At 46.5% G+C, this 245,066-nt stretch overlaps 2 protein-coding genes across 2 annotated transcripts; both read right to left on the bottom strand.

Annotated features, from left to right (window-relative positions):
- Nucleotides 1-30,793: 30,793 nt before the first annotated feature.
- Nucleotides 30,794-155,026, bottom strand: LOC309564461 (uncharacterized protein; the record flags this gene model as incomplete). Its single annotated transcript, XM_082269091.1, has 6 exons — nt 30,794-30,803; nt 34,678-34,979; nt 138,145-139,260; nt 140,604-140,664; nt 153,168-153,945; nt 155,023-155,026. The coding sequence occupies 6 exons, from the start codon at nt 155,024-155,026 to the stop codon at nt 30,794-30,796; spliced, it is 2,271 nt and encodes a 756-aa protein (XP_082125217.1).
- Nucleotides 155,027-194,075: 39,049 nt separating this feature from the next.
- Nucleotides 194,076-214,633, bottom strand: LOC309564460 (uncharacterized protein; the record flags this gene model as incomplete). The annotated part of the gene is made up of 3 exons (XM_082269090.1): nt 194,076-194,364; nt 213,082-213,309; nt 214,607-214,633. The coding sequence occupies 3 exons, from the start codon at nt 214,631-214,633 to the stop codon at nt 194,167-194,169; spliced, it is 453 nt and encodes a 150-aa protein (XP_082125216.1). The 3' UTR covers nt 194,076-194,166.
- Nucleotides 214,634-245,066: the final 30,433 nt, after the last annotated feature.

Below are 245,066 nucleotides of genomic sequence, written 5' to 3'. Positions count from 1 at the left end.
CCCATTGGTGGTAGGTGTCCCTCTGGTGCGTTCCAGTTGATGTTAGTTTAACTGGAAGGTAAAATGGGTGCACTGCGGGTAGTGTGTTGTCTCCAAGCTTGTGTTTTGCGGCTGGAGGCCTTATATGATTAGGGGGCCCACAGTGTATTATCGGAACATTTAATGGGGCCTATAAGACAAACAAAAAGCTTAATGACATTTTTTATGTTTCTGTTTTAAGGAATGTTTTTTCCTTTATGTTAATTTAAGTTTTGATTTGTTAATAAAGGGCCGCTATGGCTAATTTATTCCACTCACAGTCGTTGGGATAAGGTAAGGGGGTAAGGTGCTTGTGGGTGGGGTTTTGGGCCTTTCAGCCAGGTATGGGAGAAGGACATCTGTTCTACACTGGTCATGGACTGGGAGAAGGGACCACGCCATTTTTTTCTATTGCTGGGCAATTCCGGCATTCTTTTCTTTCCATTCATCTGTCAGTGGGGAAGCCCGATGAAAGCTGATGAGTTATGGTTGGCAAGGATGCGGGTAGGGATGATCGAACTTTTGAAAAGTTCGGTTCGGCCAGAACATCCGAACGTCCCGAAAGTTCGGCCCGGATTTCAGAACCCCATTGAAATCAATGGGACCCGAACTTCGGTAATCAAAAAACACAATTTCTAAGCCCTAAAACCCAATAAATGCCCCTAAAAAGTGCCTAGGGTTCTGGGTCATGCCCCATTAACTATTAATCACACAAAAAAAAGTTCTTACAAATTGTCATTTTTGATAAAAAAGCCAATTATTGAAGAAAAAAAAAAAAAAAAGGAGAGATTTTTTGATTTTGACTTTGGATTTAGTATCTGGGGGGTCTAAAAGGTGTACATGTGAAGTTTCAGCTCTGTAGCATGTCCAGAACCATAAAAAAAAGATTGTTTGTATTAGAACGCTTTCAGATCACCAATATGGCTTCTCGGTTTGCACAGCACCTTACCGCTTTAATAGCAGGCATTTTTTTGGGTTCTTTGGAGTCAGAAAAAACATCTGAACTTGTGTATAGTGGTACTGTGCACACGTTCAGATGTTTTGCCTGCCTCCAAAAACCCCCAAAAAATGCCAGCAACAACACACCTGGGCGTTTTTTTTTTTTGACGCTAGCGTTTTTTTGTGCATTTTTTGGGGTTCTTTTGAGGCAGGCAAAACATCTGAACTTGTGTATAGTGGTGTATATACACACATACTTATATGTTTATACACACCTAGACATATATAGGTGTGATAGTAGCAGAAATATATCAGTGTAAATGATTTAATTAGCGCAAGCATATATTTCTGCTACTATCACACCTATATATGTCTAGGGGTATATATACAGACATATATGTGTATATATACCCCCTATACACATGTTCATATGTCATGTCTGACATCAAACATGTCCTCAAAAAAGCACTGGCAGTGGCAACCCCTGCAGCATAAAAAATGCTTGCTGGTGAGAAGCCATATGCCTGTGCCGAAGCAACTCAGAGAAATTATCATTTCTCTATAGCGGTCACCCTGACATGGAAGGGTTTGGTCACCCTGCCATGGCAGTCACTGTCAGTTCACCCTACACTACATTACGGTCACCCTGGCACGTCACACTTTCCTTACAGAAACTAAATTTTTGAAGCTAACTAAAGTTTAAAGGAGCACTCTAACTAAACTAGATATCCCTTTCCTCACACTAATAAATGCTAAATTACACTTTTAAAGTAAAATTAACAGAACTGCTTCCACTCTCTTCCATGTCCAGTATAACAATACTAGGAATATAGCGGGGGCGATCTTATATACTGGGGGGCGTATTCACTAATGATTGGTCTAGAGACCCCCTAGTCACTACAATCACATTCCTAGCATTCTCCTGCCCCCTCAATTGGCTTTTACTAATGGTTCTGGTCCAATCACAGGCTTTTAAAGCCCATTTCCTGAAGCATTTTGGTCGGTTCTGGTTGCCGAATTCCGAACTTTTTGGGCAAAAAGTTCTAAATTCGGCCGAACCTCGAACACCCAATGTTCGGGCCGAACCGATGGTCGACCCGAACCGTTCGATCATCCCTAGATGCGGGCGGCCGGCTTCCCAGCTTGCTGCTTAACAACCAGCTATTTCTTCACACAGAATTTGCATCGGTTGATCGTTTTTTTTTTTGACTGATCCAAATTCGAATTGTTCTGAAAAGTTGGAATTCGTTAGAAAATGAATAAACAAAACAAATTTTAACATATTTCAATAAAATTCATTACAATTTAATATTGAGATTTGGATACATCCGAATCTAGGAATAAACAAAAATTTGTCCGAATTTGTATTCGCACCGAAACAAATTTCACGTGTCTAACACTTAATGGCCACCCGCTCCCAGCCAATGCAAATGGCCTCCGATGGCAGGGCCCACTGTCCAGGCATGGATCCTCTTCATATGTGTGCCAGAACACCACCCCGCTGATAGCTGGGGACTCAATGACCACTCAGGACATCCTGGAAGACTTCTGGAAGCTCCTGACATCCCGCACAGCTGCCCAGCACCAGCCCCGCCCACGAATACTTCCAATAGGTAGGAAAACTTCATACAAAAATGGTCCTATATGTGAGGACAAAAAAGGAACGCAGCCAGTGGCTTATCCTGAACATTTATGGGGGTGGGGTCTCATGGGGGGAGGAAAGAGGGCGGGGCTACCCAAACATATGCTGCCATGGACATCTGTCAGGAAGCACATTATGGCCACTAGATGGAACTGACCATTATAGGAAATCCCTTTTCACCATGACTGAGGGAATGCGGGTCACATTTGATCAACACATTTATAACAACCAGACCTGTAAGTGTTTGTGAAATCTTCCCGCACAAAATGTACTCAGCCAATGAAAGGTAAGGACTCCATTTTTATTTTTCTCCTGCTATCAATGGCCAACATGGGACAACACTTCATCCATGTCTTTGGTGATCTCTGATCTCCTTATGAAGTGTTTCTTACATGATGAAGATCAGCCATGGAGTATATCTGAGGTGTATATCAGGGTGTGCTTCTTCCCCACATGTCCACCAACATTCATATAGAAGACATTTCCCGCACTCAAGGCACTAATACACCTCCAGGGTTGCATGGGACCCCTGATGTACAGGAAGACCGGACTTCAGTGAGGAACATTTCCCTCACTCAGGACAGGAATACGGCTTCTCCCCTGTGTGAGATCTCTGATGTCTGTAAAGATGGGACTTCTGTGAAAAACATTTCCCGCACTCAGGACAGCAATGTGGCTTCTCACCAGTGTGAGATCTCTGATGTGTGGAAAGATTGAACTTCTGTGAAAAACATTTCCCGCACTCAGGACAGGAATACGGCTTCTCACCAGTGTGTGATCTCTGATGTGTGGAAAGAGCGGACTTCTGTGAAAAACATTTCCCACACTCAGGACAGGAATACGGCTTCTCACCAGTGTGCGATCTCTGATGTGTGGAAAAAGCGGACTTCCCTGAAAAACATTTCCCACACTCGGGACAGGAATACGGCTTCTCACCAGTGTGCGATCTCTGATGTGTGGAAAGATAGGACTTCTCTGAAAAACATTTCCCGCACTCAGGACAGAAATACGGCTTCTCACCAGTGTGCAAGCTCTGATGCTTGGAAAGAGTGGACTTCTCTGAAAAACATCTCCCGCACTCAGGACAGGAATAAGGCTTCTCTCCAGTGTGCGATCTCTGATGCGCAGAAAGAGTAGACTTCTGTGAAAAACATTTCCCGCACTCAGGACAGGAATACGGCTTCTCACCAGTGTGATATCTCCGATGTTTGGAAAGAGTGGACTTCTCTGAAAAACATTTCCCGCACTCAGGACAGGAATACGGCTTCTCACCAGTGTGCAATCTCTGATGCTTGGAAAGAGTGGACTTCTCTGAAAAACATTTCCCGCACACAGGACAGGAATACGGCTTCTCACCAGTGTGCAATCTCTGATGTGTGGAAAGATTAAACTTCTGTGAAAAACATTTCCCGCACTCAGGACAGGAATACGGCTTCTTATCTGTGTGCAATCTCTGATGTGTGGAAAGATTTGACTTCTCTGAAAAACATTTCCCACACTCAGGACAGGAATACGGCTTCTCACCAGTGTGCAATCTCTGATGTGCGGAAAGATTGGTCTTCTGTGAAAAACATTTCCCACACTCAGGACAGGAATACGGCTTCTCACCAGTGTGCAATCTCCGATGTGTGGAAAGAGCGGACTTCTGTGAAAAACATTTCCCGCACTCAGGACAGGAATACGGCTTCTCACCAGTGTGAGACCTTTTATGCACATTAAGCTTGTATTTAAAACGGAAACACTTCCCGCACTCAGTACAGGAGAACCTCTTATCTGTTGTAAGGACAGCATCATCCCTCACAGTTTTAGGTTCCTCAGGATAAGAGGAATACGATGGTCCATCTACACTGTGTGGTGCCGGATGGACATTTGTGGTAGCCGGGTTTTCTCCTGGACTATACTGTGTGATGTCCTCATCTTCTACTTTACAGTCTGGAGACAAAGTGAGACAATCCTCTGAGGTTTTCCTCATCTCCCGTCCATCTACTAAAATAGAAATACAAAGATTATTACTAGACATCAACAGATTGGTTCCCCTAAACCAGGACTCCACCCACATCAGGCAGCTTTGTCTCGGAGGATCCTACAATTCCCCCCTCAAGGTAACTAGTAAATGGGTCCTCTGATCTCCTACCAGTTCATTTCTTTATTCATGGACCTTAGTCAGAGAGTGAGGAAACAACAAGAAAAATGAATTTTTGTAAAATCTTACCGTAAAATTCCTTTCTCTCAGTCCTCCGACAGTCGCCACCCACTCATACCGTCTTCACCAATGGGGTATTCACTTCCTCTCCTTAGGAGTAGCTAGGCATAAGACTTGTTAAAACAAAAGCATTTACATAGACACACCTATGGGGGCTGTCCCACTAGTCCAATACCCCCCCCCCCCTGCAATAGCCATCCCAACTCAGTTTGGTAGCAAGCAGTTAAGTGTATAAGAACCCAAAAAGAGGGGCAGGGGCGGCGACTGTCGGAGGACTCAGAGAAAGGAATTTTACGGTAAGATTTTACAAAAATTTGGTTTTCTCTTACGTCCTCCGACAGTCGCCGCCCACTCATACAGTCTTCACCAATGGGGATGTCCCAAAGCAGTGTAGACATGAGGGGTGGGCAATGCAACCGCCAGAAAGGCAACGCAGTACCCACATCAGAGAAAGGAAACTTACATGAACAGCAAGGGAACCCCCTGGGCAACAAAAAAGCTCAACAGGAGCAACAACCCAGGAAAGCAAATAACCAAAGGGTTAAACAACCCCAACAGCCAGGGACCCACATAAAACCTGGGTCCCCTATTGTACTGCCACACAGAGAACTTTGCGGCCAAAGGAGGCATCAGCTGATGCCAGAACATCAAGTTTGTAGAAGTTGGAAAAGGTGTGCACTGACAACCAAGTCGCAGCCTTGCACACCTGGGCCACCGAGGCCTGATGCCGGAAAGCCCAGGACGCACTCACCGACCTGGTAGAGTGCACCTTGACAAGGAAGGGTGGTACCCCTTCCCTCAACGAATAGACCTGAACAATTGTCTGTCTGATCCATTTTGCAATGGTCGCCGCAGACGCAGCCATACCCTTCCGAGGTCCCTCAAGAAGGACAAAGAGAGAATCCGATTTCCGAAAGGATTCAGTAGACGACAGGTAAACCCTGATAAAATTGTAAAGAAGGTTGAAATCGGCGCTACCTTCAAAGTGCTAATGTGCCAAATAAATAAATAAATAGTGTATAAATAAAGTGCTGGAGTGTATTATTTGTTTAAAGTGCTCATATTCTGAGTGATAACGGGTTAGATATTGCAACACTTATCAATCATAAGTGCTAGTGCCAGAAAAAAACTTGAAAAAGAAACCAAACCCGGTGCTTTTATTCAAATTAATAATGTGTATTACAGTGATAAACCGTGGAAATTTACATAAATAACATATACACAAATAGTGCTTATTTTATTGGAAGAATGACTGTAAAATAATAACCTGTTATTATTACGTGCTGTGATCATAAAGTGATGTGAAACTTCACATGTATATGCAAGTGAAAGAAGTGACGTAGTGACGTAAGACTCCACCGTCACTTCCGGTATTTGGAGCTTGGGCCGTGGAACGCGGAAGCTTCCCGGCTTCTCTTCACTGATCGAGGACAGCCTAACCGTGAGTTACTACCTCGCCCTTTAAAGATTGGCACCATACATCGCACCAAGGGGTCCCCCTCTCTCTCTCTTTTTATATTCTGAGGTACTCGGGACGAGGAGAGACCGTGGTGAGGGAACCCCAGGATTCCATATTTTGGTCCCTATTGATATACAGGTGGTATACTGGCCGGGTGCGACACCTAGTGGCTATAGTGGTGTTTGCAATCCGTGCTCTCCTTTTTCTTCTGTTCAACACCTGTTTTTTTCATTTCTCTACTAGAGAGGACTCACTATTTTATTTATTCTTTCACTTGCATATACATGTGAAGTTTCACATCACTTTATGATCACAGCACGTAATAATAACAGGTTATTATTTTACAGTCATTCTTCCAATAAAATAAGCACTATTTGTGTATATGTTATTTATGTAAATTTCCACGGTTTATCACTGTAATACACATTATTAATTTGAATAAAAGCACCGGGTTTGGTTTCTTTTTCAAGTTTTTTTCTGGCACTAGCACTTATGATTGATAAGTGTTGCAATATCTAACCCGTTATCACTCAGAATATGAGCACTTTAAACAAATAATACACTCCAGCACTTTATTTATACACTATTTATTTATTTATTTGGCACATTAGCACTTTGAAGGTAGCGCCGATTTCAACCTTCTTTACAATTTTATCACTTTTAACCCTTTCAGGGTTGGTTGTTGGCAGCTTACACCTTAGGTCTTTTTTTTGTATTTATTATAAACTCCATAGCGCTGGTCACCTCCTGCATAAAAGACAGGTAAACCCTGATCACCCTGACAACATCCAAAGAATGCAAGGCAATTTCTTTAGGATGCTTAGGATTCGCACAGAGCAAAGGTAACACAATGTCCTCATTGAGGTGAAAATCCGAAACCACCTTCGGAAGAAAGGACGGGTTAGGTCGCAAGACCACCTTATCCTTATGAACCACCAGGTAAGGAGAGGGGCAAGATAACGCCGCCAACTCCGACACTCTGCGAGCAGAAGTGATCGCTACCAGAAAGGCAACCTTTTTAGACAGCAGAGGTAACGAAATCTCCCTGATGTTTTCAAACGGGGGAACGTTGTAACACGGACAGAACCAGGTTCAAGTCCCACGGAGGTAGAGGCTCCCTTCTAGGAGGGGCCAAGTGACGCACCCCTTGAATGAAGGTGCGAAGCAAAGAATTAGATGCCACAGGGCGCTGAAAAAGTACAGCCAGTGCAGATACCTGGCCCTTAATCGTGGCCAGCGCAAGGCGCTGGTCCACACCAGATTGTAGGAAAGCCAACACTCTCGCCAACGAATAAGAACGAGGAGAGAAGCCCCTGGACTCACACCAGGCAAAATAAGCTTTCCAGGTACGGTAATAAATCTTACCAGACGAGGCTTTTCTAGCCTTGAGTAAGGTAGGAATGACCTCTGAGGAGAGACCCCTGTCTCTCAGGACCTGACTTTCAACAGCCATGCCGTTAAAGCCAGGCACTGTAAAGCAGGATGGAAGATCGGTCCCTGAGACTGCAGATCTTCCCGCATTGGCAGCCGCCATGGAGGCTCAACGGCCAGGTGAACGATGTCCGTGTACCAGGACCGGCGTGGCCTGTCCGGTGCCACCAGAATCACCTGTGTTTGTTCCGAGGCCAACCTGCTAAGGAACCTGGACAACAACTGAATCGGAGGAAAGGCATAGATCAGACGATACTGATGCCAAGGCACCACCAGCGCATCTGAGGCGTCTGCCAGAGGATCGCACGTTCTTGCCACGAACCATTCCACCTTGTGGTTTAGCCGAGACGCAAACAGATCCACATTCGGGGATCCCCACTTCGCACACAGCATTTGAAATACCTCCAGGAGCAGGGACTATTCCCCCTGGTCCAGAGTCTGGCGGGCTCATATAATCGGCCTGCCAATTCTCCACACCCGGAATGTGAACTGCCGATATCGCCGGGACATGAGTCTCGGCCCAAGACAGAATACCGGTCACTTCCTGGGCCGCCCGGGCACTCCTGGTGCCCCCTTGGTGGTTGATGTATGCCACCGCAGTGGCATTGTTTGTCTGCACCCGTACAGGAGGGCCCTGAAGATGATCCGACCAATGGAGCAGGCACAGCCTCAATTCCAATATGTTTATCGGAAGGGAGGACTCCTCCGACCAATTGCCCTGGGCAGATAGGTTGCCCAGGACGCCACCCCAGCCCGACAGGCTGGCATCTGTTGTAATCACCGTCCACAGTAACGGCCAGAAGGACTTCCCTTCCGACACAGCCGGGGACTGAAGCCACCACAAGAGATCTATTCTGGTTTGGCGACTCAGAGACACTCTCAGGTCCAAGGACTGAGGAAGTCTGTCCCACCTGGCCAGGATCTCCGCTTGGAAAGACCGCGTGTGAAACTGTGCAAATGGTATCGCCTCGAAGGCTGACACCATCAACCCCAGGGACCACATACAGGTCCTGAGTGACGAGGATTTGTTGTCCCTGAGGGACCTGACCTCGGACTGCAGGGTCCTGAGCTTGTCCTCCAGCAAGAACACCTTTACTTGAGCAGAGTCCAGAACCATTCCCAAATACGGGAGACGAACCAAAGGAGACAAGGTCGACTTCTGAACGTTGATGGTCCAACCGAACTCCTGGAGCGTCTGGATCGTAGTGGACAGATCGCGCAGTAGGCTCTGACTGGCACTCGATCTTAACAGGAGATCGTTCAGGTATCCCAAGACCGCAATGCCCTGTGCCCGTAACAGGCCCAGAACAGGCGCCAATAGCTTGGTAAAGACCCTTGGAGCCGAAGCGAGACCAAAGGGTAACGCCACAAACTAATAATGATCCTCCGCGATGGCAAACCGGAGGTACCTCTGATGACCCTCGAAAATGGGGATGTGTAGATACGCATCCTTCAGGTCGATAGAGGCCAGGAATTCTCCCGGACTCAGAGAGGCCACCACCGGGCGGAGCGATTCCATGCGGAACTTTCGAACACGCACGAAGTGGTTCAGAGCTTTCAAGTCCAGAATTGGATGCACTTTGCCCTCCTTTCTGGGCACAGTGAACAGATTCGAGTAAAACCCCCGAAACCTGTCCCGATGATGCACTGGGACGATTACCTCCTTGGCAAGGAGATCCTTCACTGCTTGATGCAGGTCTTGTAACCGCCCTGGGGTCAAATGAAGATTTGAGGGAAAGAATCTGTCTGCCGGCTGTGAAAGAAATTCGATCTTGTACCCTGATCGAATGATTTCCTGAACCCACCTGTCCTGAACTCGGAGCAGCCAAGGTTGGAGGAAACCACGCAAACGTCCCCACACCCCTGAAATGGGTGAGGGCGCCCCTTCAGGCAGAGGCGGAAGGAGCCGCCGCACCAGCTTGGCCGGATCTTTGTTTGCCGGCCCAGGGCTTTTTCTGGCCACCCTGGCCCTTGAAGGGTTTTCCCTTGTTCTGCGCTTTGAAGGCGCGAAAGGACCCTTGATTAGGTTTAGAGGCGGGACCCCGCTTGCCACGGAAAAACTTGCCTTTAGGATTCTGGGGCAGCAGAGTGCTCTTGCCCCCAGTGACTCCCTTAACCAATTCATCCAGGGATTCTCCAAAAAGGCGAGACCCCGCATAGGGGATATCTGCCACCGCCTTTCTAGATTTCTGGTCAGCCGACCAGCTCTTCAACCATATCAGCCGACGGTTAAGCACCGCAAAACTGGACAGGCGCGCAGCCAAAGGGGCCTCATTTAAGGCCGCATCGCACAAATACATGACCCCTTGATAAATCTTGTCCACCATCTCCACGGTAGTGGGGGGAGCAGAATCAGCCACGAGTGTTCGTCTGAGCACCTTGGTCCAATCCGCAACAGCCTGAGCCGCCATGACAGAGGCGAAAATAGGTTTCAGCACGGACCCCTGCCACCATGTAAGAATGGCGCGCAAGAGATTCCAGCCTCCTACCCGTAGGATCCCTAAATACCGGAGAATCTTCGGTGGGAACCAGAGTAGCCTTGTTCAATCTGGCTACAGTGTGATCCACTTGAGGAGCCACACACCAGCGTGCAACCATAGTAGACGCAAAAGGGTAGAGAAGTTGAAACCTTTTAGGCACCGTGAAGGTGTGTTTCAAATTGCGCCATTGCTCATTCACAGTGTGATGAAACTCAGCGGGGCAGGGAAAAACCTGCGCCGTCTTACGGGTGCTGTGTGTACCAAAAGATGACAATGCCCAGAGGATTGGGCTCATCCTCTAAATGCAGTGTTTCTTTAATGGCAGAAATCAGCGCGTCCATAGCTGCGCATTCCTCTGGCGTCCCAGGGGGGGGAATCATCCACCCCTGTAACCTCCGTCTCCCCCTCAGACTCTTGCGGGTCCTGAGAAGAGCGAGACCCTTAAAGGGGTACGCTACCCACAGCAACCATGTCACATTCAGAATCAGAAGAAAAATAAATCCTAGGCCTTTTTCTAGCAGCTTAGTCATCAGCAGATCCATTTTGGACACCAAAGTCGCCACAACAGCAGCCAAATTAGTCAGAGTAGAGGATTCAGAAGAACTTGAATCCCCCACCAAGGCTGGAGGGAATTTGCTGTGCTGGGATTCCATTGCAAAAAAAGTTTATTTTTTTATTTTTTATTAAAGGTACTGGCCCTTTAAGCACACCGCTACAATGACTGTGGAACACAGACCCCTCACAGGAACAAACTGAAGCCAGGAAGATTCCACAATGGAGGAAAAGAAAGGACAGCAGTACAGAGCCCCACAAGTGTATTACCAGCTCCTTCGGTCGCTACTGAGTAAAGGAAGGAAGTGATGTCACCGCAGAGACTGAACTGAGGCTGCAGGCTAAGGAAACATGGATGCCAATATAAAGTAATGGGAGGCTTCGGCAAAATGGCCGCCGACATGTGCTCGGAACGATCGTTTGCCACACACAAGATGGTGCTGCAAGGCGCCAAAACACACTACGTACAATGCTGTATAAGCGCCCATAGTGAAGCCAGACATGCTGCCCACACCTAAAATGGGGGACCGGCGGTTTTTAACCCCGCAGCGGTCGCCGCACGTGTCTGTAACTCCAAGCACCCATAGTGACACAGGAGAGGGATCCCCCAAAACCCCACACAGCGCTGGCTGCGAGAGAAAAAAAAACCCCGCAGGGACCGGGATCAGGGAGCCCAAAACACACAGACACAGGGGACACCACAGACACACAGGACTGCCGACCCCAGACAGAGGCCCCACACAGAGTGTACTTACCTGTACCAGATGGCAGGGGAGTGCCGCCAGCCAAAAACGCAGGACACCAGAAGTGCATGGACGAACCGTGGATGTGTCCGGTGAGGTAGCCACCTCACAGGCTGCATCCCTGAGGACAGGGATGGGTCGTTTACGAGGCCAGGGCGAACACATAGCCTGCGAAACGCTCAATGGCGGGCTGGGATTCCATGTGACCCTCTGTCCTGGATAACCAGGACGACCAGTCTGATTCCCAGCTCCGCAAACTCCATCTTCATCGCAGATCCGACTAACTAAAAGATAAGCAGCTAGCAAAGCAAAGAGAAAATTACATTTTCAGAAAATAAAATCATGAAATAGAAGAAGAAGGCTGAGACTGTAGCCCCAGCACAGGGAAGCCTATCTACTCCTGAACTAGGAAGAAGACAAACTGAGTTGGGATGGCTATTGCGGGGGGGGGGGGGGGTATTGGACCAGTGGGACAGCCCCCATACGTGTGTCTATGTAAATGCTTTTGTTTTAACAAGTCTTATGCCTAGCTTCTCCTAAGGAGAGGAAGTCAATACCCCATTGGTGAAGACTGTATGAGTGGGCGGCGACTGTCGGAGGACTTAAGAGAAATGTCTTTTATAGGAGTGACAGTGATGAAGGGATTATAGGACGAGTGTCCCCTCCCCCTCTATCACTCATTGCCATCTTCCCAACACAAGAAGTCCCGCACTTCCTTATTTAGTCCATGATTTAGACATGAGTAACAGTGGGCTGAGCCCCACCAGAGGTCAGAGAGTGAGGATGGGGGGGAGAACAACCAAGATGAAGACTGGGCTGATCCTGAAGACCACCATCATTGGGTTACTGACTCCTCCCTCATTATCACTTTCTGTTTAAGGTTCCATAGTTGGAGGATGTTATCACATTATTATCACCATGTAAAAGTCTGTCCTCCAATCAGATCATCAGATATAAAATGTCCAGCTGGTAGGAAATGGGAGTAACAAAAGAGAATCCATATTATGTGTATATATAGCAGTGGGAAGAGGATAGAGAGCAGAAGTCAGGAGTATGTATTGTACAACATAGAGTATATAGTGCAGGGGTCAGGAGTATGTAATATACAACATAGAGTATATAGTGCAGGGGTCAGGAGTATGTAATGTACAACATAGAGTATATAGTGCAGGGGTCAGGTGTATGTAATGTACAGCATAGAGTATATAGTGCAGGGGTCAGGAGTATGTAATGTACAACATAGAGTATATAGTGCAGGGGTCAGGAGTATGTAATGTGCAACATAGAGTATATAGTGCAGGGGTCAGGAGTATGTAATGTACAACATAGAGTATATAGTGCAGGGGTCAGGTGTATGTAATGTACAGCATAGAGTATATAGTGCAGGGGTCAGGAGTATGTAATGTACAACATAGAGTATATAGTGCAGGGTTCAGGACTCATAATATTTGTATTCACTAATCAGTTGCAGAGGTCGCACACCGCTGCCTCCCATCTCCTGAGACTGCACTCAGTGACTTGGGTGTGAGACTATACAGACATATCCCTCCACCCGGCACAGCCAGCAAATAACAGAGCAAGTAACCCCGGGAGAATTGTTCTGTCAGAGATCTTGGTAGACCTGGGCATGGGGCAGAAGAACCAAGATACATATCCCAGGTGTCTAGGCTGAGCAACGTCTATGGTAAAAAAAACAACATTTTACTGCCAGCTGAACCCCAGAATCTCCATAAATCCAGTCTAGAGACATAAATTGTGTCTGCAGCACAGAGAAGGAAGATTATCCGAGAGAAATACAGGAATACAGGACGGGGAACACAGCTCAGGAAAGTGACCAGGGTATTACAGGCTGATATCACCCAGTCCCCGCCCTACTCTGGACCAATCAGTGAGCAGTATGGGTGGAGGAATGTATTTAGTGTTAATGACCCACCTGTGCTGATCTCTGTAGGAGTGTCCTCCTCTATAAATGTCCCCGTTATTCCATCCTCCTCCATAGACTGCTGATCATCCCTCACATACGTCTCTTCTTCTTCTGCTTTAACCTCAAATTCTATATCGATTGGATCTTCACTCTAAACCAAGAAAATGAGAGAGAATATCATCTGGAAGATATAAGCTTTATTATTGTGATATTATATATAAAAACACATCCTCTCCAGAAGTCCATGTTCTAGATGCTCCAATCCACCAACCTTGTAACATATAGAGATGGTGTGACCTTCCTGTGTGGAATCCCGGGAATACGGAGGACGGGGACATCTCTCTGGTGGGTTCCTGGTATTAGGTGGCTCCATCATATTCATGTGTCCTTCTCTAAACTCCTCCATCACTCCATACTCCTCATCATACTCTTCTTTAGCATCAATATTATCACCCTCCAAGTTTCCACTCTGAATATATAACATTTTCATTGTAACAAACATGCTTGTATATAAATTATAACTACCAATAATTGTTCCTCATCTACCTGATGATGGTGAGGGATGGTGTGACCTTCCTGTGTGGAATCCCGGGAATACAGAGGACGGGGACATCTCTCTGGTGGGTTTCTGTAGCTGGATGACTCCTCCATGGTGTCCTGATACAGATATTTGCATTCCTTTAGAATCTCTGACTCCTCCATCACCCCATCCTCATCATCCTCCTCTTTTATCTCTTCTTTAACATCAACTTTAGAATCTCTCAGGTTTCCACTCTGAATATATAATAAAAATGACATCAATGGTAACAATGCAGATAATGTACAGATCCTAATGATACTATCAGTGATTGTTCCTCATCTACCTGATGATGGTGGGGGATGGTGTGACCTTCTTGTGTGGAATCCCGGGAATACAGAGGACGGGGACATCTCTCTGGTGGGTTCCCATTACTGGATCCATCTGTAGGAAACACACACACTGACTGAATACATTGTTTCTATGTGTTTATCAGATGATGGGGGATCTAGGTGGATCCTCCGTACTGCTCTCTCCTTTACAATAAAGTCTCCTCTTACCCGGTGATGTGAGGGGCGGCTGATTCTCCATCATGATGTCCTTCCCAGCACCGCTCACCTCTCCTGTCAGTAACTCGATGATCTCTCTGGTGACTTCTAGAATCTTCTTTTTATTTCTCTATTCTATCAGGGAGGGAGGTGGAGGCAATGTGATGGTCATATGATCTCCAGACTTCACAGGAGGAAAACTCTAGATTCAAACACAAATAGTAAAATCAAATGACATTCCCAGAATCCTCCTCACCTCACTGGTCAGGTCTCTTTTTATTTAAACGCCACTTCATGCTGAGGTTTCTAATATTACATACAATGCAGGTCCAGCAGCCCTACTTTGAAAGTAAGGAGGCCTGGGGTTCAGCCCACATCCTAAGAGCATCAGAAATAAAGAGTTGGATAGCGGGATATTGGAGAGAGGAGCTGTGAGATCAGTGTGAGGTCATTGGATTCTCTGACTCTGATTGGAGAGACATTGGGAGGAGGAGCTGTGAGGTCAGTGTGGTGTCATAGGATATTCTGACTCTGATTGGAGGGACATTGGAAGGCGGAGCTGTGTGGTCAGTGTCATGTCATAGGATATTCTGACTCTGATTGGAGGGACATTGGGAGGAGGAGCTGTGGGGGGCGCTGTGTGAGGTTTCTGCACACAAAGAATCATATTCTCCCGGGTGCGTCCCACCTCTTCTAAAATTAAAGATGAACTTTTTCTGTGGGCTTTGTCAGGACTCATCATATTCCTGTGATCTCCGTGTACTCCAGAGACTTTACTGATCACATTTTAGGATGAATATCTGAGACTGGGATCATTATGGAAAAAAAAAAAAAACAATTCCGGATATTTACTACAAATTAAATTTTTTCCACTTTCTTATTTGAATCCTAAAGAATAAAGACATACATATTCCAATCCTCCCTAAATACACCCCCCCCCACTAATAAAAGTAGTATAATCCGTTTGTCAGGAGTGTGTTGTTGTCAGGGCTGGGCTTCTGCTATTAATAGCAGCTCTCTACTCAGTGCACAGAGGCTGCTCAGCTGTCGGGTAATTACCAGCCATTCATTGTTTCCACAGTGACTCACCTGGTTACCATTACCTGACTCATTAGTCCAGCCTACAGCCAGCCCCTTTTTGCTATTTAAACTGCCTTACTCATTTCCTCCGTGCCTTTCCTGGTCAACATCTCTAGCGTGTCTCTGCTGTGTTCCTGTTATGACTTGCCCTATCTGACGTCTCTTCTGATTTCTGATCCTGATTTTTGGCTTCTGACAACGCTGATTTCTGATCCCGGCTTGTCTGATTACCGGCTCTGTCTTCCAAACCCTGGCTTCTGTTTTTGACCGTTCCTGTTCTGTGTAATTTTTGCTATTACATTAAAGGTGCGATTTTTAACTACATTTTCTGTCTCTGCCTGGTTTATGGTTGCTGACAGTTAATTGTGCTCTTGCTCATCATTCCAGCATCCTGGTTTTGGCTGTGATGTATTGTTTCTTTATTTCAGTCTATCTGCAAAGTGAGTGATGTAGTCAGTCTCTGGGTGGAGACCAAATCTGATTGAAGCCAGCCAAGCCTGCAGTCCCATGCTTGTGATATTGCGTTTGTAACACGTGCTCCAAGCTCTCTGTTTGTCTGCCCTGCTGTTTGGATTCCCTTGTTGAAGGCCTTAATTCAGATCTCGACTACTCTCTGAACTCTGCCTGCCTTTTGACTACAGATTTGACCCTGACTATTCTGAACCTTGCCTGCCTTGTAACTGGACTGTCGTTGAACCACTCTGCCTGTCTGCCAACCGCAAGTACCTGGTTGCTGTGCTCAGTTCGTTCCTGCCCTGGTGGGGTGGCCAGGCATCATAGCATTGTGATCAAACTTAAAAGGTACTGCGCCAGGAACAAAGTGTAACATATAATGGAAATCAATCTGTGTATACAATTGAAAATGCCATCTCAATGTCCATATAACATAAGTGCATTCCGGTATCCAGAAACAAAGTGTAACATATATCGGAAATCAATCTGTGTATACAATAAAAAGTGCAATCTCAGTTTCCATAAATTATAGGTTCCGGTATCCAGAACTGTGATCACCCAATAACGTGATTAGTACAAAATACTGAGCTCCACTCCACCGCCACCAGAGATCTAAGCCTCTCACCTTAAACTTTGACCCAGAGACCAGAGCCAAACAAAGCTTTTACCTCTCAGGGGTCACAGGATGGTGTGGAGGTTTCACTAACGGATGCACTGGGACCAGGTAACCACAATGGTGCCGCTCTCGCACAAAGAGATCACCACATAAGCAGAAAAGCAGAAAGAAATCGAATGCTCTCCGTTCGGGTTAAGCATATACAGTCGTTTATTTAAATAAAAGGTACTCACAAGCGCACAAGTGGCTTCTTGGAGACATGCTCGTAATACAATAAGACCGCACAACAAAGAGGATGCAGCCAGCAGCAGGAAAGGCTCCGCTCCCCTATACGCACTACGTCTTTGCCGATAGGGCGCTGACTTTAACAGTAGAGCTCTAGAGAGCATTCGATTTCTTTCTGCTTTTCTGCTTATGTGGTGAGCTCTTTGTGCCCTGTGTGAGAGCGGCACCATCGCGGTCACCTGGTCCCAGTGCATCCGAGAAACCTCCACACCATCCAGTGACACCTGCCTGTGACTCCTGAGGGGTAAAAGCTTTGTTTGGCTCAGGTCTCTGGGTCAAAGTTTAAGGTGAGAGGCTTAGATCTCTGGTGGCGGTGGAGTGGAGCACAGTATTTTGTACTAATCACGTTATTGGGTGATCACAGTTCTGGATACCGGAATGCACCTATGATTTATGGACACTGAGATTGCACTTTTTATTGTATACACAGATTGATTTCCATTATATGTTACACTTTGTTTCTGGCGCAGCACCTTTTAAGTTTGATCAAATTGTATTGTGTAAGTGAATAACACTATTTTGTGTTAGCTGCCGGATCTTCTTATTTTATACACTGTTTTGGGTTTGTACACTGGTTGATTATATCCCTGCTCTGAGATTAATTTATTTATTTTTTGGTTATAACTGCGCTGATAGTTTTTCTGCACAACATTCATCATAGCATTGTGTTTAAGTCTTGGGGGCAACTGAGTATCGGTAGGCCTGCTTGCCTTATGGGAAAGGAGGCTGCTATAGGCGAAGAACACAGAAGCCACCTATAGTGTCTGACCACCTGCGTTAGGGGTAAGCATGACATTGTTAGTATAGATGTAGTAATTCTACAATAGATTGATGAGGTGAGAAGGTCATTGGTGGAAAAGGAGACATCACCAAAATGAAGGAAATGTATCAGCCCTGTAAGTGGGGGAATGCTATGACCCTGAAGGGGTACATCTACGTTTCCACACTATATATGGCTGGGGAGCGCACATCTTTCTATAAGTGGGCGCACTTCAGCTCTGCACTTCAGCGATTGCACAAAGCGAGAATACACAGCAAACTACTTTGAAAAACGCCAAACAGACTGCAGGTGACCTTGTTTCCCCATTCCGCTCTCCTTCCTCTCTGTAACATGCACTTTCTACCAATCCTTCTGATAGTTGTGTCCTCACTCCTTAATCTCTCTTTCTTCACCCCTCTTCTCCACCCCACAGCCTGTATATATCACCCTCACTTCTGTCCTCTCCCTATTACTGCACTCACCCAACTCCTGCTAATTCTAAACCCACGTGCTAATAAAACCTCCAGAACCCTGAGGCATGTACCTTCATATAAATTGCAATCCCATATTACCTCCCTGACCCTTCTGCTTCTCCCAACCTCTGGAGATTAAACCCCAAACCCTGGGCCTCCATCACTGAACTGTATCCAAAGCTCCCATCACCCCATGCCCTCTGGCAAGAGCAGCAATCCACACAATTTAGTTTATAACCCTCTTATTCCCAAAACCAGCCTCCACCTTCTCTTGCGCCCTTTGGAATGCCTGCTCTGTCTGTAACAAACTAGCTTCTGTCCATGACCTCTTTATCACCAACTACTTGCTGTTACTGAAACCTGGCTTCATGAATCCAACACTGCTGCTCCTGCTTCCCTCTCCCATGATGGACTTCACTGGACTCCCTTCCCGAGACCCTGTGGATGGAAGGGAGGTGGAGTGGGAATCCTTCTAGCCCCACATTGCATCTTTCAGGTACTTCACCCACCTGCCTCTCTGTCACTCTCCTCATTTAAGGCACATTGTATTTATCGATTTTCCCCAGCTTATTTTAGAAGTGCTGTGATCTATCTGCCTCCTGGACTCGTATCAACCTTTCTTGATGACTGGCTACCCTACTTTCTCTTTTCTGAAATTCCCAAAATAATTCTCGGTGACTTCAACATCACTGTTAAAACTAACACTCCTGCTACTTCTAAACTTTTCAGTCTAACCTCCTCTTTTGACCTGAAGTAATAGATTCATGCTTCCACTTTAATGGCAACACCCTTGACTATGTATTCTCCTACCTATGCACTCTATGCAAGCTCTCCAACAATCCCTTTTCTCTCTCTGATCACCACAATATTAGTTTCACAATCTCCCAGACTTTCACCTCCTCTCCCTCCAACCACCTAACAGTTACCCATAGAAACCTTCCCCACGTAACCCTTCTCTTCCCTGCTACTGACCACCTCTATGACAAAATCTCACCCATGTCCTGCCACAATCCAACCACTTCTGTCTACAATAGATCTCTGTCCTCCACCCTGGATGAGCTCGCCCCCCTCAATACACACAGATTTAGGTCCCGACCCCTACAACCGTGGCAAACAGAGGACACCAGAAGTCTCAAAAAACATCTCTTGAGCGCCTGTGGTGTAAGAATAAGTCTTCTAAAGACTTCAACCAATATAAATCTGCCCTCCAAAAATACAAATCCTGTTTCCTCACTGCCAAGCAGACCTATTTTATAACTCTCATTAATAATTTATCTTCCCATGCCCATCAACCCTTCTCTACCCTTAACGCTACTTTGTCCTCAACTGCCTTCATCCACTAACTGATCCACTGCCCAGGAGATCGCCAATCACTACAAAAATAAGATTGATACAATTCGTGATGAGATCTCCGCTGTACAGATATCAGTCCATATTCACAGGCACAATAAACTCTTTCCTTTTTCAACCTTTTTAAAGCCTGCTACTATACACAAGGTTGCTTAACTTTTTTCAACACCCACCTAACCACCTGCTCCCCGTACCCTTGCAAATATTGAGGTCACCCTCTGACTCTATCCTACACTCTTTATCCAACAATCTTCAATCACTGCCTTTCTTCTGGCCTCACTCCCATACTTAAAAAAGACCTTCATTGGACCCCACCAATCTGAACAACCTACACCCTATCTCCTTGCTCCTCTTTTCCTCCAAACTTTCTGAATGTCTAGTCTACAACCAACTGAGCGACAATAATCTTCTTGATCCCTTTTAATCAGGATTTCATCCTCAACACTCCACAGAAACTGCTCTCCTTAAACTTCCAAATCATCTGCTAATGGCCAAATCCAATGGACACTATTCTGTACTCCTACTTCTGGGCCCCTCTGCTGCCTTTGCCACAGTAGACCACCCCCTCCTTCTTAAAAAACTCCAATCCTTTGGTCTCCATGACTGTACTCTTAGCTAGTTCTCATCCTACCTATCCCACCACACCTTCAGAGTCACAACTTTACTTCCTCCTCTCCTCTTCCTTTCTCCGTCGGGGTCCCACAAGGGTCTGTTCTTGGACCACTCCTGTTCTCCATCTAAACCTCTTGCCTGGGTGAGCTCATAGCCTCCATGCCTTCCAATACCATTTCTACACTGATGACACCCAAATATTTGTCTCTACCCCTCAGCTCACTCCATCAGTCTCCTCACATATAACTGGCTTCCATTCAGTGTCCTCCACCCTCTGCCAAACCCTCCACTGGCTTCCATTCAGTTTCCTCCAACCCTCTCTGCCAATCCCTCCACCGGCTTCCATTCAGTGTCCTCTACCCCTCTCTGCCAATCCCTCCACCGGCTTCCATTCAGTGTCCTCCACCCCTCTCTGCCAATCCCTCCACTGGCCTCCATTCAGTGTCCTCCACCCCTCTCTGCCAATCCCTCCACTGGTTTCCATTCAGTGTCCTCCACCCCTCCCTGCCAATCCCTCCACTGGCTTCCATTCAGTGTCCTCCACCCCTCTCTGCCAATCCCTCCACTGGTTTCCATTCAGTGTCCTCCACCCCTCTCTGCCAATCCCTCCACCGGCTTCCATTCAGTGTCCTCCACCCCTCTCTGCCAATCCCCCCACTGGCTTCCATTCAGTGTCCTCCACCCCTCTCTGCCAATCCCTCCACTGGCTTCCAATCAGTGTCCTCCACCCCTCCCCACCAATCCCTCCACTGGCCTCCATTCAGTGTCCCCCAAAGCCATCCACAACTCAGCTCTCAGTTACATCACTAACCTAGTCTCACAATACCAAACAAAACATTCTCTTTGTTCCTCCAAAGACCTCCTGCTCTCTAGCTCCCTTGTTACCTCCTCCCATGCTTGACACCAAAGATTCTCCTGAGCCTCTCCCATATTCTGGAACTCCCTATCCCAATTTGTCTGTCTGTCTCCTACTCTGTCCACTTTTAGATCATCCCTGAAAATCCTTCTCTTCAGAGAAGCCTTTCCTGCCCCACCTAACTGGAGTTTTATTTTCTCCATCAGCTCATCCCCCACAGTAATTGCCTTTTGTATCCTTTGACCCTCCCTCTTAGATTGTAAGCTCTAATGAGCATTGTAACTGTACTGTCTGCCGTCACGTTGTGCAAACTGTTGGCACAATACAGGGGCGTAACTACAGAGGTTGCAATTGCAACTGGGCCCCATGCTCCACCTGGACAGGAGGGGCGGTGGGGGCAGCATGTAGAGAAATCACTGTCCTCCTTTTTCCTCCTGTGGCTGCAGGAGGAAAATGGAGGAGATTGGTTCCTCTGTATGCTGCCCCCACAACTCCTCCTATCCAGTTCATTTGTGTTCTGCTGTCTCTGGGCCCCTGTGTGCTGCCCTGCCCCCCCCCACCTCCACTGTGATCCCTCCCCTCTCCTGCCGGCTGCAGCAGGGGATGTGTCACAAATAGAGAACCAGGAAGGGGTCGGTAAATATGTAATTTACCAGCTCCTTCCTTTTCTGAATGGACAGAGTCATAGTCAGTGACATTGTAAAAAAATAAAATAAAATTATAAAAATAATACATTTAAAGTATCAAAAAATAAAAACTACTGACACCAGTGGGTGAACTTCCAGGATCGCAAAGGTAACACTTGCAACCAGGTCCTGGCATTCCACCACCATGGGAAGGGCCCCAAGATGGCAGGAAAGAGGCCCACTGCAGAACTTGTGAAAGGGTCCTGCTGCAAGACTGTAATGAAGGGCCCCGCAACGAGAGTAAAGGGCCCCAGGATCAGTGTGAAGAGCTCCAGGCTTGAAGGGAAGGGCCCCGGCCAGGGGGGCCCTTCATGGTTTCTAGCACCGGGTCCCTGCGCCTCTGGCACAATATAAATTCTGTATAATAATAATATATGTGTGTATCATCAACTGCTGGAGATAAAAGAGGTAACAGTGACTATGGAGGAAGAGGACGGACATGACGGGGGGGGGGGGGTTACTGGGTGAAAAAAAGATCTTATTACCTCCTCTGCTGCCACTCCCAGCAATGTCTCCTCGCTACTTCATCCTGACTCACCTCTCACCCGGAACTTCCTATTTATACCTGACATCACTTCCTGTCTGTAGCTGACATCACTCCCTGTCTTTCATAGAGACTTCCTGTCTGGATAGAAATGAGATCATCACCTTGTGGAGCTCAGAGGAACTGCAGCCCCGAGAAACGTCTCGTAGTGTGAACACGGCCTTGTGCTGTGTGTGTATGTACTGTATATCCTTATAGATGGGTCATCTCCACTCCCACCAAGGGGGATAGAAATATATTACTGCCTATTACAATAAGGTGACCAGATTTTTAAAATGAAATCCGGGGACATTTATTTTTTTATTGGCAAATGGTAAACTATTTTATAATCATATTTTCTTCTAATGATATATGTGGTGTATGTGGGATGTGTTTATGGAATGATTGTAAGATAAATACGTTTTCCTCCATGAGACAGAAAAAAAAAAAGATACTTCTTAGAATTTTTTGGGATATGACTACCAAATGTTAAGAAGATAAGAGGAAAAACTTGGAGGGGGGGATGGGGCAGCAAAATTCAAATCCAACCCGGGCAGGAGTGATGGTGTCACCCTCTCTGCAAAAGGTAAGAAATATTGCAGAGCTGCAATAGTGGTGAGACCCCCCGATATATATATATATATATATATATATATATATATATATAAAATCATAATAATAAAATATGCACATCAATTGTACATTGTATTATGATTATATATCGGGGGGTCTCACCACTATTTGCACATTGCAGCTCTGCGATATTTCTTCCGTTTTGCAGAGAGGGTGACACCATCACTCCTATATTCTAATACACGGAATGATTGGCATCTCTGTTATTATTATTGTATGTGGGGGGTTTCACCATTGTTTGCACATTGAAGCTCTGCAATTTCTCAGAATATTTGTGCAGAGGGGGTGACACCGTCACTGCTATGTTGCAATACATTGGTGGATTTGCACTGGATATTCATGTATAGGTGTCACCATTGCACTTATAAGTCCATTTGTAGAATATTATAGATGAAGTGTAGGGCAGTGCTGCATTTTTGGCTTTTTATTGTTGCACATTAGATGAGGGAACCAGATAACAAGATTCTCTTATTGCTTTTCAGATTTTTTTACTAGCTTTGTAGATGTTTTACTGGATTTTTTATTGCCTCTGTGTACTGGTAACCAGTGGCCCTGCCTATTGGTGGTCAGTGCAACCCCATGTACGCTCGTGGGGTGTGTGCCCCCTGTATGCTGGAGGTGAATGTGTCCCCTGTATGCTGGTGGTCAGTGTGCCCCCTGTATGCTGGCGGTCAGTGTGCCCCTGTATGCTGGAGGTCAGTGTGCCCCTGTATGCTGGAGGTCAGTGTGCCCCTGTATGCTGGAGGTCAGTGCGCCCCCTGTATGCTGGCGGTCAGTGTGCCCCTGTATGCTGGAGGTCAGTGTGCCCCTGTATGCTGGAGGTCAGTGTTCCCCCTGTATGCTGGAGGTCAGTGTGCTCCCTGTATGCTGGAGGTCAGTGTTCCCCCTGTATGCTGGAGGTCAGTGTTCCCCCTGTATGCTGGAGGTCAGTGTCCCCCCTGTATGCTGGAGGTCAATGTGTCCCCTGTATGCTGGTGGTCAGTGTGCCCCCTGTATGCTGGCGGTCAGTGTGCCCCTGTATGCTGGAAGTCATTGTGACCCCTGTATGCTGGAGGTCAGTGTTCCCCCTGTATGCTGGAGGTCAGTGTGCCCCCTGTATGCTGGAGGTCAATGTTCCCCCTGTATGCTGGAGGTCAGTGTTCCCCCTGTATGCTGGAGGTCAGTGTGCCCCCTGTATGCTGGAGGTCAGTGTGCCCCCCTGTATGCTAGCGGTCAGTGTGCCCCCTGTATGCTGGTGGTCAGTGTGCCAATGGGTTGTTTGAACTGAACAACCCAGTGCTGCAAGGTGATAACCACTAAGACATTCCGCTGCTTTTCCCTTCTGTTCAATTTGCAGCACTCTTCTAGCATGAGCTTCTAGATTAAACATCATAAGGAAAAAGGCAATGCACTCCTTTGGAAGTGCTAAAAATACTTGCATTGCAGTTACCTCTGCAGGAAGGGCGGTACAAAAACCTGCTTATAGATCATCCTCATCTTCCTATTAGGAATTGTTTGAAGAGGGTTACATTGGTCAGTTGAGTGATCCTACAAGGGAAAAGCTTGACATGGTCAGAGTTGAGACTCCTTGCACAGGGAGAGATGTAACAGACTCCTTTACAGTGTCTTGACTACCTGTGGCAACCTGTTGGTAGGGGCCATCTTCCTCCCTGGATGTCTGAACAAAGCAGGACATTTATACAGGGATTTTCCTGTCAAGCACCAAAGGCCCAGTCTATGGTGTGCCTAATACATGCAGATCTGGAGAGGCTTAATATAAAGTGTCCATCAGTCAGCTTCCCATACACCAGCTTTATGAGGCCTGCAGAAGGGCTGACAATCCAGGAACAGTATCAGTAAGGAAGACGCTGCCCCCCTCCAGCTATAACCTGCATAGAGCAGCCACAGCATAGAGGGATTAGGCTGCAGCGGCACAAGGACCTGTCCCAGTAAGAAATAAATCCATGATAAACAGACACGGTGCAAAGGAGAACTCCATATTATAAAGAAATAAAATATTATAACCTATATAATTGTTACTCTAGCTATGTTGTATTTCTTTTTTTTTTTTTTTAATTCGTAATTCAAACTACGGCTGCTAAAGTCTCCTAAGCTGTCAAAAAAGACAGTGTAACAGTTGTTTGATTGCTGGGTGAGAAAAACCCGTAAGGGGTTAATTACTGCTAAAGGAATACTGACACTGCAGCTTCTCACATCAGAGCACCGTCCCAGCAGGTGAATAATCAAACAGACCCTGCCATACAGATGTAGAGCCCTCCTAGGTAGGTGCTAGAATGAGTGGATAGAGTTTTTCGTTTCTCTGTCTAACAGGGACACAGCTCATGCTGTCTTGATGTTTCACACTGATCCAATAGCCATGGAGTATATTGGACAGTGGGCGGAGTCCTGGCAGATGAGAGCATGGATGTCTGTAGCAATGTTGTTGAAGTATTTTCTAATTTGTGTATGTTGTCTAGTATAAGGTGTTATTAAACCGACTATTTCTGTTTTTGGTTGTTTCAGGCCTCGGAACATAACTTCCTCTCTTTTGTGCTTATAAGCCCTATTGTAAACTTTTTCGCAGTGTAGTAGCCTCTTATAAGCAATCTCTTTGGAGGGGAGTCCGCCTCCCGTTTAAAATCTTCGTTGTTCGAACAGATTGGATGCAATCTAAGATACTAGGAGTAGGGTATACTATGTACCGGGGATTTGGATGAAAGCTATTGGCATGTAAAACGTGTTCCTGGCTGTTGGTTTTCTATAAAGTGTAGTTTCTATCCCGCCTTCTTCTTGTATAAGAATTTGTAAGTCTAAGATCACACTACTACACATATACGGTATCTCACAAAAGTAAGTACACCCCTCACATTTTTGTAAATATTTTATTCTATCTTTTCATATGATAACACTGAAGAAATGACACTTTGCTACAATGTAAAGTAGTGAGTGTACAGCTTGTATAACAGTGTAAATCTGCTGTCCCCTCAAAATAACTCAACACACAGCCATTAATGTCTAAACCGATGGCAACAAAAGTGAGTACACCCCAAGTGAAAATGTCCAAAGATGAAGAAAAACGGCGTTATCGGTTGATCCCTCGCACTTTCGCTAATTGGTTGCAAGCATTTGCGATTCTAGCTAGCATCATTGGAGAGCGGAACCCCCGAACATTGTTCGGCTCTTTTCTGCTTCTTGGATGCCATAGGCGAAGCTTACAGGGTTTATGGTAGTTCGGCGTGGCTGCGGTAGGACGAGCAGTTCTGGCAGCGCAAAGCTATACGATCGTCCTTGAGGTGGGACCACAAGGACATTAGCCTCTGGATGCAGCTTATGTCATTGGCGATGGCCCCAAATCAGTTTTTTCCAGGGTGGGCCGACGTTCCAAGGTGTGGTGGGAGGTGCTGTGGGTAGCGGATCTGGATAGCAGCGACCCAGACGTTCGTTTGGTGGTTCTATATTTTATGGCTAGACAATTCGAGCAGGACGTGTCAGCATCCGCCATAGCTCGCAAGTTGTCCAGCCTGGCCTTCTTGTTTAAGTTGCAGGGGAACTGTGATTTTACGAAGGATTTAGTTGTTCGGCAAGCTCTGAAGGGGTATGGCCGGTCTCACGTCCTGTGTCATTTCCCCTCCTGTTGGATATTGTCGCCACATTGGGGACCCTGTGTTTTTCAAGTTATGAAGTCCACATGTTTAGGGCAGCATTCTGCCTCGTGTTTTTTGGGACTTTTAGGATTGAGGAGCTGGTTAGCCCTTCCAAGGTAGTTTCAGGGGGCTTGCTGGCGCATGATGTCTCCTGCACTGGGGATGAGGTCAGCCTGTTGCTCCGCAGGTCCAAAACGGATCAGACGGGTAGGGGCGCGCGGGTCAGGTTGTTTGCCATGCCTACATCGCCTTTGTGCCCAGTGGGCGTGGTGCAGGATTTTCTGTCAATACGGGTGTGGGTGGCTCATTTTTAATCCATGCTGACGGGTCTTCTTTGTCCAGATTTCAGTTTATCGCGGTGTTTCGAAAGTGTTTGAATGTACTGCGTTTCGATGCCAAATGCTGTGCCTCACACTCCTTCCGTATCAGGGCGGCCACGGAAGCCGCCCGATGGGGGTTGGATGAGGAAGCGGTTAAGCGGATTGGAAGGTGGGATTCAAAGAGGTTTTTGTTGTATGTTCGTCCTCATCTGTTGTAAGTTTAGTGGGGTATGTCAGTGTTTGTGTCTGGTTCCACAATTTACCTTTTAGACGGGCTCCAGCACTTAGAGACCGGCTTGTTCAGAGCGAGTACAAAGGACATTCCAACCTTAACCCCTGTAACTACAAAGGGACGTACATGTGTGGGTCCTGCAACTATTGCAGATATATGTACACATATAAAAATCCCACATTACCCAATGGCACCAAATTTCAAGCTAGACACTTTGCAAATTGCCGCACGCATGGGGTTGTGTATCTATTACTGTGTGATTGCGGCTGTTTTTATGTCGGGAAAACCAAACGAGTTTTGGAGACGCATTTACCGACATATCAGAAGTATGCAAACCTGTGATCCCAAGTTGCCACTGGGACGCCATGTCACCCTGGTACATTCTGGGAAATTCCCCAAACCCAAATTTCTTGTTCTAGATCGTATCCATCCCAGCTCCAGGGGCGGAGACTGGAACAAGCGTCTCCTGCAGCTGGAGCTGAGATGGATCTATTCCCTTAAGGCTACTGAACCCCCAGGCTTGAATGAGGCAGTCTCTTTCAAGCCGTTTTTGGAAGGTTTTAATTCAGGAGGTATGGAGAGATAGAATATTACTAGTTTTGTCCGGCCCCCTTTTCGGGGTTTTCTTTATAATCTAGTCTTGTCATCATTCTCTGTTCTTTTTTGTAGTTTCATTTGTTTTTTCCCTCCACATATAATAGCTGTCTGATTGTAAAAAAACAGGTATGATTGTTCCTTACCGATGCTGATAACAATGAGGAACCTTTAATAAAAACAAATGATTTCATATCCATTCTTATAATGAATCCCTATTACGCTGTTATATACATCTCAATGTTTAAAAGATTATTGTCAGTCATGTAATACTATGCACAATTTTTATTGATAAATTAAATTGTGTTTTCCTATAGGTAGTTGATGGGTTTGTGTGTCCCCTTCCACTTGGTCAACCCGGTGTTCTAAAATTTAGTCGGACCCTCGTCACTTCCGGTGATACTACGTCACCACCAGCTGGAGCGACAGCTGTTGCGAGCCCCGGTGCGCATGCGCCCAAGACATTTTCCAGGTCAGATGAAATTTTAAGACTTTGCTAACAGCTGACTGAGAGGAGGCGGGGCTGAGGTGGGACGACAACACCGCCGCAGGAAAATTTTACAACACCGCCGCATCAAGAGCTGACTTAGAGGGGACTGTCCGTCCCGAGGAGGCGGGAAGGAAGTGAATATATATAATTTTAGAACACCGCCTGAGGTCCCTAGACTTTCGCACTCAGAGCCACTTCCGCCTGTTCTCCCGATACTTCCGCCCTTACTGACACATACCTCCGCCTGAGGTCCATAGACTTCCGCCCTCACATAGAAGTGAATTCCGCATTCTCTATGGAAAGTAATAGAGAACTAATAGAGAACCCCTCTAAGTCAGCTCTGCTTGCTCGATGATGCGGCGGTGTTATACAATTTTCCCGCGGCGGTGTTGTCGTCCTACCTCAGCCCCTCCTCCTCCTCCTCTCAGTCAGCTGTTAGCAAAGAATAACATTTTATTGGACCTGGAAAATATCTTGGGCGCATGCGCACCGGGGCTCGCAACAGCTGTCGCACCAGCTGGTGGTGACGTAGCATCACCGGAAGTGACGAGGGTCTGGAATTTTCACGGGTCCGATGACATTTTAAAACACCGGCACGGGAAGAGGCACCCCTAGGCAGCGTAGGTCTTTTACTGCTGACACTTTGCAAGTGTCCACCGCGCTTCCTCCCATAGCTCCGCCTACGCATGACGCAGCGGTAGCATCACTTCTGTGCCGGTGGGGCGCGAGTAGCCGACCACGCCCCCAAAGCATCACACGGCAACGTGCGTCAGGTAAGAGACTTTGAGATCTCATCTGGCAGCCTTCAATTAATTTGCTCTGGAATATCTTGCACTCTGGGGGCTTCTATTCTAGAGGATTCCCCACTTTGCATACATTTTTGTATTTTTACATTGAAATGTTTTTTATTTATTTTTTCTTTGGTTTTCAAAAGCAATTGGACACTAATATGATCAGTATCTGATATATTATTATTGTAATATTTACCGTATCTGGTTTTTCAGTTTCATTCAGGTACAGACCCATTTCTTCCATATTAAATACTTAGACTGCAACAAACTTATTTATTGTCAATTCTTCATGAATTGACATAGATTTTTATAATTTTTTGAGGCAAAAAAACATATTGTAAGTTTGTTTCTTATACTTGTCTTACTGCAGCTTTGCATGATTTGGTCTGGTTTGAATTGCTAAGCCCTATTGGACTCCCGCTGTTTCCCGAGTGATTCGTGGGCGCACTACCCCTTAACTCCTTGTGTTTGGCTACAATCATCCATAAGGGTCTCACCTCATGACCACGCAGCACCGGCTGGGCTCAACCTTTCCCTGTTTTTATTTAACAAGCACTTTGTCATTTACTGTGCAAACCAACCACGTAAGTGAAATATGTTTTTTTCTCAGATGTTTTTCTATGATCAGTCAAGTCACTGTGCATAAGTTTTGTGCCAGATTGTATGAATAGTTACATGTTATATACCATATACTGTTATATACATATTTCAATACTTACAGAAAAGTTTCCAGAGTAACCCCTGATGAAGAGGTGATTGACCTCGAAACGCGTCGGGTATCCAATTTGGAATGGATGGGTGAGTTTCCACAATCTTGCACATGTCATATATGCTTGTTTATGCTTTTAATGCGACACATTTGTCTGCCTTTTTTTGTATATTCTACTTGTCAATAAATTATAACTTTTTAAACACGACCTTTTTGGCATCTTCATTGTGCCTAAAAAGTCCCACCCAAGGGGAACCACAATTTTTTGTTTTCCATAAAGGGATGTGGCACATTTTTCTAGAGGACCACAACGGGAGCACACACAGATAGTGTTTGTGTCTGTGTTTTTTCTATGTGAGGCTATTGAGGTTGGCGTTATTTCGCTTTGTTTTTTGTTCTTTTCTTTCAGGTACTCAACCATGCCACATCTGGATATTGGGACACTCCTATGTGTTTTGGGGTGCCAGGCGAGCAGACATTCGTACCAATGGGAGACAACTAGGGCTCCCTAGACAAGAGGCCTGCGTCCGCTGGCTGGGGGTGCCGTGGATGATGTGGAGCAGGGTAGTGCCAGAAATTTATAGGTTTGCGAGATTAGATAGGCAGCCGGTGGTGCTAGTGCTTCATGTGGGAGGCAACGATTTGGCAGTCAGGTCCATGCAGGAACTCACACGGGACATCAAGCTTGATTTCCTTCGTCCCCGGGTTTCATTCCCGCAGTTGATCATTGTATGGTCTAACATCGTTGCCCGCACTGCATGGCGTTATGCCAGGTCGGTGGAGCGTATCAACAGGGCCCGCATCAAAGTGAATAAGGCGGTTGGAAAATTTGTTTGTCGCAATGGGGGAGTGGTGGTGTGGCATCTGGAGTTGGAGGTTGAGACCTTGAGGTACCTGCAGGGGGATGGTGTGCATCTTAATGCAGTTGGGACAGATTTTTGGGCTCTGAGGCTGCAGAACGGTATACAGCGGGCTTTAAGGGTGTGGAGGGGCACTCAAGGGTAAGGTTTCACCTTTTGGTGTGTTATGGCTGTTTTTGTTGGTCTTTGCTGGCAGGTGCATGAACATTGAAGACAAGATAATGGTTCTGGACCCATTGGTGGTAGGTGTCCCTCTGGTGCGTTCCAGTTGATGTTAGTTTAACTGGAAGGTAAAATGGGTGCACTGCGGGTAGTGTGTTGTCTCCAAGCTTGTGTTTTGCGGCTGGAGGCCTTATATGATTAGGGGGCCCACAGTGTATTATCGGAACATTTAATGGGGCCTATAAGACAAACAAAAAGCTTAATGACATTTTTTATGTTTCTGTTTTAAGGAATGTTTTTTCCTTTATGTTAATTTAAGTTTTGATTTGTTAATAAAGGGCCGCTATGGCTAATTTATTCCACTCACAGTCGTTGGGATAAGGTAAGGGGGTAAGGTGCTTGTGGGTGGGGTTTTGGGCCTTTCAGCCAGGTATGGGAGAAGGACATCTGTTCTACACTGATCATGGACTGGGAGAAGGGACCACGCCATTTTTTTCTATTGCTGGGCAATGCCGGCATTCTTTTCTTTCCATTCATCTGTCAGTGGGGAAGCCCGATGAAAGCTGATGAGTTATGGTTGGCAAGGATGCGGGTAGGGATGATCGAACTTTTGAAAAGTTCGGTTCGGCCAGAACATCCGAACTTCCCGAAAGTTCGGCCCGGATTTCAGAACACCATTGAAATCAATGGGACCCGAACTTCGGTAATCAAAAAACACAATTTTTAAGCCCTAAAACCCAATAAATGCCCCTAAAAAGTGCCTAGGGTTCTGGGTCATGCCCCATTAACTATTAATCACACAAAAAAAAGCCAATTATTGGAAAAAAAAAAAAAAGGAGAGATTTTTTGATTTTGACTTTGGATTTAGTATCTGGGGGGTCTAAAAGGTGTACATGTGAAGTTTCAGCTCTGTAGCATGTCCAGAACCAGAAAAAAAAGATTGTTTGTATTAGAACACTTTCAGATCACCAATATGGCTTCTCGGTTTGCACAGCACCTTACCGCTTTAATAGCAGGCATTTTTTTGGGTTCTTTGGAGTCAGAAAAAACATCTGAACTTGTGTATAGTGGTACTGTGCACAAGTTCAGATGTTTTGCCTGCCTCCAAAAACCCCCAAAAAATGCCTGCAACAACACACCTGGGCGTTTTTTTTTTTTGACGCTAGCGTTTTTTTGTGCATTTTTTGGGGTTCTTTTGAGGCAGGCAAAACATCTGAACTTGTGTATAGTGGTGTATATACACACATACTTATATGTTTATACACACCTAGACATATATAGGTGTGATAGTAGCAGAAATATATCAGTGTAAATGATTTAATTAGCGCAAGCATATATTTCTGCTACTATCACACCTATATATGTCTAGGGGTATATATACAGACATATATGTGTATATATACCCCCTATACACATGTTCAGATGTCATGTCTGACATCAAACATGTCCTCAAAAAAGCACTGGCAGTGGCAACCCCTGCAGCATAAAAAATGCTTGCTGGTGAGAAGCCATATGCCTGTGCCGAAGCAACTCAGAGAAATTATCATTTCTCTATAGCGGTCACCCTGACATGGAAGGGTTTGGTCACCCTGCCATGGCAGTCACTGTCAGTTCACCCTACACTACATTACGGTCACCCTGGCACGTCACACTTTCCCTACAGAAACTAAATTTTTTAAGCTAACTAAAGTGTAAAGGAGCACTCTAACTACACTAGATATCCCTTTCCTCACACTAATAAATGCTAAATTACACTTTTAAAGTAAAATTAACAGAACTGCTTGCACTCTCTTCCATGTCCAGTATAACAATGCTAGGAATTTGGCGGGGGCTATCTTATATACTGGGGGGCGTATTCACTAATGATTGGTCTAGAGACCCCCTAGTCACTACAATCACATTCCTAGCATTCTCCTGCCCCCTCAATTGGCTTTTACTAATGGTTCTGGTCCAATCACGGGCTTTTAAAGCCCATTTCCTGAAGCATTGCATTTTGGTCGGTTCTGGTTGCCGAATTCTGAACTTTTTGGGCAAAAAGTTCTAAATTCGGCCGAACCTCGAACACCCAATGTTCGGGTCGAACAAATGGTGGACCCGAACCGTTCGATCATCCCTAGATGCGGGCGGCCGGCTTTCCAGCTTGCTGCTTAACAACCAGCTATTTCTTCACACAGAATTTGCATCGGTTGATCGTTTTTTTTTTGACTGATCCAAATTCGAATTGTTCTGAAAAGTTGGAATTCGTTAGAAAATGAATAAACAAAACTAATTTTAACATATTTCAATAAAATTCATTACAATTTAATATTGAGATTTGGATACATCCGAATCTAGGAATAAACAAAAATTTGTCCGAATTTGTATTCGCACCGAAACAAATTTCACGTGTCTAACACTTAATGGCCACCCGCTCCCAGCCAATGCAAATGGCCTCCGATGGCAGGGCCAACTGTCCAGGCATGGATCCTCTTCATATGTGTGCCAGAACGCCACCCCGCTGATAGCTGGGGACTCAATGACCACTCAGGACATCCTGAAAGACTTCTGGAAGCTCCTGACATCCCGCACAGCTGCCCAGCACCAGCCCCGCCCACGAATACTTCCAATAGGTAGGAAAACTTCATACAAAAATGGTCCTATATGTGAGGACAAAAAAGGAACGCAGCCAGTGGCTTATCCTGAACATTTATGGGGGTGGGGTCTCATGGGGGGAGGAAAGAGGGCGGGGCTACCCAAACATATGCTGCCATGGACATCTGTCAGGAAGCACATTATGGCCACTAGATGGAACTGACCATTATAGGAAATCCCTTTTCACCATGACTGGGGGAATGCGGGTCACATTTCCTCAACACATTTATAACAACCAGACCTGTAAGTGTTTGTGAAATCTTCCCGCACAAAATGTACTCAGCCAATGAAAGGTAAGGACTCCATTTTTATTTTTCTCCTGCTATCAATGGCCAACATGGGACAACACTTCATCCATGTCTTTGGTGATCTCTGATCTCCTTATGAAGTGTTTCTTACATGATGAAGATCAGCCATGGAGTATATCTGAGGTGTATATCAGGGTGTGCTTCTTCCCCACATGTCCACCAACATTCATATACAAGACATTTCCCGCACTCAAGGCACTAATACACCTCCGGGGTTGTGTGAGACCCCTGATGTACAGGAAGACAGGACTTCAGTGAGGAACAATTCCCTCACTCAGGACAGGAAAGTTCATTCTCCTCCGTGTGAGATTTCTGATGTGTGGAAAGATGGGACTTCTGTGCAAAACATTTCCCGCACTCAGGACAGGAATACGGCTTCTCCCCCGTGTGAGATCTCTGATGTCTGTAAAGAGTGGACTTCTGTGAAAAACATTTTCCGCACTCAGGACAGGAATACGGCTTCTCACCAGTGTGCAATCTCTGATGTGTGGAAAGATTGAACTTCTGTGAAAAACATTTCCCGCACTCAGGACAGGAATACGGCTTCTCACCAGTGTGCGATCTCTGATGTGTGGAAAGAGCGGACTTCTGTGAAAAACATTTCTCGCACTCAGGACAGGAATACAGCTTCTCACCAGTGTGCGATCTCTGATGTGTGGAAAAAGCGGACTTCCCTGAAAAACATTTCCCACACTCAGGACAGGAATACGGCTTCTCACCAGAGTGCGATCTCTGATGTGTGGAAAGATAGGACTTCTCTGAAAAACATTTCCCGCACTCAGGACAGGAATACGGCTTCTCACCAGTGTGCAAGCTCTGATGCTTGGAAAGAGTGGACTTCTCTGAAAAACATCTCCCGCACTCAGGACAGGAATAAGGCTTCTCTCCAGTGTGCGATCTCTGATGCGCAGAAAGAGTAGACTTCTGTGAAAAACATTTCCCGCACTCAGGACAGGAATACGGCTTCTCACCAGTGTGATATCTCCGATGTTTGGAAAGAGTGGACTTCTCTGAAAAACATTTCCCGCACTCAGGACAGGAATACGGCTTCTCACCAGTGTGCAATCTCTGATGCTTGGAAAGAGTGGACTTCTCTGAAAAACATTTCCCGCACACAGGACAGGAATACGGCTTCTCACCAATGTGCAATCTCTGATGTGTGGAAAGATTTGACTTCTGTGAAAAACATTTCCCGCACTCAGGACAGGAATACGGCTTCTTATCTGTGTGCAATCTCTGATGTGTGGAAAGATTTGACTTCTCTGAAAAACATTTCCCGCACTCAGGACAGGAATACGGCTTCTCACCAGTGTGCAATCTCTGATGTGCGGAAAGATTGGTCTTCTGTGAAAAACATTTCCCACACTCAGGACAGGAATATGGCTTCTCACCAGTGTGCAATCTCCGATGTGTGGAAAGAGCGGACTTCTGTGAAAAACATTTCCCGCACTCAGGACAGGAATACGGCTTCTCACCAGTGTGAGACCTTTTATGCACATTAAGTTTGTATTTAAAACGGAAACACTTCCCGCACTCAGTACAGGAGAACCTCTTATCTGTTGTAAGGACAGCATCATCCCTCACAGTTTTAGGTTCCCCAGGATAAGAGGAATACGATGGTTCGGCACTGTCCCTCACAGTCTGAGGTTCCTCAGGATAAGAGCAATACGATGGTCCATCTACACTGTGTGGTGCCGGATGGACATTTGTGGTAGCCGGGTTTTCTCCTGGACTATACTGTGTGATGTCCTCATCTTCTACTTTACAGTCTGGAGACAAAGTGAGACAATCCTCTGAGGTTTTCCTCATCTCCCGTCCATCTACTAAAATAGAAATACAAAGATTATTACTAGACATCAGCAGATTGGTTCCCCTAAACCAGGACTTCGCCCACTTCAGGCAGCTTTGTCTCGGAGGATCCTACAATTCCCCCCTCAAGGTAACTAGTAAATGGGTTCTCTGATCTCCTACCAGTTCATTTCATTATTCATGGACCTTAGTCAGAGAGTGAGGAAACAACGAGAAAACTGAATTTTTGTAAAATCTTACCGTAAAATTCCTTTCTCTCAGTCCTCCGACAGTCGCCACCCACTCATACCGTCTTCACCAATGGGGTATTCACTTCCTCTCCTTAGGAGTAGCTAGGCATAAGACTTGTTAAAACAAAAGCATTTACATAGACACACCTATGGGGGCTGTCCCACTAGTCCAATACCCCCCCCCGGCAATAGCCATCCCAACTCAGTTTGGTAGCAAGCAGTTAAGTGTATAAGAACCCCAAAAGAGGGGCAGGGGCGGCGACTGTCGGAGGACTCAGAGAAAGGAATTTTACGGTAAGTTTTTACAAAAATTTAGTTTTCTCTTACGTCCTCCGACAGTCGCCGCCCACTCATACAGTCTTCACCAATGGGGATGTCCCAAAGCAGTGTAGACATGAGGGGTGGGCAATGCAACCGCCAGAAAGGCAACGCAGTACCCACATCAGAGAAAGGAAACTTACATGAACAGCAAGGGAACCCCCTGGGCAACAAAAAAGCTCAACAGGAGCAACAACCCAGGAAAGCAAATAACCAAAGGGTTAAACAACCCCAACAGCCAGGGACCCACATAAAACCTGGGTCCCCTATTGTACTGCCACACAGAGAACTTTGCGGCCAAAGGAGGCATCAGCTGATGCCAGAACATCAAGTTTGTAGAAGTTAGAAAAGGTGTGCACTGACGACCAAGTCGCAGCCTTGCACACCTGGGCCACCGAGGCCTGATGCCGGAAAGCCCAGGACGCACTCACCGACCTGGTAGAGTGCACCTTGACAGGGAAGGGTGGTACCCGTTCCCTCAACGAATAGACCTGAACAATTGTCTGTCTGATCCATTTTGCAATGGTCGCCGCAGACGCAGCCATACCCTTCCGAGGTCCCTCAGGAAGGACAAAGAGAGAATCCGATTTCCGAAAGGATTCAGTCGACGACAGGTAAACCCTGATCACCCTGACAACATCCAAAGAATGCAAGGCAATTTCTTTAGGATGCTTAGGATTCGCACAGAGCAAAGGTAACACAATGTCCTCATTGAGGTGAAAATCCGAAACCACCTTCGGAAGAAAGGACGGGTTAGGTCGCAAGACCACCTTTTCCTTATGAACCACAAGGTAAGGAGAGGGGCAAGATAACGCCGCCAACTCCGACACTCTGCGAGCAGAAGTGATCGCTACCAGAAAGGCAACCTTTTTAGACAGCAGAGGTAACGAAATCTCCCTGATGTTTTCAAACGGGGAACGTTGTAACACAGACAGAACCAGGCTCAAGTCCCACGGAGGTAGAGGCTCCCTTCTAGGAGGGGCCAAGTGACGCACCCCTTGAATGAAGGTGCGAAGCAAAGAATTAGACGCCACAGGGCGCTGAAAAAGTACAGCCAGTGCAGATACCTGGCCCTTAATCGTGGCCAGCGCAAGGCGCTGGTCCACACCAGATTGTAGGAAAGCCAACACTCTCGCCACCGAATAAGAACGAGGAGAGAAGCCCCTGGACTTACACCAGGCAAAATAAGCTTTCCAGGTACGGTAATAAATCTTACCAGACGAGGCTTTTCTAGCCTTGAGTAAGGTAGGAATGACCTCTGAGGAGAGACCCCTGTCTCTCAGGACCTGACTTTCAACAGCCATGCCGTTAAAGCCAGGCACTGTAAAGCAGGATGGAAGATCGGTCCCTGAGACAGCAGATCTTCCCGCATTGGCAGCCGCCATGGAGGCTCAACGGCCAGGTGAACGATGTCCGTGTACCAGGACCGGCGTGGCCTGTCCGGCGCCACCAGAATCACCTGTGTTTGTTCCGAGGCCAACCTGCTAAGGAACCTGGACAACAACTGAATCGGAGGAAAGGCATAGATCAGACGATACTGATGCCAAGGCACCACCAGCGCATCTGAGGCGTCTGCCAGAGGATCGCACGTTCTTGCCACGAACCATTCCACCTTGTGGTTTAGCCGAGACGCAAACAGATCCACATTCGGGGATCCCCACTTCGCACACAGCATTTGAAATACCTCCAGGAGCAGGGACCATTCCCCCTGGTCCAGAGTCTGGCGGCTCATATAATCGGCCTGCCAATTCTCCACACCCGGAATGTGAACTGCCGATATCGCCGGGACATGAGTCTCGGCCCAAGACACAATACCGGTCACTTCCTGGGCCGCCCGGGCACTCCTGGTGCCCCCTTGGTGGTTGATGTACGCCACCGCAGTGGCATTGTCTGTCTGACCAATGGAGCAGGCACAGCCTGATCGCTCTCAATTCCAATGTTTATCAGAAGGGAGGACTCCTCATCCGACCAATTGCCCTGGGCAGATAGGTTGCCCAGGACGCCACCCCAGCCCGACAGGCTGGCATCTGTTGTAATCACCGTCCACAGTAACGGCCGGAAGGACTTCCCTTCCGACACAGCTGGGGACTGAAGCCACCACAAGAGATCTATTCTGGTTTGGCGACTCAGAGACACTCTCAGGTCCAAGGACTGAGGAAGTCTGTCCCACCTGGCCAGGATCTCCGCTTGGAGAGACCGCGTGTGAAACTGTGCAAATGGTTATCGCCTCGAAGGCCGATACCATCAACCTCAGGGACCGCATACAGTTCCTGAGTGACGAGGATTCGTTGTCCCTGAAGGACCTGACCTCGGACTGCAGGGTCCGGAGCTTGTCCTCCGGCAAGAACACCTTTACTTGAGCAGAGTCCAGAACCATTCCCAAATACGGGAGACGAACCGAAGGAGACAAGGTCGACTTCTGAATGTTGATGGTCCAACCGAACTCCTGGAGCGTCTGGATCGTAGTGGACAGATCGCGCAGTAGGCTCTGACTGGCACTCGATCTTAACAAGAGATCGTTCAGGTATCCCAAGACCGCAATGCCCTGTGCCCATAACAGGCCCAGAACAGGCGCCAATAGCTTGGTAAAGACCCTTGGAGCCGAAGCGAGACCAAAGGGTAACGCCACAAACTAATAATGATCCTCCGCGATGGCAAACCGGAGGTACCTCTGATGACCCTCGAAAATGGGGATGTGTAGATACGCATCCTTCAGGTCGATAGAGGCCAGGAATTCTCCCGGACTCAGAGAGGCCACCCCCGGGCGGAGCGATTCCATGCGGAACTTTCGAACACGCACAAAGTGGTTCAGAGCTTTCAAGTCCAGAATTGGATGCACTTTGCCCTCCTTTCTGGGCACAGTGAACAGATTCGAGTAAAACCCCCGAAACCTGTCCCGATGAGGCACCGGGACGATTACCTCCTTGGCAAGGAGATCCTTCACTGCTTGATGCAGGTCTTGTAACCGCCCTGGGGTCAAATGAAGATTTGAGGGAAAGAATCTGTCTGCCGGCTGTGAAAGAAATTCGATCTTGTACCCTGATCGAATGATTTCCTGAACCCACCTGTCCTGAACTCGGAGCAGCCAAGGTTGGAGGAAACCACGCAAACGTCCCCACACCCCTGAAATGGGTGAGGGCGCCCCTTCAGGCAGAGGCGGAAGGAGCCGCCGCACCAGCTTGGCCGGATCTTTGTTTGCCGGCCCAGGGCTTTTTCTGGCCACCCTGGCCCTTGAAGGGTTTTCCCTTGTTCTGCGCTTTGAAGGCGCGAAAGGACCCCTGATTAGGTTTAGAGGCGGGACCCCGCTTGCCACGGAAAAACTTGCCTTTAGGATTCTGGGGCAGCAGAGTGCTCTTGCCCCCAGTGACTCCCTTAACCAATTCATCCAGGGATTCTCCAAAAAGGCGAGACCCCGCATAGGGAATGTCAGCCACCGCCTTTCTAGATTTCTGGTCAGCCGACCAGCTCTTCAACCATATCAGCCGACGGTTAAGCACCGCGACACTGGACAGGCGCGCAGCCAAAGGGGCCTCATTTAAGGCCGCATCGCACAAATACATGACCCCTTGATAAATCTTGTCCACCATCTCCACGGTAGTGGGGGGAGCAGAATCAGCCACGAGTGTTCGTCTGAGCACCTTGGTCCAATCCGCAACAGCCTGAGCCGCCATGACAGAGGCGAAAATAGGTTTCAGCACGGACCCCTGCCACCATGTAAGAATGGCGCGCAAGAGATTCCAGCCTCCTACCCGTAGGATCCCTAAATACCGGAGAATCTTCGGTGGGAACCAGAGTAGCCTTGTTCAATCTGGCTACAGTGTGATCCACTTGAGGAGCCACACACCAGCGTGCAACCATAGTAGACGCAAAAGGGTAGAGAAGTTGAAACCTTTTAGGCACCGTGAAGGTGTGTTTCAAATTGCGCCATTGCTCATTCACAGTGTGATGAAACTCAGCGGGGCAGGGAAAAACCTGCGCCGTCTTACGGGTGCTGTGTGTACCAAAAGATGACAATGCCCAGAGGATTGGGCTCATCCTCTAAATGCAGTGTTTCTTTAATGGCAGAAATCAGCGCGTCCATAGCTGTGCGTTCCTCTGGCGTCCCAGGGGGGGAATCATCCACCCCTGTAACCTCCGTCTCCCCCTCAGACTCTTGCGGGTCCTGAGAAGAGCGAGACCCTTAAAGGGGTACGCTACCCACAGCAACCATGTCACATTCAGAATCAGAAGAAAAAGAAATCCTAGGCCTTTTTCTAGCAGCACGCTCAGTCATCAGCACATCCATTTTGGACACCAAAGTCGCCACAACAGCAGCCAAATTAGTCAGAGTAGAGGATTCAGAAGAACTTGAATCCCCCACCAAGGCTGGAGGGAATTTGCTGTCCTGGGATTCCATTGCAAAAAAAGGTTTTTTTTTTATTTTTTATTAAAGGTACTGGCCCTTTAAGCACACCGCTACAATGACTGTGGAACACAGACCCCCCCGCAGGAACAAACTGAAGCCAGGAAGATTCCACAATGGAGGAAAAGAAAGGACAGCAGTACAGAGCCCCACAAGTGTATTACCAGCTCCTTCGGTCGCTCCTGAGTAAAGGAAGGAAGTGATGTCACCGCAGAGACTGAACTGAGGCTGCAGGCTAAGGAAACATGGATGCCAAAATAAAAGTAATGGGAGGCTTCGGCAAAATGGCCGCCGACATGTGCTCGGAACGATCGTTTGCCACACACAAGATGGTGCTGCAAGGCGCCAAAACACACTTGCTGTATAAGCGCCCATAGTGAAGCCAGACATGCTGCCCGCAACAAAAATGGCGGACTGGCGGTTTTTAATCCCGCAGCGGTCGCCGCACGTGTCTGTAACTCCAAGCACCCATAGTGACACAGGAGAGGGATCCCCCAAAACCCCACACAGCGCTGGCTGCAAGAGAAAAAAAACCCCGCAGGGACCGGGATCAGGGAGCCCAAAACACACAGACACAGGGGACACCACAGACACACAGGACTGCCGACCCCAGACAGAGGCCCCACACAGAGTGTACTTACCTGTACCCGATGGCGTGGGGTGCCTCATATCAAAACGCAAAAACGGCCACCCTCAGATGGCAGGGGAGTGCCGCCAGCCAAAAACGCAGGACACCAGAAGTGCATGGACGAACCGTGGATGTGTCCGGTGAGGTAGCCACCTCACAGGCTGCATCCCTGAGGACAGGGATGGGTCGTTTACGAGGCCAGGGCGAACACATAGCCTGCGAAACGCTCAATGGCGGGCTGGGATTCCATGTGACCCTCTGTCCTGGATAACCAGGATGACCAGTCTGATTCCCAGCTCCACAAACTCCATCTTCATCGCAGATCCGGCTAACTAAAAGCTGACAAAATAAGCAGCTAGCAAAGCAAAGAAAAAATTACATTTTCAGAAAATAAAATCATGAAATAGAAGAAGAAGGCTGAGACTGTAGCCCCAGCACAGGGAAGCCTATCTACTCCTGAACTAGGCAGAAGACAAACTGAGTTGGGATGGCTATTGCAGGGGGGGGGGTATTGGACCAGTGGGACAGCCCCCATGGGTGTGTCTATGTAAATGCTTTTGTTTTAACAAGTCTTATGCCTAGCTACTCCTAAGGAGAGGAAGTCAATACCCCATTGGTGAAGACTGTATGAGTGGGCGGCGACTGTCGGAGGACTTAAGAGAACTGTCTTTTATAGGAGTGACAGTGATGAAGGGATTATAGGACGAGTGTCCCCTCCCCCTCTATCACTCATTGCCATCTTCCCAACACAAGAAGTCCCGCACTTCCTTATTTAGTCCATGATTTAGTCATGAATAACAGCGGGGCTGAGCCCCACCAGAGGTCAGAGAGTGAGGATGGGGGAGAACAACCAAGATGAAGACTGGACTGATCCTGAAGACCACCATCATTGGGTTACTGACTCCTCCCTCATTATCACTTTCTGTTTAAGGCTCCAAAGTTGGAGGATGTTATCACATTATTATCACCATGTAAAAGTCTGTCCTCCAATCAAATCATCAGATATAAAATGTCCAGCTGGTAGGAAATGGGTGTAACAAAAGAGAATCCATATTATGTGTATATATAGCAGTGGGAAGAGGATAGAGAGCAGAAGTCAGGAGTATGTAATGTACAACATAGAGTATATAGTGCAGGGGTCAGGAGTATGTAATGTACAACATAGAGTATATATAGTGCAGGGGTTCAGGACTCATAATATTTGTATTCACTAATCAGTTGCAGAGGTCGCACACCGCTGCCTCCCATCTCCTGAGACTGCACTCAGTGACTTGGGTGTGAGACTATACAGACATATCCCTCCACCCGGCACAGCCAGCAAATAACAGAGCAAGTAACCCCGGGAGAATTGTTCTGTCAGAGATCTTGGTAGACCCGGGCATGGGGCAGAAGAACCAAGGTACATACCCCAGGTGTCTAGGCCGAGCAACGTCTATGGTAAAAAACCAACATTTTGCTGCCAGCTGAACCCCAGAATCTCCATAAATCCAGTCTAGAGACATAAATTGTGTCTGCAGCACAGAGAAGGAAGATTATCCGGGAGGAATACAGGACGGGGAACACAGCTCAGGAAAGTGACCAGGGTATTACAGGCCAATATCACCCAGTCCCCGCCCTACTCTGGACCAATCAGTGAGCAGTATGGGTGGAGGAATGTATTTAGTGTTAATGACCCACCTGTGCTGATCTCTGTAGGAGTGTCCTCCTCTATAAATGTCCCCGTTATTCCATCCTCCTCCATAGACTGCTGATCATCCCTCACATACTTCTCTTCTTCTTCTTCTGCTTTAACCTCTAATTCTATATCGATTGGATCTCCACTCTAAACCAAGAAAATGAGAGAGAATATCATCTGGAAGATATAAGCTTTAATATTGTGATATTATATATAAAAACACATCCTCTCCAGAAGTCCATGTTCTAGATGCTCCAATCCACCAACCTTGTAACATTGAGGGATGGTGTGACCTTCCTGTGTGGAATCCCGGGAATACAGAGGACGGGGACATCTCTCTGGTGGGTTTCTGTAGCTGGATGACTCCTCCATGGTGTCTTGATACAGATTTTTGCATTCCTTTAGAATCTCTGACTCCTCCATCACCCCATCCTCATCATCCTCCTCTTTTATCTCTTCTTTAACCTCAACTTTAGAATCTCTCAGGTTTCCACTCTGAATATATAATAAAAATGACATCAATGGTAACAATGCAGATAATGTACAGATCCTAATGATACTATCAGTGATTGTTCCTCATCTACCTGATGATGGTGAGGGATGGTGTGACCTTCCTGTGTGGAATCCCGGGAATACAGAGGACGGGGACATCTCTCTGGTGGGTTCCCATTAATGGATCCATCTGTAGGAAACACACACACTGACTGAATACATTGTTTCTATGTGTTTATCAGATGATGGGGGATCTAGGTGGATCCTCCGTACTGCTCTCTCCTTTACAATAAAGTCTCCTCTTACCCGGTGATGTGAGGGGCGGCTGATTCTCCATCATGATGTCCTTCCCGGCACCGCTCACCTCTCCTGTCAGCAGCTCGATGATCTCTCTGGTGACTTCTAGAATCTTCTTTTTATTTCTCTATTCTATCAGGGAGGGAGGTGGAGGCAATGTGATGGTCATATGATCTCCAGACTTCACAGGAGGAAAACTCTAGATTCAAACACAAATAGTAAAATCAAATGACATTTCCAGAATCCTCCACACCTCACTGGTCAGGTCTCTTTTTATTTAAACCCCACTTCATGCTGAGGTTTCTGATATTACATACAATGCAGGTCCAGCAGCCCTACTTTGAAAGTAAGGGGGCCTGGGGTTCAGCCCACATCCTAAGAGCATCAGAAATAAAGAGTTGGATAGCGGGATATTGGAGAGAGGAGCTGTGAGATCAGTGTGAGGTCATTGGATTCTCTGACTCTGATTGGAGGGACATTGGGAGGAGGAGCTGTGAGGTCAGTGTGGTGTCATAGGATATTCTGACTCTGATTGGAGGGACATTGGAAGGCGGAGCTGTGTGGTCAGTGTCATGTCATAAGATATTCTGACTCTGATTGGAGGGACATTGGGAGGAGGAGCTGTGGGGGGCGCTGTGTGAGGTTTCTGCACACAAAGAATCATATTCTCCCGGGTGCGTCCCACCTCTTCTAAAATTAAAGATGAACTTTTTCTGTGGGCTTTGTCAGGACTCATCATATTCCTGTGATCTCTGTGTACTCCGGAGACTTTACTGATCATATTTTAGGATGAATATCTGAGACTGGGATCATTATGGAAAAAAAAAAAAAACAATTCCGGATATTTACTACAAATTAAATTTTTTCCACTTTCTTATTTGAATCCTAAAGAATAAAGACATACATATTCCAATCCTCCCTAAATACACCCCCCCCCACTAATAAAAGTAGTATAATCCGTTTGTCAGGAGTGTGTTGTTGTCAGGACTGGGCTTCTGCTATTAATAGCAGCTCTCTACTCAGTGCACAGAGGCTGCTCAGCTGTCGGGTAATTACCAGCCATTCATTGTTTCCACAGTGACTCACCTGGTTACCATTACCTGACTCATTAGTCCAGCCTACAGCCAGCCCCTTTTTGCTATTTAAACTGCCTTACTCATTTCCTCCGTGCCTTTCCTGGTCAACATCTCTAGCGTGTCTCTGCTGTGTTCCTGTTATGACTTGCCCTATCTGACGTCTCTTCTGATTTCTGATCCTGATTTTTGGCTTCTGACAACGCTGATTTCTGATCCCGGCTTGTCTGATTACCCGCTCTGTCTTCCAAACCCTGGCTTCTGTTTTTGACTACGTTCCTGTTCTGTGTAATTTTTGCTATTACATTAAAGGTGCGATTTTTAACTACATTTTCTGTCTCTGCCTGGTTTATGGTTGCTGACAGTTAATTGTGCTCTTGCTCATCATTCCAGCATCCTGGTTTTGGCTGTGATGTATTGTTTCTTTATTTCAGTCTATCTGCAAAGTGAGTGATGTGGTCAGTCTCTGGGTGGAGTCCAAATCTGATTGAAGCCAGCCAAGCCTGCAGTCCCATGCTTGTGATATTGCGTTTGTAACACGTGCTCCAAGCTCTCTGTTTGTCTGCCCTGCTGTTTGGATTCCCTTGTTGAAGGCCTTAATTCAGATCTCGACTACTCTCTGAACTCTGCCTGCCTTTTGACTACAGATTTGACCCTGACTATTCTGAACCTTGCCTGCCTTGTAACTGGACTGTCGTTGAACCACTCTGCCTGTCTGCCAACCGCAAGTACCTGGTTGCTGTGCTCAGTTCGTTCCTGCCCTGGTGGGGTGGCCAGGCATCATAGCATTATGATCAAACTTAAAAGGTGCTGCGCCAGGAACAAAGTGTAACATATAATGGAAATCAATCTGTGTATACAATTGAAAATGCCATCTCAATGTCCATATAACATAAGTGCATTCCGGTATCCAGAAACAAAGTGTAACATATATCGGAAATCAATCTGTGTATACAATAAAAAGTGCAATCTCAGTTTCCATAAATTATAGGTTCCGGTATCCAGAACTGTGATCACCCAATAACGTGATTAGTACAAAATACTGAGCTCCACTCCACCGCCACCAGAGATCTAAGCCTCTCACCTTAAACTTTGACCCAGAGACCAGAGCCAAACAAAGCTTTTACCTCTCAGGGGTCACAGGATGGTGTGGAGGTTTCACTAACGGATGCACTGGGACCAGGTAACCACAATGGTGCCGCTCTCGCACAAAGAGATCACCACATAAGCAGAAAAGCAGAAAGAAATCTAATGCTCTCCGTTCGGGTTAAGCATATACAGCCGTTTATTTAAATAAAGGTACTCACAAGCGCACAAGTGGCTTCTTGGAGACATGCTCATAATACAATAAGACCGCACAACAAAGAGGATGCAGCCAGCAGCAGGAAAGGCTCCGCTCCCCTATATGCCTTACGTCTTTGCCGATAGGGCGCTGACTTTAACAGTAGAGCTCTAGAGAGCATTAGATTTCTTTCTGCTTTTCTGCTTATGTGGTGAGCTCTTTGTGCCCTGTGTGAGAGCGGCACCATCGCGGTTACCTGGTCCCAGTGCATCCGTTAGTGAAACCTCCACACCATCCAGTGACACCTGCCTGTGACTCCTGAGGGGTAAAAGCTTTGTTTGGCTCAGGTCTCTGGGTCAAAGTTTAAGGTGAGAGGCTTAGATCTCTGGTAGCGGTGGAGTGGAGCACAGTATTTTGTACTAATCACGTTATTGGATGATCACAGTTCTGGATACCGGAATGCACCTATGATTTATGGACACTGAGATTGCACTTTTTATTGTATACACAGATTGATTTCCATTATATGTTACACTTTGTTTCTGGTGCAGCACCTTTTAAGTTTGATCAAATTGTATTGTGTAAGTGAATAACACTATTTTGTGTTAGCTGCCGGATCTTCTTATTTTATACACTGTTTTGGGTTTGTACACTGGTTGATTATATCCCTGCTCTGAGATGAATTTATTTATTTTTTGGTTATAACTGCGCTGATAGTTTTTCTGCACAACATTCATCATAGCATTGTGTTTAAGTCTTGGGGGCAACTGAGTATCGGTAGGCCTGCTTCCCTTATGGGAAAGGAGGCTGCTATAGGCGAAGAACACAGAAGCCACCTATAGTGTCTGACCACCTGCGTTAGGGGAAGCGTAACATTGTTAGTATAGATGTAGTAATTCTACAATAGATTGATGAGGTGAGAAGGTCATTGGTGGAAAAGGAGCCATCACCAATATGAAGGAAATGTATCAGCCCTGTAAGTGGGGGAATGCTATGACCCTGAAGGGGTACATCTACGTTTCCACACTATATATGGCTGGGGAGCGCACATCTTTCAATAAGTGGGCGCACTTCAGCTCTGCACTTCAGCGATTGCACAAAGCGAGAATACACAGCAAACTACTTTGAAAAACGCCAAACAGACTGCAGGTGACCTTGTTTCCCCATTCCGCTCTCCTTCCTCTCTGTAACATGCACTTTCTACCAATCCTTCTGATAGTTGTGTCCTCACTCCTTAATCTCCCTTTCTTCACCCCTCTTCTCCACCCCACAGCCTGTATATATCACCCTCACTTCTGTCCTCTCCCTATTACTGCACTCACCCAACTCCTGCTAATTCTAAACCCACGTGCTAATAAAACCTCCAGAACCCTGAGGCATGTACCTTCATATAAATTGCAATCCCATATTACCTCCCTCACCCTTCTGCTTCTCCCAACCTCTGGAGATTAAACCCCAAACCCTGGGCCTCCATCGCTGAACTGTATCCAAAGCTCCCATCACCCCATGCCCTCTGGCAAGAGCAGCAATCCACACAATTTAGTTTATAACCCTCTTATTCCCAAAACCAGCCTCCACCTTCTCTTGCGCCCTTTGGAATGCCTGCTCTGTCTGTAACAAACTAGCTTCTGTCCATGACCTCTTTATCACTACTTGCTGTTACTGAAACCTGGCTTCATGAATCCAACACTGCTGCTCCTGCTTCCCTCTCCCATGATGGACTTCACTGGACTCCCTTCCCGAGACCCTGTGGATGGAAGGGAGGTGGAGTGGGAATCCTTCTAGCCCCACATTGCATCTTTCAGGTACTTCACCCACCTGCCTCTCTGTCACTCTCCTCATTTATGGCACATTGTATTTATCGATTTTCCCCAGTTTCTTTTAGAAGTGCTGTGATCTATCTGCCTCCTGGACTCGTATCAACCTTTCTTGATGACAGGCTACCCTACTTTCTCTTTTCTGAAATTCCCAAAATAATTCTCGGTGACTTCAACATCACTGTTAAAACTAACACTCCTGCTACTTCTAAACTTTTCAGTCTAACCTCCTCTTTTGACCTGAAGTAATAGATTCATGCTTCCACTTTGATGGCAACACCCTTGACTATGTATTCTCCTACCTATGCACTCTGTGCAAGCTCTTCAACAATCCCTTTTCTCTCTCTGATCACCACAATATTAGTTTCACAATCTCTGAGACTTTCACCTCCTCCTTCCCTCCAACCACCTAACAGTTACCCATAGAAACCTTCCCCACGTAACCCTTCTCTTCCCTGATGACCTCTATGACAAAATCTCACCCATGTCCTGCCACAATCTAACCACTTCTGTCTACAATAAATCTCTGTCCTCCACCCTGGATGAGCTTGCCCCCCTCAATACACACAGATTTAGGTCCCGACCCCTACAACCGTGGCAAACAGAGGACACCAGAAGTCTCAAAAAACATCTCTTGAGCGCCTGTGGTGTAAGAATAAGTCTTCTAAAGACTTCAACCAATATAAATCTGCCCTCCAAAAATACAAATCCTGTTTCCTCACTGCCAAGCAGACCTATTTTATCACTCTCATTAATAATTTATCTTCACATGCCCATCAACCCTTCTCTACCCTTAACGCTACTTCGTCCTCAACTGCCTTCATCCACTAACTGATCCACTGTCCAGGAGATCGCCAATCACTACAAAAATAAGATTGATACAATTCGTGATGAGATCTCCGCTGTACAGATATCACTCCATATTCACCGGCACAATCAACTCTTTCCTTTTTCAACCTTTTTCAACCCTGCTACTATACACGAGGTTGCTAAACTTTTTTCAACACCCACCTAACCACCTGCTCCCTGGACCCTTGCAAATATTGAGGTCACCCTCTGACTCTATCCTACACTCTTTATCCAACAATCTTCAATCACTCCCTCTCTTCTGGCCTCACTCCCATACTTATAAAGACCTTCATTGGACCCCACCAATCTTAACAACCTACACCCTATCTCCTTGCTCCCCTTTTCCTCCAAACTTCCTGAATGTCTAGTCTGCAACCAACTGAGCGACAATAATCTTCTTGATCCCTTTTAATCAGGATTTCATCCTCAACACTCCACAGAAACCGCTCTCCTTAAACTTCCAAATCATCTGCTAATGGCCAAATCCAATGGACATTATTCTGTACTCCTACTTCTGGACCCCTCTGCTGCCTTTGCCACAGTAGACCACCCCCTCCTTCTTAAAAAACTCCAATCCTTTGGTCTCAGTGACTGTACTCTTAGCTAGTTCTCATCCTACCTATCCCACCACACCTTCAGAGTCACAACTTTACTTCCTCCTCTCCTCTTCCTTTCTCCGTCGGGGTCCCACAAGGGTCTGTTCTTGGATCACTCCTGTTCTCCATCTAAACCTCTTGCCTGGGTGAGCTCATAGCCTCCATGCCTTCCAATACCATTTCTACACTGATGACACCCAAATATTTGTCTCTACCCCTCAGCTCACTCCATCAGTCTCCTCACATATAACTGGCTTCCATTCAGTTTCCTCCACCCCTCTCTGCCAAACCCTCCACTGGTTTCCATTCAGTGTCCTCTACCCCTCTCTGCCAATCCCTCCACCGGCTTCCATTCAGTGTCCTCCACCCCTCTCTGCCAATCCCTCCACTGGCTTCCATTCAGTGTCCTCCACCCCTCCCTGCCAATCCCTCCACTGGTTTCCATTCAGTGTCCTCTACCCCTCTCTGCCAATCCCTCCACCGGCTTCCATTCAGTGTCCTTCACCCCTCTCTGCCAATCCCTCCACTGGCTTCCATTCAGTGTCCTCCACCCCTCTCTGCCAATCCCTCCACTGGTTTCCATTCAGTGTCCTCTACCCCTCTCTGCCAATCCCTCCACCGGCTTCCATTCAGTGTCCTCCACCCCTCTCTGCCAATCCCTCCACTGGCTTCCATTCAGTGTCCTCCACCCCTCTCTGCCAATCCCTCCACTGGCTTCCATTCAGTGTCCTCCACCCCTCTCTGCCAATCCCTCCACTGGCTTCCAATCAGTGTCCTCCACCCCTCCCCACCAATCCCTCCACTGGCCTCCATTCAGTGTCCCCCAAAGCCATCCACAACTCAGCTCTCAGTTACATCACTAACCTAGTCTCACAATACCAAACAAAACATTCTCTTTGTTCCTCCAAAGACCTGCTGCTCTCTAGCTCCCTCGTTACCTCCTCCCATGCTTGACACAAAAGATTCTCCTGAACCTCTCCCATATTCTGGAACTCCCTATCCCAATTTGTCTGTCTATCTCCTACTCTGTCCACTTTTAGATCATCCCTGAAAATCCTTCTCTTCAGAGAAGTCTTTCCTGCCCCACCTAACTGGAGTTTTATTTTCTCCATCAGCTCATCCCCCACAGTAATTGCCTTTTATATCCTTTGACCCTCCCTCTTAGATTGTAAGCTCTAATGAGCATTGTAACTGTATTGTCTGCCCTCACGTTGTGCGGACTGTTGGCACAATACAGAGGCGTACCTACAGGGGTTGCAATTGCAACTGGGCCCCATGCTCCACCTGGACAGCAGGGGCAGCATGTAGAGAAATCACTGTCCTCCTTTTTCCTCCTGTAGCTGCAGGAGGAAAATGGAGGAGATTGGTTCCCCTGTATGCTGCCCCCGCAACTCCTCCTATCCAGTTCATTTGTGTTCTGCTGTCTCTGGGCCCCTGTGTGCTGCCCTGCCCCCCCACCTCCACTGTGCTCCCTCCCCTCTCCTGCCGGCTGCAGCAGGGGATGTGTCACAATAGAGAACCAGGAAGGGGTCGGTAAATATGTAATTTACCAGCTCCTTCCTTTTCTGAATGGACAGAGTCATAGTCAGTGACATTGTAAAAAAATAAAATAAAATTATAAAAAGTAATACATTTAAAGTATCAAAAAATAAAAACTACTGACACCAGTGGGTGAACTTCCAGGATCGCAAAGGTCACACTTGCAACCTGGCCCTGGCATTCCACCACCGTGGGAAGGGCCCCAAGATGGCAGGAAAGGGGCCCACTGCAGAACTTGTAAAAGGGTCCTGCTGCAAGACTGTAATGAAGGGCCCCGCAACGAGAGTAAAGGGCCCCAGGATCAGTGTGAAGAGCTCCAGGCTTGAAGGGAAGGGCCCCGGCCAGGGGGGCCCTTCATGGTTTCTAGCACCGGGGCCCTGCGCCTCTGGCACAATATAAATTCTGTATAATAATAATATATGTGTGTATCATCATCTGCTGGAGATAAAAGAGGTAACAGTGACTATGGAGGAAGAGGACGGACATGGCGGGGGGGGGGGGGGGTTACTGGGTGAAAAAAAGATCTTATTACCTCCTCTGCTGCCACTCCCAGCAATGTCTCCTCGCTACTTCGTCCTGACTCACCTCTCACCCGGAACTTCCTATTTATACCTGACATCATTTCCTGTCTGTAGCTGACATCACACCTTGTCTTCCATAGAGACTTCCTGTCTGGATAGAAATGAGATCACCACCTTGTGGAGCTCAGAGGAACTGCAGCCCCGAGAAACGTCTCGTAGTGTGAACACGTCCTTGTGCTGTGTGTGTCTGTACTGTATATCCTTATAGATGGGTCATCTCCACTCCCACCAAGGGGGAGAAAAATATATTACTGCCTATTAATATAAGGTGACCAGATTTTTGAAATGAAATCCAGGGACATTTATTTTTTTATTGGCAAATGGTAAACTATTTTATAATCATATTTTGTTCTAATGATATATGCGGTGTATGTGGGATGTGTTTATGGAATGATTGTAAGATAAATACGTTTTCCTCCATGAGACAGAAAAAAAAAAAGATACTTCTTAGAATTTTTTGGGATATGACTACCAAATGTTAAGAAGATAAGAGGAAAAACTTGGAGGGGGGGATGGGGCAGCAAAATTCAAATCCAACCCGGGCAGGAGTGATGGTGCCACCCTCTCTGCAAAAGGGAAGAAATATCGCAGAGCTGCAATGTGCAAATAGTGGTGAGACCCCCGATATATAATCATAATAATAAAATATGCACATCAATTGTACATTGTATTATGATTATATATCGGGGGTCTCACCACTATTTGCACATTGCAGCTCTGCGATATTTCTTCCCTTTTGCAGAGAGGGTGACACCATCACTCCTATATTCTAATACACGGGATGATTGGCATCTCTGTTATTATTATTGTATGTGGGGGGTTTCACCATTATTTGCACATTGAAGCTCTGCAATTTCTCAGAATATTTGTGCAGAGGGGGTGACACCATCACTGCTATGTTGCAATACATTGGTGGATTTGCACTGGATATTCATGTATAGGTGTCACCATTGCACTTATAAGTCCATTTGTAGAATATTATAGATGAAGTGTAGGGCAGTGCTGCATTTTTGGCTTTTTATTGTTGCACGTTAGATGAGGGAACCAGCTAACAAGATTCTCTTATTGCTTTTCAGATTTTTTTACTAGCTTTGTAGATGTTTTTCTGGATTTTTTATTGCCTCTGTGTACTGGTAACCATTGGCCCTGCCTATTGGTGGTCAGTGCAACCCCATGTACGCTGGTGGGGTGTGTGCTCCCTGTATGCTGGCAGTCAGTGTGCCCCCTGTATGCTGGAGGTCAGTGTGCCCCTGTATGCTGGAGGTCAATGTGCCCCCTGTATGCTGGAAGTCAGAGTGCTCCCTGTATGCTGGAGGTCAGTGTGCCCCCTGTATGCTGGAGGTCAGAGTGCTCCCTGTATGCTGGCGGTCAGTGTGCCCCCTGTATGATGGCGGTCAGTGTGCCCCCTGTATGCTGGAAGTCAGAGTGCTCCCTGTATGCTGGCGGTCAGTGTGCCCCCTGTATGATGGCGGTCAGTGTGCCCCTGTATGCTGGAGGTCAGTGTGCTCCCTGTATGCTGGAGGTCAGTGTGCCCCTGTATGCTGGAGGTCAGAGTGCTCCCTGTATGCTGGCGGTCAGTGTGCCCCCTGTATGATGGCGGTCAGTGTGCCCCTGTATGCTGGAGGTCAGTGTGCCCCCTGTATGCTGGAAGTCAGAGTGCTCCCTGTATGCTGGAGGTCAGTGTGCCCCTGTATGCTGGAGGTCAGTGTGACCCCTGTATGCTGGAGGTCAGTGTGCCCCCTGTATGCTGGAGGTCAGTGTGCCCCCCGTATGCTGGAGGTCAGTGTGCCCCCTGTATGCTGGCGGTCAGTGTGCCCCTGTATGCTGGAGGTCAGTGTGCTCCCTGTATGATGGCGGTCAGTGTGCTCCCTGTATGCTGGCAGTCAGTGTGCCAATTGGTTGTTTGAACTGAACAACCCAGTGCTGCAAGGTGATGACCACTAAGACATTCTGCTGCTTTTCCCTTCTGTTCAATTTGCACCACTCTTCTAGCATGAGCTTCTAGATTAAACATCATAGGGAAAAAGGCAATGCACTCCTTTGGAAGTGCTAAAAATACTTGCATTGCCGTTACCTCTGCAGGAAGGGCGGTACAAAAACCTGCTTATAGACCGTCCTCATCTTCCTATTAGGAATTGTTTGAAGAGGGTTAAATTGGTCAGTTGACTGATCCTACAAGGGAAAAGCTTGACATGGTCAGAGTTGAGACTCCTTGCACAGGGAGAGTTGTAACAAACTCCTTTACAGTGTCTTGACTACCTGTGGCAACCTGTTGGTAGGGGTCATCTTCCTCCCTGGATGCCTGAACAAAGCAGGAAATTTATACCGGGTTTTGCCTGTCAAGCACCAAAGGCCCAGTCTACGGTGTGCATAATACATGCAGATCTGGAGAGGTTTAATAGAAAGTGTCCATCAGTCAGCTTCCCATACACCAGCTTTATGAGGCCGGCAGAAGGGCTGACAATCCAGGAACAGTATCAGTAAGGAAGACGCTGCCCCCCTCCAGCTATAACCTGCATAGAGCAGCCACAGCATAGAGGGATTAGGCTGCAGCGGCACAAAGACCTGTCACAGTAAGAAATAAATCCATGATAAACAGACACGGTGCAAAGGAGAACTCCATATTATAAAGAAATAAAATATTATAACATACAGTAAATAATTGTTACTCTAGCTATGTAGTATTTCTTTTTTTTTTTTTTTTTTTTTATTTAATTTGTAATTCAAACTACGGCTGCTAAAGTCTCCTAAGCTGTCAAAAAAGACAGTGTAACAGTTGTTTGATTGCTGGGTGAGAAAAACCCGTAAGGGGTTAATTACCGCTAAAGGAATACTGACACTGCAGCTTCTCACATCAGAGCACCGTCCCAGCAGGTGAATAATCAAACAGACCCTGCCATACAGATGTAGAGCCCTCCTAGGTAGGTGCTAGAATGAGTGGATCTAGTTTTTCATTTCTCTGTCTAACAGGGACACAGCTCATGCTGTCTTGATGATTCACACTGATCCAATAGCCATGGAGTATATTGGACAGTGGGCGGAGTCCTGGCAGATGAGAGCATGGATGTCTGTAGCAATGTTGTTGAAGTATTTTCTAATTTGTGTATGTTGTCTAGTATAAGGTGTTATTAAACCGACTATTTCTGTTTTTGGTTGTTTCAGGCCTCGGAACATAACTTCCTCTCTTTTGTGCTTATAAGCCCTATTGTAAACTTTTTCGCAGTGTAGTAGCCTCTTATAAGCAATCTCTTTGGAAGGGAGTCCACCTCCCGTTTAAAATCTTCGTTGTTCGAACAGATTGGATGCAATCTAAGATACTGGGAGTAGGGTATACTATGTACCGGGGGGTATGGATGAAAGCTATTGGCATGTAAAACCGTGTTCCTGGCTGTTGGTTTTCTATAAAGTGTAGTTTCTATCCCGCCTTCTTCTTGTATAAGAATTTGTAAGTCTAAGATCACACTACTACACATATACGGTATCTCACAAAAGTAAGTACACCCCTCACATTTTTGTAAATATTTTATTCTATCTTTTCATGTGACAACACTGAAGAAATGAGACTTTGCTACAATGTAAAGTAGTGAGTGTACAGCTTGTATAACAGTGTAAATCTGCTGTCCCCTCAAAATAACTCAACACACAGCCATTAATGTCTAAACCGATGGCAACAAAAGTGAGTACACCCCAAGTGAAAATGTCCAAAGATGAAGAAAAACGGCGTTATCGGTTGATCCCTCGCACTTTCGCTAATTGGTTGCAAGCATTTGCGATTCTAGCTAGCATCATTGGAGAGCGGAACCCCCGAACATTGTTCGGCTCTTTTCTGCTTCTTGGATGCCATAGGCGAAGCTTACAGGGTTTATGGTAGTTCGGCGTGGCTGCGGTAGGAGTTCTGGAAGCGCAAAGCTATACGATCGTCCTTGAGGTGGGACCACAAGGACATTAGCCTCTGGATGCAGCTTATGTCATTGGCGATGGCCCCAAATCAGTTTTTTCCAGGGTGGGCCGGCGTTCCAAGGTGTGGTGGGAGGTGCTGTGGGTAGCGGATCTGGATAGCAGCGACCCAGACGTTCATTTGGTTGTTCTATATTTTATGGCTAGACAATTCGAGCAGGACGTGTCAGCATCCGCCATAGCTCGCAAGTTGTCCAGCCTGGCCTTCTTGTTTAAGTTGCAGGGGAACTGTGATTTTACGAAGGATTTAGTTGTTCGGCAAGCTCTGAAGGGGTATGGCCGGTCTCACGTCCTGTGTCATTTCCCCTCCTGTTGGATATTGTCGCCACATTGGGGACCCTGTGTTTTTCAAGTTATGAAGTCCACATGTTTAGGGCAGCATTCTGCCTCGTGTTTTTTGGGACTTTTAGGATTGAGGAGCTGGTTAGCCCTTCCAAGGTAGTTTCAGGGGGCTTGCTGGCGCATGATGTCTCCTGCACTGGGGATGAGGTCAGCCTGTTGCTCCGCAGGTCCAAAACGGATCAGACGGGTAGGGGCGCGCGGGTCAGGTTGTTTGCCATGCCTACATCGCCTTTGTGCCCAGTGGGCGTGGTGCAGGATTTTCTGTCAATACGGGTGTGGGTGGCTCTTTTTTAATCCATGCTGACGGGTCTTCTTTGTCCAGATTTCAGTTTATCGCGGTGTTTCTAAAGTGTTTGAATGTACTGGGTTTCGATGCCAAATGCTGTGCCTCACACTCCTTCCGTATCAGGGCGGCCATGGAAGCCGCCCGATGGGGGTTGGATGAGGAAGCGGTTAAGCGGATTGGAAGGTGGGATTCAAAGAGGTTTTTGTTGTATGTTCGTCCTCATCTGTTGTAAGTTTAGTGGGGTATGTCAGTGTTTGTGTCTGGTTCCACAATTTACCTTTTAGACGGGCTCCAGCACTTAGAGACCGGGTTGTTCAGAGCGAGTACAAAGGACATTCCAACCTTAACCCCTGTAACTACAAAGGGACGTACATGTGTGGGTCCTGCAACTATTGCAGATATATGTACACATATAAAAATCCCACATTACCCAATGGCACCAAATTTCAAGCTAGACACTTTGCAAATTGCCGCACGCATGGGGTTGTGTATCTATTACTGTGTGATTGCGGCTGTATTTATGTCGGGAAAACCAAACGAGTTTTGGAGACGCATTTACCGACATATCAGAAGTATGCAAACCTGTGATCCCAAGTTGCCACTGGGACGCCATGTCACCCTGGTACATTCTGGGAAATTCCCCAAACCCAAATTTCTTGTTCTAGATCGTATCCATCCCAGCTCCAGGGGCGGAGACTGGAACAAGCGTCTCCTGCAGCTGGAGCTGAGATGGATCTATTCCCTTAAGGCTACTGAACCCCCAGGCTTGAATGAGGCAGTCTCTTTCAAGCCGTTTTTGGAAGGTTTTAATTCAGGAGGTATGGAGAGATAGAATATTACTAGTTTTGTCCGGCCCCCTTTTCGGGGTTTTCTTTATAATCTAGTCTTGTCATCATTCTCTGTTCTTTTTTGTAGTTTCATTTGTTTTTTCCCTCCACATATAATAGCTGTCTGATTGTAAAAAAACAGGTATGATTGTTCCTTACCGATGCTGATAACAATGAGGACCCTTTAATAAAAACAAATGATTTCATATCCATTCTTATAATGAATCCCTATTACGCTGTTATATACATCTCAATGTTTAAAAGATTATTGTCAGTCATGTAATACTATGCACAATTTTTTTTGATAAATTAAATTGTGTTTTCCTATAGGTAGTTGATGGGTTTGTGTGTCCCCTTCCACTTGGTCAACCCGGTGTTCTAAAATTTAGTCGGACCCTCGTCACTTCCGGTGATACTACGTCACCACCAGCTGGAGCGACAGCTGTTGCGAGCCCCGGTGCGCATGCGCCCAAGACATTTTCCAGGTCAGATGAAATTTTAAGACTTTGCTAACAGCTTACTGAGAGGAGGCGGGGCTGAGGTGGGACGACAACACCGCCGCATCAAGAGCTGACTTAGAGGGGACTGTCCGTCCCGAGGAGGCGGGAAGGAAGTGAATATATATAATTTTAGAACACCGCCTGAGGTCCCTAGACTTTCGCACTCAGAGCCACTTCCGCCTGTTCTCCCGATACTTCCACCCTTACTGACACATACCTCCGCCTGAGGTCCATAGACTTCCGCCCTCACATAGAAGTGAATTCCGCATTCTCTATGGAAAGTAATAGAGAACTAATAGAGAACCCCTCTAAGTCAGCTCTGCTTGCTCGATGATGCGGCGGTGTTATACAATTTTCCCACGGCGGTGTTGTCGTCCTACCTCAGCCCCTCCTCCTCCTCCTCTCAGTCAGCTGTTAGCAAAGAATAAAATTTCATTGGACCTGGAAAATATCTTGGGCGCATGCGCACAGGGGCTCGCAACAGCTGTCGCACCAGCTGGTGGTGACGTAGCATCACCGGAAGTGACGAGGGTCTGGAATTTTCACGGGTCCGATAACATTTTAAAACACCGGCACGGGAAGAGGCACCCCTAGGCAGCGTAGGTCTTTTACTGCTGACACTTTGCAAGTGTCCACCGCGCTTCCTCCCATAGCTCCGCCTACGCATGACGCAGCGGTAGCATCACTTCTGTGCCGGTGGGGCGCGAGTAGCCGACCACGCCCCCAAAGCATCACACGGCAACGTGCGTCAGGTAAGAGACTTTGAGATCTCATCTGGCAGCCTTCAATTAATTTGCTCTGGAATATCTTGCACTCTGCGGGCTTCTATTCTAGAGGATTCCCCACTTTGCATACATTTTTGTATTTTTACATTGAAATGTTTTTTATTTATTTTTTCTTTGGTTTTCAAAAGCAATTGGACACTAATATGATCAGTATCTGATATATTATTATTGTAATATTTACCGTATCTGGTTTTTCAGTTTCATTCAGGTACAGACCCATTTCTTACATATTAAATACTTAGACTGCAACAAACTTATTTATTGTCAATTCTTCATGAATTGACATAGATTTTTATAATTTTTTGAGGCAAAAAAACATATTGTAAGTTTGTTTCTTATACTTGTCTTACTGCAGCTTTGCATGATTTGGTCTGGTTTGAATTGCTAAGCCCTATTGGACTCCCGCTGTTCCGAGTGATTCGTGGGCGCACTACCCCTTAACTCCTTGTGTTTGGCTACAATCATCCATAAGGGTCTCACCTCATGACCACGCAGCACCGGCTGGGCTCAACCTTTCCCTGTTTTTATTTAACAAGCACTTTGTCATTTACTGTGCAAACCAACCACGTAAGTGAAATATGTTTTTTTCTCAGATGTTTTTCTATGATCAGTCAAGTCACTGTGCGTAAGTTTTGTGCCAGATTGTATGAATAGTTACATGTTATATACCATATACTGTTATATACATATTTCAATACTTACAGAAAAGTTTCCAGAGTAACCCCTGATGAAGAGGTGATTGACCTCGAAACGCGTCGGGTATCCAATTTGGAATGGATGGGTGAGTTTCCACAATCTTGCACATGTCATATATGCTTGTTTATGCTTTTAATGCGACACATTTGTCTGCCTTTTTTTGTATATTCTACTTGTCAATAAATTATAACTTTTTAAACACGACCTTTTTGGCATCTTCATTGTGCCTAAAAAGTCCCACCCAAGGGGAACCACAATTTTTTGTTTTCCATAAAGGGATGTGGCACATTTTCTAGAGGACCACAACGGGAGCACACACAGATAGTGTTTGTGTCTGTGTTTTTTCTATGTGAGGCTATTGGGGTTGGCGTTATTTCGCTTTGTTTTTTGTTCTTTTCTTTCAGGTACTCAACCATGCCACATCTGGATATTGGGACACTCCTATGTGTTTTGGGGTGCCAGGCGAGCAGACATTCGTACCAATGGGAGACAACTAGGGCTCCCTAGACAAGAGGCCTGCGTCCGCTGGCTGGGGGTGCCGTGGATGATGTGGAGCAGGGTAGTGCCAGAAATTTATAGGTTTGCGAGATTAGATAGGCAGCCGGTGGTGCTAGTGCTTCATGTGGGAGGCAACGATTTGGCAGTCAGGTCCATGCAGGAACTCACACGGGACATCAAGCTTGATTTCCTTCGTCTCCGGGTTTCATTCCCGCAGTTGATCATTGTATGGTCTAACATCGTTGCCCGCACTGCATGGCGTTATGCCAGGTCGGTGGAGTGTATCAACAGGGCCCGCATCAAAGTGAATAAGGCGGTTGGAAAATTTGTTTGTCGCAATGGGGGAGTGGTGGTGTGGCATCTGGAGTTGGAGGTTGAGACCTTGAGGTACCTGCAGGGGGATGGTGTGCATCTTAATGCAGTTGGGACAGATTTTTGGGCTCTGAGGCTGCAGAACGGTATACAGCGGGCTTTAAGGGTGTGGAGGGGCACTCAAGGGTAAGGTTTCACCTTTTGGTGTGCTATGGCTGTTTTTGTTGGTCTTTGCTGGCAGGTGCATGAACATTGAAGACAAGATAATGGTTCTGGACCCATTGGTGGTAGGTGTCCCTCTGGTGCGTTCCAGTTGATGTTAGTTTAACTGGAAGGTAAAATGGGTGCACTGCGGGTAGTGTGTTGTCTCCAAGCTTGTGTTTTGCGGCTGGAGGCCTTATATGATTAGGAGGCCCACAGTGTATTATCGGAACATTTAATGGGGCCTATAAGACAAACAAAAAGCTTAATGACATTTTTTATGTTTCTGTTTTAAGGAATGTTTTTTCCTTTATGTTAATTTAAGTTTTGATTTGTTAATAAAGGGCCGCTATGGCTAATTTATTCCACTCACAGTCGTTGGGATAAGGTAAGGGGGTAAGGTGCTTGTGGGTGGGGTTTTGGGCCTTTCAGCCAGGTATGGGAGAAGGACATCTGTTCTACACTGATCATGGACTGGGAGAAGGGACCACGCCATTTTTTTCTATTGCTGGGCAATGCCGGCATTCTTTTCTTTCCATTCATCTGTCAGTGGGGAAGCCCGATGAAAGCTGATGAGTTATGGTTGGCAAGGATGCGGGTAGGGATGATCGAACTTTTGAAAAGTTCGGTTCGGCCAGAACATCCGAACTTCCCAAAAGTTCGGCCCGGATTTCAGAACCCCATTGAAATCAATGGGACCCGAACTTCGGTAATCAAAAAACACCATTTTTAAGCCCTAAAACCCAATAAATGCCCCTAAAAAGTGCCTAGGGTTCTGGGTCATGCCCCATTAACTATTAATCACACAAAAAAAAGTTCTTAAAAATTGTAATTTTTGATAAAAAAGCCAATTATTGAAAATATAAAAAAAAAAAAAGAGATTTTTTGATTTTGACTTTGGATTTAGTATCTGGGGGGTCTAAAAGGTATGCATGTGAAGTTTCAGCTCTGTAGCATGTCCAGAACCATAAAAAAAAGATTGTTTGTATTAGAACATTTTCAGATCACCAATATGGCTTCTCGGTTTGCACAGCACCTTACCGCTTTAATAGCAGGCATTTTTTTGGGTTCTTTGGAGTCAGAAAAAACATCTGAACTTGTGTATAGTGGTACTGTGCACACGTTCAGATGTTTTGCCTGCCTCCAAAAACCCCCAAAAAATGCCTGCAACAACACACCTGGGCGTTTTTTTTTTTTGACGCTAGCGTTTTTTTGTGCATTTTTTGGGGTTCTTTTGAGGCAGGCAAAACATCTGAACTTGTGTATAGTGGTATATATACACACATACTTATATGTTTATACACACCTAGACATATATAGGTGTGATAGTAGCAGAAATATATCAGTGTAAATGATTTAATTAGCGCAAGCATATATTTCTGCTACTATCACACCTATATATGTCTAGGGGTATATATACAGACATATATGTGTATATATACCCCCTATACACATGTTCAGATGTCATGTCTGACATCAAACATGTCCTCAAAAAAGCACTGGCAGTGGCAACCCCTGCAGCATAAAAAATGCTTGCTGGTGAGAAGCCATATGCCTGTGCCGAAGCAACTCAGAGAAATTATCATTTCTCTATAGCGGTCACCCTGACATGGAAGGGTTTGGTCACCCTGCCATGGCAGTCACTGTCAGTTCACCCTACACTACATTACGGTCACCCTGGCACGTCACACTTTCCTTACAGAAACTAAATTTTTGAAGCTAACTAAAGTGTAAAGGAGCACTCTAACTACACTAGATATCCCTTTCCTCACACTAATAAATGCTAAATTACACTTTTAAAGTAAAATTAACAGAACTGCTTCCACTCTCTTCCATGTCCTGTATAACAATGCTAGGAATTTGGCGGGGGCTATCTTATATACTGGGGGGCGTATTCACTAATGATTGGTCTAGAGACCCCCTAGTCACTACAATCACATTCCTAGCATTCTCCTGCCCCCTCAATTGGCTTTTACTAATGGTTCTGGTCCAATCACGGGCTTTTAAAGCCCATTTCCTGAAGCATTGCATTTTGGTCGGTTCTGGTTGCCGAATTCTGAACTTTTTGGGCAAAAAGTTCTAAATTCGGCCGAACCTCGAACACCCAATGTTCGGGCCGAACCAATGGTGGACCCGAACCGTTCGATCATCCCTAGATGCGGGCGGCCGGCTTCCCAGCTTGCTGCTTAACAACCAGCTATTTCTTCACACAGAATTTGCATCGGTTGATCGTTTTTTTTTGACTGATCCAAATTCGAATTGTTCTGAAAAGTTGGAATTCGTTAGAAAATGAATAAACAAAACAAATTTTAACATATTTCAATAAAATTCATTACAATTTAATATTGAGATTTGGATACATCTTAATCTAGGAATAAACAAAAATTTGTCCGAATTTGTATTCGCACCGAAACAAATTTCACGTGTCTAACACTTAATGGCCACCCGCTCCCAGCCAATGCAAATGGCCTCCGATGGCAGGGCCCACTGTCCAGGCATGGATCCTCTTCATATGTGTGCCAGAACACCACCCCGCTGATAGCTGGGGACTCAATGACCACTCAGGACATCCTGGAAGACTTCTGGAAGCTCCTGACATCCCGCACAGCTGCCCAGCACCAGCCCCGCCCACGAATACTTCCAATAGGTAGGAAAACTTCATACAAAAATGGTCCTATATGTGAGGACAAAAAAGGAACGCAGCCAGTGGCTTATCCTGAACATTTATGGGGGTGGGGTCTCATGGGGGGAGGGAAAGAGGGCGGGGCTACCCAAACATATGCTGCCATGGACATCTGTCAGGAAGCACATTATGGCCACTAGATGGAACTGACCATTATAGGAAATCCCTTTTCACCATGACTGAGGGAATGCGGGTCACATTTCCTCAACACATTTATAACAACCAGACCTGTAAGTGTTTGTGAAATCTTCCCGCACAAAATGTACTCAGCCAATGAAAGGTAAGGACTCCATTTTTATTTTTCTCCTGCTATCAATGGCCAACACGGGACAACACTTCATCCATGTCTTTGGTGATCTCTGATCTCCTTATGAAGTGTTTCTTACATGATGAAGATCAGCCATGGAGTATATCTGAGGTGTATATCAGGGTGTGCTTCTCCCCCACATGTCCACCAACATTCATATAGAAGACATTTCCCGCACTCAAGGCACTAATACACCTCCAGGGTTGTGTGGGATCCCTGATGTACAGGAAGACAGGACTTCAGTGAGGAACATTTCCCTCACTCAGGACAGGAATACGGCTTCTCCCCTGTGTGAGATCTCTGATGTCTGTAAAGATGGGACTTGCGTGCAAAACATTTCCCGCACTCAGGACAGGAATACGGCTTCTCCCCCGTGTGAGATCTCTGATGTCTGTAAAGAGTGGACTTCTGTGAAAAACATTTTCCGCACTCAGGACAGCAATGTGGCTTCTCACCAGTGTGCAATCTCTGATGTGTGGAAAGATTGAACTTCTGTGAAAAACATTTCCCGCACTCAGGACAGGAATACGGCTTCTCACCAGTGTGCGATCTCTGATGTGTGGAAAGAGCGGACTTCTGTGAAAAACATTTCCCGCACTCAGGACAGGAATACGGCTTCTCACCAGTGTGCGATCTCTGATGTGTGGAAAAAGCGGACTTCCCTGAAAAACATTTCCCACACTCAGGACAGGAATACGGCTTCTCACCAGTGTGCGATCTCTGATGTGTGGAAAGATAGGACTTCTCTGAAAAACATTTCCCGCACTCAGGACAGGAATACGGCTTCTCACCAGTGTGCAAGCTCTGATGCTTGGAAAGAGTGGACTTCTCTGAAAAACATCTCCCGCACTCAGGACAGGAATAAGGCTTCTCTCCAGTGTGCGATCTCTGATGCGCAGAAAGAGTAGACTTCTGTGAAAAACATTTCCCGCACTCAGGACAGGAATACGGCTTCTCACCAGTGTGATATCTCCGATGTTTGTAAAGAGTGGACTTCTCTGAAAAACATTTCCCGCACTCAGGACAGGAATACGGCTTCTCACCAGTGTGCAATCTCTGATGCTTGGAAAGAGTGGACTTCTCTGAAAAACATTTCCCGCACACAGGACAGGAATACGGCTTCTCACCAGTGTGCAATCTCTGATGTGTGGAAAGATTAAACTTCTGTGAAAAACATTTCCCGCACTCAGGACAGGAATACGGCTTCTTATCTGTGTGCAATCTCTGATGTGTGGAAAGATTTGACTTCTCTGAAAAACATTTCCCGCACTCAGGACAGGAAAACGGCTTCTCACCAGTGTGCAATCTCTGATGTGCGGAAAGATTGGTCTTCTGTGAAAAACATTTCCCACACTCAGGACAGGAATATGGCTTCTCACCAGTGTGCAATCTCCGATGTGTGGAAAGAGCGGACTTCTGTGAAAAACATTTCCCACACTCAGGACAGGAATACGGCTTCTCACCAGTGTGAGACCTTTTATGCACATTAAGTTTGTATTTAAAACGGAAACACTTCCCGCACTCAGTACAGGAGAACCTCTTATCTGTTGTAAGGACAGCATCATCCCTCACAGTTTTAGGTTCCCCAGGATAAGAGGAATACGATGGTTCGGCACTGTCCCTCACAGTCTGAGGTTCCTCAGGATAAGAGCAATACGATGGTCCATCTACACTGTGTGGTGCCGGATGGACATTTGTGGTAGCCTGGTTTTCTCCTGGACTATACTGTGTGATGTCCTCATCTTCTACTTTACAGTCTGGAGACAAAGTGAGACAATCCTCTGAGGTTTTCCTCATCTCCCGTCCATCTACTAAAATAGAAATACAAAGATTATTACTAGACATCAGCAGATTGGTTCCCCTAAACCAGGACTCCGCCCACATCAGGCAGCGTTGTCTCTGAGGAACTTACAATTCCCCCCTCAAGGTAACTAGTAAATGGGTTCTCTGATCTCCTACCAGTTCATTTCATTATTCATGGACCTTAGTCAGAGAGTGAGGAAACAACGAGAAAACTGAATTTTTGTAAAATCTTACCGTAAAATTCCTTTCTCTCAGTCCTCCGACAGTCGCCACCCACTCATACCGTCTTCACCAATGGGGTATTCACTTCCTCTCCTTAGGAGTAGCTAGGCATAAGACTTGTTAAAACAAAAGCATTTACATAGACACACCTATGGGGGCTGTCCCACTAGTCCAATACCCCCATACCCCCCCCCCCCCGCAATAGCCATCCCAACTCAGTTTGGTAGCAAGCAGTTAAGTGTATAAGAACCCCAAAAGAGGGGCAGGGGCGGCGACTGTCGGAGGACTCAGAGAAATGAATTTTACGGTAAGATTTTACAAAAATTTAGTTTTCTCTTACGTCCTCCGACAGTCGCCGCCCACTCATACAGTCTTCACCAATGGGGATGTCCCAAAGCAGTGTAGACATGAGGGGTGGGCAATGCAACCGCCAGAAAGGCAACGCAGTACCCACATCAGAGAAAGGAAACTTACATGAACAGCAAGGGAACCCCCTGGGCAACAAAAAAGCTCAACAGGAGCAACAACCCAGGAAAGCAAATAACCAAAGGGTTAAACAACCCCAACAGCCAGGGACCCACATAAAACCTGGGTCCCCTATTGTACTGCCACACAGAGAACTTTGCGGCCAAAGGAGGCATCAGCTGATGCCAGAACATCAAGTTTGTAGAAGTTAGAAAAGGTGTGCACTGACGACCAAGTCGCAGCCTTGCACACCTGGGCCACCGAGGCCTGATGCCGGAAAGCCCAGGACGCACTCACCGACCTGGTAGAGTGCACCTTGACAGGGAAGGGTGGTACCCGTTCCCTCAACGAATAGACCTGAACAATTGTCTGTCTGATCCATTTTGCAATGGTCGCCGCAGACGCAGCCATACCCTTCCGAGGTCCCTCAGGAAGGACAAAGAGAGAATCCGATTTCCGAAAGGATTCAATAGACGACAGGTAAACCCTGATCACCCTGACAACATCCAAAGAATGCAAGGCAATTTCTTTAGGATGCTTAGGATTCACACAGAGCAAAGGTAACACAATGTCCTCATTGAGGTGAAAATCCGAAACCACCTTCGGAAGAAAGGACGGGTTAGGTCGCAAGACCACCTTCTCCTTATGAACCACAAGGTAAGGAGAGGGGCAAGATAACGCCGCCAACTCCGACACTCTGCGAGCAGAAGTGATCGCTACCAGAAAGGCAACCTTTTTAGACAGCGGAGGTAACGAAATCTCCCTGATGTTTTCAAACGGGGAACGTTGTAACACAGACAGAACCAGGCTCAAGTCCCACGGAGGTAGAGGCTCCCTTCTAGGAGGGGCCAAGTGTCGCACCCCTTGAATGAAGGTGCGAAGCAAAGAATTAGACGCCACAGGGCGCTGAAAAAGTACAGCCAGTGCAGATACCTGGCCCTTAATCGTGGCCAGCGCAAGGCGCTGGTCCACACCAGATTGTAGGAAAGCCAACACTCTCGCCACCGAATATGAACGAGGAGAGAAGCCCCTGGACTCACACCAGGCAAAATAAGCTTTCCAGGTACGGTAATAAATCTTACCAGACGAGGCTTTTCTAGCCTTGAGTAAGGTAGGAATGACCTCTGAGGAGAGACCCCTGTCTCTCAGGACCTGACTTTCAACAGCCATGCCGTTAAAGCCAGGCACTGTAAAGCAAGATGGAAGATCGGTCCCTGAGACAGCAGATCTTCCCGCATTGGCAGCCGCCATGGAGGCTCAACGGCCAGGTGAACGATGTCCGTGTACCAGGACCGGCGTGGCCTGTCCGGCGCCACCAGAATCACCTGTGTTTGTTCCAAGGCCAACCTGCTAAGGAACCTGGACAACAACTGAATCGGAGGAAAGGCATAGATCAGACGATACTGATGCCAAGGCACCACCAGCGCATCTGAGGCGTCTGCCAGAGGATCGCACGTTCTTGCCACGAACCATTCCACCTTGTGGTTTAGCCGAGACGCAAACAGATCCACATTCGGGGATCCCCACTTCGCACACAGCATTTGAAATACCTCCAGGAGCAGGGACCATTCCCCCTGGTCCAGAGTCTGGCGGCTCATATAATCGGCCTGCCAATTCTCCACACCCGGAATGTGAACTGCCGATATCGCCGGGACATGAGTCTTGGCCCAAGACAGAATACCGGTCACTTCCTGGGCCGCCCGGGCACTCCTGGTGCCCCCTTGGTGGTTGATGTACGCCACCGCAGTGGCATTGTCTGTCTGACCAATGGAGCAGGCACAGCCTGATCGCTCTCAATTCCAATATGTTTATCGGAAGGGAGGACTCCTCCTCCGACCAATTGCCCTGGGCAGATAGGTTGCCCAGGACGCCACCCCAGCCCGACAGGCTGGCATCTGTTGTAATCACCGTTCACAGTAACGGCCAGAAGGACATCCCTTCCGACACAGCTGGGGACTGAAGCCACCACAAGAGATCTATTCTGGTTTGGCGACTCAGAGACACTCTCAGGTCCAAGGACTGAGGAAGTCTGTCCCACCTGGCCAGGATCTCCGCTTGGAGAGACCGCGTGTGAAACTGTGCAAATGGTTATCGCCTCGAAGGCCGATACCATCAACCTCAGGGACCGCATACAGTTCCTGAGTGACGAGGATTCGTTGTCCCTGAAGGACCTGACCTCGGACTGCAGGGTCCGGAGCTTGTCCTCCGGCAAGAACACCTTTACTTGAGCAGAGTCCAGAACCATTCCCAAATACGGGAGACGAACCGAAGGAGACAAGGTCGACTTCTGAATGTTGATGGTCCAACCGAACTCCTGGAGCGTCTGGATCGTAGTGGACAGATCGCGCAGTAGGCTCTGACTGGCACTCGATCTTAACAAGAGATCGTTCAGGTATCCCAAGACCGCAATGCCCTGTGCCCGTAACAGGCCCAGAACAGGCGCCAATAGCTTGGTAAAGACCCTTGGAGCCGAAGCGAGACCAAAGGGTAACGCCACAAACTAATAATGATCCTCCGCGATGGCAAACCGGAGGTACCTCTGATGACCCTCGAAAATGGGGATGTGTAGATATGCATCCTTCAGGTCGATAGAGGCCAGGAATTCTCCCGGACTCAGAGAGGCCACCACCGGGCGGAGCGATTCCATGCGGAACTTTCGAACACGCACAAAGTGGTTCAGAGCTTTCAAGTCCAGAATTGGATGCACTTTGCCCTCCTTTCTGGGCACAGTGAACAGATTCGAGTAAAACCCCCGAAACCTGTCCCGATGAGGCACCGGGACGATTACCTCCTTGGCAAGGAGATCCTTCACCGCTTGATGCAGGTCTTGTAACCGCCCTGGGGTCAAATGAAGATTTGAGGGAAAGAATCTGTCTGCCGGCTGTGAAAGAAATTCGATTTTGTACCCTGATCCAATGATTTCCTGAACCCACCTGTCCTGAACTCGGAGCAGCCAAGGTTGGAGGAAACCACGCAAACGTCCCCACACCCCTGAAATGGGTGAGGGCGCCCCTTCAGGCAGAGGCGGAAGGAGCCGCCGCACCAGCTTAGCTGGATCTTTGTTTGCTGGCCCAGGGCTTTTTCTGGCCACCCTGGACCTTGAAGGGTTTTCCCTTGTTCTGCGCTTTGAAGGCGCGAAAGGACCCCTGATTAGGTTTAGAGGCGGGACCCCGCTTGCCACGGAAAAACTTGCCTTTAGGATTCTGGGGCAGCAGAGTGCTCTTGCCCCCAGTGACTCCCTTAACCAATTCATCCAGGGATTCTCCAAAAAGGCGAGACCCCGCATAGGGAATGTCAGCCACCGCCTTTCTAGATTTCTGGTCAGCCGACCAGCTCTTCAACCATATCAGCCGACAGTTAAGCACCGCGACACTGGACAGGCGCGCAGCCAAAGGGGCCGCATCGCACAAATACATGACCCCTTGATAAATCTTGTCCACCATCTCCACGGTAGTGGGGGGAGCAGAATCAGCCACGAGTGTTCGTCTGAGCACCTTGGTCCAATCCGCAACAGCCTGAGCCGCCATGACAGAGGCGAAAATAGGTTTCAGCACGGACCTGCCACCATGTTAAGAATGGCGCGCAAGAGATTCCAGCCTCCTACCCGTAGGATCCCTAAATACCGGAGAATCTTCGGTGGGAACCAGAGTAGCCTTGTTCAATCTGGCTACAGTGTGATCCACTTGAGGAGCCACACACCAGCGTGCAACCATAGTAGACGCAAAAGGGTAGAGAAGTTGAAACCTTTTAGGCACCGTGAAGGTGTGTTTCAAATTGCGCCATTGCTCATTCACAGTGTGATGAAACTCAGCCGGGCAGGGAAAAACCTGCGCCGTCTTACGGGTGCTGTGTGTACCAAAAGATGACACAATGCCCGGAGGATTGGGCTCATCCTCTAAATGTAGTGTTTCTTTAATGGCAGAAATCAGCGCGTCCATAGCTGCGCGTTCCTCTGGCGTCCCAGGGGGGGAATCATCCACAGCTGTAACCTCCGTCTCCCCCTCAGACTCTTGCGGGTCCTGAGAAGAGCGAGACCCTGAAAGGGGTACGCTACCCACAGCAACCATGTCACATTCAGAATCAGAAGAAAAAGAAATCCTAGGCCTTTTTCTAGCAGCACGCTCAGTCATCAGCACATCCATTTTGGACACCAAAGTCGCCACAACAGCAGCCAAATTAGTCAGAGTAGAGGATTCAGAAGAACTTGAATCCCCCACCAAGGCTGGAGGGAATTTGCTGTCCTGGGATTCCATTGCAAAAAAAGTTTTTTTTTTTAAGGTACTGGCCCTTTAAGTGCGCCGCGGACCCCGCAGCACACCGCTACAATGACTGTGGAACACAGACCCCCCCGCAGGGACAAACTGAAGCCAGGAAGATTGCACAATGGAGGAAAAGAAAGGACAGCAGTACAGAGACCCACAAGTGTATTACCAGCTCCTTCGGTCGCTCCTGAGTAAAGGAAGGAAGTGATGTCACCGCAGAGACTGAACTGAGGCTGCAGGCTAAGGAAACATGGATGCCAATGTAAAGTAATGGGAGGCTTCGGCAAAATGGCCACCGACATGTGCTCGGAACGATCGTTTGCCACACACAAGATGGTGCTGCAAGGCGCCAAAACACACTACGTACAATGCTGTATAAGCGCCCATAGTGAAGCCAGACATGCTGCCCACACCTAAAATGGGGGACCGGCGGTTTTTAACCCCGCAGCGGTCGCCGCACGTGTCTGTAACTCCAAGCACCCATAGTGACACAGGAGAGGGATCCCCCAAAACCCCACACAGCGCTGGCTGCGAGAGAAAAAAAAACCCCGCAGGGACCGGGATCAGGGAGCCCAAAACACACAGACACAGGGGACACCACAGACACACAGGACTGCCGACCCCAGACAGAGGCCCCACACAGAGTGTACTTACCTGTACCAGATGGCAGGGGAGTGCCGCCAGCCAAAAACGCAGGACACCAGAAGTGCATGGACGAACCGTGGATGTGTCCGGTGAGGTAGCCACCTCACAGGCTGCATCCCTGAGGACAGGGATGGGTCGTTTATGAGGCCAGGGCGAACACATAGCCTGCGAAACGCTCAATGGCGGGCTGGGATTCCATGTGACCCTCTGTCCTGGATAACCAGGACGACCAGTCTGATTCCCAGCTCCACAAACTCCATCTTCATCGCAGATCCGGCTAACTAAAAGCTGACAAAATAAGCAGCTAGCAAAGCAAAGGAAAAATTACATTTTCAGAAAATAAAATCATGAAATAGAAAAAGAAGGCTGAGACTGTAGCCCCAGCACAGGGAAGCCTGTCTACTCCTGAACTAGGCAGAAGACAAACTGAGTTGGGATGGCTATTGCAGGGGGGGGGAGGGTATTGGACCAGTGGGACAGCCCCCATGGGTGTGTCTATGTAAATGCTTTTGTTTTAACAAGTCTTATGCCTAGCTACTCCTAAGGAGAGGAAGTCAATACCCCATTGGTGAAGACTGTATGAGTGGGCGGCGACTGTCGGAGGACTTAAGAGAACTGTCTTTTATAGGAGTGACAGTGATGAAGGGATTATAGGACGAGTGTCCCCTCCCCCTCTATCACTCATTGCCATCTTCCCAACACAAGAAGTCCCGCACTTCCTTATTTAGTCCATGATTTAGTCATGAATAACAGCGGGGCTGAGCCCCACCAGAGGTCAGAGAGTGAGGATGGGGGGGAGAACAACCAAGATGAAGACTGGACTGATCCTGAAGACCACCATCATTGGGTTACTGACTCCTCCCTCATTATCACTTTCTGTTTAAGGCTCCAAAGTTGGAGGATGTTATCACATCATTATCACCATGTAAAAGTCTGTCCTCCAATCAGATCATCAGATATAAAATGTCCAGCTGGTAGGAAATGAGTGTAACAAAAGAGAATCCATATTATGTGTATATATAGCAGTGGGAAGAGGATAGAGAGCACAAGTCAGGAGTATGTAATGTACAACATAGAGTATATAGTGCAGGGATCAGGAGTATGTAATGTACAACATAGAGTATATAGTGCAGGGGTCAGGAGTATGTAATGTACAGCATAGAGTATATAGTGCAGGGGTTCAGGACTCATAATATTTGTATTCACTAATCAGTTGCAGAGGTCGCACACCGCTGCCTCCCATCTCCTGAGACTGCACTCAGTGACTTGGGTGTGAGACTATACAGACATATCCCTCCACCCGACACAGCCAGCAAATAACAGAGCAAGTAACCCCGGGAGAATTGTTCTGTCAGAGATCTTGGTAGACCCGGGCATGGGGCAGAAGACCCAAGGTGCATACCCCAGGGGTCTCGGTCAAACAACGTCTATGGTAAAAAACCAACATTTTGCTGCCAGCTGAACCCCAGAATCTCCATAAATCCAGTCTAGAGACATAAATTGTGTCTGCAGCACAGAGAAGGAAGATTATCCGGGAGAAATACAGGAATACAGGACGGGGAACACGGCTCAGGAAAGTGACCAGGGTATTACAGGCCAATATCACCCAGTCCCCGCCCTACTCTGGACCAATCAGTGAGCAGTATGGGTGGAGGAATGTATTTAGTGTTAATGACCCACCTGTGCTGATCTCTGTAGGAGTTTCCTCCTCTATAAATGTCCCCGTTATTCCATCCTCCTCCATAGACTGCTGATCATCCCTCACATACGTCTCTTCTTCTTCTGCTTTAACCTCAAATTCTATATCGATTGGATCTCCACTCTAAACCAAGAAAATGAGAGAGAATATCATCTGGAAGATATAAGCTTTAATATTGTGATATTATATATAAAAAAAACACATCCTCTCCAGAAGTCCATGTTCTAGATGCTCCAATCCACCAACCTTGTAACATTGAGGGATGGTGTGACCTTCCTGTGTGGAATCCCGGGAATACAGAGGACGGGGACATCTCTCTGGTGGGTTCCTGGTATTAGGTGGCTCCATCATATTCATGTGTCCTTCTCTAAACTCCTCCATCACTCCATACTCCTCATCATACTCTTCTTTAGCATCAATATTATCACCCTCCAAGTTTCCACTCTGAATATATAACATTTTCATTGTAACAAACATGCTTGTATATAAATTATAACTACCAATAATTGTTCCTCATCTACCTGATGATGGTGAGGGATGGTGAGACGTTCCTGTGAGGAATCCCGGGAATACAGAGGACGGGGACATCTCTCTGGTGGGTTTCTGTAGCTGGATGACTCTACCATGGTGTCCTGGTACAGATCTTTGTGTTCTTTTAGAAACTCTGACTCCTCCATCACCCCATCCTCATCTTTTATCTCTTCTTTAACCTCAACTTTAGAATCTCTCAGGTTTCCACTCTGAATATATAATAAAAATGACATCAATGGTAACAATGCAGATAATGTACAGATCCTAATGATACTATCAGTGATTGTTCCTCATCTACCTGATGATGGTGGGGGATGGTGTGACCTTCCTGTGTGGAATCCCGGGAATACAGAGGACGGGGACATCTCTCTGGTGGGTTCCCATTACTGGATCCATCTGTAGGAAACACACACACTGACTGAATACATTGTTTCTATGTGTTTATCAGATGATGGGGGGTCTAGGTGGAGCCTCCGTACTGCTCTCTCCTTTACAATAAAGTCTCCTCTTACCCGGTGATGTGAGGGGCGGCTGATTCTCCATCATGATGTCCTTCCCGGCACCGCTCACCTCTCCTGTCAGCAGCTCAATGATCTCTCTGGTGACTTCTAGAATCTTCTTTTTATTTCTCTATTCTATCAGGGAGGGAGGTGGAGGCAATGTGATGGTCATATGATCTCCAGACTTCACAGGAGGAAAACTCTAGATTCAAACACAAATAGTAAAATCAAATGACATTCCCAGAATCCTCCTCACCTCACTGATCAGGTCTCTTTTTATTTAAACCCCACTTCATGCGGAGGTTTCTGATATTACATACAATGCAGGTCCAGCAGCCCTACTTTGAAAGTAAGGGGGCCTGGGGTTCAGCCCACATCCTAAGAGCATCAGAAATAAAGAGTTGGATAGCGGGATATTGGAGAGAGGAGCTGTGAGATCAGTGTGAGGTCATAGGATTCTCTGGCTCTGATTGGAGAGACATTGGAAGGCGGAGCTGTGTGGTCAGTGTCATGTCATAGGATATTCTGACTCTGATTGGAGGGACATTGGGAGGAGGAGCTGTGGGGGGCGCTGTGTGAGGTTTCTGCACACAAAGAATCATATTCTCCCGGGTGCGTCCCACCTCTTCTAAAATTAAAGATGAACTTTTTCTGTGGGCTTTGTCAGGACACATCATATTCCTGTGATCTCCGTGTACTCCAGAGACTTTACTGATCACATTTTAGGATGAATATCTGAGACTGGGATCATTATGGAAAAAAAAAAAAACAATTCCGGGTATTTACTACAAATTACATTTTTTCCTCTTTATTATTTGAATCCTAAAAAATAAAGACATACATATTCCAATCCTCCCTAAATACACCCCCCCCCACTAATAAAAGTAGTATAATCCGTTTGTCAGGAGTGTGTTGTTGTCAGGGCTGGGCTTCTGCTATTAAAAGCAGCTCTCTACTCAGTGCACAGAGGCTGCTCAGCTGTCGGGTAATTACCAGCCATTCATTGTTTCCACAGTGATTCACCTGGTTACCATTACCTGCCTCATTAGTCCAGCCTACAGACAGCCCCTTTTTGCTATTTAAACTGCCTTGCTCATTTCCTCCGTGCCTTTCCTGGTCAACATCTCTAGCGTGTCTCTGCTGTGTTCCTGTTATGACTTGCCCTGGCTGACGTCTCTTCTGATTTCTGATCCTGATTTTTGGCTTCTGACAACGTGGATTTCTGATCCCGGCTTGTCTGATTACCCGCTCTGTCTTCCAAACCCTGGCTTCTGTTTTTGACCGTTCCTGTTCTGTGTTATTTTTGCTATTACATTAAAGGTGCGATTTTTAACTACATTTTCTGTCTCTGCCTGGTTTATGGTTGCTGACAGTTGTGCTCTTGCTCATCATTCCAGCATCCTGGTTTTGGCTGTGATGTATTGTTTCTTTATTTCAGTCTATCTGCAAAGTGAGTGATGTGGTCAGTCTCTGGGTGGAGATCAAATCTGATTGAAGCCAGCCAAGCCTGCAGTCCCATGCTTGTGATATTGCGTTTGTAACACGTGCTCCAAGCTCTCTGTTTGTCTGCCCTGCTGTTTGGATTCCCTTGTTGAAGGCCTTAATTCAGATCTCGACTACTCTCTGAACTCTGCCTGCCTTTTGACTACAGATTTGACCCTGACTATTCTGAACCTTGCCTGCCTTGTAACTGGACTGTCGTTGAACCACTCTGCCTGTCTGCCAACCGCAAGTACCTGGTTGCTGTGCTCAGTTCGTTCCTGCCCTGGTGGGGTGGCCAGGCATCATAGCATTATGATCAAACTTAAAAGGTGCTGCGCCAGGAACAAAGTGTAACATATAATGGAAATCAATCTGTGTATACAATTGAAAATGCGATCTCAATGTCCATATAACATAAGGGCATTCCGGTATCCAGAAACAAAGTGTAACATATATCGGAAATCAATCTGTGTATACAATAAAAAGTGCAATCTCAGTTTCCATAAATTATAGGTTTCGGTTTTCAGAACTGTGATCACCCAATAACGTGATTAGTACAAAATACTGAGCTCCACTCCACCGCCACCAGAGATCTAAGCCTCTCACCTTAAACTTTGACCCAGAGACCAGAGCCAAACAAAGCTTTTACCTCTCAGGGGTCACAGGATGGTGTGGAGGTTTCACTAACGGATGCACTGGGACCAGGTAACCGCGATGGTGCCGCTCTCACACAGGGCACAAAGAGATCACCACATAAGCAGAAAAGCAGAAAGAAATTTAATGCTCTCCGTTCGGGTTAAGCATATACAGCCGTTTATTTAAATAAAGGTACTCACAAGCGCACAAGTGGCTTCTTGGAGACATGCTCGTAATACAATAAGACCGCACAACAAAGAGGATGCAGCCAGCAGCAGGAAAGGCTCCGCTCCCCTATACGCGTTACGTCTTTGCCGATAGGGCGCTGACTTTAACAGTAGAGCTCTAGAGAGCATTAGATTTCTTTCTGCTTTTCTGCTTATGTGGTGATCTCTTTGTGCCCTGTGTGAGAGCGGCACCATCGCGGTTACCTGGTCCCAGTGCATCCATTAGTGAAACCTCCACACCATCCAGTGACACCTGCCTGTGACTCCTGAGGGGTAAAAGCTTTGTTTTGCTCAGGTCTCTGGGTCAAAGTTTAAGATGAGAGGCTTAGATCTCTGGTGGCGGTGGAGTGGAGCACAGTATTTTGTACTAATCACGTTATTGGATGATCACAGTTCTGGATACCGGAATGCACCTATGATTTATGGACACTGAGATTGCACTTTTTATTGTATACACAGATTGATTTCCATTATATGTTACACTTTGTTTCTGGCGCAGCACCTTTTAAGTTTGATCAAATTGTATTGTGTAAGTCAGTGGTTCTCAATTCCGGTCCTCGGGACCCACCAACAGGCCAGGTTTGCAAGATAACTAAATTACATCACAGGTGATCTCATTTGCTGCTCAGTGATTGCAGTATTCTAGTCTGCATCCCCCAAGGTAATACTTAAAATCTGACCTGTTAGTGGGTCCCGAGGACCGGAATTGAGAACCACTGGTGTAAGTGAATAACACTATTTTGTGTTAGCTGCCGGATCTTCTTATTTTATACACTGTTTTGGGTTTGTACACTGGTTGATTATATCCCTGCTCTGAGATGAATTTATTTATTTTTTGGTTATAACTGCGCTGATAGTTTTTCTGCACAACATTCATCATAGCATTGTGTTTAAGTCCTGGGGGCAACTGAGTATCGGTAGGCCTGCTTGCCTTATGGGAAAGGAGGCTGCTATAGGCGAAGAACACAGAAGCCAGCTATAGTGTCTGACCACCTGCGTTAGGGGTAAGCGTGACATTGTTAGTATAGATGTAGGAATTCTACAATAGATTGATGAGGTGAGAAGGTCATTGGTGGAAAAGGAGACATCACCAATATGAAGGAAATGTATCAGCCCTGTAAGTGGGGGAATGCTATGACCCTGAAGGGGTACATCTACGTTACCACACTATATATGGCTGGGGAGCACACGTCTTTCTATAAGTGGGTTCTTTCTATAAGTGGGCGCACTTCAGCTCTGCACTTCAGCGATTGCACAAAGCGAGAATACACAGCAAACTACTTTGAAAAACGCCAAACAGACTGCAGGTGACCTTGTTTCCCCATTCCGCTCTCCTTCCTCTCTGTAACATGCACTTTCTACCAATCCTTCTGATAGTTGTGTCCTCACTCCTTAATCTCCCTTTCTTCACCCCTCTTCTCCCCCCCCACAGCCTGTATATATCACCTTCACATCTGTCCTCTCCCTATTCCTGCACTCACCCAACTCCTGCTAATTCTAAACCCACATGCTAATAAAACCTCCAGAACCCTGAGGCACGTCCCTTCATATAAATTGCAATCCTATATTACCTCCCTCACCCTTCTGCTTCTCCCAACCTCTGGAGATTAAACCCCAAATCCTGGGCCTCCATCGCTGAACTGTATCCAAAACTCCCATCACCCCATGCCCTCTGGCAAGAGCAGCAATCCACACAATTTAGTTTATAACCCTCTTATTCCCAAAACCAGCCTCCCCTTCTCTTGTGCCCTTTGGAATGCCTGCTCTGTCTGTAACAAACTAGCTTCTGTCCATGACCTCTTTATCACTAACTACTTGCTGTTACTGAAACCTGGCTTCATGAATCCAACACTGCTGCTCCTGCTTCACTCTCCCATGATGGACTTCTCTGGACTCCCTTCCCGAGACCCTGTGGATGGAAGGGAGGTGGAGTGGGAATCCTTATAGCCCCACATTGCATCTTTCAGGTACTTCACCCACCTGCCTCTCTGTCACTATCCTCATTTAAGGCACATTGTATTTATCGATTTTCCCCAGCTTATTTTAGAAGTGCTGTGATCTATCTGCCTCCTGGACTCGTATCAACCTTTCTTGATGGCTGGCTACCCTACTTTCTCTTTTCTGAAATTCCCAAAATCATTCTCGGTGACTTCAACATCACTGTTAAAACTAACACTCCTGCTACTTCTAAACTTTTCAGTCTAACCTCCTCTTTTGACCTGAAGCAATATATTCATGCTTCCACTTTGATGGCAACACCCTTGACTATGTATTCTCCTACCTATGCACTCTGTGCCAGCTCTCCAACAATCCCTTTTCTCTCTCTGATCACCACAATATTAGTTTCACAATCTCCCAGACTTTCTCCCCCTCTCCCTCCAACCACCTAACAGTTACCCATAGAAACCTTCCCCACGTAACCCTTCTCTTCCCTGCTACTGACCACCTCTATGACAAAATCTCACCCATGTCCTGCCACAATCTAACCACTTCTGTCTACAATAAATCTCTGTCCTCCACCCTGGATGAGCTCGCCCCCCTCAATACACACAGATTTAGGTCCCGACCCCTACAACCGTGGCAAACAGAGGACACCAGAAGTCTCAAAAAACATCTCTTGAGCGCCTGTGGTGTAAGAATAAGTCTTCTAAAGACTTCAACCAATATAAATCTGCCCTCCAAAAATACAAATCCTGTCTCCTCACTGCCAAGCAGATCTATTTTATCACTCTCATTAACAACTTATCTTTCCATGCCCATCAACCCTTCTCTACCCTTAACGCTACTTTGTCCTCAACTGCCTTCATCCACTAACTGATCCACTGCCCAGGAGATCGCCAATCACTACAAAAATAAGATTGATACAATTCGTGATGAGATCTCCGCTGTACAGATATCAGTCCATATTCACCGGCACAATCAACTCTTTCCTTTTTCAACCTTTTTAAAGCCTGCTACTATACACAAGGTTGCTTAACTTTTTTCAACACCCACCTAACCACCTGCTCCCCGTACCCTTGCAAATATTGAGGTCACCCTCTGACTCTATCCTACACTCTTTATCCAACAATCTTCAATCACTGCCTCTCTTCTGGCCTCACTCCCATACTTAAAAAAGACCTTCATTGGACCCCACCAATCTGAACAACCTACACCCTATCTCCTTGCTCCTCTTTTCCTCCAAACTTTCTGAATGTCTAGTCTACAACCAACTGAGCGACAATAATCTTCTTGATCCCTTTTAATCAGGATTTCATCCTCAACACTCCACAGAAACTGCTCTCCTTAAACTTCCAAATCATCTGCTAATGGCCAAATCCAATGGACATTATTCTGTACTCCTACTTCTGGGCCCCTCTGCTGCCTTTGCCACAGTAGACCACCCCCTCCTTCTTAAAAAACTCCAATCCTTTGGTCTCCATGACTGTACTCTTAGCTAGTTCTCATCCTACCTATCCCACCACACCTTCAGAGTCACAACTTTACTTCCTCCTCTCCTCTTCCTTTCTCCGTCGGGGTCCCACAAGGGTCTGTTCTTGGACCACTCCTGTTCTCCATCTAAACCTCTTGCCTGGGTTAGCTCATAGCCTCCATGCCTTCCAATACCATTTCTACACTGATGACACCCAAATATTTGTCTCTACCCCTCAGCTCACTCCATCAGTCTCCTCACATATAACTGGCTTCCATTCAGTGTCCTCCACCCTCTGCCAAACCCTCCACTGGCTTCCATTCAGTTTCCTCCAACCCTCTCTGCCAATCCCTCCACTGGTTTCCATTCAGTGTCCTCTACCCCTCTCTGCCAATCCCTCCACCGGCTTCCATTCAGTGTCCTCCACCCCTCTCTGCCAATCCCTCCACTGGCCTCCATTCAGTGTCCTCCACCCCTCTCTGCCAATCCCTCCACTGGTTTCCATTCAGTGTCCTCCACCCCTCCCTGCCAATCCCTCCACTGGCCTCCATTCAGTGTCCCCCAAAGCCATCCACAACTCAGCTCTCAGTTACATCACTAACCTAGTCTCACAATACCAAACAAAACATTCTCTTTGTTCCTCCAAAGACCTCCTGCTCTCTAGCTCCCTCGTTACCTCCTCCCATGCTTGACACCAAAGATTCTCCTGAGCCTCTCACATATTCTGGAACTCCCTATCCCAATTTGTCTGTCTGTCTCCTACTCTGTCCACTTTTAGATCATCCCTGAAAATCCTTCTCTTCAGAGAAGCCTTTCCTGCCCCACCTAACTGGAGTTTTATTTTCTCCATCAGCTCATCCCCCACAGTAATTGCCTTTTGTATCCTTTGACCCTCCCTCTTAGATTGTAAGCTCTAATGAGCATTGTAACTGTACTGTCTGCCGTCACGTTGTGCAAACTGTTGGCACAATACAGGGGCGTAACTACAGGGGTTGCAATTGCAACTGGGCCCCATGCTCCACCTGGACAGGAGGGGCGGTGGGGGCAGCATGTAGAGAAATCACTGTCCTCCTTTTTCCTCCTGTGGCTGCAGGAGGAAAATGGAGGAGATTGGTTCCTCTGTATGCTGCCCCCACAACTCCTCCTATCCAGTTCATTTGTGTTCTGCTGTCTCTGGGCCCCTGTGTGCTGCCCTGCCCCCCCACCTCCACTGTGCTCCCTCCCCTCTCCTGCCGGCTGCAGCAGGGGATGTGTCACAAATAGAGAACCAGGAAGGGGTCGGTAAATATGTAATTTGCCAGCTCCTTCCTTTTCTGAATGGACAGAGTCATAGTCAGTGACATTGTAAAAAAATAAAATAAAATTATTAAAATAATACATTTAAAGTATCAAAAAATAAAAACTACTGACACCAGTGGGTGAACTTCCAGGATCGCAAAGGTCACACTTGCAACCTGGCCCTGGCATTCCACCACCGTGGGAAGGGCCCCAAGATGGCAGGAAAGAGGCCCACTGCAGAACTTGTGAAAGGGTCCTGCTGCAAGACTGTAATAAAGGGACCCGCAACGAGAGTAAAGGGCCCCAGGATCAGTGGGCAGAGCACCAGGCTTGAAGGAAAGGGCCCCGGCCAGGGGGGCCCTTCATGGTTTCTAGCACCGGGGCCCTGCGCCTCTGGCACAATATAAATTCTGTGTAATAATAATAATATATGTGTGTATCATCATCTGCTGGAGATAAAAGAGGTAACAGTGACTATGGAGGAAGAGGACGGACATGACGGGGGGGGGGGGGGTTACTGGGTGAAAAAAAGATCTTATTACCTCCTCTGCTGCCACTCCCGGCAAAATCTCCTCGCTACTTCGTCCTGACTCACCTTTCACCCGGAACTTCCTATTTATACCTGACATCACTTCCTGTCTTTCATAGAGACTTCCTATCTGGAGCTCAGAAGAACTGCAGCCCCGAGAAACGTCTCGTAGTGAGAACACGGCCTTGTGCTGTGTGTGTATGTACTGTATATCCTTATAGATGGGTCATCTCCACTCCCACCAAGGGGGAGAGAAATATATTACTGCCTATTACAATAAGGTGACCAGATTTTTAAAATGAAATCTGGGGACATTTATTTTTTTATTGGCAAATGGTAAACTATTTTATAATCATATTTTCTTCTAATGATATATGCGGTGTATGTGGGATGTGTTTATGGAATGATTGTAAGATAAATACTTATTTCTCACATTTCCTCCATGAGACAGAAAAAAAAAAAAGATACTTCTTAGAATTTTTTGGGATATGACTACCAAATGTTAAGAAGATAAGAGGAAAAACTTTTAGGGGGGGATGGGGCAGCAAAATTCAAATCCAACTTGGGCAGGAGTGATGGTGTCACCCTCTCTGCAAAAGGTAAGAAATATTGCAGAGCTGCAATAGTGGTGAGACCCCCCAATATATATAGATATATATATATCTATATATATATATATATATGTATAATTATAATAATAAAATATGCACATCAATTGTACATTGTATTATGATTATATATCGGGGGGTCTCACCACTATTTGCACATTGCAGCTCTGCAATATTTCTTCCCTTTTGCAGAGAGGGTGACACCATCACTCCTATATTCTAATACACAGGATGATTAGCATCTCTGTTATTATTATTGTATGTGGGGGGTTTCTTCCATTATTTGCACATTGAAGCTCTACAATTTCTCAGAATATTTGTGCAGAGGGGGTGACACCATCACTGCTATGTTGCAATACATTGGTGGATTTGCACTGGATATTCATGTATAGGTGTCACCATTGCACTTATAAGTCCATTTGTAGAATATTATAGATGAAATGTAGGGCAGTGCTGCATTTTTGGCTTTTTATTGTTGCACGTTAGATAAGGGAACCAGCTAACAAGATTCTCTTATTGCTTTTCAGATTGTTTTTAGTTGCATTGTAGATGTTTTACTGGATTTCTTATTGCCTCTGTGTACTGGTAACCAGTGGCCCTGCCTATTGGTGGTCAGTGCACCCCCTGTACGCTGGCGGGGTGTGTTCCCCCATGTATGCTGGCGGTCAGTGTGCCCCCCTGTATGCTGGAGGTCAGTGTACCCCCTGTATGCTGGAGGTCAGTGTACCCCCGTATGCTGGTGGTCAGTGTGCCCCATGTATGCTGGTGGTCAGTGTGTCCCTGTATGCTGGCAGTCAGTGTGCCCCCTGTATGCTGGCGGTCAGTGTACTCCCTCTATGCTGGTGGTCAGTGGGCCCCCTCTATGCTGGTGGTCAGTGTGCCCCTTGTATGCTGGCGGTCAGTGTGCCCCTGTATGCTGGAGGTCAGTGTGCCCCTTTATGCTGACAGTCAGTGTGCCCCCTGTATGCTGGAGGTCAGTGTACCCCCTGTATGCTGGCAGTCAGTATGCCCCTGTATGCTAGAGGTCAGTGTGCCCCTTTATGCTGGCAGTCAGTGTGCCCCCTGTATGCTGGCGGTCAGTGTTCCCCCTGTATGCTGGAGGTCAGTGTGCCCCCTGTATGCTGGCTGTCAGTGTACCCCCTGTATGCTGGCAGTCAGTGTTCCTCCATGTATGGTGGCAGTCAGTGTAACCCCTGTATGCTGGCGGTCAGTGTGCCCCCCTGTATGCTGGCGGTCAGTGTACCCCCTGTATGATAGCGGTCAGTTTGCCCTGTATGCTGGCGGTCAGTGTACCCCCGTATGCTGGTGGTCAGTGTACCCCTTGTATGCTGGCGGTCAGTGTGCCCCTTGTATGCTGGCGGTCCGTGTGTCCCTGTATGCTGGCAGTCAGTATGCCCCCTGTATGCTGGCAGTCAGTGTACCCCCTGTATGCTGGCGGTCAGTGTACCCCCTGTATGCTGGCGGTCAGTGTACCCCCTGTATGCTGGCGGTCAGTGTACCCCCTCTATGCTGGTGGTCAGTGTACCTCCTGTATGCTGGCGGTCAGTATGCCCCTGTATGCTAGAGGTCAGTGTGCCCCTTTATGTTGGCGGTCAGTGTGCCCCCTGTATGCTGGCGGTCAGTGTACCCCCTGTATGCTGGAGGTCAGTGTACCCCCTATATGCTGGCGGTCAGTGTGCCCCTGTATGCTGGCGGTCAGTGTGCTCCCTGTATGCTGGTGGTCAGTGTGCCCCTGTATGCTGGAGGTCAGTGTGACCCTGTATGCTGGCGGTCAGTGTGTCCCTTTATGCTGGAGGTCAGTGTTCCCCCTGTATGCTGGAGGTCAGTGTGCCCCTGTATGCTGGCGGTCAGTGTGCCCCCTGTATGCTGGCGGTCAGTGTGCCCCCTGTATGCTGGCGGTCAGTATACCCCCTGTATGCTGGTGGTCAGTGTGCCACTGGGTTATTTGAACTGAACAACCAAGTGCTGCAAGGTGATGACCACTAAGACATTCTGCTGCTCTGTCCTTCTGTTCAATTTGCACCACTCTTCTAGCATGAGCTTCTAGCTTAACATCATAAGGAAAAAGGCAATGCACTCCTTTGGAAGTGCTAAAAATACTTGCATTGAAGTTACCTCTGCAGGAAGGGAGGTACAAAAACCTGCTTATAGATCATCCTCATCTTCCTATTAGGAATTGTTTGAAGAGGGTTACATTGGTCAGTTGACTGATCCTACAAGGGAAAAGCTTGACATGGTCAGAGTTGAGACTCCTTGCACAGGGAGAGATGTAACAGACTTCTTTACAGTGTCTTGACTACCTGTGGCAACCTGTTGGTAGGGGTCATCTTCCTCCCTGGATGCCTGAACAAAGCAGGAAATGTATACTGGGTTTTGCCTGTCAAGCACCAAAGGCCCAGTCTATGGTGTGTATAATACATGCAGATCTGGAGAGGCTTAATAGAAAGTGTCCATCAGTCAGCTTCCCATACACCAGCTTTATGAGACCTGCAGAAGAGCTGACAATCCAGGAACAGTATCAGTAAGGAAGACGCTGCCCCCTCCAGCTATAACCTGCATAGAGCAGCCACAGCATAGAGGGATTAGGCTGCAGCGGCACAATGACCTGTCACAGTAAGAAATAAATCCATGATAAACAGACACGGTGCAAAGGAGAACTCCATATTGTTAGGAATAAAATATTATAACATACAGTAAATAATTGCTACTCAAGCTATGTAGTATTTCTTTTTTTCTAAATTCGTAATTCAAACTACGGCTGCTAAAGTATTCTAAGCTGTCATAAAAGACAGTGTAACAGTTGTTTGATTGCTGGGTGAGAAAAACCCGTAAGGGGTTAATTACTGCTAAAGGAATACTGACACTGCAGCTTCTCACATCAGAGCACCGTCCCAGCAGGTGAATAATCAAACAGACCCTGCCATACAGATGTAGAGCCCTCCTAGGTAGGTGCTAGAATGAGTGGATATAGTTTTTGGTTTCTCTGCCTAAAGCCTCGTACACACGCACCAATTGTCGGCCGTAAATATTTGGCCAACGTCCGATCGGCCGATTGTCGGCTTGTTAGTATGATGCTTCCGACAACCGACTGCGACTTTTCGGCCGAATAAAATCTGGTGTGCATGCTATAAAATTTTTGTTGGCCGTCACCACAACAGCCGATTGTTCCTGTTGAAATACAGATTTCGGCAGACAAAAATCTGATGAGCAAGACTGGGCATGCTCAGAGAAGAAAAAACACACGGAAAGTAAACCATCACATGACATCACTTCTGAAGTTGGTTTTTGTTGGCCAACAAAAGTCCAGTGCAAGTCTAGAGCACATTTCAACCAACACAACAACACTGGACAAAAGATGGTCGATCGATCGGCCAACAATCGGTGTGTGTGTACGAGGCTTAACAGGGACACAGCTCATGCTGTCTTGATGTCTCACACTGATCCAATAGCCATGGAGTATATTGGACAGTGGATGGAGTCCTGGCAGATGAGAGCATGGATGTCTGTAGCAATGTTGTTGAAGTATTTTCTAATTTGTGTATGTTGTCTAGTATAAGGTGTTATTAAACCGACTATTTCTGTTTTTGGTTGTTTCAGGCCTCGGAACATAACTTCCTCTCTTTTGTGCTTATAAGCCCTATTGTAAACTTTTCGCAGTGTAGTCCGCGAATAGCCTCTAATAAGCAATCTCTTTCTAAGGGAGCCCACCTCCCGTTTAAAATCTTCGTTGTTCGAACAGATTGGATGCAATCTAAGATACTGGGAGTAGGGTATACTATGTACCGGGGGGTTTGGATGAAAGCTATTGGCATGTAAAACCGTGTTGCCGGCTGTCAGTTTTCTATAAAGTGTAGTTTCTATCCCGCCTTCTTCTTGTATAAGAATTTTTAAGTCTAAGATCACACTACTACACATATACGGTATCTCACAAAAGTAAGTACACCCCTCGCATTTTTGTAAATATTTTATTCTATCTTTTCATGTGACAACACTGAAGAAATGAGACTTTGCTACAATGTAAAGTAGTGAGTGTACAGCTTGTATAACAGTGTAAATTTACTGTCCCCTCAAAATAACTCAACACACAGCCATTAATGTCTAAACCGCTGGCAACAAAAGTGAGTACGCCCCTAAGTAAAAATGTCCATATTGGGCCCAAAGTGTCAATATTTTGTGTGGCCATCATTATTTTCCCCTCTTGGGCATGGAGTTTACCAGAGCTTCAGAGGTTGGCACTGGAGTCCTCTTCCATTCCTCCATGATGACATCACAGAGCTGGTGGATGTTAGAGCCCTTGCGCTCCTCCACCTTCCATTTGAGGATGTCCCACAGATGCTCAATAGGGTTTTGGGCTGGAGACATGCTTGGCCAGTCCATCACATTTACCCTCAACTTTAGCAGGGCAGTGGTCGTCTTGGAGGTGTGTTTGGCGTCGTTATGTTGGAATACTGCCCTGCAGCCCAGTCTCCAAAGGGATGGGATCATGCTCTGCTTCAGTATGTCACAGTACATGTTGGCATTCATGGTTCCCTCAATGAACTGTAGCTCCTCAGTGCCGGGAGCACCCATGAAGCCCAAGACCACCACCATGCTTGACTGTAGGTAATACACACTTGTCTTTGTAGTTCTCACCTGGTTGCTGCCACACATTCTTGACACCATCTGAACCAAATAAGTTTATCTTGGTCTCATCAGACCACAGGAGATGGTTCCAGTAATCCATGTCCTTAGTCTGCTTGTTTTCAGCAAACTGTTTGCGCACTTTCTTGTGCATCATCTTTAGAAGAGGCTTCCTTCTGGGATGACAGCCATGCAGACAAATTTGATGCAGTGTGTGGCGTATGGTCTGAGCACTGACAGGCTGACCCCTCCCCCACCCCTTCAACCTCTGCAGCAATGCTGGCAGCACTCATACGTCTATTTCCCAAAGACAACCTCTGGATATGACGCTGAGCACGTGCACTCAACTCATTTGGCGAGGCCTGTTCTGAGTGGAACCTGTCCTGTTAAACCGCTGCATGGTCTTGGCCACCGTGCTGCAGCTCAGTTTCAGGGTCTTGGCAATCTTCTTATAGCCTAGGCCATCTTTATGTAGAGCAACAATTCTTTTTTTCACATCCTCAGAGAGTTCTTTGCCATGAGGTGCCATGTTGAACTTCCAGTGACCAGTATGAGAGAGTGAGAGCGATAAACACCAAATGTAACACATCTTCTCCCCATTCACACCTGAGATCTTGTAACACTAACGAGTCACATGACACCGAGGAGGGAAAATGACTAATTGGACCCAATTTGGACATTTTCACTTTTTCACTTAGGGGTGTACTCACTTTTGTTGGCAGCGGTTTAAACATTAATGGCTGTGTGTTGAGTTATTTTGAGGGGACAGTAAATTTACACTGTTATACAAGCTGTACACTCACTACATTGTTGCAAAGTGTCATTTCTTCAGTGTTGTCACATGAAAAGATAGAATAAAATATTTACAAAAATGTGAGGGGTGTACTTACTTTTGTGAGATACTGTATATTTTATCTTCTACCTAGGATCATCAGGACAGATACCTGTATACACAACACATTTTGGTCTAATTTTTCCCCCTGTGTACCTACACGAACCTTATGATATATACTAACTTATCCTTCTATACGTATGATGTACATGAGTGAAATTAGTAGGAGACATTGATCTCCTGTGTACGAGCTGAGCTCAGTTTGGGGGCAGTTTCCTCATTTTATTGAGATCTGGTTTTAGATAAATCAATAAATGTTATTTTAGGATAAATCCATGTAGTTGTTATCTGTCTCATGCTGTGCTCTTAAAGTCCACACATATGACAGTGGGTCCTTGTGAACATCTGTAGGTTCCCATTTCTTTGGACAGATAGGATGTTGGGACTCTCATGTTAGCTCTGGTTTTTCTTCTCCTATCCAAGTTCTCCAAATAAAACATAAAAACACATCCCCTAGACCGGTGATTGTAGACAACGAGCGGAAGAGTGTGTGCACCTGGCTGTATGAAAATAGGAGGCCCAGGCATACCAATATCCAAGCGGCTCCTGCGGGGGTACCGCTACGCAGAAAGCAAACCTTGCTTCAACAAACAAAAGTAAAAGGAAGGGAAAGTGCCTCTTGAGTGTGATAAAAGATTTTTATTACAACAAAGATGTAGTGACTTAAATAAGGTAAGAGGAATCGCGAGTCAATGGTCACGCTCCGAGAGCGGCTGGTGATGTATGCAGTATCCAGGCAGTCACTTGGTTCTGGAGGACTGAAGAGGCCCGCTCTTGTCTTCTGGATCACAGTGGACAGCGGTGAGGAGGCTGGTGCGGCGGCCGACGGCGGCGTCTGACGTCACGGAGGTGTGGATGGGAAGTGTGGGCAGTCTGGGCTCACAACGCGTTTCGGAGCATGCGCGGTTGTCCGATCCTGGGCATGCGCACTCCTTTTTTTTTCAAAATTCTTTATTTGAAGGAAATATAAAGGCATACCATAAACCAACAATATGCGCACTCCTTTGTCAAGTGCGCTTTCCCCTCCTTTTACTTTTCTACATAGAGTTGGCTTCACTCCTTCGGTCAGCTGCCCTGAGTGTCCATCCATCCATCCACTCCTGAATCCACCCCAGACCTGCTCATCCCTCACTGGATTCCAGGTTAATTTAACTTCCTCCTCCCTCAGGGACCTGCACATGGACTCTCCATCCCCCCCCTTGTGCTTACCTACTATGGTTTACTGTGTGATGCCGATCTGTATCCCGGACACATACCCCGGATACATTTCCTGGCACTAACCTTTTATTGCAGCTGTCACTCCCCTAGCACTACCTCTGAGCGCCATACTGCCTACCATTTTGCTTCAACAAACAGTTCTCTCCACAGCAGCGGCGGCTGGTGCTCAGTAATTCGGGGGGGGGGGGGGACAATGCACACCCTCCTCGGTCAGTCAGTTTGGTTAATCAGGTCAGTCAGTCGGTTCAGTCCAGTCAGTCAGCTCAGTCAGTCGGTTCTGTCAGTCAGTCCAGTTCAGTCAGTCATTGACACATTCCCCCCCCCCCCCCCGTCTGCCTCCTTACCTCCTCCTTCCTCCTGTCTGAGTCGGGGAGTGCTGGATGGCTGAGCCGCTCTCCTCCTCCAGCCGTGTGTCTTCTGCCTCTTCCTGGCTACTGGGCAGTAAGATCGCTTCTCCTTTTGGCCAATTGGGAAAGAGGTCTCAACACCCTCTTCCTGATTGGCTGGGAGGAGAGTCAGTGTGACAATAGCAAATATTCATTCGCTATTGTCACACAACTGGGTGGGCTCAGGGGGCAGTGCTCTGTGCCCGGAGCCCACCTTTTTTTGAAGCCTATTAGAGACTCTGGCTCTAATCACTTGCTTAAAAAAAAAAAATCCCCTATTGGAATCCATGCATCCGGCGCCCTGCATGTAGATTGGGGGCCGGGCGCATGGACTGGGGGGGGGGGGACAGGGGTGCGGTGCCCTTACACCCCCAATAGATGGACGGCCCCTGCTCCTCAGGACAGAAAAGAAGACAAAGGTAGGCGACTGCACCAAACTTTGATAAGATGCAGCAATGCACATCGATCACCCAGAGAGCAGAGTCCTCTCCATAGGTTTTCCTTTTGGTTACTCCCTAGCAGCCTGCATGGCGTCTGCTCCCTTCTGCTGTACTCAAACCAAACATACTCACGTGTCCCGCACCTCTTCCACAGGTCAATCGATGCATCCGCAGGGCAACCCGGATCCCAGAGGCAGGAACACAACTGCTATATCTGGGTTGGGCGCACTTAGGAGACATGTGCAGAATGGAAGCATTTGTTTCGATTCGGATAGATTCGTTGTTACTAATTTCGTTTCATTATGGAATTCCTTTAGTTCGGTTTCGGAATTTGTTTATTTTTGTTTAGAAATTCCGATCGGTCGAAAAAAACGATCAACTGATTCGAATTCTGTGTGAAGAAATAGCTGGTTGTTAAGGGTGGGACTGGGAAGCCGGCTGCCCGCATCCTTAACAACCGATGACTCATCAGCTGTCTGCGGGCTTCCCCACTGACAGATGAATAGAAAGAAAATAATACCGGCATTGCCCGGCCCTAGAAAAATGTTTTTAAAAGATGATGTGGGGTCCCCTCCCCCAATCTATACCAGGCCCACGCAAATATGTAAAAATAAAAATGGTGCGGGGTCCCCCAAAATCCATACCAGACCTTTACCTGAGCATGCAGTTCAAAAGGTCAGGAAAGGGGGGATAAGCAAGCGCCCCCCCAACCCGTACCAGGTGGGTGCTTTGGGGCACCTCTCTCACCCCAGCCCATAGCACCTTCTCCCCATGCTGATGGGGACAAGGGCCTCTTCCCCTCAACCGAGGCCTGTGGTTGTGGGGGTCTGTAGGCAGGGGGCTCCTCGTAATCTGAAAGCCCCTTTTACCAAGGTCCCTCCCACTTTCCTGACCTGCATGCCGGGATAAAGGGTCTGGTATGGATTTCAGGGGAGAACCCACACTGGGATTTTTTTTTTCAATTTTGGCCCGAAGGCCCTGGTATGGACTGAGGGGGGGGAACCACGCTGTTTTTTTCAATTGCCAGGCAATGCCGGCATTCTTTTCTTTCCATTCATCTGTCAATGGGGAAGCCCGCTGACAGCGGATGAGTCATGGTTGGTAAGGCTTCCCGGCTTGCTGATTAACAACCAGCTATTTCTTCACACAGAATTTGCATCGGTCAATCGTTTTATTTTGACTGATCCGAATTCGAATCGTTCTGAAAAGTTGGAATTCGTTAGAAAATGAATAAACAAAACAAATTTTAACAGATTTTAACAAAATTCATTACAATTTCATTTGGAGATTTGGATACATCGGAATCTAGAAACAACCAAAAATTTGTCGGAATTTCTATTCGCACCGAAACGAATTTCACGCGTCTAACACCTAACGGCCACCTGCAAACAGCTGGGCTCCCAGCCAATGCAAATGACCAGGGCCCACTCTCGAGGCATGGATCCTCTACATATGTGTGCCATAACACCACCCTGCTGATAGCTGGGGACTCAATGACCACTCGGGACATCCTGGAAGACTTCTGGATACCAAAGGAAGCTCCTGACATCCCGCACAGCTGCCCAGCACCAGACCTGACCACCAATACTTCCAGTAGGTAGGAAAACTTCATAAAAAAATGGTCTTATAAGTGAGGAAGAGAAAAAAGGAATGCAGCCATTGGCTTATCCTGAACATTTATGGGGGTGGGGTCTTATGGGGGAGGAATGAGGGCAGGGCTACCCAAACATATGCTGCCATGGACATCTGTCAGGAAAGCACATTATGGCCACTAGATGGAACTGACCATTATAGGAAACCCCAAATCACCATGACTGGGGGAATGCGGGTCACATTTCATCAACACATTTATAACGACCAGACCTGTAAGTGTTTGTGAAATCTTCCCGCACAAAATGTACTCAGCCAATGAAAGGTAAGGACTCCATTTTTATTTTTCTCCTGCTATCAATGGCCAACACGGGACAACACTTCAACCATGTCTTTGGTGATCTCTGATCTCCTTATGAAGTGTTTCTTACATGATAAAGTTCAGCCATGGAGTATATCTGAGGTGTATATCAGGGGGTGCTTCTTCCCCACATGTCCACCAACATTCATATAGAAGACATTTCCCGCACTCAAGGCACTAATACACCTCCAGGGTTGTGTGGGACCCCTGATGTACAGGAAGACAGGACTTCAGTGAGGAACATTTCCCTCACTCAGGACAGGAATACGGCTTCTCCCCCGTGTGCGATCTCTGATGTTTGGAAAGATCAGACTTCTGTGAAAAACATTTCCCGCACTCAGGACAGGAATACGGCTTCTCCCCCGTGTGCGATCTCTGATGTTTGGAAAGATCAGACTTCTGTGAAAAACATTTCCCGCACTCAGGACAGGAATACGGCTTCTCACCAGTGTGCGATCTCTGATGTGTGGAAAGATTGGACTTATCTGAAAAACATTTCCCGCACTCAGGACAGCAATACGGCTTCTCACCCGTGTGCAATCTCTGATGTTTGGAAAGATCAGACTTCTGTGAAAAACATTTCCCGCACTCAGGACAGGAATACGGCTTCTCACCCTTGTGGAATCTCTGATGTGTGGAAAGATTGGACTTATCTGAAAAACATTTCCCGCACTCAGGACAGGAATACGGCTTCTCACCCGTGTGCAATCTCTGATGTATGGAAAGCTTGGACTTCACTGAAAAACATTTCCCGCACTCAGGACAGGAATACTGCTTCTCCCCCGTGTGCAATCTCTGATGTGTGTAAAGAATGGACTTCCATGCAAAACATTTCCCGCACTCAGGACAGGAATACGGCTTCTCACCAGTGTGCAATGTCTGATGTCTGGAAAGATGGAACTGCGATGAAAAGCATTTCCCGCACTCAGGACAGGAAAACGGCTTCTCACCAGTGTGCAATCTCTGATGTCTGGAAAGATGGGACTGCGATGAAAAGCATTTCCCGCACTCAGGACAGGAATACGGCTTCTCACCAGTGTGCAATCTCTGATGTGTGGAAAGAGCGGACGTCTGTGAAAAACATTTCCCGCACTCAGGACAGGAATACGGCTTCTCACCAGTGTGCAATCTCTGATGTGTGGAAAGAGTGGATGTCTGTGAAAAGCATTTCCCGCACTCAGGACAGGAATACGGCTTCTCACCAGTGTGCAATCTCTGATGCGTGGAAAGATGGGACTTCTGTGAAAAACATTTCCCGCACTCAGGACAGGAATACGGCTTCTCACCAGTGTGAGATCTTTTATGCACATTAAGTTTGCATTTGCAACGGAAACACTTCCCGCACTCAGTACAGGAGAACCTCTTATCTTTTGTAAGGACGACACTGTCCCTCACAGTCTGAGGTTCCTCAGGATAAGAGGAATACGATAGTCCATCTACACTGTGTGGTGCCGGATGGACATTTGAGGTAGCCGGGTTTTCTCCTGGACTATACTGTGTGATGTCCTCATCTTCTACTTTACACTCTGGAGACAAAGTGAGACAATCCTCTGAGGTTTTCCTCATCTCCCGTCCATCTACTAAAATAGAAATACAAAGATTATTACTAGACATCAGCAGATTGGTTCCCCTAAACCAGGACTCCGCCCACATCAGGCAGCGTTGTCTCTGAGGAACTTACAATTCCCCCCTCAAGGTAACTAGTAAATGGGTCCTCTGATCTCCTACCAGTTCATTTCTTTATTCATGGACCTTAGTCAGAGAGTGAGGAAACAATGAGAACTGTCTTTTATAGGAGTGACAGTGATGAGGGGATTATAGGACGAGTGTCCCCTCCCCCTCTATCACTCATTGCCATCTTCCCAATGTCTTGCACTTCCTTATTTAGTCCATGATTTAGTCATGAATAACAGCGGGGCTGAGCCCCACCAGAGGTCAGAGAGTGAGGATGGGGGGAGAACAACCAAGAGGAAGACTGGACTGATCCTGAAGACCGCCATCATTGGGTTACTGACTCCTCCCTCATTATCACTTTCTGTTTAAGGTTCCAAAGTTGGAGGATGTTATCACATTATTATCACCATGTAAAAGTCTGTCCTCCAATCAGATCATCAGATATAAAATGTCCAGCTGGTAGGAAATGGGTGTAACAAAAGAGAATCCATATTATGTGTATATATAGCAGTGGGTAGAGGAGAGAGAGCAGAAGTCAGGAGTATGTAATGTACAACATAGAGTATATAGTGCAGGGGTCAGGAGTATGTAATGTACAACATAGAGTATATAGTGCAGGGGTCAGGACTCATAATATTGGTGTTCAGTAATCAGTTTCAAAGGTCCCACACCATTGCCTCTCATCTCCTGAGACTGCACTCAGTGACTTGGGTGTGAGACTATACAGACATATCCCTCCACCCGGCACAGCCAGCAAATATCCATAGCTCCCAACTGTCCCTGATTTCGAGTGACTGTCCCTGATTTGGAACAAAGTCCCTCTGTCCCTCATTGCTCCTAATTTGTCCCTCATTTTGGTCTGATCTATATAGTTGTATTTAAAATGCACTTTTTAACCTTTAAAAAGTGTTTCCCAGTGGTAAACATTTAATTTGATTTCTAAATTGCTGCATTTGCAAATTTAAAAAGCCGGTATAAAGGAATAGCAATGGCAAAATTAAGTACTTAATAATTAATCATTATTTTTGTATATTTCTCCTTTAAGGGGGACTAACTGGGGGTGTGTCCTATGCCTATATAATTTTGCTAATAGGTTTCCCTCATTCCTATCTTATAAAGTTGGGAGGTATGAAATAACAGAGCAAGTAACCCCGGGAGAATTGTTCTGTCAGAGATCTTGCTAGACCCAGACATGGGGCAGAAGACCCAAGGTACATACCCCAGGTGTCTAGGTCAAGCAACGACTATGGTAATTATCAACATTTTACTGCCAGCTGAACCCCAGAATCTCCATAAATCCAGTCTAGAGACATAAATTGTGTCTGCAGCACAGAGAAGGAAGATTATCCGAGAGAAATACAGGAATACAGGACGGGGAACACAGCTCAGGAAAGTGACCAGGGGATTACAGGCTGATATCACCCAGTCCCCGCCCTACTCTGGACCAATCAGTGAACAGTATGGGTGGAGGAATGTATTTAGTGTTAATGACCCACCTGTGCTGATCTCTGTAGGAGTGTCCTCCTCTATAAATGTCCCCGTTATTCCATCCTCCTCCATAGACTGCTGATCATCCCTCACATACGTCTCTTCTTCTTCTGCTTTAATCTCAAATTCTATATCGATTGGATCTCCACTCTAAACCAAGAAAATGAGAGAGAATATCATCTGAAAGATATAAGCTTTAATATTGTGATATTATATAAAAAGAAAAAAATAAAAACACATCCTCTCCAGAAGTCCATGTTCTAGATGCTCCAATCCACCAACCTTGTAACATTGAGGGATGGTGTGACCTTCCTGTGAGGAATCCCGGGAATACAGAGGACGGGGACATCTCTCTGGTGGGTTTCTGTAGTGGGATGACTCCTCCATGGTGTCCTGGTACAGATCTTTGTGTTCCTTTAGAAACTCTGACTCCTCCATCACCCCATCCTCATCATCCTCCTCTTTTATCTCTTCTTTAACCTCAACTTTAGAATCTCTCAGGTTTCCACTCTAAATATATAAAAAAAATGACATCAATGGTAACAATGCAGATAATGTACAGATCCTAATGATACTATCAGTGATTGTTCCTCATCTACCTGATGATGGTGAGGGATGGTGTGACCTTCCTGTGAGGAATCCCGGGAATACAGAGGACGGGGACATCTCTCTGGTGGGTTCCCATTACTGGATCCATCTGTAGGAAACACACACACTGACTGAATACATTGTTTCTATGTGTTTATCAGATGATGGGGGATCTAGGTGGACCCTCCGTACTGCTCTCTCCTTTACAATAAAGTCTCCTCTTACCCGGTGATGTGAGGGGCGGCTGATTCTCCATCATGACGTCCTTCCCAGCACCGCTCATCTCTCCTGTCAGTAACTCGATGATCTCCCTGGTGACTTCTCAAATCTTCTTTTTATTTCTCTATTCTATCAGGGAGGGAGGTGGAGGCAATGTGATGGTCATATGATCTCCAGACTTCACAGGAGGAAAACTCTGAAGACAAATAGTAAAATAAAATGACATTCCCAGAATCCTCCTCACCTCACTGGTCAGGTCTCTTTTTATTTAAACCTCACTTCATGCTGAGGTTTCTGATATTACAAACAATGCAGGTCCAACAGCCCTACTTTGAAAGTAAGGAGGCCTGGGGTTCAGCCCACATCCTAAGAGTATCAGAAATAAAGAGTAGGATAGTGGGATTTTGGAGGGAGGAGCTGTGAGGTCAGTGTGATGTCATAGGATTCTCTGACTCTGATTGGAGGGACATTAGGAGGAGGAGCTGTGTGGTCAGTGTGGTGTCATAGGATATTCTGACTCTGATTGGAGGGACATTGGGAGACGGAGCTGTGTGGTCAGTGTCATGTCATAGGATATTCTGACTCGGATTGGAGGGACATTGGGAGGAGGAGCTGTGGGGGCACTGTGTGAGGTTTCTGCACACAAAGAATCATATTCTCCTGGGGGCGTCCCACCTCTTTTAAAATAAAAGATTAACTTTTTCTGTGGGCTTTGTCAAGACTCATCATATTCCTGTGATCTCCGTGTACTCCAGAGACTTTACTGATTACATTTTAGGATGAATATCTGAGAATGGGATCATTATGGAAAAAAAAAACAATTCCGGATATTTACTAAAAATGAAATTTTTTCCGCTTTCTTATTTGAATCCTAAAAAATAAAGACATACATATTCCAATCCTCCTTAAATACACCCCCCCCCCCACTAGTACAAGTAGTATAATCAGTTTGTCAGGAGTGTGTTGTTGTCAGGGCTGGGCTTCTGCTATTAATAACAGCTCTCTACTGCACAGAGGCTGCTCAGCTGTCGGGTAATTACCAGCCATTCATTGTTACCACAGTGACTCACCTGGTTACCATTATCTGCCTCATTAGTCCAGCCTACAGCCAGCCCCTTTTTAATATTTAAACTGCCTTGCTTATTTCCTCCATGCCTTTGCCTGGTCAACATCTCTAGCGTGTCTCTGCTGTGTTCCTGTTATGCCTTGCCCTGGCTGACGTCTCTTCTGATTTCTGATCCTGATTTTTGGCTTCTGACAACGCTGATTTCTGATCCCGGCTTGTCTGATTACCCGTCTTCCAAACCCTGGCTTCTGTTTATGACTACGTTCCTGTTGTGTGTTTTTTTGCTATTACATTAAAGGTGTGATTTTTAACTACATTTTCTGACTCTGCCTGGTTTATGGATCCCGACAGTTGTGCTCTTGCTCCTCATTCCAACATCCTGGTTTTGGCTGTAATGTTTTCTTTCTTTCTTTCGGTCTATCTGCAAAGTGAGTGATGTGGTCAGTCTCTGGGTGGAGACCAAATCTGATTGAAGCCAGCCAAGCCTGCAGTCCCATGCTTGTGATATTGCGTTTGTAACACGTGCTCCAAGCTCTCTGTTTGTCTGCCCTGCAGTTTGGATTCCCTTGTTGAAGGCCTTAATTTAGATCTCGACTACTCTCTGAACTCTGCCTGCCTTTTGACTACGGATTTGACACTAACTATTCTGAACCTTGCCTGCCTTTTAACTGGACTGTCGTTGAACCACTCTGCCTGTCTGCCAACCGCAAGTACCTGGTTGCTGTGCTCAGTTCGTTCCTGCCCTGGTGGGGTGGCCAGGCATCATAGCATTGATTTCCTACAAGTGAAAGGAGTTGCTATGGGAGGACGGTTTGCTCCCAGTGAGGCAAATTTATTTATGTCGCACTGGGAGGAAGAGGTGATCTTCACAAACCGTCCTCCCCAGCTGAGTTGTTACCGTCGTTTCATCGACGACCTCCTCTTAGTTTGGAGAGGAGATATGACCAGTCTGCAGCAATTCATGAACCATCTTAGTTCCAATAATAGGAACATTGAACTAACTTGGAATGTAAACACCGAAAGCATTATATTCTTGGATTTGGAGATTTTTAAAAATGATGGGTGTCTAAAAACTCGTACCTACTTCAAACCCACTGATCGTAACTCCTATATACCGACAGGAAGTTGCCACCATAATCTTTGGCTATGTAATATCCCCAGAGGGCAGTTATTGAGGATGAAACGAAACTGTTCTCAGGAAGAAGACTTTCGCTCACAGTCTAAAATACTGGCCTCTAGGTTTTTAGAAAAAGGTTATGCTCCAGAACACATAGAGAAGGAACTGTCTAGAGTGAGTGAGATCGAACGAGAAACAACTCTTATGCCCTCTAAAAAAATGGCTACCAGTAATGAATTTTGCTTTGTGCTGGACTATAATGTCCAGTACAAGAAGTTTGAAAATATTGTAGCCAAGTATTGGCCCATCCTACAACAAGACAGGGTATTGGGCCCGACCCTTCCATCAAAACCTAAATTTGTCTACCGAAGGGCGCCAACCCTGAGAGATCGGTTGGCACCAGGGGTTCTGGATCCCCCCATTAAATCTGATAATAGGCTCTTTCCATCTATGAAAGGTTTTTACGCCTGTGGAAGGTGTGCTGCATGCAAAACCTCAAAAGGTAACACCAAAAGAAGGAAGGAATTTTTAGCTACAGCCACACAGGAAGTGCATGTTTTGAGGGATTTCATTACATGTGAGACCAAAGGTGTAGTTTATATGCTCGAATGTAAATGCGGATATCAATACGTGGGCAGAACCACGAGGGCATTGCATGTTTGAGTAGGAGAGCATATGAAAAGAATTAGACAGGGAAAGGATAAGCACAATGTCCCCAAACACTTTAAAAGATACCATCACTGTGACCCCACTGGATTAAAGTTTTGGGGGATTGAGAAAACTACCAGACATTGGAGGGGAGGTAACTTTACTAGGCAACTAAGTCGAAGAGAATCATTCTGGATTTACCAGACTAAAGTTTTAGTACCAGGGGGGTTAAATGTAGAATTTGATCTGAATTGTTTTATTTCCAATAGATGATAATTGCTGATTTTTAGATGTTTTTTCTGTTATGTTTTTTATATATACATGTGTTTGTAAGATCCATACGGAGCATCGCGGTTACACGTCTTTTTTAGCTTTTATGAGAAGATTTTAGAATTGTATTTACTATCTTACTTGACATTTGTCATTTTTTCAAAAAGATTTTTAAAGAAAAAAAGTTTTTTAAAAAAGATTTTTTTTGGAAACTTTTAGGTAATTATTATATTATGCACTATGCATTGTCACTTTATGTCCTGTTAAAGGTTCTGTGCACCTAGCATTCACGAAGTGCAATAGTATATTTATTAGCTCTTAATTACATCGACAGAGGCAGAGAGGAACTGATCCGTGCCTTTTCCCCAGTTTCCGGTCTGTAAATAAGAGTTTTTGTTAGCTCCGGAGTCACCAGGAAGTAGGGCTGGCTTTTTTTCCCTATTCTAAAATGGAAACCTGAGAGTTTCCTGTTCCGCCCTGGGATGATTGGTCCGGTTGCTTAGCAGCATCAATAAATAGCGTGCGGGTGCCGCCCTCCACGTACCCCGCTGAAGAAGTCACGCCCACTGACGCAACGCGTACGGGGGAGGAGCTGTGACGTCACCCGCGATGCTCCGAAGGGATCGCACACCGAGCGGTCAGCTGGCTGTGCTGTTTTACACATATGCTGTTCGTTTTGCACTGGGATAGTGCCATGTTTGTTGGAGGTTGGAGGCAAAGCTGAGCAGATTGGGAGCCCATCAGGTGTTTGAAAACACACTGCGCTATGACCCTAGAGGTCTGGGAATTGAGGTGAGAGGCTAGCACATACTCTGGTGATGGAGTCACTTATGAAGAGGTGCATTAGTTTCATCCTTCACAGCACGGGTTTCCCTTGATCTTATGGCTTGGATTTGTGACATTTAAAGGACTGTTCTTTACCTTTATTCTATGCTTGCACAGTATTTGTGATTTAATTGTTCAGTCAGGACTTTTTCACAATTATACAGTCTGAGTTTATATTTTACATTATATATATTTTCTATTGTAGCGCTGCACCCCTTTTGTATTTTATCATAGCATTGTGATCAAACTTAAAAGGTGCTGCGCCAGAAACAAAGTGTAACATATAATGGAAATCAATCTGTGTATACAATAAAAAGTGCAATCTCAGTGTCCATAAATCATAGGTGCATTCCGGTATCCAGAACTGTGATCACCCAATAACGTGATTAGTACAAAATACTGTGCTCCACTCCACCGCCACCAGAGATCTAAGCCTCTCACCTTAAACTTTGACCCAGAGACCCGAGCCAAACAAAGCTTTTACCCCTCAGGGGTCACAGGCAGGTGTTCCCGGATTGGTGTGGAGGTTTCACTAACGGATGCACTGGGACCAGGTAACCGCGATGGTGCCGCTCTCACACAGGGCACAAAGAGATCATCACATAAGCAGAAAAGCAGAAAGAAATCGAATGCTCTCCGTGCGGGTAAAGCACATACAGCCGTTTATTTAAATAAAGGTACTCACAAACCGCTTCTTGGAGACATGTTCATAATACAATAAGACCGCACAACAGAGAGGATGCAGCGAGCAGCAGGAAAGGCTCCGCCCCCTATACGCGTTACGTCTTTGCCGATAGCTTGCTGACTTCAACAGTAGAGCTCTAGAGAGCATTAGATTTCTTTCTGCTTATGTGGTGATCTCTTTGTGCCCTGTGTGAGAGCGGCACCATCGCGGTTACCTGGTCCCAGTGTCAAAATCAACTTCTCAACTATCCACTCGTCCTCGCATTTCAGGGTGCTAGGTGTAATTCTGGACTCTGAACTATCCTTCCGGCCCCACATCCAAATCTTGCCTCCTCAACATCTCCAAAATACCCCCCTTCCTAACCAATAACACCATAAAGCTCCAAGTTCCCTCCCTGGTCATCTCTTGCCTCAACTATTGAAAGTTCCTCCTCATTAGATTACTTTTTCATGGGTTACCACCCCCCCCCCCTTCAGTCCATCATGAATGCTGCAGCCAGGGTTATCCACCTTACCAACCACTCAGCATCTGCTACCCCTCTCCGCCAATCCCTCCACTGGCTTCCTTCCAGTGTCCTCCACCCCTCTCTGCCAAACCCTCCACTGGCTTCCATTCAGTGTCCTCCACCCCTCTCTGCCAATCCCTCCACTGGCTTCCTTCCAGTGTCCTCCACCCCTCTCTGCCAATCCCTCCACTGGCTTCCATTCAGTGTCCTCCACCCCTCTCTGCCAAACCCTCCACTGGCTTCCATTCGGTGTCCTCCACCCCTCTCTGCCAATCCCTCCACTGGCTTCTATTCAGTGTCCTCCACCCCTCTCTACCAATCCCTCCACTGACTTCCATTCAGTGTCCTCCACCCCTCTCTACCAATCCCTCCACTGGCTTCCATTCAGTGTCCTCCACCCCTCCCTGTCAACCCCTCCACTGGTTTCCATTCAGTGTCCTCCACCCCTCTCTGCCAATCCCTCCACTGGGTTCCATTCAGTGTCCTACACCCCTCCCTGCCAATCCCTCCACTGGCCTCCATTCAATGTCCTCCAAAGCCAGCCTCTCCTGCCAGCTGCTGCAGGGGATGTGTCACAATAGAGAACCAGGAAGGGGTCCTTTTCTGAATGGACAGAGTCATAGTCAGTGACATTGTAAAAAAATAAAATAATAAAAAATAATACATTTAAAGTATCAAAAAATAAAAACTACTGACACCAGTGGGTGAACTTCCAGGATCACAAAGGTCGCACTTGCGACCAAGCCCTGGCATTCCACCACGGTGGGACGGGCCCCAAGATGGCAGGAAAGGGGCCCACTGCAGAACTTATGAAAGGGTCCTGCTGCAAGACTGTAATAAAGGGCCCCGCATCGAGAGTAAAGGGCCCCAGGATCAGTGTGAAGAGCACCAGGCTTGAAGGGAAGGGCCCCGGCCAGGGGGTCCTTCTTTGTTTCTTGCGCCGGGGCCCTGCACCTCTGGCACAATATAAATTCTGTATAATAATAATATATGTGTGTATCATCATCTGCTGGAGATAAAAGAGGTAACAGTGACTATGGAGGAAGAGGACGGACATGACGGGGGGTTACTGGGTGAAAATAAGATCTTTTTACCTCCTCTGCTGCCACTCCCAGCGATGTCTCCTCGCTACTTTGTCCCGACTCACCTTTCACCCGGAACTTCCTATTTATACCTGACATTATTTCCTGTATTCCATAGAGACTTCATGTCTGGGTAGAAGTGAGATCACCACCTTGTGGAGCTCAGAAGAACTGCAGCCCCGAGAAACGTCTCGTAGTGAGAACACGGCCTTGTGCAGTGTGTGTATGTACTGTATATCCTTATAGATGGGTCATCTCCACTCCCACCAAGGGGGAGAGAAATATATTACTGCCTATTACAATAAGGTGACCAGATTTTTGAAATAAAATCTGGTGACATTTATTTTTTTATTGGCAAATTGTAAACTATTTTAAAAGCATATTTTCTTCTAATGATATATGCGGTGTATGTGGGATGTGTTTATGGAATGATTGTAAGATAAATACGTTATTTCTCACATTTCCTCCATGAGATAGAAAAAAAAAAAAAAAGATACTTAGAATTTTTGGGGATATGACTACCAAATGTTAAGAAGATAAGAGGAAAAACTTGGAGGAGGGGTGGGGGGGGGGGGGTCAGCAAAATTCAAATCCAACCCTGGCAGGAGTGATGGTGTCACCCTCTCTGCAAAAGGTAAGAAATATTGCAGAGCTGCAATAGTGGTGAGACCCCCCCGATATATATATATATATATAATCATAATAATAAAATATGCACATCAATTGTACATTGTATTATGATTATATATCGGGGGTCTCACCACTATTTGCACATTGCAGCTCTGCGATATTTCTTCTGTTTTGCAGAGAGGGTGACACCATCACTCCTATATTCTAATACACGGGATGATTAGCATCTCTGTTATTATTATTGTATGTGGGGGGTTTCACCATTATTTGCACATTGAAGCTCTACAATCTCTCTGAATATTTGTGCAGAGGGGGTGACACCATCACTGCTATGTTGCAATACATTAGTGGATTTGCACTGGATATTCATGTATAGGTGTCACCATTGCACGTATAAGCCCATTTGTAGAATATTATAGATGAAATGTAGGGCAGTGCTGCATTTTTGGCTTTTTATTGATGCACGTTAGATGAGGGAACCAGCTAACAAGATTCTCTTATTGCTTTTCAGATTTTTTTTAGTTGCTTTGTAGATGTTTTACTGGATTTCTTATGTCCTCTGTGTACTGGTAGCCAGCGGCCCTGCCTATTGGTGGTCAGTGTGCCCCCTGTATGCTGGAGGTCAGTGTGCCCCCCTGTATGCTGTAGGTCAGTGTGCCCCCTGTATGCTGGAGGTCAGTGTGCCCCCTGTATGCTGGCGGTCAGTGTGCCCCCTGTATGCTGGAGGTCAGTGTACCCCCTGTATGCTGGCAGTCAGTGTACCCCCTGTATGCTGGAGGTCAGTGTGCCCCTGTATGCTGGCGGTCAGTGTGCCCCCTGTATGCTGGAGGTCAGTGTGTCCCCTGTATGCTGGCGGTCAGTGTGCCCCTGTATGCTGGCGGTCAGTGTGCTCACTGTATGCTGGCGGTCAGTGTACCCCCTGTATGCTGGCGGTCAGTGTGCCCCCTGTATGCTGGCGGTCAGTGTTCCCCCTGTATGCTGGCGGTCAGTGTGCCCCCTGTATGCTGGAGGTCAGTGTGCCCCCTGTATGCTGGCGGTCAGTGTGCCCCCTGTATGCTGGAGGTCAGTGTGCCACGGGGTTGTTTGAACTGAACAACCCAGTGCTGCAAGGTGATGACCACTAAGACATTCTACTGCTCTGTCCTTCAATTCAATTTGCACCACTCTTCTAGCATGAGCTTCCAACTTAAACATCATAGGGAAAAAAGGCAACGCACTCATTTGGAAGTGCTAAAAATATCTGCATTGCAGGTACCTCTGCAGGAAGGGAGGTACAAAAACCTGCTTATAGACCATCCTCATCTTCCTATTAGGAATTGTTTGAAGAGGGTTAAATTGGTCAGTTGACCGGTCCTACAAGGGAAAAACTTGCCATGGTCAGAGTTGAGACTCCTTGCACAGGGAGAGATGTAACAGACTTCTTTACAGTGTCTTGGCTACCTGTGGCAACCTGTTGGTAGGGGTCATCTTCCTCCCTGGATGCCTGAACAAAGCAGGAAATTTATACCGGGTTTTGCCTGTCAAGCACCAAAGGCCCAGTCTATGGTGTGCCTAATACATGCAGATCTGGAGAGGCTTAATAGAAAGTGTCCATTAGTCAGCTTCCCATACACCAGCTTTATGAGGCCTGCAGAAGAGCTGACAATCCAGGAACAGTATCAGTAAGGAAGACGCTGCCCCCCTCCAGCTATAACCTGCATAGAGCAGCCACAGCATAGTGGGATTAGGCTGCAGCGGCACAAGGACCTGTCACAGTAAGAATTAAATCCATGATAAACAGACACGGTGCAAAGGAGAACTCCATATTGTTAAGAAATAAAATATTATACCATATATAATTGCTACTCAAGCTATGTAGTAATTTTTTTATTTTATTTTAAATTCACAATTCAAACTACGGCTGCTAAAGTATTCTAAGCTGTCAAAAAAGACAGTATAACAGTTGTTTGATTGCTGGTTGAGAAAAACCCATAAAGGGGTTAATTACTGCTAAAGGAATACTGACACTGCAGCTTCTCACATCAGAGCACCGTCCCAGCAGGTGAATAATCAAACAGACCCTGCCATACAGATGTAGTGCCCTCCTAGGTAGGTGCTAGAATGAGTGGATATAGTTTTTGGTTTCTCTGCCGCGGCACGAGGTGGCCTGGCAGCCGCAGATGTATGAAGCCCACGCAGAGACTCTCCCCGGACAGGAGCATCATCAGGGGAGAAGTCCGCTCTGTGTCCTGACTGATGCCCAGAGGGGCGGGGGGAGGTTGTGGGGAAGAGGCCCTTGTCCCCATGGAGACAAGGAGCTTTGGGGTGGGGAGGCAGAGCTTCCGTTAAGCACCACCCCCCCATGTTGAGCACATGTGGCCTGGTATTGTTAAGGAGGGGGGGGCCTCACTCCTCCCTCCCACTTTCCTGACCTACCAGGCTGCATGCCGGGATAAAGGGTCTGGTATCGATTTTAGGGGAGAACCCACGCTGGTTTTTTTTTTTTAATTTTGGTCCCCGAAGGGCCTGGTAAGCAAGCCCCGGAGCAAGAAAGCAAAGAATAGCGCAGGGCCGTCATGACCATGGGAATAGGGGAGTGAAGGGGTTAAAATTAGTCAGGGTGAGCTGTGGTATTAATGTGGGGGGAGCTGCAGTTTTGATTAACAGTTAAAGCAGGGGGAGGATTTTTGTGTGTCAGGACAGGAAGAGGTAGGTCCTTCCGCGCGCCAAAAAGTTCACTTTCCTGTTAGGAGCAGCTTCAGGTAGGCTGCCTCCCGTTTGCCAGGGCATTTCATCCCCATGTGGCTGGTCACTGCTCCCAATTACCTTTCAGGATGGCTGAGCTGGATGGGCTGCTGTCTCAGCTCCGCTCCGCTGCCACTCTGCAAGGGGCTGAGTGGTTACAGTCCCAGGTGGTGGTGGTGCTGGGCGAGACCAGCGCTGCTTCGGCAGCAGGGGGGCGGGATGTCACACGGCTCGGAGGTCCAGGCCCCCCACCCCTGCGCTGTGCACTCAGTCAGGAGCCCCGCTCGGGACCCTCCAGGCCCGCCGGCAAAGCGTGGAGCTGCTGGGAGGAATCCTCAGCAGCGGCGGAGCTCAGGGGGCGGGGCGAGGAGGTGGGCTTTGGCCTCCCCCCGCCCCTCTGGACGTCAGTCAGGACACAGAGCGGACTCTTCCCCTGATGATGCTCCTGTCCAGGGGAGTCTCTGCGTGGGTTTCATACATCTGCGGCTGCCAGGCCACCTCGTGCCACGGCTGGCAGCCCCCCCCGCCTCCACTATCCACTGGGCGCAGGATGGCGTGGAGGAGCGACACAGGGAGCATCACAGTGCGTGCCCAGGGCTCAGGGCGTGCTGCCAGGACCACCAGGAAGCAGGGATGGTGTGCGAGGACCCCCCCGGACGGCCACACAGCGCACGGGCTACCAGGAGTTGGCACCCTGCAGTTCCCCCCGCAGCTTCATCTCCACCGCCGATGGATCGGTCTGAGGGTGAGCTGTCTGGTTCGGAGGATGGGGCGACTTCCAGTGTCCCAGCAGCATGGGAATCCGGAAGAGCAGCTGGCGGGACCACTCCTGGGCAGCCTGGTGAGTGTGATGCTTCTTCTGTATCTGTATGTATTGTTTTGCGTGACTTGTTGGGTATAGGGGGGGACGGGGACGTGAACCGTTGTCGTGGGGTCCCGACGCAGGATCAGCTATTCAGGCGGCGGGCTGGGGTACTGCCTCCTTGGGGTCCGACAAGGCGTTGGGTGCTTCGCTCTCGGGTTTGCGGGAGCTGGTGGGGCGTTTTGACACAAAAGGGGTTGTTAGTGGTTCGCCAGCGGCGGCCTGGGTCCCGTCTACTTTTGGGGGGGGCAACAGTCAGGCACGGTCTGGGGCCAGGGAAAAGATTGTCAAGGGTGAGTATGTGGAAATCTTCTCTGCCGTTGGAGAAATTTAATCTGGACAGGATCAAGCCGGAAGAGCACAGGAAAGAAGATGAAGAAAAACGGCGTTATCGTTTGATCCCTCGCACTTTCGCTAATTGGTTGCAAGCATTTGCGATTCTAGCTAGCATCATTGGAAAGCGGAACCCCGAACATTGTTCGGCTCTTTTCTGCTTCTTGGATGCCATAGGCGAGGCTTGCAGGGTTTATGGTAGTTCGGCGTGGCTGCAGTATGACGAGCAGTTCTGGCAGCGCAAAGCCATACGACTGTCCTTGAGGTGGGACCACAAGGACATTACCCTCTGGATGCAGCTTATGTCATCCGCGAGGGCCCCAAATCATTATTTTCCAGGGAGGGCCGGCAGTTCCTTTACCCCTGGGCAGTCGGGCCACAAGGCGGCGGGGTTGCTGTTGGCAGTACAATGTGGGTGCCTGTAAATTCGGGGGCTACTGCCGCTACAAGCATGAGTGCTTGGGTTGTGGAGGGTCCCATCCCTTGTCCCGCTGCTTCAAGCAAGAAAAAGGCCGTTCCGGAGAGTCTGCTCACAAGAGGGATGACACCGGTGAGGGTGGAAAAGATGCGGCCTTTTCTAAATAGATACCCCGATCGAGCAGCTGCTCAGCTGCTGGGGGTTGGGTTTTCTGAGGGATTTCGTATCCCTTAAGCCCTGGCTAACATTCCGCCTCCTGCACGGAACTTGCATTCAGCGCTGCAGCATCCCAAGGTGGTTTCGGATAAAGTAAAGGAGGTAGCGCTGGGTCGTATGAGCGGCGCCTTTCCCTCCCCTCCATTGACAAATTTGGTAATTTCCCCGTTGGGTGTTGTGCCCAAAAAGGAGGTTGGCAAATTTCGCCTCATTCACCTTCTCTCCTTCCCTAAAGGGCGATCCGTGAATGACGCAATCGATTCAGAGGCGTGCACAGTGTCGTACACGTCGTTTAATGCGGCAGTGTTCTGGGTGAGGCGTTTTGGGCGGGGGGCGCTCATGACAAAATCTGACATTGAAGCCGCATTTCGGCTTCTTCCTGTACACCTGGACAGTTTTCACCTGTTGGGTTGCTGGTGGCAGGGGGATTATTATGTTGATCGCTGTCTCCCCATGGGCTGTTCCATATCGTGTGCGTTGTTCGAGACATTCAGATCTTTTGTGGAGTGGGTGGTACGGGATGTCTCTGGGGTGAATTCCATCATTCATTACTTGGATGATTACTTGTGCGTGGGCCCACCTGCTTCCAAGGTGTGTGCCACACTTCTTGCCACTTTGCAGCATGTCGCGGTGCAGTTCGGAATTCCTTTGGCGCCAGGCAAAACGAAGGGCCCGACAACGAGGCGTAGCTTTCTAGGCATTGTGGTGGATTCCGATGCCATGGAATGTCGCTTCCTGGAAGACAAGCTTGCGGCTCTGAAAGCAGAGATTCAAGGAATATTGGGACTACGAAAAATTCAGCTTCGCAGCCTACAGTCATTGTTGGGCAATTGGAACTTGTCGTATTTTGCCCATGGGTCGGGTTTTTTGCAGGAGGCTGTCGACGGCCACGGCGGGGGCGACTTTCCCCACGCATTTTATCCGCCTCAACAAGGACCATAGGGAGGACCTGCGACTGTGGCACAGTTTCTTGGTTGACTATAATGGCAGGTCCTTATGGATGTCAGGGCCAGTCAGCAATATTGATCTGGAGCTGTACACGGACGCTTCCGGTTCCACGGGTTACGGGGCCTTTCAGCAGGGTCGTTGGAGCGTGGCTCCTTGGTCTGCGTCGTGGTCAGCTGTGGGGCTCCTACGGAACATGGTGCTTCTGGAACTATTTCCAGTGGTGCTCGCTCTGGGAATTTGGGGCGACTCCTTCAGGGATTTGAAAGTCCGTTTGCGCTGCGATAATCTGGCAGTGGTCCAGGTTATTAACCGCTCCTCGGTTCAGCTGCTTCGGCAGTTGGTATTGCGTTGCCTTCAATGAAATGTTTTTCTCTATGCTGTACACATTCCAGGGGTTGAGAACACCCTAGCTGACACCTTGTCTCGCTTTCAGTGGGACAGGTTTCGGGAGTTGGCACCGGCAGCGGAAGAACGCGGAATCCCATGCCCTGATTGGTTGTGAGAAATTGCCATGGGGTCGTCGCTGGTTGGAACAAACATTCGGTCAGTGAAGCGACGTGGTCAGCCTATTCCAAGATGTGGTGAGAGGTGCTGCGGGTAGCGGATCTGGATAGCAGCAATCCCGACGTTCGTTTGGTGGTTCTATATTTTATGGCTAGACAATTCGAGCAAGGCGTGTCAGCATCCGCCATAGCTCGCAAGTTGTTGGGCCTTGCCTTCTTGTTTAAGTTGCAGGGGAACTGTGATTTTACGAAGGATTTCGATGTTCGGCAAGCTCTGAAGGGCTATGGCCGGTCTCACGTCCTGTGTCATTTCCCCTCCTGTTGGATATTGTCGCCACATTGGGGACCCTGTGTTTTTCAAGTTATGAAGTCCGCATGTTTAGGGCAGCATTCTGCCTCGTGTTTTTTGGGGCTTTTAGGATTGGGGAGCTGGTTAGCCCTTCCAAAGTAGTTTCGGGGGGCTTGCTGGCGCATGATGTCTCCTGCACTGGGGATGAGGTCAGCCTGTTGCTCCGCAGGTCCAATTCAGACGGGTAGGGGCGCGCGGGTCAGGCTGTTTGCCATGCCTACGTCGCCTTTGTGCCCAGTGGGCGTGGTGCAGGATTTTCTGTCAATACGACCGGGTGTGGGTGGCTCATTTTTAATCCTTACCGACAGGTCTTCCTTGTCCAGATTTCAGTTTATCGCGGTGTTTCAAAAGTGTTTGAATGTATTGGGTTTGGATGACAAATGCTATGCCTCACACTCCTTCCGCATCGGGGAGGCCACGGAAGCCGCTCGATGGGGGCTGGACGAGGAAGCGGTTAAGCGGATTGGAAGGTGGGATTCAAAGAGGTTTTTGTTGTATGTCCATCCTCATCTGTTGTAAGTTTAGTGGGGTATGTCAGTGTTTGTCTCTATGTGAGGCTATTGGGGTTGGCCTTATTTCGCTTTGTTTTTTGTTCTTTTCTTTCAGGTACTCAACCATGCCTCGTCTGGATATTGGGACACTCTTATGTGTTTTGGGGTGCCAGGCGAGCAGACATTTGTACCAATGGGAGACAACTAGGGCTCCCTAGACAAGAGGCCTGCGTCCCCTGGCTGGGGGTGTCGGGGATGATGTGTGGAGCAGGGTAGTGCCAGAAGTTTATAGGTTTGTGAGATTAGATAGGCAGCCGGAGGTGCTAGTGCTTCACGTGGGAGGCAACGATTTGGCAGTCAGGTCCATGCAGGAACTCATACGGGACATCAAGCTTGATTTCCTTCGTCTCCGGGTTTTATTCCCTGAGTTGATCATTGTATGGTCTAACATTGTTGCCCGTACTGCATGGCGTTATGCCAGGTCGGTGGAGCGTGTCGACAGGGCCCGCATCAAAGTGAATAAGGCGGTTGGTGTTATATTCTCCGTGTTGTGAGAGACAAAGGACTCTGATCTGGAACAACGGATGTTTATTCAGTACTCACTGTACACTCCAACATGCAGTACAGGACAGCTCTGTATATCAATGCATCTCTTACATGTGTCTAAGATGGCCACTCTGCCCCTTGACCCTTGTCATCACTCCTGGGTGGAGGCAGCCTTAAAGTAACAGTACATGTGAAACCCTTCAGGTATAACACCTTCCATCCATCCCTAAAAAAAAACAACAAAAAAAAAAAAACAACAAACAAAAACACAACAAAACGAGAACAGGCATAAAACAGTAACTAATAATTGTCCCATACAGTCCTCCAACTCAGGAGATTTACATGGCTTCTTCCGCATCCGGATGTGAGAACAACTTCCAGGGAAGCTACGGGGAGAACATGGCAGTGGATCACTTTCGGCGGGCCCGTCGAAAGTCTCGTAACCGGTCTTGCAGCTGACACCGGTCAGGAGGGCGACAGCGTCGTTGAGGATGGGCACCCAGCGACTTGGGGCCGGAGGAAGCAGGGCTGACCGGAATGGACACCGGCAGGGCCAAGAGGGGATCCCTTAGCTCAGAGGGTGAACAGACCTCCGGACCAGGGCTGGAGGGCTCTGTTGGAGCTGAGTTCAAAAGTTCAGAGTCCCCCCAAGCATCAGTCTCAATGCCTCCTGATCCGGTAGGAGCAGATCCTTGAGACACTGGAGGTGCAGCCGATGTCAGGGATTCTGGCAGCTGAGAACGAGGATGCAATTGGTCCGCATGCCGCCTGCAAATGGAACCATCTTCCAGGCAGACCCTATACATTTTGGGTCCCAAAGTCTCTACGACGATAGCAGGAAGCCAACGAGTGTTGGAAGCGCCATAAGATCGGGCCCATACCTTTTGCTGGGCTGTAAACTGGGGAATCTCGTCGTGTTCGACCCTCTTGTCTTGGGACTGCCGTACATGTTCCTGGACCGTTTGAGGGCGGAGCATGTCCAAAACAGTCCATGGCTGCCGACCCAAAAGAAGTTCAGCTGGAGTTTTCCCAGTGGTTGCATGTGGTGTGTTTCTGTAAGCAGAAAGGAAGGAGTCCAGCTGCTGGGGTGACAGGGACTGTTGTTTACCTGTAGCCACAGTAGCTTTGAAATAGCGTTTGAAGGTCTGTACAAACCTTTCTGCTTGACCATTTGTAGCCGGGTGGTAAGGTGCGGTCAACTTGTGTTTGATGTTGTGGGCAGTCAGGAAACTCTGAAACTCCTGGCTTGTGAATTGTGCACCGTTGTCTGTGACAATTTCTCTGGGGTATCCAAACGTAGCAGCGAGATGTAACAGTATGGAAATCGTCGACTGGGTAACAGGAATGACCTCAGGCCACTTTGAATGGGCATCAATTATGATCAAAAAGGTGTGTCCTCTGATCGGGCCTGTAGGCGAAACCAGGGAACCGTGGGCCAAGTCCAGGGCTGGACGCACCCTCGAGGAGGGTCTCTTGCAGTTTGTGCACATCCAGCACACACATTCACAATTGTTGTGATATCTGAGTCTAGGTTCGGCCACCACACATAGCCTCGGGCCTTTTGTTTCATACGTGTGCCCCCGGGATGACCAGTATGTAGCAAGTCCAGAATGTGTCTCCGGAGGGTCTGTGGAATGATCACTCGGTCTCCCCATAAAACACAGTTGCCAGCCACAGTTAAAGCGGTTGTAAACCCTATTAAAAAAAAAAAAAAAAACCTGCAAGACAAAGGCATAATGAGCTAGTATGCATCGCATACTAGCCCATTAAGTTTAACTTACCTTAAAACGAAGCCCCGACACGGACCCCCGGACATCGATGCGGGCGCTGCCATGATCCCTCCTCGTCTCTTCCGGGTTCGGCGGCTCCGGCGCGCTGATTGGCCGAAAGAGACGGCTCCAGCGCGCTGATTGGCCGGAGCCGCGATGACGTCACTCCCGCGCATGCGCGCGGGAGTGATTTTTCCGGCAAGCTCCCGGCAAGTTAATTGAAGGTCCCCCCGGACCTTCAGAGCGCATGCGCCGCTCGCGCGAGCGGCTGCATGCACTGTAAATATCTCCTAAACCGTGGCGGTTTAGGAGATATTATTTGTACCTACAGGTAAGCCTTATTATAGGCTTACCTGTAGGTAAAAGTGTCAAAAAGCGGGATACAACCGCTTTAATTCCAGATGCCTACGGAAGTAAGGTTCATAATCCTGTGTGACAGTTGCAGGCCAACCGTACCGTACCCAGGAGAGTATTGTCTTAAGGAAGGTATCCTTGGCTGTATGGGCTGCTACCTCCCCAGAAGACAGAAAGGACAGGCTGGTGTAACGTCAACTCTTGACTGGTGGAGAAGAGTCTGTTAATGTCCTTGTCAGGCGGGACATGGCGTCCGCATTAGCATTGGCATCATGGCTGCGATACTGGATTATGTAGCTATATGCTCCCAAGAATAGGGCATAGCGTTGAAGATGGGCCGCAGTCGTCTAGGAGATGCCTTTGTCAGGGCTAAAGATCTGAAGTAGTGGTTTATGATCAGTCAGTATGGTGAATTCCCTACCATACAGGTAAAGATGAAACTTCTTAATTGCCCATATGAGCGCTAGAGCCTCTTTGTCAATGTGAGAGTAATTGCTTTCTGCTTTTGTCAAGGACCTGGAGGCGAATGCCACTGGTTTCTCTGACCCATCTGGTAAAACGTGAGATAGTACAGCCCCTAGACCATAGGGTGAGGCATCACAAGCCAAGGTGAGAGGCCTTTGGAGGTCATAGTGCACGAGCATGCGTGACGCCAACAGCTTTCGCTTAGAAACTTCAAAAGCACGTTGGCATGCAGCCGACCAGTTCCATCTGGAGTGTTTCTCCAAAAGCTTGTTCAACCGAAACAAAGTGTGTGCTAGATCTGGCAGGAATTTGTGGTAATAGTTCAGCAAGCCCAGGTATGATCGCAGCTGTTGGACGTTGGTTGGGGCTGGAGCTTTTACTAAAGCATCAACTTTGGCTTCCGTGGTGTGTATATCCTCTGCATCCACAAGGTGGTGAAAACATTCCAATTTAGGTAACATGAATTGGCATTTCGCCAAGTTCACTTTTAGACCCTGCTCTTGGAGTTTCGCCAACACAAGCTCCATGTTACGCCTGTGTTCCTGGTCCGTTAGGCCTATGATGAGCATGTCATCTAACAGGCACTGTGTAAAAGGAAAAGGTAAAATCTCATCTATTTTTCGTTGCCAAATGGCAGGGGCGGAGGCTACACCAAACACCATCTGATTGTATATATACAGTCCCTTGTGAGTGTTGATGGTTAGAAACTTGCGGGACGAAGGGTGGACCTCAAACTGTAAATAAGCTTGCCTGAGATCAAGCTTGGTGAACTTTTGACCTCCTGCAAGAGAGGCAAAAATGTCATCTACTCTGGGTAGGGGATGCTGATCTATCTCCAGTTGAGAATTTAGTGCCATGCGGAAATCGCCACAAATGCTTAAGTCCCCATTCACTTTCTTTACTGGTACAACTGGTGATGCCCACTCGCTGTGCTCTACCTTTGAGATGACACCCTGTTCCTCCAGCCGGCTTAGTTCAGCTTCCACACCTGCTCGGAGTGCGAAAGGTACCGTCCAAGCTTTGAAGAACCTAGGCCGGGCGTTGGGTTTCAGCCTGAGTCTCACACAGTCATGCTTTATTTTCCCCAAATGGTTATCAAAGACTTGTGGGAATCGCTGTTTCAGGGATTCCACCCATCCATCTTTATCCCGATGGGATGGTCACGGTGTGGCAGGGGTTAATGGCGATGTCTGGCATGCCAAAGTGAGCAATCCAGTCTCTCCCAAAGAGAGGGGGTCCCCCATGTTCTAGGATATATAATGGCATTCTCTTCGTCTGACCCTTGTAGGATACCTGTACTTTCACGTACCCCAGTGGGTGGAGTATCTGCTTTGAGTATGTCTGCAGTTTGATTGGTGTTGGACGGACAGTTGTTCGGATCAGAAGTTTTCTCCATTGTTTCTGGGTGATAACTGAAACTGCTGCTCCTGTGTCTACATCCATCTTGAGTTTCTTGCCTTCCACGGTTACCTCTACAGTCATTGCTGAGGGTGCTGAATGCATATGATGTATGTCCAATCTGTGGAGCACTTCCTCATCCTCTGATTCCGATGACGATGTATATCTTCCCACCATATATGCCTTTGTCCTGGTGTTCAGAGGTTGTTTATTTGCACTTTCTTACTACGGCAGACTCGTTTCAGATGGCCTGCCTTACCACAATTATGACAGAACTGATCCTTAAACCGGCAGACTTTGTGATCATGGTCTGTATTCCCACAACGGTAGTAAGCTGACTCCTGGCTTGGTGAGGGTCTATATTTCCAGTTTGCTGCAGTTGGCTTGACTGCTGTTCTGAAAACTTCCTCTTTACCTCTTCCCTTCTGCTCTGGGGGTTCAATGCCTCTGTATCTTTCACAGCCATTTCCATCACTGAAGCCATCTCAATTACCTTTGTAAGGGTAAGGTCTGTCTCTGTTAACAGTCTCTTTTGGCTAGACTCACTATTTAGTCCCATGACAAACTTATCCCTCAGTGCAGTCGGTAAGTATTCCCCAAAAGAACAGGTTGAGGCTAGTCTGCGAAAGGGCGAGCACATAAGCCTTAATATCTTCACCCGGCTGCTGCTGTCACTGACAGAACCGGAATCTTTCTGCAATCTCTAGTGGTTTAGGCTGGAAGTGATTCCCTAACAGTGTCAGGAGCTGTGCCAAAGTCTTAGTTGCTGGTTTTTCAGGGAAAAGGAGATCCCTAAGAGTGTCATATGTCCTAGCACCAACCACTGTCAGAAATACTGCTACTTGCCTGTCGCCTGGGATGGCATTTGCACAAAAATACTGTTCCAGTCTCTTAACCCAGGAACTCCAACATGTCTGTTCTCCATCAAATTCACTTAATGTCCCGATCAATGACATTTTCCTGCTGGGCTCTATGGGTGTTTGTATCCAGGTGACAATCCAGAGTTTTTTTTTTTCTTTCTTTCTTTTCTCACACGGATAGTAACCTTGTAAATCCCATCCTCGTTGCCACTGTTATAGTCTCCGTGTTGTGAGAGACACAGGACTCAGATCTGGAACAACGGATGTTTATTCAGTACTCACTGTACACTCCAACATGCATTACAGGACAGCTCTGTATATCAATGCATCTCTTACATGTGTCTAAGATGGCCACTCTGCCCCTAGAACCTTGTCATCACTCCTGGGTGGAGCCAGCCTTAAAGTAACAGTACATGTGAAACCCTTCAGGTATAACAGTTGGGAAATGTGTTTGTCGCAATGGGGGAGTGGTGGTGTGGCATCTGGAGCTGGAGGTTGAGACCTTGAGGTGCCTGCGGGGGGATGCCCGGGTCAGATACAACACGCCGCTGTCACACAGGAATCCCCATTATCCCATCCAAGTCTCATTGAGTTGTGAGTATCGCACACTCCATCTAGTTTCCATCTTCTGACGGAAATTTTTGAAAATCTTAATAATATTGCATATCTTGACTACAATGTTCTTTTTTAGATACACATTGAATATACTGATCTCTGAAGAAGGGAGATTGCTCCCGAAACGCGTCAGCTCACAATGTCATATTCAACTGTCATGTTATCTTATTATGTTTATATGTATCAATGAGTGGTTACACCAAGATTTTTGCCAACATGTTATTTACAAATGCCTGTGTTGTTTATTTCCTACATATAGCCTTTTGAGCTACAGCATGCGCCATTGAGCACATGTTATCAATTGTTTTTTACAACCTGTGCATATTATGCAATAAAATCACAATATTGCTTTTATCGACTGTGTAATTCAATTCTTTCCAGCCACCAACACGTACCTCACACAAAGTCCCGTGGGCCAATTTCTCTTGTTTGTGTATATTTTGGGATGGAGGAGTGTTTTGGTGGGAATCGGATCATTGCCCCTTTTGAATCTATATTCGGGTGGAAGACACCCACTGTGCCCATTAATGATCCGATTTCCTGTTGGCTGGATACTCTATCTTGGTGCCCCTCTCTTTCTCATCAACTATACTCTCATTCATTGTCTTTTTGTATGCCTTATGCCATTATGTATTGAGATCAATATACACTTTGTTTTTACATCCAATTTGACACAATTATGAGAATTCTGTGTGTCAAGTGGTGGGAGTTCTGGCCCCGGGAGCTTTGATGTGCGAAGAGGGAGTCTCTCTCTCCCTTGCTGTCCCCGCCCCTCCCCTCCCACGGGACGAGCGGGTCCACCTGCACATCGGCGTCATGCTGCACCTCCTAGCGCTGTACGTCAGTGTGTTCACTGACGTCACCGCGCTGATCATGTGCTGTTACATCTGCGGGTTGGAGAGGTCCGCTCCCCAGCGTTCCTCTCCTCCACGAGATCACAGACGCCGCTGCGCTGATTGATCTCTCTATGCCCGCTGCATGACGCTAGGACCCCATCTGTGCCGTCGGCTTCGGATCCAATTGGTAGGTCAGTCACTGAGCTATCTTTTCATCATTTCCCTCCTACAGACCCCCTTTTCTTTTCTCACCCCCTTTCGGCTCAACTGCTTCACATCCCCACCTTATTCCTCTTCCACTTCACCCGGCTCTACACACTGTTATCACTTCTTCACTTCTTCCCTCTCACTCACGGCAATTTCCACTCTTCACCACATTTCCCACTGGGGATCTCCTTCTTCCTCCCACACTAACTCTTTTTATTTCATGCACACCATGTCTGATATTTTTAATTGTAAGCAATGGCTACCCCCTTACTAGTACATATTTTTACATGACAGGTTGGATAGGTGCTTCTGTTTCCTTTTCTGTTTTTCCACACTCACCACTCACCTACCAAGGACCCGTATTTCTGGCTGCCATTTTGGGATCCTTCAGCTCCCGGGTCAGATACAACACGCCGCTGTCACACAGGAATCCCCATTATCCCATCCAAGTCTCATTGAGTTGTGAGTATCGCACACTCCATCTAGTTTCCATCTTCTGACGGAAATTTTTGAAAATCATAATAATATTGCATATCTTGACTACAATGTTCTTTTTTAGATACATATTGAATATACTGATCTCTGAAGAAGGGAGATTGCTCCCGAAACGCGTCAGCTCACAATGTCATATTCAACTGTCATGTTATCTTATTATGTTTATATGTATCAATGAGTGGTTACACCAAGATTTTTGCCAACATGTTATTTACAAATGCCTGTGTTGTTTATTTCCTACATATAGCCTTTTGAGCTACAGCATGCGCCATTGAGCACATATTATCAATTGTTTTTTACAACCTGTGCATATTATGCAATAAAATCACAATATTGTGTAAGGGATTAGCTCGGTGGTAGGCGTGGATGACCCCTTTGGGGGTGCGTTTTCACAGAGAGATAGCCGAGCAGAGGTTGAAAACAAGACTGATTTATTCATGCAATTTACTTCACACAATTGCAAGCGTCAAAACAGCCAAAATAAAATAAAAGACAAAATAAATCCTTGCCTCTGTGGGCGGCTACCTTCTCACGCTGGAACCTACCTAAGAAGTCTTTCCAACCTACTGTTGGGCCGACACTGCTGATCCTACAGCAGACACTCAAATGTCCATTTGTTTGCTTTTCACACAGCACAAACATTGTCCATTGAACATGTCCCTTTGTTTTCTTTCACACAGCACATGTTCATTTATAACAGGATCCTTTACTCTTCAGATTCTTCACATTGAACATAGTTCATTTAACAGGTCCCTTTACTCTTCACACTCTTCACATGGAACACTTTGTCTTCTCACCTTTGAGACGTCTTCACTCGTGGTTTACCCTCCTTAGCTTCACATCGCTGTAGGGGGTCTTCTCCCATGCTCACCAGCTTGTCGGGAGGCACACATCCGACTGTCCCCCTCTCCCAGCCCACACGGCGACAGGCGGCAGCAGTCCTTCTCCCATGCCCACACGGCGTCGGGAGGTACACGTATGTCTGTCCTCCTCTCCCAGCCTACACGGCGACAGGAGGCAGCACTCAATAGATTTTCTCTGGACAAATTATAGAGTCCTTGATCTCCTCATTCTGAACAGCTGAATGGTTTTCAACTTCCTGCTGGCTCTCTCTGCAGCCAACACCCTATAGTATCAGTGAACTTTCAAAGCAGGTGGGAATGTGTCTCCTCTCAGTGACTACATTCCCAGATTTACCTGACTTCCTGTCACATACCCCCCCCTCTTGTTTCAACCCTAGGGTTGGGACACATATTTCCAGGCACGCATGTGTCAGGCACTGCTGACTCACTGATAAGCCTCCTATTATCCTCAAGCTTCCGGATGAAACTGTTTTGTCATCTTCATTGACAGATTTCTCATAAATGCCACACAGTTTGTCTCTCATCTCATATACACATTCTTCAACTGCATTTTTGGCATCATTTTGCTCCTTCTCGTTTCTGTCATCTTCATTGACAGCTTTCTCATAAATGTCAGACAGCTTGTCCCTCATAACCGTCTGTCCAATCCACCATGGAGGACCGTGATCCATAGGCAACTCAATTGGGCTAGTCTTAATGTCTTCAACATTCTTAAGACGCCTCTCTCTGCAATCCATAAATGTTTTCCACAAAACTTTGAGAACCTTTGCTTCACTAAGCTTTGTTCCAAGTAGGGACTCTTGACATCCCTCTGTGACTTGAGTTGCCTCTCCATACATCTGTACACAATCATTGACTTTTTGTTGTAAAAGGGAATGATCTTCCTTCTTGAGCTTTGCTTGCTCTAAGATGCTGTGCAGAGGATTTTCCAATTGAGACAACAGGCTGTCACACATTTCTTCAAAGTGACCCCTGTTCCTTTTCCCAGAGATATCAATATCATTCAAACATTTCATATTCATAGGCAGATCTGAAGCATTTGCACTCATCAACTTCTTAAACTTTTCGCCCTCCTGAGCGAGTCGCAGTAAAGGCCTACTATTTGATTTGATATTCAGTTTATATTTCTTGCCAAACTCTTCACAGAAGTAGCCAACCAGAACATCATCAACTTTCCTTCCACCAACATAGGGGTTAAAGGCAACAACACAGTTGAACCCAGCGATCTGGGTGGTATCCATTATAGACCTCCTCTCTGCATCAGTGAAGAAGCATGGAACTGCAACACATTCTTTTACAGGTTTCTTCAATGCACTTTCTGCTGAACTATTTGACCGCTCAAGGTCACCTAGTTCCTTTTCTCTATCTGAATTCCACATGGAATGTATCTCAAGATCATGATCAAACTTCTGCCACCCGTCTTTCACCAGTTCCATTTTGGAAACACTCCCTGAAAGGCACTTATTCATTTGCTTCACGTTTTCACCAACAGCCTTAGTTTTCTCCACTAGGTGGCGTTTGCTTTTTTCTCCCAGATTTATATCACTTGCTTTAGTTTTCTCCGCTTTAGTTTTCTCCACTAGGTTTTCAGCCTGAACTGAGAAATCATCACATTTCTTACACAACTCTTTTGTTTGCTGAAGCTCTAATGATACATTTTCCAATGCTTGAAGTTTTTGAAGGAACGGTTTATTCCAAAGGGGTGATTCAAGCCACGTGTCATCACATTTCTGAGGCTCACTCAGGACAGACCCCAAAACACTGATCCTTTTAAAAACTGCATCAGGCACACTATCCCCTCTTTGGCACAGATCCTCTGTTGCCTGGAATTCCTCTTCCAGTTCCTGCAACGGAATCTTCATCTCTTCTACTTGCTGTTCTAAGGCTCGCTTAGACTTTTCTAGCTCCTGAACGCTTTTCACAACATCATCCTTGGAGCTGACCAATTCTTCCATTTCTGTACGCAGCTGTTTAACACTTTCTAGTTCAGCCTTACACTCTAGAGCTTCCTCCAAAGAGCGAGCCAAGAACAGGGCTTTGCTCTCGTTATCACGCACCTCCGTTTCTGCACGGGCGCGTTCTTCTGCATATTTTGCAGACACAGTCTTCTCTTCACCAAGCATCTGATCAAACTTCTTTTTCACATCTTCAACACACTGTAATGAACCAACGCTTTCTTCCATGCGTTTTTTCATATCCGCTATCTGAGCTTGCAATGTTGCGACTTGCTCTGATAGGTTTTTCTTTGCTTCCGCCTCCTCTTTTAATTGTTCCAGGAAGCCATTTTTCTCATCTTCCATTTGTTTGAGCTTTGTGCTAAAACTCAGCCTTTGACACCTCTCTTCCTGTAAGAGTTCCTGCGTGTCTTGCAGCTGCGATTCCAAGATAGAAAAATCTTCCGCAATTTCTCTAGATTTGCTGTCTGCTTGAGAAAGCTGATTTGTGACACTGTCCAACTCAACCTGCAATCGGGTTGCCTTCTCTGACAGCTTAGCACACACTCGGTCACCTTCTGACACCTTGACTTGCGATTCCAGAAGCTGTGCCTCTACTTTTTTTCTCTTGTGTTCAGAATCTCCTTTTCCCTGCATAAGAGCCTTCACCTCCTTGGCTAGCATCTGGGAATAAGAATGTAATTCTGCCACACAGGCTTCTTTCTCCTTTAACTGCTGCTGGACACGTTGGGCTTCCCCTTTCCAACTTTCACAGTCCGCACGCCATTCATTTACCACATTGCTCAAAGTAGTGAGCTCATACACAGTACTCAGTAATTTAGCCTCTCTTTCACTTTTCTCGTTGTCGCTGAGAGACAATGTCGTTTTCAGAGCGACATTCTGTTCCTGCGACTCCTGCAGGTCTATTTTTGTAACTTCCAAACACTGAAGACTTTTTTCCAGCTGATTACGCAACTCCAACATTTCACACATGCTTTGCTTCTGCAAAGTCTGAATTTCACTTTCCTTTTCCATGAGGATGGTATCTTTCTCCTTTATAGTGTCTTGACATTTTTGCAACTCGACCAAAAGAAGAGCAGTGGATTCTTCCCACTGTAACACATGAGACTTGAGTAGTTCATTCATTTCCTGCAAGTTTCTATGCTCCATTTTAAGCAATTCCAAGGCTTGTTCCTTTTCTTCCATTTTCCGTTGCAAGGCATCCAACTCAGCCCTGCACACATACTCGGTTTCTTCCAAACCGATGGCCTCCATTGGCTGCTGGCGTCTCTGTTTCCAGCCTGCCATGCTCTCTTGATGAGCCTTTTGTTGAGCTGCAAAGCTCCGTTGTTTCAGCATCTCCCCCATTTTGGGTTTACTTTTCATCTGAGCACACTGCGTCTCCATAGCAGTTTCATCAGTGTTGCTAGGGACAACACCCTTCCTCTTTAGTAGACTCTCTTTAGGCATGGATGGGGCTGGTTCAGACGGTAACATCCCCTCCATCCATAGAATCCGGTCTCTCATTTCATCTATCTTTGCATTCTTCAGGCGTTTTGAACGCCCCATCTTCAATAACTCCACAAACAAATTTTTCACAGTCCAGCAAAAATTTTTCAGACCACTGTCTCTTTAACAAATGTAGTTTTTCTCTCTCTTGCAAGATCTCTTTTCCTGCACACACAGTTTGTGCAGTCACTTGCACCAGACACAACAAAGTTCATCAAATAATTTTGAGACCGCTGTCTCTTTAAAACACTTTTTTTTTTTTTTTTTTTCTGTCAGGATCTTCTCTCCTGCACACATAGATTGTGCAATCTCATGCACCAGATACAGTTCATCAAACATTTGCACTTCCTTGCAGGGATCTCTGCTTATGCCCACTGCATACCTCCACCATATGTAAGGGATTAGCTCGGTGGTAGGCGTGGATGACCCCTTTGGGGGTGCGTTTTCACAGAGAGATAGCCGAGCAGAGGTTGAAAACAAGACTGATTTATTCATGCAATTTACTTCACACAATTGCAAGCGTCAAAACAGCCAAAATAAAATAAAAGACAAAATAAATCCTTGCCTCTGTGGGCGGCTACCTTCTCACGCTGGAACCTACCTAAGAAGTCTTTCCAACCTACTGTTGGGCCGACACTGCTGATCCTACAGCAGACACTCAAATGTCCATTTGTTTGCTTTTCACACAGCACAAACATTGTCCATTGAACATGTCCCTTTGTTTTCTTTCACACAGCACATGTTCATTTATAACAGGATCCTTTACTCTTCAGATTCTTCACATTGAACATAGTTCATTTAACAGGTCCCTTTACTCTTCACACTCTTCACATGGAACACTTTGTCTTCTCACCTTTGAGACGTCTTCACTCGTGGTTTACCCTCCTTAGCTTCACATCGCTGTAGGGGGTCTTCTCCCATGCTCACCAGCTTGTCGGGAGGCACACATCCGACTGTCCCCCTCTCCCAGCCCACACGGCGACAGGCGGCAGCAGTCCTTCTCCCATGCCCACACGGCGTCGGGAGGTACACGTATGTCTGTCCTCCTCTCCCAGCCTACACGGCGACAGGAGGCAGCACTCAATAGATTTTCTCTGGACAAATTATAGAGTCCTTGATCTCCTCATTCTGAACAGCTGAATGGTTTTCAACTTCCTGCTGGCTCTCTCTGCAGCCAACACCCTATAGTATCAGTGAACTTTCAAAGCAGGTGGGAATGTGTCTCCTCTCAGTGACTACATTCCCAGATTTACCTGACTTCCTGTCACAATTGCTTTTATCGACTGTGTAATTCAATTCTTTCCAGCCACCAACACGTACCTCACACAAAGTCCCGTGGGCCAATTTCTCTTGTTTCTGCGGGGGGATGGTGTGCACCTTAAAGCAGTTGGGAAGGATTTGTGGGCTCTGGGGCTGCAGGACGGTATACAGTGGGCTTTAAGGGTGTGGAGGGAAACTCAAGGGTAATGTTTCACCCTTGGTGTGCTGTGGCTGTTTTTGTTAGTCTTTGCTGGCAGGTGCATGAACATTGAAGACAAGATAAAGGTTCTGGACCCATTGGTTGTAGGTGTCCCTCTGGTGCGTTCCAGTTGATGTTCGTTTAACTGGAATGTAAAATGGGTGCACTGCGGGTAGTGTGTTGTCTCCAAGCTGGTGTTTTGCGGCTGTAGGGCCTATTATGATTAGGGGGCCCGCAGTGTATTATCGGAACATTCAATGGGGCCTCTAAAACCAACAAAAAGCTTAATGACCTTTTTTATGTTTCTGTTTTAAGGAATGTTTTTTCCTTTATGTTAATTTAAGTTTTGATTTGTTAATAAAGGGCCGCTATGGCTAATTTATTCCACTCACAGTGTCGTCTCAGTCGTTGGGATAAGGTAAGGGGGTAAGGTGCTTGTGGGTGGGGTTTTGGGCCTTACAGCCAGGTATGGGAGAAGGACATCTGTTCTACACTGGTCATTGACTGGGAGGGGGGACCACGCCATTTTTATCTATTGCCAGGCAATGCCGGCATTCTTTTCTTTCCATTCATCCGTCAGTGGGGAAGCCTGCTGACAGCTGATGAGTCATGGTTGGGAAGGATGCTGGCGGGCGGCCGGCTTCCTGGCTTGCTGTTTAACAACCAGCTATTTCTACACACAGAATTTGCATCGGTTGATCGGTTTTTTTGACTGATCTGAATTCGAATCGTTCTGAAAAGTTGGAATTCGTTACAAATTTTAACAGATTTCAATGAAATTCATTACAATTTAATATGGAGATTTGGATACATCCGAATCTAGGAATAAACAAAAATTTGTCCGAATTTGTATTCACACCAAAATGAATTTCACATGTCTAACACCTTAATGGCCACCCGCTAACAGCTGGGCTCCCAGCCAATGCAAATGACCTCCGATGGCAGTGCCCACTCTCCAGGCATGAATCCTCTTCATATGTGTGCCAGAACACCACACCGCTGATAGCTGGGGACTCAATGACCACTCAATACATCCTGGAAGACTTCTGGAAGCTCCTGACATCCCGCACAGCTGCCCAGCACCAGACCCGCCAACGAATACTTCCAATAGGTAGGAAAACTTCATACAAAAATGGTCCTATAAGTGAGGAGGACAAAAAAGGAACGCAGCCATTGGCTTATCCTGAACATTTATAGGGGTGGGGTCTCATGGGGGGAGGAATGAGGGCGGGGCTACCCAAACATATGCTGCCATGGACATCTGTCAGGAAGCACATTATGGCCACTAGATGGAACTGACCATTATAGGAAATCCCAATTCACCATGAATGGGGGAATGTGGGTCACATTTCATCAACACATTTATAACAATCAGTTCTGTAAGTGTTTGTGAAATCTTCCCGCACAAAATGCACTCAGCCAATGAAAGGTAAGGACTCCATTTTTATTTTTCTCCTGCTATCAATGGCCAACACGGGACAACGCTTCATCCATGTCTTTGGTGATCTCTGATCTCCTTATGAAGTGTTTCTTACATGATGAAGATCAGCCATGGAGTATATCTGAGGTGTATATCAGAGTGTGCTTCTTCCCCACATGTCCACCAACATTCATATAGAAGACATTTCCCCCACTCAAGGCACTATTACACCTCCAGGGTTGTGTGGGACCCCTGATGTACAGGAAGACAGGACTTCAGTGAGGAACATTTCCCTCACTCAGGACAGGAATACGGCTTCTCCCCTGTGTGAGACCTCTGATGTCTGTAAAGATTGGACTTGCGTGCAAAACATTTCCCGCACTCAGGACAGGAATACGGCTTCTCCCCCGTGTGAGATCTCTGATGTCTGTAAAGATGGGACTTCTGTGAAAAACATTTCCCGCACTCAGGACAGGAATGTGGCTTCTCACCAGTGTGCAATCTCTGATGTGTGGAAAGATTGAACTTCTGTGAAAAACATTTCCCGCACTCAGGACAGGAATACGGCTTCTCACCAGTGTGCAATCTCCGATGTGTGGAAAGAGCGGACTTCTGTGAAAAACTTTTCCTGCACTCAGGACAGGAATACGGCTTCTCACCAGTGTGCGATCTCTGATGTGTGGAAAGAGTGGACTTCTTTGAAAAACTTTTCCTGCACTCAGGACAGGAATACGGCTTCTCACCAGTGTGCAATCTCTGATGTTTGGAAAGAGTGGACTTCTTTGAAAAACATTTCCCGCACTCAGGACAGGAATACGGCTTCTCACCAGTGTGCAATCTCTGATGCTTGGAAAGAGTGGATTTCTCTGAAAAACATTTCCCGCACTCGGGACAGGAATACGGCTTCTCACCAGTGTGCAATCTCTGATGTGTGGAAAGATTGAACTTCTCTGAAAAACATTTCCCGCACTCAGGACAGGAATACGGCTTCTCACCAGTGTGCAATCTCTGATGGCTGGAAAGATTTGACTTCTCTGAAAAACATTTCCCGCACTCAGGACAGGAATACGGCTTCTCACCAGTGTGCAATCTCTGATGTGTGGAAAGAGTGGACTTCTGTGAAAAACATTTCCCGCACTCAGGACAGGAATACGGCTTCTCACCAGTGTGCAATCTCTGATGTGTGGAAAGATTGAACTTCTGTGAAAAACATTTCCCACACTCAGGACAAGAATACGGCTTCTCACTGGTGTGAGACCTTTTATGCAGATTAAGCTTGTATTTAAAACGGAAACACTTCCGGCACTCAGTACAGGAAAACCTCTTATCTGTTGTAAGGACGGCATCATCCCTCACAGTCTGAGGTTCCTCAGGATAAGAGGAATACGATGGTCCAGCACCGTCCCTCACAGTCTGAGGTTCCTCAGGATAAGAGGAATACGATGGTCCATCTACACTGTGTGGTGCCGGATGGACATTTGAGGTAGCCGGGTTTTCTCCTGGACTATACTGTGTGATGTCCTCATCTTCTACTTTACAGTCTGGAGACAAAGTGAGACAATCCTCTGAGGTTTTCCTTATCTCCCATCCATGTACTAAAATAGAAATACAAAGATTATTACTAGACATCAGCAGATTGGTTCCCCTAAACCAGGACTCCGCCCACATCAGCCAGCTTTGTCTCTGAGGATCTTACAATTCCCCCCTCAAGGTAACTAGTAAATGGATCCTCTGATCTCCTACCAGTTCATTTCATTATTCATGGACCTTAGTCAGAGTGTGAGGAAACAACGAGAACTGTCTTTTATAGGAGTGACAGTGATGAGGGGATTATAGGACGAGTGTCCCCTCCCCCTCTATCACTCATTGCCATCTTCCTAACACAAGAAGTACTGCACTTCCTTTAGTCCATGATTTAGTCATGAATAACAGCGGGGCTGAGCCCCACCAGAGGTCAGAGAGTGAGGATGGGGGGAGAACAACCAAGATGAAGACTGGACTGATCCTGAAGACCACCATCATTGGGTTACTGACTCCTCCCACATTATCACTTTCTGTTTAAGGTTCCAAAGTTGGAGGATGTTATCACATTATTATCACCATGTAAAAGTCTGTCCTCCAATCAGATCATCAGATATAAAATGTCCAGCTGGTAGGGAATGGGTGTAACAAAAGAGAATCCATATTATGTGTATATATAGCAGTGGGTAGAGGGGAGAGAGCAGAAGTCAGGAGTATGTAATGTACAACATACAGTATATAGTGCAGGGGTCAGGAGTATGTAATGTACAACATAGAGTATATAGTGTAGGGGTCAAGAGTCAAAATATTTGTGTTCAGTAATCAGTTGCAGAGGTCGCACACCGCTGCCTCCCATCTCCTGAGACTGCACTCGGTGAATTGGGTGTGAGACTATACAGACATATCCCTCCACCCGGCACAGCCAGCAAATAATAGAACAAGTAACCCCGGGAGAATTGTTCTGTCAGAGATCTTGCTAGACCTGGGCATGGGGCAGAAGACCCAAGGCACATACCCCAGGTGTCTATGCTGAACAACGTCTATGGTGAACATCAACATTTTACTGCCAGCTGAACCCCAGAATCTCCATAAATCCAGTCTAGAGACATAAATTGTATCTGCAGCACAGAGAAGGAAGATTATCCGAGAGAAATACAGGAATACAGGACGGGGAACACAGCTCAGGAAAGTGACCAGGGGTTTACAGGCTGATATCACCCAGTCCCAGCCCTACTCTGAACCAATCAGTGAGCAGTATGGGTGGAGGAATGTATTTAGTGATAATGACCCACCTGTGCTGATCTCTGTAGGAGTGTCCTCCTCTATAAATGTCCCCGTTATTCCATCCTCCTCCATAGACTGCTGATCATCCCTCACATACGTCTCTTCTTCTTCTGCTTTAACCTCAAACTCTATATCGATTGGATCTCCACTCTAAACCAAGAAAATGAGAGAGAGAATATCATCTGGAAGATATAAGCTTTATTATTGTGATATTATATATAAAAACACATCCTCTCCAGAAGTCCATGTTCTAGATGCTCCAATCCACCAACCTTGTAACATTGAGGGATGGTGTGACCTTCCTGTGTGGAATCCCGGGAATACAGAGGACGGGGACATCTCTCTGGTGGGTTCCTGGTATTAGGTGGCTCCATCCTATCCTTGTGTCCTCCTGAAAACTTCTCCATCACTCCATACTCCTCATCCTCCTCTTTATACTCTTTTTTAGGAACAATATTATCATCCCCGAGGATTTCACTCTGCAATATATTATAAAACATTAATTGTAAAAAACACACTTGTGTATAAATCATAACTACCAATAATTGTTCCTCATCTACCTGATGATGGTGAGGGATGGTGTGATCTTCCTGTGTGGAATCCCGGGAATACAGAGGACGGGGACATCTCTCTGGTGGGTTCCTGTGGCTGGATGACTCAACCATGGTGTCCTGGTACAGATCTTTGTGTCCTTTCTGAAACTCTGACTCCTCCATCACCCCATCCTCATCATCCTCCTCTTTTATCTCTTCTTTAATATTGACCTGTGTGGAATCCCGGGAATACAGAGGACGGGGACATCTCTCTGGTGGGTTCCCATTACTGGATCCATCTGTAGGAAACACACACACTGACTGAATACATTGTTTCTATGTGTTTATCAGATGATGGGGGATCTAGGTGGAGCCTCCGTACTGCTCTCTCCTTTACAATAAAGTCTCCTCTTACCCGGTGATGTGAGGAGCGGCTGATTCTCCATCATGACGTCCTTCCCGGCACCGCTCACCTCTCCTGTCAGTAACTCGATGATCTCTCTGGTGACTTCTAGAATCTTCTCTTTATTTCTCTATTCTATCAGGGAGGGAGGTGGAGGCAATGTGATGGTCATATGATCTCCAGACTTCACAGCAGGAAAACTCTAGATTTGAACACAAATAGTAAAATCAAATGACATTCCCAGAATCCTCCTCACCTCTCTGGTCAGGTCTCTTTTTATTTAAACCCCACTTCATGTTGAGGTTTCTGATATTACATACAATGCAGGTCCAGCAGCCCTACTTTGAAAGTAAGGAGGCCTGGGGTTCAGCCCACATCCTAAGAGCATCAGAAATAAAGAGTCAGATAGCGGGATATTGGAGGGAGGAGCTGTGAGGTCAGTGTGAGGTCATAGGATTCTCTGACTCTGATTGGAGGGACATTGGGAGGAGGAGCTGTGTGGTCAGTGTGATGTCATAGGATTCTCTGACTCTGATTGGAGGGACATGGGGAGGAGGAGCTGTGTGGTCAGTGTGATGTCATAGGATTCTCTGACTCTGATTCGAGGGACATTGGGAGGAGGAGCTGTGTGCTCAGTGTCATGTCATAGCAGTGGGGAAATTACCAGGGTTGCAGCAGTCGCACTTGCGAAATGGGTCCTGGAGTTCCACCATTGTAGGGGGGCCCGCTGCTGCACGGGAGATAGTACACTGGTCATTAACGTGCACTCTCATAGGCACACAGTCCCCGCCCATTCTCTCCACCCGCAGTCATCAGTACTCACAGGCACACCATCCCCGCCAATCCTCTCTGCCCGCCCATTGAGTTCAGTAGGGTAGGGAGATACAATGTGGGGAGAATGAAAGAGAAAATCAGCTGACCCGGGCTGGGCCAGTAGAGTGAAGGGGGAGGAGCTCTCCACTGTGCGAGGAGACCCCTTGATGGGATAGGAGTTACTGGAGACACAGGAAGAAAGCCAAAGATATACTGAGACCTAGCAAGGAGGAGGGACCGAGTGATCTGCAAGGGAGTGACACTGATCTCATCCCTCAATATCAGCACTGCCACTGATTCCCAACCCCCACTCCCTCCTCCATACATACACCAGCACCACTGCTGCCACTGATTCACCCCCACACACACCAGCACCTTTGCTCCAACTGAATCCACCCCCCAACCACTGCTAACACTCATCCCATCCCCCCCAAACACCACCCTTGCCACTAATCCCATGCCCCCCTCACCACTGCCACTCATCCCATCCCCCCACCACCACTGCTCCCATCCCCCCCCCCCGCTGCCACTGATTCCATCCCATTACCCCCGAACCACCACCCCGTATCTCATTCTATCCCATCCCCCAACCACCCCTGCCACTTATCCCCTTCCATTCCCCCCTCCACCACAGCTGCCAATCATCCCATTCCCCCACCACCACCGCTGCCACTGATCCCATCCCCACCCAACCACCACTACTGCCACTGATCCCATCCCCCACCACCACCGCTGCCACTCATCCCAGGGGCGTAACTAAAGGGGTAACAATGGTTGTGGCCCATGTAATTCCCCTGTACACTTGGATGAGAAGGGGGGGCATATAGAGGAACAAATCCCCTTTTTCTCCTGCAGCTGCTAAAAGCCAAGTTCTCCTCCTCTCCCTCCCATAGGCATTCAGCGGCTGCAGGAGGAAAATGGAGGGGATTTGTTCCTCTATGGGTCACCCCCGCTGCCCCTCCTATCCAGGTCCTGCTGCCCTCCAGCCCCGGGATAAGTGGGAAGGGCCCTGGCCAGGGCTCAGGGGAACCCTTCATGGTTTCTTGCACTGGGGGCCTGAAGGTTCTAGTTATGCCTCTGTGTCATAGGATTCTCTGACCCTGATAGGAGAAACATTGGGAGGAGGAGCTGCGTGGTCAGTGTGGTGTCATAGGATTCTCTGACCCTGATTGCAGAGACATTGGGAGGAGAAGCTGTGTGGTCAGTGTGGTGTCAAAGGATACTCTGACTCGGATTGGAGGGACATTGGGAGGAGGAGCTGTGTGGTCAGTGTGGTGTCATAGGATACTCTGGGACATTGGGAGGAGGAGCTGTGTGGTCAGTGTGGTGTCATAGGATATTCTGACTCTGATTGGAGGGACATTGGGAAGAGGAGCTGTGGGGGCACTGTGTGAGGTTTCTGCACACAAAGAATCATATTCTCCCGGGTGCATCCCACCTCTTCTAAAATAAAAGATGAACTTTTTCTGTGGGCTTTGTCAGGACTCATCTTATTCCTGTGATCTCCGTGTACTCCAGAGACTTTACTGATCGCATTTTAGGATGAATATCTGAGACTGGGATCATTATGGGAAAAAAAAACAATTCCAGATATTTACTACAAATGAAATTTTTTCCTCTTTCCTTTTTGAATCCTAAAAAATAAAGACATACATATTCCAATACTCCTTAATTACACCCCCCACCCCCACTAATAAAAGTAGTATAATCCGTTTGTCAGGAGTGGGTTGTTGTCAGGGCTGGGCTTCTGCTATTAATAGCAGCTCTCCACTCAGTGCACAGAGGCTGCTCAGCTGTCGGGTAATTACCAGCCATTCATTGTTTCCACAGTAACTCACATGGTTACCATTACCTGCCTCATTAGTCCAGCCTACAGCCCGCCCCATTTTGCTATTTAAACTGCCTTGCTCATTTCCTCCGTGCCTTTGCCTGGTCAACATCTCTAGCGTGTCTCTGCTGTGTTCCTGATATGACTTGGCCTGGCTGACGTCTCTTCTGATTTCTGATTTTTGGCTTCTGACAACGCTGATTTCTGATCCCGGCTTGTCTGATTGTCTGTCTTCCAAACCCTGGCTTCTGTTTTTGACTAAGTTCCTGTTCTGTGTTATTTTTGCTATTACATTAAAGGTGTGATTTTTAACTACATTTTCTGACTCTGCCTGGTTTATGGTTCCTGACAGTTGTGCTCTTGCTCCTCATTTCAGCATCCTGGTTTTTGCTGTGATGTATTCTTTCTTTCGGTCTATCTGCAAAGTGAGTGATGTGGTCAGTCTCTGGGTGGAGACCAAATCTGATTGAAGCCAGTCAAGCCTGCAGTCCCATGCTTGTGATATTGTGTTTGTAACACGTGCTTCAAGCTCTCTGTTTGTCTGCCCTGCTGTTTGGATTCCCTTGTTGAAGGCCTTAATTCAGATCTCGACTACTCTCTGAACTTCTGCCTTCCTTTTGACTACGGATTTGACACTGACTATTCTGAACCTTGCCTGCTTTGTAACTGGACTGTCGTTGAACCACTCTGCCTGTCTGCCAATCGCAAGTACCTAGATGCTGTGCTCAGTTCGTTCCTGCCCAGGTGGGGTGGCCAGGCATCATAGCATTATGATCAAACTTAAATGGAGCTGCGCCAGAAGCAAAGTGTAACATATAATGGAAATCAATCTGTGTATATAATAAAAAGTGCAATCTCAGTGTCCATAAATCATAGGTGCATTCCGGTATCCAGAACTGTGATCACCCAATAACGTGATTAGTACAAAATACCGTGCTCCACTCCACTGCCACCAGAGATCTAAGCCTCTCACCTTAAACTTTGACCCAGAACCTGAGCCAAACAAAGCTTTTACCTCTCAGGGGTCACAGGATGGTGTGGAGGTTTCACTAACGGATGCACTGGGACCAGGTAACCGCAATGGTGCCGCTCTCACACAGGGCACAAAGAGATCACCACATAAGCAGAAAAGCAGAAAGAAATCTAATGCTCTCCGTTCGGGTTAAGCATATACAGACGTTTATTTAAATAAAGGTACTCACAAACAGCTTCTTGGAGACATGCTCGTAATACAATAAGACCGCACAACAGAGAGGATGCAGCGAGCAGCAGGAAAGGCTCCGCCCCCTATACGCGTTACGTCTTTGCCGATAGGGCGCTGACTTCAACAGTAGAGCTCTAGAGAGCATTAGATTTCTTTCTGCTTTTCTGATTATGTGGTGATCTCTGTGTGCTCTTTGTGCCCTGTGTGAGAGCGGCACCATCGCGGTTACCTGGTCCCAGTGTCAAAATCAACTTCTCAACTATCCACTCGTCCTCGCATTTTAGGGTGCTAGGTGTAATTCTGGACTCTGAACTATCCTTCTGGGCCCCACATCCAAATCTTGCCTCCTCAACATCTCCAAAACACCCCCCTTCCTAACCAAAGACACCATAAAGCTCCTAGTTCCCTCCCTGGTGATCTCTTGCCTCAACTATTGAAACTTCCTCCTCATTAGATGACTTTTACATTGGTTACCCTCCCCCCCCCCCCTTCAGTCCATCATGAATGCTGCAGCCAGGGTTATCCACCTTACCAAACACTCAGCATCTGCTACCCCTCTCTGCCAATCCCTCCACTGGTTTCCATTCAGTGTCCTCCACCCTTCTCTGCCAAACCCTCCACTGGCTTCCTTCCAGTGTCCCCCACCCCTCTCTGCCAATCCCTCCACTGGCTTCCATTCAGTGTCCTCCACCCCTCTCTGCCAATCCCTCCACTGGCTTCCATTCAGTGTCCTCCACCCCTCTCTGCCAATCCCTCCACTGGTTTATATTCAGTGTCCTCCACCCCTCTCTGCCAAACCCTCCACTGGCATCCATTCAGTTTCCTCCACCCCTCTCTGTCAATAACTCCACTGGCTTCCATTCAGTGTCCTCCACCCCTCCCTGCCAATCCCTTCACTGGCTTCCATTCAGTGTCCTCCACCCCTCTCTGCCAATACCTCCACTGGCTTCCATCCAGTGTCCTCCACCCCTCCCTGCCAATCCCTCCACTGGCTTCCATTCAGTGTCCTCCACCCCTCCCTGCCAATCCCTCCACTGGTTTCCATTCAGTGTCCTCCGCCCCTCTCTGCCAATCCCTCCACTGGTTTCCATTCAGTGTCCTCCACCCCTCTCTGCCAATCTCTCCACTGGCTTCCATTCAGTGTGCTCCACCCCTCTCTGCCAATCCCTTCACTGGCTTCCATTCAGTGTCCTCCACCCCTCCCTGCCAATCCCTCCACTGGCCTCCATTCAGTGTCCTCCACCACTCCCTGCCAATCTCTCCACTGGCTTCTATTCAGTGTGCTCCACCCCTCCCTGCCAATCCCTCCACTGGCCTCCATTCAGTGTCCCCCAAAGCCATCCACAACTCAGCTCTCAGTTACATCACTAACCTAGTCTCACAATACCAACCAAAACATTCTCTTTGTTCCTCCCAAGACCTCCTGCTCTCTAGCTCCATCGTTACCTCCTCCCATGCTTGACTCCATGGATTCTCCTGAACCTCTTCCATCTTCTGGAACTCCCTATCCCAATTTGTCTGTCTATCTCCTACTCTGTCCACTTTTAGATCATCCCTGAAAATCCTTCTCTTCAGAGAAGTCTTTCCTGCCCCACATAACTGGAGTTTTATTTTCTCCATCAGCTCATCCCCCACAGTAATTGCCTTTTGTATCCTTTGACCCTCCCTCTTAGATTGTAAGCTCTAATGAGCATTGTAACTGTACTTTCTGCCGTCACGTTGTGCAAACTGTTGGCACAATACAGGGGTGTAACTACAGGGGTTGCAATTGCAACTGGGCCCCATGCTCCACCTGGACAGGAGGGGTGGTGGGGGCAGCATGTAGAGAAATCACTGTCCTCATTTTTCCTCCTCTAGCTGCAGGAGGAAAATGGAGGAGATTGGTTCCTCTGTATGCTGCCCCCGCAACTCCTCCTATCCAGTTCATTTGTGTTCTGCTGTATCTGGGACCCTGTGTGCTCCCCTGCCCCCACCCCCCTGTGCTCCCTCCCATATGGAAGAAAAATGTATTTCCAATATATTTAGGGAAAAAAATTTAGAAATATATTGAATATGGCCAAAATTGTAGCATTTCAAATATATTTCCAATATATTTGAGAAAAATAAAAAATATATTTTTTTAAATATATTTTTAATATATTTTTCTTCCATGTGGGCTCCCCTCTCCTGCCGGCTGCAGCAGGGGATGTGTCACAATAGAGAACCAGGAAGGGGTCGGTAAATATGTAATTTACCAGCTCCTTCCTTTTCTGAATGGACAGAGTCATAGTCAGTGACATTGTAAAAAAATAAAATAAAATTATAAAAAGTAATACATTTAAAGTATCAAAAAATAAAAACTACTGACACCAGTGGGTGAACTTCCAGGATCACAAAGGTCACACTTGTGACCAAGCCGTGGCATTCCACCACCGTGGGGAGGGCCCCAAGATGGCAGGAAAGGGGCCCACTGCAGAACTTGTGAAAGGGTCCTGCTGCAAGACTGTAATAAAGGGCCCCGGAATGAGAGAAAAGGGCCCCAGGATCAGTGTGAATAGCCCCAGGCTTGAAGGGAAGGGCCCCGGCCAGGGGGTCCTTCTTTGTTTCTTGCACCCGGGCCCTGCGCCTCTGGCACAATATAAATTCTGTATAATAATAATATATGTGTGTATCATCAACTGCTGGAGATAAAAGAGGTAACAGTGACTATGGAGGAAGAGGACGGACATGACGGGGGGGGGGGGGGGATTACTGGGTTAAAATAAGATCTTATTACCTCCTCTGCTGCCACTCCCAGTGATGTCTCCACGCTACTTCGTCCCAACTCACCTTTCACCCGGAACTTCCTATTTATACCTGACATCACTTCCTGTCTGTAGCTGACATCACTTCTTTTCTTCCATAGAGACTTCCTGTCTGGGTAAAAGTGAGATCACCACCTTGTGGAGCTCAGAGGAACTGCAGCCCCGAGAAACGTCTCGTAGAGTGAACACGGCCTTGTGATGTGTGTGTATGTACTGTATATCCTTATAGATGGATAATCTCCACTCCCACCAAGGGGGAGAGAAATATATTACTGCCTATTAATATAAGGTGACCAGATTTTTAAAATGAAATCCGGGGACATTTATTTTATTTATTGGCAAATGGTAAACTATTTTATAATCATATTTTCTTCTGATGATATATGCGGTGTATGTGGGATGTGCTTATGGAATGATTGTAAGATAAATACGTTATTTCTCACATTTCCGCCATGAGATAGAAAAAAAAAAAGATACTTCTTAGATTTTTTGGGATATGACTATGAAATGTTAATAAGATAAGAGGAAAAACTTGGAGGGGGGGGGGGGTGTGGCAGCAAAATTCAAATCCATGATGGTGTCACCCTCTCTGCAAAGGTAAAAAATATTGCAGAGCTGCAATAGTGGTAAGAGCCCTCGATATATATATATATAATCATAATAATAAAATATGCACATCAATTGTACATTGTATTATGATTATATATCGGGGGTCTCACCACTATTTGCATATTGCAGCTCTGCGATATTTCTTCTGTTTTGCAGAGAGGGTGACACCATCACTCCTATATTCTAATACACGGGATGATTAGCATCTCTGTTATTATTATTGTATGTGGGGGGTTTTACCATTATTTGCACATTGAAGCTCTACAATTTCTCTGAATATTTGTGCAGAGGGGGTGACACCATCACTGCTATGTTGCAATACATTGGTGGATTTGCACTGGATATTCATGTATAGGTATCACCATTGCACTTATAAGTCCATTTGTAGAATATTATAGATGAAGTGTAGGGCAGTGCTGCATTTTTGGCTTTTTATTGTTGCACGTTAGATGAGGGAACCAGCTAACAAGATTCTCTTATTGCTTTTCAGATTTTGTTAGTAGCATTGTAGATGTTTTACTGGATTTCTTATGTCCTCTGTGTACTGGTAACCAGTGACCCTGCATATTGGAGGTCAGTGTACCCCCTGTATGCTGGTGGTCAGTGTACCCCTGTATGCTGGAGGTCAGTGTTCCCCCTGTATGCTGGAGGTCAGTGTGCCCCTGTATGCTGGTGGTCAGTGTACCTCTGTATGCTGGAGGTCAGTTTGCCCCCTGTATGCTGGAGGTCAGTGTGCCCCCTGTATGCTGGTGGTCAGTGTACCTCTATATGCTGGAGGTCAGTGTGCCCCCTGTATGCTGGAGGTCAGTGTGCCCCCTGTATGCTGGAGGTCAGTGTGCCCCCTGTATGCTGGTGGTCAGTGTACCTCTATATGCTGGAGGTCAGTGTTCCCCCTGTATGCTGGAGGTCAGTGTGCCACCTGGATGCTGGCGGTCAGTGTGCCCCCTGTATGCTGGAGGTCAGTGTTCCCCCTGTATGCTGGTGGGATAAGGCTGCAGCGGCACAAGGGACCTGTCGCAGTATGAAATAAATCCATGACAAACAGACACGGTGCAAGGGAGAACTCCGCATTGTTAAGGAAAAAAACATTATACCATATATAATTGCTACTCAAGCTATGTAGTAATTGTTTTTTTTTTAAAAATCGCAATTCAAACTACGGCTGCTAAAGTCTCCTAAGCTGTCAAAAAAGACAGTGTAACAGTTTTTTGATTGCTGGGTGAGAAAAACCCGTAAGAGGTTAATTACTGCTAAAGGAATACTGACACTGCAGCTTCTCACATCAGAGCACCATCCCAGCAGGTGAATAATCAAACAGACCCTGCCATACAGATGTAGAGCCCTCCTAGGTAGGTGCTAGAATGAGTGGATAGAGTTTTTGGTTTCTCTGCCTAACAGGGACACAGCTCATGCTGTCTTGATGTTTCACACTGATCCAATAGCCATGGAGTATATTGGACAGTGGGCGGAGTCCTGGCAGATGAGAGCATGGATGTCTGTACCAATGATGTTGAAGTATTTTTCTAATTTGTGTATGTTGTCTAGTATAAGGTGTTATTAAACCGACTATTTCTGTTTTTGGTTGTTTCAGGCCTCGGAACATAACTTCCTCTCTTTTGTGCTTATAAGTCCTATTATAAGCTTTTCGCAGTGTAGTCCGCAAATAGCCTCTAATAAGCAATCTTTTTCGAAGGGAGTCCACCTACCGTTTAAAATCTTTGTCGTTTGAACAGATTCAATGCAATCTAAGATACTGGGAGTAGGGTATACTATGTATCGGGGGTTTGGATGAAAGCTATTGCTATGTAAAACCGTGTTGCCAGCTGTCGGTTTTCTATAAAGTGTAGTTTCTATCCCGCCTTCTTCTTGTATAAGAATTTATATGTCTAAGATTACACTACTACACATATATATTTTATCTTGTACCTAGGATCATCAGGACAGATACCTATATGTACACAACACATTTTGATCCGATTTTTCCCCCCTGTGTCCGCCCCAGGTTGGGTTAATTTGTTGGGGGTTGGAAGGAAGGCCGTGTGCTAGTAAGCCATGTTTGTATTTATTATGATGTACATAAATACAGATTATGTTTATGAAACACTAATATCGAGTCTGTTCATTTTAAGAGATGACTGTCTGTACATCTTCATAGTCCTGAAGAAGCCTTGTGTGAAACGCGTTGACCAGTGAACAGATGAAGATAGAGGAATATGATCCGAAGCAAACACAGTGACGTGCCTCCATCCCTAATGGTTAATGCAAACAGAAAACAGAGGACGTGGGACTTTATATGAGGCAGGTCACCAAGTAAGATATACAAAAGTAGAATCTGAATGTAGTCATTTATTATACATACAGTAATTGATACAAATGTTGACATCAGTAACAAATATGATGCAGACATGTATACAAAAAAAGCTGACACAAAAAAATCCATATAGTAAGGAGATTGTTATAATAGTAATAAGATATATTCAGTAAAAAAGTACATGGCCATCACTAAATGTTCCATCTAAGTGAAGAGAGGAAATATCTATACCTACACGAACCTTATGATATATACCAACTTATCCTTATATATGTATGATGTACATGAGGGAAATTAGTAGGAGACATTGATCTCCTGTGTACGAGCTGAGCTCAGTTTGGGGCCAGTTTCCTCATTTTATTGAGATCTGGTTTTAGATAAATCAATAAATGTTATTTTAGGATAAATCCATGTAGTTGTTATCTGTCTCATGCTGTGCCCTTAAAGTCCACACATATGACAGTGGTTCCTTGTGAACATCTGTAGGTTACCATTTCTCTGAACAGATAGGATTTTGGGACTCTCATGAAAAAAATGACGTGTGTTTTTTTTAATTTTTGCCACTTTTTTGGTGAATAGGTACAGTTACTATGGTCCCAATACTCATTCACATGGGGTGGGAGGGTAGGATCTGGGGGCCCCCTTGATAAAAGGGGCTTTCAGATTACGACATGCCCCCTGCCTGCAGACCTCCACAAGCACAGGCCACGGTGGGCCCTTCTCCCCATCAACATGGAGATAAGGTGCTTTGGGGTGGGGGGCAGAGCTTCCCAAAAGCACCCCCCCAACCATGTTGAGTACATGTTGCCTGGTAGGTCAAGGAGGGGGGGCTCTCACTCGTCCCTCCCACTTTCCTGACCTGCCGGGATAAAGGGTCTGGTATGGATTTTAGGGGAGAACCCATGCTGGGTTTTTTTTTTTTACATTTTGGCCCCCGAAGGGCCTAGTGTGGACTGCGGGGGAGGGGAGACATTTTTTTCTATTGCCAGGCAATGCCGGCATTGTTTTCTTTCCATTCATCTGTCAGTGGGGAAGCCCGCTGACAGCTGATGAGTCATTGTTGGTAAGGATGCCGGCGGCCGGCTTCCCGGCTTGCTGCTTAACAATCAGCTATTTCTTCACACATAATTTGCATCGGTCGATCGTTTTTTGACTGATCCGAATTCGAATTGTTCTAAAAAATTTGGAATTTGTTAGAAATTGAATAAAAAAACAAATTTTAACAGATTTCAACAAAATTTATTACAATTTCATTTGGAGATTTGGATACATCTGAATCTAGGAATAATCAAAAAATTTGTGGGAAATTTGTATTCGCACCGAAACGAATTTCACGTGTCTAACACTTAATGGCCACCCGCTAACAGCTGGGCTCCCAGCCAATGCAAATGGCCGCCGATGGCAGGGCACACTCTCCAGGCATGGATCCTCTACATATGTGTGCCATAACACCACCCCGCTGATAGCTGGGGACTCAATGATCACTCGGGACATCCTGGAAGACTTCTGGATACCAAAGGAAGCTCCTGACATCCCGCACAGCTGCCCAGCACCAGACCCACCCACCAATACTTCCAATAGGTAGGAAAACTTCATACAAAAATGGTCCTATAAATGAGGAGGACAAAAAAAAGAACGCTTATCCTGAACATTTATAGGGGTGGGGTCGTATGGGGCAGGAACAAGGGCGGGGCTACCCAAACATATGCAGCCATGGACATCTGTCAGGAAAGCACATTATGGCCACTAGATGGAACTGACCATTATAGGAAATCCCAATTCACCATGACTGGGGGAATGCGGGTCACATTTTATCAAACCATTTATAACAACCAGATCTGTAAGTGTTTGTGAAATCTTCCCGCACAAAAAGCACTCAGCCAATGAAAGGTAAGGACTCCATTTTTATTTTTCTCCTGCTATCAATGGCCAATACGGGACAATACTTCATCCATGTCTTTGGTGGCCTCTGATCTCCTTATGAAGGGTTTCTTACATGATGAAGATCAGCCATGGAGTATATCTGAGGTGTATATCAGGGTGTGCTTCTTCCCCACATGTCCACCAACATTCATATAGAAGACATTTCCCGCACTCAAGGCACTAATACACCTCCAGGGGTGTGTGGGATCCCTGATGTACAGGAAGACAGGACTTCAATGAGGAACATTTCCCTCACTCAGGACAGGAAAGTGGCTTCTCCCCCGTGTGAGTTCTCTTATGTGTGGAAAGACTGGACTTCTGTGAAAAACATTTCCCGCACTCTGGACAGGAATACGGCTTCTCACCCGTGTGCGATCTCTGATGTCTGGAAAGATGGGACTTCTGTGAAAAACATTTCCCGCACTCAGGACAGGAATACGGCTTCTGACCCGTGTGCGATCTCTGATGTGTGGAAAGATCGGACTTCTGTGCAAAACATTTCCCACACTCAGGGCAGGAATACGGCTTCTCACCAGTGTGAGATCTCTGATGTCTGTAAAGAGTGTACTTCTGTAAAAAACATTTCCCGCACTCAGGACAGGAAAATGGCTTCTCACCAGTGTGCAATCCCTGATGCTTGGAAAGAGTGGACTTCTCTGAAAAACATTTCCCACACTCAGGACAGGAATACGGCTTCTCACCAGTGTGCAATCTCTGATGTATGGAAAGCTTGGACTTCACTGAATAACATTTCCCGCACTTAGGACAGGAATATGGCTTCTCACCAGTGTGAAATCTCTGATGCTTGGAAAAAGTGGACTTCTGTGAAAAACATTTCCCGCACTCAGGACAGGAATACGGCTTCTCACCAGTGTGCAATCTCTGATGTATGGATAGATTGGACTTCACTGAAAAACATTTCCCACACTCAGGACAGGAATACGGCTTCTCACCAGTGTGCAATCTCTGATGTATGGATAGATTGGACTTCACTGAAAAACATTTCCCACACTCAGGACAGGAATAAGACTTCTCGCCAGTGTGCGATCTCTGATGCACGGAAAGAGTGGACTTCTCTGAAAAACATTTCCCACACTCAGGACAGGAATACGGCTTCTCACCAGTGTGCCATCTCTGATGTGTGGAAAGAGTGGACTTCTCTGAAAAACATTTCCCACACTCAGGACAGGAATACGGCTTCTCACCAGTGTGCCATCTCTGATGTGTGGAAAGAGCGGACTTGTGTGAAAAACATTTCCCGCACTCAGGACAGGAATACGGCTTCTGACCCGTGTGCGATCTCTGATGTGTGGAAAGATCGGACTTCTGTGCAAAACATTTCCCACACTCAGGACAGGAATACGGCTTCTCACCAGTGTGAGATCTCTGATGTCTGTAAAGAGTGTACTTCTGTAAAAAACATTTCCCGCACTCAGGACAGGAAAATGGCTTCTCACCAGTGTGCACGCTCTGATGTGTGGAAAGATTGAACTTGTGTGAAAAACATTTCCCGCACTCAGGACAGGAATACGGCTTCTCACCAGTGTGCACTCTCTGATGTGTGGAAAGCTTGGACTTCTCTGAAAAACATTTCCCACACTCAGGACAGGAATACTGCTTCTTACTGGTGTGAGACCTTTTATGCACATTAAGCTTGTATTTAAGACGGAAACACTTCCCGCACTCAGTACAGGAGAACCTCTTATCTGTTGTAAGGACGGCATCATCCCTCACAGTCTGAGGTTCCTTAGGATAAGAGGAATACGATGGTCCGTCACTGTCCTTCACAGTCTGAGGTTCCTCAGGATAAGAGGAATACGATGGTCCATCTACACTGTGTGGTGCCGGATGGACATTTGAGGTTGTCGGGTTTTCTCCTGGACTATACTGTGTGATGTCCTCATCTTCTACTTTACAGTCTGGAGACAAAGTGAGACAATCCTCTGAGGTTTTCCTCATCTCCCGTCCATCTACTAAAATAGAAATACAAAGATCATTACTAGACATCAGCAGATTGGTTCCCCTAAACCAGGACTCCGCCCACATCAGGCAGCTTTCTCTCTGAGGATCTTACAATTCCCCCCTCAAGTCCCGCCCTTCCTTATTTAGTCCATGATTTAGTCATGGATAACAGCGGGGCTGAGCCCCACCAGAGGTCAGAGAGTGAGGATGGGGGGAGAACAACCAAGATGAAGACTGGACTGATCCTGAAGACCATCATTGGGTTACTGACTCCTCCCCCATTATCACTTTCTGTTTAAGGTTCCAAAGTTGGAGGATTTTATCACATTATTATCAACATGTAAAAGTCTGTCCTCCAATCAGATCATCAGATATAAAATGTCCAGCTGGTAGAAAATGGGAGTAACAAAAGAGAATTCATATTATGTGTATATATATAGTAGTGCTGCAACAATGCGTCGACGTAATCGATTACAAAAATACGTCGACCTGCGTGAAAGGCGTCGATGCGTCACACGCCCCCTGCTCGTGTCGGCTGTTCTCCTCTTCCCCCTCCTCGGAGTGCCAAAGACATGAAAAGAGCGGGAAAGGCTGAAAAGACTGAGGCATGAAAAGACTGGGAGATAAGGTAATCACTCAGCTATGTCGGGGTCAGTGTTTACTGCAACCCCTGCTGTGAGAAGATCCACAAAGTACGCCATGCTGCTGCTGATGGCAGAGAGCCGTTTCCAGCAGAAATAACTCGCAGCTTAGAGAAAGATTCATACAATACTGTGCAGGCTGATGGACCCGTCTGTAGGTTCAACTGAGAAAGGTTTTTCTTCGTTTCTGTTAGAACATTTCGTAAATAAGGAATTCATTTTTCTCCTTCACTGATGGGCACTGGTAGGCTTTACCCCGCTCTCATCTAATAAATATATGCACACTATAGAGCTTTACCCCGCTCTCCTCTCATATAATAAAGTACACTATAGATCAGTGCCAGCAGCTTTGCGTCTATGCTATTTCACTCGTATCATTTTATCTTTTGCCACTTCATTTTTTTTGTACTGTAAAAACTTCAACCACATTGAAGTATTTTTTGGAAAAAATTTAACAAAAGTTGAAATATTATATTAGAAGTTGTACGGATCATTTTTTGTAAAGTTATTCAAAGGATTAATTAGCCATTCAAAAAAAGAACACTCAATTAAGCAAAAAAAATAAAATAAAAATAATCGTTAGATTAGTCGACAGACAAAATAATCGTTAGTTGCAGCCCTAATATATAGCAGTGTGCAGAGGGGAGAGAGCAGAAGTCAGGAGTATGTAATGTACAACATAGAGTATATAGTGCAGGGGTCAGGAGTATGTAATGTACAACATAGAGTATATAGTGCAGGGGTCAGGAGTATGTAATGTACAACAGAGTATATAGTGCAGGGGTCAGGAGTATGTAATGTACAACATAGAGTATATAGTGCAGGGGTCAGGAGTATGTAATGTACAACATAAAGTATATGGTTGCAGAGGTCAGGAGTATGCAACGTACAACATAGAGTATATAGTGCTGGGGTCAGGAGTATGGAATGTACATAGAGTATATAGTGCAGGGGTCAGAAGTGTGTAATGTACATAGAGTATATAGTGCAGGAGTATGTAATGTACAACATAGAGTATATAGTGCAGAGGTTAGGAGTATGTAATGAACAACATAAAGTATATAGTGTAGGAGTATGTAATGTACAAAATAGAGTATATAGTGCAGGGGTCAGGAGTGTGTAATGTACAACATAGAGTATATAGCGCAGGAGTCAGGAGTGTGTAATGTACAACATAGAGTATATAGTGCAGAGGTCAGGAGTATGCAATGAACAACATAAAGTATATAGTGTAGGAGTATGTAATGTACAACATACAGTATATAGTGCAAAGGTCAGGAGTATGTAATGTACAACATAGAGTATATAGTGCAGAGGTCAGGAGTATGTAATGTACAACATAGAGTATATAGTGCAGAGGTCAGGAGTATGCAATCTACAACATAGAGTATATAGTGCAGGGGTCAGGAGTATGTAATGTACAACAGAGTATATAGTGCAGGGGTCAGGAGTATGTAATGTACAACATAGAGTATATAGTGCAGGGGTCAGGAGTATGTAATGTACAACATAAAGTATACGGTTGCAGAGGTCAGGAGTATGCAACGTACAACATAGAGTATATAGTGCTGGGGTCAGGAGTATGGAATGTACATAGAGTATATAGTGCAGGGGTCAGAAGTGTGTAATGTACATAGAGTATATAGTGCAGGAGTATGTAATGTACAACATAGAGTATATAGTGCAGAGGTCAGGAGTATGTAATGAACAACATAAAGTATATAGTGTAGGAGTGTGTAATGTACAACATAGAGTATATAGTGCCGGGGTCAGGAGTATGGAATGTACAACATAGAGTATATAGTGCAGAGGTCAGGAGTATGTAATGTACAACAGAGTATATAGCGCAGGAGTATGTAATGTACAACATAAGAGTATATAGTGCAGGGGTCAGGAGTCATAATATTTGTGTTCAGTAATCAGTTGCAGAGGTCGCACACCGCTGCCTCCCATCTCCTGAGACTGCACTCAGTGACTTGGGTGTGAGACTATACAGACATATCCCTCCACCCGGCACAGCCAGCAAATAACAGAGCAAGTAACCCCGGGAGAATTCTTCTGTCAGAGATCTTGCTAGACCTGGGCATGGGGCAGAAGAACCAAGGTACATACCCCAGGTGTCTAGGTCAAGCAATATCTATGGTATTTATCAATATTTTACTGCCAGCTAAACCCCAGAATCTCCATAAATCCAGTCTAGAGACATAAATTGTGTCTGCAGCACAGAGAAGGAAGATTATCCGAGAGAAATACAGGAATACAGGACGGGGAACACAGCTCAGGAAAGTGACCAGGAGATTACAGGCTGATATCACCCAGTCCCCGCCCTACTCTGGACCAATCAGTAAGCAGTATGGGTGGAGGAATGTATTTAGTGTTAATGACCCACCTGTGCTGATCTCTGTAGGAGTGTCCTCCTCTATAAATGTCCCCGTTATTCCATCCTCCACCATAGACTGCTGATCATCCCTCACATACGTCTCTTCTTCTTCTTCTGCTTTAACCTCAAACTCTATATCGATTGGATCTCCACTCTAAACCAAGAAAATAAGAGAGAGAATATCATCTGTAAAATATAAGCTTTATTATTGTGATAAAATATATATATATATATATATATATATATATATATATATATATATATATATATATATACATATATATACATCCTCTCCAGAAGTCCATGTTCTAGATGCTCCAATCCACCAACCTTGTAACATTGAGGGATGGTGTGACCTTCCTGTGTGGAATCCCGGGAATACAGAGGACGGGGACATCTCTCTGGTGGGTTTCTGTAGCTGGATGACTCCTCCATGGTGTCCTGATACAGATCTTTGCATTTCTTTAGAAACTCTGACTCCTCCATCATCCCATCCTCATCATCCTCTTTTATCTCTTCTTTAACCTCAACTTTAGAATCTCTCAGGTTTTCACTCTGAATATATAATAAAAATGACATCAATGGTAACAATGCAGATAATGTACAGATCCTAATGATACTATCAGTGATTGTTCCTCATCTACCTGATGATAGTGAGGGATGGTGTGACCTTCCTGTGTGGAATCCCGGGAATACAGAGGACGGGGACATCTCTCTGGTGGGTTCCCATTACTGGATCCATCTGTAGGAAACACACACACTGACTGAATACATTGTTTCTATGTGTTTATCAGATGATGGGGGATCTAGGTGGATCCTCCGTACTGCTCTCTCCTTTACAATAAAGTCTCCTCTTACCCGGTGATGTGAGGGGCGGCTGATTCTCCATCATGACGTCCTTCCCAGCACCGCTCACCTCTCCTGTCAGTAACTCGATGATCTCTCTGGTGACTTCTCAAATCTTCTTTTTATTTCTCTATTCTATCAGGGAGGGAGGTGGAGGCAATGTGATGGTCATATGATCTCCAGACTTCACCGGAGGAAAACTCTAGATTTGAACACAAATAGTAAAATCAAACGACAGTCCCAGAATCCTCCTCACCTCACTGGTCAGGTCTCTTTTTATTTAAACCCCACTTCATGCTGAGGTTTCTGATATTACATACAATGCAGGTCCAACAGCCCTACTTTAAAAGTAAGGAGGCCTGGGGTTCGGCCCACATCCTGAGAGCATCAGAAATAAAGAGTCGGATAGCGGGATATTGGAGGGAGGAGCTGTGAGGTCAGTGTGATGTCATAGGATTCTCTGACCAGGATAGGAGGAACAAAGGGAGGAGGAGCTGTGAGGTCAGTGTGGTGTCATAGGATTCTCTGATTCTGATTGGAGAGACATTGGGAGGAAGAGCTGTGAGGTCAGTGTGGTGTCATAGGATTCTCTGACCCTGATTGTAAGGGACTTTGGGAGGAGGAGCTCTCATCCTACCTATCCCACCACACCTTCAGAGTCACAACTTTACTTCCTCCTCTCCTCTTCCTTTCTCCATCAGGGTCCCACAAGGTTCTGTTCTTGGACCACTCCTGTTCTCCATCTAAACCTCTTGCCTGGGTGAGCTCATAGCCTCCATGCCTTCCAATACCATTTCTACACTGATGACACCCAAATATTTGTCTCTACCCCTCAGCTCACTCCATCAGTCTCCTCACATATAACGAATTTACTAACAGACATATAAACATGGATGTCACATCACTTTCTCAAACTCAATCTATCAAAAACCGAGCTCAAAATATTTCCTTCCCCACGTGCCGATTCCCCTGACTTCTGTGTCAAAATCAACTTCTCAACTATCCACTCGTCCTCGCATTTCAGGGTGCTAGGTGTAATTCTGGACTCTGAACTATCCTTTCGGCCCTACATCCAAATCTTGCCTCCTCAACATCTCCAAAATACCCCCCTTCCTAACCAATGACACCATAAAGCTCCTAGTTCCCTCCCTGGTCATCTCTTGCCTCAACTATTTAAACTTCCTCCTCATTAGATTACCTTTACATGGGTTACCACCCCCCCCCCCCCTTTTAGTCTATCAAGAATGCTGCAGCCAGGGTTATCCACCTTACCAACCACTCAGCATCTGCTACCCCTCTCTGCAAATCCCTCCACTGGCTTCCATTCAGTGTCCTCCACCCCTTCCTACCAATCCATCCACTGACCTCCATTCAGTGTCCTCCACCCCTCCCTGCCAATCCCTCCACTGGCCTCCATTCAGTGTCCCCCAAAGCCATCCACAACTCAGCTCTCAGTTACATCACTAACCTAGTCTCACAATACCAAACAAAACATTCTCTTTGTTCCTCCCAAGACCTCCTGCTCTCTAGCTCCCTCGTTACCTCCTCCCATGCTTGACTCCAGGGATTCGTCTGAGCCTCTCCCATCTTCTGGAACTCCCTATCCCAATTTGTCTGTCTGTCTCCTACTCTGTCCACTTTTAGATCATCCCTGAAAATCCTTCTCTTCAGAGAAGTCTTTCCTGTCCCACCTAACTGGAGTTTTATTTTCTCCATCAGCTCATCCCCCACAGTAATTGCCTTTTGTATCCTTTGACCCTCCCTCTTAGATTGTAAGCTCTAATGAACATTGTAACTGTACTTTCTGCCGTCACGTTGTGCAAACTGTTGGCACAATACAGGGGCGTAACTACAGGGGTTGCAATTGCAACTGGGCCCCATGCTCCACCTGGACAGGAGGGGTGGTGGGGGCAGCATGTAGAGAAATCACTGTCCTCATTTTTCCTCCTCTAGCTGCAGGAGGAAAATGGAGGAGATTGGTTCCTGCGCATGCTGCCCCCGCAACTCCTCCTATCCAGTTCATTTGTGTTCTGCTGTATCTGGGACCCTGTGTGCTCCCCTGCCCCCACCCCCCTGTGCTCCCTCCCCTCTCCTGCCGGCTGCAGCAGGGGATGTGTCACAATAAAAACCAGGAAGGGGTCGGTAAATATGTAATTTACCAGCTCCTTCCTTTTCTGAATGGACAGAGTCATAGTCAGTGACATTGTAAAAAAAAAAAAAAAAAAAATGATAAAAAATAATACATTTAAAGTATCAAACAATAAAAACTACTGACACCAGTGGGTGAACTTCCAGGATCACAAAGGTTGCACTTGCGACCAAGCCCTGGCATTCCACCACCGTGGGAAGGGTCCCAAGATGGCAGGAAAGGGGCCCACTGCAGAACTTGTGAGAGGGTCCTGCTGCAAGACTGTAATAAAGGGCCCCGCAACGAGAGTAAAGGGCCCCAGGATCAGTGTGAAGAGCACCAGGCTTGAAGGGAAGGGCCCCAGCCAGGGGTCTGGGGGTCCTTCTTTGTTTCTTGCACCCGGGCCCTGCGCCTCTGGCACAATATAAATTCTGTATAATAATAATAATATATGTGTGTATCATCATCTGCTGGAGATAAAAGAGGTAACAGTGACTATGGAGGAAGAGGACAGACATGACGGGGGGGGGGGGGGGGTTACTGGGTGAAAATAAGATCTTATTACCTCCTCTGCTGCCACTCCCAGCAATGTCTCCACGCTACTTCGTCCCAACTCACCTTTCACCCGGAACTTCCTATTTATACCTGACATCACTTCCTGTCTGTAGCTGACATCACTCCCTGTCTTTCATAGAGACTTCCTATCTGGATAGAAATGAGATCATCACCTTGTGGAGCTCAGAGGAACTGCAGCCCCGAGAAACGTCTCGTAGTGTGAACACGGCCTTGTGCTGTGTGTGTATGTACTGTATATCCTTATAGATGGGTCATCTCCACTCCCACCAAGGGAGAGAGAAATATATTACTGCCTATTAATATAAGGTGACCAGATTTTTAAAATGAAATCTGGGGACATAAATTTTTTTATTGGCAAATGGTAAACTATTTCATAATCATATTTTCTTCTAATGATATATGCGGTGTATGTGGGATGTGTTTATGGAATGATTGTAAGATAAATACGTTATTTCTCACATTTCCTCCATGAGACAGAAAAAAAAAAAAAGATACTTCCTAGAATTTTTTGGGATATGACTACCAAATGTTAAGAAGATAAGAGGAAAAACTTGAAGGGGGGGGGATGGGGCAGCAAAATTCAAATCCAACCCGGGTAGGAGTGATGGTGTCACCCTCTCTGCAAAAGGTAAGAAATATTGCAGAGCTGCAATAGTGGTGAGACCCCCCGATATATATATATAATCATAATTATAAAATATGCACATCAGTTGTACATTGTATTATGATTATATATCGGGGGTCTCACCACTATTTGCACATTGCAGCTCTGCGATATTTCTTCCCATTTGCAGAGAGGGTGACACCATCACTCCTATATTCTAATACACGGGATGATTAGCATCTCTGTTATTATTATTGTATGTGGGGGGTTTCACCATTATTTGCACATTGAAGCTCTACAATTTCTCAGAATATTTGTGCAGAGGGGGCGACACCATCACTGCTATGCTGCAATACATTAGTGGATTTGCACTGGATATTCATGTATAGGTGTCACCATTGCACTTATAAGTCCATTTGTAGAATATTATAGATGAAGTGTAGGGCAGTGCTGCATTTTTGGCTTTTTATTGTTGCACGTTAGATGAGGGAACCAGCTAACAAGATTCTCTTATTGCTTTTCAGATTTTTTTTTTAGTTGCATTGTAGATGTTTTACTGGATTTCTTATGTCCTCTGTGTACTGGTAACCAGTGGCCCTGCATACTGGTGGTCAGTGTGCCCCCTGTATGCTGGAGGTCAGTGTGCCCCCTGTATGCTGGTGGTCAGTGTGCCCCCTGTATGCTGGCGGTCAGTGTGCCCCCTGTATGCTGGCGGTCAGTGTGCCCCTGTATGCTGGAGGTCAGTGTTCCCCCTGTATGCTGCAGGTCAGTGTGCCCCCTGTATGCTGGAGGTCAGTGTGCCCACTGTATGCTGGAGGTCAGTGTGCCCACTGTATGCTGGAGGTCAGTGTGCCCCCTCTATGCTGGAGGTCAGTGTGCCCCCTGTATGCTGGCGGTCAGTGTGCCCCCTGTATGCTGGAGGTCAGTGTGCCCACTGTATGCTGGAGGTCAGTGTGCCCCCTCTATGCTGGAGGTCAGTGTGCCCCCTGTATGCTGGTGGTCAGTGTGCCCCCTGTATGCTGGAGGTCAAGGTGCCCCCTGTATGCTGGAGGTCAGTGTGCCCCCTGTATGCTGGAGGTCAGTGTACCCCCTGTATTCTGGAGGTCAGTGTGCCCCCTGTATGCTGGAGGTCAGTGTGCCCCCTGTATTCTGGAGGTCAGTGTGCCCCCTGTATTCTGGAGGTCAGTGTGCCCCTGTATGCTGGAGGTCAGTGTGCCCCCTCTATGCTGGAGGTCAGTGTGCCCCCTGTATGCTGGTGGTCAGTGTGCCCCCTGTATGCTGGAGGTCAGTGTGCCCCCTGTATGCTGGAGGTCAGTGTACCCCCTGTATGCTGGAGGTCAGTGTACCCCCTGTATTCTGGAGGTCAGTGTGCCCCCTGTATGCTGGAGGTCAGTGTACCCCCCTCTGTATGCTGGAGGTCAGTGTACCCCCTGTATGCTTGAGGTCAGTGTACCCCCTTTATGCTGGAGGTCAGTGTTCCCCCCTGTATGCTTGAGGTCAGTGTTGCCCCCTGTATGCTTGAGGTCAGTGTTGCCCCTGTATGCTGGAGGTCAGTGTGCCCCCTGTATGCTGCTGGGATTAGGCTGCAGCGGCACAAGGACCTGTCACAGTAATGCCCCGTACACACGTGCAGATTATCTGCAGACTTTTGTCTGCAGATTTACCTTTTCTATGTAGTGCAAGGGCCTGCCGGATTGCATACAAATTGAAAGTGTTTAGGTTTGACCTCATATTATATGGTTTTGGTAAGTCTGCAGACAAAAGTCTGCAGATAATCTGCACGTGTGTATGGGGCATAAGAAATAAAATGATAAACAGACACGGTGCAAGGGAGAACTCTGCATTGTTAAGGAAAAAAACATTATAACATATATAATTGATACTCAACCTATGTAGTATTTTTTTTTTTTTTTTTTAATCGCAATTCAAACTACGGCTGCTAAAGTCTCCTAAGCTGTCAAAAAAGACAGTGTAACAGTTGTTTGATTGCTGGGTGAGAAAAACCCATAAGGGGTTAATTACTGCTAAAGGAATGCTGACACTGCAGCTTCTCACATCAGAGCACCGTCCCAGCAGGTGAATAATCAAACAGACCCTGCCATACAGATGTAGAGCCCTCCTAGGTAGGTGCTAGAATGAGTGGATATCGTTTTTGGTTTCTCTGCCTATCAGGGACACTGCTCATGCTGTCTTGATGTTTCACACTGATCCAATAGCCATGGAGTATATTGGACAGTGGGCGGAGTCCTGGCAGATGAGAGCATGGATGTCTGTACCAATGTTGTTGAAGTATTTTTCTAATTTGTGTATGTTGTCTAGTATAAGGTGTTATTAAACCGACTATTTCTGTTTTTGGTTGTTTCAGGCCTCGGAACATAACTTCCTCTCTTTTGTGCTTATAAGTCCTATTATAAGCTTTTTGCAGTGTAGTCCGCGAATAGCCAGGGGTGTACCAATGGGTTGATGAGACCGGCGCCCGCCAGGGACGCAGGCCGAGGGGGGGGGGGGCGCAAAAGTCATTGGCAGTGTTAGTGATTTTTGCGCCCTCCGCTCCCCGGCGCCCCCAGGCAGCGTGCGTCTTCATCCGGGTCTGAAACATTGAGAGCGGCTGAGCGGGCAGACTGGGAAACTGAGACTGCCTCTCACAGCATCCCCAGCACACCTCCGGTCTTACACACACTGCTGCAGCCTCAGCATTACTCCGGCTCTACTGATTTTTTTCCCCTCTAATAAATGAGCAGCTCCTGCACATGATACATCCATCCTCGCTTCCATCTCTGGTCTCTCACTCCGGGTCAGCAAGGCAAGTGGTTCCCTCATTCCTCTTTCCCTGCATCGATTCCCCCTCAGTGCCCTACATCAAGCCCTCTGCGAGTTCAGGCCCCTCTCTTTCTGTCACCCCCTCTCTCTCTGTCACCCCCCTCTCTCTGTTACTCCCCTCTCTCTCTGTCACTCCCCCTTTCTCTGTCAACCCCCCCTCTCTCTCTGTCACCCCCTCTCTCTCTCTCTGTCACCCCCCCTCTTTCTCTGTCATCCCCTTTCTCTCACCCCCCTTTCTTCTGTCACCCCCCCTTTTTCTCTGTCACCCCCCTTTCTCTGGCACCCCTCTCTCTCTATTACTCCCCTCTCTGTCGCCCCCCCCCCTTTTTTCTGTCATCCCCCCTCTCTCTCTCTGTTACCCCCCTCTTTCTCTGTCACCCCTCTTTCTCTGTCACCCCCTCTTTCTCTGTCATCCACCTCTCTCTCTGTCACCCCCTCTCTCTCTGTCACGCCTCTTTCTCTGTCACCCCATCTTTCTCTGTCACCCGCCTCTCTCTGTCACCCCCCCCTTTCTCTGCCACCCCCCTCTCTCTCTGCCGCCCCCCTCTTTCTCTGTCACCCCCCTCTCTCTCTCTGCAACCTCCCTCTTTCTGCAACCTCCCTCTCTCTGTCAACCCCCTATCTCTCTGTCACCCCCTCTCTCTCTGCAACCCCCCCTCCTCTTTCTGTCACCCCCCCATCTCTCTCTGTCACCCCTCCATCTCTTTCACCCCTTTTTCATTTTAAGAGAAAACTGTATGTTCATCTTCATAGTCCTGAAGAAGCCTTGTGTGAAACGTGTTGACCAGTGAACAGACGAAGATAGAGGAATATGATCCGAAGCAAACACAGTGACGTGCCGCCATCCCTAATGGTTAATGCAAACAGAAAACAGAGGTCGTGGGACTTTATATGAGGCAGGTCACCAACTAAGATATACAAAAAGAGAATCTGAACGTAGTCATTTATTATACATACAGTAATTGATACAAATGTTGAGATCAGTAACAAATATGATGCAGACATGTATACAAAAAAAGCTGACACAAAGAAATCCATAAAGTAAGGAGATTGTTATAATAGTAATAAGATATATTCAGTAATAAAGTACATGGCCTTCACTAAATGTTACATCTAAGTGAAGAGAGGAAATATCTATACCTACACGAACCTTATGATATATACCAACTTATCCTTATATATGTATGATGTACATGAGGGAAATTAGTAGGAGACATTGATCTCCTGTGTACGAGCTGAGCTCAGTTTGGGGCCAGTTTTGTCATTATATTGAGATCTGGTTTTAGATAAATCAATAAATGTTATTTTAGGATAAATCCATGTAGTAGTTATCTGTCTCATGCTGTGCCCTTAAAGCCCACACATATGACAGTGGTTCCTTGTGAACATCTGTAGGTTCCCATTTCTCTGAACAGATAGGATGTTGGGACTCTCATGAAAAAAATTACATGGAGTCCCCCCCCCCACTAGTCTATACCAGGCCCACACCAAAATGTAAAAAAAAATAAAATGACGTGGGGTCCCCCCAAAAACCATACCAGATCTTAACCTGAGCATGCAGTTCAGCAAGTCAGGAAAAGGGGGACAAGCGAGCAGCCCCCCCCTTCTAACCCATACAAGGCCACATGTCCTCACTATGGGGTGGGGGTGGGTATTTTGTGGCAGCTCTGCCCCCCCCACCCCAAAGCACCTTATCTCCATGTTGATGGGGACAAGGGCCTCATCCCCACAACCGTGGCCTGTGGTTGTGGGGGTCAGCAGGCAGTGGGCTTGTTGTAACATGAAAGCTCCTTTTACCAAGGGGGCCCCCAGATCCCGCCTCCCCATGTGAATTAGTATCGGGATCATAGTACTTGTACCTATTCACCAAAAAAAGTGTCAAAAAGTAATAAAAACACACACACAATTTTTGAAAAATTCTTTATTAAAAAATAAAATCCAGCCTCCCCCAATGTAGATCCAATCTCAATCACAATGCCTGCCGCAACCGAAAAATTAAATAAAAAAAGACGCTCTCGCCGTCATGGAGGCCCTCTGCCTACTGCAGGCTCCCCGTTTAACATCTTTTATATAGGTAAGGGGCGGGATCACCTGTCTAAATCACCTATTGGCACCACCCCTTCTGACGTCAGGGATCCAGCATGCACCGTTCCATGAGGTCAGAACCACCAAGTGAGGTAGACAGGTGACCCCGCCCCTTACCTATGTAAGAAATGTCAAATGGAGGAGGAGCCTGCAGTAGTTATTTTTTAATAAACTATTTTTCAGAAATTGTTTGTGTGTTTTTATTACTTTTTGGTGAATAGGTACAGGTCATATGTTCACGATGCTCATTCACATGGGGGGGGGGGGATCTGGGGGCCCCCTTGGTAAAAGGGACTTTCATATTATGACAAGCCCCCTGCCTGCAGACCCCCACAAGTACAGGCCACGGTTGTGGGGAAGAGGCTCTTCTCCCCATCAACATGGAGACAAGGAGCTTTGGGATGGGGGGGCAGAGCTTCCCCAAAGCACCCACTCCCCCATGTTGAGGACATGTGGCCTTGTATTGTTAAAGAGGGGGGCCTCACTCGTCCCTCCCACTTTCCTCATCTGCCGGGCTGCATGCTGGGATAAAGGGTCTGGTATGGATTTTAGGGGAGAACTCATGCTGTTTTTTTTTTTTTAAATTTTGGCCCAGAGGCCTGGTATGGACTGGGGGGGGGGGGGGGGGGACCACGCTGTTTTTTTCTATTGCTGGGCAATGCCGGCATTCTTTTTTTTTTTTTCGAATCATCTGTCAGTGGGGAAGCCCGCTTATCCTGAACATTTATGGGGGTGGGGTCTTATGGGGGAGAAACGAGGGCGGGGCTACCCAAACTTATGCTGCCATGGACATCTGTCAGGAAAGCACATTATGGCCACTAGATGGAACTGACCATTATAGGAAATCCCAATTCACCATGACTGGGGGAATGCGGGTCACATTTCATCAACACATTTATAACAACCAGATCTGTAAGTGTTTGTGAAATCTTCCGGCACAAAATGTACTCAGCCAATGAAAGGTAAGGACTCCATTTTTATTTTTCTCCTGCTATCAATGGCCAACACGGGACAACACTTCATCCATGTCTTTGGTGATCTCTGATCTCCTTATGAAGTGTTTCTTACATGATGAAGATCAGCCATGGAGTATATCTGAGGTGTATATCAGGGTGTGCTTCTTCCCCACATGTCCACCAACATTCATATAGAAGACATTTCCCGCACTCAAGGCACTAATACACCTCCAGGGTTGTGTGGGACCCCTGATGTACAGGAAGACAGGACTTCAGTGAGGGACATTTCCCTCACTGAGGACAGGAATACGGCTTCCCACCAGTGTGCGATCTCTGATGTTTGGAAAGACTGGACTTTTGTGAAAAACATTTCCCACACTCAGGACAGGAATACGGCTTCTCACCAGTGTGCGATCTCAGATGTTTGGAAAGATCAGACTTCTGTGAAAAACATTTCCCGCACTCAGGACAGGAATACGGCTTCTCATCCTTGTGGAATCTCAGATGTGTGGAAAGATTGGACTTATCTGAAAAACATTTCCCGCATTCAGGACAGGAATACGGCTTCTCACCAGTGTGCAATCTCTGATGTGTGGAAAGAGTGGACTTCTCTGAAAAACATTTCCCGCACTCAGGACAGGAATATGACTTCTCACCAGTGTGCAATCTCTGATGTGTGGAAAGAGTGGACTTCTCTGAAAAACATTTCCCGCACTCAGGACAGGAATACGGCTTCTCCCCTGTGTGAGATCTCTGATGTTTGTAAAGATGGGACTTCTGTATAAAACATTTCCCGCACTCAGGACAGGAATATAGCTTCTCACCAGTGTGCGATCTCTGATGTGTGGAAAGATGGAACTGCAATGAAAAGCATTTCCCGCACTCAGGACAGGAATACGGCTTCTCACCAGTGTGCAATCTCTGATGTCTGGAAAAATTGGACTTGTGTGCAAAACATTTCCCGCACTCAGGACAGGAATATGGCTTCTCACCAGTGTGAGATCTTTTATGCAAATTAAGTTGGTATTTTAAACGGAAACACTTCCTGCACTCAGTACAGGAGAATCTCTTATCTGTTGTAAGGACGGCACTGTCCCTCACAGTCTGAGGTTCCACAGGATAAGAGGAATATGATGGTCCGGCACTGTCCCTCACAGTCTGAGGTTCCTCAGGATAAGAGGAATACGATGGTCCGGCACTGTCCCTCACAGTCTGAGGTTCCTCAGGATAAGAGGAATACGATGGTCCATCTACACTGTGTGGTGCCGGATGGACATTTGAGGTAGCCGGGTTTTCTCCTGGACTATACTGTGTGATGTCCTCATCTTCTACTTTACAGTCTGGAGACAAAGTGAGACAATCCTCTGAGGTTTTCCTCATCTCCCGTCCATCTACTAAAATAGAAATACAAAGATTATTACTAGACATCAGCAGATTGGTTCCCCTAAACCAGGACTCCGCCCACATCAGACAGCTTTGTCTCTGAGGATCTTACAATTCCCCCCTCAAGGTAACTAGTAAATGGGTCCTCTGATCTCCTACCAGTTCATTTCTTTATTCATGGACCTTAGTCAGAGAGTGAGGAAACAACAAGAACTTTTATAGGAGTGACAGTGATGAGGGGATTATAGGACGAGTGTCCCCTCCCCCTCTATTATTCATTGCCATCTTCCCAAAGTCTTGCACTTCCTTATTTAGTCCATGATTTAGTCATGAATAACAGCGGAGCTGAGCCCCACCAGAGGTCAGAGAGCGAGGATGGGGGGAGAACAACCAAGATGAAGACTGGACTGATCCTGAAGACCGCCATCATTGGGTTGCTGACTTTGGAACCTTAAACTTGCTGTTTAAGGTTCCAAAGTTGGAGGATGTTATCACATTATTATCACCATGTAAAAGTCTGTCCTCCAATCAGATCATCAGATATAAAATGTGCAGCTGGTAAGGTTCCAAAGTTGGAGGATAAATGAAGGGTTAGAAAAGGTTGGTGCCGGAGCTACCTGTTAAAAATGTATAGTCCCCAAGGTCCTATAGGTATATACTCATCATAAGATCCTATAGGTATATACTCATCATAAGATCCTATCGGTATAAACTCATCATAAGATCCTATCGGTATAAACTCATCATAAGATCCTATCGGTATATACTCATCATAAGATCCTATCGGTATATACTCATCATAAGATCCTATCGGTATATACTCATCATAAGATCCTATAGGTATAAACTAATCATAAAAAGATCAAAGACATAAAGTGTTGGAAACCTTAAATAAAAGAAGGTGCAAAATGTAATAGAATTTATTTATAGATTGCTGGTAGTGCCGTATCCAGTGCGGGAATGTGGATAAATCAATATAATAAGTAAACCTGATAAAACAACCTCAAAAACATGTATAAATCAAATCAAATAAATAACTGAATGAATAAAGGGAGAAGACCTCTTTCAATATAGTGCCTGTGAAAAATAGAGAGGTCAGTGAGATGAATGAGGTCAGTGAGATGAAGGAGGCCAGTGAGATGAAGGAGGTCAGTGAGATGAATGAGGTCAGTGAGATGAATGAGGTCAGTGAGATGAATGAGGTCAGTGAGATGAATGAGGTCAGTGAGATGAAGGAGGCCAGTGAGATGAATGAGCTCAGTGAGATGAATGAGCTCAGTGAGATGAAGGAGGTCAGTGAGATGAAGGAGGTCAGTGAGATGAAGGAGGTCAGTGAGATGAAGGAGGTCAGTGAGATGAATGAGCTCAGTGAGATGAAGGAGGTCAGTGAGATGAATGAGCTCAGTGAGATGAAGGAGGTCAGTGAGATGAAGGAGGTCAGTGAGATGAATGAGGTCAGTGAGATGAATGAGGTCAGTGAGATGAATGAGGTCAGTGAGATGAATGAGGCCAGTGAGATGAATGAGCTCAGTGAGATGAATGAGGTCAGTGAGATGAATGAGGTCAGTGAGATGAAGGAGGTCAGTGAGATGAAGGAGGTCAGTGAGATGAATGAGGTCAGTGAGATGAAGGAGGTCAGTGAGATGAAGGAGGTCAGTGAGATGAATGAAGTTAGTGAATGAAGTGCCTATACCTCATAAGTGTTTCCAGCACTTATTTTCCCAGCACTGAGCACTTTATAAGGGCGGAGATATTTCGGCCCAAACTTAGATCCTATTGTTTGCACTTTATCATCGCCTGTGGATTATTTATCTTTATTTATATCTTTTATCTTTTTATGATGAGTATATACCGATAGGATCTTATGATGAGTATATATCTATTGGATCTTATGATGAGTATATACCTATAGGATCTTATGATGAGTATATACCGATAGGATCTTATGATGAGTATATATCTATTGGATCTTATGATGAGTATATACCTATAGGATCTTATGATGAGTATATACCTATAGGATCTTATGATGAGTATATACCTATAGGACCTTATGATGAGTTTATACCTATAGGATCTTATGATGAGTATATACCTATAGATCTTATGATGAGTATATACCTATAGGATCTTATGATGAGTATATACCTATAGGATCTTATGATGAGTATATACCTATAGGATCTTATGATGAATATATACCTATAGATCTTATGATGAGTATATACCTATAGGATCTTATGATGAGTATATACCTATAGGATCTTATGATGAGTATATACCTATAGGATCTTATGATGAATATATACCTATAGATCTTATGATGAGTTTATGCCTATAGGATCTTGGCCAATATACATTTTTTAACAGGTAGTACCGACACCAACCTTTTCCAAGCCTTCATTTATACTTCACCCCTCTTACCCAGGGGGTTGTTGGTGGCAGCTTTAAGCCTCGTACACACGATAAGAAATTTGGCCGGGAAATTTTGTCCGACGACCGATCTGCCGATTTTCGGCTTGTTAGTATGGTGCTTTCAACAGCCGACTTCGACTTTTCGGCCGAGAAAATCCTGGTGTGCAGGAATTCAAATTTTTGTCCTCCGTCAAAACACGTCCGATTTTCGTCTCATTAGTACAGATTTCGATGGGGAAAAATCTTATGAGCAAGACTAGGCATGCTAAGAGATGAAAGAACACATACAAAGCAATCCAACACATGACATCACTTCTGAAGTAGAATTCTGTCATACGCGAAAATTCGTGTGCAGTCTAGAGCACATTCCAACCAACAGGCACCACCCTGGACAAAAGACAGACGACCGTTCGGCGGAAATTCGTAGCGTGTGTACGAGGCTTTACACCTGTATATATATATTTCTCACATATTCCATAGCGCTGGTCAACCCCCCTCCCCCCCCTTTTTTTTTTCTTATCACATTATTATCACCATGTAAAAGTCTGTCCTCCAATCAGATCATCAGATATAAAATAAATAATAAATGGGTACAATCATGTAGTGTAAAGAATGGTGTATAAATATTCACAGAAACATTCACCCAATGGCAGCTCACATTCAGAAAGTTTCTTTCACTAAAAACACAAAAACGATTGTTGTATCTGTTTCGCACTCTACCCATAATGCTTAATATGACTGATCTTAAAGATTTTCAGGGGTCGGTCATCGGGTTTATATGGGGGGACAAAAGGCCCAGAGTCAATAGGCGGACTCTTTTTACCCCTAAACTCAGAGGGGGACTAGGGGTCCCGGAACTGAGCAAATATTACCATGCAGCTCAATTGGCCCAACTGGTACGCTTCCACTCCCGGGACCCTCTCCCGATTTGGATGCACATGGAAGCGGCCCACTTGGGGGTTCCGGTCCACCACGCGTTGTGGTTAAGAGCTAGGGACAGACCGGGGGTGCTCTGTCCTGCCCTCTCCCTCTCCCTGGGGGTTTGGGATAGGCTGTCGGGCAGGCACTCCTTTAAGTCCCTCCATGCTCCGCTAGCACCCCTACTGGGCAACCCTTTATTTCCGCCGGGTCTAACCCCGGCAATGTTTGACTGGTGGATGAACAAGGGGCTTCTCAGGTTGGCAGATTTATGCGACCACCGGGGACTATTTACCAGGTCCAAACTGCAGGAGAAGTATTCCCTCCCTGAGGGGGAGTACTTTCGCTACGCCCAGATCTCCCATTTTGCAGCCTCCCTTAGGCGTAAGAGCGATATCACTACCTCCACACCAATGGAGTATCTTTGCCGCACACTAGATAAACAAAAAAGCTACATATCTACAATTTATAATATACTCCACGGTGATGACAGTAAACTACCATACATGTTACGTTGGGAGGAGGATCTGGGAGAGTCTCTGGACAGGGCGGAATGGAATACTTTAGCACAGTTTAACTCTAGATCCATACTTAATACTTCCCTGATAGAAGCAAACTTTAAGGTGTTTTTGCGTTGGTACATGGTTCCGGTCAGGTTGGCAGCGGCGGTGAGCACTGCATCCCCCAATTGCTTTCGGGGATGTGGCCAGGCGGGCACGGTGCTCCACACGTGGTGGACTTGCCCGAAAGTCCGCCGCTTTTGGATCCGAGTCTACAATTTTGTTTACTCCTTGACTCAAATCAACTTGACGAAGGACCCCCAAAATGCCCTTTTGGGTAAACCAGTGGGGGGGGCAACTAAACCCGCTAAGCGCCTCATTGCCTTTGTGTTCACAGCCGCTAAAATAGCCATAGCCCGCTCGTGGCGAACCCCCGTGGTGCCATTTGAGCTCTTGAAAGCCAAACTGACCTGGATCATGTTGAACGAACGGATGGTGGCAATTTTGAAAGATAGGATGCGAATGTTTGATAAAACTTGGGACCCCTGGATAAGGTACCTGGCGGGCCCCTCATAGGGGTGGTCGGGCGCCTTGGTAGCCTTGGACGAGTTGTTGTTGGGGGAATTTCCCCCGGTGGGGTGGACGGGGCCTGGGTGTCTATCCACGACCCTCTACTTTTTCAATAGCCGCTGATGTTTCTTCCCTTTCTCTCACTCTTCCATTCCTGCTTCCCTCCCCCGCTGTTTCCTCCTTTTCCCCCAGTCTGGTGCCTCCTTTTTTTTTTTTTTTTTTTCCTTTTCTCTTTTTTCTTATTTCCTGGCATTTTCTGACAGTACACGGACGACAGGCTGTGCCCCCCACTAGTGGAGGGCTTGGTATTGGGGTCGGGGTTGGGGGTCGTCCCCTCCAGAAGGGCGCAGTAAGTTCCCGTAGGGGCGCCATTGGGGGGTCGGACCCGGACCGTCGGTCCTGTAGTGTGTAATGGCGGGGGCACTGTCTGTCCATGTGTCGCTATGCTTCCACACTGATGGTTGGATGCCTAACTTCAGTTTACATTTTAGGTTACAATCTTATTGACTACTCATTTTTGATTTTGTGTTTTTTTTTTTTTTTGCATTGGCACCATTGTATTTCCTGCTTTCTGAGATACTTACTGTATACATGAGAAGTAATTGAGCCATGTTGGCTCCTTGTGCACTGTTAAAACTTTCTTTCCAAAACTTCAATAAAAACATTGAAACATAAAAACACAAAAACAAATAAAATGCAAAATCAAAAATAAATTTCTTCCCCCAAATCTGTAAACAATAAGTGGGAAATAATTTCCCTCCTCTCCTCCTTCCTCTTCCTCCACGGTATATATGGGGGGGGGGGAGGGGGATAGAAAATATGGGCGGAACCTGCGCAGGGACATCCCAGGGAAGGGGTATCGGAGTGAAGGATCACATTGTGAAGCTTGTTTAGTCCGCACTGCTCAAGTCCCGGCTTTGTAATTCTATAATCTCGGGTTTTAATGTTGAATAAAGCAGATAGACGGAGAGCACTAGAGGGGGGTTATTATCTACCCTCCCCACCCATATATACCATGGAGGAAGAGGAAGGAGGAGAGGAGTGAGCGATATACCTAGAGGGGGAAGGGTTCTGTGGGACTCGCTGGTAACACAGGAGGAAGGAGGAGAGGAGTGAGCGATAGAGGGGGAAGGGATCTGTGGGACTCGCTGGTAACACAGGAGGAAGGAGGAGAGGAGTGAGCGATAGAGGGGGGAAGGGATCTGTGGGACTCGCTGGTAACACAGGAGGAAGGAGGAGAGGAGTGAGGGGGAAGGGATCTGTGGGACTCGCTGGTAACACAGGAGGAAAGAGGAGAGGAGTGAGCGATAGAGGGGGGAAGGGATCTGTGGGACTCGCTGGTAACACAGGATTTAGATGGGAAGGTGAGTGGAAGTGACCACCAGCACCTTTCTCATCTGCAATTTCTGCACTCGCCCTTTATCATTTCTATTGGCCCTGACTGATGACACGTGTCACATGACACACATTTCTATCCTCTTATTGGACGATCACATTACTATTTATTCATTTCCTGACACTGTTTAATAGATTTCATATGTTTGAATTGTAAGTCTGATTGTTACACGGCGCGGTGATATCGCACAGATTGGATTATTATTTCCCACTTATTGTCTACAGATTGGGGGAAGAAATTTATTTTCATTTTACATTTTTTTCATCAGATATAAAATGTCCAGCTGGTAGGAAATGGGCGTAACAAAGAGAATCCATATTATGTGTATATACAGTATCTGACAAAAGTAAGTACACCCCTCACATTTCTATAAATATTTTATTCTATCTTTTCATGTGACAACACTGAAGAAATGAGACTTTGCTACAATGTAAAGTAGTGAGTGTACAGCTTGTATAACAGTGTAAATTTACTGTCCCCTCAAAATAACTCAACACACAGCCATTAATGTATAAACCGCTGGCAACAAAAGTGAGTACACCCCTAAGTGACAATGTCCAAATTGGGCCCAATTAGCCATTTTCCCTCCCTGGTGTCATGTGACTCGTTAGTGTTACAAGATCTCAGGTGTGAATGGGGAGCAGGTGTGTTACATTTGGTGTTATCGCTCTTCTTCTCTCATACTGGTCACTGGAAGTTCAACATGGCACCTCATGGCAAGGAACTTTCTGAGGATATGAAAAAAAGAATTGTTTCTCTATATAAATATGGCCTAGGCTATAAGAAGATTGACAAGACCCTGAAACTGAGCTGCAGCAGTGTGGCCAAGACCACACAGTGGTTTAACAGGATAGGTTCTACTTAGAACAGGCCTCAGCATGATCGACCAAAGAAGTTGAGTGCAGTGCTCAGCGTCATATCCAGAGGTTGTCTTTGGGAAATAGACGTATGAGTGCTGCCAGCATTGCTGCAGAGGTTGAAGGGGTGGGGGAGGGGTCAGCCTTTCAGTGCTCAGACCATAGGCCGCACACTGCATCAAATTGTTCTGCATGGCTGTCATGCCAGAAGGAAGCCTCTTCTAAAGATGATGGACAAGAAAGCCTGCAAACAGTTTGCTGAAGACAAGCAGACTAAGGACATGGATTACTGGAACCATCTCCTGTGGTCTGATGAGAGCAAGATAAACTTATTTGGTTCAGATGGTGTCAGGCGTGTGTGGCGGCAACCAGGTGAGGAGTACAAAGACAAGTGTGTCTTCCTACAGTCATGCATGGTGGTGGGAGTGTCATGGTCTGGGGCTGCATGAGTGCTGCCGGCACTGGGGAGCTACAGTTCATTGAGGGAACCATGAATGCCAACATGTACTGTGACAACATGATAACAACATTAAACACACCTCTAAGACATCCACTGCCTTGCTAAAGAAGCTGAGGGTAAAGGTGATGGACTGGCCAAGCATGTCTCCAGACCTAAACCCTATTGAGCATCTGTGGGGCATCCTCAAATGGAAGATGGGAGGAGCGCAAGGTCTCTAACATCCACCAGCTCTGTGATGTCATCATGGAGGAGTGGAAGAGGACTCCAGTGGCAACCTGTGAAGCTCTGGTGAACTCCATGCCCAAGAGGGGAAAATAATGGTGGCCACACAAAATATTGACACTTTGGGCCCAATTTAGACATTTTCACTTAGGGGTGTACTCACTTTTGTTGCCAGCGGTTTAGACATTAATGGCTGTGTGTTGAGTTATTTTGAGGGGACAGCAAATTTACACTGTTATACAAGCTGTACACTCACTACTTTACATTGTAGCAAAGCGCCATTTCTTCAGTGTTGTCACATGAGAAGATAGAATAAAATATTTACACAAATGATAGGGGTGTACTTACTTTTGTGAGATACTGTAGCAGTGGGTAAAGGAGATAGAGCAGAAGTCTGTAATGTACAACATAGAGTATATAGTGCAGGGGTCAGGACTCATAATATTGGCATTCAGTAATCAGTGGTGGCTTACATGTAGGTATTTAGTGTTAATGACCCACCTGTGCTGATCTCTGTAGGAGTGTCCTCCTCTATAAATGTCCCCGTTATTCCATCCTCCTCCATAGACTGCTGATCATCCCTCACATACGTCTCTTCTTCTTCTGCTTTAACCTCAAATTCTATATCGATTGGATCTCCACTCTAAAACAAGAAAATGAGAGCGAATATCATCTGGAAGATATAAGCTTTATTATTGTGATATATATATATATATAAAAAACACATCCTCTCCAGAAGCCCATGTTCTAAATGCTCCAATCCACCAACCTTGTAACATTGAGGGATGGTGTGACCTTCCTGTGTGGAATCCCGGGAATACAGAGGACGGGGACATCTCTCTGGTGGGTTCCTGTAGTTGGATGACTCCTCCATGGTGTCCTGGTACAGATTTGTGTGAACTTCTACCATCCCCCCATCCTCATCATCCTCCTCTTTTATCTCTTCTTTAACCTCAACTTTAGAATCTCTCAGGTTTCCAGTCTGAATATATAATAAAAATGACATCAATGGTAACAATGCAGATAATGTACAGATCCTAATGATACTATCAGTGATTGTTCCTAATCTACCTGATGATGGTGAGGGATGGTGTGACCTTCCTGTGTGGAATCCCGGGAATACAGAGGACGGGGACATCTCTCTGGTGGGTTCCCATTACTGGATCCATCTGTAGGAAACACACACACTGACTGAATACATTGTTTCTATGTGTTTATCAGATGATGGGGGATCTAGGTGGATCCTCCGTACTGCTCTCTCCTTTACAATAAAGTCTCCTCTTACCCGGTGATGTGAGGGGCGGCTGATTCTCCATCATGACGTCCTTGTAGAGATCCTTGTGTCCTTCTAAATACTCCCACTCCTCCATGGAGAAATAGACAGTGACATCCTGACACCTTATAGGAACCTGACACACACAATGATACAGTCACCATCCAGACACATCCCTTGTCTGTTACTGGATAATGTCCCAGAATTCCCAGCACCGCTCACCTCTCCTGTCAGCAGATGGACCATCATGGTGGTCAGTTCCAGGATATTCTGCTCTCTGTTCCTCTCAAGTATCGGAGAACGAGGGGGAGGCACCATGGTGGGGCTCTGGGTCCTGCTCCATCCTCCTGTGATTGGCTCCCTATTAGACTTCTTCACAACAACATAATCCTACAGATCAGGAGAAAGATAAACCGATATCAATCATCTGCCATCATCTACAGGTCTAGACTAGATAAGAGTGATGTCATGTGACCTCCCAGAATCCTCCTCACCTCTCCGATCAGCAGGTAGATGATCTCCAGGGTGTGGCTTAATAACCTCTCAGTCATGTGACTCTGATCCTCCTCCATCCTCATTGGTGTGGTCATGTGATCTATGCGGGTTTCTCTGTAGACGGATAATGAAGAATTATCTGGATTGCATTGGTTCGACAATATTAGGATGGGGATATAAGGGGTTATAGGTGGGTTGCTCCCGGTGGGAATTGGAACATGTAGATTGGGTTAATATGGGGGATCTTTTTATAAAGAGTGGTCACAGGTTCTCTGAGACCATCAAGACCAATGCAGAGCCCATAGCCCTTGGTTGGACAGGAGGAGAGACAGTCCACTGCCAGAGTGTAGGGGAGTAGAGGAGAGTGCCGGTATTGAGGGATCAGAGGATAAGTAAAAGTGCTTTTACTGGTTCCCTACGCAAAAAATGACCATGTAACCCTTGAAGTGGGGCTGTTCCCATTATACGAGGGTTAAATGCTCATTTGGATTTTGGTAATTTTTTGTTTCCCCAGAGATGGGCATTAAACAAAATGAAATTTTCACACACGATAAAATCTGCATGTTATGCTTGCAATAACAAAGCACCCCCCCCCCCCCCCACACACACACAATTATGTCAACTCTTAAAACTGTGTGTCCCCATGAAATAATGTCTAAATTCACTACCCAACATGGTGCAAAGACAACGCTATACAAGCTCCCACAGGTCATTCGTTTAGAGAAACCCGGTAAGAACGGCCCCAGGATCGCTTACTCTAGTGTGTGGCCAATACCCCCCTTTGTGACAGCGTAATATAAATGACAGGTCCTCTTTAACCACTTAAGCCCCGGAGGATTTTCCTGCTAAAAGACCAGGGGGTATTTTGCGATTTGGCACTGCGCGACTTTAACGGACAATTGCGCGGTCGTGCGACGCTGTACCTTAACGAATTTGACGTCCTTTTTTTCCCACAAACAGAGCTTTCTTTTGGTGGTATTTGATAACCTGTGCGATTTTTTGATCACGCACTATAAACAAAAAAAGAGCGACAATTTTGCAAAAATAGCAATATTTTTCACATTTTTTTATATGAAATTCCCCCCAAAAAAAATGTAAAAATCAAAATTTTTTAACATTTTTGGCCAATTTGTTTTATCCTACCTATGTTTGGTAAAAAAAATCGCAAAAAGCGTATTTTGATTGGTTTGCGCAAAAGTTATCGCGTTTACTAACAAAGGGAAAGATTTTTGTCATTTTTATTGTTTTTTTTTTTAACGCGTAATGGCGGCGATCTGCGATTTTTTTTGCGGTACTGCGACATTGCGGCGGACAGATCGGACCCTTGACTGACATTTTTGACACTTTTGGGGTTACCAGTGACATTTCTACAGTAATCAGTGCTATACATATGCACTGTTACTGTAAAAATACACTGGCAGTGAAGGGGTTAACTTTATTTGGGAGGGAGGGGCTGTGTGTGTCCCTAGGGGCCTGATTCTAACTGTGATTGGCTGTGGCTCTAGCTGTAAGGACACTGATCAACGGATCTACATAGTAGATCCGTGTAATCAGTGTCTTTACAGCGAATGTCAGGCACAAGCTGCCTGACATTCTCCCTCTTCCCCCGACGATCGCCGAGTGGCCGGCGGACATCGGGTCCGCTGGTCACACGCGCGGGGGGGGGTGCGTGACCGCGCGGGAGCGCGCCTCCACGGGCGCGCGCTCGCTCCCCAGACCCTCCCAGGCTAGTGACGTTAATTAACGTCACTCTGCCTGGTAGGGGCTGACCGCCGCAGTAAATCTACTTGCGGCGGTCGGCAAGCAGTTAAGGAGACATTAGGGGTCTATTAGACCTCCAACGTCCCCTATGGACCCCAGTGAAGCTGATGAAATACAGATCGGGATAAACCAGCTTCTTCACTGACTACAGTGACCAGGGAATGATGGCACTGAACCTGGAAATGATGAAATGCTCGTCTCTTCTGGATTCATTCACCAGAGAGGAGATCTGAGAACTGATCACCCTCCACTCCATCCACCATGCCGATCCCGGGCCTACAGGAGGGGCAGACACATGGTTAATGTAGTGAGGCATGGGGATATTTGTCTCTTCAGAGGAAGGGTGTGAAAGGGCAAATTTCAGGAGAAGCCGAACCCCAATCTCATCCCTCGTTACGAGAGACTGCTAAGGTGAGAAGATAATTGGTGGGAAAGGTGACAAATCTCCAGAATGAAGAGAATTTTCTGACCCCGTAAGCGGAGGAATGTTCTGACCCTGAAGGGGTTAATCTAGGTTTCCACACTATATATGTGTGTATCATCATCTGCTGGAGATAAAAGAGGTCACAGTGACTATGGAGGAAGAGGATGGACACGACGATGGGGGGGTTACTGGGTATAAATAGAAAATAAGATCTTATTACCTACTCTGCTGCCACGTCCAGCAATGTCTACTCTCTACTTCCTCCCAACTCACCTTTCACCCGAAAACATCTCTTTTATACTTGACATCACTTCCTGTCTATAACTGACATCACTTCCTGTCTTCCATAGAGACTTCCTGTCTGGGTAGAAGTGAGATCATCACCTTGTGGAGCTCAGAGGAACTGCAGCCCCAAGAAACGTATCGTAGTGTGAACACGGCCTTGTGCTGTGTGTGTATGTACTGTATATCCTTATAGATGGGTCATCTCCACTCCCATCAAGGAGGGGAGAGAAATATATTACTGCCTATTACTATCACACACTCATCCCACCCCCCTTTCCTGGCCAGGCAGGCTGCATGCTAGGATTAACATTTTGGTATTTATTTCCTGGTTGACCTCAGGCAGTTGTTTTTGGTTTCTTTGCTTTAAGGTCCCCTTTTAAACACCTACTAGATTCAGAGTCTGGAATGTCATTTTGGGGGACTCAAAATGTGGGGGTGTGAAAGAAAAAAGTCTTTACTACTTTCCGACCTCCATATAGCAGTTTTATTGCTACAGGGTGGCTGTGCTGTTCAGAACCCCGTGAATAAACGTGATCTTGCACTTCCAGGTAGTGTGCGCAAGTGTGTTCTGCCAGCGGCTCACTACCACTGTGATTCTACACAGCAGGTCCCGCAGACGCGATGTCCGCCGGCACCCAATGAACATTCGGTACACAGGCAGAATGGCAATCCGTCTATGTAAACAAGGCAGATTGCCGTTCTCTCAGTAGGGAAAGCATGGATCCTGGGTTCCTGCAAAGCAGAGGCACTGATCCATGCCTTCCCCTAGTAAAAGCACCTCCCCCAATACACAAACACTGGCTAGGCACACATTTATCCCTTTGATCGCCCCTGATGTTAACCCCTTCCCAGCCAGTTTCATTAGTACAGTGAGAGTGCATATTTTTAGCACTGATCACTGTATTGGTGTCACTGGTTCCCACAAAGTGTCAGTTAGTGTCTGATTTGTCCGTCGCAATAAATTCCCGCTGTAAGTCACTGATCGCCACTATTACTAGTAAAAAAAAAAAATACCATAAATATATCCCATAGTTTATAGATGAGATAACTTTTGCGCAAACCAATTATTATACGCTTATTGAGATTTATTTTAAACAAAAACATGTAGCAGAATACATATTGGCATAAATTAATGAAGAAATTCGATTTTTTTACATTTTTATTGGATGTTTTATAGCAGAAAATAAAAATATATATATTTTTTGTTTATAGCGCAAAAATTTAAAACCGCAGAGGAGACCAAATACCCCCTAAAGAAATCTCTATTTGTGGGGAAAAAGGACATAAATTGTATTTAGGTACAGCATCGCATGACTGCGCAATTGTTAGTTAATAAGTTCAGCCCCGGAAGATTTACCCCCCTTTATGGCCAATGCGATACGGCACTGTGTTATTTTAACTGAAAATTGCGCGGTCGTGCGACGCTGTACCCAAATAAAATCAATGTCCTTTTTTTCCCACAAATAGAGATTTCTTTTGGGGGTTATTTGATCACCTCTGCAGTTTTTATTTTTTGCGCTATGAAAAAAAAAAATGACCGACAATTTTGAAAAAAAAAAAAAAACAATATTTTTTTACTTTCCGGAGGGCGGCGCCTGTAAAAACAATCAAGCGGCTGAACAGCCTATATTATTGGTTTTACAGTGCAGTCAGAGGCTTAAAGGTGACTGAATGTTCAAGCATGGCCTGAAGTGCTTGAAGTGCTTGTCCTGATGTTCCAAATGTCTTAGACCAAAGCTGTCCCCTCCTATCAGAAGGGGAGCAACCAGGTCCCCATAAGATATGTGTGGGTGGCACAATCTGAAAAAGACCAGTAAGCAACCTCTCCCCCAGAAGTGGAGCTCTTTGCTGACTATTTGGTTGAGGACTTTCTTTCTCTCTTCAATTCTTTCTGGAGTTGGAACTGCAGGAGCAAACCTCTTTAGCAGAGGCTGCTCTTTAATTAGGCAAATTAGGAGGTCGCCTAAGGCCTCGCGGCTGCCTAATTTGCAGAGTTAAAGATCCACCTCTGGGACTGGCAGCAGGGATCTCCCTGCCATTAGCACAGTCCTGAGTCCCGGCCGGTCTGTAAGCAGTACAATCTGCTACGATTCGGGGCTGTGATCAGGAGCAGCTCACCGGGGATAGGAGCTCACCGGGGATAGGAGCTCACCGACACCTCCAGATCACAGCCAGATGCTAGAGCCACTGCCAGAGACGGGGGAGGAGAGAGCTGCTTCTGCTCCTCCTCCACCCGCCCTCTCCTCCTGTGCTTGCCCCGCCCCCACACTCCCTGACAGTTTTCTCCTCAGAGAAGATGATATGTGGGCGGGAAGATTGAACACCAGCAACCAGAAGAAGAAAGATGGCGCCTGATCCATCCATCCATCCATCCACTTCCTTCTCCTTCCAGTGACTACTCTGATGTAAGGGTAACTTTTCCTTCCTTCCTCTATTCCTTTCTTTCATTCTTTTCTCTTTCTTTCTTTTTTCTTTCTCTCTTTCTCTGTCCATTCCTTTCCCTTTTTCTTTCTTTTTTTCTCCCTGTCTTTTTTTTTTTCTTTCTCCCCTCTTTTCTTTCTTTCTCCTTCCCCTCTTTCTTCTTCTGTCTTTCTTTCTCTGTCCATTCCTTTCCCTTTTTCTCTTTCTTTCTTTTCTCCCTCCCCTCTTTCTTTTTTCTGCCCTCTTTCTTTTTCTTCCTCTCCTCTTTTCTTTTCTTTCTCCTTCCCCTCTTTCTTTCTTCTTGATTTTTTTATTTGTCTTGTTCTTTCTCTCTTTCTCTGTCCATTCCTTTCCCTTTTTCTCTTTCTTTCTATTCTCCCTCCCCTCTTTCTTTTTCTTTCTCCCTCCCCTCTTTCTTCCCCCCCTTTCTTTCTTTCATTCTTTCTCCCCTCTTTCTTTCTTCTTTATTTCTCTCTTTCTCTGTCCATTCCTTCCCTTTTGTTTTTTCTCTCTTTCTTTCTTTCTTTCTCTCTCTTTCTTTTTCTCTCTCTCTTTCTTTTTTTCCCCCTCCCTTCTTTCTCCCTCCCCTCTTTCTTTTTTTCCTTCTCCCTCCCCTCTTTCTTTCTCTCTCCATTCCTTCCTTTTTTTCCTCTCTGTCCATTCCTTTCTCTTTTCATTTATTTTCTCTCTCCATTCCTTTTCTTTCTGGCTCCCCCCCCCTCTTTCCCTCATGCGAGCGCAAATCCTTCTCCCTTTTTTTATTACTATACATACCAGGGTCCCCCAGTTTCACTTCAGTTCTCCTCTACCCATCCCTCATCATCTACCCCCCCCTCTTTTACCCCCTCCTCCTTCTCCCCTACCCCATGGTTCCTAGTCCCATCCCTCTCCTATTCATCCCATGTGATTGCCACAGTACACATCCCGCCCACACAAGCAGCAGCAGCAGTAATAAGATGATCGGCCTCTGGGTTCTTCCTTAACCCCATGCAAAGGGGGTGAGTGGGGCCTCGTGTCTAAATTTTGCCCCACAAAGCCTAGAGCCGCCTCTGCTCTTTGGAATTAGACACTGACTCTAGAACTGCAGTTTTCTTTCATTCAGCAGACATTTACTCTAAAGCAGGAGGCCGGACTAAACGCAGCTCATTGCTATCAAATGAAGCTAGCCCTTAAAGGATATAGTTTAAACTCTTGCAATGCAGACAAGATTGTCCAACTTGTAGAATTATTCTTTAGGATAGAATCAATATTCTTCATCCCAACTTCCATTTCATTGGAAGAGAGGCAAGAGCTAAGGCAGGTTCACAGGCTACAACTACATTATTATTGAGTATACCCCTGAAGGACACAGCATCCCCCAATGGAAACTCCATGTATATGGCTAAGCTCATGAAGGCCACGTCCACCAAATAGGTGACTCATTATACCGGAAAACCTCTTCCTCTTCACAAGTGCCTAATCTGACATCCTGCAGTACAGGTAGAAGTGTTCTGGTTGGGGTTTGAACTGAACAACCCAGTGCTGCAAGGTGATGACCACTAAGACATTCTGCTGCTCTGTCCTTCTGTTCAATTTGCACCACTCTTCTAGCATGAGCTTCTAGATTAAACATCATAGGAAAAAAGGCAATGCTCTCCTTTGGAAGTGCTAAAAATACTTGCATTGCCGTTACCTCTGCAGGAAGGGAGGTACAAAAACCTGCTTATAGACCGTCCTCATCTTCCTATTAGGAATTGTTTGAAGAGGGTTAAACTGGTCAGTTGACTGATCCTGCAAGGGAAAAGCTTGACATTGTCAGAGTTGAGACTCCTTGCACAGGGAGAGATGTAACAGACTCCTTTAGAGTGTATTGACTACCTGCGGCAACCTGTTGGTAGGGGTCATCTTCCTCCCTGGATGCCTGAACAAAGCAGGAAATTTATTGCCTGTCAAGCACCAAAGGCCCAGTCTACGGTGTGCATAATACATGCAGATCTGGAGAGGCTTAATAGAAAGTGTCCATTAGTCAGCTTCCCATACACCAGCTTTATGAGGCCTGCAGAAGGGCTGACAATCCAGGAACAGTATCAGTAAGGAAGACGCTGCCCCCCTCCAGCTATAACCTGCATAGAGCAGCCACAGCATAGAGGGATTAGGCTGCAGCGGCACAAAGACCTGTCACAGTAAGAAATAAATCCATGATAAACAGACATGATGCAAGGGAGAACTCCATATTGTTAGGAAAAAAATATTATACCATATATAATTGCTACTCAAGCTATGTAATAATTAAAAAAAAAAATCGCAATTCAAACTACAGCTGCTAAAGTCTCCTAAGCTGTCAAAAAAGACAGTGTAACAGTTGTTTGATTGCTGGGTGAGAAAAACCTGTAAGGGGTTAATTACTGCTAAAGGAATACTGACACTGCAGCTTCTCACATCAGAGCACCGTCCCAGCAGGTGAATAACCAAACAGACCCTGTCATACAGATGTAGAGCCCTCCTAGGTAGGTGCTAGAATGAGTGGATATAGTTTTTGGTTTCTCTGCCTAACAGAGACACAGCTCATTCTGTCTTGATGATTCACACTGATCCAATAGCCATGGAGTATATTGGACAGTGGGTGGAGTCCTGGCAGATGAGAGCATGGATGTCTGTAATGTTGTTGAAGTATTTTTCTAATTTGTGTATGTTGTCTAGTATAAGGTGTTATTAAACCGACTATTTCTGTTTTTGGTTGTTTCAGGCCTCGGAACATAACTTCCTCTCTTTTGTGCTTATAAGCCCTATTATAAGCTTTTCGCAGTGTAGTCCATGAATAGCCTCTAATAAGCAATCTCTTTCGAAGGGAATCTGCCTAATGTTTAAAATCTTCGTCGTTCGAACAGATTCGATGCAATCTAAGATACTGGGAGTAAGGTATACTATGTACCAGGGGGTTTGGATGAAAGCTATTGGCACGTAAAACCGTGTTGCCGGTTTTCTATAAAGTTTAGTTTCTATCCCACCTTCTTCTTGTATAAGAATTTGTATGTCTAAGATCACACTACTACACATATACAGTATCTCACAAAAGTAAGTACACCCCTCACATTTTTGTAAATATTTTTTCTATCTTTTCATGTGACAACACTGAAGAAATGACACTTTGCTGAACCAAATAAGTTTATCTTGGTCTCCTCAGACCACAGGAGATGGTTCCAGTAATTCATGTCCTTAGTCTGCTTGTCTTCAGCAAACTGTTTGTGGGCTTTCTTGTGCATCATCTTTAGAAGAGGTTTCCTTCTGGGATGACAGCCATGCAGACCAATTTGAAGCAGTGTGCGGCGTATGGTCTGAGCACTGACAGGCTGACCCCTCCCCCACCCCTTCAACCTCTGCAGCAATACTGGCAGCACTCATATGTCTATTTCCCAAAGACAACCTCTGGATAGGACGCTGAGCATGTGCACTCAACTTCTTTGGTCGACCATGACGACGCCTGTTGTGAGTGGAACCTGTCCAGTTAAAATGCTGTATGGTCTTGGCCACCATGCTGCAGCTCAGTTTCAATGTCTTGGCAATCTTCTTATAGCCTAGGCCATCTTTATGTAGAGCAACAATTCTTTTTTTTCCAGATCCTCAGAGAGTTCTTTGCCATGAGGTGCCAGGTTGAACTTCCAGTGACCAGTATGAGAGAGTGAGAGCGATAACACCAAATTTAACACACCTGCTCCCTATTCACACCTGAGACCTTGTAACACTAACGAGTCACATGACACCGGAGAGGGAAAATGGCTAATCGGGCCCAATTTGGACATTGCCACTTAGGGGTGTACTCACTTTTGTTGCCAGCGGTTTAGACATTAATGGCTGTGTGTTGAGTTATTTTGAGGGGACAGTAAATTTACACTGTTATACAAACTGTACACTCACTACTTTACATTGTAGCAAAGTCTCATTTCTTCAGTGTTGTCACATGAAAAGAAAGAATAAAATATTTATAGAAATGTTGAGGGGTGTACTTACTTTTGTCAGATACTGTATATACACATAATATGGATTCTCTTTGTTACTTTTGTGAGATACTGTATATTTTATCTTGTACCTAGGATCATCAGGACAGATTATATATATATATATATTATATATACACAACATATTTTGGTCCGATTTCTCTCCCCTGTGTCCACCCCAGGTCAAGTTATTTTGTTGGAGGTTGGAAGGAAGGCCGTGTGCTAGTAAGCCACGTTTGTATTTATTATGATGTACATAAATACAGATTATGTTCTATGTTTATGAAACACTAATATCGAGTCTGTTTATAAGAGAAAACTGTCTGTACATCTTCATAGTCCTGAAGAAGCCTTGTGTGAAACGCGTTGACCAGTGAACAGACGAAGATAGAGAAATATGATCCGAAGCAAACACAGTGACGTGCCGCCATCCCTAATGGTTAATGCAAACAGAAAACAGAGGACGTGGAACTTTATATGAGGCAGGTCACCAACTAAGATATACAAAAATAAAATCTGAACGTAGTCATTTATTATACATACAGTAATAATAATTAGTATATTAATAGTATAGTTTTAATATATCAATAGTAATTGATATAAATGTTGACATCAGTAACAAATTTGATGCAGACATGTATACAAAAAAAGCTGACACAAAAAAATCCATATAGTAAGGAGATTGTTATAATAGTAATAAGATATATTCAGTATAAAAGTTCATGGCCCTTTTTTTCTATTGCCGAGCAATGCCGCATTCTTTTCTTTCCATTCGTCTGTCAGTGGGGAAGCCCGCTGACAGCTGATGAGTCATGGTTGGTAAGGATGCGGGCGGCCGGCTTCCCGGCTTGCTTCTTAACAACCAGCTATTTCTTCACACAGAATTTGCATACCTTTAAAATTGTATCCAGCAACATAAAAGATTACCAGCGCCTTTTTACCCACGATTCATACAGAATTTGCATCGGTCGATCGTTTTTTTTTTGACTGATCCGAATTCGAATCGTTCTGAAAAGTTGGAATTCGTTAGAAAATGAATAAACAAAACAAATTTTAACAGATTTCAACAAAATTTATTACAATTTAATTTGGGGATTTGGATACATCCGAATCTAGGAATTACCAGAAATTTGTCGGAATTTGTATTCGCACTGAAACGAATTTCACGTGTCTAACACTTAATGGCCACCCGCTAACAGCTGGGCTCCCAGCCAATGCAAATGGCAGGGTCCACTCTCTAGGCATGGATCCTCTACATATGTGTGCCATAACACCACCCCGCTGATAGCTGGGGACTCAATGACCACTCGGACATCCTGGAAGACTTCTGGATACCAAAGGAAGCTCCTGACATCCCGCACAGCTGCCCAGCACCAGACCCGCTCACCAATACTTCCAATAGGTAGGAAAACTTCATACAAAAATGGTCCTATAAGTGAGGAGGACAAAAAAGGAATGCAGCCATTGGCTTATCCTGAACATTTATGGGGGTGGGGTGTTATGGGGAAGCAACAAGGACGGGGCTACCCAAACGTATGCTGCCATGGACATCTGTCAGGAAAGCACATTATGGCCACTAGAGGGAACTGACCATTATAGGAAATCCCAATTCACCATGACTGGGGGAATGCGGGTCAAATTTCATCAACACATTTATAACAACCAGATCTGTAAGTGTTTGTGAAATCTTCCCGCACAAAATGTACTCAGCCAATGAAAGGTAATGACTCCATTTTTATTTCTCTCCTGCTATCAATGGCCAACACTTCACCCATGTCTTTGGTGATCTCTGATCTCCTTATGAAGTGTTTCTTACATGATGAAGATCAGCCATGGAGTATATCTGAGGTGTACATCAGGGTGTGCTTCTTCCCCACATGTCTACCAACATTCATATAGAAGACATTTCCCCCACTCAAGGCACTAATGCACCTCCAGGGTTGTGTGGGATCCCTGATGTACAGGAAGACAGGACTTCAGTGAGGAACAACTCCCTCACTCAGGACAGGAATACGGCTTCTCCCCCATGTGAGATCTCTGATGTCTTGAAAGAGAGGACTTCTGTGAAAAACATTTCCCGCACTCAGGACAAGAATACGGCTTCTCACCAGTGTGAGATCTCTGATGCTTGGAAAGAGAGGACTTCTCTGAAAAACATTTCCCGCACTCAGGACAGGAATACGGCTTCTCACCCATGTGCAATCTCTGATGTGTGGAAAGATGGGACTTCTGTGCAAAACATTTCCCACACTCAGGACAGGTATACGGTTTTTCACCAGTGTGAGATCTCTGATGTGTGGAAAGATGGAACTTCTCTGAAAAACTTTTCCCACACTCAGGACAGGAATATGGCATCTCACCGGTGTGCGATCTCTGATGTGTGGAAAGAGAGGACTTCCGAGCAAAACATTTCCCACACTCAGGACAGGAATACAGCTTCTCACCAGTGTGCGATCTCTGATGCTTGGAAAGATTGGACTTATGTGAAAAACATTTCCCGCACTCAGGACAGGAATACGGCTTCTCACCAGTGTGCGATCTCTGATGCTTGGAAAGATTGGACTTATGTGAAAAACATTTCCCGCACTCAGGACAGGAATACGACTTCTCATCAATGTGCAATCTCTGATGCTTGGAAAGATTGGACTTCCATGAAAAACATTTCCCGCACTCAGGACAGGAATACGGCTTCTCACCAGTGTGCGATCTCTGATGCTTGGAAAGAGTGGACTTCTCTGAAAAACATTTCCCACATTCAGGACAGGAATACGGCTTTTCACCAGTATGCGATCTCTGATGCTTGGAAAGAGTGGACTTCTCTGAAAAACATTTCCCACATTCAGGACAGGAATACGGCTTTTCACCAGTGTGCGATCTCTGATGTGTGGAAAGAGAGGACTTCCGAGCAAAACATTTCCCACACTCAGGACAGGAGAACCTCTTATCTTTTGTAAGGACAGCAACGTCCCTCACAGTTTGAGGTTCTTCAGGATAAGAGGAATACGATGGTCCGGCACCGTCCCTCACAGTCTGAGGTTCCTCAGGATAAGAGGAATACGATGGTCCATCTACACTGTGTGGTGCCGGATGGACATTTGAGGTAGCCGGGTTTTCTCCTGGACTATACTGTGCGATGTCCTCATCTTCTACTTTACAGTCTGGAGACAAAGTGAGACAATCCTCTGAGGTTTTCCTCATCTCCCGTCCATCTACTAAATTAGAAATACAAAGATTATTACTAGACATCAGCAGATTGGTTCCCCTAAACCAGGACTCCGCCCACATCAGACAGATTTGTCTCTGAGGATCTTACAATTCCCCCCTCAAGGTAACTAGTAAATGGGTCCTCTGATCTCCTACCAGTTCATTTCTTTATTCATGGACCTCAGTCAGAGAGTGAGGAAACAACGAGAACTGTCTTTTATAGGAGTGACAGTGATGAGGGGATTATAGGACGAGTGTCCCCTCCCCCTCTATCATTTATTGCCATCTTCCCAACACAAGAAGTCCCGCACTTCCTTATTTAGTCCATGATTTAGTCATGAATAACAGCGGGGCTGAGCCCCACCAGAGGTCAGAGCGTGAGGATGGGGGGAGAACAACCAAGATGAAGACTGGACTGATCCTGAAGACCACCATCATTGGGTTACTGACTCCTCCCTCATTATCACTTTCTGTTTAAGATTCCAAAGTTGGAGGATGTTATCACATTATTATCACCATGTAAAAGTCTGTCCTCCAATCAAATCATCAGATATAAAATGTCCAGCTGGTAGGAAATGGGAGTAACAAAATAGAATCCATATTATGTGTATATATAGCAGTGGGTAGAGGTGAGAGAGCAGAAGTCAGGAGTATGTAATGTACAACATAGAGTATATAGTGCAGGGGTCAGGAGTATGTAATGTACAACATAGAGTATATAGTGCAGGGGTCAGGAGTATGTAATGTACAAAAGAGTATATAGTGCCGGGGTCCGGAGTATGAAATGTACAACAGAGTATATAGTACAGGGGTCAGCAGTATCTAATGTACAATATAAAGTATATACTGCAGGGATCAGGAGTATGTAATGTACAAAAGAGTATATAGTGCAGGGGTCAGGAGTATGTAATGTACAACATAGAGTATATAGTGCAGGTTTCAGGACTCATAATATTTGTGTTCAGTAATCAGTTGCAGAGGTCCCACACCGCTGCCTCCCATCTCCTGAGACTGCACTCAGTGACTTGGGTGTGAGACTATACAGACATATCCCTCCACCCGGCACAGCCCGCAAATTACAGAGCAAGTAACCCCGGGAGAATTGTTCTGTCAGAGATCTTGGTAGACCCGGGCATGGGGCAGAAGACCCAAGGTACATACCCCAGGTGTCTAGGCTGAGCAACGTCTATGGTAATTATCAACATTTTACTGCCAGCTGAACCCCAGAATCTCCATAAATCCAGTCTAGAGACATAAATTGTGTCTGCAGCACAGAGAAGGAAGATTATCCGAGAGAAATACAGGAATACAGGACGGGGAACACAGCTCAGGAAAGTGACCACGGTATTACAGGCTGATATCACCCAGTCCCCGCCCTACTCTGGACCAATCAGTGAGCAGTATGGGTGGAGGAATGTATTTAGTGTTAATGACTCACCTGTGCTGATCTCTGTAGGAGTGTCCTCCTCTATAAATGTCCCCGTTATTCCATCCTCCTCCATAGACTGCTGATCATCCCTCACATACGTCTCTTCTTCTTCTGCTTTAACCTCAAATTCTATATCGATTGGATCTCCACTCTAAACCAAGAAAATTAGAGCAAATATCATCTGAAAGTTATAAGCTTTATTATTGTGATAATATATATATATATATATAAATAAAAAACACATCCCCTCCAGAAGCCCATGTTCTGGATGCTCCAATCCACCAACCTTGTAACATTGAGGGATGGTGTGACCTTCTTGTGTGGAATCCCGGGAATACAGAGGACGGGGACATCTCTCTGGTGGGTTTCTGTAGCTGGATGACTCCTCCATGGTGTCCTGATACAGATCTTTGCGTTCCTTTAGAAACTCTGACTCCTCCATCATCCCATCCTCATCATCCTCCTCTTTTATCTCTTCTTTAACCTCAACTTTAGAATCTCTCAGGTTTCCACTCTGAATATATAATAAAAATGACATCAATGGTAACAATGCAGATAATGTACAGATCCTAATGATACTATCAGTGATTGTTCCTCATCTACCTGATGATGGTGGGGGATGGTGTGACCTTCCTGTGTGGAATCCCGGGAATACAGAGGACGGGGACATCTCTCTGGTGGGTTCCCATTACTGGATCCATCTGTAGGAAACACACACACTGACTGAATACATTGTTTCTATGTGTTTATCAGATGATGGGGGATCTAGGTGGATCCTCCGTACTGCTCTCTCCTTTACAATAAAGTCTCCTCTTACCCGGTGATGTGAGGGGCGGATGATTCTCCATCATGATGTCCTTCCTGGCATCGCTCACCTCTCCTGTCAGTAACTCGATGATCTCTCTGGTGACTTCTCAAATCTTCTTTTTATTTCTCTATTCTATCAGGGAGGGAGGTGGAGGCAATGTGATGGTCATATGATCTCCAGACTTCACAGGAGGAAAACTCTAGATTTGAACACAAATAGTAAAATCAAATGACAGTCCCAGAATCCTCCACACCTCTCTGGTCAGGTCTCTTTTTATTTAAACCCCACTATATGCTGAGGTTTCTGATATTTCATACAATGCAGGTCCAACAGCCCTACTTTGAAAGTAAGGAGGCCTGGGGTTCAGCCCACATCCTAAGAGCATCAGAAATAAAGAGTCGGATAGCGGGATATTGGAGGGAGGAGCTGTGAGGTCAGTGTGATGTCATAGGATTCTCTGACTCTGATTGGAGGGACATTGGGAGGAGGAGCTGTGTGGTCAGTGTCATGTCATAGCAGTGGGGGAATTTCCAGGGTTGCAGCAGTCGCACTTGCGAAGGGGTCCTGCAGTTCCGCCACGGTAAGGGGGCCCGCCGCTGCTCAGTAGTCAGTACACTGGTCATCAACGTGCACTCTCACAGGCACACAGTCCCTGTCCATCCTCTCTGCCCGTCCATTGAGTTCAGTAGGGTAGGGAGATACAATGTCGGGAGACTGAAAGAAAATCAGCTGACCCGGGCTGGGCCAGTAGAGTGAAGGGGGAGGAACTCTCCACCATGTGAGGAGACCCCATGATGGGATAGGAGTTACTGGAGACACAGGAAGAAAGCCAAAGATATACTGAGACATAGCAAGGAGGAGGGACCGAGTGATCTGCAAGGGAGTGACACTGATCCCATCCCTCAATATCAGTACTGCCACTGAATCCCACCCCCCACACACCAGCACTGCCGCTGCCACTGATCCCCCTCCCCCCCACACCAGCACATTTGCTGCCACTGAATCCATCCCCCCCTCCAGTGCTATCACTCATCCCATTCTATCCCCCCCAACCTCCACCCTTACCACTGATCTCATGCCCCCTCACCACTGCTACTCATCCCATCCTCTCATCTTCCCCTCACCGCTGCCACTGATCCCATCCCATTCTCCCCCAACCACCACCACTTATCTCATTCCATCCCATCCCCCCACCACCACCCCTGCCACTCATTCCATCCCTCCCCCCCACCGCTACCACTCCTCCCATCCCCTCCACCTTTGCTGCCTTTAATCCCATCCCACCACCACTGCCACTTATCCCATTCCACCCCCCCTCCACCACAGCTGCCAATTATCCCATCCCCCCACCACCACCGCTGCCACTCATCCCAGGGGCATCACTAAAGGGGGTCGCAATTGAAATGGCCCATGTGTTTCCCCTGTACACCTGGATAAATGGGGGGCGGCATATAGAGGAACAAATCTCCTCCATTTTTCTCCTGCAGCTGCTAAAAGCCAAGTTCTCCTCCTCTCCCTCCCATAGGCATTCAGCGGCTGCAGGAGGAAAATGGAGGGGATTTGTTCCTCTATGTGTTACCCCTGCTGCCCCTCCTATGCAGGTCCTGCTGCCCTCCAGCCCCAGGATAAGTGGGAAGGGCCCGGGCCGGGGCTCAGGGGGGCCCTTCATGGTTTCATGCACTGGGGCCCTGAAGGTTCTAGTTATGCCTCTAAGTCATAGGATTCTTTGACCCTGATAGGAGGGAAATTGGGGGAGGAGCTGTGAGGTCAGTGTCATGTCATAAGATATTCTGACTCTGATTGGAGGGATATTGGGAGGAGGAGCTATGAGGTCAGTGTGGTGTCATAGGATTCTCTGACTCTGATTGTAGGGACATTGGGAGGAGAAGCTGTGGGGGGCACTGTGTGAGGTTTCTGCACACAAAGAATCATATTCTCCCGGGTGCATCCCACCTCTTCTAAAATTAAAGATGAACTTTGTGTGTGGGTTTTTTCAGGACCCATTATATTCCTGTGATCTCAGTGTTCTCCAGAGACTTTACTGATCACATTTTAGGATGAATATCTGAGACTGGGATCATTATGAAATAAAAAAATATTTACGATATTTATTACAAATGACATTTTTTTCTTTTACTTCTTTTTTGAATCCTAAAAATTAAAGACATACATATTCCAATCCTCCCTAAATACACCCCCCCACTAATAAAAGTAGTATAATCAGTTTGTGAGGAGTGTGTTGTTGTCAGGGCTGGGCTTCTGCTATTAATAGCAGCTCTCTACTCAGTGCACAGAGGCTGCTCAGCTGTCGGGTAATTACCAGCCATTCATTGTTTCCACAGTGGCTCACCTGGTTACCATTACCTGCCTCATTAGTCCAGCCTACAGACAGCCCCTTTTTGCTATTTAAACTGCCTTACTAATTTCCTCCGTGCCTTTGCCTGGTCAACATCTCTAGCGTGTCTCTGCTGTGTTCCTGTTATGACTTGCCCTGGCTGACGTCTCTTCTGATCACCAATCCTGATTTTTGGCTTCTGACAATGCTGATTTCTGATCCCGGCTTGTCTGATTACCTGCTCTGGCTTCCAAACCCTGGCTTCTGTTTTTGACTACGTTCCTGTTCTGTGTTATTTTTGCTATTACATTAAAGGTGTGATTTTAACTGCATTTTCTGTCTCTGCCTGGTTTATGGTTCCTGACAGTTGTGCTCTTGCTCCTAATTCCAGCATCCTTTTTTGGGTGTGATGCATTCTTTGTTTGTCTATCTGCAAAGCGACTGATGTGGTCAGTCTCTGGGTGGAGACCAAACCTGATTGAAGCCAGTCAAGCCTGCAGTCTCATGCTTGTTAAGCCTCGTACACACGCACCGATTGTTGGCCGTGAATTTTCGGCCAACGTCCGATCGGCCGATTGTCGGCTTGTTAGTATGATGCTTCTGACAACCGACTGCGACTTTTCGGCCGAACAAAATCTGGTGTGCATGCTATAAAATTTTTGTTGGCCGTCAACAGAACGGCCGATTGTTCATCAGTCAGTACAGATTTCGGCAGACAAAATTCAGATGAGCAAGACTGGGCATGCTCAGAGAAGAAAAAACACACGTAAAGTAAATCAGCACATGATATCACTTCTGAAGTTGGTTTTTGTTGGCCGATAAAATTTTTTGTGCAGTCTAGAGCACATTTCAACCAACACAACAACACTGGACAAAAGACGGCCGATCGGTCGGCCAACAATCGGTGCGTGCGTACGAGGTTTTATATTGCAATTGTAACACGTGCTCCAAGCTCTCTGTTTGTCTGCCCTGCTCTGCTGTTTGGATTCCCTTGTGGAAGGCCTTAATTCGGATATCGACTACTTTTTGAACTCTGCCTGCCTTTTGACTACGGATTTGACCCTGACTATTCTGAACTTTGCCTGCCTTGTAACTGGACTGTCGTTGAACCATTCCACGTGTCTGCAAAGCGCAAGTACCTGGTTGCTGTGCTCAGTTTGTTCCTGCCCTGGTGTGGTGGCCAGGCACCATAGCATTGTGTTTAAGTCCTGGGGGCAACTGAGTACTGGTAGGCATGCTTGCTTTATGGGAAAGGAGGCTGTTATAGGCGAAGAACACAGAAGCCAGCTATAGTGTCTGACCACCTGCGTTAGAGGTAAGCATGACATTGTTAGTATAGGTGTAGTAATTCTACAATAGACTGATAAGGTGAGAAGGTTATTGTTGGAAAAGGTGACATATCCAAAATGCAGGAAATGTATCAGCCCTGTAAGTGGGGCAATGCTATGACCCTGAAGGGGTACATCTACGTTACCACACTATATATGGCTGGGGAGCGCACGTCTTTCTATAAGTGGGTTCTTTATTTAAGTGGGCGCACTTCGGCTTTGCACTTCAGCGATTGCACAAAGCGAGAATACACAGCAAACTACTTTGAAAAACACCAAACAGACTGCAGGTGACCTTGTTTCCCCATGCCGCTCTACTTCCTCTCTGCAACATGTGCTTTCAACCAATCCTTCTGACAGTTGTGTCCTCACTCCTTAATCTCACTTTCCCTCACCCTATTAAAGCACTCACCCAACTCCTGCTAATTCTAAACCCACATGCTAATAAAACCTCCAGAACCCTGAGGCATGTCCCTTCATATAAATTGCAATCCCTTATTACCTCCCTCACCCTTCTGCCTCTCCCAACCTCTAGAGAATAAACCCCAAACCCTAGGCCTCCATCACTTAACTGTACCCGAAACTCCCATCACCCCATGCCCTCTGGCAAGAGCAGCAACCCACACAATTTAGTTTCTAACCCTCTTCTTCCCAATACCAGCCTCCTCTTCTATTGCACCCTTTGGAATGCCTGCTCTGTCTGTAATAAATTAGATTCTGTCCATGACCTCTTTATCACTAACTACTTGCTGTTACTGAAACCTGGCTTTATGAATCCAACACTGCTGCTCCTGCTTCCCTCTCCCATGATGGACTTCACTGGACTCACTTCCCCAGACCCTGTGGATGGAAGGGAGGTGGAGTGGGAATCCTTCTAGCTCCACATAGCATCTTTCAGGTATTTCACCCACCTGCCTCTCTGTCACTCTCCTCATTTAAGGCACATTGTATTTATCGATTTTCCCCAGTTTCTTTTAGAAGTGCTGGGATCTATCTGCCTCCTGGACCCGTATCAACCTTTCTTGATGACTGGCTACCCTACTGTGACTGTACTCTTTGCTAGTTCTCATCCTACCTATCCCACCACACCTTCAGAGTCACAACTTTACTTGCTCCTCTCCTCTTCCTTTCTCCGTCGAGGTCCCACAAGGTTCTGTTCTTGGACCACCCCTGTTCTTCATCTAAACCTCTTTCCTGGGTGAGCTTATTGCCTCCATGCCTTCCAATACCATTTCTACACTGATGACACCCAAATCTTTGTCTCTACCCCTTAGCTCACTCCATATAACTAATTTACTAACAGACCTATAAACATGGATGTCACATCACTTCCTCAAACTCAATCTATCCAAAACCGAGCTCATAATATTTCCTTCCCCACGTGCCCCTTTCTCTGACTTCTGTGTCAAAATAAACTTCGCAACTATCCACTCGTCCCCGCATTTCAGGGTGCTAGGTGTAATCCTGGACTCTGAACTATCCTTTCATCCAAACCTTGCCTCCTCAACATCTCCAAAATACCCCCCTTCCTAACCAATGACACCATAAAGCTCCTAGTTCCCTCCCTGGTCATCTCTTGCCTCAACTATTGCAACTTCGTCCTCATTAGATTTCCTTTACATGGGTTACCACCCCCCCTTCAGTCCATCATGAATGCTGCTGCCAGGGTTATCCACCTTACCAACCACTCAGCATCTGCTACTCTGCCAATCCCTCCACTAGTTTCTATTTAGTGTCCTCCACCCCTCTCTACCAATCCCTCCACTGGGTTCCATTCAGTGTCCTCCGCCCCTCCTTGCCAATCCCTCTAAGGGGTCGGTAAATATGTAATTTACCAGCTCCTTCCTTTTCTGAATGGACAGAGTCATAGTCAGAGACATTGTAAAAAAAATAAAATGAAATGATAAAAAATAATACATTTAAAGTACCAAAAAAAAAAAACTACTGACAGCAGTGGGGGAACTTCCAGGATCGCAAAGGTCACACTTGCGACCGGGCCCTGGCATTCCACCAACGTGGGGAGGCCCCAAGATGGCAGGAAAGGGCCCACTGCAGAACCCGTGAAAGGGTCCCGCTGCGGGACTGTAATAAAGGGCCCCAGGATCAATGGGAAGAGCCCCAGGCTTGAAGGGAAGGGCCCCAGCCAGGGGTCCGCGGGGCCCTTCATGGTTTCTAGCACCAGGGCCCTGCGCCTCTGGCACAATATAAATTCTGTATAATAATAATATATGCGTGTATCATCATCTGCTGGAGATAAAAGAAGTAACAGTGACTATGGAGGAAAAGGAGGGACATGACGGGGGGGGGGGGGGTTACTGGGTGTAAATAGAAAATAAGATCTTATTACCTCCTCTGCTGCCACTTCCAGCAATGTCTCCTCTCTCCTTTGTGCCACATGGAACTTCTCGTTTGTACCTGACATCACTTCCTATGACATCACTGCCTGTCTTCCATAGATACTTCCTGCCTGGATAGAAGTGAGATCATCACCTTGTGGAGCTCAGAGGAACTGCAGCCCAGAGAAACTTATCGTAGTGTGAACACGGCTTTGTGCTGTGTGTGTATGTACTGTATATCCTTATAGATGGGTCATCTCCACTCCCACCAAGGGGGAGAGAAACATACTACTGCCTATTACCATCACACGCTCATCCCCCTCCCTTTCCTGGCCAGGCAGGCTGCATGCTCGGATTAACAGTTTGGTATTTATTTCCTGGCTGACCTCACACTGTTTTTTTTGTTTCTTTGCTTTAAAGTGGAGTTCCACCCTATTTTTATACTTACCTCCATCTTCTCGCTCCGGGTCACCTGAAAAAGAAATGGATAATCGCATATTTTTTTTTTTTACTTACCTCGTAGCGAAGAAAATATACTTACCTTACTTCCTTCTTCCTCCTTCCTCGGCCGCGGCCCGTCATCACTTCCTGGCTCTGCAATGATTCCTGGGAGCTGGACGTCATAGCTCCCAGGAATCATTGCGCCTGCACCGGCCCCGACGTCAGTTCCGGGTCGCACGCGTCATCCCCTTCTAAACAGCTTCTGGGCATGCCCAGAAGCTGTGGAGGGATGACGCGCGCGACCCGGAAGTGACGTCGGGGCCGGCGCAGAGCATCGTGGGACCAAAGAAGGCGGAAGAAGACGCCGAAGAGGACGCGCTGGCTTCAAGCTGCCCACATCTGAGATGGCAGCGCTGGACAAGACGTTTGCAAGGTAAGTATTTGTCCTAACAGGTAAGTGCAACCCGTGACAGATCAGAGGCTAGCCATTGTGGAATGCACTAGCCCTGACTGTCCCGGGGGTATTAAAAAAAAAAAAAAAAATCCAGGGTGGAACTCCGCTTTAAGGACACTTTTAAACACCTACTAGATTCAGAGTCTGGAATGTCATTTTGGGGGACTCAAAATGTGGGGGTGTGAAAGAAAAAGTCTTTACAACTTTCCGACCTCCCTATAGCATTTTTATTGCTACAGGGTGGCTGTGCTGCTCAGAACCCCGTATATAAATGTGATCCTGCACTTCCAGGAAGCATGCGCCAGTGCGCGCTGCCGGCGGGTCACTATCATTGTGATTCTACACAGCAGGTCCCGCAGACGCGATGTCCGCCGGCACCCGCTGATCGTTCGGTACACAGGCAGAATGGCAATCCATCTATGTAAACAAGGCAGATGGCCGTTCTGTCAGTAGGGAAGGCATGGATCCTGTGTTCCTGCAAAGCAGAGGTACTGATCCATGCCTTCCCCTAGTAAAAGCACCTCCCCCCAATACACAAACACTGGCTAGGCACACATTTATCCCTTTGATTGCCCCTTCCCAACCAGTGTCATTAGTACAGTGACAGTGCATAATTTTAGCACTGATCACTGTATTGGTGTCACTGGTTCCCACAAAGTGTCAGTTAGTGTCTGATTTGTCTGCCGCAATAAAGTCCCGCTGTAAGTCACCGATCGCCTCTATTACTAGTAAAAAAATAAAAATTCCATAAATATATCCCATAGTTTATAGATGAGATAACTTTTGCGCAAACCAATTAACATACGCTTATTGAGATTTATTTCAAACAAAAACATGTAGCAGAATACATATTGGGATAAATTGATGAAGAAATTTGATTTTTTTTACAATTTTTATTGGATGTTTTATAGCAGAAAGACACAAACCATTTGGAGTGCCAGAATCCCAATCTTCTTCTCATTGGTATAATGTCAAGGATTTTGCAGACAGAGGAAATGAGTTTTTCAACGTTAGCAAGCATGTTGTGTGAAGGTTCTTCTTCATTATAATGACAATGTGGGGGAGAGAAATCCTCTGCACCTTCCTCCAGTACGGCATCCATATCCTCTCCATTCCCTCCTGTCTCTGCATTCTCTAGAACCGGCATATCGGGATCTGACTCCGGTTGGGAAGCTGGATCGGGAGAAGAGGCCGAGAGTTTTAGAGCTCTGGACAAAGATGGCCGTATTAAGATGTAATCTGTCCAAGGAATGGCGACAGAAAATTCTGCTTTGGTCAGGTAGCCCACATATTGTGTGTCTGAGAAAGAGCTAGAACCAGAAACGGACATTGGTGGTAAAGCTTGGACTTTATATACAGTCCAGCATTTTGGACAGATAAGACAGGGTCACCCTGTACCTCTGACCATTACTCTATTATTCTTTAGGATAGAATCAATATTTCTCATTCCATCTTCCATTGCATTGGAAGAGAGGCAAGGGCTAAAGCCGGTTCACAGGCTGCAACTGCAGACAGATATAGCCCCGAAGAACAAGACCAACACATGAAGTTGCCACCAGAAGATGCTGCACCCCTCCAAGGACCCACCCAATTATCATGATTGAGTATACCCTTGAAGGACACAGCATCCTCCAATGACAACTCATATGGCTAAGCTCACAAAGGCCACATCAAGCAAATAGGGGACTCAATATCAGGGCTTGTTTTCCCAGAGAATAGGTGCAGGAACTCCCCCTTTCTCTGTCCCTACCCACCTCTGAGCATCATTACTTGGTTCCATCCCCCTACCCACCTCCGAGCACCATTCCTGGGTTACAACCCCTACCCACCTCCGAGCACCATTCCTGGGTTACAACCCCTACCCACCTCCGAGCACCATTCCTGGGTTACAACCCCTACCCACCTCTGAGCACCAGTCCTTAGTTCCGCCCTCCACCCACCATTTCTTGGTTCTGACCTCTACCCACCTCCCAGTGCTGCCCTTTTAGACAATACAGAACCAGGTATCATTTTGTGGTGCTGAGTAATTTTTTATGGAATTTGGTAACGATAGCAAGAAAAACAATAAAATAAATTCCCTGCAGCCGGTAACAATAGATCCCCTAACAACAATGGACCACCCATAACAGAATTCCCCCCTGGCAAATAATAAACTACTGGCTGCAACAACAGGTCTTCCCACAGCCAGCATCAATAGACCCCTCCCAGCAACAACTGACCCCCAGAAGTTTAAGACCCACCCCCCAGCAATAGTAGGTCCTCCACCAGCAATAATAGACCTCCTTAGCAACAAAAGACCCCCCTGCCAAAATAGATCCCCTCCATCTAAAATAGACCTCCAAGCAGCGAGCATCAATAGACCCTGCAGCACACTCCAGCACCCCTTCCCATTACATATAGTCAGTGCTACAGGTACCCTATTTGTGGTCCTACGCTTTGCCACTGAAAAAAAAACCCTGCTTATTATGCTGGAAAACCTCTTCCTCTTCATAATTGCCTAATCTGACATCCTGCAATGCAGGAAGAAGTGTCCCAGTTGGGACAAAGTGTTGACCACTAAGACATTCTGCTGCTCTGTCCTTCTGTTCACTTTGCACCCCTCTTCTAGAATGAGCTTCTAGCTTAACCACCATAAAGGTGACAGAAAATTCTGCTTTCGTCAGGTAGGCCACATGTTGTGTGCCTGAGATAGAGCTAGAACCGGATACAGACATTGGTGGTAAAACTGGGTCCTACTCCGGTACAAGAGACACATTGTCACTCCAAGGCTGAGCATTGAGCGGACCTTTGGCAGAGCCAATCTCCTGTGATTTATAATTGGCTCCCTTTCTCCTGGTCTCCACCATAGCTACAAGTGAGGGTATCCCCCTGTGGGGTACTCATGGAATAGGGTGCAGGAGATAGGGTGCAGTGTGTCTGAAAGGAGTACGCGGTAACCCAGGTGTTGACTGTCCTGCAACGAGTGGTGAAAGGGCACCGGAGTACCTTATCAGGACTCTAGGTGGAAGCGGCATTAAAGGGTGTAACCAGTGGTGTGACCACCTGAGACTGAGCTCTGAATTTTAGCGCAAAGTTTGAAAAGCTTATGCCGTAAAGTGAATACATTCCAGACTTAGTAATGTTTTATAGAGTAATGGTCAACGTTACAGGGTGACCCTGTCTTATCTGTCCTGAATGCTGGACTGTATATAAGGCCCATGCTTTACTTGTCATGGTGGGCATACCCCCGAAGAGGTCCTCAGGGACTGGGTTCCATAGTTATGAGGTTCCATAGTAATGAACTACAACCCTGGACCTGTATAGCACCCTGTGGCTAACTCAACACATTGCACCAAGTGCCATAGGGAGCTCCTCATGCTGGATCCAATGCCTGAAACGACATAACAGGGCATTTCCAGAACGCGGGGGTCTGAGTACAACTCCCAAGGTTGTACCGATCCGGGTACACTGCTTCTGTGTAGACAGTAGAAGACAGTGAGGGCTGATTGGAGAACAAGAAGATAATATAATAAAGAGGAAAATAATAAACCAGTGAAGATAACTCGCAAATATATCCCATTCTAGGTTGGTGCACATTATTCTGCTCACACAATCAGTGCAAGTCCAGCTGGTCACTGAGGCATCAAAAGAAACTTGAATGGACAACCATGCTCCAACAAAATACTCCTTTATTAGAATATATCCAGAAGTGACAACATGGCAGGAGAGATGAGACTGTCAACGCGTTTCACACTACAAGCATTTAGTCATAGCAAACCCGCCATACTGCTTTCTCTCTATTTAAACATAAAACATCAATTACCATATTAATTAATATTTAAGCTGAACATCATAGACATGTGCAGAATGGAAACGTTTGTTTTGTTTCAGATAAATCTGTTTAGTTATTTTATTTCGCTTTCTAGGATTTGTTTCATTTCACGCTTTGAGAACGATTGGAATTCTGATCGGTCAAGAAACGATCGACTGATTCAAATTCTGTGTGAGGAAATAGCTGGTTGTTAAGCAGGGGGTTGGGAAGCCGGCCGCCCACATCCTTACCAACCATGACTCATCAGCTGTCAGCGGGCTTCCCCACTGACAGATGAATGGAAAGAAAAGAATGCCGGCATTGCCCGGCAATAGAAAAATGTTTTAAAATAAATGGCGTGGGGTCCCCCCAAAATCCATACCAGACCTTTACCTGAGCATGCAGTTCGGCAGGTCAGAAAGGGGGGACAACAAGTGCCCCCCCTCCTAACCCATACCAGGACACATGCCCTCAACATGGGGGGGGTGCTTTGGGGCAGCTCTCTTCCAGCCAGCCACCCACAGCCCCTGTGCCAGCCGACCACCCACCACAGGGTGCCAGAAAGCCACTGACCGACCACAGGGTGCCAGCCAACCAGACAGCCACCGACCACAGGGTGCCAGAAAGCCAGCCATTAAGCATTAGACAAAAATTAACATGTTCAGTACCCGATTTGTGACGAAATTTGTCTTCATTTTTCAAAACTTTAAATGTACAAAATATCGGCTGATATCAATACGTTGTGACCACAATATCGGTATCGGCCATGAAAAAACCATATCAGTCTATCCCTAACTGAAGAGTCTGGTATGGAAAGGGGAGCACACCATTTTGTTCTATTGCCGGGCAATTCCGGCACTCTTTTCTTTCCAATCATCCGTCAGTGGGGAAGCCCGCTGACAGATGATGAGTCATGGTTGGTAAGGATGCAGGCGGCCGGCTTCCCGGCTTGCTGCTTAACAACCAGCTATTTCTTCACACAGAATTTGCATCGGTCGATCGTTTTTTTTTTGACTGATCTGAATTCGAATCGTTCTGAAAAGTTGGAATTTGTTAGAAAATGAAAAAACAAAACAAATTTTAACAGATTTCAACAAAATTCATTTCAATTTCATTTGGAGATTTGGATACATCGAAATCTAGGTATAACAAATAATTTGTCGGAATTTGTATTCGCACCGAAACGGATTTCACGTGTCTAACACTTAATGGCCACCCGCTAACAGCTGGGCTCCCAGCCAATGCAAATGGCCGCCGATGGCAGGGCCCACTCTCCAGGCATGGATCCTCTACATATGTGTGCCATAACACCACCCCGTTGATAGCTGGGGACTCAATGACCACTCGGGACATCCTGGAAGACTTCTGGATACCAAAGGAAGCTCCTGACATCCCGCACAGCTGCCCAGCACCAGACCCGCCCACCAATACTTCCAATAGGTAGGAAAACTTCATACAAAAATGGTCCTATAAGTGAGGAGGACAAAATAGGAACGCAGCCATTGGCTTATCCTGAACATTTATGGGGGTGGGGTCTTATGGGGGAGGAACGAGGGCGGGGCTACCCAAACGTATGCTGCCATGGACATCTGTCAGGAAAGCACATTATGGCCACTAGATGGAACTGACCATTATAGGAAATCCCAATTCACCATGACTGGGGGAATGCGGGTCACATTTCATCAACACATTTATAACAACCAGATCTGTAAGTGTTTGTGAAATCTTCCCGCACAAAATGTACTCAGCCAATGAAAGGTAAGGACTCCATTTTTATTTTTCTCCTGCTATCAATGGCCAACACGGGACAACACTCATCCATGTCTTTGGTAATCTCTGATCTCCTTATGAAGTGTTTCTTACACGATGAAGATCAGCCATGGAGTATATCTGAGGTGTATATCAGGGTGTGCTTCTTCCCCACATGTCCACCAACATTCATATAGAAGACATTTCCCACACTCAAGGCACTAATACACCTTGAGGATTGCGTGGGACCCCTGATGTACAGGAAGACAGGACTTCAGTGAGGAACATTTCCCTCACTCAGGACAGGAATACGGCTTCTCCCCTGTGTGAGATCTCTGATGTCTGTAAAGATGGGACATCTGTGCAAAACATTTTCCGCACTCAGAACAGGAATACGGCTTCTCACCAGTGTGCAATCTCTGATGTGTGGAAAGAGTGGACTTATGTGAAAAACATTTCCCGCACTCAGGACAGGAATACGGCTTATCACCAGTGTGAGATCTCTGATGTGTGGAAAGAGTGAACTTATGTGAAAAACATTTCCCGCACTCAGAACAGGAATATGGCTTCTCACCAGTGTGCAATCTCTGATGTGTGGAAAGAGTGGACTTATGTGAAAAACATTTCCCGCACTCAGGACAGGAATACGGCTTCTCACCAGTGTGCGATCTCTGATGCACGGAAAGAGTGGACTTATCTGAAAAACATTTCCCGCACTCAGGACAGGAATACGGCTTCTCACCAGTGTGAGATCTCTGATGTGTGGAAAGAGTGGACTTCTCTGAAAAACATTTCCCGCACTCAGGACAGGAATATGACTTCTCACCCGTGTGCAATAGCCGATGTCTGCAAAGATGGGACTTATCTGAAAAACATTTCCCGCACTCAGGACAGGAATACGGCTTCTCTCCCGTGTGCAATAGCTGATGTTTGGGAAGATAGGACTTCTCTGAAAAACATTTCCCGCATTCAGGACAGGAATACGGCTTCTCACCCGTGTGCGATCTCTGATGCACAAAAAGATTGCACTTCAATGAAAAACATTTCCCGCACTCAGGACAGGAATACGGCTTCTCACCCGTGTGCAATCTCTGATGCGCGGAAAGACTGGACTGCTGTGAAAAACATTTCCCGCACTCAGGACAGGAATACGGCTTCTCACCCGTGTGCAATCTCTGATGCGCGGAAAGAATGGACAGCTGTGAAAAACATTTCCCGCACTCAGGACAGGAATACGGCTTCTCACCAGTGTGCAATCTCTGATGTATGGAAAGAGTGGACTTCACTGAAAAACATTTCCCACACTCAGGACAGGAATACGGCTTCTCACTGGTGTGAGACCTTTTATGCACATTAAGCTTGTATTTAAAATGGAAACACTTCCCGCACTCAGTACAGGAGAACCTCTTATCTGTTGTAAGGACGGCATCGTCCCTCACAGTCTGAGGTTCCTCAGGATAAGAGGAATACGATGGTCCGGCACTGTCCCTCACAGTCTGAGGTTCCTCAGGATAAGAGGAATACGATGGTCCATCTACACTGTGTGGTGCCGGATGGACATTTGAGGTAGCCGGGTTTTCTCCTGGACTATACTGTGTGATGTCCTCATCTTCTACTTTACAGTCTGGAGACAAAGTGAGACAATCCTCTGAGGTTTTCCTCATCTCCCGTCCATCTACTAAAATAGAAATACAAAGATTATTACTAGGCATCAGCAGATTTGTTCCCCTAAACCAAGACTCCGCCCACATAAGGCAGCTTTTTCTCTGAGGATCTTACAATTCCCCCCTCAAGGTAACTAGTAAATGGGTCCTCTGATCTCCTACCACTTCATTTCTTTATTCATGGACCTTAGTCAGAGAGTGAGGAAACAACGAGAATTGTCTTTTATAGGAGTGACAGTGATGAGGGGATTATAGGATGAGTGTCCCCTCCCCCTCTATCACTCATTGCCATCTTCCCAACACAGGAAGTCCCGCACTTCCTTATTTAGTCCATGATTTAGTCATGAATAACAGCGGGGCTGAGCCCCACCAGAGGTCAGAGAGTGAGGATGGGGAGAGAACAACCAAGATGAAGACTGGATGGATCCTGAAGACCACCATCATTGGGTTCTATAAAATTGTGTTGCGCAGAATAAAAATCTATATAATAAATGCTCTTAATAAATAATTGCATAAGCTGGTACAACCAATGATGTCCTTCCTCAAATAAAAGTCTGGTGTGCAAATAACAATCAATATCAAATGTAAAAAATATTGGTGAATAAAATGAATATAATAAATGGGATGCTCTCAATAAATCCTCTAAAAACTTTCATATAAGTGTAAAGTGCATATGCTGTGCAATATCCATCAATACATAAAACCACAGTGATAAACCAATTGTAATAAAAACCTTTGCAAATTAATCCTATTATGACGTGCAAATATCCATAACTACAACCAATCTTATATATAGTGTCCAATAAACAATAAATAATTAAATATGGTAATATAGTGTCCAAAAGAGAGAAATAAAAAATCAAGTCCAAAGTGAATCTGTGCAAATAACAGAAACTATGCTGTGCTCAAAACCACCAGTAGGTGGCAGGTGCTCCCCAGACTTGTGAGTGACTGGGATGTCACTGATCCTACAAACGCTGTGCACCCCCCTCGTGAGTGGGCGCTCACCTCAGAAAAGATTAAACCAGGCACATCAATTGGGGCTCCTAATCAGGGATAGCCCTTCCCAGTGATACTATGGTCCGTGGCTCTGAAGTCAGCCCTTATAACGAAGCTCAGGTGAGCTGCTTCATCCACATCCTCTTACTCCAGCACAGGGTGTCACCACATGATAGGCAAGAAATAAAATCTCCAATAGTGCTTATACCTTTAACCACTTAACGTCTAGCCACGTAGACCTACGTCGGCTGACTTTGCGGGGTTATACCGGGATGATGCCTCTAGCTAGAGGCATCATCCCGGTACCGTGGTTTGAAGCCGACGGTCGGCTTTCCGTCGGTAACGACCGAAGCGTCCCTCCCCCCCTCCCGCCGCCTTCCATGGCTTTGCTCGGGGTATATATAGCAGTGAATAGAGGGGAGAGAGCAGAAGTCAGAAGTATATAATGAACAACTTAGAGTATATAGTGCATGGGTCAGGAGTATGTAATGTACAACATGGAGTATATAGTGCCGGGGTCAGGAGTATGTAATGTACAAGATAGAGTATATAGTGCAGGGGTCAGGAGTAGGTAATGTACAACATAGAGTATATAGTGCAGGGGTCAGGAGTGTGTAATGTACAACATAGAGTATATGGTGCCGGGGTCAGGAGTGTGTAATGTACAACATAGAGTATATAGTGCAGGGGTCAGGAGTATGTAATGTACAACATAGATTATATAGTGCAGGGGTCAGGAGTATGTAATGTACAACATAGAGTATATAGTGCAGGGGTCAGGAGTGTGTAATGTACAACATAGAGTATATGGTGCCGGGGTCAGGAGTGTGTAATGTATAACATAGAGTATATAGTGCAGGGGTCAGGAGTATGTAATGTACAACATAGAGTATATAGTGCAGGGGTCAGGAGTATGTAATGTACAACATAGAGTATATAGTGCAGGGGTCAGGAGTATGTAATGTACAACATAGATTATATAGTGCAGGGGTCAGGAGTCAGCAGAGGTCCCACGCCGCTGCCTCCCATCTCCTGAGACTGCACTCAGTGACTTGGGTGTGAGACTATACAGACATATCCCTCCACCCGGCACAGCCAGAGAATAACAGAGCAAGTAACCCCAGGAGAATTTTTCTGTCAGAGATCTTGCTAGACCCTGGCATGGGGCAGAAGACCCAAGGTACATACCCCAGGTGTCTAGGCTGAGCAACGTCTATGGTAATTATCAACATTTTACTGCCAGCTGAACCCCAGAATCTCCATAAATCCAGTCTAGAGACATAAATTGTGTCTGCAGCACAGAGAAGGAAGATTATCCGAGAGAAATACAGGAATACAGGACGGGGAACACAGCTCAGGAAAGTGACCAGGGAATTACAGGCTGATATCACCCAGTCCCCACCCTACTCTGGACCAATCAGTGAGCAGTATGGGTGGAGGAATGGATTTAGTGTTAATGACCCACCTGTGCTAATCTCTGTAGGAGTGTCCTCCTCTATAAATGTCCCCGTTATTCCATCCTCCTCCATAGACTGCTGATCATCCCTCACATACGTCTCTTCTGATTTAACCTCAAATTCTATATCGATTGGATCTCCACTCTAAACCAAGAAAATGAGAGAGAATATCATCTGTAAAATATAAGCTTTAATATTGTGATATTATATATAAAAACACATCCTCTCCAGAAGTCCATGTTCTAGATGCTCCAATCCACCAACCTTGTAACATTGAGGGATGGTGTGACCTTCCTGAGTGGAATCCCGGGAATACAGAGGACGGGGACATCTCTCTGGAAGGTTTCTGTAGCTGGATGACTCCTCCATGGTGTCCTGATACAGATCTTTGCGTTCCTTTTGAAACTCTGACTCCTCCATCACCCCGTCCTCATCATCCTCCTCTTTTATCTCTTCTTTAACCTCAACTTTAGAATCTCTCAGGTTTCCACTCTGAATATGTAATAAAAATGACATCAATGGTAACAATGCAGATAATGTACAGATCCTAATGATACTATCAGTGATTGTTCCTCATCTACCTGATGATGGTGGGGGATGGTGTGATCTTCCTGTGTGGAATCCCGGGAATACAGAGGACGGGGACATCTCTCTGGTGGGTTCCCATTACTGGATCCATCTGTAGGAAACACACACACTGACTGAATACATTGTTTCTATGTGTTTATCAGATGATGGGGGATCTAGGTGGATCCTCCGTACTGCTCTCTCCTTTACAATAAAGTCTCCTCTTACCCGGTGATGTGAGGAGCGGCTGATTCTCCATCATGAGGTCCTTCCCAGCACCGCTCACCTCTCCTGTCAGCAACTCGATGATCTCTCTGGTGACTTCTCAAATCTTCTTTTTATTTCTCTATTCTATCAGGGAGGGAGGTGGAGGCAATGTGATGGTCATATGATCTCCAGACTTCACAGGAACACAAATAATAAAATCAAATTACATTCCCAGAATCCTCCTCACCTCTCTGGTCAGGTCTCTTTTTATTTAAACCCCACTTCATGCTGAGGTTTCTGATATTACATACAATGCAGGTCCAACAGCCCTACTTTGAAAGTAAGGAGGCCTGGGGTTCAGCCCACATCCTAAGAGCATCAGAAAAAAAAAAAGAGTCGGATAGCGGGATAATTGAAGGGGGAGCTGTGAGGTCAGTGTGATGTCATAGGATTCTCTGACTCTGATTGGAGGGACATTGGGAGGAGCTGTGTGGTCAGTGTCATGTCATAGCAGTGGGGGAATTACCAGGGTTGCAGCAGTCGCACTTGTGAAATGGGTCCTGGAGTTCAACCACTGTAGGGGGGCCCGCCGCTGCTCGGGAGATAGTACACTGGTCATTAACGTGCACTCTCACAAGCACACAGTCCCCGCCCCTCCCATCCTCTCCCCCCGCAGTCATGGGTACTCACAGGCACACAGTCCCCGCCTATCTTCTCTGCCCACCCATTGAGTTCAGTAGGGTAGGGAGATACAATGTCAGGAGACTGAAAGAGAAAATCAGCTGACCTGGGCTGGTCCAATAGAGTGAAGGGGGAGGAGCTCTCCACCGTGTGAGGAGACCCCATGATGGGATAGGAGTTACTGGAGACACAGGAAGAAAGCCAATGATATACTGAGACCAAGCAAGGAGGAGGGACCAAGTGATCTGCAAGGGAGTGACACTGATCCCATCCCTCAATATCAGTACTGCAACTGATTCCCAAACCACCCCCCCCCCCCTCCACACACACACCAGCACCTTTGCTCCAAATGAATGCATCCCCCCCACCACTGCTACCACTCATCCCATTCCAACACCCCCAACCACCACCCTTGCCACTGATCCCATGCCCCCCTCACCACTGCTCCCATCTCCTCCTCACCGCTGCCACTGATCCCCCCCCCCCACACCAGCACCTTTGCTGCCACTGAATACATACCCCTCACCACTGCTACCACTCGTCCCATTCCATCCCCCACAACCACCACCCTTGCCACTCATCCCATGCCCCCCTCACCACTGCCACTCATCCCATCCCCCCCACCACAACTGCTCCCATCTCCCCCTCACCACTGCCACTCACCCCCCCCACCACCACCACCGCTGCCACTGATCCCATCCCATTACCCCTCCAACCACCACCCCGTATCTCATTCCATCCCATCCCCCCACCACCCCTGCCAATCATTCCATTCCCCCCACCACTACCACTCATCCCATCCCCTCCACCTTTGCTGCCACTCATCCCAGGGGCGTAACTAAAAGGGTCACAATGTTTGTTGCCCATGTCTTTCCCCTGTACACCTGGATGAGAAGGGGGGCATATAGAGGAACAAATCCCCTCCTTTTTTCTCCTGCAGCTGCTAAAAGCCAAGTTCTCCTCCTCTCCCTCCCATAGGAATTCAGCGGCTGCAGGAGGAAAATGGAGGGGATTTGTTTCTCTATGTGTCACCCCCACTGCCCCTCCTATCCAGGTCCTGCTACCCTCCAGCCCCAGGATAAGTGGGAAGGGCCCTGGCCAGGGCTCAGGGGGGCCCTTCATGGTTTCTTGCACTGGGGACCTGAAGGTTCTAGTTACGCCTTTGTGTCATAGGATTCTCTGACCCTGATAGGAGGGACATTGGGAGGAGCTGTGTGGTCAGTGTGGTGTCATAGGATTCTCTGACTCTGATTGGAGGGACATTGGGAGGAGGAGCTGTGTGGTCAGTGTGGTGTCATAGGATACTCTGACCCTGATAGGAAGGACATTGGGAGGAGGAGCTGTGTGGTCAGTGTGGTGTCATAGGATTCTCTGACCGTGATAGGAGGGACATTGGTAGGCGGAGCTGTGTGGTCAGTGTCATGTCATAGGATATTCTGACTCTGATTGGAGGAACATTGGGAGGTGGAGCTGTGTGGTCAGTGTGGTGTCATAGGATTCTCTGACCCTGATAGGAGGGACATTGGGAGGAGGAGCTGTGTGGTCAGTGTGGTATCATAGGATTCTCTGACCCTGATAGGAGGGACATTGGGAGGAGCTGTGTGGTCAGTGTGGTGTCATAGGATTCTCTGACTCTGATTGGAGAGACGTTGGGAGAAGGAGCTGTGTGGTGTCATAGGATACTCTGACCCTGATAGGAGGGACATTGGGAGGAGGAGCTGTGTGGTCAGTGTGGTGTCATAGGATATTCTGACTCTGACTGGAGGAACATTGGGAGGTTGAGCTGTGTGGTCAGTGTGGTGTCATATGATTCTCTGACCCTGATAGGAGGGACATTGGGAGGCGGAGCTGTGAGGGGCACTGTGTGAAGTTTCTGCACACAAAGAATCATATTCTCCCGGGTGCGTCCCACCTCTTCTACAATATTCCTGTGATCTCCGTGTACTCCAGAGACTTTACTGATCGCATTTTAGGATGAATATCTGAGACTGGGATCAATATGGAAAAAAAAAAAAACAATTCCGGATATTTACTACAAATGAAATTTTTCCCTCTTTCTTATTTGAATCCTAAAAAATAAAGACATACATATTCCAATCTATCTACTCAGTGCACAGAGGCTGCTCAGCTGTTGGGTAATTACCAGCCACTCATTGTTTCCACAGTGACTCACCTGGTTACCATTACCTGCCTCATTAGTCCAGCCTACAGCCAGCCCCTTTTTGCTATCTAAACTGCCTTGCTCATTTCCTCCGTGCCTTTGCCTGGTCAACATCTCTAGCGTGTCTCTGCTGTGTTCCTGTTATGACTTGCCCTGGCTGATGTCTCTTCTGATTTCTATTCCTGATTTTTGGCTTCTGCCAATGCTGATTTCTTATCCTGGCTTGTCTGATTACCCGCTCTGTCTTCCAAACCCTGGCTTCTGTTTTTGACTACGTTCCTGTTCTGTGTTATTTTTGCTATTACATTAAAGGTGTGATTTTTAACTACATTTTCTGTCTCTGGTTTTGGCTGTGATGCATTCTTTCTGTCTGTCTATCTGCAAAGTGAGTTTAGTGGTCAGTCTCTGGGTGGAGACCAAATGTGATTGAAGCCAGCCAAGCCTGCAGTCCCATGCTTGTGATATTGCGTTTTTAACACATGCTCCAAGCTCTCTATTTGTCTACCCTGCTCTGCATTTTGGATTCCCTTGTTGAAGGCCTTAATTCAGATCTCGACTACTCTTTGAACTCTGCCTGCCTTCAGACTACGGATTTGACCCTGACTATTCTGAACCTTGCCTGCCTTGTAACTGGACTGTCGTTGAGTCACTCTGCCTGTCTGCCAACCGCAAGTACCTGGTTGCTGTGCTCAGTTCGTTCCTGCCCTGGTGGGGTGGCCAGGCACCATAGCATTGTGTTTAAGTCCTGGGGGAAACTGAGTATCGGTAGGCCTGCTTGCCTTATGGGAAAGGAGGCTTCTATAGGCGAAGAACACAGAAGCCACCTATAGCGTCTGACCACCTGCGTTAGGGGTAAGTGTGACATTGTTAGTATAGATGTAGTAATTCTACAATAGATTGATGAGGTGAGAAGGTCATTGGTGGAAATGGAGACATCACCAAAATTAAGGAAATGTATCAGCTCTGTAAGTGGGGGAATGCTATGACCCTGAAGGGGTACATCTACGTTTCCACACTATATATGGCTGGGGAGCACACGTCTTTCTATAAGTGGGTTCTTTATTTAAGTGGGCACACTTCCGCTCTGCACTTCAGCGATTGCACAAAGCGAGAATACACAGCAAACGACTTTGAAAAGCACCAAACAGACTGCAGGTGACCTTGTTTCCTAATTCATCTCTCCTTTCTCTCTGTAACATGCGCTTTCTACCAATCCTTCTGATAGTTGTGTCCTCACTCCTTAATCTCTCTTTCTTCACCCCTCTTCTCCACCCCACAGCCTGTATATATCACCCTCACTTCTGTCCTCTCCCTATTAAAGCACTCACCCAACTCCTGCTAATTCTAAACCCACATGCTAATAAAACCTCCAGAACCCTGAGGCATGTACCTTCATATAAATTGCAATCCCGTATTACCTCCCTCACCCTTCTGCTTCTCCCAACCTCTGGAGATTAAACCCCAAACCCTGGGCCTCCATTAATTAACTGTACCCAAAACTCCCATAACCCCATGCCGTCTGGCAAGAGCAGCAATCCACACAATTTAGTTTTTAACCCTCTTCTTCCCAAATCCAGCCTCCCCTTCTCTTGTGCTCTTTGGAACGCCTGCTCTGTCTGTAACAAACTAGCTTCTGTCCAGGACCTCTTTATCACTAACTACTTGCTGTTACTAAAACCTGGCTTCATGAATCCAACCCTGCTGCTCCTGCTTTCCTCTCCCATGATGGCCTTCTCTGGACTCACTTCCTCAGACCCTGTGGATGGAAGGGAGGTGGAGTGGGAATCCTTCTAGCCCCACATAGCATCTTTCAGGTACTTCACCCACCTGCCTCTCTGTCACTCTCCTCATTTGAGGCACATTGTATTTATCAATTTTCCCCAGTTTCTTTTAGAAGTGCTGTGATCTATCTGCCTCCTGGACTCGTATCAACCTTTCTTGATGACTGGCTACCCTACTTTCTCTTTTCTGAAATTCCAAAAATCATTCTCGGTGACTTCAACATCACTGTTAAAACCAACACTCCTGCTACTTCTAAACTTTTCAGTCTAACCTCCTCTTTTGACCTGAAGTAATAGATTCATGCTTCCACTTTGATGGCAACACCCTTGACTATGTATTCTCCTACCTATGCACTCTGTGCTACCTCTCCAACAATCCTTTTCTCTCTCTGATCACCACAATATTAGTTTCATAATCTCCCAGACTTTCACCTCCTCTCCCTCCAACCACCTAACAGTTACCCATAGAAACCTTCCACACCTAACCCTTCTCTTCCCTGCTACTGACCACCTCTATGACAAAATCTCACCCATGTCCTGCCCCAATCTAACCACTTCTGTCTACAAAAGATCTCTGTCCTCCACCCTGGATGAGCTCAACCCCCTCAGTACACACAGATTTAGTTCCCGACCCCTACAACCGTGGCAAACAGATGACACCAGTAGTCTCCAAACACATCTCTTGAGCGCCTGTGGTGTAAGAATAAGTCTTTTCCAAAGAGTTCAACCAATATAAATCTGCCCTCCAAAAAAATACAAATCCTGTCTCCTTAATGCCAAGCAGACCTATTTTATCACTCTCATTAACAATTCGTCTTCCCATGCCCATCAACCCTTCTCTACCCTTAACGCTACTTCGTCCTCGACTGCCTTCATCACTAACTGATCCACTGTCCAGGAGATCGCCAATCACTCCAAAAATAGGAATGATACAATTCGTGATGAGATCTCCGCTATACAGATATCACTCCATATTCAAAGGCACAATCAACTCTTCCCTTTTTCAACCCTGCTACTATACACGAGGTTGCTAAACCTTTTTCAGCACCCACCTAACTCTGCTCCCTGGACCCTTGCAAATATTGCGGTCACCCTCTGACTCTATCCTACACTCTGTAACCCACATGTTCAATCACTCCCTCTCTTCTGGTATCACTCCCAAACTTAAAAAGACCTTCATTGGACCCCACCAATCTTAACAACCTACACCCTAGCTCCTTGACCCCCTTTTCCTCCAAACTTCCTGAATGTCTAGTCTGCAACCAACTGAGCGCCTATTTCACTGACAATAATCTTCTTGATCCCTTTTAATCAGGATTTCATCCTCAACACTAAACAGAAACCGCTCTCCTTAAACTCCAAAAATATCTGCTAATGGCCAAATCCAATGGACACTATTCTGTACTCCTACTTCTGGACCCCTCTGCTGCCTTTGACACAGTAGACCACCCCCTCCTTCTTAAAAAACTCCAATCCTTTGGTCTCCGTGACTGTACTCTTTGCTAGTTCTCATCCTACCTACCCCACCACACCTTCAGAGTCACAACTTTACTTCCTCCTCTCCTCTTCCTTTCTCCGTCGGGGTCCCACAAGGTTCCGTTCTTGGACCACCCCTGTTCTCCATCTAAACCTCTTGCCTGGGTGAGCTCATAGCCTCCATGCCTTCCAATACCATTTCTACACTGAGGACACCCAAATATTTGTCTCTACCCCTCAGCTCACTCCATCAGTCTCCTCACATATAACCAATTTACTAACAGACATATAAACATGGATGTCACATCACTTCCTCAAACTCAATCTATCCAAAACTGAGCTCATATTTCGTCCCCCACGTGCCGCTTCCCCTGACTTCTGTGTCAAAATCAACTTCTCAACTCTCCACTCATCCCTGCATTTCAGGGTGCTAGGTGTAATTCTGGACTCTGAACTATCCTTTTGGCCCCACATCCAAATCTTGCCTCCTCAACGTTTCCAAAATACCCCCCTTCCTAACCAATGACACCCTAAAACTCCTAGTTCCCTCCCTGGTCATCTCTTGCCTCAACTATTGCAACTTCCTCCTCATTAGATTACCTTTACATGGGTTACCCCCCCCCCCCCTTCAGTCCATCATGAATGCTGCAGCCAGGGTTATCCACCTTACCAACCACTCAGCATCTGCTACCCCTCTCTGCAAATCCCTCCACTGGTTTCCATTCAGTGTCCTCCACCTCTCTCTGCCAAACCCTCCACTGGCTTCCATTCAGTGTCCTCCACCCCTCTCTGCCAATCCCTCCACTGGTTTCTATTCAGTGTCCTCCACCCCTCTCTGCCAATCCCTCCACTGGTTTCTATTCAGTGTCCTCCACCCCTCTCTGCCAATCCCTCCACTGGTTTCTATTCAGTGTCCTCCACCCCTCTCTGCCAATCCCTCCACTGGTTTCTATTCAGTGTCCTCCACCCCTCTCTGCCAATCCCTCCACTGGCTTCCATTCAGTGTCCTCCACCCCTCTCTGCCAAACCCTCCACTGGCTTCCATTCAGTGTCCTCCACCCCTCTCTGCCAATCCCTCCACTGGCTTCCATTCAGTGTCCTCCACCCCTCTCTGCCAATCCCTCCACTGGCTTCCATTCAGTGTCCTGCACCCCTCTCTGCCAATCCCTTCACTGGCTTCCATTCAGTGTCCTCCACCTCTCTCTGCCAAACCCTCCACTGGCTTCCATTCAGTGTCCTCCACCCCTTTCTGCCAATCCCTCCACTGGCTTCTATTCAGTGTCCTCCACCCCTCTCTGCCAATCCGTCCACTGGCTTCCATTCAGTGTCCTCCATTCCTCCCTGCCAATCCCTCCACTGGCCTCCATTCAGTGTCCCTCAAAGCCATCCACAACTCAGCTCTCAGTTACATCACTAACCTAGTCTCACAATACCAACCAATACATTCTCTCTTTGTTCCTCCCAAGACCTCCTGCTCTCTAGCTCCATCGTTACCTCCTCCCATGCTTGACTCCAGGGATTCTCCTTAACCTCTCCCATCTTCTGGAACTCCCTATCCCAATTTGTCTGTCTATCTCCTACTCTGTCCACTTTTAGATCATCCCTGAAAATCCTTCTCTTCAGAGAAGTCTTTCCTGCCCCACCTAACTGGAGTTTTATTTTCTCCATCAGCTCATCCCCCACAGTAATTGCCTTTTGTATCCTTTGACCCTCCCTCTTAGATTGTAAGCTCTAATGAGCATTGTAACTGTACTGTCTGCCATCACGTTGTTCAAACTGTTGGCACAATACAGGGGCGTAACTACTGGGGTTGCAATTGCAACTGGGCCCCATGCTCCACCTGGACAGGAGGGGTGGTGGGGGCAGCATGTAGAGAAATCACTGACCTCATTTTTCCTCCTCTAGCTGCAGGAGGAAAATGGAGGAGATTGGTTCCTCTGTATGCTGCCCCCGCCACTCCTCCTATCCAGTTCATTTGTGTTCTGCTGTCTCTGGGCCCCTGTGTGCTCCCTCCCCTCTCCTGCCAGCTGCTACTGGGGATGGGTCACAATAGAGAACCAGGAAGGGGTCCTTTTCTGAATGGACAGAGTCATAGTCAGTGACATTGTAAAAAAATAAAATAATAAAAAATAATACATTTAAAGTATCAAACAAAAACTACTGACACCAGTGGGTGAACTTCCAGTATCACAAAGGTCGCACTTGCGACCAAACCCTGGCATTCCACCACCGTGGGAAGGGCCCCAAGTTGGCAGGAAAGGGGCCCACTGCAGAACTTGTGAAAGGGTCCTGCTGCAAGACCCCGCAACGAGAGTAAAGGGCCCCAGGATCAGTGTGAAGAGCATCAGGCTTGAAGGGAAGGGCCCCGGCCAGGGGTCCTCTGGCACAATATAAATTCTGTATAATAATATATGTGTGTATCATTATCTGCTGGAGCTAAAAGAGGTCACAGTGACTATGGAGGACATGACGGGGGGGGGGGGGGGTTACTGGGTGAAAATAAGATCTTATTACCTCCTCTGCTGCCACTCCCATTGATGTCTCCTCGCTACTTCGTCCCGACTCACCTTTCACCCGAAATTTCCTATTTATACCTGACATCACTTCCTGTCTGTAGCTGACATCACTTCTTTTCTTCCATAGAGACTTCCTGTCCGGTTAGAAGTGAGATCACCACCTTGTGGAGCTCAGAGGTACTGCAGCCCCGAGAAACGTCTCGTAGTGAGAACACGGCCTTGTGCTGTGTGTGTATGTACTGTATATCCTTATAGATGGGACATCTCCACTCCCAGCAAGGGGGAGAGAAATATATTACTGCCTATTACAATAAGGTGACCAGATTTTAAAAATGAAATCTGGGGACATTTATTTTTTTATTGGCAAATGGTAAACTATTTTATAAGCATATTTTCTTCTAATGATATATGCGGTGTATGTGGGATGTGTTTATGGAATGATTGTAAGATAAATATGTTATTTCTCACATTTCCTCCATGAGATAGAAAAAAAAACATACTTAGAATTTTTGAGGACATGACTACCAAATGTTAAGAAGATAAGAGGAAAAACTTGGAGGGGGGGATGGGGCAGCAAAATTCAAATCCAACCCGGGCAGGAGTGATGGTGTCACCCTCTCTGCAAAATGTAAGAAATACTGCAAAGCTGCAAAGCGCAAATAGTGGTGAGACCCCCCCAATATATATATATATAATCATAATAATAAAATATGGACATCAATTCTACATTGTATTATGATTATCGGGGGGTCTCACCACTATTTGCACATTGCAAATCTGCAATATTTCTTCCCTTTTGCAGAGAGGGTGACACCATCACTCCTATATTCTAATACACGGGATGATTAACATCTCTGTTATTATTATTGTATGTGGGGGGTTTCACCATTATTTACACATTGAAGCTCTACAATTTCTCTGAATATTTGTGCAGAGGGGGTGACACCATCACTGCTATGTTGCAATACATTGGTGGATTTGCACTGGATATTCATGTATAGGTGTCACCATTGCACTTATAAGTCCATTTGTAGAATATTATAGATGAAGTGTAGGGCAGTGCTGCATTTTTGGATTTTTATTTTTGCACGTTAGATGAGGGAACCAGCTAACAAGATTCTCCTATTGCTTTTCAGATTTTTTTTACTTGCATTGTAGATGTTTTACTGGATTTCTTATGTCCTCTGTGTACTGGTAACCAGTGGCCCTGCATATTGGTGGTCAGTGTGCCCCCTGTATGCTGGAGGTCAGTGTGCCCCCTGTATGCTGAAGATCAGTGTTCCCCCTGTAGGCTGGAGGTCAGTGTTCCCCCTGTATGCTGGCGGTCAGTGTGCCCCCTGTATGCTTGAGGTCAGTGTGCCCCCTGTATGCTGGCGGTCAGTGTGCCCCCTGTATGCTGGAGGTCAGTGTACCCCTGTATGCTGGCGGTCAGTGTGCCCCCCGTATGCTAGAGGTCAGTGTGCCCCCTGTATGCTGGCGGTCAGTGTGCCCCCTGTATGCTGGCGGTCAGTGTGCCCCCTGTATGCTGGCGTTCAGTGCACCCCCTGTATGCTGGAGGTCGGTGTGCCCCCTGTATTCTGGCGTTCAGTGTGCCCCCCGTATGCTGGTGGTCAGTGTGCCCCCTGTATGCTGGCGGTCAGTGTTCCCCCTGTATGCTGGAGGTCAGTGTTCCCCCTGTATGCTGGAGATCAGTGTACCCCCTGTATGCTGGAGGTCAGTGTTCCCCCTGTATGCTGGTGGTCAGTGTACCCCCTGTATGCTGGTGTTCAGTGTGCCCCCCTGTATGCTGGAGGTCAGTGTGCCCCTGTATGCTGGAGGTCAGTGTTCCCCCTGTATGCTGGAGGTCAGTGTGCCCCTGTATGCTGGAGGTCAGTGTACCCCCTGTATGCTGGAGGTCAGTGTACCCCCTGTATGCTGGAGGTCAGTGTTGCCCCTGTATGCTGGAGGTCAGTGTGCCCCCTGTATGCTGGAGGTCAGTGTTCCCCCTGTATGCTGGAGGTCAGTGTTGCCCCTGTATGCTGGAGGTCAGTGTGCACCCTGTATGCTGGTGGGATAAGGCTGCAGCTGCACAAGGACCTGTCGCAGTAAGAAATAAATCCTTGATAAACAGACACGGTGCAAGGGAGAACTCCGCATTGTTAAGGAAAAAAACATTATAACATATATAATTGATACTCAACCTATGTAGTATTTTTTTTTCACAATTTAAACTACGGCTGCTGAAGTCTCCTAAGCTGTCAAAAAAGACAGTGTAACAGTTGTTTGATTGCTGGGTGAGAAAAACCCGTAAAGGAATACTGACACTGCAGCTTCTCCCATTAAAGCACCATCCCAGCAGGTGAATAATTAAACAGACCCTGCCATACAGATGTAGTGCCCATATCCTCTCCATTCCCTCCGGTCTCTGCATCCTCTAGGACCGGCATATCGGGATCTGACTCCGGTTGGGAAGCTGGAGCAGGAGAAGAGGCGGAGAGATTTACAGCTCTGGACAAAGATGGCCGTATTAAGATGTAATCTGTCCAAGGAATGGCGACAGAAAATTCTGCTTTGGTCAGGTAGCCCACATGTTGTGTGTCTGAGAAAGAGCTAGAACCAGAAACGGACATTGGTGATAAAGAATGGACTTTATATACAGTCCAGCATTTTGGACAGATAAGACAGGGTCACCCTGTACCTCTGACCATTACTCTATTATTCTGTAGGATAGAATCAATATTTCACATTCCATCTTCCATTGGAAGAGAGGCAAGGGCTAAGGCAGGTTCACAGGCTGCAACTGCAGACAGATATACCCCCGAAGAACAAGACCAACACATGAAGTTACCACCAGAAGATGCTGCACCCCCCCCCCCCCAAGGACACACCCAATTATCATGATTGAGTATACCCTTGAAGAAAACAGCATCCTCCAATAACAACTCATATGGCTAAGCTCACGAAGGCCACATCAAGCAAATAGGTGACTCATTATCAGGGCTTGTTTTCCCAGAGAATAGGTGCAGCTACTCCCCCTTTCTCTGTCCCTACCCACCTCTGAGCATCATTCCTTGGTTCCATCCCCCTACCCACCTCTGAGCATCATTCCTTGGTTCCATCCCCCTACCCACCTCTGAGCATCATTCCTTGGTTCCATCCCCCTACCCACCCCAGAGCACCATTCCTTGGTTCCAACCCCTACCCACCATTTCTTGGTTCCAGATGAGGTGGGAAGATGGCTGACAGTATACAAAATGTCTTTCCCTTTTGTCTCCATTTGATTTTCTTACATGTATCACGAGCTTTCAAAAGCTAAAAATATATATGAGCTGAGATATTTCCGCATTTTCTGAAATTCCCGATCCCTCATTAAGGGGAACTCTGTCTGGACAATTTATATCTGAATCAAAAGTCCCCAGAAAATTCCTTGATGACAGAAAATCACAATATAGATTAACCCTATGCTTACCATAATGAATTACTAACCTTGATTGGACAAAAGATCTTAATAACAAACCTACTTTCTATACGTCAAATGTTAATACAGCCTATTTTTATACGTCATATAGTGTATTTAAACTCCAACACGCTGTTATAAATCAGGTCATGTTGATTCAGCCATTTGAGTCTTATTTTGATCTAACTATATATATATATATATATATATATATATATATAGTTACATATTTATTTAAGGGCATTTCCAGAACGTGGGGGTCTGAGTACAGCTCCCAAGGTTGCACCGATCCGGGTACACTGCTTCTGTATAGGCAGTAGAAGACAGTGAGGGCTGATTGAAGAACCAGAAGATAAAATAATAAAGAGGAAAATAATAAACCAGTGAAGATAACTCGCAAATATATCCCATTCAGTGCAAGTCCAGCTGGTCACTGAGGCATCAAAAGAAACTTGAATGGACAACCATGCTCCAACAAAATACTCCTTTATTAGAATATATCCAGAAGTGACAACATGGCAGGAGAGATGAGACTGTCAACGCGTTTCACACTACAAGCATTTAGTCATAGCAAACCCGCCATACTGCTTTCTCTCCATTTAAACATACAACATCAATTACCATATTAATTAATATTTAAGCTGAACATCATAGACATGTGCAGAATGGAAACGTTTGTTTTGTTTCAGATAAATCTGTTTAGTTATTTATTTCGCTTTCTAGAATTCATTTCATTTCACGCTTCGAGAATGATTGGAATTCTCATCGGTCGAGAAACGATCGACTGATTTGAATTCTGTGTGAAGAAAAGCAGGTTTTTAAGCAGGGGGCTGGGAAGCCAGCCGCCCGCATCCTTACCAACCATGACTCATCAGCTGTCAGCGGGCTTCCCCACTGACAGATGAATGGAAAGAAAAGAATGCCGGCATTGCCCAGCAATAGAAAAATGCTTAAAATAAATGGCGTGGGGGTCCCCCCAAAATCCATACCAGACCTTTACCTGAGCATGCAGTTCTGCAGGTCAGTAAAGGGGGGACAACAAGTGCCCCCCTCCTAAACCATACCAGGCCACATGCCCTCAACATGGGGGGGGGGTGCTTTGGGGCAGCTCTCTTCCAGCCAGCCACCCACCACAGGGTGCCAGCCAGCCAGCCACCCACTGACTCACCACAGGGTGCCAGCCAGCCACTGGCCCTGTACCAGCCACCCACCCACCTACCACAGCGTGCCAGCCAGCCACCCACCCACCCACAGGCCCTGTACCAGACACCCACCCACCCACAGGCCCTGTACCAGCCACCCACCACAGGGAGCCAGCCACCCACCACAGGGAGCCAGCAAGCCACCACAGGGTGCCAGCAAGCCAGCCACCCACCACAGGGTGCCAGCCAGCCATTAAGCATTATACAAATATTAACATGTATAGTACCAGATTTGTGTCAAAAATGGTCTTAATTTTTCAAAACTTTAAATGTACAAAATATCGGCCGATACCGATACGTTGTGACCAAAATATCAGTATCGGCCCTGAAAAAACCATATCGGTCTATCACTAACCGAAAGGTCTGGTATGGAAAGGGGGAGGGGAGCACGCCGTTTTGTTCTATTGCCAGGCAATGCCGGCATTCTTTTCTTTCCATTCATCCGTCAGTGGGGAAGCCCGCTGACAGCTGATGAGTCATGGTTGGTAAGGATGAGGACTTCTGATCGGTCGAGAAACGATCGACTGATTTGAATTCTGTGTGAAGAAACAGCTGGTTATTAAGCCGGGGGCTGGGAAGCCTACCGCCCACATCCTTACCAACCATGACTCATCAGCTGTCAGTGAGCTTCCCGGCATGCTGCTTAACAACCAGCTATTTCTTCACACAGAATTTGCATCGGTCGATCGTTTTTTTGACTGATCTGAATTCAAATCGTTCTGAAAAGTTGGAATTCGTTAGAAAATGAATAAACAAAACAAATTTTAACAGATTTCAACAAAATTCATTACAATTTCATTTGGAGATTTGGATACATCCGAATCTAGGAATAACCAAAAATTTGTCCGAATTTGTATTCGCACCGAAACGAATTTCACGTGTCTAACACTTAATGGCCACCCGCTAACAGCTGGGCTCCCAGCCAGTGCAAATGGCCGCCGATGGCAGGGCCCACTCTCCAGGCATGGATCCTCTACATACTGTATGTGTGCCATAACACCACCCCGCTGATAGCTGGGGACTCAATGACCACTCGGGACATCCTGGAAGACTTCTGGATACCAAAGGAAGCTCCTGACATCCCGCACAGCTGCCCAGCACCAGACCCGCCCACCAATACTTCCAATAGATATAACATATCATAAATAGTTGAAACATCATAGCGTGGAATGGTTAAAATATCACGAACAATGAATGTCCATCAGAAATCAAATGCACTTGCTGATGTAATATAAGCATTCGGCCAAAGAACAGTCCCAAGTACCAGTGCAAATAGTAACGTGGAAAAGAGTGCAATTAATAATAATGTCCGTGTGCCTCCACCAGCAAGCCATGATCACCCATCAGATTGGAAACTCACCAGATCTGGGAAAAATACAGGCCTGTATGTAACAAGGCTGGCTCTTCCACTGGGACAAACAGCACCCACCACCTGGCTCTCTACTGCGAATCCTTATCCTTATCACTCATGACATCATGCGGATGCAAGCACAACAAGGGGACACATAGCGTAATTCCGCAAAATTTTGCGGAATTACGCTATGTGTCACCTTCTTGTGCTTAGATCCGCAGGATGTCATGAGCGATAAGGATAAGGATTCGCAGTAGAGTTTAATATTTTATAACAACCAGATCTGTAAGTGTTTGTGAAATCTTCCCGCACAAAATGTACTCAGCCAAATAAAGGTAAGGACTCCATTTTTTTTTTCCTGCTATCAATGGCCAACACGGGACAACACTTCATCCATGTCTTTGGTGATCTCTGATCTCCTTATGAAGTGTTTCTTACATGATGAAGAACAGCCATGGAGTATATCTGAGGTGTATATCAGGGTGTGCTTCTTCCCCACATGTCCACCAACATTCATATAGAAGACATTTCCCACACACAAGGCACTAATACACCTCCAGGGTTGTGTGGGACCCCTGATGTACAGGAAGACAGGACTTCAGTGAGGAACAGTTCCCTCACTCAGGACAGGAATACGACTTCTCCCCCGTGTGAGATCTCTGATGTCTGTAAAGAGTGGACTTTAGTGAAAAACATTTCCCGCACTCAGGACAGGAAATTGGCTTCTCCCCCGTGTGAGATCTCCGATGTGTGGAAAGAGAGGACGTCTGTGAAAAACATTTCCCGCACTCAGGACAGGAATACGGCTTCTCACCCGTGTGAGATCTCTGATGTCTGTAAAGAGAGTCCTTCCGTGAAAAACATTTCCCGCACTCAGGACAGGAATACGGCTTCTCACCCGTGTGAGATCTCTGATGTGTGTAAAGATTGGACTTCTGTGCAAAACATTTCCCACACTCAGGACAGGAAACTGGCTTCTTACCCGTGTGAGACCTCTGATGTTTGTAAAGATGGGGCTTCTGTGAAAAACCTTTCCCGCACTCAGGACAGGAATAGGGCTTCTCCCCAGTGTGCGATCTCTGATGTGTAGAAAGAGTGCACTTATGTGAAAAACATTTCCCGCACTCAGGACAGGAATATGGCTTCTCACCAGTGTGCGATCTCTGATGTGTAGAAAGAGTGCACTTTGCTGAAAAACATTTCCCACACTCAGGACAGGAATACGGCTTCTCACCCGTGTGCAATCTCTGATGTTTGTAAAGAGTGGACTTGTGTGAAAAACATTTCCCGCACTCAGGACAGGAATACGGCTTCTCACCCGTGTGCAATCTCTGATGTATGGAAAGAGAGGACTTCACTGAAAAACATTTCCTGCACTCAGGACAGGAATACGGCTTCTCACCAGAGTGAAATCTCTGATGTAAGTTAAGATTGGACTTCTGTGCAAAACATTTCCCGCACTCAGGACAAGAATACGGCTTTTCCCCCGTGTGAAATCTCTGATGTATGGAAAGATGGGACTTGTGTAAAAAAGATTTCCCGCACTCAGGACAGGAATACGGCTTCTCACCGGTGTGCAATCTCTGATGTCTGGAAAGAGCGGACTTCTGTGAAAAACCTTTCCCGCACTCAGGACAGAAATACGGCTTCTCACCAGTATGAAATATTTTATGCAAATTAAGCCTGGATTTAAAACGGAAACACTTCCCGCACTCAGTACAGGAGAATCTCTTATCTGCTATAAGGACGGCACCGTCCCACAGAGTCTGAGGTTCCTCAGGATAAGAGGAATACGATGGTCCGGCACTGTCCCTCACAGTCTGAGGTTCCTCAGGATAAGAGGAATACGATGGTTCATCTACACTGTGTGGTGCCGGATGGACATTTGGGGTAGCCGGGGTTTCTCCTGGACTATACTGTGTGATGTCCTCATCTTCTACTTTACAGTCTGGAGACAAAGTGAGACAATCCTCTGAGGTTTTCCTCATCTCCCGTCCATGTACTAAAATAGAAATACAAAGATTATTACTAGACATCAGCAGATTGGTTTCCCTAAACCAGGACTCCGCCCACATCAGGCAGCTTTGTCTCTGAGGATCTTACAATTCCCCCCTCAAGGTAACTCGTAAATGGGTCCTCTGAATCTCCTACCAGTTCATTTCTTTATTCATGGACCTTAGTCAGAGAGTGAGGAAACAACGAGAACTGTCTTTTATAGGAGTGACAGTGATGAGGGGATTATAGGACGAGTGTCCCCTCCCCCTCTATCACTCATTGCCATCTTCCCAACACAAGAAGTCCCGCACTTCCTTATTTAGTCCATGATTTAGTCATGAATAACAGCGGGGCTGAGCCCCACCAGAGGTCAGAGAGTGAGGATGGGGGGAGAACAACCAAGATGAAGACTGGACTGATCCTGAAGACCACCATCATTGGGTTACTGACTCCTCCCTCATTATCACTTTCTGTTTAAGGTTCCAAAGTTGGAGGATGTTATCACATTATTATCACCATGTAAAAGTCTGTCCTCCAATCAGATCATCAGATATAAAATGTCCAGCTGGTATGAAATGGGTGTAACAAAAGAGAATCCATATTATGTATATATATATAAGAGGGGAGAGAGCAGAAGTCAGGAGTATGTAATGTACAACATAGAGTATATAGTGCAGGGGTCAGGAGTATGTAATGTACACCACAGAGTATATAGTGCAGGGGTCAGGACTCATAATATTTGTGTTCAGCAATCAGTTGCAGAGGTCCCAGGCTGCTGCCTCCCATCTCCTGAGACTGCACTCAGTGACTTGGGTGTGAGACTATACAGACATATCCCTCCACCCGGCACAGCCCGCAAATTACAGAGCAAGTAACCCCGGGAGAATTCTTCTGTCAGAGATCTTGCTAGACCCGGGCATGGGGCAGAAGACCCAAGGTACATACCCCAGGTGTCTAGGCTGAGCAACGTCTATGGTGAATATGACATTTTACTGCCAGCTGAACCCCAGAATCTCCATAAATTCAGTCTAGAGACATAAATTGTGTCTGCAGCACAGAGAAGGAAGATTATCCGAGAGAAATACAGGAATACAGGACGGGGAACACAGCTCAAGAAAGTGACCAGGCGATTACAGGCTGATATCACCCAGTCCCCCCCCCCCCGTACTCTGGACCAATCAGTAAGCAGTATGGGCGGAGGAATGTATTTATTGTTAATGACCCACCTGTGCTGATCTCTGTAGGAGTGTCCTCCTCTATAAATGTCCCCGTTATTCCATCCTCCTCCATAGACTGCTGATCATCCCTCACATACGTCTCTTCTTCTGCTTTAACCTCAAATTCTATATCGATTGGATCTCCACTCTAAACCAAGAAATTGAGAGAGAATATCATCTGGAAGATATAAGCTTCATTATTGTGACATCACTTAAGAAATCCAAACATTGTCTCCATGAGTTTGTGTTTTATAAGCTCCGTCCCACCAACCTTGTAACAGTGAGGGATGGTGTGACCTTCCTGTGTGGAATCCCGGGAATACAGAGGACGGGGACATCTCTCTGGTGGGTTTCTGTAGCTGGATGACTCCACCATGGTGTCCTGATACAGATCTTTGCTTTCCTTGAGAAACTCTGACTCCTCCATCACCCCATCCTCATCATCCTCCTCTTTTATCTCTTCTTTAACCTCAACTTTAGAATCTCTCAGGTTTCCACTCTGAATATATAATAAAAATGACATCAATGGTAACAATGCAGATAATGTACAGATCCTAATGATACTATCAGTAATTGTTCCTCATCTACCTGATGATGGTGGGGGATGGTGTGACCTTCCTGTGTGGAATCCCGGGAATACAGAGGACGGGGACATCTCTCTGGTGGGTTCCCATTACTGGATCCATCTGTAGGAAACACACACACTGACTGAATACATTGTTTCTATGTGTTTATCAGATGATGGGGGATCTAGGTGGATCCTCCGTACTGCTCTCTCCTTTACAATAAAGTCTCCTCTTACCCGGTGATGTGAGGGGCGGCTGATTCTCCATCATGACGTCCTTCCCAGCCCCGCTCACCTCTCCTGTCAGCAGCTCGATGATCTCTCTGGTGACTTCTAGAATCTTCTTTTTATTTCTCTATTCTATCAGGGAGGGAGGTGGAGGCAATGTGATGGTCATATGATCTCCAGACTTCACAGGAGGAAAACTCTAGATTTGAAGACAAATAGTAAAATCAAATGACATTCCCAAAATCCTCCTCACCTCTCTGGTCAGGTCTCTTTTTATTTAAACCCCACTTCATGCTTAGGTTTCTGATATTACAAACAATGCAGGTCCAACAACCCTACTTTGAAAGTAAGGAGGCCTGGGGTTCAGCCCACATCCTAAGAGCATCAGAAAAAAAGAGTCGGATAGAGAGATATTGGAGGGGGAGCTGTGAGGTCAGTGTGATGTCATAGGATTCTCTGACTCTGATTGGAGGGACATTGGGAGGAGCTGTGTGGTCAGTGTGATGTCATAGCAGTGGGGGAATTACCAGGGTTGCAGCAGTCACACTTGTGAAATGGGTCCTGGAGTTCCACCACTGTAGGGGGGCCCGCCGCTGCTTGGGAGATAGTACACTGGTCATTAACGCGCACTCTCATAGGCACACAGAGTCCCCGCCCCGCCCATCCTCTCCGCTCGCAGTCATGGGTACTCATAGACACACGGCCCCCGCCCATCCTCTCTGCCCGCCCATTGAGTTCAGTAGGGTAGGGAGATACAATGTCGGGAGACTGAAAGAAAATCAGCTGACCCGGGCTGGGCCAGTAGAGTGAAGGGGGAGGAACTCTCCACCATGTGAGGAGACCCCATGATGGGATAGGAGTTACTGGAGACACAGGAAGAAAGCCGAAGATATACAGAGACCAAGCATGGAGGAGGGACCGAGTGATCTGCAAGGGAGTGACATTGATTTCATCCCTCAATATCAGCACTGCCACTGATTCCCAACCCCCCTCCCACACACACCAGCACCTTTCCTCCAAATGAATCCATCCCCCCAACCACTGCTACCACTCATCCCATTCCATCCCCCCCAACCACCACCCTTGCGACTGATCCCATCCCGCCTCACCACTGCCACTCATCCCATCCCCCCACCACCACTGCTCCCATCTCCCCCTCACCGCTGCCACTCACCCCCCCCCACCACCACTGATCCCATCACATTACCCCCCCCCCCAACCACCACCCCGTATCTCATTCCATCCCATCCCCCCACCACCCCTGCTACTCATTCCATTCCCCCCACTGCTGCCACTCATCCCATCCCCTCCACCATTGCTGCCTCTCATCCCAGCCCACCACCACTGCCACTTATCCCTTTGCATTCCCCCTCCACCACAGCTGCCAATCATCCCATCCCCCCACCACCACCGCTGCCACTGATCCCATCCCCACCCAACCACCACTGCTGCCACTGATTGCAGACATGTGGTGTCGCAATGGGCACAAGTTGTGCCCCGTCCTACGCGAATACATACCTTGGAGCGTGGGAACAGGAATTTCTAGCCAAAGAGGAAAACAGCGCCTTTGCAAATAACATCATTGTCTGGCAAAGATTTATAGACGACATATTCATAATCTGGACAGGCCCAGAGAGTATGATAAAAGAATGTCTTCAAGCCATGAATAAGAACACGTGCAATATGTTCTTTACCATCAATTACGATAAAGAAAAAATTCCCTTCCTGGACACGTGGATCATAAAAGACAAAGATGGACTTCTCAAAACAACCTTAAATCGGAAGGAAACGGCAGGAAATTCCATATTGCATGCATCCAGCTTCCATCCCTCCCCACTTAAAAATGCAATTCCATACAGTCAATTTCTCAGGTTAAGAAGAAACTGCACCACCGAACAAGACTTTCAGAGGGAAGCCGATTCCCTGACTGCCAGACTGATGAAAAGGGGCTACACTAAGACGACCCTAAGAAAAGCTTTTAACAGGGTAAAAAAACAAGAGAGACACGACATCCTATTCAAAAACAAAAAGAGACAGATACCCGACGAACAAGAAAACCAGACCAGGGTCATAATGAGATTCACGAATGACCACCCCAAAATAAAGAGTATCAAAGCCAAACACTGGCCGATCCTAAAGGAGGACCCCGCGATAAAACCATTTATACCGGAAAACGCCCAGATTACATACAGAAAAGCGGGATCCATGAAACAATCACTCACACATAGTGAGTATAAAGAAACAAGAAAGGATCCCTGCCAACAGAAGGGTACATTTCCCTGTGGAAACTGCGGGCAATGTAATGTCATAAAGAAATGTGTAAACACAACACTCCCCAACGGGGATCTTTTTGTACCCTGACACTTTGTAAATTGTCGGACGAGAGGGGTGGTCTACCTCATGAGGTGCCAATGTGAATCCTACTACGGAAAGACCAAACAGGAATTTGGCAAACGTGTTAACCAACACATGAATAGCATGCAAATGTGTAATTTTTATGTACCCCTTGGCAGACACGTAGCCCACCATCACAAAAATAAAATGCCTAAAGTGACATTCATAGCACTTGAAAGGATTCATATACCGTGCAGAGGGGGGGATTGGAACAAACGGTTGCTACAAATGGAAATGAGGTGGATAAGACGCCTCCAAGCCACAAAACCACCCGGACTTAACGAAAACGAGAGTTTTTGCCCTTTTTTGGAGGGCTTTACATCAGGGAAGACTGATTAAAAAAACCAACTTCCACCTATCCCCTTACTCCAAAAAATCAGCTGGCAGACTTCTGTATAACCATTAACCAATATACATCCTTATATCCTGAGTCTCCATCTCTTTGCTCCCAATAGATATTGTATGGACTATGGCAACCAGCCTACAAGATCTATATATATCCCTTTATCCTTACTCTTCCATTTTCTGCCCCTAAACTAACCACTTGCCGACCGCCGCACGCCGATCTACGTCGGCGGTCAGCCCCTCACAGGCAAAGTGACGTAGGGCTATGTCACTAGCTTGTGAGGGTCTAGGGAGCGAGCGCGCGCCGCCGGAGGCGCGCTCCTGCTCCCGCGTGTTCACGGACCCCCCCGCGCGTGTGACCGGCGGACCCGATGTCCGCCGGCCACTCTGCGATCGGCGGGGGGGGAGAGGGAGAAAGTCAGGCAGCTTGTGTAAACAAGCTGCCTGTCATTCTCCCCTCTGTATGAGAGCTGATCATATGGATCTACTATGTAGATCCGTTGATCACTCTGCATACAGCTGAAGCCACAGCCAATCACAGTTAGAATCACGCCCCTAGGGACACACACAGCCCCTCCCTCTCAAATAAAGTTAACCCCTTCACTACCAGTGTATTTTTACAGTAACAGTGCATATATATATAGCACTGATTACTGTAGAAATGTCACTGGTAACCCCAAAAGTGTCAAAAATGTCAGTCAAGGGTCCGATCTGTCCGCCGCAATGTCGCAGTACCGCAAAATAAATCGCAGATCGCCGCCATTACGCGTTAAAAAAAAAACAACAAAAATGACAAAAATCTTTCCCTTAGTCAGTAAACGCAATAACTTTTGCGCAAACCAATCAAAATACGCTTTTTGCGATTTTTTTACCAAACATAGGTAGCATAAAACAAATTGGCCGAAAATGTTAAAAAATTTTGATTTTTACATTTTTTTGGGGGGGAATTTCATATAAAAAAAAGGGAAAAATATTGCTATTTTTGCAAAATTGACGCTCTTTTTTTGTTTGATCACCTGTGCGATTTTTTGATCACGCGCTATAAATACCGCCAAAAGAAAGCTCTGTATGTGGGAAAAAAGGACGCCAAATTCGTTTAGGTACAGCGTCGCACGACCACGCAATTGTCCGTTAAAGTCACGCAGTGCCGAATCGCAAAATACCCCCTGGTCATTTAGCAGCCAAATCCTCCGGGGCTTAAGTGGCTAATAGACATTGTATGGGCCACGGAAATCTGCCCACACACATAGGAGGTCATTCACCTTTCCATGACTAAACCCCATATACACCGATTCCTAATATCCGATCCCATGAAACATGATCCCGGGATAACCCTGGATTGCCCGGCTATCGGGACTCTTCCCTCCCAATCCACCAATACCCTGAGTGGGATTAATATATTTACTGCTGTTGAGATAATACTTTCATTTCTGCTTTGCTATTTATTTATTCTATTTTATTTCTTCCTGATATCATGTCTTGGAAAGATCGAATGCACGATTTCTGTGTTAATATTAAATTATTTAACCATGTACATAACGATATTTCACATGCATGAATCGTAGCTGACAGTCCTGCAGACCGGCTCCTTTCTGTTCTCGCAATCACACCCAGCACGGGTAGCCCCTACGTATCCACGTAGGGGCTGCCTGGGACCCACCAATCACCTTCAGGGAAAGGAGGGCCCCTCCTCCCGTGCTGGCGGCCAGAGAGCGTCCTTCACTACGAACCTTAGTAACCTGCGCGCGCATCCATTGAGCGCAGGCGCACTAACCGGTGCCACGTCACGCTCTGAGTAAGCCCTCCTACGTGCAGCAGCCACTGTGCATGCGCGGAGGACTTTAAAAGGCCGGGGAACGATAGTCAGTCCTCACTTCTCTTGAGCAGAGGGAAGAGGACAGACTGAACCTGCGCCAGCTGGATGGATCATCTCTTACCAGATTTCCACAAAACGTAAGTTCCAATGGAACTCCTTGTCCATCATCTTAAATAAAACTTCGGGCACCAAAGTCACTCATTTTACTGTACAAGCACAATGAGTTATATATGAAACACCCACCCTGGAATTATAGTCACCATATATTCACAGTATTCTTATACAGTCACCATGGTAAATACAGACCACTTGATACTTTATACTACATTGCAATATAGACAAAGAACCGGGCAAAGATAGAGGGAGAAAAAACCCACCCCCCGAACCGTGGAGGAAGCGTTTAACCCCTTCAGCCCATACAACTGTAAGTGGTCACACCTTTCAAAATACCTCTGACATACTGTGTTTAATGCCCACTACTATAACAAGTCCCCTTCTTGCCAACACCATCCTAGGCCATATGCAGGACACGATTCCCGCTGTGATTGCAACATGGATAGGGGAGCCCTGCGCAGAAACTGGTAGCTACACCCATGTATGTATAAAACTCCTTCCTAATTTTGAATTCTAATATACTTGACGACACAAAAAGAACCTAAACAATCCTGTATATTATTCTTATAGATTAAAGAACAGAGTGACCTAACGCTTTGAAAAAGGCCCATGATAGAGCCGAAACGCGTCAGAAACTGGGATTTTTTTGGGGGACAAGTGTCCCTTCAACATCCATTGGAAAACAGCCAAAAAATCCTCATGATATGTCACTATTGCACTACTGTCACTGATTCTTTTTGAATCACCCCCTTTTTTACTTCCTTCACACTTGGGTCTTCCCCCAAGCACATTGTTTCACCAATACGTTGTTTAACAATACATGGAAAGAGTATTTGTTGTAAATAAATTATTGTTTTATTTTATTTATTTTCTACTACCATTTTTTTGCATATACCTTATTCATATACTTCTATTATCATCTACTTGCCCGTAAAGTCCCATCTTCTTTGGTTTGAGGCACCAAAAAAACCCCTCCCCATCCCCCACCACCACCGCTGCCACTTATCCCAGGGGCGCAACTAAAGGGGTCACAATGGTTGTGGCCCTTGTAATTCCCCTGTACACTTGGATGAGAAGGGGGGGGCATATAGAGGAACAAATCCCCTTTTTCTCCTGCAGCTGCTAAAAGCCAAGTTCTTCTCCTCTCCCTCCCATAGGCATTCAGCGGCTGCAGGAGGAAAATGGAGGGAATTTGTTCCTCTATGTGTCACCCCCGATGCCCTCCTATCCAGGTCCTGCTGCCCTCCAGCCCCAGGATAAGTGGAAAGGGCCCTGGCCGGGGATCAGGGGGGCCCTTCATGGTTTCTTGCACTGGGGGCCTGAAGGTTCTAGTTACGCCTCTGTGTCATAGGATTCTCTGACCCTGATAGGAGGAACATTAGGAAGGACATTGGGAGGAGCTGTGTGGTCAGTGTGGTGTCATAGGATTCTCTGACACTAATAGGAGGGACATTGGGAGGAGGAGCTGTGTGGTCAGTGTCGTGTCATATTATATTCTGACTCTTTGTGCCCTGTGTGAGAGCGGCACCATCGCGGTTACCTGGTCCCAGTGCATCCATTAGTGAAACCTCCACACCATCCGGTGACACCTGCCTGTGACCCCTGAGGGGTAAAAGCTTTGTTTGGCTCGGGTCTCTGGGTCGAAGTTTAAGGTGAGAGGCTTAGATCTCTGGTGGCGGTGGAGAGGAGCACAGTATTTTGTACTAATCACGTTATTGGGTGATCACAGTTCTGGATATTGGAATGCACCTATGATTTATGGACACTGAGATTGCACTTTTTATTGTATACACAGATTGATTTCCATTATATGTTACACTTTGTTTCTGGCGCAGCACCTTTTAAGTTTGATCAAATTGTATTGTGTAAGTGAATAACACTATTTTGTGTTAGCTGCCGGATCTTCTTATTTTATACACTGTTTTGGGTTTGTACACTGGTTGATTATATCCCTGCTCTGAGATTCATTTATTTATTTTTTGGTTATAACTGCGCTGATAGTTTTTCTGCACAACATTCATCATAGCATTGTGTTTAAGTCCTGGGGGCAACTGAGTATCGGTAGGCCTGCTTGCCTTATGGGAAAGGAGGCTGCTATAGGCGAAGAGCACAGAAGCCAGCTATAGTGTCTGACTGCCTGCGTTAGGGGTAAGCGTGACATTGTTAGTATAGATGTAGGAATTCTACAATAGATTGATGAGGTGAGAAGGTCATTGGTGGAAAAGGAGACATCACCAATATGAAGGAAATGTATCAGCCCTGTAAGTGGGGGAATGCTATGACCCTGAAGGGGTACATCTACGTTACCACACTATATATGGCTGGGGAGCGCACGTCTTTCTATAAGTGGGTTCTTTATTTAAGTGGGCGCACTTCAGCTCTGCACTTCAGCGATTGCACAAAGCGAGAATACACGGCAAACTACTTTGAAAACGCCAAACAGACTGCAGGTGACCTTGTTTCCTAATTCAGCTCTCCTTCCTCTCTGTAACATGCGCTTTCTACCAATCCTTCTGATAGTTGTGTCCTCACTCCTTAATCTTTCTTCACCCCTCTTCTCCACCTCACAGCCTGTATATATCACCCTCACTTCTGTCCTCTCCCTATTACTGCACTCACCCAACTCCTGCTAATTCTAAACCCACATGCTAATAAAACCTCCAGAACCCTGAGGCATGTACCTTCATATAAACTGTAATCCCATATTACCTCCCTCACCCTTCTGCTTCTCCCAACCTCTGGAGATTAAACCCCAAACCCTGGGCCTCCATTGCTTAACTCAGGCCTCGACAAATCCCGGGCGCCAGGTCGCATTTGCGACTAGAATTAGCGACCTGGCGCCTGGGGTGCCCTGCTTGAGCTGTCCTGTCCCTTTTGCGCCCCCCACCTCCTCTTCGAGTTCACGGACTTCCACGCCGTCCAGAAATTTAGTCCCCGGCTTTTCGGCCTTCTTCTGTGAGATGAGAAGCTAGGGGAACTGGCGCCCTCTTGTGGTGGCCGGGAGTAATGCATGTTCTCAATGCCTTTTCTTCTCCTTCCAAAGAGGAGAAGAGAGGGAAGTTTTTTAAGGCTTCATCTCGCTGTCCAGTTACCTTTGCTTAAAGGTAAGTGGACAGGGAGTGTGGTTATTATTAATTTATTTTTTAAATGTAAAAAAAATAATTTTTTCTTTTTTTTTTTTAATTATTAAAAAAAAAAATAAAAAAATGTTTTCTTTTTTTTTCTTCAATTCTTATTAAAAAAAAAAATATATATATATATAAATATATATATATCTTTTTTTTTTTTTCCTCATCGCCGTGCCACAGCCAAAGGCCCCTTTCACACGGGCTGTCTGATCAGGTCCGCCTGTCAGTTTTTCAGGCAGACCTGATCGGACCGTTCAGTCTCCTCTATGGAGCTGTAATCTGCCGCCATCTGACCCTGCCCGCCAAAAACAGACGGATGGTGGTTCTATTTTCTATCCATCCCGTGGATCCGATCAGATGGCATCGGATGGAAAGAGACAGACAGTCTGTTTCCATCCAATTGCGCTATATAGGAGAGTGGGGTTCTAGTCGTATTTATGTGTAAATTTAGTATCAGTTTTATTAAATAAAGCTTGGTTGTTAGTTTAAAAAAAAAAAAAAAACTGGCTCCTAACTTTTTTAGCTGGCTCCTAGATTTCAGGCAAATTTGTCAAGCCCTGGCTTAACTGTATCCAAAACTCCCATCACCCCATGCCCTCTGGCAAGAGCAGCAAGCCACACAATTTAGTTTCTAACCCTCTTCTTCCCAAAACCAGCCTCCCCTTCTCTTGTGCCCTTTGGAACGCCTGCTCTGTCTATAACAAACTAGCTTCTGTCCAGGACCTCTTTATCACCAACTACTTGCTGTTACTGAAACCTGGCTTCATGAATCCAACACTGCTGCTCCTGCTTCACTCTCCCATGATGGCCTTCTCTGGACTCACTTCCCGAGACCCTGTGGATGGAAGGGAGGTGGAGTGGGAATCCTTCTAGCCTCCCATAGCATCTTTCAGGTACTTCACCCACCTGCCTCTCTGTCACTCTCCTCATTTGAAGCACATTGTATTTATCAATTTTTCCCAGTTTCTTTTAGAAGTGCTGTGATCTATCTGCCTCCTGGACTCGTATCAACCTTTCTTGATGGCTGGCTACCCTACTTTCTCTTTTCTGAAACTCCCAAAATCATTGTCGGTGACTTCAACATCACTGTTAAAACTAACACTCCTGCTACTTCTAAACTTTTCAATCTAACCTCCTCTTTTGACCTGAAGTAATAGATTCATGCTTCCACTCTGATGGCAACACCCTTGACTATGTATTCTCCTACCTATGCACTCTGTGCTAGCTCTCCAACAATCTTTTTTCTCTCTCTGATCACCAACTTATTAGTTTAACAATCTCCCAGACTTTCACCTCCTCTCCCTCCAACTACCTAACAGTTACCCATAGAAGCCTTCACCACCTAACCCATCTCTTCCCTGCTACTGACCACCTCTATGACAAAATCTCACCCATGTCCTGCCCCAATCTAACCACTTCTGTCTACAATAGATCTCTGTCCTCCACCCTGGATGAGCTCGCCCCCCTCAGTACACACAGATTTAGGCCTCGACCCCTACAACCGAGGCAAACAGATGACACCAGAAGTCTCAAAAAACATCTCTTGAGCGCCTCAGGTGTAAGAATAAGTCTTCTAAAGACTTCAACCAATATAAATCTGCCCTCCAAAAATACAAATCCTGTTTCCTTACTGCCAAGCAGACCTATTTTAACACTCTCATCAACAACTTATCTTTCCATGCCCATCAACCCTTCTCTACCCATAACGCTACTTCGTCCTCTACTGCCTTCATCCACTAACTGATCCACTGCCCAGGAGATCGCCAATCACTCCAAAAATAAGATTGATACAATTTATGATGAGATCTCCGCTGTATAGATATCACTCCATATTCAAAGGCAGTGAATGGGGGGGGGGGGGGGGCAGCAGCGCTATCCCACGGTACATAGTCTACAATGTAACTCAGGCAGGCTTGATGGAAAACCTTGAAAAGTTTATTTATAAAAAATATATATAGTGATGATTAAAACAAATAGAATGTGCTCCAAACCAGATCTGTGGCGTTGCTGGGGGTCACAGGATGACCGAGCCGCTGGGTGAGCCGGAACTGTGTAGATGATCACAACAGGGAACCAGGCATAAGGGAGAAGGATCTTATATGCCAAAAGCAGACCGGACCAGCCGGTAGGGTGGCGTGGCTTCCTCCCACCCTTATGCCTGTTTCCCTGTTGTGATCATCTACACAGTTCCGGCTCACCCAGCGGCTCGGTCATCCTGTGACCCCAAGCAACGCCACAGATCTGGTTTGGAACACATTCTATATGTTTTAATCATCACTATATATATTTTTTATAAATAAACTTTTCAAGGTTTTCCATCAAGCCTGCCTGAGTTACATTGTAGACTATGTACCGTGGGATAGCGCTGCTGCCCCCCCCCCCCCCCATTTACTGACTTATGCTGAATAATTTGACAGTAATTTTACTTTGTGATATCTCTCACTCTCAGGAATGAATAGTTAGCGTTGGAAGTCCCTTTGTTGTTTGATTTACATATTCAAAGGCACAATCATCTCTTTCCTTTTTCAACCCTGCTACTATACACGAGGTTGCTAAACTTTTTTCAACACCCACCTAACCACCTGCTCCCTGGACCCTTGCAAATATTGCGGTCAACCTCTGACTCTATCCTACACTCTTTATCCAACATTTTCAATCACTCCCTCTCTTCTGGCATCACTCCCATACTTAGAAAACCTTAATTGGACCCCACCAATCTTAACAACCTACACCAGGGGTCTTCAAACTCTGGCCCTGCAGTTGTTAAGGAACTACAATTCCCATCATGCCTAGTCATGTCTGTGAATGTCAGAGTTTTACAATGCCTCATGGGACGTGTAGTTCCTCAACAGCTGGAGGGCCATAGTTTGAGGATCCCTGACCTACACCCTATCTCCTTGCTCCCCTTTTCCTCCAAACTTCCTGAATGTTTAGTCTACAACCAACTGAGCGCCCATTTCACTGACAATAATCTTTTTGATCCCTTTTAATCAGGATTTCATCCTCAACACTCCCCAGAAACTGCTCTCCTTAAACTTCCAAATCATCTGCTAATGGCCAAATCCAATGGACACTATTCTGTACTCCTACTTCTGGACCTCTCTGCTGCCTTTGACACAGTAGACCACCCCCTCCTTCTTAAAAAAACTCCAATCCTTTGGTCTCTGTGACTGTACTCTTTGCTAGTTCTCATCCTACCTATCCCACCACACCTTCAGAGTCAAAACTTAACTTCCTCCTCTCCTCTTCCTTTCTCCGTCGGGGTCCCACAAGGTTCCGTTCTTGGACCACTCCTGTTCTCCATCTAAACCTCTTGCCTGGGTGAGCTCATAGCCTCCATGCCTTCCAATACCATTTCTACACTGATGACACCCAAATATTTGTCTCTACCCCTCAGCTCACTCCATCAGTCTCCTCACAAATATCTAATTTACTAACAGACATATAAACATGGATGTCACATCACTTCCTCAAACTCAATCTATCCAAAACCGAGCTCATAATATTTCCTTCCCCACGTGCCGCTTCCCCTGACATCTGGGTCAAAATCAACTTCTCAACTATCCACTCATCCCTGCATTTCAGGGTGCTAGGTGTAATTCTGGACTCTGAACTATCCTTTCGGCCCCACATCCAAATCTTGCCTCCTCAACATCTCCAAAATACCCCCCTTCCTAACCAATGACACCATAAAGCTCCTAGTTCCCTTCTGGTCATCTCTTGCCTCAACTATTGAAACTTCCTCCTTATTAGATTACCTTTGCATGGGTTACCACCCCACCCTCGTTCAGTTCATCATGAATGCTGCAGCCAGGGTCATCCACCTTGCCAACCACTCAGCATCTGCTACCCCTCTCTGCAAATCCCTCCACTGGTTTCCATTCAGTGTCTTCCACCCTTCTCTCCTAAACCCTCCACTGGCTTCCTTCCAGTGTCCTGCACCCCTCTCTGCCAATCCCTCCACTGGTTTCTATTCAGTGTCCTCCACCCCTCTCTGCAAAACCCTCCACTGGCTTCCATTTAGTGTCCTCCACTCTTGTTGTGCAGTGTGGTATAAAATCTGACTATTTTTAATTTATTACTAAAAGGTGGTGTCTGAATTATCAATAGAATTATTACGCAGTGCCTCCAGCCGATTACCCGATTACAGCAAATAATTTAATAACTAAGAAAAACCCAATCAATTTTGTTCAGACACTCAATAGTATACCACAGCAATTTTCCTGAGTTCTTGGAGCTTATGGTGATTTCTCACCAATATATAAATATCTCCCAATTAAATTAATAAATATAATTTATTAAAATACGTATAAGTATTAGTATAAATAAGTATAATTATATATTTACATACAAAACTAAATTTACTGGTGATTCATATTCCACACACAATATCAAAAATATGTTGCACAAATACAATGTAATTAGAAATCAATTTTTGAAACCAAAAACAGAATTAGATATAACCCGATAGAAAGTAAAATTAACTGTGAATTAAAATATTAAAAACAAAATGCCTGACCACTCTTAAGGCAGTTTCTCACTTTCCGCGGCCGTAGGAAAGAAAGAAACTTATCTTAGCCACTTACCGCATACTAACGTACCTATACGTCGGGTAACTTTGCGGGGTTATACCGGGATGATGCCTCTAGCTAGAGGCATCATCCCGGTACCGTGGTTTGAAGCCGATGGTCGGCTTTCCATCGGTAATGACCGATGCGGCTCGGGAGCCGCTCAATCGTTACCCGGGTGAGCGGGAGGGGATGCCCCCCCCCTCCCGCCGCCTTCCAAGGCTTTGCTCGGGGCTCCCGTCCCACCGGGAGCCCCGAGCACCCAGCCGGCTAGTCCGCCGGCTGGATGGAGTCCTGATGAATGCCAGAAACGGCATCGATCGGGTCTCCGATGACGTAACCTGGAGGCTGCGTCCATGACGTCACTTCCGGGTTACTGTGCTGCAAAAGGCGGCAGATTTGAAAAACGGCTGTATGCAAAAACGCCGTTTTCGGCGTTTTGCATACAGGGAAGTGTAGTGGAGGGGTCTAGGGTCTTTTAGACCCTCGATCCCTCCATAAAGTGTACCTGTCACTGCATATTGGTGTCACAAGGGATGTTTACATTGCTTGTGACAGCAATAAAAGTGATCAGATTTTATTTTTTTTTTAAAACTGTAATAAAAGTAAAAAAAAAAAAGAAAAAATAAAGAGGGAAAAAAAAAATTTAGCTGCCCCCGTCACCGTTAGCTCGCACACAAAAAAAAAACGTATACGCAAGTCGAGCCGCGAATGAAATCGCTGTTCAAACCACACATGTGAGGTATCGCCGCGATCGCCAGAGCGTGGGCAATAATTAAAAAAAAAAGAGCTACACTCTAACTCTAAACTGGTAACCGTTAAATAAATTTAAAGCGTCGCCGATTGAGATCTCTACTGACCGCAATTTTAAACCGTAACATGTTGGGTATCTATTTACTCGGCGTGACATCATCTTTCACAATATACAAAAAAAAATGGGCTAACTTTACTGTTTAGTATTTTTTAAATGCAGTGAAATGTGATTTTTCACATTTTTTCCACAAAAATGGCGTTTTAAAGACCGCTGCGCAGATACCACGTGACAAAAAATATTGCAAAGACCGACATTTTATTCTCCAGAGTCTTTGCTAAAAAAATATATATAATGTTTGGGGGTTCTAAGTAGTTTTCTAGGAAAGAATACTGGTTTTAACTTGTAAACAAAAAAAGTGTCCGAAATAGGGCTGGGGCTTAAGTGGTTAAAGAGCAACACCCTATTATACCCAATACACTTAAATTCAATAATCTGTTAAATTAGCCTTAACTCTAGACAAACAATTTAAATTCATAAAATCAATTGATTCAGTGGAAAAAGAAAAATTAACATATAGAGTCGCTCTACCCAATGTAGATTATCATAAAAACTTCAAACAGTACCATACAATTCCTACTATCTTGGAAACAAATGGGTTAAGGAAAAATTATTACGTCTATCTCTCACCACTCCTTCCAAGGAAAAATGTTCAAAGTATGGTGGTTCGTCTCAACAGCAAGAAATCAGCAAGTGGGCAGTGTGGTCAATGGCAGCAGTCTTTTCCTGTGTCCTTCCTTAGGTGTATTCTTTAGGGGTTTTTTTTTCAACTGGGTTTTCCTTTTTATATGGTATAGAACAAAGGACTATTTAAATTACCATAAGTTAAACCCAGAGGGAGTAACTTCATCCCCATTGGTAGGGCTATCTTATTCATTAACTGGTGATGTCATTGGTCAACACCTCTAACCAGTATATTAAAATTAAATGATGATTTCTTTATATTAAGACTATCATAAAGCAACATAATATCTATCCATACTCCTATCTTCTATACATATCCATCTAATATCCATCATGTATCCAAGTAAGGATTGGACCTGGTAACTCCATTGAATTAAGAATATTACTAATACAATATATATATATATATATATATATATATATATATATATATATATATATATATATATATATATATATATATATATTGATTGGAGATGACTGATTTACCCATATACTTTACATTTAGTAGCAGAATTATATAGATACATAGACAGTTATATATATATATATATATATATATAGATATATATATTGCTACACAACAACTGGTATATGTAAACTTTTCTACACATGGGTTATTTCCAATCAGAATATTATCCATTAAGGGATTATTATGTTAACAACAATACAATCATGATTTGGGACTGGACATAAAATATGGGAGAATTTCTGACCAATTGACACTACTATATGATAGATATAATGTACTTCTCAATAGAAGATTGTCATAACATCATAAGTTCCACAATCCCCTTTTGTATATGATGGGGCAAGGATGTTGTATAAGCTTATGATTATATGAAATTCATTTGAGGATGCAGTTCTCTGCTGGTAGTGTCATTATTAGTAGCTGTATTCATTTCCTGTAGGAAAACTCTTTATTTCATCTTCCCATAATCTTTGTGCAAGATTTTTTTACCGTATTTATTCGAGTATAACGCGCAAAATTTTCTACCAAAAAAAGAAATCAAAGTTTGGGTGCACGTTATAAACGAGGGCTGGGGTGGGGTGGCAGTGGCGGCCGGTCCATTGAGGGCGCAGGCGAATTGTGAGTTCGCACTGCGCCTTTTCCGGGCTGCAGCCGCTCACTGTACGCGAGGGCGAAGAAAAAAAAAAACGTCCCCTCGTCGCGTACAGTGGGCAGCCCGAACTGGGGGTGAGAATTCTTATTATCCGCTGTATGGTCGCCGCTTCATTTCCTCGCCTCACCCACACGTTACGGTAAGCATTGCTTTTGTACAATTCAGTCTTTTGCGTACCGTAATTCAGTGTTCTTCATATTTTAATTGATATACTGGTACCTGTTAGATGGCAACTCAGGGTATCAAGAGAAAACGTTCTGCATATGACGCTTTAGTGTATCTGATGAGGAATCTGACTTTGAAGCATTTTAAATAAATATTGTTACCGGTAATTTTATTTCGGTATTGTGTTTATACCAGTTTACGTTGTCAATAAATTATTTTTATCATGGCCGTACGTGTTTAACAACGTTTTTTTGTCAATTATAATGCTTGGTGTGAAACAAAATTTTATACTGATTTTTAATCGAAAATCAGGGGTGCGCGTTATACACGTGTGCGCGTTATACTCAAATAAATACGGTAATTACAAGAAATTCATAGGGATATATCATGCTATTTGTAGTTTATAGCGTCATTGGACATTATTTATGATTTGGTGGGTGAGCCATCTCTGTTGATGAGTTATTCTTGTGATGCATTATCCTTTACATATAACAACACCAAAATTCAATATATGGTGATAATTGGATATATACACATGCACATACACACCCACACATATACATACATACACATCCAAAATTATTCATCCACTTTGAGCTGGGCTGGTATTTGTCAGCTGAGTCAACGCTGGGTGTCTCAGGGCTAGATAAAATTCACCCTTAGAACAATGAGGACAGTCTATTGCTTTGTTTCTTTTGTTGATTAAGTTCCTTCTTCAAACTTTGATTTTCAGGCTTTTATCACATCTCTTTGTATAAAACCTTGAAAATGGGGACGTTTTTGCATGGTCAATCATCTCTGATTAGTTACACAAGCCTGTCTTAATTTGCAATGTTAAGGGTTGGTCAACACTATTGTGTGGCCCAGTTTTCCTGCACAGAGGTTGTTGTGTCAGGCCGAGGTCAATGTACGTGTCGCAGATATATTTCATCACTTATAATTTTCTCTAGAGATAACCTGACACTCTTCTCTGCTAAACCCTCCACTGGCTTACATTCAGTGTCCTCCACCCCTCTCTGCCAATCCCTCCACTGGCTTCCATTCAGTGTCCTCCAACCCTCCCTGCCAATCCCTCCACTGGCTTCCATCCAGCGTCCTCCAACCCTCCCTGCCAACCCCTCCCCTGGCTTCCATCCAGTGTCCTCCACCCCTCCCTGCCAATCCCTCCACTGGCTTCCATCCAGTGTCCTCCACCCCTCCCTGCCAATCCCTCCACTGGCTTCCATCCAGTGTCCTCCACCCCTCCCTGCCAATCCCTCCACTGGCTTCCATTCAGTGTCCTCCACCACTCCCTGCCAATCCCTCCACTGGCTTCCATTCAGTGTCCTCCACCCCTCTCTGCCAATCCCTCCACTGGTGTCCATTCAGTGTCCTCCACCCCTCCCTGCCAATCCCTCCACTGGTGTCCATTCAGTGTCCTCCACCCCTCCCTGCCAATCCCTCCACTCGCTTCCATCCAGTGTTCTCCACCCCTCCCTGCCAATCCCTCCACTGGCTTCCATCCAGTGTCCTCCACCCCTCCCTGTCAATCCCTCCACTGGCTTCCATTCAGTGTCCTACACACCTCCCTGCCAATCCCTCCACTGACCTCCATTCAGTGTCCCCCAAAGCCATCCACAACTCAGCTCTCAGTTACATCACTAACCTAGTCTCACAATACCAACCAAAACATTCTCTTTGTTCCTCCCAAGACCTCCTGCTCTCTAGCTCCCTCGTTACCTCCTCCAATGCTTGACTCCAAAGATTCTCCTGAGCCTCTCCCATCTTCTGGAACTCCCTATCCCAATTTGTCTGTATCTCCTACGCTGTCCACTTTTAGATCATTCTTGAAAATCCTTCTCTTCAGAGAAGTCTTTCCTGCCCCACCTAACTGGAGTTTTATTTTCTCCATCAGCTCATCCCCCACAGTAATTGCCTTTTGTATCCTTTGACCCTCCCTATTAGATTGTAAGCTCTAATGAGCATTGTAACTGTACTGTCTGCCGTCACGTTGTGCAAACTGTTGGCACAATACAGGGGCGTAACTACAGGTGTTGCAATTGCAACTGGGCCCCATGCTCCACCTGGATAGGAGGGGCGGCGGGGGCAGCATGTAGAGAAATCATTGTCCTCCTTTTTCCTCCTCTAGCTGCAGGAGGAAAATGGAGGAGATTGGTTCCTCTGTATGCTGCCCCCGCCACTCCTCCTATCCAGTTAATTTGTGTTCTGCTGTCTCTGGGCTCCTGTGTGCTCCCCTGCCCCCACCTCCACTGTGCTCCCTACCCTCTCCTGCCTGCTGCTGCAGGGGATGTGTCACTATAGAGAACCAGGAAGGGGTCCTTTTCTGAATGGACAGTCATAGTCAGTGACATTGCAAAAAAATAAAATAAAATTATAAAAATAATAAATTTAAAGTATTAAAAAATAAAAACTACTGGCACCAGTGCATCACAAAGGTCACACTTACAACCAGGCCCTGGCATTCCACCTCCGTGGGAAGGGCCCCAAGATGGCAGGAAAGGGGCCCACTGCAGAACTTGTGAAAGGGTCCTGCTGCAAGACTGTAATAAAGGGACCCGCAACGAGAGTAAAGGGCCCCAGGATCAGTGGGAAGAGCCCCAGGCTTGAAGGGAAGAGCCCCAGCCAGGGGTCTACGGGTCCTTCTTTGTTTCTTGCACCCGGGCCCTGCACCTCTGGCACAATATAAATTCTGTATAATAATAATATATGTGTGTATCATCATCTGCTGGAGATAAAAGAGGTAACAGTGACTATGGAGGAAGAGGACGGACATGACCGGGGGGGGGGGGGGGGGGGGTTACTGGGTTAAAATAAGATCTTATTACCTCCTCTGCTGCCACTAGTGATGTCTCCTGGCTACTTGTCCCGATTGACCTTTCACCCAAAACTTCTTATTTATACCTGACATCACTTCCTGTCTGTAGCTGACATCACTTCCTGTCTTCCATAGAGACTTCCTGTCTGGATAGAAATGAGATCATCACCTTATGGAGTTCAGAGGAACTGCAGCCCCGAGAAACGTCTCATAGTGAGAACACAGCCTTGTGCTGTGTGTGTATGTACTGTATATCCCTATAGATGGGGTCATCTCCACTCCCACCAAGAGGGAGAGAAATATATTACTGCCTATTACAGTAAGGTGACCAGATTTTTAAAATGAAATCCGGGGACATTTTTTTTTTTTTTTTTGGCAAATGGTAAACTATTTTATAATCATATTTTCTTCTAATGATATATGTGGTGTATGTGGGATGTGTTAATGGAATGATAAATACGTTATTTCTCACATTTCCTCCATGAGATAGAAAAAAAAAAGCTACAGCTTATAATTTTTTGGGATATGACTATCAAATGTTAAGAAGATTAGAGGAAAAACTTGGAGGGGGGGATGGGGCAGCAAAATTCAAATCCAACCCGGGCAGAAGTGATGGTGTCACCCTCTCTGCAAAAGGTAAGAAATACTGCAAAGCGCAAATAGTGGTGAGACCCCCATATATATATATATATATATATATATATATATATATATATATATATATATATAATAATAAAATATGCACATCAATTGTACATTGTATTATGATTATATATCAGGGGGTCTCACCACTATTTACACATTGCAGCTCTGCGATATTTATTACCTTTTGCAGAGAGGGTGACACCATCACTCCTATATTCTAATACACGGGATGATTAGTAGCTCTGTTATTATTATTGTATGTGGGGGTGTTTCACCATTTTTTGCACATTGAAGCTCTGCAATTTCTCTGAATATTTTTGCAGAGGGGGTGACACCATCACTGCTATGCTGCAATACATTGCTGGATTTGCACTGGATATTCATGTATAGGTGTCACCATTGCACTTATAAGTCCATTTGTAGAATATTATTGATGAAATGTAGGGCAGTGCTGCATTTTTGGCTTTTTATTGTTGCACGTTAGATAAGGGAACCAGCTAACAAGATTCTCTTATTGATTTTTAGATTTTTTTAGGTTGCATTGTAGAAGTTTTACTTGATTTCTTATGTCCTCTGTGTACTGGTAACCAGTGACCCTGTATACTGGTGGTCAGTGTGCCCCCTGTATGCTGGAGGTCAGTGTGCCCCCTCCATGCTAGAGGTCAGTGTGCCCCCTGTATGCTGGAGGTCAGTGTGCCCCAGTATGCTGGAGGTCAGTGTACCCCCTGTATGCTGGAGGTCAGTGTGCCCCCTGTATGCTGGAGGTCAGTGTTCCCCCTGTATGCTGGAGGTCAGTGTTCCCCCTGTATGCTGGAGGTCAGTGTGCCCCTGTATGCTGGAGGTCAGTGTTCCCCCTGTATGCTGGAGGTCAGTGTTCCCCCTGTATGCTGGTGGTCAATGTGCCCCTGTATGCTGGAGGTCAGTGTTCCCCCTTTATGCTGGAGGTCAGTGTTCCCCCTTTATGCTGGAGGTCAGTGTTCCCCCTTTATGCTGGAGGTCAGTTTGCCCCCTGTATGCTGGAAGTCAGTGTTCCCCCTGTATGCTGGAGGTCAGTGTTCCCCCTGTATGCGGGAGTTCAGTGTGCCCCTGGGTTGTTTGAACTGAATAACCCAGTGCTGCAAGGTGATGACCACTAAGACATTCTGCTGCTCTGTCCTTCTGTTCAATTTGCACCACTATTCTAGCATGAGCTTCTAGCTTAAACATCATAGGGAAAAAAGGCAACACACTCCTTTGGAAGTGCTAAAAATATCTGCAATGCAGATATATATATATATCGGGGGGTCTCACCACTATTTGCACATTACAGCTCTGCAATATTTCTTCCCTTTTGCAGAGAGGGTGGCACCATCACTCCTGCCCAGGTTGGATGTGAATTTTGCTGCCCCATCCCCCCCTCCAAGTTTTTCCTCTTATCGTTTTAACATTTGGTAGTCAAATCCCAAAAATTCTAAGACGTTTTCTTTTTTTTTCTATCTCATGAATGAAATGTGAGAAATAACGTATTTATCTTACAATCATTCCATAAACACATCCCACATGCACCGCATATATCATTAGAAGAAAATATGATTATAAAATAGTTTACCATTTGCCACAAAAAATGTCCCCGGATTTCATTTTCAAAATCTGGTCCCTTTATTGTAATAGGCAGTAATATATTTCTCTTCCCCTTGGTGGGAGTGGAGATGACCCATCTATAAGGATATACATTACATACACACACAGCACAAGGCTGAGTTCACACTACGAGACGATTCTCGAGGCTGCAGTTCCTCTGAGCTCCACAAGGTGGTGATCTCACGTCTATCCAGACATGAAGTCTCTATGGAAGACAGGAAGTGATGTCAGGTAAAAAAAAAGGAAGTTCCGGGTGAGAGGTGAGTTGGGAGGAAGTAGCGAGGAGACATCGCTGGAAGTGGCAGCAGAGGAGGTAAAACGATTTTATCTTCTATATACACCAAGTAACCCCCCCCCCCCCCATCATGTCCGTCCTCCCATTATTATACAGTACAGGATTTATATTGTGCCAACAGTTTGCACAACGTGACAGCAGACAATACAGTTCCATTGCTCGTTAGAGCTTACAATCTAAGAGGGAGGGTCAAAGGATACAAAAGGCAATTACTGTGGGGGATGAGCTGATGGAGAAAATAAAACTCCAGTTAGGTGGGGCAGGAAAGGCTTCTCTGAAGAGAAGGATTTTCATAGATGATCTAAACTTAGACAGAGTAGGAGATAAACAGACAGACAAAGTGGGATAGGGAGTTCCAGAAGATGGGAGAGGCTCAGGAGAATCCCTAGAGTTAAGCACGGGAAGAGGTAACGAGGGAGCTAGAGAGCAGGAGGTCTTGGGAGGAACAAAGAGAATGTTTTGGTTGGTATTGTAAGACTAGGTTAGTGATATAAATGAGAGCTGAGTTGTGGATGGCTTTGGGGGACACTGAATGGAGTTTAGTGGAGGGATTGGCAGGGAGGGGTGGAGGACACTGAATAGAAGCCAGTGAGGGATTGGCAGATAGAGATGTCACGAACATAAAATTTTATGTTCGCAAACTGCAAATGCGAACTTCAGCAAATGTTCGCGAACGGGCGAACCGCCATGGACTTCAATAGGCAGGCGAATTTTAAAACCCACAGGGACTCTTTCTGGCCACAATAGTGATGGAAAAAGTTGTTTCAAGGGGACTAACACCTGGACTGTGGCATGCCGGAGGGGGATCCATGGCAAAACTACCATGGAAAATTACGTAGTTGACGTTAAAGGGCATAAATCACCTAACATCACCTAACATTCCTAAATTGTTTGGAATATCATGCTTTAAAACATCCAGTGTGTGAATACGATCAGGTATGATGTTGTATCGATCAGGTAGTGTAAGGGTTACGCCCGCTTCACAGTGACAGACCAAACTCGTTTAATTCACCGCAAACAACTGCAAACAGTCCATTTGCAGTGGGCACAGTACAGTCTGTGGGCCTGACACTCACTGGCAGGCAACTGCAATTATATTATAGAGAAAAAATTAAATTACTTTTTTATCTGCAAGGTGCTGTGCCACCCTATATGAGTGTTGGGCAGTGGGCACAGTACAGACTGTGGGCCTGACACTCACTGGTAGGCAACTGCAATTATATTACAGAGGAAAAATGTAATTAATTTTTTATCTGCAAGGTACTATGTCACCCGATATGAGTGGTGTGCACACAGTACAGTCTGTATATATATAGGAAAAAAAGAAATAAAAGCAGACTGATATACCAGCCCTAAAAAGGGCTTTTTGGGGTGCTGTCAGGACGCGGTCCTTACAGCAGGAGTGGACACAGAACACTGGCCTAGCTAATGATTTCCCTATTAATTCAGCAGCAGCAGCACTCTCCCTGCTCTAACTAACTCTGCAGCTTCAGAATGAATCTAAGATGGATGCTGTCCTTGCTTTTTTATAGGAGGTGGGAGGGTCTGGGAGGGAGGGTATGCTGAGTGGCTGGAATGTGTCTGCTGACTGTGAGGTACAGGGTCAAAGTTTGCTCAATGATGATGTATAGGGGGCGGACTGAACATCGCATATGTTTGCCCGCCGAGGCGAACGCGAACAAGCAATGTTCGCCGGCGAATAGTTTGGGACATCTCTATTGGCAGAGAGGGGTGAAAGACACTGAATGGAAGCCACTGGAGGAATTGGCAACTGGGTAGCCAGTAAAGAAAGGTTGATACGGGTCCAGGTGGCAGATAGATCACAGCACTTCTAAAAGAAACTGAAGAAAATAGATAAATACAATGTGCCTCAAAGGAGGAGAGTGACAGAGAGACAGGTGGGTAAGGTACCTGAAAGATGCTATGTGGGGCAAGAAGGATTCCCACTCCACCTCCCTTCCATCCACAGGGTCTGGGGAAGTGAGTCCAGAGAAGGCCATCAGGGGAGAGGGAAGCAGGAGCAGCAGTGTTGGATTCATGAAGCCAGGTTTCAGTAACAGCAAGTAGTTAGTGATAAAGAGGTCATGGACAGAAGCTAGTTTGTTACAGACAGAGCAGGCATTCCAAAGGGCGCTAGAGAAGGGGGTGCTGGTTTTGGGAAGAAGAGGGTTAGAAACTAAATTGTGTGGATTGCTGCTCTTGCCAGAGGGCATGGGTTGATGGGAGATTTGGGTACAGTTAAGCGATGGAGGCCCAGGGTTTGGGGTTTAATCTCCAGAGGTTGGGAGAAGCAGAAGGGTGAGGGAGGTAATATAGGATTGCAATTTATATGAAGGTACATGCCTCAGGGTTCTGGAGGTTTTATTAGCATGTGGGTTTAGAATTAGCAGGAGATGGGTGAGTGCAGGAATAGGGAGAGCACAGAAGTGAGGGTGATATATATAGGCTGCGGGGGGAGAAGAGCGGTGAGGGAAAGAGAGATTAAGGAGTGAGGACACAGCTGTCAGAAGGATTGGTAGAAAGCGCATGTTACAGAGAGGAAGGAGAGCTGAATTAGGAAACAAGGTCACCTGCAGTCTGTTTGGTGTTTTTCAAAGTAGTTTGCTGTGCATTCTCGCTTTGTGCAATCGCTGAAGTGCAGAGCCGAAGTGCGCCCACTTAAATAAAGAACCCACTTATAGAAAGACGTGTGCTCCCCAGCCATATATAGTGTGGAAACGTAAATGAACCCCTTTGGGGTCATAGCATTCCCCTGCTTACAGGACTGAAACATTTCCTTAATTTTGGAAATGTCACCTTTTCCACCAATGACCTTCTCACCTCATCAGTCTATTGTAGAATTACTACACCTACACTAACAATGTCACACTTACCCCTAACGCAGGTGGTCAGACACAACAGCTGGCTTCTGTGTTCTGCGCCTATAACAGCCTCCTTTCCCATAATGCAAGCAGGCCTACCAGTACTCAGTTGCCAACAGGACTTAAACACAATGCTCTGGTGCCTGGCCACTACACCAGGGCAGGAACGAACTGAGCACAGCAACCAGGTACTTGCATTTGGCAGACAGGCAGAGTGGTTCAACGACAGTCCAGTTACAAGGCAGGCAAGGTTAAGAATAGTCAGGGTCAAATCCGTAGTCAAAAGGCAGGCGTGAGTTCAGAGAGTAGTCGATATCCGAATTAAGGTCTTCAACAAGGGAATCCAAACAGCAGAGTAGGGCAGACAAACAGAGAGCTTGGAGCACGTGTTACAAACGCAATATCACAAGCATGAGACTACAGGCTTGGCTGGCTTCAATCAGGTTTGGTCTCCACCCAGAGACTGACCACATCAGTCACTTTGCAGATAGAAAGAAAGAATGCATCACAGCCAAAACCAGGATGCTGGAATGAGGAGCAGGAGGACCACTGTCAGTAACCATAAACCAGGCAGAGACAGAAAATGTAGTTAAAATCACACCTTTAGTGTAATAGCAAAAATAACACAGAACGGGAACGTAGTCAAAAACAGAAGCCAGGGTTTGGAAGCCAGAACGGGTAATCAGACAAGCCGGGATCAGAAATCAGCATTGTCAGAAGCCAAAAATCAGGATCAGAAATCAGAGGAGACGTCAGCCAGGGCAAGTCATAACAGGAACACAGCAGAGACACGCTAGAGATGTTGACCAGGCAAAGGCACGGAGGAAATGAGCAAGGCAGTCTAAATAGCAAAAAGGGGCTGGCTGTAGGCTGGACTAATGAGGCAGGTAATGGTAACCAGGTGAGTCACTGTGGAAACAATGAGTGGCTGGTAATTACCCGACAGCTGAGCAGCCTCTGTGCACTGAGTAGAGAGCTGCCATTAATAGCAGAAGCCCAGCCCTGACAACAACACACTCCTGACAAACGGATTATACTACTTTTATTAGTGGGGGAGGGGGTGTATTTAGGGAGTATTGGAATATGTATGTCTTTATTTTTTAGAATTCAAATAAGACTGAAGAGGAAAAAATTTAATTTGTAGTAAATATCCGTAATTGTTTTTTTTTTTTTCCAAAATGATCCCAGTCTCAGATATTCATCCTAAAATGTGATCAGTAAAGTCTCCGGAGTACACGGAGATCACAGGAATATGATGAGTCCTGATAAATCCCAAAGACAAAGTTCATGCTTAATTTTAGAAGAGGTGGGACGCACCCGGGAGAAATTATTCTTTGTTTGCAGAAACCTCACACAGTGTTCCCCACAGCTCCTCCTCCCAATTTCCCTCCAATCAGAGTCAGTGAATCCTATGACATGACACTGACCACCAGAGGTGGGGGACTTGAGTCACATGACTTGACTTAAGTCAGACTTAAGTCACCAGTTTGAGGACTTGAGACTTGCTTGACTAAAATTAATAAAAGACTCGACTTGACTTTGACTTGGTATTCATGGCTTGAGACTTGACTTTGACTTGAGACATATGACTCGAAATGACTTTACTTTTTTAAGTTATTAAATATTTGCATTTTCTCAAGATGTGTTAAAGCAAAATTAATGCCTGTTATGTTTCTGACACCACAGTCACTTAAAACACCTCAGTGTGTTCTGATTTTTAGGACACTGGCTCTTTAACAATGGAAATAATTAAAGCGGAGTTCCGGCCTCGGAAACGTTTTTGAGATAAAAATACCCCCGGGACAGTCAGAGCTGGTGCATTTCAGAATGGATAGCCTCTGAACTGTCCCAGGTTGCACTTACCTTTTAGAAGAAATACCTTGAAAATGTCTTGTCCAGCGCTGCCACCCCAGGTGTGGGTAGCTGAAGCCAGGGCTTCCTCTTCAGTGTCCTTTTCGGTCCCAGAATGCCCTGCACCGGCCCTGCTCGTCACTTCCGCTGCAGGCGCGTCATCCTTGCACAGCTTCTGGGCATGTCCAGAAGCTGTTTAGCAGGGAATGATGTGCCTGCACCGGAACTGACGAGCGGGGCCGGTGCAGGCGCAATGACTTCTGGGAGCGATGACGTTCAGCTCTCAGGAGTCAAAGCAAGCAGGAAGTGATGGCGTGGGCCACGGCCGCAGAGGGAGGAAGTGGAAGGAAGGTAAGTATATTTTCTTTAATAACAAGGTAAGTAAACAAAAAAAAATCGTCATTATCCATCTCTTTTTCAGGTGACCCTGAGCAAGCGGATGGGCCAAAGTCACTTTTGAGGGTGGAACTCCGCTTTAACATGTTTTTAGTGACTGTGGTGTTGAAACATGACCGGACAAAGGATTTTGAGCTGTTTGGGCATTCAAAGTGTTTCTTTAATATGCCAAGAAAAAAGCACTAAGCAGTTGTGTTAATGTTGAAAATAAAACAAAACCTTTCCTGACTGCTGACTTTTAACTGATTTAAAGGAGAAAATTGGGGTAGATCAGTATTTTGACTTGATTTGTGACTTGACCAAAATAAATGACTTGACTTGCTTGACTTCTAGCAGGGACTCGACTTTACTTGCTTGCTTTTCGCCACAGTAACTTGGGACTTGTTTGAGACTTGAAGGTTAAGACTTGAGACTTGCACATGTGTGACTTACTCCCATGTCTGCTGACCACACAGCTCCTCCTCCCAATGTCCCTCCAATCAGAGTCAGAATATCCTATGACATGACACTGACCACACAGCTCCTCCTCCCAATGTCCCTCCAATCAGAGTCAGAATATCCTATGACATGACACTGACCACACAACTCCTCCTTCCAATGTTCCTCCTATCAGGGTCAGAGAATCCTATGACACAGAGGCATAAGTAGAACCTTCAGGGCCCCAGTGCAAGAAATCATAAAGGAGCAGGACCTGGATAGGAGGGCAGTGAGGGCGACACAGAGGAACAAATCCCCTCCATTTTCCTCCTGCAGTCGCTGAATGCCTATGGGAGGGAGAGGAGGAGAACTTGGCTTTTAGCAGCTGCAGGAGAAAAATGGAGGAGATTTGTTCCTCTATATACCCCTTCCCCCCGCTCCCTTATCCAGGTGTACAGGGGAAACACATGGGCCATTGCAATTGTGACCCCCTTTAGTTACGCTCCTGGGATGAGTGGCAGCGGTGGTGGTGGGGGATGGGATCAGTGACAGCAGTGGTGGTTAGGGGGGATGGAAACAGTGGCAGCTGTGGTGGTGGGGGGATGTGATGATTGGCAACTGTGGTGGAGTGGGAGATGGAATGGGATAATCGGCAGTGGTGGTGGGATGGGATGAGAGGCAGCAATGGTGGAGGGGATGGGATGAGTAGTAGCAGTAGGGGGAGGAATGGAATGAGTGGCAGGGGTGGTGGGGGGGGGTGGTATGGAATGAGAAAAGTGGTGGTGGTTGGGGGGGGTGGATGCTTTGGGAGCAGTGGCATTGGTGGTGGTGGTGGTTGGGATGAGTGGCAGCGGTAAGGGGGAAATGGGAGCAGTGGTGGTGGTGGGGGGATGGGATGAATGGCAGTGGTGAGGAAGGCATGGGATCAGTGGCTTGGCATGGTGGTTGGGGGGATGGAATGGGACGTGTGGTAGCAGTGGTGGGGGGGATGGATTCAGTGGCAGCAGTGGAGGATTCTGGGAATGTCATTTGATTTTGCTATTTGTCTTCAAATCTAGAGTTTTCCTCCTGTGAAGTCTGGAGATCATATGACCATCACATTGCCTCCACCTCCCTCCCTGATAGAATAGAGAAATAAAAAGAAGATTTGAGAAGTCACCAGAGAGATCATCGAGATACTGACAGGAGAGGTGAGCGATGCTGGGAAGGACGTCATGATGGAGAATCAGCCGCCCCTCACATCACCGGGTAAGAGGAGACTTTATTGTAAAGGAGAGAGCAGTACGGAGGCTCCACCTAGATCCCCCATCATCTGATAAACACATAGAAACAATGTATTCAGTCAGTGTGTGTGTTTCCTACAGATGGATCCAGTAATGGGAACCCACCAGAGAGATGTCCCCGTCCTCTGTATTCCTGGGATTCCATACAGGAAGGTCACACCATCCCCCACCATCAGGTAGATGAGGAACAATCACTGATAGTATCATTAGGATCTGTACATTATCTGCATTGTTACCATTGATGTCATTTTTATTATATATTCAGAGTGGAAACCTGAGAGATTCTAAATTTGAGGTTAAAGAAGAGATAAAAGAGGAGGATGATGAGGACGGGGTGATGGAGGAGTCAGAGTTTCTAAAAGAAAGCAAAGATCTGTATCAGGACACCATGGAGGAGTCATCCAGCTACAGAAACCCACCAGAGAGATGTCCCCGTCCTCTGTATTCCCGGGATTCCACACAGGAAGGTCACACCATCCCTCAATGTTACAAGGTTGGTGGATTGGAGCATCTAGAACATGGACTTCTGGAGAGGATGTGTTTTTATATATAATATCACAATAATGAAGTTTATATCTTCCAGATGATATTCTCTCTCATTTTCTTGGTTTAGAGTGGAGATCCAATCGATATAGAATTTGAGGTTAAAGCAGAAGAAGAAGAGACGTATGTGAGGGATGATCAGCAGTCTATGGAGGAGGATGGAATAACGGGGACATTTATAGAGGAGGACACTCCTACAGAGATCAGCACAGGTGGGTCATTAACACTAAATACATTCCTCCACCCATACTGCTCACTGATTGGTCCAGAGTAGGGGCGGGGACTGGGTGGTATCAGCCTGTAATAGCCTGGTCACTTTCCTGAGCTGTGTTCCCCGTCCTGTATTCCTGTATTTCTCTCGGATAATCTTCCTTCTCTGTGCTGCAGACACAATTTATGTCTCTAGACTGGATTTATGGAGATTCTGGGGTTCAGCTGGCAGTAAAATGTTAATTAACCTAGGCACCTGGGGTATGTACCTTGGGTCTTCTGCCCCATGCTCGGGTCTAGCAAGATCTCTGACAGAAGAATTCTCCCGGGGTTACTTGCTCTGTTATTTGCTGGCTGTGCCGGGTGGAGGGATATGTCTGTATAGTCTCACACCCAAGTCACTGAGTGCAGTCTCAGGAGATGGGAGGCAGCGGTGTGGGACCTCTGCAACTGATTACTCAAAAGAGAATCCATATTATGTGCAGCCCTCAAAAATTACACTTGCCTGCTCGCATTTTGTGAGTGGATTGATGAGCAGGGCGAGTAAGAACAGGGCTGTACTGTAGGGGGAATATGCAGCTCCTCCATTCAGCCTGCATCCCCTGTCACAAGGCTGTGTGTGTTTCATAGCCCAGTGAGCAGCTTCCCCCCCCCCCCTCCAGGAATGGGAGAGGCTGCATCTGCTCTGCTTTCTCCCGCCCCCCTCTCTCTCTCCCTGTGCCCGCCCACACACTCAGTGCAGCCAATGCTGTGTGAAGATGTGTGGGCGGGAAAGTTTCATTAGCAGCACAGCCAGCAGCTACATGGTGAACATCTCTGACTGAGTAAGATGAGCACTGTGACTGGACTAACTCCTCCCTACCCTGTCACCCCCTCTGTCCCTGTCATCTTCCCCTCTCTCCCTGTCACCCCCCCTCTGTCCCTGTCATCCCCCCTCTGTCCCTGTCATCTTCCTCTCTGTCCCTGTCATCCCCCCTCTGTCCCTGTCATCTTCCTCTCTGTCGCTGTCATCTTCCCCTCTGTCCCTGTCACCCCCCCTCTGTCCCTGTCACCCCCCCTCTGTCCCTGTCATCTTCCTCTCTGTCCCTGTCATCTTCCTCTCTGTCCCTGTCACCCCCCCTCTGTCCCTGTCACCCCCCCTCTGTCCCTGTCATCTTCCTCTCTATCTCTGTCTCCCCCCTCTCTGTCCCTGTCACCCCCCCCCTCTGTCCCTGTCATCTTCCTCTCTGTCCCTGTCATCCCCCCTCTGTCCCTGTCACCCCCCTCTCTGTCCCTGTCACCCCCCTCTCTGTCCCTGTCACCCCCCCTCTCTGTCCCTGTCACCCCCCCCTCTCTGTCCCTGTCAACCCCCTGTCCCTGTCATCTTCCTCTCTGTCCCTGTCATCTTCCTCTCTGTCCCTGTCACCCCCCCCCTCTGTCCCTGTCATCTTCCTCTCTGTCCCTGTCATCTTCCTCTCTGTCCCTGTCATCTTCCTCTCTGTCCCTGTCATCTTTTCCCTCTGTCCCTGTCACCTTCCCCTCTGTCCCTGTCATCTTCCCCTCTGTCCCTGTCACCTTCCTCTCTGTCCCTGTCACCTTCCTCTCTGTCCCTGTCATCTTCCTTATTGTCCCTGTCACCTTCCTCTCTGTCCCTGTCACGTTCCCCTCTGTCCCTGTCACGTTCCCCTCTGTCCCTGTCACCCCCCCCTCTGTCCCTGTCATCTTCCTCTCTGTCCCTGTCATCTTCCTCTCTATCCCTGTCACCTTCCTCTCTGTCCCTGTCATCTTCCTCTCTGTCCCTGTCACCCCCCTCTCTGTCCCTCTCACCTTTCTCTGTGTCCCTCTCACCTTCCTCTCTGTCCCTGTCACCTTCCCCTCTGTCCCTGTCACCTTCCCCTCTGTCCCTGTCACCTTCCCCTCTGTCCCTGTCACCTTCCCCTCTGTCCCTGTCATCTTCCTCTCTGTCCCTGTCACCTTCCTCTCTGCCCGTCACCCCCCTCTCTGTCCCTGTCACCTTCCTCTCTGTCCCTGTCATCTTCCCCTCTGTCTCTGTTCCAGAGAGGAAGATGACAGGGACAGAGGGGGGTGACAGGGACAGAGGTGAAGGCTACAGGGACAGAAGGGAAGGTGACGGGCAGAGAGGAAGGTGACAGGGACAGAGAGGAAGGTGACAGGGACAGAGGGGGGTGACAGGGACAGAGGGGAAGGTGACAGGGACAGAGGGGGGGGGTGACAGGGAGAGAGGGGAAGATGACGGGGACAGAGGGGGGGATGGCAGGGACAGAGGGCGGGATGACAGGGACAGAGAGGGGATGACAGGGACAGAGGGGGGGTGACAGGGAGAGAGGGGAAGATGACAGGGACAGAGGGGGAGAGGGGGTGACAGGGTAGGGAGGAGTTAGTCCGGTCACAGTGCTCATCTTACTCAGTCAGAGATGTTCACCATGTAGCTGCTGCTGGCTGCTAATGAAACTTTCCCACCCACACATCTTCACACAGGGACGGGCTGCACTGAGTGTGTGGGCGGGCACACGGAGAGAGAGAGGGGGGCGGGAGAAAGCAGAGCAGATGCAGCCTCTCTCATTCCTGGAGGGGGGGGAAGCTGCTCACTGGGCTATGAAACACACACAGCCTTGTGACAGGGGATGCAGGCTAAATGGAGGAGCTGCATATTCCCCCTACAGTACAGCCCTGTTCTTACTCGCCCTGCTCATCAATCCACTCACAAAATGCGAGCAGGCGAGTGGAATTTTTGAGGGCTGCACATAATATGGATTCTCTTTTGATGGGCGATCCATCACTGCATACTCTCCCTTGTGGGGCCCATTTAGAGTTTGATACAGTTGATGGACACCCTTCCTATTTATTTTCTCTATGGATTCTCTTTTGTTACACCCATTTCCTACCAGCTGGACATTTTATATCTGATGATTTGATTGGAGGACAGACTTTTACATGGTGATAATAATGTGATAACATCCTCCAACTTTGGAACCTTAAACAGAAAGTGATAATGAGGGAGGAGTCAGTAACCCAATGATGGAGGTCTTCAGGATCAGTCCAGACTTCCTCTTGGTTGTTCTCCCCCCCATTCTCACTCTCTGACCTCTGGTGGGGCTCAGTCCCGCTGTTATTCATGACTAAATCATGGACTAAATAAGGAAGTGCAGGACTTCTTGTGTTGGGAAGATGGCAATGAGTGATAGAGGGGGAGGGGACACTCGTCCTATAATCCCCTCATCACTGTCACTCCTATAAAAGACAGTTCTCGTTGTTCTCCTCACTCTCTGACTAAGGTCCATGAATAAAGAAATGAACTGGTAGGAGATCAGAGGACCCATTTACTAGTTACCTTGAGGGGGGAATTGTAAGATCCTCAGAGAGAAAGCTGCCTGATGT

The sequence above is a fragment of the Pelophylax lessonae genome, assembly GCF_965119305.1.
Source record: "Pelophylax lessonae genome assembly, chromosome: 9".
In the NCBI taxonomy this organism is placed as follows: Eukaryota; Metazoa; Chordata; class Amphibia; order Anura; family Ranidae; genus Pelophylax; species Pelophylax lessonae.
The sequence above is the reverse complement of the archived record's forward strand: the minus strand, read 5'-3'. Positions and strand labels throughout refer to the sequence as shown.